Source organism: Echeneis naucrates, chromosome 12 (assembly GCF_900963305.1).
Source record: "Echeneis naucrates chromosome 12, fEcheNa1.1, whole genome shotgun sequence".
Lineage (NCBI taxonomy): Eukaryota > Metazoa > Chordata > Actinopteri > Carangiformes > Echeneidae > Echeneis > Echeneis naucrates.
In genome coordinates, this window is record NC_042522.1 from 15,517,880 (window position 1) to 15,806,237 (window position 288,358).

The 288,358-nt window shown below is 41.0% G+C and overlaps 14 protein-coding genes across 22 annotated transcripts in view; 10 read left to right on the forward strand and 4 right to left on the reverse strand.

Annotated features, from left to right (window-relative positions):
* Positions 1–2,506: 2,506 nt before the first annotated feature.
* Positions 2,507–11,335, forward strand: lman1 (lectin, mannose-binding, 1). Of its 2 annotated transcripts, none has more exons than XM_029515888.1 (13): positions 2,507–2,751; positions 3,871–4,025; positions 4,412–4,519; positions 4,860–4,921; positions 5,292–5,391; positions 5,771–5,894; positions 6,283–6,341; positions 6,487–6,619; positions 6,830–7,034; positions 7,333–7,395; positions 10,314–10,470; positions 10,566–10,690; positions 10,799–11,335. In XM_029515888.1, exons 1-13 carry the CDS (start codon positions 2,532–2,534, stop codon positions 10,833–10,835), a joined length of 1,548 nt encoding a protein of 515 aa, XP_029371748.1. In that variant the 5' UTR covers positions 2,507–2,531; the 3' UTR covers positions 10,836–11,335. The 2 variants fall into 2 exon arrangements, with proteins under 2 accessions (XP_029371748.1, XP_029371747.1); XM_029515887.1 differs by having other exon boundaries at positions 6,830–7,017; positions 7,319–7,395; positions 10,314–10,476.
* A 1,402-nt stretch (positions 11,336–12,737) lies between these two features.
* cplx4a (complexin 4a) lies at positions 12,738–17,671 on the forward strand. Its single transcript, XM_029516394.1, is given in 4 exon segments — positions 12,738–12,821; positions 12,823–13,073; positions 14,889–14,976; positions 17,444–17,671. Coding segments are annotated over 4 exon segments (651 nt in total).
* Positions 17,672–21,538: 3,867 nt separating this feature from the next.
* On the forward strand, positions 21,539–23,476 carry rx3 (retinal homeobox gene 3). The gene is made up of 3 exons (XM_029516193.1): positions 21,539–21,797; positions 22,065–22,300; positions 23,030–23,476. The coding sequence occupies exons 1-3, from the start codon at positions 21,539–21,541 to the stop codon at positions 23,474–23,476; spliced, it is 942 nt and encodes a 313-aa protein (XP_029372053.1).
* A 9,542-nt stretch (positions 23,477–33,018) lies between these two features.
* znf532 (zinc finger protein 532) lies at positions 33,019–42,571 on the forward strand. Its single transcript, XM_029516192.1, has 10 exons — positions 33,019–33,142; positions 35,719–37,827; positions 37,858–38,122; positions 38,840–39,021; positions 39,625–39,801; positions 40,436–40,598; positions 40,963–41,277; positions 41,478–41,590; positions 41,830–41,968; positions 42,068–42,571. Exons 2-10 carry the CDS (start codon positions 35,750–35,752, stop codon positions 42,569–42,571), a joined length of 3,936 nt encoding a protein of 1,311 aa, XP_029372052.1. The 5' UTR covers positions 33,019–33,142; positions 35,719–35,749.
* Positions 42,572–45,542: 2,971 nt separating this feature from the next.
* oacyl (O-acyltransferase like) lies at positions 45,543–49,325 on the forward strand. The gene is made up of 14 exons (XM_029516447.1): positions 45,543–45,699; positions 45,994–46,127; positions 46,224–46,302; positions 46,377–46,512; positions 46,608–46,801; positions 47,247–47,349; positions 47,441–47,542; positions 47,661–47,826; positions 47,917–47,996; positions 48,076–48,186; positions 48,331–48,451; positions 48,600–48,786; positions 48,966–49,108; positions 49,221–49,325. Exons 1-14 carry the CDS (start codon positions 45,543–45,545, stop codon positions 49,323–49,325), a joined length of 1,818 nt encoding a protein of 605 aa, XP_029372307.1.
* A 6,106-nt stretch (positions 49,326–55,431) lies between these two features.
* alpk2 (alpha-kinase 2) lies at positions 55,432–61,834 on the forward strand. Its single transcript, XM_029516448.1, has 10 exons — positions 55,432–56,211; positions 57,239–58,778; positions 58,877–59,024; positions 59,310–59,437; positions 59,519–59,563; positions 59,686–59,987; positions 60,551–60,639; positions 60,756–60,973; positions 61,068–61,116; positions 61,208–61,834. The coding sequence occupies exons 1-10, from the start codon at positions 55,432–55,434 to the stop codon at positions 61,407–61,409; spliced, it is 3,501 nt and encodes a 1,166-aa protein (XP_029372308.1). The 3' UTR covers positions 61,410–61,834.
* Positions 61,835–66,030: 4,196 nt separating this feature from the next.
* nedd4l (NEDD4 like E3 ubiquitin protein ligase) lies at positions 66,031–106,899 on the reverse strand. 4 transcript variants are annotated; one of them, XM_029515165.1, is made up of 32 exons: positions 106,563–106,899; positions 104,348–104,421; positions 99,224–99,305; positions 97,479–97,517; positions 97,015–97,068; positions 87,594–87,629; positions 86,810–86,860; positions 85,261–85,322; positions 84,772–84,874; positions 83,582–83,736; positions 83,227–83,362; positions 82,919–83,107; positions 82,686–82,763; positions 80,769–80,825; positions 79,849–79,986; positions 78,701–78,880; positions 76,029–76,226; positions 75,593–75,670; positions 73,743–73,797; positions 73,325–73,383; positions 72,911–72,976; positions 72,188–72,417; positions 71,257–71,378; positions 71,063–71,133; positions 70,766–70,861; positions 70,572–70,645; positions 70,329–70,389; positions 70,046–70,105; positions 69,720–69,827; positions 68,988–69,084; positions 68,218–68,290; positions 66,031–67,999 (listed from the first exon to the last, which is right to left on the reverse strand). In XM_029515165.1, exons 1-32 carry the CDS (start codon positions 106,605–106,607, stop codon positions 67,897–67,899), a joined length of 3,030 nt encoding a protein of 1,009 aa, XP_029371025.1. In that variant the 5' UTR covers positions 106,608–106,899; the 3' UTR covers positions 66,031–67,896. The 4 variants fall into 4 exon arrangements, with proteins under 4 accessions (XP_029371025.1, XP_029371024.1, XP_029371026.1 ...); XM_029515164.1 differs by having other exon boundaries at positions 80,769–80,828; XM_029515166.1 differs by lacking the exon at positions 87,594–87,629 and having other exon boundaries at positions 80,769–80,828.
* A 2,682-nt stretch (positions 106,900–109,581) lies between these two features.
* On the forward strand, positions 109,582–120,745 carry prlra (prolactin receptor a). Its single transcript, XM_029515421.1, has 9 exons — positions 109,582–109,738; positions 114,200–114,296; positions 114,458–114,590; positions 116,131–116,300; positions 117,198–117,364; positions 117,655–117,796; positions 118,138–118,234; positions 118,739–118,808; positions 118,941–120,745. Exons 2-9 carry the CDS (start codon positions 114,221–114,223, stop codon positions 120,039–120,041), a joined length of 1,956 nt encoding a protein of 651 aa, XP_029371281.1. The 5' UTR covers positions 109,582–109,738; positions 114,200–114,220; the 3' UTR covers positions 120,042–120,745.
* A 239-nt stretch (positions 120,746–120,984) lies between these two features.
* Positions 120,985–130,427, forward strand: LOC115052064 (alanine--glyoxylate aminotransferase 2, mitochondrial-like). The gene is made up of 14 exons (XM_029515959.1): positions 120,985–121,544; positions 122,422–122,510; positions 122,614–122,804; positions 122,892–123,015; positions 123,114–123,208; positions 123,473–123,566; positions 124,025–124,118; positions 124,882–124,982; positions 125,269–125,361; positions 125,988–126,120; positions 126,879–126,967; positions 127,121–127,270; positions 127,833–127,931; positions 129,671–130,427. Exons 1-14 carry the CDS (start codon positions 121,448–121,450, stop codon positions 129,770–129,772), a joined length of 1,551 nt encoding a protein of 516 aa, XP_029371819.1. The 5' UTR covers positions 120,985–121,447; the 3' UTR covers positions 129,773–130,427.
* A 1,271-nt stretch (positions 130,428–131,698) lies between these two features.
* dipk1b (divergent protein kinase domain 1B) lies at positions 131,699–136,612 on the forward strand. Its single transcript, XM_029516218.1, has 5 exons — positions 131,699–131,967; positions 132,376–132,510; positions 134,572–134,679; positions 134,801–134,977; positions 135,127–136,612. The coding sequence occupies exons 1-5, from the start codon at positions 131,899–131,901 to the stop codon at positions 135,937–135,939; spliced, it is 1,302 nt and encodes a 433-aa protein (XP_029372078.1). The 5' UTR covers positions 131,699–131,898; the 3' UTR covers positions 135,940–136,612.
* Positions 136,613–137,679: 1,067 nt separating this feature from the next.
* ttll11 (tubulin tyrosine ligase-like family, member 11) lies at positions 137,680–155,002 on the forward strand. Its single transcript, XM_029515905.1, has 10 exons — positions 137,680–138,844; positions 141,794–141,893; positions 142,257–142,390; positions 144,637–144,927; positions 145,046–145,330; positions 145,959–146,054; positions 146,140–146,252; positions 151,243–151,485; positions 151,747–151,853; positions 153,432–155,002. The coding sequence occupies exons 1-10, from the start codon at positions 138,299–138,301 to the stop codon at positions 153,743–153,745; spliced, it is 2,229 nt and encodes a 742-aa protein (XP_029371765.1). The 5' UTR covers positions 137,680–138,298; the 3' UTR covers positions 153,746–155,002.
* A 1,706-nt stretch (positions 155,003–156,708) lies between these two features.
* dab2ipb (DAB2 interacting protein b) lies at positions 156,709–236,065 on the reverse strand. 5 transcript variants are annotated; one of them, XM_029515020.1, is made up of 16 exons: positions 235,438–236,065; positions 224,312–224,424; positions 217,625–217,743; positions 188,567–188,720; positions 186,849–186,947; positions 183,867–184,421; positions 174,855–174,999; positions 173,403–173,547; positions 172,385–172,621; positions 172,079–172,280; positions 171,188–171,375; positions 168,400–169,297; positions 166,574–166,711; positions 162,326–162,522; positions 162,150–162,237; positions 156,709–160,875 (listed from the first exon to the last, which is right to left on the reverse strand). In XM_029515020.1, exons 1-16 carry the CDS (start codon positions 235,559–235,561, stop codon positions 160,708–160,710), a joined length of 3,570 nt encoding a protein of 1,189 aa, XP_029370880.1. In that variant the 5' UTR covers positions 235,562–236,065; the 3' UTR covers positions 156,709–160,707. The 5 variants fall into 5 exon arrangements, with proteins under 5 accessions (XP_029370880.1, XP_029370882.1, XP_029370881.1 ...); XM_029515019.1 differs by having other exon boundaries at positions 160,708–160,875; positions 162,326–162,528; XM_029515018.1 differs by having other exon boundaries at positions 160,708–160,875; positions 162,326–162,528; positions 224,303–224,424; positions 235,438–235,467.
* A 30,403-nt stretch (positions 236,066–266,468) lies between these two features.
* On the reverse strand, positions 266,469–272,666 carry LOC115052379 (ras/Rap GTPase-activating protein SynGAP). Its single transcript, XM_029516449.1, has 3 exons — positions 272,612–272,666; positions 270,527–270,648; positions 266,469–266,582 (listed from the first exon to the last, which is right to left on the reverse strand). The coding sequence occupies exons 1-3, from the start codon at positions 272,664–272,666 to the stop codon at positions 266,469–266,471; spliced, it is 291 nt and encodes a 96-aa protein (XP_029372309.1).
* A 13,985-nt stretch (positions 272,667–286,651) lies between these two features.
* The window catches only part of LOC115051581 (protein CutA homolog), a 4,145-nt gene continuing 2,438 nt past the window's right edge, over positions 286,652–288,358 (reverse strand). Inside the window, exons 4-6 of the mRNA XM_029515024.1 lie at positions 287,578–287,623; positions 287,426–287,475; positions 286,652–287,101 (exon numbers count right to left, since the gene is read on the reverse strand). Of these exons, the coding sequence (XP_029370884.1) occupies positions 286,999–287,101; positions 287,426–287,475; positions 287,578–287,623 (199 nt within the window). The 3' untranslated portion in view covers positions 286,652–286,998. The remainder of the gene's footprint in view (positions 287,102–287,425; positions 287,476–287,577; positions 287,624–288,358) is intronic.

The following is a 288,358-nucleotide window of genomic DNA, read 5'->3' on the forward strand; positions in this document are numbered from 1 at the left end:
GTGTCCCATCAGGAGGTGGCAGGCCACTCTCCCTTTCCCCCTCATCATGTGATGCAGGTAATACAAACATCTTTAAAAGCCACGATCTTCCAGAGACAAGCAGAACCCATGCACAGCAGAAATTTTATTTATTTATTTTTTTCTGAATAGGCCAAAATAAACTCTCTGGATATTCATGAATCCAAATGAGGTTTTAAAATTAAAAATATAAATAGATGGAGCAGGAGGAAATGTTAGGATTTTAACTTAAAAAAAACAAACAAACAAACAAAAGAAAAACAATCAGCAGTCACACTACACAGACACAGACTGTGTAGTGTGACTTACTAAGGGCAGACTGAATGCTCCCAAGCTGAAAGGTGTCGCTCATGTTGAACATCAACAGTGTGGACTACAGTAAATAGAGTACACCGCAAAACACACATCAACTCGCTGTCAAATCCAAGATACATTTCCTGCAGCATCGTGTAATTCACTGGCCAAATATTTGTGCTGACTCATGTGATAAGCTATTCACAGTCTCAGTGACCCATTAACATCCTACAGGTTCCTATTGTCCACCTCTAAATGGATCCATTAGCATTGCTATTGTTATTTAAATCCTATGTTTCCTGACAAAGAGTGTGGTTTAACTTTCTAATGAGGACTTCCTCAGACAAAGGACAGAGGCCTCTATTTTCTCTGCTCCCTAAATCCACTGGAAATCTGTCACAGTGCACGAGTTTCAAATGCTGCGCAGGAGTTAGCATCTTATTTAGAAGTTCATGTACTTCACTGAGAATTTCTGATGAATCTGATGTGCTGTTGGTGAAAGTTTTAGTGGTGTGTGTGTGTGTTTATTGCCCTTCATTAGCAATCATTTAATGTATAATTCCATTCAAAAACATTGCAAACACAGTATATTACCCTCAAGAGACTGAGCTATATCACAGTTTTCAGCTATAATGTCATTTGCACTGTTAATGCTGTATACAAAAATAACAGTCGAAACCACCTCTGCTGTCTAATTGTGACTGATTTGTGAGCAAAAGTGCAGAAATTAATTTAAAACAAATTCTCCAAGGAACCAACCGCCACACCCTGTTTGGATATTAAATATTAAATTACTTGTATATTTGCGAACACGTGAAAATAAAGGCAGCGAAGAACCTTTGTGTTGTAAACACTTATTTTCTGATCATTAGCCAGAATAGTCAGAATCCCCTGATTAGTGTCACCATAATAGGGTGTTTTGTTCTAGGACTCGTTCCTGGCCCAGTAATCAGGGCCCCCCGCTGAGTGGGACGCCTCACCTCTGCAAGCAATGGCAGGAAACTGATGAAAGCAGATAGAAAGCGAGTGGTACATCATTGTGTCATTTCCCATCACCCACTGAGGCTTTCAGATGACAATGACAGCTCCTGCTGCCAACCACAACTTTGTCACCTAACCTCTCACTGACCTTATGCAGACTGATGAGCCGGTCCAGAACAACACAGGTGAAACAGCAACTCAAAGGACTGAAGTCACCCTGTGGACTTTGCACACAGTATTTCTGAATAATCAAATCCTGCTCATTTATTGTTTCTTTGGAGAATGGAAGGTAAATAATATGAGTAGGGTTTATTTTTCTAATTATGTCATTAGTATGGGTATCACAGACAAGTGCCTTAAATCTCAATTTTAATGACCATCTAGGTGAAACTGAACTGATGAAAGTCTGGTTGTATCAAGTGGAAACTCACCGTGACGTCATTTTGAAGTCTTGACTTTGTAAACTGGCTGTTGCCTTTTTGTTTAAACTAAAAGAGAATGCATGTGTTTTATTGTCCTCTAAAAACGAGCATTGTGTTACAGAGTAGAGCAGGCCAGAACCACCCATCACTTAACTACTTCTTTTCCTCTAGATATAACATAATATTAAAAAATCTAAATAGCAACAGCCAAATTACAAACTTCACAGCTTTACATCGGCAGTTAAACAGTTTAGGCACATCAGATTCTCAAATACTCACCGAACAGTGGCGGCCATTTTGAAAAAACTGACAATTTGTAAAAACTAGGCTATTGTTGAATTTCCCCCAGAATAAATAAAATATCTATGTATTGAAGTGGTACAATGTGATTTTTGTAATGTGAGAAAATTGGCTATGAAGTGCGTGGGAATGTTTTGTTTTTGTTTTGTTTGTTTTGTTTTTGTTTTTTTGTTTTTTTTGTTGTTGTTTTTTTGTTTTTAGTTTTTGTTTGTTTTGTTTAGTTTTTTGTTTTGTTTTTTGTTTTTGTTTTGTGTTTTGTGTTTTGTGTCTTGTTTTTTGTTTTTTGTTTTGTTTTTTGTTTTTTGTTTTGTTTTTTGTTTTTTGTTTTTTGTTTTTGGTTTTTTGTTTCGTTTTGTGGCGGGGGGGCTAACACTTCGCCTTCTGCCCTCAGGTCTACGCCCCTGCAGGTCCAGGGTAACGCTCAGCTCGGCCGTCCAATCAGAAAGCGCCCTGTTGGCCCTTCGGGCTTCCGTCATGCTCGCGGACTCAGCGCTACGTCAGCAGTGATACGGAAACATGGCGGTGCCCGCTGCACGGCGCCCAGTGGCCGCGGCTGTTATGGTGGCCGTAACTTTTCTCGCCGCGGTGTTGTTTCGCCGGAGTGCGGCCGACGTGTCGGCGGACGGCTCGGCCTCACCGGAGGCTCCTCACCGCCGCTTCGAGTACAAGTACAGCTTCAAGGGACCGCACCTGGCGCAGCCCGACGGAAGTATCCCCTTCTGGATCCACACTGGAAGTAAGTCTGGGTCCAGCTGTCAGCATCCCCGGTCCGGTAAAGCCTCCATGACCCGGGGACAGCCGAGCCGGGCCGAGCCCAGCCGAGCCGAGCCGAGCCGGGTCATGTTATCGGGTTTCTGCCCCGCATCTAACCTGCACCCCGGTTTTTGCACCGCTCATTCAAAACTGCATTAAAAAAACCTATAGATTTTAGCAACCCTGTTTTTGCTTCATGCACATAATTTACTTTATTTATTTATTTATTGTTTAGAAAAATCAATAATTCAAAGGTCAGACACGTGCGGAGTGAAATGTTGAACTTTCCTCTGACAAAAAAAAAAAAAAAAAAAAAGGCCTTTGGATTCTTACATCACACAGTAAAGTTGTCCAGCTGCTGACATGAAGTGAAATTGCACAGCAGTTTCCTCTGAAACCTCATCTGCAGGAAGTAACGGGACACACGTCTATAAAGACAGGAAAACAAGATGGCCAGTAATGTACATGAAGAGTCAGAGCTGAACAGAAACCTGTGATTATCTACGTTAGTGGCTTAAAGTCACCGACAGACCAAAACATAAAGGCAAACAATTCAGGGCAAAGTTTTACTTCAAAACTCCAAATAATTTATTCCTAACTTAGAGATTCATCAACTTAACATTACACACACACACACATAGATATATATGTATATGCAAACTACAGTAAGAGAATGTCGAATGTGAGAGAATAATGAAAACTGCCTTTGGCATATTTACAGAGCAGAGTAACAATGACGCGAAAAGGACAAAATCATTAACAACGAATACATATTAGGAATTATTGATCGCAATTTTTTTCGTTCCGGCACATGTAAGTGAATCTCAAAGAAACTAAGTGAGCCCATAGTGTGAAAATAAATCATCAGGGAAATAATTTACTGAGATACTACAGAGATTGGTGAGTAAGCACACCCTGATAATACTGGCCTGTAATAACAGTACTGCACATTTGCTGGCATGGAAAATGGAGTCACTCAGTCTCTAGATAATTCTTTTCCACGAATGTTTTCTTATAAAACACATTTGCTGGCAAAGTTTGGAGACAAATTCATCACAGCATTGAATATAACACCAAATTCCTGCTGTCTCTTCCCTTCCAGATGCTATTCCAAGTGCAGACCAAGTGCGCATTACACCATCCCTCCGGAGTCAGAGGGGCTCTGTGTGGACAAAAAACAAAGTCAGCTTTGAGCATTGGGAGGCCGAGGTGACCTTCAGAGTATCTGGAAGAAGCAGAATGGGAGCAGATGGTTTGGTAAGGATCAGAGAGGGGACTGCGGAACATCTTGTGTTTTCTTTAGATTTAATAAATGTCTGTAGCATCCCAGAAACAGCACGTTTGCTGTGATACAAGGCAGAATAAATAATTGTAATAATAACTTAGTTTTTTTTTATAGCACCTCTTAAAAACATCTACCGTGATGTGTTGACAGAAAACCCCATGAACCATATTTCATTCATTTTAATATCTTTTTGCTGTCATTCGTACTTTCATAGTATTTCCAGCCCTGCCACAGCAGAATTCAAATAAATGTTGCTACCGCTTTGGGGTGTTTAAAAAAGGAGCAGGAATAACAGGTACTAACAAAACGAAATAATTTCAGAGTAAAATATTGATACCTCTTTGTCTGTGTGTGACAGGCTGTGTGGTTCACCTCTGCACAAGGCCTGGACGGTCCCGTGTACGGAGCCACCGATCTGTGGAATGGAGTGGGAATTTTCTTTGACTCTTTTGATAATGATGGAAAGGTTGGTGCCACTTTTGAATTTCCAAGATTTTTTCTTGGAAATAATTGAATGTGTGTTACTGAGCGATGGGAGCCCTGTTAACGGCATGTATTAACTGAGAGATGGTCATAGAGACTCACAGCTAAAGCCACCTTCAGTCATTTGTTTCTCACACGATTACAGCTTCTGTTTGGGAGTATGTCATCATTAAAAACAAGTCTTTCAGGTTAATTTACTGTAGCAGTTGAATTTTATTTGTCAGTCCTGAGGTGTGGGATTGATATTTTGCCTCAAGATTACCTAAAGTCAAAGCCACTTGATTAAAAAAAGGATTCATGCTTCCTCCTTTTCTTATTTCCAGAAAAATAACCCAGCTCTACTCGTTGTGGGAAACAATGGCAAACTTGTTTATGACCATCAAAAGTGAGTAAACATTATTTTTCTTTTTTTGCTCTGCTGTGACGTCATCACCAACTCAAATTTTAACAACTTAAAGAAGATTAGAAAATATGATTATATTTGCTTGGAAAGTAAATAATCCTTTATCTTTACTAATCTCCTAAGGGCCAGTGAAAGCTTTAAATCACTTTTTCAATGCCAGTCCAGTTTGTCTCAGAGTCCACACAGTTTTCCATATTACTACACAAGTGTTTACAAAAACATTCACAAACACTGATGTTTTTCACATGAGCATTAATGTTATCCACGGTGAATTTTACCCACTTGTGTTCACTGTCCCTGTGCTGTATATGAATGTAAGTTACACTTCTATTCCTCTTATATCTTTATCCAGTGACGGCACCACACAAGCACTTGGGACGTGTTTACGAGACTTCCGCAACAAACCGTATCCCGTCAGAGCCAAAATAACGTACTACAAGAAGACGCTGACGGTATGAAACATCACCAACACACATTCACGTGTTGACGATCACGTATAAATATACGTATATATATTCTTTATGGTTAATGAACCAACACTATTGTTACACATTCCTCTCCTACATCTGCTCCCTCTTCTTGGGCTATTTGACCAATTATGGAGTGTACGCTATCTATAGTTATCTCCTTAAGTGGATAAAAACTAGCCTCAGGGTTTCTGCTCCAGATTTGAGGTCACATCAAGCACAAAAACCTGTATTGATAAATCCTCCTATCTCTGCATCAGAAATCCTGGACTACAATGCTCTTTATTCACCCTAGATGATAAGAATTTTCCCAAACAAAAGCAACTGAGAAATGCTTTTTTATCTGCTGTTCTTTCCTCTTCAGGTGATGATCAATAATGGATTCACTCCAGACAAAGAAGACTATGAGTTCTGTACAAAGGTGGACAACATGGTTCTTCCCAGTGAGGGCTTCTTTGGCATTTCAGCTGCCACTGGTGGCTTAGCAGGTACTACTCTCTATTCTCTGTTTTAAAAAAACCTCAGTATTTAATTGTTTAAAAGGAAATGCACAACGCGTAGACCAAAGCAAACAGAGATGCAGTTTTCCGTTTTCATGTTTGCAGTGTAAATAACTGCTGACGAATAGTTTGACTTTTTTTGTTCCCTGACAACCTAATTGTTGTGAGATAAGTCTATTGTAACCCCGTTGTTTTCATTATTGATGTTTTTTGTTCTCATTGTTCTGACCTACTGATTGATATATTATTCATGAGATATTACCAGCTTCTTACTTAGTTATTACTCCATTATTACTTCGTCATTACTGTATTCAGTTAATACAAGCTTGAATATATTTTTGTTATTTTCTAATTCTGAATTTCTTCCTTACATCAGATGACCATGATGTGTTGTCCTTCTTGTTATTCAGACTCACAGAGCCAGGCCAGCAACCGGTAATTAAATTTTCTAATACTCACCCTGTGCTGTGTGTGCAATTTACTTTTCTGTAGTTGCGTGTGTCAGCGTGCACAATATAGCCCGAGCATGGCCTCTATTGAGTTCAGAGTGGAGTTTTTTATTTTGTCTTTCCCATTGAAGCCCCCACCTGAGTCTGAGATTCCTAAAGAAGAGAAGGACAAGTACCAGGAGGAATTTCAGAACTTCCAGCAAGAGCTCGACAAAAAAAAAGAGGAGTTTCAGAAAGAACACCCAGACGTCCAAGGAGAACCAAGTTAGTATTCAGAAACCAAATGGCTCCTGATTCATTATGTACAATAAATTAGAAAAAAGGAATCATAAAGAAGTTAAACTGTTTTCGTTCTATTTTATAACAGTCCTCAAAAATACTTTGTTATATATTTCAATACATGAGCATGTCAAGCATTTGTAGATTTTACTTTATCTGGTTTTAATCATGTTTGCTTTTTCTTTTCCTTTTCAGTTGAAGACTTGTATGAGAGTGTGAATGACAGAGAGATCCGTCAGATCTTTGAAGGCCAAAACCGAATCCATCTGGAAATCAAACAGCTCAACCGGCAGCTCGCTATGATCCTGGATGAGCAGCGCAGATATGTCTCTGTTATCACTGATGAGATCGCCAAGAAGGGGACGAACGCCGAGTCAGGACAGGTAGGCATGTTGTTCATGTCAGATTTATTTTTTAATGTATACTAGCTGCACACAATGACAATAGGAACGCTATTAGGAATCATTTCATAGCAACTAAATATAGATGAACTAAACTGAGATTCATTGTTCGTCAGTGGGCTCTGCTGGAAACCTCCCCACACAACATAAACTACTTTCTGTTCTCGCACTGAAGTCAACAGATTTTATGATAGATTAATCAAACATATTTACTTTTTTAATGACATCTTTATCTAATTTCAGAAGTGTTTAATCTTCAGATATTTGTGTGTTACTCTTAAAGGTGGATGCTGCCAGTCCACAGTTGAGCTCTGTCTTAGCCACCCAGCAGGACGTTCTCAGAAACCTGAATGAGCTGAGGTAAGTCACATTGGCATCATTTGTTGGTCACTCTTAAATAAAAACAATAACAACAACAACAAAAAAAAAAAACCCAGAGACCTGTGAGATTTCAGAAAAACAAAGGAAATCCTGCCAGTTAATTCCCTCAAATCATATTTAATCTCAGGATGCTGTGGCTGTAACATCACAGGTGATAATCCAGCCGCAGTCACAGCACTACGTAATGACTCCTCACCACCCTGTCCTGATCTTAGCTCTGAACTGTTGCAGTTAGGTTGCATAATCTGATGAGAGAAAAAAAAAAAAAAAGCACTGAAGTTTGATACCCTACATGTCAGCGGCCTAATCATTTTGGCCACGTGGGAAACCCAACAGGTAACTGAAGAAGTGTTGAGACGTGCAGCAGTTACAGTCTGATAGGTATAGTGGTGGACAGCTGTAATCTTCTTCTTTAGCTGTAAAGATGCTCTCCTTATCACTCTCAGATGACAACACGCACAGCTTTTTAATACAGATAATACAGCTTAAGGGATTTTATACGGTGTGTCTGCAACGGCAAAGTGTCAAATGACTGTATGATTTTGGTACTTAGAGTGAGTAAGCCTGATTAGGTGTACAGAATGTAATTTTTTTTTTAATGTTTAGAGCTATTTGTGCTTTTGTGCGGCCTTCCTAAGATCCTTGTGGGTTTAGTCATTGTGAGCACTCAAGTGATTTAAAGGGCAAAAAAAGCTGTTTTCAAAACCCTTGTTGTAGATTAGTGAGTGGATTTTAATCAGTCTTTTCCTCAGTTCCCTTAATAATATAGTTATAAAAGACCGTCTGCATAAACACAGCTAGTCAATTTTTGGCTCAGTTAGTAATTGTTAAGAAAATCACAGTATTCAGTTCTTTAATTTACTTCAGCACCTTTCAAAAATCCACCATATGAACAACAACAAAAACAATGCATTTATTTATTTATTCAATAATGGCGTATTTGTTCTTCAACTGCGGTTTGATTGTGTCTTAATTTCAACACACCATCTGCATAAAGAATTAATCAGAATCACAAGATATTAAAGATTTTATTTTATGTAACATTAATCTCTTGTCTCATGTATCATAAAAGAACCAAGCTGTTTATATGCCCTAAATCCAACAGAACATTCATCCTCAAATGATTGTGCATACATGATTTTCTTCATTGTACGCCTGACCCATAACTCACATGAACTCTTACTTGTCTATATTATTCATTCCATCCAAATGTCTCTATATGTAAATTAAATGGTATAGATGGCAGAGAAAGAGTTTACAGAGTGACTCGGTTTCTAAGAAAGCACATTATCGGAGTGGTAATTTGAAGATGAGGTGCACAGGAGTAAGCTGATTGACACGGTAAATAAATTTAGATCCTGGCAAAAGGCTGGAGCCGCTCCCTCTAATGTGCTAATGAGAGTGACTGAGCTGTATTACTTTTAGATTAATCACTCAGTTTATCCTGACCCATCTTTTAATACGCCAAGTTTTATGATAGGACTTCATCTCAAGGAGGGCTTTCTGCTCATAAATGGGTCACTTGTAGTAAATGAAGATTAGATGTAGGGTTTAATAAATGCTCACTTACTTTCTCAAGGGAGACCCCCTCCCCTCTCGTGAAACAAATTAGATTTTGTTTATATGTCATCCCTGGCCATCCTTTCAGACTGCGGCCATGTGGCCAAGCAAGAAAAGGCCACATCTTAGCGCCGTTTTGTCCTTATCAGATTAGAAGTCTTTAAATACATCTGTCATAGACAGGGAAAACATGGTTTCCCTCCAATTGATTTCTTGTCACAATCCTCCCTCAGGGCCTTCCTACTTATGCTGCTGGAATTCCTTTCATTTGTCAAGTCACTTTTTTCTTATTAATCGTCTTAGATGTGTTTAAGATGATAAGGGACACTTATTGCTTCCTCCCTGTAAGTAATCAACTTGAAGAAATGACATTTTGTTGAGAAATATGATCCGGGTTTAGACATCTTCATTCTCCTCTGTGAATGTTTTACACTGTATTTTAACCTCATTTTCTGATGAAATGGAAAGTGAAGATTTACATGTTTAGCTGGTAGCTGGTGGTTGCCATGACGAAGACAATCATGGACTGTGCAGTCTGCAGATTTCTATCAATAACATCAGTGCCTCAAAAAATCTGCAATGATATAAATGACAGATTTATTAACAAAAAAAAAAGATCTTACTGGATTTTTTTTAACTCCTAAGTTTGTTGTCGTAGTGTAGATCAAATAAACATTAGCAATGATGCATTCATGTGCATAAAATCTTCAGATTGCTATCTCAGTTGCACTTGTCCACAGCTGGATTTTGTGAGCTTTCCAAAAAAGTTATTTGTCTTGATATATAAGAACAAAGCCGCTGACAGTTTTCAAGCTTTAGTTGCTAACTAACCAAAATTGGTCAAATATTGAGAGCAGTTGTTTTTCCCACCTGAGTAGACCAGCTCTACTTTTTTTTTTCTTATTTATTAAATAAATGTTCTCATCTTATTTACTCCACCTGCTCAAAGTTGTAGTACTGTACATTTAGAGTGACCAAAGATACTTTTCAAATTATTATTTTTTTAATACTTTTTATCGCTATTTTTAGTGTTTATTTAGCATTAAACAAGAATCTGGGTTGTATATTTCAGATAATGTTCGTCTGTGGTTTGTATCTTAACCTAATGCTCTTGTAATCTATGGTAAGAACATGTTTTTATAAGGGATTAATTTAGCAATCATGACCTCTTTTATCAGATGGTAATTTTCTGTTTTTCAAACTTTTAGAATATGTATCCTCTTGTGAATAGGGATTAAAAGATTAATTTGGAATATTTGTATTGTGGTAAATAAAAGATAGCACGCTACATATTACTGTGAACTGTCACTCAGTGTTTTCCCTCTCTGTCTGTACAGAAACTCGTTTTTTGAGTCACTGAAACAGATCGGCTCAGCCCAACACCAGGGACAGGCCACTGGTATGGGAACATATGAGACCATCCAGCACTTCAATGACATCAAGGAACATCTGCACACAGTCAAACGGGACGTGGAGCACCTGGTGCAGCGTAACGTTCAGGTACGGCTCAGCGCAGTTTGTAGCATAGATCAGGATCCAGCTGCAGGCAGTTGAGCTCCACGTCTGATCCTCCCTGTTTTCACCTGCAGAATCCTGCTGAGAAAGTTGTCAAGTGCCCCGAAGTGCCACCGATGCCTTCCTGCTTATCCATCGTTCATTTTACAATCTTCATTGTGGTCCAGTCAGTGCTGTTCTTCTGCTACATCATGTACAAGTAAGGCGTCATTGTGTTGTGGTTTTTTTCCATTTAGCTTTGTGTATTTGTCCTTGTTGATCTGTATGATTCTTAATACTTTGTGTTTTTTCTACTTTTCTCTTGTAGAAGTCAACAAGAAGCCGCAGCAAAGAAGTTCTTTTGATAAAGTTTATTTCTGAGATGAAAATGTAAATGAGGGAATGTCCATTTTGGTAATTTCTTTTTTTTTTTTCCATCTGATTATTTTCACGTAAGTTATTGTACTTGGAAAAATTTGGTTTTGTTGAAGTTTGTTTTAATGAATTACAGATTTTTAATTTGAGAGGTAAATTGTTGTGTATGAATGACAGTGTTAGACCTCAAGGTTGTGGATCATGATCCAACATGATGTTATATGTTCCTTACAGTATTTTTGGTTGGTCAGATCCTTGGATTGTGGTATCCCAAACTTAAATCTGACAGTCCCCATTCCACAAAAATGAACTGACAAAGAAGAGAAACCTGTGTTTTGAAATGTGCAATTTTGTATGAAGAAATGCTGAACTCTTAATGGGGAAAACTCAGACAACAGAAGTCTGCTTCCGTTTATATGTTTCCACTAAGTCAAACATGTCAGAGTCTGACATATCCTCTACCTGAACAATTTACATAAACAGAACACACAAATTATTCTGTGGTGTTTGCTTATTGCCTCAAGTGAGACGCACACACTGAAACAGCATCTGCACTGAAGAACCTGTCTTCTCCTCTGTCCGTATGGCAGCTGTTTAAAAAAACCACAGCACAGTTTAGCTTTTTATTTCCGTTAGATGTAGCTGTACATCTTACTATTTGAGCACCACCAAAGAATGTTTACCCTGATTATCATTTTGCAAAAGTACATCTGAGACTGAGAGCATCATTGTTTATTAGTGAGCACCAGATGAGATAAAATTCGGACTCAGGAAATGATGATTTCTAAGGGACCCTGACAAAAACCTCCTTCAAATTAATTTTATGGGAAGTATCAATGCGCAAAAAATTTCATTGCATTTCAACAAATGTTTGTTGAGGTGTTTCAGTCTGCAGCAAAGTCACAGAGCTACTTGCGTTAGTTGACTTCTCAGTGGAAAATAACATAATTACTGACTTGAACTGGTACTGTTGTATCAACAATAATGGATTACATCTCAAACTGAAAGAAACCTGCTTATCAGGGATTATGTAGACACTGAGACTGTTTCATCCCTGTTTCCATGAGTAACACACAGCAAGAAATACAAATATATTCTATAACGAGCATAACACGTTCATTCATATGAACATGCAGATGTAGGTAAAGTCAGGAGAAGAAATAGGAACAGAGAACATGCTTTAAGGCTATTTATCGGAACAGCAGGTGGAATAGTGGCTTTTTATTTTAGTCATGCCACATCAATCACTGCTAAAGAAGCTGACAGGAGGTGAAACAAAGCTCTCCCTGCTCTTCGGTGTGTCGTGTTTTCCCCAAATTCAAAGTGCATTTGGCATAACTTGAAATATTACAAGTGAAATGTGATGGCAGACGAGCGTTTGATGGCTGAGAAATATTGAGGAACTCCAGAAGTCTTCCTCCAAGCTTGCAGTTCTGACGGAGTGATGTGATGTCACCTCCCCATCTATCAACCTCCCACAGAACAATAGCCCAGCGTGAAGGACGGCTCCAGTGGGGATAAACAAGACCGTAATCCCGCTCCTCTCTCTGCTCTGGTTGGTCTCAGCACTATAAGCTGCACACCGGCTGACCAGTACTCCACTAATATGATTAAGCAGTGGGTGGAAACGGGGATATGTGTATGTCCTTTATCTCCAGAAGTGTTTTGTTTTTTTTTTTTTTAAATGATGAATCCTGCAACAAGTTCTGCCAAAGTTACACCAAGAGTCGAAACGTGTAAAGATAAAAACATCCACAAAGGTCCGCATGATTTAAAAAAAAGGGAGAAAACAGGCCATCTGCCTCTTAGTATAGTGAAGCAGGGAGGATTAAATCCAGATTATGGACAAGGCAAAACGCTCTGTGTGTCTCTGTCTGAAAGTGTGTGTCTGTATGTGTGTGTTGCTTGTCATCAGTGTGTCCTTGGCTCCGTAGACAAGCAGCAGGTTAGCTAGAGAGCTACCGCTGGATTTGACAGCTATAGGAAGCCAAAGCGGAGGGCACCATAAAGGGAGCAGCATCATTTTTCATCTCTAAACACAAGTAAACAGCCACATAACTCAAGATGGCTTTCTTGATCAAGAGCATGATCGGGAACCCCCTGTCAGGAATGGGTCTTGGTGGTGGAGGTGACAAAGAAGAGGAGGCCACCCCCTCAGATCCAGCCAAAGCAGCAGGGATGACACGAGAGGAGTATGAAGAGTACCAAAAGCAGTTGGTGGAGGAGAAGTAAGTAGCAGCACAGTGCTCCGTTGTTCCTTCATGTCAGAGGTCTGTAGAAAACAGTATGGCTGCACTGAGTGTACAATCTGACCTTGACAAGCTGTGGTCGATTTCATCACTGTTAAATTTCCCCTGTTTTCTCAACACAGTTCATCATATTATTCACGTCTTCGCCTGACTAAATGCAAAAGCCAGTGAATTTACACTTTTCATGTGCGCGCAAAGAGTTTCTGAGAGATGCAGTCATTGCTGAAGGTCAAAGTATGGCGTCCCCATTGTGGAAATCCACTTCTTTCGTTTGTTTGTTTCTCTTTTCTGCAGAATTTTGTACATAATAATTCACTGAGGATAAAGGTTGGGTATGGATCTGGAGCAATAATCTCCTTTTGTTTTTGCATCAAAAACAGCCACAAGTAACATTTTGAGGGACTTGAAGTCAGTCTAACGTACAGCTCTGTTCTATCTTGAAAAAAATGTTATTCAGCGCTGTAAATTTTGCAGCATTTGGTCAAAGGAGGTCTAAAAGTGATATGAGTAGCAGGTAGCTTGGATTTATTCACCACCGTGTCGCCGCCGCTTTAGTTCTTTCCACTTTAAGGTTTCAGTAATAAGATGTGCAATGATCTGATTAATGCATCCTGATTTGCATTGGAAGAAATGTGGATCGCGTATATTTGACAGATCTTTGGCGAAACAGTAGATTTTGCAGCATCAGCTCCAGTCAGCCTTCATTACATAAGACTAATCCGGCCTCTAAACTCTCCAGTTTGGGGCATTCATCAACTGTTTCTGTTCAAAGTGACAACATTCTCCGACGATTTCACATAATGTGTTCAAAAACCACCTGACGGAGGCAAACCTTTGATGAAAAGAGCATTAAATCCTGCATGTACTGGATTTTTACATCTTGAAAATGTCTGTTGTGAAGCGTGTAGCTGGCTGTTTGAAGCCTCAGTCCACTGTGTTTACACTTCAGGTTGCAGATTCTTGGCTTGAGTTCAAATCTGCTTGACTCAGTCTGCTCTAATAATCCCCATCTTTAATTGGCTGAGGGAAAGTACCTGGATTTCCCTTTGAGAAGACAGAAATACGGAGTCTCAAAATGTTTTTACAATAGCTTTGATAAATCAGGTATAATTCTGTTATTTAGTAATGAAAGAATCATGTTCCTCGTGTCTTTATAATTGTAGATCCATTTGTTTTTGTTGTTATTTCTATTTCTATTTCTATTCGCTACAAGCTGCACGAGTGAAGAGAGCTTTATCTTTTGCAAAACTGTAAAGTAAGACTGCAAAGTAGCGGAGTAAAAAGAAAACGTGTCAATATTTCATAAAGTAATGATGAATATTTCACTGTAATAATATTCTATTGACTATTTGAATCCATTCATATAATAATCACTTCAGTCACAGGAGTTCTTGGATGTTGCTCATGTCATGAATCGACCCTGATCACTGGTCAAAATGTAAAAGTAATAAAACGTACCGGAGAACATTTGAACACAAATGAAGTAAGGAAGACTCACTTGAATCCAAAGTCGGGGGATATTGTGGAAAGCTCAGCCGCCACTCTGTTGTTTATGTGATCAGATTGATGTCTACTTAAATCGGGTTGGATGAAGCTGAAATAAAGGCAAAACAGAATGAAACAGTTAGAAAGCTTCCTGAGGCTGAAAATATAATTTTGCTGCTATTGAACCACATTGACACAAACAGAATTCATCCCTTCAGGTATTTTCATTCAGGCTGTGTTCTGGTGTCACTGTTGGGACCAATAAAAAAAAAAGCTGCTGTACTAATATTACTTTTATGTTTCTTTCAGGATGGAGAGAGATGCAGATTTCTTACACAAGAAGGCAGAAAGGGCGACACTCAGGGTCTGCCTCAGAGAAAAATACAGACTGCCGAAGGTAAACACCTGAGGGTTTATAATCCTGCAGCTGTGGAGTGACTCATATTTTATAATCTGATTTAAAACTATATATTATTACATTATCCTCGACAGCAACACACACACACACACACAAGTTAGTTTCTCCCAAAGTAAGGCATTATTTCAACCTCCTGCTGTATTTATCATTTATAGGCACGCTTTAAAAATGATATTCGAGCTTTATAGCACACTAATGTAAATGCAAAGACACATAAGCACGTTTTAGGTGCTTATGGATTTCTTTAAAACCGGTTTACACTAAAGAGTTCACTTTATCATCTGTAACTAGATGGTTGTAGACCAGCTTCCGCTCAGGTCAGATAATAATTTTCAATAAATATAATAATCAACACTGCTTACAGCTTCTTTTTACTGTGCTGTTAACGCTTTTGTGTACGGATAGTAAAAGCTAAATTGGGGGGCTAATGCAAAGCTTAACTCCGCACTCTTGATATGACATCAAATTCTTAGTCTGTTAATAAAGACTAGAAATAGCAAAGCTCTCATCGAATTGTTATATCCTCCAGCTGGCCGGTCCAAGTGTGAGCAGCAAATATCTGCTTCATGGTTAGTTGAAGGTACCTTTATCTAACAGCAACACTTGGCAGCTGCTGCCCGGATGGCAGGAGGAGGAGGCCAAGCCAGTGGATTAGTGACAAAGATGTTGGACCGATGTCCTGGAGACGTTAGCCTAAGAGTCCCATATTGCACCTTGAGTCTTACAAAGCCAAATGCTACTGAGCAGCTGTCCCAGGCTCATTAGAGAGCGACACACAGTGTGAACTGGCTTTAAGGAAGAACAACATCTACTCTTAGTGGATGTGAGCTCAGAGTAAAAGGACTCTTAAAGAAAGATACGCTGTAATGGAAGGCGCACAAAAGGTATGTTGTGATTTTTATTGAAAGACTTTTAAAGTAAGAAGTATGAAATAGTAAGCAGTCTTCCAATGCTAAAAATGGAAGTGACACCTTGTTGGTAACGAACTGTTGTTTTTGTGGGTAAAAAAAGCTAAATCTAATACAGGTTCTTTAATACCACTAATTTTGCAAATACACAGTTATTTTATGATTTTCATATGTCTGAATGCAGCAATGACCTTGGCTGCTGGAGGCAAGCCCAACTGTCTCCCACAACATTTATTGTACTGCTTCATTTTCAGTTTTAAACAATACATATATTTCTTTGCAATGTTCGTCCTTTAAACTGAAACCGCACACAGATGATAAAGACAATGGCAGCAGGCTACACTTATAAATGTAATTATTTACCTTTAATGATGTTGACATTGCATGTCAGTGTGACAAAGACAACATGACAAAAGCCAGAGTGTCTTCACTAGAGCTGAAATTGCATTTTAAATGGATTTTCATGACAACAATGAGACACCGAGACAACCTGTTGATCCCTTTAACACGTGGGGGTTGCGAACACGCATACATGCCATGTATGCTTGAATATATCTTTTTAATTAATGGAAAAATAGGAATAGGAAGTTGTTGCTGTTTGTCTAATGGAATTAGGGTCTCGTGCAACATTATGGTAGATATCTTTAGACTATCGTTGGGATTCAGACAGAAGAGGCTAAAGCAGGTTCGAGATAATCCCGCAGATTGAAGTTTAAAGTAGTCACAGCGCAGCAGGCATTGCATGACTATTCTAGATATTAAGTGATTAGATCTAGTTCGTCGGAAAGGATTTAAATTTTGCATTTCTGTGATTCAACCGCACATAAGAGCAGTGATAATAAAGTCAAAGGAGACTCAAGTCTGCTTCGCAAAAATGTATGAAACACAGACGGCAGAAAATCCTTGAGTGCAGTCACTTAAAGGTGGATTAAGACAGATCCTAGAGCTTTTGTTTTGTCCTTTTGTGCTCGCTGGTTTTTTAAATTTGAATCAGAACTTCCGATTCGAGGTTTTGATTGTAATTTTAAGGTATTAGAAATGATCGCAAATGTTCAACACAACTCGTCTTTTTGTTCTAGCTTCTTGTAGGGGTCGGCTTTGTGATGCGTCTGTGAATAAATGAAGGTTAAATACAGATGGAATTGAGGCAGCGGAACCAGAAATGTTTACGAAACAAGGAAGTCAGGCAGGCAGCTAATCCCGTAAAAAAGCCTTTAATACAGGCTGTAGAAGGTTGTTTACTTCTGAAAATAATAATTAAAAAAATTGAATTAGTATGTAGCCTTTGTTTTCATTGAGGAAAACAAAAACATTTTCCTCTATTGTGACTGGTCTCCTTCTAGAAAAACATCACACTGATCAAAAAAAAATAATAATAATAATTTATCATCATAAATCTTGTCATTTTATAGAGATGGCGTTGTTATAAACTGACTTATTTTTCAGTGTTTGGAGCAGTGAAGAACAGTTTGTGTCAATTCATACATGTAAACGCAGACACTTTCTGTCTCACCGCCTGGTTTCGTTGTCGTCTCCAGAGCGAGCAGGATGAGAACATGATCGAGATGGCCGGAGACGACGTGGACGTGCCCGAGGAGCTGCTCAAGATGGTGGACGAGGACGCCACGGAGGAGGAGGGCAAAGACTCCCTCATGGGCCAGATTCAAAACTTGCAGAACATGGACATGGACCAGCTGAAGGAGAAGGCCTCGGCCACCGTCACCGAGCTGAAGAGCAAAGCAGAGGAGAAGTGCTCCGTCATGTGAGGGAGGGATGTGATGCGGAGGAAGACGGGAAAAGAGAGGAATGAATTTCAACGTTTTCTGGGAATCTGCAGACCAAGCTGCGTTCACAAGTCTGGGATTCAGCCACACTGTCAAAGGCTTACAAAGCATTACGTTTATTTTTAACACTAAAAAGGCAACTCATCTTCCTGAAATGAATATAAAAAGCCCGAGCACACCAGCAGGTTAAGGTATGAATCAGTAATAAGGATGTAACCGATTCCCTGTGGGCTTCTTACTGAATTGGTAATAATACACTTCAAATCTTTTGACTAACAACAAATACCAAAGCTGGCCCATCTTCACCCCTTCACTGTTAAAGACACTGATTTTCCCCGAACATTCCCTAGAAAGTATTTCTTTTCACACGTCACAGGCCGCAATCCATTTTAAAATGATGATTATTTGTGACATTATGTTCTCAGACAGTTCAGTCTCTGAAATTGTGTTTTTCAGTCGACTAAATAAAATATACCAAGACCTTCTTATAAAATAAGAAACAAAAACCTTATTTAAGTTCAAATCCAATCCTGAGTATTTCAACGATCCCTTTGGTTTGTTCTTCTAGATTTTTTTTTGTATGTGGTGGTTGACTTAATTATGATATTTAGATTTTTTTTTCTTTCCGTGTTATTACAAGTCTTGACATGTTGATATTACTGTCACTTTGTCCACATACAGAAATAAGCAGTTCAATAAGCCTGAAACATTTGCAGATTTGCACAAATCAAAGTTTTAAAATACTGAACGAGTCATTCCAAGCAAATAAAACTGTACATAAGCACAGAAGAATTATATGGAGGTACTTCAAACTGAGAAAACAAATGTATTGTTGAAATAAAAATGTGTATTGAATACATGAAATATGGTCATTTGTGTTGTAAAGCTGGAGAGCCTCATTTATTAACGTGTCAGTCTGCGAGAAGTTAATATTAATATCCAGATTTTTTAAACTGGCGGACTGCGACGATGCTTCGTGGGGATTTTAAGTCTGGATTTCTAGATTTGAAATCCTAAATGGCTTCTAAAATGTAACGATCTGTTGAACCATTAGACATATAGATTGAAAGCAGCTACGATTAATCCCATCTACCTGAATCGGTGCTCATGCAGTGACAACAGAAAAAGGGGTCTTAATTTAATTGGGCATTATCTGAACACTTGTTAGGCACGATTAGGCAGAATGAAGCGATGGGGGTGAACCCTAAACATTTAGTTTCACATGAACCCAAGTTTAAACGGCTGTGGATTTGTCAAGTCTGGAGATTACCATCTAATAGGATCAGCACAGCCAAGGTTGTCGGCCTGTGCCCTCTCTCCCTCCCTCCCTCCTCAAGACAATATCAGACCACAGGCCAACATCTTGGAGCACAAAATATCTCGCTGCTCTTTTAACCGGAAAAGCAAGTTAACATACCGGGACCCGATGTCTTCAAGCAGAGGACCAACAGGTGCACACCGTCTCACCCACTCAGCAGAAGTTTCCCATCAAATCTGAAGTCATCTGCACAAAAACACATTCACTGAAGGGTCAAACCAGGGTCGCCTCAGAAATAAAGACGATTCAAATCATTTTTAATCAAACAGGTCGGAGAGAAGTTGAACAGCAATCAATTATCAATCAACCGCTTAATGCATTGATCATGTTGGAAATAGCGAAAGAAAAAGATGTGAAAATGAAACAGATGATATTAGATTTCCTCGTACAACAGACACTTTCATTCGAAGCAGACACCAGTAAAGCTTCAGTGTGGTCGGGTGCTTTGCTTTAAGTATCAAGTACATCTATTAAATAAGTGCAATAAATCATATAAGATAGAGGGGGTCGGCCCGGGTCTGATGGGATTTGGGGGGCTTCGTTCCACCATCTGGGGACCGCAGATGAGACCAGCCTGTCTTATTCTTGTGAATTCATAGTTAGCTGTGGATTCAGACAAAGGTAGTGCAGCATACTGTATGTTTCTTGAGCATAACTGACCTAATATTTATGATGTAAATACTCAAATAGAATACAAAGGCCTAAAAACAGTCAGGTTTATTTACCTCAGTATTTGGCTGAATGTACTCAGTCAACGCCAGCTCATGCTTCACCTTTCCTCAGGATCTAGGCCAGTTTCAGGGGCAGAGTCCTGAATTCAGCACGATGACAGTGAGGCCTTAAAGCGCCCCCCCCATACTGAAGGCTGCTGAGACGGTCAGTAATTACAGATGGTGGATGAATTCATGGTGGAACTTCGAAGTTACAGTGAGACGTTTTAAGATATATTTTATTTTCTTTGTTATCAATATTCTAACCTTTACTCAACAGCTCTGTTTTTATTCTGATTAGTATTTACTGGTTTTAAGACAGTTGTCAGCAGCTTTAAGACTCAAATGAGTCCAGCTGGGGGAAAAAGAAAAGCTTTCATCTAAACACTAAACTGCATTTGGAAAAGTTGAACTTCAATGAAACTTTAATTCAAATTAAGTTTGATGTGAATTATACCACCACTATTTTTCTCTCTTGACAATTTCTTCATTATTGGTACTTGAGACACTTGAGCTTTTATATAAAGATAGAGGCTTCATTCAGCCTCAGTGAACAAGGCTAAGTCGCAGCTAACAAGAAAGAAATTGAATTATCCGGGCAACTTTTTATCAAACTTGTCGAATCAAACTTCTCGAAATCTTTAACCTTTTATAATGTTATATGTGTCGGCTGTAAGAACGCACAAGAACATTAGACAATAGTTTTAAGTTTTGCACTAAAGAATAAAGTTTTACCTCACAACTTCATGTTGTTAATTAAAACAGTGGTCAGTTAGCATCTCTCTGTCTGCCCCCACCTCTCCTAGGCAAACAAAGGATAAAGTCACCTTCTGTGATTAGGAAAAGCTAAATAGTTTTAAGGGTTTTAACTCTTTTGAGTAAAATCATCTAATCCCTTAAAGGAGGATTACCACACTGCTGTCAATCTTTGTTTGCCGTTAAGTGGTTATAGTTATTGTTTGGGCTTTGTTACCCTGTTTGACTCGACACCTGTAAGAACGGGAGGAAGGAAGTCCTCAGAGTTTAAATTTAGTTCACAAACTGTTAAAGAAAGACTTTGAATGAATTTGATGGGCCTATTCACGTATTCAAGTTTCTTTTTTCCACATCTTTCCTCTCCTTTGGGTCAATAAAACAAATAATTCTTCACCTTCATGTTCATTCATTTTGGCAACAATATGTTGACGCTTTGATTAAATACTAAGCTCTCATCTTGCAGACCATGTCCTGACCAGAAATCTAGTAATTATGATTTTGTTGTACCTTAATCTGTTTGCCTAATCTTCCTCTTTTTTTTTTCCACAGACTGACATGAACATGACATCTGGAGGAGTGGAAAGATGGTTTTAAGATTTATGTAAGAAGGTTTAGAGGCAGCACTGACTGATGCACTTGAGATGGGGAGGAGTTACAGGGAGGGTGTGGAGGCTGCTGGATCCTCCCTGCCTGCCTCCCTGCCTCCCTGCCCGGCCGCCTGGGCGCACAGTCACCCCTAAATCCAGCAGGGCCAAATCCAACAGGACGTCCTCTCTCTGACGTGCATGGGGGTGCAACATGAGCAGGGGGGGGGTCGTGCAGCAGGGACTACTTTAAAAGCCCCCTCTGAAGATGCTCCCACACCACTGAGCCTTCCTGCTGATGTGTGGCCTCTCTGCTGCGCACGTTTTCCGCCAGCGTCCATCAACAGTTTGAAACTTTTCCAAAACGCAGGAGTCACCGTACATTTGGATAGATTGCATTTGGATCATCTTTTTCTTTTCTTTTTTTTTTTTTTTTTGGGAGAAGAAGAGAGGGAGTGGGGGGGGGGGACCTCACCGACCAATGTGGCTCCTTGGATCTCCCTCCCAGGTCATGATGATGGATGAGCGCCTGTCTCCGTCCGCACGCTCCGTCCAGAGCCCCGGGACCAACCCGGCCACCGTCCACAGCATCGAGGCGATCCTGGGCTTCAAGGAGGACTCCATCTTCCACAGGTCCTCCTACAACATGACGGAAAAAGCTCTGCTCAAAGATGCTGAACGCAGCGGGAATGTAATAGTGACCCCAATGAAGAAAAGTCATTACTCAGAAAGTTTTGACAGTAAGTTGATTCTTTTTTTTTTTTTTTTTTTTAATGTCAGCACGTTGTATTTATATAAGAAAAACCATTTTAAACACTTTTTTTAAACATAATACTTTCACCTGTTTGTCTAATGTGACGTGGCTGTAAAACCTTAGAATAAAGAAAGTTGAGGCAGTTTTTTCCTCAAACTTGCAGAAATGATTAAAGTCAGACAATCGTAATAAATGTAGAAAACGTGGCCATAAAAGAGAGCATTAGAGTATTTATCCTGACCCCCCCCCCCAGGTGTGTGCTGCTCCAGCGGGGCGGCTGAAGCTCCGGTCAGTCCGGACTCTCCGGACAGAGACGGAAAATTGTCCGACGACGAAAACCCCAAAAAGAAGCATCGCCGGAATCGAACCACGTTCACCACCTTCCAGCTCCACGAGCTGGAGAGAGCCTTCGAGAAGTCCCACTACCCGGACGTGTACAGCCGGGAGGAGCTGGCCCTGAAGGTCAACCTGCCGGAGGTCCGAGTCCAGGTGAGTCCCACAAACTGGAGCAGAACCGGAGCCTGTTCTGTCCCTGTTTCAGAGGCCTAACCCTCTGGGGTCTGAAACATAAAAAAAAAAAACATAGTACACAACAGAACATCACAATGACTCTTTTATATTTACAGTGGAAGATAGTTTCATTTTAATGTAGTTTCTCAAAACTTTGAGATCATAAATCTAATTTTCAATCCTGTTATTTAGCACAGTCACTGATTTTTACATCAGCAAAGCATCCTCTGCTGTTGAAGGACGAATTGGTGCAGTGGGGAAATTTATATTTATTTGAATCTTTTTTTAGTTTAGTAATATTTGGTTTTCTTTGGATATAAATAGGATGTTGCTTTTATTCCACATTAATCAATGATCAATCAAAGAAACTGGAAGATAAGAAATTCAGCCAGTTTAAAAAAATCTGACATTGTTAACGTGCGTAAATTCAGATTTAGGGGACAATGTAATGGAAAGTGTTTCATTTATTATTATTCACCTTTCATACGCTCACCACTGACTTAAATATTTAAATACTGTAGCACGATGCACACATTTCATTTTATACTTAATATATTTAAAAGTCTTACTGTATTTTACTTTAAAGGTGTTTTTCTGCTGTTTCTTTGTCTAAAGCAGACAACATGCGGTTGTCTTCTTAAATAACGTTGTGTTGAGTTGAAAAAAAAAAAAAAAGTTTAAAATAAAGACCCTCCTCTTTTTTTTCAGGTTTGGTTCCAAAACCGACGGGCCAAGTGGCGCCGGCAGGAGAAGCTGGAGGTGAGCTCCATCAAGCTCCAGGACACCTCCACCTCTCTGCTGGCCTTCGGCCGCTCTCCCAGCAGCTCCCTGGGGGCCGGTCTGCAGCTGGACCCCTGGCTGTCCAGCCCCATCACCACCTCCACCTCCCTGCAGTCCCTCCCAGGCTTCATCGGCGGCACGCAGGGCCTCCCGGCCACTTACACCCCTTCCCCCCCCCCTTCCATGCCCTCTTCCTTGCCGACGCCTTTCCTCAACTCCCCGGGCCTGGGACACAATCCTCACCTGCCCCACATCAGCTCCATGTGCCCCCCACCCCCGGCGTACCAGTGCTCTGCTGATCCCAGGAACTCCAGTATTGCCTCGCTGAGGATGAAGGCTAAGGAACACATTCAGTCAATTGGGAAGACGTGGTGATGCTGAGCAAAGGTCAAACACGGACACCGAGAATCAAAGTGTCTGTGAAAAACTGACTTCCTCCTGCTGTTTATTTTGGAAGTTTTAAAAAGGTGAGAGACGCAGAGACACCCTGTGACCGTATGAAAAGCTTGGACACCTGACTGTAAAATATGGAACTACTGATAAATCGTAGCGGTGTAGGTGTTTTTCTCCTCCTTTATCTTCTCTGAAAACTGTTTTTACTGTAAAGTCTTACAACCATTCAGACATGTCTCATTCTAATCAAATGTAACACTGCCGATATAAAAAAATCTGGATGTATTTATCACTTCTCATTTTAATTCATCCTCTGGTGCTGGTTTTTGGACCCAAGTTCTTGGTTTTCACCAGGAAATAACTATGAAATGTGAATATTTTCTCTACACAATAAACTTTATATGTAAAATCAACAAAGACAATAATGACTCATTAAGCTGTGAGAGAGACAGACAAACTGGACTGAAATGACTGAAAAATGCAAGAAAGAGTAGCTTAGGTGAGCTGGAGTTGATTTACCAATCATATTTATGTAGACGTATGTAAAACATAACGATCAGCCAGCAGGCGGTTGGTGCAGATGAAAACTGAGCGGACAAAAATCTCCAAAAATCTAAATATAGCTCCCCTTAGTGGTGGATGACTGTCAGAGTTGGGGGGGGGGGGCATTTATTAATAAAAGCAAAGAAACAATTATTGCTCTAAGTTTCCAGCTTGTATTTTTCAAAAGTAATTATGTTGTTTCGTACTGCCATGCTTTTCTGCACGTGTGTGATATTTTCATCACTGATTCCCAGAAGAGATCCCAAAAAGTCCCACCCAGCTTATAAAAGCAATTTGAACTCGAAAAAGATCATCTGAACCATTTTAATATAAAATGTGTTGTAGAGTAAGTGTCAGGTTGCGTTCTGTAAAACTTACTCTCTGTTTCAGAGAATGAGTTTGTCAGGCCACTTATTTCCTCCTCATTAACTCCTGTGTACTTTATCTCACTGGTTCCTGGGATTAGACTCATAATGATGGGGTGAAAGTGCCTTGTACCTCCATTGTTTGCCAATCATCCGTGATAAATCAGGGAGGAGAAGAGAAAAGAAAACTGCTCTCTGGCTTTAAGAGAAAGATGTATGTAACCAAATTGTTTCAATTAGCATTTCCTTTTGTCTCCGAGCCCTGGGGGCCAATGATAGCGCCCATCATCATCTGTCCTACTGTCCTGAATAGACACTGGGTTGTTTGTATTTCACTGTGACTATTTCAGCCTTCTGATGACAAAAAATCTGCATCAAAGCTAATTGAGTTGACCATAAACTTCTTTCAGCGGTCTGTAATTATGAGTGTATTAGCCCACCATGCAATGGAGGAGCCTCAAAATGTGACAAGAAAACAAGGAGCTCTTAAAATATGTATGTGTTGCGCCATCTGGTGGTGCAAACAGCAGAGTTACATCAACACTGACTGTCCAACGGGATAAATACAACAGACCTCTTCACAGAAAGGTGTGCAAAGCATGATTAGGCATCCACAATGCAGTTATCACAACCGTATATTTATTTAGGCTTTCAGCTTATGCGACATAAAGTTTTCAGGTCAGTCTGTGTTCAAACTGCAGCATGATGTACATCTTGGAAATTTGACATTACCATTAAAATAAACTTCTGTTGGGCTTCCAGCATTTGGCGTTCAGCGTTGTCATGTGGTGATTTGTCTTCAGGTTGGAGTCATTTCTTTTGCAGTTTCAAAGCCAGAAGAAGCAGGTCTGACATCTATAGCGCAGTGATGAGATGGAGAAATAGATGTAACCATAACATGTCATTTCCAAATCACTTAAAGGATCACTAACAGCTGCATAAATAAGGAGGTAACGTCCACAGCCTCACCTCTCTTGGATATTTGTCTCCGTCCTCTTCTCTCCAGCTGCTCCACAGTCTAAGTCCGTCTGCAGTTTGTGGCTTCATCTGTTTTAAGTTGTTTTGTTGTGCCAGAGTCGCCATCAAACGCACATCTTGGCCCAGCAATGTGACCTCAGCCGTTCCTGGAGATTGTAGGTGGTCACTGTCAGGGTCCGTTTTCAGCTCAGGCTGCACCTCAATACTCTTCTTTCCCATCAAATGACCTGAGAAGTTGGACAGAGATGCATGAAGACTGATCTTTTTGCTGTCAAGTTAGATAAACCAACATCGTGGCTGTCCTGTTCCTGTAATCCTTCTGTAGTTAAAGCTCATGTTTTCACGCAAATCAAGACTAGATCGTTTGAAAACTGCGATGCAATGTATTAAATATTTTCTCCTCCATTAATCAGCTTTCATGTCCATAAGAAGCTATACTGGCAAAATGTAATATCATTTAATTTACTGCAATTTAATGTAGTCTTTCATTGACAAGTTGGCATAAACTAAGGGGAAGAAACATCTCTACAATGTTCATGAAGGAATGAAGATCTATGCATTATTATTATTGTCATTCTTCTTCTTCTATATTAAATCAACCACTGCACAACTCTAATTATTAGAGAGCAAATATTTCCTCAAAAGAATAGCAGTCCTGTAACGCCTGCAGATTTCTGACTCTAAAACAGAAAACATTCTTAAGGTGAAATACTTCAGATCCACTTCTGATGCATGAGCTGGTCTAAATAATTCCATTTCAAATCAAACCAGTGAAACATAAATCCCATCTCGCTGTTTTGTGTGAAGCATTTGAAGTTTGTCTTACCTACTGCCCAGTGGTTTCTGCCGGGGTAGACTTTCCCAGCAGCTGCTGCCGGACTCTGTGAGCAGTCCATCAAACAGGGTAAAGTGACCAGCATAATGAAAACTGGCCACACTGATCTGCAAGTCCATGAATAGCACAAGCACACTCCACCCATCTTATCAGAGAAAATACCTGATCGAAGCAATAACAGACTAACAATCAGCTTCACCTAGCTTTAGAAAATCTGCACCATATTGTTGTTTTTTTTTTTATTATTATTAGTATTATTTGTTTAGAAAAAAATCTGTGTGCAGCTGCAGGTTTGTCGAAGTTTCTCTCCTGAAGAGGAAGTTGATAATGATGCTCCTGCAGATCCAGCTGTGTGTTGGGAGGTTTTTAAAAGTAGCTCGGTGCCGGTATCAGGATGAGAAAGTGATGATGACAAATCATCATTATTGCGCGCTGTTGTTTGTCCAGAGATTGCAGACTGACTGCAGCAGATGTCAACGTCATTCCGCCATGCTGGACTCGACTGGTGCGTAATTGATTCTGCCTCAACAAGCACGATGGGGAGAGCAGAAGTGTTCAGTTGATTTACATGTGAAAAAGTAGTCCCAGTTCAATGTAAGAATACACACAAAGAAAAACCCTCCATTATAAACGTATTTCCCACCAAATGAGACAAATTTGAAGGGTATTTATGTTAAATGGCCCCTTTTTACAGGGTCAAAGTCTACTATTATTCCTAATGCATTACCATTTCGGAGGCTGGTTGAAGTGGGAGTAGACATTTTATGAGTTGATGATAGCTAGCAGCTAAATAGAGGAGTAAAACGCACAATATTATATCAGGTAGGTGCATAAAATAGACCTAAAGAGTTCAGGCTGCTGAGACTGAAAACTGAGATGTTTTGTGGCACCAACAGTTCTGTCTTATCCACATGTCCAGCCTCAGCTCACTCTCTAAGCCTCGTAAATAAGTTTACTGTTTCCCAGTCCTGATTACTCCTACACTAAATATACAGTTTCTTCGGCTTGAGGTTGAGCTTTATAAACTAAAGGCCTCGTCTTTTTGGAAAGTTCCCCCTAGACACCAAATATACAAATTCTGCTCCGCTCTGTTTTCCTTTTATTTCAGTTTTTATGAACACTTTGGTAGGTTCTTCTAGCCTCTTTTGTCCATTTTAGTACAAAGTGCAACATTTATTCAATTGGCTCAAATCTTTCTTATAAAAAAAAAGTCCCAAGTCCTTTTAGTTTATTCAAAGTTGAAGTATATTCCTCCTAAATAAAGTACAAGAAGGGAAAGTTGCTGTACAAACTGTAGGACTGAACTAGCTTGTGCTGTGTGTGTTGCTTTTTATTTTACTGCTTTTGCTTTGTCTGCCCAAGCCCCTTGTAAAATTCATTTTTAAAAGCTGTTATTTAGGTAAAGTTATGATTATTGTAACTTCACACCATTGGTACTGCAGTGTGGAAATATACTGTTACATGTAAAAGTTATTCGTTTCAAAATGTGACATAACGGAAAGTGCAGACATTTAATCAAGAAATGGACTTTAAGCAGTAAATGGCCTCATGCATAATGCTCCCTTTCCTTAAATCTTAAAAAAACCTGCATCAGATTAATCACAATCTTTTGTTGTCTATTTCCACCTCTAGTTTTGAAATGAATTCAACCATTAAATGTTTGACTCATCTTGGGAGGAGAAACCAGCATTTAAGAAGTCCATAAACCAAAACCATTAAAGTGGCCATCCTAAATCAATAAAAATAAATAAAACAAAGTGAACTGTACATGAGAGTTGTCTCTTTTTTTTCACGGTTCAACATTTCTATGTTGTGTCTTTACTTCATGCGCGTTTGCTCCTATTTTTAAACAATTTGCTGCTCCAAATAAAATGTATTCACCTATTTAAACATCACCTTGTTTTCAGAGCAGAGGGAATTCAATGAGTCATGCTGCAGACAACAGCTGTCGTGTGCTCACTTACAATCATTTTTAAATGCTGCATCTGTCAACTTGTTGTGCCTGCTCTACATCATTCATTGGCCCATCTTATTAAAGTGTGTTGAACCCTTTGGAAAGGTCAACAGTGTGAACTGAACAGTCCTCGAACAAAGTGAGGCACCCACACGCCGTGCCTGTGTAAAATTCTCATACTTCACTGATCCCTTTCATGACAGTATTGACGTACAGATTGTTACAGGAAGCCAAAGGGTGAGGACAAATAGAGTCCATTAACTCATCTGTGTGCGTTTGCTTGGTGAGCAACATTTTGTGTTGAGAAGGTTGAAGGTTTCTTCGGGGTATTGTCCGATCGTAACACAAAACCCTGCAGGATATTCAGAAGTATCTCAGATCTCAGGCTGACCTTAACAACACAGAATGAGTCACACGTGGTCTCAGGTTGGACACACAGAGCAGCGCCATGTGAGATATTTGCTGGTCCTGTGCATTATCATGGACCTCACAAAAAACTAAAACTGCACGGTACAAAGAACGTGTGCATGTAATCACTGCAATACATCACAGATTGCAGATGAAAGACCTGCTTAGCAGGTTATCAAGCATATTATTGAAATGGATTATTCTTACAGCGTGACTTTAATGAGCAAGGCTTCAAAAGGTTTACCATACTACACAATAGTCACCACATACTGGGAGTCTGAGGAGGTCTTAGTCATTCGCTCACTCTAAAGAGCCACTTGTGACCGATTGCCTGATTTTCATCACCTGTTCTGTACACCAGGGCAATCACTTCAGGCCACACAATTGAAGCAAATCGAATTACTTTGAATGATTGAATAAGTGCGATCAGCAGCCTAATGCAGAATTTTGCATATAGAGGTTGGTAATTAGACCTTTTTGGTTGGATGACGTGAGCTGTGGGGGTTTTTATGACTTTAATCAGGGAGGAAAAATATGAGTGCAACTTCAAAGATCTATCAGAAGTCGCGGTGAATTGAATTAATGGGCAATACTTTGGTAGAAAAAGTGCCAACAGAAAAATTCTCCTTGAGCTTTGGACACTGGGTGGCACTGTGGGGTGGCACTCAGTGCTGTTTAGGTCAAGCTCCTGTGCTGTGATGAAAGCTGCATCAATAACCTTAAATAACATTTTCAAGAATTGTATCACATTTAAATCTATATAATGACAACACGTTAAATATACGACGCACAAACCTATCAATTCAGCTGATACTCAGAATGAATAAATATTATTTAACCGTGTCATTGTTATTTCTATGTGATCTACTACGACTGTGACGTCGTTACTAGTTTAATCATACAAATTTTACTTAATTGTACAACATAGTGAATAAGAAATGATGCCATGCCTGTCAATGTCTATTTTTGAGCTGTGAAAATTTCCCCTTCTAGTTTCTATTCATTCTTTTCAACTGTCACATGATACATTAAGTGCTCAGATTGTGGTGTCGTGATTATAATGAAAATGTCTGTATGAAAAGTTAAAATTTGCCATTTAAGGGAGTCCTTTCAGCCAAAAAGCGTCAATTAAACTGGACACTTTATGGCCTTTATGGAAGCTTTGCTTTTCGTCACAGTTTTAACCTTAATCTCCTGGCACTTGCTCGATCGTGGCTCTTGCAGGAGGTGCTGGGAACATTTTGTATCCTTTTAACATTGTTACGCCAAAGTGACAGTGAAGTGAATGTACGTTTTTATAATTATACCTCTTGTCACAAACAGGCGGACTCAGTCATCAAAAATCATCTTATTCACTCAACATGAAATACATTGAATGAAATTGAATGAAATATATTCAAATTTCATGTTAATTTGCTGTGAATATTTGTGTGTTGTGCGTGCGTTCGACATGCACGTGTATATGTGGATCTCTGTTACAACTTCAAATTAGATATAAACAATGTTTGGTTACTCCGTTTTATGCTCCACCGACTGAGCCACCACTAAAAGGATTAAATGAATAGCCCCCCCACCCCAGGTCTGAACCAGCTAATCAATTAAGTCTGGTTTCTGTTACACAGAATAAAACAGGGTTACATGACTTAGTGACGACAATATCAGGATTGATTAACAAACTACAAAATACTTAACATTCTTAACATGGACAAATAATACTAACACTACAAGCAAACCACCTTAGTCTGTCATGACCTGAAATAACTGATGGGGAAAACAACAACAGGACTATCTGCACCACATTTATCGTGCTTTGTTTTGAGCTCTCCAAGCCAAACATGACTATGTTATGCCGGGAGTTCTAGAAAAACAGGGAAATGAAATGGCAGGCTCACAGCAGCTCCCCTTTGCAGCTCATAGCCGACATGAGTGGAGGCAGGGTGACGTCATGTGACTGTGTGTCTGTGAGGGGTGGGGAGCACAGCAACCTCAGCCTCCTCTCTGAATCTGTCACACTGTAGAGAGGCAGGAGGCACCATAAGGGCCTGTAATGATATATATGAACGTCTCCTACTGCCTTGCAGTGTATAAAATGCATTTGTGTTGTCTGATGAATAAATCTGGCATGGCTCGTTACATAATGAAGGGAAATTAGTTTATGCTGCAGCATTCATGGCTGCCTTTGATAGGTCTGCCAGATGTATGAAGGACTGGTAGCAGGCCAAAGAGAGACAGCCTTATTCAGCTGAAAGCCTCTCTCTCTGCAGTCTCCCAGGTAGGTTATGAAATATTTGATCCGATCGTGTTTTGTTTGCCAAATTATCGAACAGTTGTGATTTTGAGTGACTGTTTTTGATGACATTGTTATTGATGTTTTTATGTGCTGCAGCATGTGAGCTAAACGAAGAATCAGGTCAGGGCCACTTAATTCACGTTTGCAAAAAAGGAAGCATATATTTGCTTTAAAACATTCTAAGGCAAGATAATTTGATGCCATTACAGCACGTGTTATGTCATACACGCTTGTGCATTGCTTCCCTGTACCATATATGCATGGGTGTTTACAACAGCGAGATAGCAGCCACAGCAGCGTAACCTTGGCATACGCAGCATGCAGATGGGCGGTCAGGCCTGAACGGAGGCCTCAGCTATTTATATATGGCGCTGTTAAAACGAAAGAAAAGGGTCTCTTAATGAAAAGGTGTGAGATCCAGACAAACATTTCCCACCTAATGATGCGGTTATATGAGCCCACAGGCTTGAGATGCGGGCATGGTGTACATGTTCAATCCTTCATGATATGCTTCTCCCACTCATTTCCTTTTCTTCCTCTCCATCTCCCCCACCTCCCTCTGCCTCCGTCTCCCTCTCTCTCTTCTTTCTCTGCACCAGCAGCTGCTGCTGCTCCGGAGCCAGAGTGGAGAGTCCCCTCACCCCCCTGCACAGACAGAGACAAAAGGCCTGATTCGCCTGCTGAACACTGCCCCCTTTCTCCAGCCGTCCCCTCATGCACGGCCATGGTGGTGGCAGGGGCTTCAGGAAAAAAAAAACCCGAGGCCTGGACTGGGACTAAAATCTAGGACTGGCCAAGTGAAGGAGAGAAGGAAGAGGGGGGAGGGGAGGAGGAGGAGGAGGAGGATGGGGGCAAGAATGGTTGGGGTTGAGTAAAGGCAGGTGCTGAGGCCTCTACAGGAAGATTTTTTTTTTCCTTGAATATCTCTGAGAGTGGGAAAAAAATCTGACAAGGGTATGCCACATTTACCTCTATATATGCATGAACGTGCATGTTTATGTGTGTCTGTGGTGCCATGTGCGGGGCAGGGGTGTCATGTGTGATGGGAGGTGCCTGAATGGCCTGTGTGTGTCCATGTCAGACTGTGTCTTTATGTCACATTATTGATCCCAGCGCCGCTCAGGGCTGCATGAAGGTTTTTAGGGGGATCTGGCTGAGAAACAGGCCAAGACACCGGATTGAGCTTCATCATGGTTACATAAACTGCATTCTTCTATTCAGTGTATGAAGTTACTGTTATCACTTGCACATTTAACCTTATCCCCCCCCCCAATCTTACGTTATGTAATATATTGTTTGGTGTACATGGTGTCATTTTTGTCGTTTCTTAACTGTCTCCCTGTTTTGTTTAGTTTTTTGTTGTTGTTGTTGGTGTTTTTTTTTAATCTATGTGAAGGTTACTGTGTTCATCCTAACATCATCTTCTTTTTTTTTTTTGCATACTTGTGTAATGTATTTTTGTGGAATTATTATCAGGCGGTGATCTCCAAACATCCAATTTCCATCTGTCTATAAAATATGTGTTTTTGTTTCACCAAATCTATAGCTTGGTGAAAAATGTCCCAGTGTTTCTCGGGAGGTGGGTACAGTTGGTCTCTGTCTGTGTGTTTTTGAGGCCGTACTGCAGCACAGGGCTTTATGTTGGGTGACCGGAACCAGCTGAAACCGGTTTGAGGCAGACGGAGGGCTGACGGGAACAATGCTGTCTCTATGCTCCACTGAGAGATAGCGATAGCCCAGGCTGCTCCATGGAAGCCCTTCCGAGCTCAGCCACTGGCTGCCATGGCACAGACGCTGCTGCTGTCGCTCGTTGCTGGCTGGATGTGTGCTTAGCAGCGGCTCCCTGTGCTCACGGCGAGGGGGAAGAGGGAGTTTTGGGAAAGGGACGAGGGCAGGGAGACGTGGCCGGCTGGGTGTCTGTGAATCTGCAGCCTAGAGCCTGCCTATCACGCACACACACATACACACACACACACACACACACGCAGGAGCATGATCTATCTGTCCGTTTGCATGTCTGTGTGCTGCTAGTAGTGCAGAGAATGACTAAGGGAGATCTTTAGCAGGACCACCACCACTCACCAGACCTATGGATGTAACCTGACCCTGAATTCTGGGCCTTTGCCTGGTTGGGAAGAAGCAGGACTTTTTTTTTCCAAGCAGGGTGGGGTGGATGGCTTTCTGTGGGTTAGTGGTGTTGTGACTATGTTGCAGGATGGAAGGAAGGAAGTAAAGAAGGCTTGGCTAGTGGCTGGAGAGGGACGGAGGACAGAGGGTGAGGAGTGGCTGATTCACTTGCATGTTTCCACAATTGTTCATTTCCATTCACTATACTGAGTTTGCAGCAGTCTTTTACTGAGTGTGGTGCTAACAATGCATGTGAATTAAACTGCTGTCGCTGAGAGGGAGCTCTGTGTTGTGTATAATTTCACACTTGTTTGTCTTTAACCTTCATGTAGTTCCTTCGTCAGGCTGCTCTAGCTGTCATGGCTGTGCGTAGCTCTTCTTTCCACCAGGCCTTTCTCTGTCTCTGCTGCAGCCTCACACAGCTCAGCAGCCATTTTTCCCCCCTCACTGCTCTTCTCGCCTGCCCTCTCTCTAATATTCCTCCCCTCTTTGTATCATGTTTTTGCGTTTAGCTCCTCTTTTTTTTTCACTCCATCATCTGGATTGAGAATGGATGTGTTCGGTTTGGGTTTTTTTTTTTTTTTAAACCGGGGTCGAGAGTGTCGGATTTGGTCCTGTGTGTGTGCAGATGTGGTTGCCATGCATTTGGATCAGAGAGCAGCAATGATCTCACTGCACAGCTCCATGGCTGCCTTTTGTCTCCAACACCATGAATACATGCAAAACATTTCAGTCCCATCATGTGATATTTTCTGTGCTCACTATTACAAAATAAGGACTAGTTTGATTGTGAAAAAGTACAACCCACGGAAACCAACTAAGACACTTTCCTCACAGCGATGACAAACCATTACATGTACTATGGACATTTTTTTCTGACAAATAAACATAAGCATGTGCTTGATATTCATCTCTATATCCTTTCTTCTGCCATCAAGTTCATATTTACACTTCGCATTGCCTTCAGATTAAACCTTGTTTACGTGCTATTCACCCCTTCCAGCAAACAAGAGCCGGTCCACTCAAAGGAAAATTACTCAAACTGCAACGCATTCATCTTCTTTATTGTATTGATCCCATTATACTCCCAGTTATGTATGAAAAAATATATTATTCAGGAGGAGAAACCCTTCTGTGCAAATGTATTTCATTAGTTCTACACATTAGTGCCTTTCTCCCCATTTCATTTGTTTGAATCATAGCAATGCTGGGTATGTAGTGACTGAGGAGGGAAAATGTTTTCCATATTGCCATATTTAATGTCACCAGAATGTCACATCTACCCCCGTACGACGACAGCCAGGAAAGTCACCTGATGTAATGTGGCAGAAATAATTCTAATTATATGTACCCACATAATGTGCGTCAGATTGACTCATTTATCAGGAGAGCTTTGCATTCGTGCGAGGCTCAGTTTGCTTTTAAAAGGGAGGAGGAACAAGCACTCAGCTCGGTCTGCTAATGAAACATGAAGCCCCAGAAAGCACTGATTACGTCATGGTAAATATGAAATTTCACAGGCTGCACCGTGGTGACTGAGGAAAATACAAAACAAAATGAACAATATATTAAACACAATGTGCAAATATCCTGTTGCTGCACCTTTAAATTATATTGCTTTATTATTGCGCTCCATTGTACTTGTCCTCTTAAGGAAACGATCAGACTGAAAATGAAGATGAGGATAAAAGTGTCCACCTCCACTTCTAAATATCTACCAAAGCTGGTATACGTAAACGTGTACAGCTAGACGTTTTTCCATTCATGACAAAACAGCAATGATTGATGTCACCTCTATTACAACATTTAAAAATGTAATCACTAAATCAGAGTAGACAAATAACATTTGTAGATTGTTTTATTCCTTTACTCACTGTCATTACTTACATTTCATTTTACTCCATGTTGCACTTCATTAACTGTCATTTGGATGTGGTCAAAGTTTTCGTTGGTCATTCCTGGCAAAAAGACAATGTGGTATTGTGACTATTATCGAGACAGTGTTGTCATTGACAGTATCAGTTTCAAGGACAACAGATTGCTCCGTGGCCAAATTTTGCATTGCATTACTGCTGTAATTACTCTGTTATGAAAAGCCTCATACAATCACAGCTTGAAGAAATTTGTTGAGCTGCTGTCTCAATTACACTCATTTTAGACTAGTAAAACTGAATGCTACTGTTTATTATTTAAACTGATCTGACTGAACCGTTCATCCATCTTTTACATCACAATCCCTCCGGGAATGAAAGGAAAGTGAGAGATCAGAAGAATTATTTCATCTTTGTTTTGTTTACCTTATAGGCTATGACAGTTTTATCCAAAAGGTGTTATTTTTCCAAATATCATGAATGCTGCTTTCATGCCGCTGTTTTTATTGTGACCCCGAGCAAAGTGCAATGATGTTCAGCAACAGATCACAAGTGACTAAGTGTATTAGTCCATTGTCTGTGACTTGTTTTATGTTATCCTATAAAACAGAACCAGTGATAAATTATATAATTACATTCAATTATGTTTTATTTTTGTACATATTAAAATATACTACAAATTACAACTATCGGATCAAAATGTAACTAATAGACGAAGAAAGTATGAAGGGCTTCATTTCCTCACCAGAGCTGATTTGAGAGCTTATGACAGAATATTATAAACTTAAAAATTTGCACAACTGCAGTAAATGTGTTGCTCACTGCTAATAATTTTTCACTCTGGGCTCACCAGGTGATCTCCACATCAGAAAAGAAGCAGGACCATGGGAGATATGAAGACGCCAGACTTTGATGATCTGCTGGCGGCCTTCGATATCCCCGACATGGTGGATCCTAAAGCTGCCATTGAATCTGGCCACCACGATGACCATGATGCACAGCTCAAGCATCCCAGCGATGGTGTGACGACCAATGAAGATGAGGCGCACAACCCCTCAACGGGACACGACGTTGGCGTGAGCGTGATCGTCAAGAACATTCGAAACACAGATGCTAATGACCACGGTGGAGCTATACCAGACAGGGACGGACATTTTCCCTCCCATCCTCAACCCCTTTCTGTTGGCAATTGCAACGGACTTCAAAATGGCTTCTTGCCAGGCATACCACCTGGTGCTTACACGAAGAATGGATGGAAAGGTCCCAGAGAGGAAGGACAGCCAGGGAACAACCAATCATCCACCTTCAACCAGTTCAGCCCCATCTCCAGTGCTGAAGAGTTTGATGATGATGATAAAATTGAGGTGGATGACCCGATGGACAAACAGGCTGGTCAGCTTTTCTATAGGACCACTAGTAAGAGAGAGGATCAGCATCCCAAATCTCCAGTATCAGTGGACAGTGTATCTAAACCCAGAGCAAACAGAGACCAAAAACATAATCAGAACAACAACAATAATAACGGCACAGCAGGGGGTGGAAAGTCTGACGATTCCCTTTATCCAAGGATACCTAAGGAGGAACCTGCTGTGAAGTCTCAAGGTCAAGAGTATAAGGACGAGCTTGTTAATGTGTCCAGCATTTCCCAGGTCAAAGCCAAGTCCTCCACAAAACTGTCTTCTTGTATCGCAGCCATAGCAGCCCTCAGTGCGAGAAAGGCCGGTGCTACGGACCCAAGTGTTGTGGATTCTCCAACACTGAAGGAATCCACCAAAGTTAATGAAACTACTGGAGCTCCAGAGAAGCCAGAGGAGCACGAGTCGGCCCTGGAGTTTGCAAAAAGGCTGTTGACAAGACCACAAGACAGCCCTTCTAGTGTCACAAGTGAGGGCAGTAACAAAGGTTCCCCTACCTCAAGCACAGACACCGCCCCGGTGATCCCAAAGGTCAGGATTAAAACCATCAAGACCTCATCTGGGCAGATCAAACGTACCGTCACCCGAGTTCTCCCAGAATTTGATTCAGAGGGTCTCAAAAAAGGAGAGACTACCCCGTCTGTCATGGCTACCACCAGTGCAATTTTGGCGTCTCCCACGAGGCCTTCTTTGCCGACTACAGTTGTCGCCACCACTGGAGGGCCTTCAATTGAAATAACCAAACAAATGACTATTAAACCTGTAGCGACAGCTTTCCTTCCAGTTTCTGCCGTCAAGACAGCCGGTTCTCAAGTCATCAACCTTAAGCTGGCTAACAACACCACAGTCAAGGCAACAGTCATCCCTGCTGCGTCCGTGCAAAGTGCCAGCAGTGCTATCCTGAAAGCTGCTAACGCCATCCAACAACAGACTGTCATGGTACCTGCCTCCAGTCTGGCCAACGCCAAACTTGTGCCAAAGACAGTCCATCTTAGTAACCTCAACCTTCTGCCTCACACTGTATCCTCTGCCTGTGAGCTCCAACAGGCCCTGTCGTCCTCCAAACAGAGCCAGCAACAATCACAAGTCAAACAGCAGACAATTCTGACCGGCCAGCCGTCAAAGAAAGTCTCTCGGGTTCAAGTGTTCACGAGCACTCAGAGCTCTGTAGTGGACGCCTTCAATAAAGTCCTCAGCAGCATAAATCCCGTTCCTGTGTACGTCCCAAACCTCTCTCCACCCACCTCGGCCTGTATCTCTCTGCCCTCACGTGGATACAAGTGCCTGGAGTGTGGAGATTCATTTGCTCTGGAGAAGAGCCTGACGCAGCACTACGAACGTCGCAGCGTGCGGATCGAGGTCACCTGCAACCACTGTGGCAAAAGTCTAGTGTTCTACAACAAATGCAGCCTTTTGTCTCACGCCAGGGGCCACAAGGACAAAGGAGTTGTCATGCAGTGCTCACATCTAATCCTAAAACCGATCCCCGCAGACCAGATGATAACCACGCCATCATCCTCAACATCATCCTCAACATCATCATCGTCGTCATCATCATCATCATCATCATCATCAAGCTCGCCACACATCACCAGTACGACCTCTATTTCTCAAGCTCAGGCACCCACAAGTCAAATTCCAGGGAAAGGTGGCGGCAGTGGGTCCCAAAATACAGTGATTTCAGCTCCCTGCAGCACTCCTCTTGTGGCAGCCATGCCCCTGGAGGATGACGCATCAAAGCTTTGCAGGCACAGCCTGAAGTGCCTGGAGTGTAACGAAGTGTTCCAGGACGACAGCTCCCTCGCCATGCACTATCAACAGGCACCGGAGTCCAGCGGTCAGGTGTGTGCATGTCTGAACGTTTGAGACTGCAGACTCGGAAAGACCTAATATGACTAATGCTACATATCTTCATTAATTAGTACAGTGAGATATGACGTGCACATGAGTTAAACGCTGATTTTGTTTTTGGCCACTTGGATGAAATGAAAACTAAACGTTATCTTATAGTGTGTTAAAATATCGAGCAGGTTTTGGCAGTTGTCCATTACAGCTGTTACATACGTTCATTTCAGCAGTTTTTAGCCTCACAAAGTCCTGAGTGACGCGTTGAGGTTTTTAGAAGCTAAATGCAACTAGTCCGATTGTCCCCAGGTGCTTTTTGGTGCCAAACAGGCAGCTTTTATTACTGAAACTGTGTGTCAGCTGCAGACGATTAGTCTCTGATGAGAGACTAAATCAAAACATTAAAAGACTAAACAATAAGCCGAAACCTGATGGAAAGCACTCTGCTATCAAAAAGAGATGCATTGTTATTATTAACACTGGCTATAACCAGTTACATGCTTTTGGAGCAGATCTACTGTAGTTTTTATTTGCATTGCTTCTTTGGCATCAGAAAACAGGTAAAAACTTTACATTTGAGTTTGTTACTTATATTTTACAAGTAAAATGTTTGTAAATTGTCTGAGCTGACACTTTGTTCTGTACTGCAGTCGTTTCGTTGTGGTGATGAAACACAGCTAAGAATTTATTATCTTCTCTTTCCTCTTCCTACAGAAAACATGCACGATTTGCCAAATGCTCCTTCCAAATCAGTGCAGTTTTCTGTCACATCAGCGGATCCACCAACACAAGTCTCCCTACATCTGCCCTGAGTGTGGTGCCAGCTGCCGATCTGTCCACTTTCAGTCACACGTGACCAAGAGCTGCCTTCATTACACGCGGAGAGTCGGCTACCGGTCAGTCTGCCTTCAAATAACGGCAGCATCAATGTGCCCTTTACCTTCCTCTTGTTCTAAAGGACATCCATTCAACCTTTATTTTCAAACTGTTTCTTCTTCTGAAACTTTGAGTGTTTTTCTTTCAGCCTTTCTTTGTAAATTCTCTGACTCAAATGGCTTTCTCTTGCTTTTTGCTAAAAGCGCCATTTACTGTCTCATTCGAAATTACACTTATTACTGCTTCATCTTTACCTCAGCTTCCATATCGTATCTTAAAGTGACGTTATTCACAATTAAACTTGGACACCATTGTTATGTTGTCAGTTAAGTTACAAGCCATTAAAAACCGAACACTCAATATCTGACCAGCTATGCTCCAATTACTGTGTGAGGTGTTGTCTGACAAAACTCTATGACATGGAGACATGGAGTCTGTATTTAATGACTCATAATGAATTCACAACTGTGACGTCACATGAACTCAAGCTATAGCCAGAAGGGAGTTATTTTAGCACTGCACAACATCGAGTCCGGTGTTTATAACATGTAACATTCATTTCATAAGTGGGATGCTTATAACGGCTTTGAAGTACAAATGTATGCTTTCCTTCTCTCCTTCAGCTGTATACACTGTAGTGTCATCTTCGCCGATGTCGCAACTCTAAAGTCCCACATCCAGAGCAGTCACTGCGAGATCTTCTACAAATGTCCTCTCTGCCCCATGGCCTTCAAGTCTGCTCCTGGAACCCACTCCCACGCATACACACAGCATCCAGGAGTGAAGGCAGGAGAGCCCAAGTAGGTCCTTACAATGTCGTTCTACACGAAATCTGTTCCTATTTTATTTGTCAGTAAAAACAGCAGTGAGCTGAGTGTCCCACAGAAGTCGAGGATCTCAAACCTGAATTTAATGCTGAAAATATTCAAATAATAAAATACGAACGTGATACGAAGACTCCTTACTCAAACACCTTTATACTTCCTTTCTCTTTCTCTCTCTCTCTCTCTCTCTCTCTCTCTCTCTCTCTCTCTCTCTCACACACACACACACCATTGTAATTTAATACCCATGTCCAATTCATTTTCCTAAGAGAGCTCATCCTCGTGTCTTCATCAGTAGCAGGATTTGAGGGTGTTAGACACGATGGCTTAACATGTGTTTGTATTTTTTTTCCACATGGCAACCTTTCATTGACTTGCGGTCTACCAGGAGCAGCACTGGCGGCTCAGGTGTTTATGAGCAGGAGGTGTTGCACCGCTGGGTTTGGGCCCAGTTGGGCCTCGAGCCTTAAGCTGAATTCATGTGATGTCAGCCTGAGCCAAAGCGTTTATTTCAACCTGTTTTCTTTATTCTTAAAACTAATCTAAAGGTTTGCATAGAGATCCAGACTCCCTCTCACATCTGATATCAACCTGTTCTTTTCTCTTTCAGGGTGATTTATAAATGCTCCATGTGCGACACCGTGTTCACTCTGCAGTCTCTGCTCTCAACACACTTCGACCAACACATTGTCAATCACAAAGTGTCAGTGTTCAAATGCCCCGACTGCTCCATGCACTACGCACAGAAACAGCTCATGTTGGACCATATCAAGGTACGTTTCTATGCCTGCTTTATTTTATCCCCTTAACGCAGACTCTTGGAAAATTTGCCACAAACCATTTCCATTATGGAAACAGCTATATTACAACTATAAACAGCTATAACAGCCATATTTGATACGTATTCAAATTTAAATATAAATATACAAGTATTTTTTTTATATACTTGTGTATAAATGTAGGCGGTAATGGAATAATCCACTTTTAATACATCCCACTTTAGTTCAATAATTGTCTTTTATTATCAGTAAGTCTGAAATAAAATCTCAGTTTTAATTTACCACCTGTGAGTTAAACAAATATGTTTCGCCAAGAAATTTCACATTACAAATTACTGAATGTGTGGATGCTTTCCAGGCCATCCATGGAACCCTGAAGACCATCGAAGGTCCACCAAACCTGGGCATCAATCTTCCTCTCAGCACAAAGCCCACTAATTCTAACACCAACAGCAATAACCCCAGTAATAATAACAACAAAGACGGCGGGAACGTCACCAGTCAGGACAAAGCAGAGAAGAAGCCTCCCCCCTCACCTCTGCAGAAAACCAACAGCAACTGCTCAGCTAAACTCAAAAGCCCGACCAGCGCAGGATATACATGCGGAGACTGCAACACCCTGTTCAGTTCCAGGGAGGTCTTCGTGGCTCATATGAGGCGTGAACATGGCAAGGTGAATATTTCAGTTCTCGTCTTGTCACTTTTGAGATCCAGATGTCGTAGAGTTGGTTTGAACAGACCACACAAGCAAAAGAAACATTCACATAAATGTTTTCGAGTCGCCCTCATGCCACTTCATCCATAATTCTGCCTTTGAAAACTGATGTCGAAGGCCTTCTTGTTATGTTGTGCATCCTCCCTCTCATGTTGCAGATCTTGAAGAAGCACCCATGTCGACAGTGTGAAAAGTCCTTCAGCTCCTCCCACAGTCTTTGCAGACACAACCGTCTGAAACACAAAGGGATGAAGAAGCTCTACACCTGCCCGTGAGTACGCCTGGTAATTGTGTAGCTTCTGGCATGGCCGCGTCACAAATACGCGCGCAGCGCACAAACACTGTGCACGTCAAACTGTTGTGGCTGTTCTGCAAGGTGAAGATGCAATGCGGACAAATCTACAGCAGCCACAATATAAATGCCCCCAGTTTAATCCGTGAAAGCAAGTTCTGCAAATACTAATGACCAAACCTGTATGTAAGCAGTACCAACGTCTTTAACTTTGACAGGCACTGTCCAGCTCTCAGTCAGCCATTCACCAAAAGAGTGCTGCTGGATCAGCACATTCAGCTGATGCATGGAGTCAAAGACCCAGAAGGGAAGACGGCCCACTCTGATTGCACCGACACTTTACCCGACAAGGAAATGGTACTTTTGCACACACTTATTGGAAGCAGCTGATCCCTTTTGAATAATAATACCAAAGAAGTATATTTCACTAATCGGCCCTCTCGATCCCCTCCACAGACAACCAGTCCCAAAAGGAAGCCAGAAGAGGACGAGGGGTCTCCAAGTTTGAACTCCAGGGGCTTGGGCACGCAGCCTTTGAAGAGGCTCAAGGTGAACATCCTCAAGGTTCACAAGTGTGCCGTCTGCGGTTTCACCACCGAGGACCTCAGCGCATTCCACAAACACATTCCCCAGCACAAGTCCGACGGTTCCTCCTACCAGTGTCAGGAGTGCGGCCTGTGCTACACCTCCCACCGCTCGCTGGCCCGACACCTCTTCATAGTCCACCGGCTAAAGGAGCCGCAGGGCCTTGGTCGGTACAACGGACGTGGCAAGGACGACGATGAGAGCCAAAGGGAGAACCAGATGGACCTTACAGACGAGAACAATGATGGAACTCCGAGCACCAAATGCAAAGTGTGTGGGAAGACGTTTGAAACGGAGGGAAACCTGAACACTCACATGAGGACACATGGGATGGCGTTCATAAAGTCAAAGAGGCTGAGTGCAGCTGAGAAGTGAGAGGAACTCGCTTTTTTTTTTTTTACCTTTCATCTAAGGCGACGTTGTTGCAGAAAAAGTACAATATCTCAGTTGGCCGTGGTTATGCTGTAATAAACATGATGTACATGTAGCGTACGACAACATACACACAAATATACACTTAAGAACATGTAATATATGTCAAGTTCACTGTCTTAAAGAAAATGAAACAAGATGCTTTTTGTATACGCATAGATGTTTCTATAGGCCTTTTTATAGAAGAGCTTTTTATTTTAAATTGTCTTCATTGTTGTCTTCTCACTAGGATTAGATGATGTATGACTATATTAGTGTAACGAGAATAACCCTCCAACAGTCAGCAGCGTTTGCTGCTAATGTCCAATGAATGTCTCATATAAAATCATGGAAAACTTTGGGAGACTTATATTTCCCACAAGTATATGTCCTTAAAAGCTGAATGGAAGTCGCATTTAACCTTCTTTATGTTCCACCTTTTGATTTAATGGAAAAGTAATATGTTTCTTTGAGCACTTCTTTGTTTCTATTACACTCCCAGAACAACTGACCCAAAAGCTGAATCTCTGCATTAACCTTGAAAAATTTAACGCGATATGAAAATATTTCAGGACAATCATTTATAGATAAAACCTAAAAACTTAAACTCCATTTCCATATTTGAAGGTGTCTTTTGCATATCAAATGGGCATACCATAAATATATGAAATTAGTTTAAAGTTGGGGATGAATATGTCTTTTTGGAGACAAACTTATGGGCCAAATTTGAATTTGCTTTTAAAAAAATGTATATTTTAAAAGGTTGTGAAGTTTTGTATGTTGATGTTTCATTCCTGTCTTAATATACATGGCAGCTCCTTTACCTAAATAATATAAGATACGAAGCACTTGTGTCTCTTTTAACTGCAATCTTTAGTATGATCATAAAAAACAAACTGTACGTCATAATGAACATCAGCGGCATCAGTTTGTGTTTCTTTAGAATGTGGTTCTTTGATTTGTTGTGAAATCATAACTAATGTTCAGTGACAGTATTACGCTGAAAAAAAAAAAAACATCTACGATGAAGAGAAACTTATTTGAATGTAAACTTGGCTGAGACGTTTTTTGTTGTTGTTGTTTTTTTGTTTTTTTTTACACAACACAATGCAGTTGAAGAGACGAGTTGTGAGAATACAGATTGTTTTCTTCGTTTTCTTTCTCTGTTCCAAATATTTCCACAAATCGTCATCATTCACTTTTGAACAGTAGTTTTTCTACTCGGACAATAAGACTAAATGTGTCGAGCTGTAAAACTGCGAATCTTTTGCTGATTAGAATGTGTCTTGCCGCCGCTGCTGCTGTTTTTAGACATTACCGATGCTCGTGTACAAAGCTGTGCTTCATGTCAATAAATAACGACACCTGCCAGGGACGAGACCTGATGTCAGCTGCACATAAGACATCAGCCCTTCTCTAATGGAAACATATCAGAAATCCTCTTGTGATTATTCACATCAATGGGTTATTGCTGTGAGGTCGAACTTGCCCAACTTTCACAGGCCCCTCTTATTTTGAGTCATCTTAGGAGTGAAAGTAAATGTAACCTCTAACCAAACTGCAAATTTCTATCAATAATTTGTTGGAGAAAATGCAATTTGAATGAAAAATGATTTTGAAATAAGTCAGTTATTCATGAATACACTTGGTGTATTCTCTCCTGGAAACTAAAGCATAATTGATGTGCTTCTGCTCTTCAAACTGAAAGCAGTTAGTCCTGCGGCTGATTACGTTTTGAAGTTGTGAATTTTTGAATTGAGACAATGTTTACTTTTTCATTGTTTGATCAAAACCTGTCTATCTTTCTAGTCTTAAAGTAAAACTATTACTATTCAATTAATGAAAGCAGAAGCGCAGAAAGTCACAGCGTTTTAATGACACGCCGCTCATTATTTTGGCGTTATTGGCCAAACATTTATTGTTTTGATTCATTCTCTATTGGCCCAACTCCAAACAACAGACAGATCTGAGCACACACACACGATCCACCTGAGATTATCTATATATTTCATTCAAGAACATAATTATGTTTGACAATATGAATAAATGTAAATTATAAATAAATTCAGATTACCTCGGACGGTTTCTTTCTACAAGTATTTAACACCCTCCAGCAAACAGGTGACTTGTTTGTCATTGTTTCAAATTTACTTCTTGCACTGGGAAAGGAAAATATAATTCAGGTAATATATTTCCTTGGCAGCATTTGTGGGAAAATCTTCTGCCAGTGGAATCTGTAGAGTCGTTATTTTGGCCAGCAAATGAACCTTTTTGTGCCTTTTTAAAAAAAAAAAAAAACAAGAAGATGATTGAATGTTTTTAACAGAGCAGCCTGGTAACATCAATCCGCTTTACATTCATTTTTCAGGACTAGCTCTCCACCTAGTGGCCAGAATGTGTTTATTTTAGTTATGGGACAGTTACTGGTCTTTAAAATTCATTCAGTACAGTCTTGTAATGGCTATAAATTCATGGTTGTGGTGTTTTTTAAAAGATGAAACTCATTTCGTCACCCCAGGTTGTTCTGACAAAACGAGGGTTGATCACGTTTTGTGTGTTTTTTTGTTTTTTGTTTTTAGGAGCTGCTCAATATACATTTTCATTTGCACATGAAGAAATCGCTGAAGGAAAATTAGGCTATGATAAAACATCCAAGGCCATAACAACAAATCCTCTTATTTTAAGTGTATTATCTGACTTACAATCTAACTGAATTGGTTTTTCATGGAAAGCCTGCAGGTTTTTCTTTGTGTCTTCATGTAACCAAATCCTTTCCACGCTTATTGTAGCCAGGCAGGTGAGGTGTGTGCACAGCTAAACCAGTTTTCAATTTTTCCAGTGGAAAGTGATTTCACGTCAGCTTATTAACGATGACTTGGCCCCACCTATGTTATTTAAACACTTGAAGGACTTGAAATATAAAGTCAGTCCTAAAATGGCCCTGGGTTGTGTGGTGTTCTGTCTGTTTGTAGGGTTTACATCAGCACTGGGGAAAACACTGGCATGGAACGTAACACAAAAATGTGAAGAAGATACCAAAACTTTCCTCAAGGAAATTACCCAAGAGACACCAGAGGAATATGCTGTTTTATGTGAGTGTTGCTGCTTTAAGATATTTTTTGCTATGGTGACTTGCGGTAAGTTTGGTGCAGTTTTGTGAAAAAAGATTAAATTACCTTAAGGTAAAAAATTTGTTTGGGATCGTCTGCATCACATTAAAAATAAATTTTATGCATCTAAATATATGTAATTTCTTTGCACAACAAAAATTACAAAAAAAAAAAAAACAAACTTTAAATGGGTTTCTCATTTAAAGATATTTTTATTCAAATACTGTTTTGCTTATTGCTCAAATTTTTTTGATGTGTGTACTCATATATTATCAGTCTATGATGCATTTGGCAAGATGGGCAGCGATGTTGAAGGAGGTAATGTCAACCAGGTTGGCTCGCAGCAGGAATGCGAATCTGCTCACGGCCCCACCTTCTCTGGACAGTACTGCCAGTTGTTCCTTCATCAGGTAACAGCAGAGCCCTTTAATTATACATGAAATAGCATCCTGACATCTGCAAACCAAGAAAATCTGATTCTGGTTGAAATGTTTAAACTATCACAGGGGACGCTCCGTTACTTTGTGGGTATTTGTGTCCCTGACTCCTGCAGTCAAGAGGATGTGGAGATGCTGGTGTTGCACGGTCAGTGATTGTAAAATCTCATACATATATATTTATACATTATTATAAACAGAATTATATCGAATCATTTACAGGGAGACTTCAGCTGGGTCAGACATCCCTCATTCCTCCTTTTCCTTCCATCCTGGTCAATGAATCCACTCAGCAGCTGTCCATGACCGTCTGTATGTCCGGCATCAATACCCCAGATGCCTCAGGCATCACCTGCCTGTCAGTTCCAGCTACAAATTCAACTACAAAATGAACTGGAAAAGTGTCTGTTTGCAGTCCCTCTTCCCCTGGTACTGATACTTTTTCTCCTGCAGGTTTATTTGTTGTGTTGTGGTAGCAATTCCCCTTGCAGCCACTTTGTTTACAGCCACTGTAAGATGGCAAAACAAAAGGAAGGTCAGTCCATCTGTAGAGTCTTCCACGTTAAAGAGTGACATCGACCTTTATGGGACCATGCCAGCCAATGAGCCCTCCGTCAGTGAAAATAGTAGCACCCCAGTGTTAAATGGTAAGTAGAATGTTTGGGTGACTTGTCCAAGATTGTTTGAAAAATTTCCAGATGATAAATTCCACCCTTTAAGCTGTTCTGTGACTGAATGATATGAACTTTTTAAAATATTGTTGCATTGCTTTCTCCAATACTGTCTTTGGTAGAAAGCCCCAGAAGCACACCACAGTGTTTTTCCCCAAACTGTGCAAGCCAGTGCCTGCAGGTATTTTCCCTACAGAATACCTGTCCAGGTGTCTTGACCACTCACCCAAAGGGAAGGTACCCCTGCATGAACGGGATCCGCTGTCTCAGCTTGTTATGGATCATTTCTGGCCACACTACGCAGATTCCTTTAATATTTATTGTCGGTATGATAAGCCTTTCTGACACTTTGTTTCTGAATCTGCAAGTCTCTGCAACTGCTCCTACACCTACACCTTACATCGCATTATCTGTGTTGTAGATAATGCCAAAAACTGGCTACGAAGAATGAAAGGAAACCCTTTTTATGTGCTTTCCAACAGCGGACCTGTTTGTCTGGCTGTGGACACCTTCTTACTGTTAGGGTGAGAACAAAACCAGATAAATGTTGTGATTGTATATTTTTCCAACCGAGGTTTTCTGTTGGTCGTTTTCATATCAGCTTCTGTGTTTCAGGGGTCTTCTAAGTGCCAGGACTTTGATGGGCTCCATTAGCAGGGCTGAGGACAAATTCAGCATCAAAGTGGTGGCCAAGTATTTGTTCAACAGGATTAAAAGGCACCGTACTATTTATTAAAGCAAAAGTTTAGAAGCCCTTCATTTTAAGTCCGGTCTCATAATTATGGTGAGAAATTAAATGTGAATTCTTTCTATTTTTCTCTGTCCCTGACATCAGGATTCAGCCCTTACATCTGTTCATTGTGACTCTATCCATCGTCCTTGGCTCTTTGGTCCAGTGGGGACCGTACCAGTCCCAAAATGTCACGAGTTTGATAGATTGTAAGAAGGGCTGGTGGGCTAATGTACTACTGATAAGCAATCTTGTCCCATTCATGGAGACAGTAAGTTGAATTAGCAGTAATAGCTTTGGCATTAATATGTATGTTAATCTGCCTGCCTTCATCACGTTTTATTTCCCCATCCCTCTCCAGTGTACTCCCTGGTCGTGGTACTTGTCTCTGGACTTCCAGTGTTATGCCACCACTCCTGTCTTGCTCTATCTTTACAGATTGTACGTCCAATTCTCAAACATTTCCAAACTATTGTGTTGTGTTGTGTCCATCTCATCTGTCCTGTCTTGTGTTTACCAGGAACAGAGGTGTGTTTGCAGCAGTGGCAGCAGGCTTACTGCTGATGACCGTTCTCATCGGTGCTGTTATAACTGCACTCATGAGGCTGCCAGTCGCTCATTCAATATTAGAGTAAGACTCAGTCATTGTGGTCCAGTGTTAATGTAGTAGAGTGATTTACACACCTAAATATATTCTACATTACATTCGTTTAAATTAAATGTTAAATAGGGTAAATAAATGGATACATCTTTAATATATAAATATATGTTACAGCTCACCTGAATATCTAATTGAGTACTATTCGAAGCCATACACCAGATATGGGCCCTTCCTGATCGGGATCTTGACTGGAATTTATTTGACAGCAAAGACAGATCAGCTCATAAAACAAAAGGTGAGAATACGTCTGGCTACATGAACGGGTATCTTATCAGATCATCACTACGTGCTTCCTGTTGTTTTCCTTCAACCCATCAACTCGCCTTTTGTGATATTAAGCCACATTTATGTGCTCATTGATGTTACTCTCACTGTCGCTCCAGTGGCAGGCGGCACTTGGTTGGTTCTGCTGTCTTTCGCTCATGGCTTTGGTGATTGGATTGGCCTTTCCTCTTCAAGACACTCCGTCCTATCCATCTGTGCCACATGCTCTCTATCAAGGACTGCACAGATCACTGTGGGCTTTGACTTTGACCTGGATCATACTCGCCTGTGAGGACGGCTATGGAGGTAAACACCAAACGGCATGATCAACTGTACTTGTTTGTGCGGTGTTATATTCATCTACTTTTGTGCTGTGTGCAGAAAGAAATTAGTTGCAAATGGGCGTAAATATCGTAGTGGTACATACATCAGAATAAAATTATATATGAAAAAAATAAATAAAAAATGTGTTCTTTTGTCTCCAGGTTTTATCAACCGTTTCTTGTCGTGGGATCTCTGGGTTCCACTTTCCAACATTAGTTTTGCCTGCTATATGATACATCCTATCTTCATCATCCTCTACATGGGGCTGCAAGAGACCCCAATGCACGACACGGACATGAACTTGGTAATTGCGGTTAACTTTTCACTCAGTTTTATCAGGCCTGCATTTCATGTTTTAGTGTGACTGGGCTGTGTCCTGCTTTAACTTGGTGCACTGTGTCTTTGCTCATCTTCAGATGTACCAGTACCTCGCCACCTGTGTTTTGTCAATGGGGACGAGCTACTTTTTGACCGTGCTGATTGAGAAGCCCTTTCGCCTTCTAAAATGTGGCTGTGCATAGATGCAAGTCAGAGCCCGGCAGAAGATATATTGTTGTCCCCTGAATACGTATAAGGCATCTTAATGTCTTTAGGTGAATTACTTCTGACGGACCGCGTCCCAAGAACTGCACACCACTAACCATATCAACAATATTTCAACAATAAATTTGACCTGCGGGATAAAAAGTCACCATATTGGCATCAGTTACTGTCTGTGTGTGCTATGATCTGATGACTAACTGTTCCTGAAGGGGGTCAGTCTGCGGATTCATCACGATCAACAAACCCTTTAATATATGTAGGCTAATGTGAATGTAAAAAGTTAGATTATCGCTGTTGTGAGGTAATTGGTCAAGTTTAATGTTGTACAGTTTGTATTTTTCATGTATTATTAGTCATATACCCGAATGAAGCGCAGAAAAACATCATCAAACTAACAAACTCAGCAAACTAGTTTCTGATTTCTAATCTATTTATTGTTTCTTTGCACTATTTAATTTTGAAGGGTACAGGATAAACATGGCTGATGCTTTCTTTGCCACAAAGATCACCTTATTCCTCTGCCAGTATCAAACTCCTTTTAACAGCTCTCGTACAAGACAACACTACGTTTTCAGTGCACTTTCCATGACAGTGAGTCAGAATTTACAAGCAGCACCGATTCAGCTTATGAGAGCATCACAATGGTTTTGAGTTTCTCCTGACGCAAAAAGCTGCCTGCTATGGCCTTCCTGCCTTAAGTGGATGTAAAAAAAAAAAGCATTCCTAAGATGATTCTCCCCAAACGCCCCCACAGACGACACGACACGCTGTGACGCACACTTCTCCACCTGGCTGTGGTGGGGTCGGAGGAAGGAGGCCGGCTGCCAGGCTGAGGCAGACTGTGCAACAACATGGTGTAAAAATATATCCCGCTTTGGTAAGATGATACTTCTCTCTCCATGACTCCGAGAGTCCGCGGAGGCCACATCTAATGCGATGCAACAACATGATCAAGACGGTGTAGCACGTGTGTGACTGTTCAAAGTTTAACCAGGAAAATGTGGTCTGGAAAAGTTGCACGCTAATAATCAAAGAAATACTGAGCTTGGTGAAGATACTTGTGCCGTTGTTAGTGCCATTTTTGTTTTAATGGCATGAATCTGTTGCTTGTTACCCAACACTACACCTTTAACAGCCCATCAGCTGTTCAATGCAGAGAACCAATGAAATGTGTTGTTTCTAAGAAGCCAGAGAAGTCCTCACACACACTCAAACACACAGACACACAAATCTTTGGACAGCTACATCACAACAAGTCCTGTCTTATGAGAGTCCGTCCAATTGCCATTAAATGAATCAGTTGACATGTGACGCATCAGTAGCAAAATAATATTAGAGTTACGTTACTCTTCTCCAGTTCTATTTTTAAAACTTACAAAGGAGTCTCAATGGAATAAAGCTGCCCTGACACATTTAGGAAATGGAAAACACACGTATGTGTGAGGCCATTAATATTCCCCCTGTTGCCTGGAAGACTTAGAAGTCACCTCAGAAACAGCTGTGTGGACACAAAAGTGTTACATAACGGCATCGAAGGGACAGAAAGGCACAACGTCATTTTGATTTTATTTAGATATTTATTATATCTATTTTTTTCTATTTTACTATATGACAATGAGAAATTAAACCTGTGATCCATTGGTGGGGGGGTTGTTTCATCCATTCATCTCTCTCTTACTCGCTCTTGCTCTCTCTCACACACACATGCACACAAAAACAATGACGACTTCACATGTTGTCTTGCCAAAGGGGTAGAAGTGTCTAAAAATAGCCACAAACATATTTTTAAACGGTCAGACTTGGGTCATTACTGTTTTATTGGAGTCTCTGTTGTTGTCTCTAAACCACCTTTTACAACGTGCTGGTTTTAAAGCTGTATTCCTCTCACCTGTCGCAGGAACAGTTATGTAACAGCCATAAATGACTTGGTCCTAAAACTGTCCCTCACAATCATTATGAAACAGCATTTGACAAAAAAGTATACAACTGCTATGAGAGGAGAGACTTTAACGGCCATGACGTTAGCGTAACAGTGATGCACAGCTGGCGCTGTTCGACTGGGAAAACTCCTTCAGTGAATTAAATTAACTGGTGAAGTTTAACCAATGAGAGAAACCGGAACGGAACGTCTCATGTAGAAGCCAAATATGAACACATATTATTTACTTATTCACTTCATTATCACACATGCAGCAACTGGTTAGACCAGCTGAGCATGAAAAACTGAAGCAACCCACTAATAATAATAATGAGGTAAGGATAAGAATCCTTATTGCCTGATTTTAAGTTAAGTGCCTCCTGTAGTTTTTGGCAGATGGGAAAATGGTGGCAATCCGTCTTTATTTACCATTCAGGAGGAAAATCACATAATTTCTTTAAATCCGATGTGTTGTATGTCCACATCTGTCAGATAAATAAAGTATCAATAGATTTGTGAAGCTTGGCACATAAAAGTATTATAGCTGCATGTCTTTAAACTGCAGAAATCCAAGCCATTGGGACTGCCATGATCTATCTATCTCTCTCCAACTAAATTAAAATCATCCGGCCGTTAGCATCAATGGTAAGTGGTCTGCCAACAGGGATTAGCTTGGGTTCACTACAGATTAGTCAACTAAACTGACGTGCAGGCTGAGATAACTGACTCCTAATAAAGTGTGGGAAAGGTCTGGCCTCGTTAGGCTGTTGTGGCCCCTGACGAACAGGACATGGCTGCTTTGGGTGCCGATGTTGTCGGTAAACATACTCAACAAGAGGATCCATCACATTCACATGTGGTATTAATTCAAAAGAATATTTAAAAAGCAGAAGTCCAGCTCCAATGTTTTTTTCTGCGTGTATTTGCACATGTACTGCACTTACTAAAAGTCAGTTCTGCTTGCCAAAAGTTTCAAACTTACGAGCACTGGATTATGTTATTCTCTTGGAAATAAAAGTCTGCCAACTGTAAATTGCTGTCCAAGCCTTTTTCTCCCATCTGTGACATTTGAATTAAACAACAAACGTGTTGGCCAATGCCACACTAAAAGAGTGATGGAAAAAAAAAAAAAAAGAAAGCATTTCACAAATATTTATTTTACATCCAAAATGTTCAGGGATGGTAAAAATTAATTATACTGTGCCGACCTTAACGATTATTCCAGCGTGTTTTTGGCTGAGATTTCTGTTCAGAGGAGAAAATATTGTTATTTCCACCTTAAAAATCAACCTCTGAAGTAGGCCATCACTGAAACAGCCTGTAAATATAGATATCGAGTGTTAAATGTTCCAGATGGGCACATGCCTGCAATATCAGGTAACTGACTTTGTACTTGTGGGGGACAGCAGTCAAAAATAGACTCACACCCCAAGACTGTCAGCTCTGCCTGAGCTCATACTGAAGTCCTACATCATCGGTCTATATCCTCAACGGCGCGGCTAAGAAAAGGGTACGTACTTGCATGGCTGGAAATCCCCCTTCACAGGATAGACAAGTGTTTTTAATGCCTCAATGATGATGATAAGACTTTTAGCGTGCACGATTCTCATGTGAGCGAACTTAATTTTGTGTGTGTGGCTTTCACTAAGATTGGTTTATGTTTCCAGTTACACCTCTGTGACAAACAAACACACACACACACACACACGCTGCTGTGCTGCACTGTTCACATCATACGCTTCGTCAAAATGAATTCCTTAGAGTTGTTTACAAACACAATGAATTTGGAGAACTTTGGTTTAGCCTTTACATTTCTGGTCCCTTTGGGATCAAGAGTCTTACATTTTGAGGTCGCTTTTGGTTCCACTTTCCAAAACAAATGTTCAGGTAGAAGGTCCTTTAAATCAGGTTCACATACAGAAGCTTTAAAGATGCATCAGACTATGAAGGGGGGGTTGTGTGACCAAGGAGGGATCTATTTTGGCACGGTCAAGATGAAATCGGATCACACTTTCTTGCTCTCAGTCACGCAAGTGCTGACAGCTTTATTCTTTCTTTAATGTCAGTACAGATCAATCTGTCCATCCAGAGTTTATCTGCTGATCAGCTTGTAGAAACAATATTCATTTCAATTCAACTTAAAACTTCTAAGCACCTGCAAAAGCTGCGACGCTGATAGAGACGACCTGCGTGCAATAATCCAATCTAATTATGGATTAAGTGTGAGTGACTAAGTGGTCAACTGCATGAAAATTCAGTGTTTTTGTCAACAGATTGAAGTTTGGATCCGTGCTCTGCGGTAAACATCAGCTAGTCCACAAAGGAGAGAGCAGGAATGCGACAAATGCAGGTCATGGGTGAAGAGGTACTGGTATTTTTCCAGTGACAGTGCCACCAGCGCCTCTCCTGCAATCTTGTATATCAGGGTGGATGTTTTGAAGCATCCCCCTTCAGCACCTCATATCTGCCAGGTTGCATGTAGTGGGAAACAAATATAGAGTATGCTTTCCAGATTCACCGAAGCCCCAAAATTATTGCAGGTGAAATATGAAATATAATAAAAATAAAATGTAGTGTCTGTATGTAATGATTGAAAATAAAAATTCATTTTCTTATCAGGGGCAGTAATGCACTGAAATCCCTTTGGGATTAATACTGTGTTTCTGATTCTGATTCTGAAATACCAGTTAAGAAACGGCGACAGAAACTGTTTCGGAGTTTAGTCACAACGCAGACACACAGCAGATGTTTTTTATCAACAGGAAGGCTTCCTGCTGATAAGGTATTTTAAGTGGCCTTTAAAAGCTTCTAAAATACACACAACATGCCGCTCAACAGGGCCATCCCCTGCCACCAAAATAACACAAAGTGACAGCTAGGGGCGGCTAGTGAGCTTCCATGGTAGAGGAAAATATAGAAATGATCCCGATATCAGATGTTTGAAATGTAATTGTGAAATATTTGTCCTCTGTTGATGTGACGCTTCACTTTGCAGGGACTGAGATTAAAAAAACGAGGATTCAGTCTCACCCGAGGGAGGAAATGACCCCAAAAAAAACCAGCCACAAACAATCTGTCACTGCTTCGTCCCAAAATTCAGCCAACGCAGAGCCTGAGACCTGCTGGAGAACTACAAACCCCTGAATGTGTCCCTCCTTTGCACGGATGACCAAACACTCTCAGTCGGTCACACGGGGGTTTTAGACTCTATCACTCTTCCACACAGTCCTGGAGAAAGCATGCTGTCTGCATACGAGACAGAAACAGAGACTGCAGTGGATCTCCCAGCCTCCGCGGACAAATCCGATGAGACTTCATCAAACATTTCCCAGTGCCTTCCTCTGGAGAAACACGCTGACTCAGACTGTCTAAAGCTTCCATCATCCAGCTTTAATCTGTCAGAGCGTTTGTCGCTTCGCTCAGAGTCTGTGACGAAGGAAAATAACATCAGGGTTCGTGCTTACTTTGGCTCAACTGAACCCACATTACGCCTTTTACCACAACTCCCTCATGAACTTATTCCACGCCCAGCAGCAACTTTCCCAGAGTTTTACATCAAGCAAGAACCATCACCCCCCTTTGCTTTTATTCAAGACAGCACAGCGTCTGAACCTTCTGTGGCTGCGTCATATGTTTCTGACGGCTCTGAGCAAAATCAGGCTTCCTGTCTGTTCAGGTCATTCTCACCTCTCTCAGAAAGCTCAGAGGGTGACGCAGCTAAAGCACCTGTGTCAGACCTTTATATCGTTGAGAGCGACACACAAGACTTCATCCTGAGCCAAAATGTACATGCTCGTGAGATTAAATGTGCCGAATGCCAGCCATTACCAGAGACAGAAGAAAAAAAGACACACAATGACCCCGAGACACACACTCTGATGTGTGATTCATCTGAAGCCGCAAAAAAATGTCATCACAGTTTATCTGAGGACCGAGTGACGGTGGCCTCTGAGTCAGATGCAGGTCATTGCACAGGGCTGAGACCACCTGCTGCGGATGCCTGTGAGGTGAGCTTGATGTCAGTAAATGATGAGGAGCTAGAGAAAGCAGAGGTCACCGGTTTGACACCCCAAGAGCGACGAAGCGACAGCCCGGCTGAGCTGTGGCTGGACGCGTACCAGTATCTAACAGGTGAGGATACGGAGGACAGGACAGGTCTTCCTGTAATGCAAGGAGCACTGTCAGAGACCAGCGGCTCATCACGAGTGTCAGGTTACAACAACCCAGAAGGTAGCACAGGGATTGGCTGGTGTGACGAGGACTCCGGCGGCTGGGGCCCACCGGTTGAAAGGTGGTCGTCGGTGGACAGCTGGGCGAGCGCACTCTCAGACTGGGCTGCGATCATCACTGCTCCACCAGAGGACCTAACAGCTGCCTTCACAGAGATCGGGGCTGAGATAGATGCTTTGACTCAGGCATTAGCAGAGGTACACGCCGACAAAGACACAGAGACATCTGAAGAAGCAGAGGGTCAACAGACATCGCTGCAGACGCGGCCGCAGCCACCCATGGGTGTCCAGGATCAGCCGCTCATGACACAGAACATCCCAGAGAGCTGCGTCCTCTCTGGGCAGAGCTGTGTCTCTTTGTGCCTGGAACCTGCGGGACCTGAGCTCCAGCGGCAGAGAGCTGAGCATCTGTGTGATTCAACAGCTTCCAAGGCAGAAGGAAGAGAGCCAGAGGAAATCCAGAGCAGCCCGGGTGAGTCGCCTCTGCGCCCCAGTCAGCGACACTCATCCACGGGCTTATCCAGTGCTCCAGTGGCCTCTCCTGGTGGATACAGTGTAGATGCGCCCCTGATCCCTGGAGCTACTCCCTCTGCTGATGTGACGCTCTCACAGTCGGGTGGATATGTTGAGTCCTTGGAGACGGACATCGTATTGAACATAATAGAGGACACAGATTTGGAGGGACAGAATCCACCTGCAGAGCTCATCATTGGGGAGGTAAGATGACTTGTTCTATAGAATTAGAATAATTATTGTGTCCTACATTGAGATATTTGTACCATTTGTTTTGGGTTGTTTTTGTTTTTTTTAGTGTGTTGATGTGTTTTTAGACTTGCAGATACACACACACTTTCACAATCATGTCACCTTCTCTGAAGTTTGCGGTTTTGAGAGAGCGCAGTGGAAAGATTCACCTTTCACAGGAGCGATCACCTTCACATCAGTCGTGCTCGGCCAATAAATAAATCTAGTCATGTGCTTTGGAAATGGTTCATGAGACATTCCCGCTCCTGCCCTTGTCAGTGGTGTCATACCTACTGTAATGACAGCCAGTCAGGAGGTACGTAGAGCCAGACACAAGGCTCATGAGCATTGTCACCTTGGTTTGGATCGGAGCCATTCGGTTTGCATCCAGGGACTTTGATCCAGCCTTGATTCTGCAGCAGCGGATTAGTGCTTTGGCTGCCATCAAACACCAGCAGCTGTGCGAGCTAAAGGAAAGAGTGCCTGAGTAGAAAACTTCAGATGGACAGAAATGGCATCTAATAATAGCTGAGGGTTCAGTGATAATAGCATGCATGGGTGGTGTGTCAGGGTGGAGGGGTGAGCGGAGAGCACAGCTGAGGAGTGAAACTCTATCTTTCTCTGCCTCTCTCTCCTCGTACACACCCTTCAGCACACCCATTCCCTAACTGCATCTCCTTTAAAAATGCAGGATCAGGGTTCAGACAGGTCCTCAGGCCTGGTAGATAACTTAGCAGCACAAGGCACAGCAGGAGGTCTGGTCCAGGAGAGTGGCAGCCTAGGGTTCATTTGCATGCAGGACATATGGACCGGGGGAGTGGACATAGAGACACGATTTTTCATACACGTCCTCTTTGTGGCTGTATACAAAGGTACGTGTTAAAGAGGAAATCACAGGGTAGTGTCACTTCAGGTCAAATTATTACTTTAGTGATATTTTTTAGTATTTATTTGCAATGAGATTGTTTTTTTTTTTTTTTTTGACTTTTTTCCTAATCAGCCCTCTGGAGCTGGACTGCGTGAAGTGACAGAGGAACACATCATCTCCCAGCCAGGCACGTTATCTGAGCAGGAATGGAGAAGGTGCAGTGAGCCAGCCAAGCTCGATGGTGAAGGAACCAACTCTTCAGCAGATCCCGATCGCCCCCCGACGCACACTCTCGAAAACCTACATGTGCCAGGTGTGAACGCACAACCTGTTTATGTTCACGCACAAGTGTTGCCTGACACTTTACTAGAACTTGATGGAGCACGTCAGCTGGAGCCACAGTTGGAGAGTCCTGAGTTTATTATGCCCTTAGCTCCTCTCCTCTGTCGGACAAGCAGCAGTTTGGAGGGAGATCAAATTTGTGCTAAAAGGTCTCCCACTGACAAGAGAGATCTATGCTGCGATCACGTACAACCCTGCATTCTCTGGCCAACCTTGGATGTGATTACTGACAAACCGCCAGTGAAATTCAATGAGGAGCTGATTCAGAAAGAAGAAAATACATTTGACTCTTCAACAGAGAAACAATTGGATTTGCAATCTAGGAAAACATCAGAGTGTCACTTCACAGATAGAAAAACGATAATCGAGGAGATTCATGAATTCAGCAGAGAGCTATCAAACTTGGCTGCTGTCCCCGCAGATCATTTTATCATCTCTGAGAAGGACCATGTCGCATTCATCACTCTTGACTTAAATGACCCATTTACACAATCTGTTGCCACAACTGTACCATCGGAGAAGGCCGAGCTGAGTCAGAAAACAGCTGAAACGATGCCTCACAAAACTGACAAGAACGCCTCAGAGGGCAAAACTCGCTCCAAAAAGGACAAATCAGCTGGTCATCATCATCATCATCATCACCATCATGGCACACAAGCTTCCAAGAAGCAGGAGAATCTTTCTCATCATGTTTCAGCCCAGCAGACCTGCAAACAGGTAGAGATCCATCCTCCAACTGGAGAAAATCACACCAGTGAGACCGCTTCAGCTGGGCTTGAAGACAATCAGGCTAAATCGGGAATTGAGACCTGTGTGCCATCTGAGAAGGCTCCAAACAAACCGCACGGTAAAAAGAAAAAGAAACACGGACAGAATGCAGCAGCACCAAAGAGCGTCATGGAGCCTCCAGCTGAAGTGGTGAATGGAGCGAAACCAAAAACTGCAAAAGGTAGGATTGATATGTTTGAAGCTAAGCTGGGTGCTAAAGCTGAGAAAGCTCAAAAGGAAAGTGGACAGAAAGATGCAGCTGAGAGAAAGTCCGAGCAGCCAGAAGCTAAAGTTTCTAAGAAAGAAGGACCTGCACATCAAACAGAACATAGAAAAGATCAGCAGCCAAAAAACTCAACCAGTCCCTTAAAAGACGACGCTATTAAAAGACGACGGCTGTCAGAGGATAAGTTTGGGAAAATTGTAAGCGCTTTGGAGTCGAAAGTGCCAAAAACCAACGTTTCTACCAAAGCAAAGGCAACAGACTCCAAGACCGAGGCTGGTGCAATTCATAAAAAGCCGTACAGCGAAGTGGTCAAACAGAAACTCCTACCTAAAGCAGGTAGGGGAACGCATTTATTGTACTACTCCAACATACCTCCTTCATCAGGGCATGTAGACTCACCTGCACTTCTTAACAAAAGATGATGATGTCTGTAGACCCCAAGGTGGTGCAGCCCATCCAGGCGGTGTCAGTGAGCGGGGACCCCCAGAGTCTGTGCCTGTGGTGTCAGTTTGCGGCCGTGCTCTCCGACTACGCTGTCATCTGGAGCAGGGACGCCACCGTCCTCACTGAGATCAAGAGAAGGTATTCAGTTTCGCTCTGTGATTTTAAAAATGTCATCTCACTAACACTATATTTATTGTCTCTCCATACTTTCAGTCACTCAGTTACAATTGACAAACTACATTTTTTTTTTTAAATTAAGTTGTAAATTTTATTTTCAAACAAATTGAGCCAACTTATTCCTGTATTGCATCCTGCATTGACATGATGCACATAATTAAAATATCACAGTTCACCAAAGCTTCAGAGCGTCGTCGTGTGTGGATTTGTGATGTGCATGTTGTGACGCTGTGGCTCTCTCTGAAGTGCAGGGGATGAAAGCAGAGTTTCACTCACCATCTCCAACGCTTCTCACAAAGACTTGGGCAAGTATCAGTGCCGGCTCAGCAGCTCGCACGGGTCGGTCAGCCTGGAGTACCTGCTAACATATGAAGGTAAAACATCGGCGTTGTTTAGATCATGTGCAACTTTCTTGAAAGGCAGTTTAACAAAACAAAACTTGTATATCCGCACAGTCCTCAGTGAGATTGTCATTCCCCCATCTCCAAAGACCATCCCATGTGAGTTTCAATCAGAAAAAGGCTTACTTTACACATTTGAGTTATATTCTTTCTTTCTTGTTTTAGGTTTTGACATATCACCTTTGTGTTTTGGTGTTTGTTTTCTTTTTTATTTTTCCCAGCTGCTCCTGAGGTCGAGGTTGGACGGGACGAGGAGGATGTCCACTGTTCCAAGCTGATGTTCAAGGAGGATTTCCTAGCTGACCAATATTTTGGAGAAAACCATCCAGTCAGCATCAGCACAGAAAAGATCCACTTCGGAGAGGGGATGCACCGGCGGGCTTTCCGGACGAAGCTGCAAGCGGGTCAGATGCATCTTTTGGTGCCGGGACACTCCTGTGTGCTCAAAGTTCACAACTCTATCAGCTACGGGACCAAAAACAACGAGGAGCTCATTCAAAAGAACTTTACCTTGGCTGTGGAGGTAAGGAGCTGCCACACGGTGGTGGAAAAGGACTGAAATCATTCCAATCAAACAAATCAATTAATAAATTAAAACAATATTACAATATAATTTCCACATTCGTTTGTAAAACTTAAAAAGACATTCTCTGGCAAATGTGGCCGAAAAGGACCAGTGAGTAGGCCCAAACGGCAGCTGGGATAAGCTCCAGCTGCCCCTGCAGTCCTGACCTCATAGTGAGATGAGATGTATACATTTATGTGGCTTTATTACATATTAACAAAAAAAAAAAAAAAACCCACTTATAATTCATAAAGTTTCACTTGTTAGGTAAAATTGCATTTTGTAAGAGAAAGTGAAATTAATGTGTCTTGAAAATATATTTTAGAAATTTCCATTGAAGCATTTTTATCCCAAAATATGCATTACACGCTAAATGTGGCAGTTGAGGTGCTCGATCCTTGGCTAAATAGACTTTTTATTTTTCTAAGAACACGGTGAACCTGCACTTTCATCACCATCACGTGTACACATAGAATAGATACATAGAATAAGTGGAATGTCATGTATTTGGTCCTCAACAGGAATGTCAGGTCCAGAATACAGCAAGACAGTACATCAAGGCGTACACTGCTGCTGCTCAGTCTGTCGAGGCCTTTGGAGACGTCCCGGAGTGAGTGGCACGCTTGATAAAGTGTTCAAATAACGCACAACTTATTGTTCCTACTCATGTCTGCAGCATATCTGTGCTTATTTAACTGACGCTGCCCTGTTCGGCGCTCCCACCAGGATCATTCCCATCTACCTGGTGCACCGTCCGTCCAATGACATCCCCTACGCCACACTGGAGGAGGAGCTGATCGGTGACTTTGTCAAGTATTCGGTCAAGGACGGCAAAGAGATCAACCTGCTGAGACGTGACTCTGAGGCGGGGCAGAAATGTTGTGCCTTCCAGCACTGGGTCTACCATAACACTGAGGGCAACCTGCTGGTTACGGACATGCAAGGTCGGGAAAACTGAAAAATGAAATGCATTAAAAGGGTTTTAAGTACTTTAATATAAGAATCCTTTGAAGATGAGTCATATTTTTGTGTTTCCAGGAGTGGGAATGAGGCTCACCGATGTGGGAATAGCCACCTGCAAGAAAGGGTGAGCATTTTTTTGTTCTTTTTTCAACAAGAGCCGTCATGTTTAGTGGAGACGTGCAAACTGATTGACTGATTCATGTATTTCTTTTCAGTTATAAGGGCTTTAAAGGAAACTGTGCCACCTCCTTCATAGACCAGTTCAAAGCCCTGCACCAGTGCAACACGTACTGTGAGATCCTGGGCCTCAAATCTCTGCAGCCCAAAGCCAAAAAGCCGGCTCCAAAACCCAAACCCCAACCTTCTGCTGCCCCCAAGAAGAAGATTTTTGGGCCAACAGTGAAGGGCAAGTCATAACTAAAAGGGAAATTCTTGGACTAAGTGTGTGATTATTAGTTTTCAGATTTAAATCGAAGCTGCTTTGGTTTGCTCCTCTTAGCTGGGCCTCGTCCTGCAGAGGCAAAAACACAAAGGAGGCCCGAGACAGATTTGATTGATTGTTTCATAAGAGAGCTTGCTTCATCTCATGTTGAACATTTGAGAGATATATTTTTATTTTGATTAAGATTTTGCCCGAGATTTGTGAGTTTGTGCACTGTTTTTATAATCTAGTAGAAGAAACCTCATTTCACAAGTTTTGAGAAAACTGTGACAAACTTAAGACTTGAAGACTTGGAAAAGATAATGGATGTAGTTTGTCTGCAGTGATGAACTTTAATGTCTTAGATTGCTTTATTGATGATGATCTGAGGACATTTCTGTGCAGACCATCGCCGGGTTTTCTTGGGTTTTTTTTTTTCTACTTCAGTGATGTTTTCAAGCAATTAGTTCATTAAATTAATGAACTTGTTTATTCATTTCTCAAAGGAAATGTCTTTGAAGTAGTTTGTGTAATAAAATACACAGTATAAGTAGAGATGTTATTTGGATGCTGAGTTAAACAGGGCGAGTGGGTAAATTTTGTGTGCTTGGTTTGTCAGGCAAAAATGGGTATTTGATGAACATGTATTCATTGATATTATATTTGTTAATACAATTTTGGATTTGTTATTTTATTATCTGAGGAAATTCTGTTTGTTAGACTGAGTTCAAATTTCTGGCATCATTTCAAGGATCTGCACAAATTATCCCAGACCACATTGTCCCGACAACCACGGCCAAATCTACTTTCATACAGAGCCAGCTTGAATGTCTCAGTGTCCGACTGCCACTGTTGCTTTTTTTTTTTTTTTTCAATCCCTGACTCAAATTGCTGATGTCGCTCTTGAATTGTGGATCTTTGTTATTAAAGAGATGTTGCTGGTGTCAGGTGTTTTCAGATTTCTTCATCATTTCATATTTCCTGTAATGGGATCTTTGATCCGCACTGGGAGCTTTGGGGGGGATGAGGACCAGGGGTTCAATTTATAAATGTGAATATCACTTTGATTTATGTGCAAAACTTCATAGAAAAATTGTATACATTTTTTTTTTATTCACACTATCTGCGCTGACAAATAATAAGCTCCACAACCATTTCATGCAGATTTGAACTGTAGACTTACAGCAGGGAACGTATAGAAGGAGCTGGAAAACAAATAAGGCGTCTATTCCTATTTGCACTTGATTCAGCAGCTAATTAGCACCTCAAAAGTTAAAGAAAGTAGGTCAGACTTGAGATCATGTACAGTGTGTTAGCACACTGTATCTATTTCTATCTGTGCACCTCCCGCCTGGTGCAGCGTGTTCCACACTATCACAGCTACTGACAGCGTGGACATATTTTAAGCCTTTGCATTAAATGTGCAGGGAAATAATCCTAAATCATGAATAAAGAAAACTTAAATAAAGATTTAGCGAAACAGGAAAGACAGGACATGGAGGAACATACTGAGGTCCTTTTCACACTGTAGCTATTTAGTGTGATAATGGCGTTTGACACACAGGACACAAACACCATTGTCACACTCCACAGCTCTGGAGGACAACGTTTGCAGCAGCTATGCGGACGGAGACGTTGGTAACAGAAACTGGTGCCCAGATGACCTGGTGGGAAAAGGAGGGGAAAGTGAAAAATAGAGACATACTAACGTAACTAACAAGGTCTCTGGTCAAAACAGGCAAACTATAGTTTAAGATTCACTATGCAGTTCCTTTCATTAATACCCACTGACAACACACCACCATATGGTTAAAACATAAAGCCGAGTTAATAGTCAAGGCTTATCCAAAGTGTCCAAAGTCCAGCTGGGACTTTTTCTGCTGATTGTGCAGATAACTGCAGCTGTGTGCATGTGTGAGAAAGCAACACAGAAAGAAAACACCCGTTTCCCCCCCCCCCCCCCCCCCCCCCCAATTTAACATCCACTACTCCAATATTTTTCTAAACATAAAGACAGGATGTCATACAATGTATGTCACACTAGATTCAACACCAGTTTACGTTTTTTACACAACATTTATGAGCTGGAAGAATTTTATGTTACTGTTACATTTATGAAAGCACATGAGTGGTGATACATTTAAATTAAAACAGTGTTGGATTGAGATCTGTTGCATGACAACAACTCACCTCAACTTCCCGGAGTGGATCCATGTTCATAGATTCATCCTCAGTCTCCAGCTCCTGGCTCTCCAACGTCTCCCTCAACATCTCTTCCTGCTCTAACATGTCATGCCTTTTGTCTCCTGGTCTTTTTGTGCCAAGCAGTTAAAAGTCCAGAAGTGCGTCCACAACTGCAGAATCACGAGATGATCGGTGGTGCATTTTGGTTTGGCGCTGTCTCATCCAAGTCTTTATGTAGACAGCAGAGTTTGGACAAACAGCCAGTTCCACATTAGTGATAAGCTACAGGGGAAGTATTGATCGACCCTGACCAGAGGTAGAGGGTGAGGGGTGGAGGAGGGGGAGACCAAAAAAGTAGTGAGGCAACAAGTGCCTTAATATCAAAGGTTTGCACTGAAACTCGGTGTGAGCTGAATTTGATGCAGGCTGACTCTGAAGAATGGAGAGATAAATGCAATGCCAGAAAAAAAAGAAGATGCAGATTATGAAGGAATTCAGAGGCAGAACAATCAAAAAGGCTGACACATCAAACATTCATGTCAGCAGATGAAGGGTTTATTCCACGTTCACTGTGTTTATCTGGCATCAAGCAGCAGTGGCAAAGAGTAAAACTGAAAAAAATCAAATCGCCACAGCCCGAGACTCACACAGCAAAGGCCCCAGCTCGCAGGACTTAATAATTAATGGGTAGAAATAGTTACCAGCGGCGATGCGCCACGTGCTAAAGGATCAGTTTCACAATCAAACCTGTCACCTACAGGGCAGTGTGAAACGCCTTTACAAACACTCTGGAAACACACAATATGGGAACATGATGAATTGTTCCCAAATCTGATCGAGATCATTGATGATAACAGGGCGGTGCATTGCACAAGTACAATTTCTGCACTTCTTTCCCCCCTTTGTTGTGGACGTTAAAATGTTTTTGAATCATCTAAAACAAGGAGAAAAAAAAAGTAATTTCTTTTCTTTCTTCCCTTGTTTATCACAGACATACATTTTCAAAGTGTTAAAAGAAGGCGGATTTCCCGCAAACAAGCTGCAAGAGCACTGACTCGGTGATCAGAACACTAAGGAGTGAGCTGTGAAATGTGTTCTGAGAAATACACCAAATCTATTTTTACACACCGTGGAAATTAGTTTATTATTTTTAAAATTCAGTGTGAATTTTACGGAAGCAAAAGTTTTCAAATCAAACATTATCAGCTCTTTACAGTCAAACCTATAGCTTAATCGCCCCTTTAGGTTTTCATTAAGGTCAGTGAAATGATGTAACATGAAGAAAGATGTGAGGCCTCTCCTTTACGAGAACCGTCTCGTCTTTTACAGGAAACGAAAAAGCTGCGTTTAATCAAATAACAGAATCATTCTCATTTGCACTTTGGGACTTTTTTTTTTGGGGGGGGGTTAGGGTTTACAGACGAGCTGGCTTTTGGTTTGTTTGTGACCAGATCGAGGGTAGGAGGTCTTGATAAAATGTCCCCGGACTGGCAGGGTGGCTTTTATTTGCATGTCCTTGGAGCTGATAACTCATAGATTGCCCGTGTGAATGAACTGAGGTCCCTTCACCACACCACGTGTGAATACACACAGACACAAAAGGGAGGGATAGAAATCTCATTACCTTCTCAAGACAGGTCAGTTTATTCTCTGAACAGTGCTTTTTTTTTTTTTCTACAGATGTTGGCGTGTTGGGAAACTGTGTGGTTGGCTGGGTTAAAAAAAAAAAAAAAATAAATAAATAAAAAATCCATAATGTGATTAAATGAAACCGACCTTCCTCAGCAGCAGCAGGTGGTCATTTGGGAGTTCAGCCTCTTTTCAAAAACGGTGTGACCTCCTGTGAAAGGAAAACTCTGGCACAGGTAAAAAAAAAAAGAAAAAGAAACTACTTACAAATACCCACCTGTACAACCGCTGCAGTTAAAGGAACTTTCTGGCGTTGCTGGAAATTTTAAGCCAGTGATTAAAGGCCAATTCAGATCAGCATCAATGATCTGGCAGTCATAGGTCACCTCAGGTGAACTTTCTGTGAATACAAATTAACAGCATGCAAAGACATTTAATAAAATCTAAATTCGTCATTAGCAGAACACTAAAGTATCAGCATCAGCAAAAGTGCATGTTACAATAGATTCATTTGACTAAACTTCAATTCAAAGCCAATCTTAAAAATCCCATTTTCATTAATTGAAACAATTCATTTCCCCCCAGTGGAAAAGACAAAGACAACTTCAGTGCAATTGCAGGATTTGGTATAATTTGTGCTTCGTGGCTAAAAAATATTTTGATGTTTTGTTTTAAAATGTTTTAAAAATGGTTTGGGGGATATAATAACTGCTTTTTAATCAACTTTCATCTATTGTTTGTATGTTTTTACTTCTAACAGAAGAATGCAAAAGTTCAGTCTCAATTAACTCAAAGAACACAGTCTGAGAAGTTTCATTTTTTTATTGGACTGAAGATAAATGAACCACAAAGAGTTGCAGAGTGTGATGGCATCTCTAACAAAAGTGATATTTCCCATCATTTAATAAAAAAAAGAAAACCCTTAAAAAAAAAACAAAACAACTGTAATCTTTATGGAGTCAGTTTGAATGATGGGCTTACAGGAGGAAGGAAAAGGTAAAGAAAGGGGACAAAGTCAAGGAGTCAGAGATAAAACAGAGAATACTAAAGGATGTGAAGTCTGTGCTTCACTTTCTGTCAACGTTTTCTACTTTAGCAGCAGCCCAGATTTACAGTCTATTTATATTGCACCAAGTGCTCTGAATGGAAGAGAATCACATTCAAGTTAATGGCAAGACATACAATAGGCGACATGACGTCAGTGATCTATAAAGTGCCCTTTAGGTTCAATGGTGTTAGAAAAAGGAGAGAAAAACAAAAACATAAAAAAGATCAGAAAAGAAAAAAAAAAAGAAGGAACATTTCTCCGTAAGAAACGTGCTGCTTTATATTCAGTGGTAATCACAGCTTTTCTCTCGAACGCACGCACGCACGCACGCACACACACACACACACACACAGCTTCATTTTAGTGTTGTTGATCAGTAATACTTCTGTTAAATGTAATACATACATATATTTATATATCATGAAAGAACTTAAAATGATTTTTTTTCCTCAACAATTTACAGCATTATAAACAGCAACAGGCATGAGAATATTCATATAATCATTAGGTCTTCGAGAAACTACACCAGTTTTAGTTTTCCTTTCCCGAACCTTGAGACTGATAACACATCCAAATTACTATGTAGTCAAAGCAAATACAAGATACAGTTTCATGCTGCTTTCATCGCACTACAATAAAAACCATTTTATTCAACACATTTGCTATAACCATAACAAATGATATGGATTAATCCTTTCCCAGACTAGCCAAATTTACACTTCACACACCATGTCATATATAATCGACAAAATAGTAAACAACATTGTTCATCAGTACAAATACGAGAGTATTCTTCTGCAAGAATTATACCAATGATTAAAAAAAACAAAAAAAAAACCCAACCTATTTTATCATGGCAAAAACTGTAAAAAAAAAAAAAAAATCATCTTTGAGGATGGTCTGTGATCCCCCTTTCTTCAGTCCTCACTTGTGGTTAAGAAAAAGAAAACAAAAGCATTATTCTACAAAAGGCTGCAGCACAACATAAACAAGGCTCTACGGAGGGGTGTGGCCGATTTCCTGAAATGTGATTGGCTAGCATTCCTAAGGTAATCTGGTGTTGATCTAAGGATTTGAGAGTTGTGATCATAGTGCCATTGCAGTTGTTTTTTTTTTTTTTTGTTTGTTTGTTTGTTTGTCTTTTTTGAGAAATAGTGCATGTTAGAGCCAGATTAAGGCCATGCCAAAGACCCTTCCACTGAAGGGCACTCAAATACTGTGCTATAGTTGATATTAAGGAGCTATTGAAATGCATTGGTGTTTTCCAGCACTGTAGATTTTCACAGGACAAGGGGGGGGGGAGACAGCAGACCATGGGCCAGGTCTTATCATTCAGCACTCATGCCTGTGGATAATAGATTTCAGCATTTGACAGCGTAACGCTCCCTCTCCTTGGGAGTGACCCACCCACACTGAAAATAGAGAAGGATGTAGGCATATTGGCTTGACAAGTTGCTGTACAGTCTCAAACCACTGTGCTGTGTTAGTAGCTCACAGTCAGGCATTACAGTACAACATGCTCCCACAAAACTGCTACAGCAGCTGGTTTGACATCCCTGTGGCTTTTTGTTTTGTTTTGTTTTATTTTATTCTAATTATTGGTTGATTTGGTGCAATCGGTTTTAGTCGACCCCCTCAAAGCCCTGAGCGTTCTCCACGGCCATGAGGAGTTTCTCTCTCAGGTCCTCAAATGATTCGTAGGTTGGCAGATCCAAGCGGTTGAAACTGAGAGGGAAAACAGTTAATCAGCAAATTTAGAAACGGTATTCCCCGCGTTGCAAAAATCGAAAGTCATGAGTACATTTAGCCGTGGTAGCGTTGCGGTTCTATCAAGTCGCAGCAGCGACTCACTCTAATGACAGGCGCATGTTAGCATTTACCTCAAGGCATTGAAATTTGCTTTACAAAGTTTTATTTTGTGTGTATGTTTAGCAAGGACATACCATGTGTGAGCTCTTGGCAACTTATCTGGTGTCCCCCACTGCTCAATTGTGAACAACTGAGGACCATTAGAACCTGACACAAAGAGAAAAATGATGCTTATGATGGTAACATTGAGAGTCAGCACAGCTAATTAAAGTATGAAAACAGAAAGAAGAGGAAGTATTTCAATAGCTGCTGCCTTTTTTTTATTATTATTATTTTCAGTCATTTATGTACTTCAGATGTTTCTTATCCATCAAACAACACAATCAGGGGTGGTGTGATCTTCATGCAACAGTCTTGAGGTACATGGTCTGGTTCTGTGTTTATTTTAGGGGAATGGAAGTCACCAAATACTGAGTGAATTTAAGCCTTCCCTGTTTAACGCTTCTGAAATTAAACTTAATTTATAAAAACAACAAAACATATCATTTTTGAAGTATATATCAGTGTAAACTAACGCTTTGCAGAAATAAAGCGTCACCTGAATTTTGATTATATACTTATATACTACTATATAATTATATACTGAATATCTTGTATATACATTTCTTTTATATAGATTTTAACAGTGGCATATTTTTTTGTTTTTTTCTCTGACATATTTATCAATCTATGTTTAAAATGATTTTCAGTTCAGTTGCAACAAATTTATTCATCTCTTCTGGAAACCTTTATTTTCTTTGTGTTACTGCTACATAAAATTCAGACCAAGCAACTACAATTAATAATTATAATTATAGAGTGATTATTGGAAATAAAGACAAACTTAGCTGGCGAGATCACGTACCATAAAGCTCAGCAAAGCCATTCATCGGCACTCGTGACGTTCCAGTAACAAACTGGAGGAGGCGGATTCTCTTTTCAGCATCCATCAGAAGGACGACCTGATGATGAAAGAGGAAAGAAAGAAAGAAGAAAGAAAGAAAATATCCTCCTTAATATTTATTAATCAAATGAAAAAAGTCTCCTTAATGTATACTTTACAATAACAATGACATCATCCATAACTGCATTATTCTAAGATAGAGCTTTTTGCACTGTGTGTGTGTGTGTGTGTGTTGCCTAAACGGTTTCTCTCAATCAAATGCTGCATCTCTCTCATCGCTCTTTCTGTTAAATGTATATGTATAGACAAATTATGGCCTAGGGTGTCTTTGCCATTTTGGCTTGGTGGGTGTATGTGTGTGTGCACGTGTGTTTGTCTGTGTTAAAATTTAAGTCAAGACAGATGATAACCAGGGCAGGTAAAACTACTTTAGCCTCTATCATTCTATCATCAGAGCAAACAACACTGTTTTATCCAAATAGACTTTGATCTTCAAAAGCGAGGCCATCAAATCTGCTGCCGGCTGGCTGGAGTGAAATAGACTGAAACCAACTTTTATGAGAGAAGCAGCTTCCATGACTGACATGTATCAAGATGTAGCTGACGGTCTGAGAGTCTGCTGTGTTTGAGAGCTTTTTTTTTTTTAATCTTGTGTAAATCACGAGCATGTGTACTTGTATCCCACAGACAAACCTTCCAGAACCACTGTATGACAGGATGGTTGGGACAGTAGCCATTCTTGTAAACAGTGTGTTGTCTCCAGTCGTTAACGTCGACATCACCCAGACCACACATGAGCAACTGCACCGACACAGAGGAGGAGGAAGAAAACGAAGAAAGGATTGAAAGCCGCGCTCCTTTCCATAAGAGACTGCACCTCACAGAGTAAGCGCTCCAGGAAAATGCTCATTATTGAGTAGGATTATTTAAATTCAGAATCCACAAATTATTTAATTAATTAAGAGATTGGTGTGTAAATGTCAGATGCCACATCCTGCCCAATGTGAGGGTATCCATACCTCCAGTTCATTTTCATCAAAGATCTTGATGAGATCGATGAGAATGAGCTCAGTGAATCCCTGGAAATTAAAAAGAAAATAAATTGTGCCAACATTATTCTCGTTAAAGTACAATTCAAGCAACACAAATATAAAACAATTAATTGAAGATTCAAGATATCTTTAACCATGTTCATAAAAGGCAGTTTAGGTTTGTAAATAATGGGGCCTCAGCAAGCCAAGTGCCGACAAGTCTGCAATTGCACTGCCCCCACATGGTGGTAATATTATTACTCATAAATACCTCCAAGAAGGCATTCATCTGCTTCTGGACCCGATTGACAAACCTCCACTGGATGACGAGGCTGTTGACAGAGGATTATTGAAATGTTAATACGTTGTAGATTTCTCTACTTTCAACTTAATGTTCGAAGATGTTGTTTTATGATAATCACTATTAATGTTTTGTATCCATTCCTAAAATGCACGTTAGGGTTAAAGGGAAGATAACATGGGAGGAAATGCATTTCCAATTTATATTTCTTACTCTATGTATTCCTTTTTGTTTTCATTGGTGACAACCATGTCAGAGCCACTTGGCTTCAGGTCCACCTGGTATGTCTAAGAAAGAAAAAGGCAGCAGGAAAATAAAAGCCATGAAACTCCTGATATCAACTATCTTAGCAAAATAAATATTGTGACTTTAATGAATACAAGGGGAATGATTTTAGGCTTATGAACCTGTCCAAAGTTGTCCTCATCAATACAAAACCTCAGGTCCAGCTCAGTGGGATCATTCTCCAGGATCCACTTAAGAGAGTTGTAATATTCACTGTCCTGAAGAGGAGATCAAATTTAATAAAGAATTAATAAATAAGAAATAAAGAAAAGGTAATTCATTGAATCAAATAAATGCCAACCACAGGGTTGATTGTTTGATTTAAATTCTTCTTCATGCACGTTTGTTTAACAATCAGCAAATTAAAGCCAAGTGTTAGTGACAATGAATCAGTCAATCTAGTAGCAGTGACATCTTACCACAGACTCCATGTCGTTGAGAGAGATCTGTTTTCCCAGCATCATCTTATAGAAAGGGCGGATGAAAAAACCTGAGAGAGCAGAAGACAAATCAGAGCTTTAATAACTTGCGTGGGAAAAAAAGTGTCTGGAAAAACTTCAACATCCACAAAATTAAAAAATAAAAAAAAAGGCTATGACTTAAAGCAGCTAACCATCTAGTAGTTTTCCATGGAACACAGCCATTCCTGCCACACGCCCAATGAACTTGAAATAGGAGAGGTGATCCTCATTGCACAAGCCAGAGTTGGGATTGATTTGGAGAGTGTAGTTGTCCCTGGACAGAGAGAGAAAGAAAGAAACATGCAGGTTCAATTGGATGGTTATTCAGTAAAGATCAGAACAGACGGGAGAATTTATATTTTTCTTTATCCCTTTTCTGTATAAATATTAATTTCAAAACCAAACGTGTTGAATGAACGTGCAGGAGAGTTTATAAAAGAACAAATTTTGCTCTATAAAAAAAACAACAACAAAAAAAAAAAGTTACTCTAAAAGCAATATAAAACATCTGTGTTTTTATGCACACGAGAGAAGACAAAAAAACTTTAAGGTGGCCTTTAATTTAACTGCAGCCCCATTACAATGTTAAAACCTAATAATAAAAGGTGCCATGATGATTAATAACAACGTGGTTTAATATTAGAAGTTTTGACTATTAATCATTGTCTTATATTTTCATTAAATTAAGCAAACTTTAATTTAAAAAGAGCTCTTTTGTTATATTGCATTATTAATTCTTGGCTACCTTTGCCTTGCATAGCATGCATGAAATTGAGAGTGTTATTGTCCACAAAAGGAACAGAACATACAACATTTTCTTGATGTGTAATGCATGTGGGAAAAACTTGTTCCAGGATGAGTTTTTGAATGAGAGGAAAAGCTAATCAAAGTGAAAGGAAACTTTAAGTCTCAAAGGTACGCTATACGACACTCTTAACCCTGTAATCCACCTTTGTGCATGACTACAAACATATAACATAGTTCATTTATAACCTCTGCTTCGTGAGACAATGTGTCCTGTGTTACATCCTGTTGAATACCTCAAGGGTTTCTTCAAGCACACACAACCAACCAGAGACTTACGTGGCTGAATATTCGAACAGCCCGTAGTAAGGATTGAACATCTCCTTAGATAAGAGGAAGAACCATTCTCTGGCCACACCACCATAGTCCAATCCTTTCTCTGACTCAAACTCAATCCACAGCCGTGCCTTCAGAACATCAGGCCTCTTCAGGGACATGATCCGACGGTACGACTCTTCAAAGATGTTGTTCCTGTGCAGCTTCATCTCAAATCGGTTGGGGATGTCAGCCTGGAACAATATATAAATAATGCACATTAATAAAAAAAAAACACACAAAAAAAAACAAACAAACAAACAAACAAACAAAAAAAAAAATAAACAAATATGAAATTTAATTCAAAGAAATGTTACCCCCACTAAACATATACATTTCCAAACCTTAAGCATGTTATGGAACAATACAGGTTATTATAAATATTCATACATTGTTAAATTCAAGCATTGGAAAAAATGTTTAAACATTTCTCACTCTTGCACCTACTAAGTGTTAATTGAAAAGAATGAGTTGTGCTTCAAGCAAATACTTAATATGCAAGAATCCTATTAGATTTAGTCATGCAGTGTCAAGACAGTGCGAAGAAAGGTGAGGATGTGTAATTAAAATAGAACCATATAAGATCATCCATCTGTGCTTAGATTTGCCCTGGCTTTGTCGTGCAAAAGATCCCCAGGAAGAACCATAAGCACAACACAAATGTATATATTTAAAATCAGTTCCTACAGGCTTCTTTAATTTCTTCCTGAAGTAGTCATATTTCTGCTTGAACTCTCTGGAGTACGGAACAGCCTGCACAAAGAACAAAAAACACACACGAGTCAACAAATGATCAATCCCCTTAATAAAGATCAGTGGGTTAAGTAAATGAAATAAAAAGAATACTGAATGACAGAGTGTAACTTGAGGAGGGGACCTGGCAATGAGGGATAATATCTGTAGTTGGCCACAGAGTTACGAGAAGGTGCTGGCTGGCATGTTAAGTGACAACCACAGTGACAAAGTGATTTATCTCGGTTGTCTAAATACACACTATGTGCGATAAATAGAACTACAGTGTTAAAAGAAGAAGCCGTTGTTTCCGTGTAGGGATCCTGCTGCAGCAGAGACGCTCTCAACAAGTACAGGGAAACTACTCACAGGTCCTGTGATGGCTGGGCTCTGCAAACGAGGATCCTCCCACTGCGTGTTCTTTGTATCTGCATGGACCGAACACAAATAACTTTAATGCCCGAATATTCTCCACTGAGACTGAAGTGATGTTTACTCCAGAAATTAGTAATTTTGACTGATGATTTGAATGAAAAGTCACCCACAAATATCAGAAAACTTTTTCTCATTTGTGAAGATTTGCTGATTTTTCTCTATTTTAAACAATTGTTGACTCAAGAACTTGGGTTCATTTTAATGGAGTACACAATAGGTCAAGATAAATTAGTTAGTTGTATACATGTAGAAATACCTTCATTCAGTTGTACAGAAAGATGGAAAGCCAGCTTATATTCATTTAATTGAAAGGTAGTTATGGGCTATACACAAGAGATACACATCATCTTACTGTGGTCAATGTAGAAGGTGCGTCCGTCTGTGTGAACCCTCTCTTCCCATCCAGGCTGTAAAAAGAGAGCATGACAGAAGACGAGTGAGGGAAATGCACAGAGTCATCATGACATAGCTCTATTTAACAGGCCGTGCTCAAATAGTAATTTAAATCCACCCACTTTTTTCCTTTTTTGTTTTGTTTTGGGGGTTTTTTTTGTTTTGTTTTGTTTGATTGAACCTGACTGACCATGAAATGGTCCAAACACTGACAGGCCAGTGCTGCAGGCAAGGCAAGTTCAATCAATCACCTCAAAGGGACTACAAGGATTTTCTCTTCTATTTGAGTCAGGTCTGAGATAGCAGCAAGGCAGGGATACAACCACAACATAAAGTTTGATCATCACTACTAATTCATACCAGCACGCCACACTAACACAGTGACCTCTCAGTACAGCGTCACAGGCCAAACACACAATCATACAGCACCAGCAATCAGGAAATAAAAAGAATTACAGTAGATTGAGAGCCAGGGTGTGGGGAGAAGGGCTGAATCTGACAATCTGTCAAACGGGGTATACCTAGAGTATGTTGGTTTCTAAATGAGCTGCAACTACATGAGTGGAAACCAGATCAAGTAGATGGTAACACATGCAGCATACAGCAAGAATCTTCATCTTTTCTTAATCTACTTTAATTTCTCTTGGAATTTCCAACCATCCTTTCGCTACTTATTCTGCTATTTTTTCATCCACTCCTTCCTTTCTCTTTCCTGTTCTCACTTGAATGCCCATGCATTTTAGTTTCCCAAGTCATCTGTCTTTTCTCTGAAACACTGATATAAGTACACAAACATGGAGCAGTCTGTGCGATTGCTGAAGAATGATGGAGAACTCCAAATGTTAATGATTATGCATAAGAGGGATGGTGGTGGTGTAGGAAGGGAGCACATAGAGATGAAGTGGGGTAATGCATTGATGAAAAGGGAGGGAGAGGTACAGTCCATCCATGCCGGTCATGAGAGAGACAGAGGAGAGAGAGAGACAGAGAGAGGAAAAAAAATAAATAAAATAGTGCAAGGCTGTCTGCAGGCATTTGACCACACCGGACCAGACCAGACGCGTAAGTAAAGCAGGCAGAGGGAGGGAGGCACCAACCAACCTCCTCTGGTAGGTTCTGCCAAACAGACATGGCCGGGTGTAGAAGTAGCATACATTAGATCCACCAGAACGGAGTGAAAAAAGAGGAAGAGAGAGGGAGAAAGAGAATACACACACATGCTCACACCACACAAGCCTGTGAGATGTACAAACCCATGAAGCCTTCATTATTCAACATCTAGCTATGGTAACTTTGCCCACGAGTTGGGAGTTTGTCTTTGTCACATAAATAACAGTGCAGGTGACAGATGGTCTTCACCACCTAATTAAGGCTCATCACAGCCCCCAGACTCGGCTTTCTCATCCTGGCCAGTTACATTCTTCCCTTCCCCCATCTTTTCTGACAGAACTAAAAAGCAATTGTATAATGGACTCTGATCGCATGATCCTGGCTTGCCTTTTACTGCAAAAGCCACATTCACAGACTTTATATCAAACATACACTTGCAATTGAATAAAAAAAAAATCTGACCTGTAGACAAAATCCCTAGTGTGTAACATAAAAACTCACTTACTGTGCATTAAGCAAAATTTGTTTATTTTTCACATTCAAAATTAAAACTGGTTGATTTGTTGAGCATATGACAAAGGACACACCAGTGATTGCATAGAAAAGCTAGGTAACTGTTGGGCTCTATGAGCCAGTTATTACAAGGCTTTGTGGACCAAAAGTTAATTATGTAGCTGGTCTTATTGTGTCTGTACTTACAGGAAGAGGGCCAAGATCACCAGGCTCCATGGAGTTCTTATTTCTCATATGGACTGGATACTTCAACCTGGGATCCTCCTGGTTGTCAAAAGTGGAGTGGGATGGAGGGAAGCAATGTGGGGAAAGGAGTTTTATTGAACACCACTAAATATTCACACAGCTTAATAAAATTTTCCATTGTTTAAAGAACAAGGTGTAAACATGAAGTAGACTTCCACACCACCAGATGTCACTATTAGATGCTGTGAAACAAATGCCAACTGCTGCCCTAGATTTTAGTCCATTTTGTTAACTCAAACTGCTAAATAATACACAAAATCTAAGCGATTTCACAACTTTGAGGCTTTCCTCCGATAATCTAAACAGTGTTGATTTCCAGGGGAAAGTACATAAAATCGACATTCTTCAGTGTTTGTTAGACAGCATGGTAGCTCACCCAGGTGGTTGTTCTACTGTTGTGGTCGATGAAGAAAGGCCGTCCATTGGGAGCTATCCTCATCTCCCAGCCTGGAGGAAGGAAGCTCTGCTGTGTCTTGTGCTGCGATTTAGGGGAACTGTAGGGGGACGGCTGGGGAGACTGGGGGTTGGAGAACGTGTCCTTCACAGCCCTCCGTACCTGGATATTATTAGCTCCCTAGGAACAAAATAGCAAAACAAGGAGAATTCAACATTATATTATCAGTCCCACTGGACAATAAAGAAAGAACTTTAGCTGAACTTGAATGAGTGATAGTCTGAAAAAAAGAAAAAAATCATCATGGCAGGAGATAACAAGCAGGAAAATTAGTCTTCCAAATCTTTCTTCAGCATTCTGTTTGAAAAGTGAATAGAATTAGAAAAGATCTAAGAAAAATCACCACCATCACCACAACGTGAAATACAAATTCTGTGGTAATTTCTTTTGACTTCCATGTAAATCAGGACGGAGTTAATCAACACTCAAGCTGCGTACTCCACCAGCCTGTCAGTCGAAGTGTCAACAGAAAATGCATCAATACTTGAATAGTTCTACAGATTTGAGTTTTTGCCAACTCGCTGGATTAATGACACAATATCTGCTCTTTTTGTAGATCTTCACTCCACCATGGTTCCCTGAAAGTTTTCAATGTCCAAGAAAATGTGAAGCCCATTCACTGGAACACTACTTTCTTTATCAATTCTTGGTAAACAAGTCCTTGGCCAAGGGTAAAAGAAAAATGTGTTGCATCATTGTACCACTAGTTCAGAAACTTTGCATATTGTGAAAACCTTTCTGGCATCTTAAAAACTTCAAAAGCAGCCCTAGACAGGTGAAAGTTGCCCAGTATAATCAGTGTTCCAAGATCATTTTGTTCTTTTAGCAGTAATTATCACAAACTGATCAGACTTTCAGCGAGAAAAAAAAAAAAAAAAAAAAAACAGCATTAATTAATCAGCAGAGCTTCCACTTCCTTTGGATGTTGTAATTACAACATCCTGATATGAGGAGTTTTACTTCCTTTTACTTCCACAATGGCTTGTGAAAACACACACACACACACACGCACCTTAATTAAACTTCCTTAAAGTCTCTTCCCTTGGTAGAAGCAAAGGATTTTTACGAGTAAGTGGAGTCATTGTTAGGTTAGAAAGATATCTTCCTTTTTTAGATATGTTTTGATCCCAATTAGCCAAGTTTGGTGTGGTGTATTTATAGCTCTGTAATATGTTGTAAAGTTTGACATAACTGTTACTGTGAGGAAAGAGGAATGCAACTGTGCAAAGATGCACAGAAGTTATCTGCATCACAGTTTTCAAACGCTTGCTTGCTCAAGTCAAAAGAAAAAAAAAGTGCAAATTTGAAAACACTACCTGCAGTTTCATCTAGTTATTAGTTAACAGATATCAACTCTCCTGTTTGATTATTAAACCTCCTTACCAATGATTAAGAATTCATAGTGAATTTGTAGAAAAGACGTGAAAAATGCAGACATACTGCTCAGATACTGGGAATGACTATGTGCCATTATTGATCCCTGACAATCACATTTAGGATTAATGGTCAAAATATCCTACAGTAATTTAACAATGGCCCACCCTTTTTCAAACAATGCAATATCTAAATTTGTCTGCTACTTGGGCTCAGCCCAGCATTTCATGCGGCTCCTGCTGCCTAAAAGCACTCCACTGATGTTTTCTTGCTTCAAGGCCAAAGATAATTGGTGACTGGAAGCTTTTCAGTGCATCAGACCTGCAGGCACAGGACTTAGAGTACACAAGGTGTTTGAGTGAACCTTGATTGGTCACTTACTCCTCCATTTAAAAAAAAAAAAAAAAAAAAAAAGGGAAGAAGAGTGTGAAGAAGTACAACTGTGAGAAAAAGGAAAAGGAGATGCCCTGAGACTGTCTACTGTCTAATATAAGAGTCTTTGCAAGTGGTTACTATAGAAAAAAATTAAATGTACTAAATTACTGAGCATTACTGAGGAATCAGGATTAAAAAATTCTTAATTGTTCCTTTGAGAATGCTATGTTACTCAAATTAATCTTAAAATAATAACAGTAACATCTAATTACAGGTTTCATTTGGGTTTGTGGCTGCCCTTATGTTGTGAAAATGGCTCCTGGAATCCAGGTTTGCTTTAGCAATCTATAAAAACCATTTGGGACCTGTGATCAATTTAAATAAATAATTAGCATTTCAGCAGCAACTGGATGAATGTGCCAACTTGGATTTAACACTCAGCTTCATCCAGTGACCATGACTGCCTCAAAACCCCCTGCACTACAAAACGAAATCCTAACTGTGCCTCCTCCTGTGCTCAGACCATTTTGTGTGATGAGGGACAGCTTAAAAAAAAACAAAGAGGGAAATGAAGAAGGAAAACTGCATCAAAGGGAGACATGAAAATAAGAGATGAGGAGAAAAAAAAACACTTGTTCAAAGTGCAGTCAAGGATGGGAAGAGAAAAGAGCAGCATCAAGACAGACTTATCCTGAAAAAGACAAAGGCTGAAAAGTGTAATATTTCAAAAGGAAAATGAGGAAGGATGAAGGATGGAAAAAAGGAGGTTGAAATAAGAATCATCAGGAAAAGAGGACAAGGATGTGGGTAAAGCGGAGGGGGTGGGGCAGGTGGCTAATTCTCACCTCCAGGGGGGTGGAAAGGGTGACAGTAGGGGAACTGAGGCTACGAGGTCGTCGAACTTGGGGCTCATGGAGGTGGTTGTTCGAGGCAGTGGAAGAGGAGGAGGGGGTAGGTGCAGGTACCAGGACCGAGGCTCCTCCTGATGTTGCTGCTGCTGAGGTGCTGGCTCCATCTTCAGTCAGCTGTCAGTGAGAATAGCACTTTTGAGGTTAAAGGGGGGTTCAGAATAAGGCAACCAAAGCTGTTTTGTGTGGACTTTTCCCCATCATACTGTAAGCCATGCTGGCCTGCGCCACAAAGATCTGGATACAAGCTTTTCTCTCAGGAAAAGGAACTCCTAAAATATCAAAAACATGGGTCACTTAGGCCCAAGACAACAACTTGAGATGCAATTATTAACAGGGGTTGGGAGAAGTTTGATATTAAAGCTAGCATAACTTTTGACTCTACGACTAGTCGTTGACACTAAGGGCTAACTACAGACCAGAGACAAAGCAATGTTATGACATTATTTCAATCATTTGGCAGCTCCCTGTCCTACTGAGTAATAAAAAAAGCTGATGAAGGTAATGTGATGACAGACTGATGAATGACCATAATATAACACAGTGCTCCCCTAAAAACAGAAATGAAAGAATGGATTTCAAAGAGGAGAGACAGGAGCATCAACCATAGCACCCAGCCCCATGTACAGGTGTCTTACCCAGTTCAGGCTATGCGGAGCTGTCTCATTTACAGACAGAAAGACAGGGGAAGACAAGTGGAAAAACTGGGTAGAAATGGGAAAAGGTAAGGAAAAAGATGGTGGTTGCGGTTCTATGCCGGAGTTTAGAAAGACATGACCAACGCAGAGTTGCACTTCATCCAGAGTATCAAACAAAACACTAGACAAGAGAAGGAAGATGGATAATAAAGTTGGATAGAATAGGGCAGTGAACAGAGAGAAAGACAGATTAAGAGACTGTGAGGTTGAAAGGCTGTGTCTCTTTCCATCATTCTTTATTGCTACACAAAGGAGGAACAGGAGGGCTAGAGGAGGAAGAGGTCCAGCACACAGGCTGAGATCAGGACAGGAGCCAACGTATGGTCCAGTCCCATGCATATAGAGTCTCCGGGCAGCCCCGACAGCCAGCCTTCAGACCTGCTGTACCTGCACAATTGGCCTAGTCCAGGTTGTGGTGCGGTTGTTATGGTTGACGTAATAAGTTCGTCCCTTGGTGTCCTTCCTCTCCTCCCATCCAGGGGGCAGGCCAGGTGTGGTCAAGGTGTAAGCAGTCGCAGAGGGAGACTGGCCAAGTGTGGAGAGAGAGCAAAGCAAAGACAACTAATCAATACAGGCTAAGGCTTGAGGACAGGTGGAGGGAATCTTACTGATATTTCCAAATGATTTGAGCCCACTTCAGGAGTTTTTCAAGTTATTCAAATATACGACAGTATGTGAAGATGTTTTCCGCTTATAAGACACAAGACACTGGCTTTAAAATATTCTCGCATTTCAGCTACTCAATGATAACATGGTGAAGGACAGGATGTGAGAAAACAAGCTTTAAACTCAAATGGGAAAACCTTTGAATCTTCACACACAAAACAAAATGAAACACTAACATAATGGTACTGAAATATGCATCACCGTCGACACAGTAGTAGAACATTCATACTCTAAGTGATTTATTAACCGTTTATAGCATAAAGATTACTCAAAGTTGACTACAACATAAACTGATGATATTTAAAAAGCAACTGTGCATGGCCATAGAACATTTGACAAATGTTATATTGTTTGATGATGTACATTTTTACGAGTATTAACACCAACATGCCCCTCTATTTATGCTTGCATCCAGAATATGTGTCCTCTAACATGTAAGCGCTTTCTTCAATAGGGATCTTTTTAAACTAAGCTAAACTAATAACACACAGGAGTCTGTCTACCATACTGTAGTGATTCATTAAAGAAATTCTGTGATAAAACCAGTCAGGGGAAAGATACAGCCCGTCATACATGGGGTCTGGGGACTATGAGGTGCATGACTGCCAGGGGTTTAGACTTTGTATAAACTGAGATATTACCATAGGTTCCTCACCACCTGAGACTGTTTGAGCTCTCGTTCGTCTGGTCTGGGAACTCTGCTGGTGGTAGACAACAGGGGAAGACCATCTTTAGTTCACAGTATGTTACCGTTTCATTGCCAGGGTGGATGTTTAGGGGCAAGAAAGAGTGTCTGGGTAGCTTCAATAGAGAGGGCAAAGTGAGAAAAAGCTGATTGGACAAAGGGGAGAATTTATTCTCAAAGGAGGTGAGGACTGACAAAAAAGGGAGGATTCCAGTGATTATGGACCCTGATGGGAAAGTGCTGTGGCTGAGTGTAGAAAAATAGAAAACAAGAGGACACCCACTGAAGCATACGTGCTGTGAGGTTGACAGGCAGCAACAAGGAGCACAATAAATTTGGCAAGAATCTGCTGTTCTGATTGGCTGATTCAATAGCACAAAGGGTAGGTTAACAAAAGTTTCAGCACTGTGCTGCCAGTAGCTTTTGGATAGTGAAGTGGAAAATGAATAAACTTTGATATTCATACAGAGAAAACAAAAGAAAATGAAGGTCGTCTGAGCTGCAGAAGTTCTCAGGCGTGCATTTCTCTGTTGGAGGCAGAAAACAAACTTTTCCCCAAACTGTAGATTTAATCACCAATAACAAAGCTTCTTTATTCTCAACCCGGGAGGAAAATCTACAGTAACAACCAGAGAAAACAGCTCTGTATTCTTAACGTGTTCGAGCAGCGCTGAAGCACGCAGAAAGTTCGCAAAGAGGAATCTGAATTTCAGATATGAACTCACTGTAAGAAAAGCAAAGCAAAAGCAGAAAAACTTCAATTTCCTCCAAGAGAGCCAAAGCACATTACACTTTGTCTGTGTAGTTCAGTCAAAACCATGCATAGTTATTTCAACTTGACAAAAACTGAAGTGTCAAGTTCTCAAGTAGCAGCTAGTTTGTTTGTTTGATTTGATTTTTTTTTTTTTTTTGGGGGGGGGGGGTTCTCTCTGGTCTTTGTTCTTAAACAGCCGGTCTCAAGCAAAGGCCCACAGATATCTAAGATCCAATCACATGTGTAAAGATCCAACTACACACACATCAAATATTCTGAAGGGTCTGTTATACTCACTGCTTCCAATTTCCAACATAAACCATACTACCTTAAATGCTCACTCACTCAGAGGAAAATATCAAGCCCAAGAGACGAAAGAAAACAAATGCAGTTTATATTTTCCCCTCTAATGTTTTCTTTATACACCTACTGTCCATTGCTCAGAGAAAGGCTGAAATTGGCACCTGTACTTTTCATTGGCTTAATGAAGTCAAGCTCAGTGCTGTGACTCAGCTGTGTGACAAACGACTGATTCAGATCTTGTGACAAAGTGCACTGAGCTGAATCTGCACAGATGCTATGACTCAGGACTCTATGGGGAATATTTAAATTGATGTGATTCTGTTCCTAATATCACCCCCCCACCACCACGGGGTGCCTACTGGAATAGTCAGGCTGTTGGCACATAGCTTTTGGGCCACCGCATCAAAGACAGAGGCAAGTGACTCACAAAAGAGTACTACGTTGCAGTGGAAGATGGGGGGAAGAAAAGGTGTGGAGTTTCTACAGAGGAAAGAAGACAAAGATGAACGATGAAAATTGAACAAACATAGAAAGCAGGACATGAATGTGAACATGGAAGAAACGTCTGCGTAGTATGGACAAGTACTTTAAATTTGATGTGGATCAAAGACAGCGATTTAATATGTGGCACACCGCAGCAGTGAGACATGCCAGCAGAGCTCAGGTAAATGAGACAGCAGTAGAAACTGCTAAGGCAATCAGAGAACAAAGAAAAGGAGATTCGCTACAGCAACATTGAGATAACAAGGAAAGGAATGAAGCCAAAAGAGAACGTAAGCAGGATAGATGGATATATGTTGGTTCTGACATATGTACCGTAAGAGGGGGTGCCTGGGCCTGATCACTGACGCCATCAGTCATACTGGAAGAACGAAGTCTGTTTGACAACTGGCTCTGTAAAAAGAAATGTAAAAAAATGCAAATAGTTAAAAAAAATATCTATATATTGACCATCTGCCACGCCTTCCAGACGTTTATTTAATTATGTTAAAAATGCCTGCAAGTGGTTTAGGTTTTGACTACAAAGAAAAAATGCGGCCAAGTCTCACCAGCGCAGAACTAGGCCCTGGCACTTCACCGTTGGTATCAGGAGTGAGCGACAGCCTCAAATTTAAATCTTCAGAAAAGTCCTGGGTGACAGGTGTCGGTGGGTGGTGTGGAGTCAAGATGGAAGAAGGGCCGGGCAGAGACTGGGACAAGCTGTCGTTCTGATCCTCTTCTGTGATGAGCTCCCAGGACTGCAGGGGGAGAATAAAGAACCAACAGCATTTTAGTGACCTCGTTGGTCGAAGAAACTGTGCCTCAGTGTGTATACTCCATAAATATAGACATGTTTATGTATATTTGACTCACTCACATTGTCTATGTCCCTTGGCTCGAGGTGCTCATTCTCTAGGTCTTCACTAATATGGCGTCTTGAGCGGAACACACGGTGAGCTTCCTGGTGGATCTGCCGCTGTTGATTGTCACTTTCAGTCTCTGAAATCACATCCCTGAGAGGGAAAAAGTAATTTCATACAAAAACTCAAGTTATCAAATCATAAAATTATTGCTTGGAAATATGACTATGCCAAAAGACAGTGGATCAAGCCAGTATTACCAATAAAACTGGTGGAAACTTTTAGCTGCTGTTTTGTGATTATCATCAATAACTGAAAGCAAAAAAAACACATCTTAAAAATGAAAAACATAAGAAGGAAGATCAAATATACATGTTTGAAGGCCGTTTCCACTGTGTAGTGCGGTTGTTGTGGTTGACATAATAGGTGCGTCCCAGATTGTCCACCTTCTCTTCCCACCCTGGGGGCAACGGAGGCAGCAGTTGCTGTGGTCGCTGGGAGCCTGAGTCTGCAGACTCATCCCATCCCTGAAAGAGAAAGTTCGCACATTTTACATGAGGTGGTATGAGTAACTCAGTGTTGGCTTGGGACATAGACCTTGCTCACAGATAGTCTAGTCTGTTGGTCTCACAAACAAGAATCAGCAAATGCTTCAAAGGGGGAATTCAAACATGGACATACATTAAAGGAGACTGGATTCATTTCCTGAATGCTGTGTTGTGGTTTGAAATGTTTTTATTAACATTAACAAGTGTTTATTTTTGCGTGTTAAGCTGTTGGCTGGCTGGAGTTTCTCTCCAACCACAGGATTTGAGACAGAGCTAATGTTAGTGCATCAGTGTTACCACAGAGTTAGACAAATTTTAACTCTCTTTTAGGCTAGAAAAAGAGAGAAGCTATACATGAAAACATCGTACTTGTAAAACTGCTGTAATATACATGTCAAAAGATACAAGTAAATAAAAACTCAAGATAATTCTTCACGGTGAAAACATGAAGCGAGGGGACTTTTGCAGAGTGACATTTAAGTTTTCATATCTGTTAAATGTCAGCTTATCTCGAACGTCTTTCACAAAATTCATAATACCTTTTGTGCTCTCTAGTTTCCTCCCACCATATGAAATAAACCCTTGAACAGACACAAACACACACGAGAAGTCACAAAGTAAAATAAGAGAAGGTCCTATTTCTCTAAATAACAGGCCATATAGTAAATGGTTTTTCCAGACCCTGACCTGGAAAAGACTTTCACCAGACTCTGGCAGCAACATGCTGCCTGAATTCTTAGAGGAAAGAATACAAAGAACCACTGTCCTTTCTCTTCTCACTTATAATTTGAAAAAATAAAACAAAACAAAACAACAAGTACATAACTCTAAGTCCAAGGTGGGACATTTATTTTAATCTTTTAGTTGATACAAAGAGTGTTTTCTTTGTGTGGGAGGAAATTATAATACTAGAATCTGGTTTAGTTTCAGGTTGTTTATAACAAGACGGTACTCTAAGTAATGCAAAGTCAGCAATCCAAACCAACTCACTGACAACAGTGGCCAATGTCTTACCTCAGCCTCCTCTCTCATCTCTCCAGCCTCCTCCTCATGTCCTCCTTGTTTGGGCAGATAGGCCATCTTCAGCCGTAGGTAGCCCTTCACCCTGGATTTGTGACTGGAGGAAAAACATTAGCACATTCACATCCATGTGATCTGTATCTTCAGATTCCTTGGAGGGGTAATGCTTTTAAATATAGGGGAGTTTCCTTCGACTAGACTGATTCTTACAAATATAGGGGAGTTTCCAAGCTGCTGACTACCAGCAGATGGTCTTTCAGCTGTATTTTTTAACCTCCACATAAATTTACTGCTTCTCTGAGACACAACACCGAAATGCATAGTGTTGCAAACCATCGCCTGAAGTCACTGTGAAATGAATAATTTGGCACTGTCTACAGTACTTGCCAATGGCGGGTGAAGCAGAATGAGAAGTTATATTACTGCATCTACTTTCAGTGATTACTTGTCACATTCTGATTGTTACATCCAGTAAAAACTGACCTTCTGGGCCGCAACAGGAAGTCTTTAAACGTGTAAGGACGCTCCATTGCAGGATCCTCGGTCTGCAAATTAAATGGATGTATTTATGGGGAACAATCAAATACTGCCCTACATGTGCGAATACACATATTGGGCAGTATCAAAATAAGAGAGTCATGAGTTTACAGCATGGCTCCAGCCCTCTGCACAGCCATCACACGGTCATTACACAACATCAAGCTTCTCCAATTACAAAGTGAACAGCAGAAAAGTATTTTGCAATTCACAATAATCTCCTACTGTTGGTGGACTGTGCCAAATCAGTCCACACTGTGTACTGGTTTATAACTGATGCCAAATCAAAATGTAAGCCTAGATATCACTCTTCAATGTGAATTTTGCAACAAAGAAATGAGAGTAAATAAATATCTAATCTCTGGTTGAGCCTATATGTTTCACATTTTAGCAACTGATATTAAGTTTTCCTACACAATGCATCTAAATAACAGTTGGAAAACACTGCTCTTTAAATCCTGAAGCAACATGTACTTTAACTTATGTGTGGCTAATGCAAACCAGGACTTAAGTGAGGACATGACTTGGCACAAGATTTAATGCTGTATGGTGCATGAAACTGTCTGGAAACAGCTGAAGTAGCACAAGCTTCCACAAGGAGAATGCAGCTACCAGATTGTTTCTGATGAGTCAGCACGGCAGATCTGATTCATGAAAAGTAAAATGATGTCCACTAACTATGAATAAGACTGATTTCTATAAACGTAGTCATAGACGAGTTGAATCAAGACACACAGAAAATATAAATCACAGCTACACAGGCATAAAAGTAACTTACTCATGCTCAGTCAATTTTTTTAATGGCTTAAGTAAATTTTCAGCAATGTGCAGGATTTGCTGCATCGTGACTAAATATTCTCGATCCTGTCCAATTACTTCCCCTCTCAACATGATTCAGCTGTTGTTCTTATCTACAACCAATTCCCTGGCCTTGTGGGAGCCAAACAGGACATTAATAATTAACCTCAACACCTTTTACTGATGTGCTTTTAAGGTTGAAATCATAGACAAAACTTCAGAGAGCCACAATCAGTCTGACAGCACAGTTCGGTTCCTAACTGAGCAGAAGATGTGCTGCATCAGAATGAGCTTCAGGACTGTTTGTTTTACTTTCAGGCTCTGTTCACTCACATCTAATGTAAACTGTAAAAACTATCACTAGACACCGTGGTTCTGTATGTGTTTCAAAATCTGTTGTCTCAATAGTCCAGTGTGAGTGGGTAAATTTGACAGGTGTAGTTTTTCCATTGGCTCTGAGGGTTACTCGCCCTCAGGACAGTCACTTCTGTTTATATTTTATACAGTCTACTTTCTATTTCTGTGTGATGTTTGACCACAACGCAATGCTGTTGGTGTGGTTCACACTTCTTCACACAAACTTTGAGTGACCTTCAGAGGTTAAACAGGGAGTGCAAAATTCAAGATAAGAAACAGCTGAATACTCAAAATGGTCAGTCTGGCCTCATACGCACACATACAGATACAAATAACTCACCGGCAAATGACTGAGAGGAACATCGACCTGCCCCAGGAAATCATCTCTGGTCTAGGAAAGAAAACAAAAAGGTCACCTTCAGCAACTTCATTCCTCAACTGACCACATATTGAGTCGGTTTGGAAAATACCAAAATTACCAGCAGGAAAAGAGAGGGGAAAAACACAATGTTGAGGTCAATTAACTATCACAGCAGAAGCTCCAGCAATATTTTGTGTTTATTGGTCAGACTGAAAAAAAAACCCCAAAGATTTTCACATCATGGAGAGCCCCATCCAGGAATAACTTCTGGCTTTGTAATGAACACTTGTGGATCTCAAATGGTTGCAAAACATCAAAATGCAATTGTGTTGTAGCAATTTTGAGCAATTAACACTTCATTACTACTGAGAATATCAAATATTCTTTTTTCTCATTTGTTTTGTTTTTTTAAGATGAAAAGGATTTTATGTTCTCTAACAATAAGCACAGCTTTCCACAAATGCTCAGGCACAAGGCTCCGTCTAGGTTTTTTTCTATGGAGAGGCTTTTGATATTACTTCATAGGAGAAGAACCCTTGAACCCAGCAAGGAAAAAATAACATCCATTGCCACCAGAAAGAAGCCAACTCAGCCAGACAGAGGGAGAGAAGGATGATTGTGACCACAGGGAAGAATTAGGGAAGTGTCAATTTTAGAGACCCACATATCTGTCCATCCTTTTACCATAAGTAATACAGACTGAGAGGAAAAGGGGGAAATTGATGGATGCACTGTAGCAGCCCCCAGGGGGAGAAATGATTACCTGTCCGAGATGGAAAAGCCCATTCTTGGAAGTAGCCTGTGTGTGGGACACAACTTATTTAGACAACAGGAATTAACTAACAATAATGGCCTTTTGGTGGACACCTTTGACAAGAAAGGCTGTCTGGAATAATGAATGATGTTTCTAAGCATCCCAGGTTTGTCATTTTGATCTGTGATTCATCTGCAGGTTGTGGGTGATTTAATGGGTTGCCAAAAGTTCAAAAAAACAAAACAAAACAAAAAGAGAGAGAAAAAAAAAAACCCCCCAACTAAGTCACGTCCCAGTTTTATTTTGTGGAAACATTGTAGAACAACAATAATTAAATGAAAAGTTGCTCTAAATGACAGTTTCCACCCTTTATCTCATTGCTTCTCTCCTTCTCATCTGTGCTCACATGTAAACTATTTCAATGCAGCCGAGTTCAACTTTTTTCAACTGAAATGAAGGGCATTTTTAATAATGTGGGCTCTGTAAGAGGTTTCTGCTTCACCAAAATCCTACAGCCATAACATTTATGCATAAAGTTATTAATAAGTTATAAAGTTAAATCTAATCATATTTGGTTTTTAAAGCCACAAATTAAACTGTTTTATAGCTAAGAAAGACTTGTGTCTTTAAAGACCATAGGCCTGTTTAGCTGGCATTTTCTCATAACTACATTAGTCAGTGACTCACACTGATCCGGAGTTACAGTATAGAGCAGTCTCACTAGATTAGTCTGATTTGTCATGAGGAAAAAAATAAACAAGTGTTCGGGTGCAAGTGCACTGAGTTCCCAACACAGTTGACAGACCTGGAAAGCAACATTAAAAGGTTACAAATGAGTCACACAAACAGTTATTAATGCAAGTACGTAAACAGATATAATGAATGCATCTGAATGCATATTCAACCACCTACACCCACACACAGTTTGAAGTATTCCTTCTTGGAAAAGCCAGGGCCACTGCTTTGTAAGTCACAGCAGTATCTGCTTTCATTTCCCAGATCAACAATCAGACTGTTCATTTACTGCTTACATAACTTCAATTCAAAACAGTGAGGCATAACTATCTGAATAAGGAGAGAGCTACAAAGGCAACCTGTACTTCAGCTTTCATAATGGTATCACGTTTCACTCATTCACAGGCGTTGATCTGTAACCTACAGCAGGAATTTGTCAAGTACTTTGTCACTTTGCTTCAAAAGTTTAAGTTTCTAATTACATTTGATGTTGCAAATAGTCAGCTAACTAGTCTTTCAGCACAGATGAGATACCATGAGCATTTAATCCCAACACTGAAATACAATTGAACAACAAAGAAGTACCCCGTAGCTCCCAAAATATGACATAGGCGGTAGCATAGGCAGGTTCCTGTGAGACACATGTAATCCTAGGGCACAAGGCTGTTTACTCTCCTCAACCATAACAAGCATTTTAAGCTGTGGGTGCATGCATGCAGAAGGGATATAATTGCAGAGTCATCAGAGGGTCACAGTTGAGCCTGCAGCTGCCTCTCCCAGGGCCAGGTTACACTCCAAAAGGGAGGGATCCACTAATGACTAAGATGAGGGGGGGGGGGGGGGGCAAAGAGTCACACAGTCTGAAAGATGAAGGACGGTAATAGGGATGGGCATTTAAAGAAATTTATTTGCGCAATCAATAGGGAGCAATTATTGATAACTTATTTTATATTACAAATGCAATGTAAATCTTTATCCCAAGAGGAACAGTCCAACTCTTGGGACAACAAATTAACTTAACAAGATATGCAAGCAGCCTGCAGCTCTAAGCCAACTCTCTTAAACACAATTGAACTTATTGTTCTGAAATAAAAATTCCAAAAGACAATGATACTTAATAATAACTTAATGAAAAACATAATACTTAGGTCAGACAGTTATTGGCAAAATGCATCATAAAACCACTCTAAAAAGTGCCAAGCTGAGAGAGAGAGTGGGTGAGTGATAGAGACATTATGTAACAATTAATTACTTTAGAAAGCCTTAAAAGAAAAAACTAATCTAAAGGCTATGGTGGTGATGACTGTCCACATCTAAAAGTAATTAAAGTAACTACAGCACCAAGCTCAGGGGTCAGACGCGACTGTATAGTGTTTAGATATCTAGCTAATGTGTAGAAATGTATCAATCAAAATGACAAAAAGGTACTTTTACTTCTCTCATACCTCTAGGTGCGTGTTCGGAGTTTTGGTTCTATGCGATTGAATTTCACTGATCTTGAAAGGGATGTGAACTGATGACAAAAGTGTATAATGTGATAAGAACTAACTGCGTTGAAGACTTGCAATATGACGACAGTCACAGTCCGAGAGTTTATGATATAGAGGAACCTGGAAGAAGTCCAGGCTGACAATGAGGTGTGAAGAGGTTGTCTCACCTACTCAACAGTCTCCCTGCTGACACGACTGAATTATAATGCCATGCAACACTGACAGATCAGAGCTGAGAGAGGAAAAACCCTTCACAACAATGGCAACTTAAATCCCTCTCACATGCTGCTGGACAAAAATAAAGAGAGAACCCCCATCCTCAATCCCTGAGACAGGATTGTGGATGGCCCAGTGGCCTGCAAGAGCTTTCAGCATGGCAACTGTGGCTGGGTTGGGGCAGGGTTGTCACAAGGGCAGGGCGCAATGGCATATCTGTCTGCAGCGAGCTGTGCTGGGGCACGCGCACATAGACGTAGTATCCCACGCAAAGCTTTAAAAAGGGGCAATCCAACTCCAGGCCACCAGTTGGGGAAGACCTGTCATTATGGTCTAAATGAGGGTTTCCTTGTTGCATGAGAAATGGGATGCTCTGGGGTAACACAACACCACGTGTTTTAAAATAAGGCAAAGGAGTTGTGTATAACACATTCATATTGCCTAAAGTATTTTCAATATGACTAAAATATTTCAAGACTGTGGATGTATTAGTGGAGAAAAGCCAATATTAGCAAGTCAGTTACATCATAGACCTAACCCACACTTTAGGTTTCCAACCCTGACCTAAAGACAAATAATATTTTTACCAGTTCTTACATTTAAAACTTTTGGTTTTTACCTGAACGGTCAGAAAGGCAAATGTGAATTGTTTTATCTGGAATGTTAAACAAAAGATAAGAAACTGGCAAGTTGCCATCCTCAGGTCACAGAAATTACAGAGTAAGAGATCAATCCTTGGACACTGGGACGTGCTGCAACATAATCTCATTTTGGTGGCAAATAACTAAGTCACTATGGTACACAATGGTTTTCAGCAACCAGTGGAACCAGAAAGTTGTTTACCATCAGGATTTCTCAGAAAAATGGATTGTGTGAATTAATCAATTTCCAAAGCCAACCTTTTGAATATTTTAATATTCTACACTGTTGGCATCTGTGTTAACGTTCAATCAGTCTTCCTCTGTATTTTCTTTGGTGCATTGACGCATATCACAGTGGATTACCATAAACTGTTGATTACAGGCATAAGGTAAAACTACTGGCAAGAGTGTGTCTCGTATCATCTGTGTGCAAGCTAGAGGTGAAATACGAGATGAGGTAACTTCAAATTTGATTATTATATTTTGTAAGTTTAGGACAGCAATTCCAAGCCCACCCAGTGATTACCAAAAAAAAAAAAAATCTTAGGGTTGTGAAGTGATACAGAGTACAAGAAAGCAGGAAAAAATATACTTTGTTCAAATTTTCCATGAGAGACTATTGAGAATAATCATAACACAAACATTATTGTTATTTACAGCTAGAGTTTGGGATTTCAGTTTTGCATCCAAGTTCTAAATAGAGAAAAAAGAAACTCTCTACTGCTTAAAAGGCCAACATACAAATTGATCTAAAAAGCAGCTTGTGAATAGTGAATTGGATAACAACACAATGATTATAAAAGTAACATTTAGATCAGTTTTGCCTCCAAAGGTTGAGCAAAGATGAGTTGCATTAGAAGACTTTAGGCTTTCAGGAAAGACTGCTGCAGTTTGTAACTTCTTGATCACTGTTTGGGCTGTAATGACATCTTAGTTCTTAATCACTCACAGAGCAGCTGCGAGGATATGGATCCATACCAGTCTAGAGCCAAAGACGACATGCCGCCTGCCCACTCTCAAAATCAACAACCACACTTTAAACAGACTAAAGATAGAAACAGCAAACTCTCAAAGAGGACTGGCTGTAGTTAATGGTATTACCAAACTTATGTGTCACATTTCTGTGGAACAGAAGGCAACAAGTGCACTGAGGGAAATAATCCATTCATCCGTAAGCCCTTCACTGTTATCCTTTCATGATTGAATTGGCCGATGTGTGTAAAATTTCAAATGCCTGTGGTTGTGCAGTGAAAGAAAGCCAGTGTGCGTGCTTTAGCTCAGAAACCATGTCTTTTCACTTCCCAGAATGTCACCACCCTCTTCCTGCGCCACAAGGATCTCTCTTCATCTGAGCTGGATTCAGTGAGTGAAATAAGGGAAATACCAGAAACTCCACAGATTAGATGTGCAAACTACATAAATAATTTAAGTATGTTACACAGCATACGTTTCACTTCTCATACACATTACCCTGATGTGTCCTGTTGCTTTGGCCACAGCACACATTCAGCTAAATGTCATGAGTGAGATGACCCCCCCTCCCACCCATTTCTTGTATTTATTTACTGTTTATTCAAATGGATTGGATGAAACTGTAAATCTTGTGTGGTATTGTTATAATTCTAATACCCACTGTGAAGCGACACAGCGGAAACTTTTTCCCCCCAATTTACAAACTTGTTTACTCAACATTTTCCGATATTGTTTACCTTGGGACCATTCCTCGTTGAATCATTGCCAAGGCTTATATCCTGATCTCCAGCTCCACCTGGGGTAAAATATATCTTGAAATGAGGCTGCCTTCTGGGTGTATCCCCACTGATTTTGAAAGTACAACCATTGGTTCTGCTTCTTGCTTCCATTCTCTGTGTCTCTGTGTCTGCTTGGGTCTCCTCTATAGCTTGGCTGTCTGTGCCTGTTTTCTGATGGGGATTCTCTAGCAACAGCCTCTGATGAGATGAGCTTCTCTCCAAGCGAATTCTGGGGTAGCGGACGACATGGCTACCTCTTGAAGTGGCAAAGCCAACATCTGCACATTCTTCCTGCGGTGCAGCAGTCTGCTGCCTGCCCTGGCTCTGATCCTGGTTCTGGTTTTGCTGGAGCTGAAACACTAGTCGCTGTGTTCCACCATTAACACCTGAGCAAGGCTCCAAGCCCTGCTGCTGCACAGACCATCCTGTGCCACCGTAAGGAAGGATTCTGAAATGCTGAACGTCAGAACCATCAGGAGAATTCCTCTGGATGCAAATTCCACCAACGCTGAAACCAGACTGTCCTCTGCTGTACACAGTATGACCATTTGAACCAATACTAAAAACCCTTCGTTTGGGCAAGTTTGGCTCTGTCAGAAAAGCTTGTGAGTTTAAAGTTTCTGGGCTGTAGTATGGAGGAGGCGGTTGTTGTGGAATATCTGCTTGGACCTCTGGTTCCGGATAGGCAGGCGCAGGTCCCGGGGGAGTATAGCAAGGTGGTGGGACATCATCAGCATGACCACTGGAGTCTCCATTACTTGATCCATTGGAACGCTGGAGAGAGATGCGCATAGAGGAGCTCTTAGTGGGCCGTGGGTCAGTGTAGGCGCCAAGCTGAGGTATGAACATGGAGGAGCTGCGTTTAAGTGAAGGCTCCGAGCGGAAACCAAGAGTTCCTGGTGGGACATGCTGCGCAGCTTGCTCCTGAAAAGGTCTTGATACTGGGGATGGCTGCATGCGCAGTATCGTGACCCCGTCATTGTCTCCTTGCTGTTCCTCAGAGTCTCCTTCCAGTATTTCCGGGGCTGTGTTACTGCGGCCTGAGCCAAAGTACAAACGCAGACGTTGTGCCATTTTCACCTCACGTCCCACAGGTCCCGTTCCCTCACACACTCTCTCTCTGACTGGCTCTTTGGTTCTCTCCTCTGCCTTCTGTCTCTGTCTCTTAGTGTCGCCCACTTCTCTCCTTTGGCCAGCTAGATGACTGATCCCCTTTTTTCTTCCACTCTTTAGCCCCCCCCCCACCCCCTCCCACTCTGTTCAAGCCTCTTCCACAACTTTCCTTCCCACAGTAAACTGTAAGGAGAAAAGAAGTCACACAAGAAAAACTCCACAGCCACAGCAAAAGAGCTGACAGCTTTACGCACTGAGAGGAGTGGCAGAGCAAAGACTAACGAGTGTAAGGGTAAGGGGGGAAAAAACACAAATAAAGAAGAAGGATCCCTGTGTGTCAGACTCTCAGCACTACCAAGCACTAGCGACAGACAGCAGAAATAGCCTGAGCCGAGTGACGGCCAGCATTCCTGACATGATTGGATAAGAGAGGACGGCGCTCCTGGTTTCCGAGGTGACAGTGGGTTGCCTGTCAGTCACGTGACTACAAATGGCCCCACTGCCTCCTGTTACATACTACCTCATGTTGCCATCAAGTGCCAACTGGCCCCCCAGCCCCAAACACACCCTACTTATCCTTGCGCATCCATCCCCCCACTGACATACAAACCTCTTCTCACTTATCCACCTCCACACCTCACTCACAATGTCCTCACTCCTCAGCTGCACACTGTCTGGTCATTTAAAACTTAAATAACTTATTCACGTTGTTCTACATTTTACCTTCCAACCCTGATACTGTACTATCTCATCATTAATTTAATATGAGACCACGACATCACATCATATTTTACTGATCTGCTTCAAAATCCCACAGTGGTCAACAAGAGAGGGAATATATATAGAAAAAAAAAGGGTTGGAGAGTAAAACATATCCACAAATCAGTTGTACACAAATATGATACACCCTCAACCTCTTTCAACAGGCTCATAGGTGAAAACCTGTTTGAGAAATTTTCTCTCTAAATACACCAAGTAATCGCCACTTGAGCCAACTGTCCCTCAAAAAGAAAATGGAACAAAAATTCTGGATAAATTGAGCCCTGTTACATCTCACAGCTTAAAAAATATAAAAGGAAGTTGTTGGTAAAAAAAAAAAAAAAAAAACAGCAACAATAGAGTGGGGCTTAGAATATCTGACAGATGGCAGAGTTGATAAGGCAAACAGCACGTCCCTCCTTGGGAAAAGATATCCAAGTGTACTTCAAACACAAAAGACATACGCTGTCTCCTATTCGCAGCCAAACACTTAACTGCCACTCAGTTTGCATCCAAACAGCCAAAGATACAACTCAGCTCTGAGGCTTAATCACTTGTAGCATGTCGTTTGGCAAGAGTACGAGATGTTTCAACTGAAAACTGCACATTTATGAGAGAATGTTTTGAGCTATCAGATACCAAAGTGATTCATTAGTGAGACGGTCCACTTCAATGCGCGATTCCAGTGACAATCTAGCAATTCATAAAATTGTCATCAAAAATGGCTGCCTTGTTCCAACTTCTATGACTAATTTGACTTTTGGTTTACTCCCAATGTCATCTGCAACAATAAGGGCACAGTAACAAGCTGATAGTTAAGCCACTGCTGGTGTACCAGAATGGGGGGAAAAAAAGAAGAGGACATGAACCAAAAAATGTATATATCAGAGCACTGCATGTGGACCAGAGGGAATCAAGAAGGGAAGCAATATCGATTAGAGACAGAGAAACATTCAAAAAAGAAAGGACTGTAGTGCAGGAGAAATCATGGCTTGGCAACCAGTCACACTGCCTACAGTGGTAGGCACAATCAATAAATCTGTGTGTGAAACGTTATTGAGAATATTCTCTATAAAAAAAAACAAAACAAAATGCCAATGTGTGGTCTAATGGCAGCAAGCCCAGCTTGCTGGATGACATAACATCCCTGCTTCAAACAAAGTACTATACTGGTCCTATTCAGCCTCCTCTTCACATTGTATATTGATTTTTAGTATCAAAGTTAGCTCTCCTTTATCTTGAGCTTTACATTAGATTAAATTCATATTAAGTATCTAAAACATCAGTATCCAAGTTCAAATACTTACAGGCATACAGGCAATAGTTTAGTCTATCTTTCATCTCATCTGACAAATAAACCATAAATTTATGCAGCAAGTAAGCCTCTTCAAAGAAATACTGGCCAGTTGTGGAGGAGCTGCTTTGGCATGCACTTAGAGATAGCCAGAAAACCACCTCCTCAGACATATAAGGAGAAGACAAGGCTTGAGGCTCCCTGTGCCGTGCTTTCCGGTGTCATCTTTTCCTGTACTGTAACAGAGAGTCTCGACTGTCCTGACGGAAAAATTAGAGTTGCCCCTTTCATAACAGGCTTCGAACTAGCAGCTTCCATCTGTATGGGTTTGTGGAACATGCACACACAATACACAGCAAGCTGCTGCACTGATTTTACCAGTGCATGAAACACAAAAGTGACTGAATGAGATTCACTCATAAAACCTACCCATTTTGCACCCGAGTATATTATCAGAAAGTCTCACATGCTCCCACATGCACAAAAACAGTAACTTTAAAACTTTGTGCCATTTTACGTTGGGCCACATCCGCCATTTGTTTTTCTAATGAACACCAAACCAGACCCCCAGAGTTACCATAGTGAAGCCGTAAAAAAACAAACATCATCGCAGCCCTGAATCCCTTTCAGGGAAGCCTTTTGCCGCTTCCCCAGAACAATGTCTTCATTATGTCAATAGCCACTTCACACAGCTCTGTCAGCTCTGTGAATGGTTCCCTGAGGTGAAAGTTATACATGAGCACAAATTAGTGAATCGATAGTCACAACCTACTTGTGTTCTTTTAAATTGCTGCAGCACTTTCCAATTGGGCGACATTTAACTGGGTTGTCATGGCAACAGAGGGGCCGAAAAACAGGCTTAATTTTAAGTCAAGGAAATCTGTGTGAGTGAAACATGAGAAATCTGACACGAGAGGACTGTACAAGTCGTTAGTGGACAATGAAACCAGCAGACAGACAAGTCATACTCTGCCCACTTTTCCTTCATGTTTACAAAAATCTTTTTTCTCCCCCTTGTGCTTTTGCCCGAGCCCACAGCTGAAATCCTGTGCTATCAATTCTGGCACTGTGTCAGGGAGTTCACAAAAAGAAAATTTGAAGACACAGAGGCACAGATAAAGTCAACAAAATTCATTCACATTCGTGATGATGCCTATGGGGATCATAAATTTAAAAAACTTTTTGGGGATGCATTATCTTTTATTGCCACAGATTAGCTAATCCAACCAGGCCTATTATCACAAAAAAGAAAGGAATTAGATGATATCGAGACAGGAACAAATTGCACATAGTAAATTAAAGGAGGCATGTGGATTGCAGTGGGTGTAACTCAAATCAACTTCTGGCGAGAGCTGTCAAAACACAACAGACTGAAATAAAAAAATACTGTCTGATATATAAGCAACAGAGGAGATGAAGTGTGAGTCTTACCAATCTGTTCTCATCAAACACCTCAAAGAGCAGCCTGTGATTCTGGGGACACACCTATGTTGGCAACCAAATAACAAGGGAATAGTTATAACAGTCATATATTGATTAGGTGGCATACAAAATCAATGCAGATGTGCAGCCATGAAAACATCTAGATAGGTAACTGCCTGTTCACAATTTACGTCACAATAATTTACAACTACTGAGGCTAGCAGGTGAGCACCTTGTGCTTTACAGGAGGAATAAACTGCTACATTAGTAACTATGAGTAACTTGTCAGGAAAAATGATGCACATGTGGCTCAGCTTCTAAAGTCTAATATGGTGTGGCTGATTACAGTGGTGGAGGATGGGAGACTCAGCCCTTGGTTAAACTACAACCAATGATTAACTGCACAAACACCATCACTCTAAAGTAAACAAATGCACCAACAAATCGTCATAGTAGTAAGAATCTGAACTCACTCTGAAGTAGAATTCTTCGTTCCATTTGGGATTAAGAGTCTAAAACACACAGTGCAAACATGGTTAGAACATGCATTAATACATTATTTATTAAAGCACAGTGAACATGGTCACAAAAGAAATAACATAGCAGATGTATGAAACCTATCCAACTCAGGGTGAGAGAAGAAAGCCCAAGTGAGAAATTAACCCCGATCTTGTGCGTCAATGATCCTCTTACAATGTTAGAGGAAGTTTGCAACTAACAACATGTCCCAGTGATTGGCATTAGGCCCTAGATTAACAGCCATGAGGATTTTCACCAACTTTCTGGATGGATCAGCTGCACAGACTCTCATTCTGCCTCACACATTTGATATTTTACTGGACTGTGAGTTATGTGACACTTCTCATTAAAATTCCTTCTGGGATTGAAATGACATAAACACTACAATGTCAACGAGGTCCTAATTTCACAGGCCACTCTGATTAATAAACCATTTATTACATTTTATGAACTAACATCTCTGTTAAAAAAAAACTGCTGAACCCAGTGCCCTTTGACAATGAGCCAATTTAACACTTCAATCTGCCAAAATCTCCTTTATATTGTTTTCTTATGCTTATTATTTTTACTTCAGTTTCTAAACTTCTATTATTTCTGTCCAACAGATTAACTAACCTTTGTGTATGACCAACATTCAATACAGATAATTTTGCCTTCTCTTGACCAGTCCTTGACTATATCCTGAAAAGTATGCCACATGTCAGCATCTGTCATCCCATCACTGGTGCTTGCCCCAGGCTGGGCTCTTCTCTTTGTCATATTTGTCATCATTTTTTATCATATTTTGCTACAAGGCAAACACTTGGCTTCTACAACAAAGACACCATCAAAAGTGTCCCACTTAAAGACAAATAGAGCTCACAGAAGGAGCGAGCAGTGATGCTTCTTTTTCTGCTCCACATAGCAGTGCATTGTCAGCTATTTATATCCTATAAGGCAAGCATGGCCACTGGCAGCATATGGCTGCCTGCATGGAGGCCTGCTCTGCCTGACTCCAGCAGAGGGTTGTTTGCCAGCTACATGTAGTTGACAGCGACTACCAGAAAGGAGAAAAAACACTACCAGAGAAATAGGAAGCTGCTTGCTGAGTCAGGCTGCATAATCATGTCAAGCTAAAACAGCATGGTGGAAGTTTCTGTTTTGCAAAATGTATGTATATGTACCCCCGTGAATCCATATACAGGGAACAACATGCATTGCAGGACTTGATTTCTACCACATATCACCTTGTAATCCACGTCTGTGATGAACATGGACATTTTGCTTATCATCACATACAGTTCACTCTAAGAGCATGTAATAGCTCCCCCTGCTGTGAACATTTTTCCCCCCTAAAATCCATGAAAAAAGGCCAATGGGGGAAAATAACTCGTCCAATTTCTTCGAGACTCTCCTGAAAAGGCAAAAGAACTGCTGCCTTCTGGTGCCTACTTATGGTTTTTCTCTGTCCAAATAATATGATTGCCTTGCTTTGGAGGAGGTGATGAGGGTGGGATTGAAAGGATCTGCTGATCTCAAAACAGTGAGTGAACATAAGTGGCTGGAAGGTGGTGCAGGTGTGGGAGGAGGGCCCTGTCCGATACGATGCAAACTCAGAGTTCATAACATTGGAAATGACGAGTCAAAGGTCTGTGCAGATCACAGAAGGAAGCGGAAATAAGCAGCTCAGACCAAAGCATCTGTTTACCATTGGACTTACCTTTTTAATTGTTTTCGTTTGGACTAAGGCAAGCTCTCTGTTTTCATCCGCAACATAGAGGGAAAGTTTGACATATGGATCACTGTGGAAACAAAACAGAGGCATAAAAAAAAGTCAATGGCAAATACAAAAACATACAAGTATATATCTACTCCTCGAGCTGGCCATCAGGTAATCTTCAAAACACTTTATATTAGTTTTATGTGTTTTAAGGAAAAAGGAATACATTTTTTTTTTTTTTTTACTAGCTTAGTCATTAACCACCATCATTAATTACAGCCGCAGGTTTCTAGAACACATATTGTGAGACTACACTCCACACAAACCTGAGTCTGACGAACAGACCAGCACATAAAAACAGCTCACCTCTAGGTATTGTGAGATGGGGCTGTAATGTTGTAGAAGAGTGCTAAAATTAGACACTGAAAAACATTTTGAGGTTGAACAGCAAACAGTAAGCAGAGTGATTGTGACTGTGCTATTTTAAAGTGGCCAATTGGTTTATTTGAAGGCGCTGACAAAGTAGAAATCTCCAGCAAGTTCTAGATAAAGGGGCAAAGGTGCACAATTCACCAGACGGCACAATTACCATGCTGATCTCAGTCCCAACAGCCCATATGAGGTATCATGTCAGGTTATTGCCTTTCCTAAATCAGCTGTAGTGCAAGAGTAATCTTTTAATCAGTAACTTCATACATTCTCACATAAAACCCTTCACAATTATACCTATATAACATCACACATCATGTACACAAACATTCATCCTTTTTTTGCCCTTTAATTCTGAGATGTTCTTGTACTTAAAGGATAAAGATGGTGGTATGTGTAGAGACAGCAGACTTATTCCTACCTGAAGTCAAATTTTAGCACATTACAAAGTCAAGTCTATTTATTATGGTCATTTTAGATAATTTTACTTATTTATGCTGTGCATTTATTGGATGGTTTTAATGGATGGATTTTATTGTCACTGTCATTTGCACTCCATGGACTTAATCATTGTACTTCAGGACTTTTAATGAATGCGTGTGTGGTTTCTGTATTTGTGCATGTTTTGTTTGGTTTTGTTTTTATTATGTACTTGTCACTCCCTTTTGCCAGTGCCAAAGGAAATTTCCATTTTACGAAAATTTAATGGACAATAAAGTAGTCTGACTCTGAGTAAAGAACAAAAACCTGGGCATTGAATTGAAAAAGTCTCTTCTTTTTTGGCCCAGGAGGATTTCTTATTGGCTGAAATGACCTGGAAGTTGTCTCAGTGGCAGCCATGATTTGAGCCGGTCAAATTGTCTATATGTTTCCTTGCTTATCTTATCTTTACAAAAGGGAAGGGCACAACACTGTCGCATAATTTCTTGCAACCGTAACATTTAAAGCAATGCACAATTCCTCATCAATTACATGCAAGCATTATTATGTAGCCAAGTGCAGTGTGGTTGTCCTTTACTGAGCCTGTATGAATTCTCCTTCACATTTTATCCTGACCTCATGATGGTTTCCATTAAGGTCAAGGAGAAGTTGTTAGGAAGAGAGATTCTTTTTAGACCTCTCCCAAAAGGTAACTGATCAGCTTAAGGTATTAATTTGCAATTATACTGGTTCATGTGAGATAAATTTAATCACAGGGCATATGGTTGCTATGTGCGGATGTCTGGCACACTGATCCACAAGGCCACTGCAGAAAAAGGCCAAACAGCACAAAGAATCCTTCAGGAAGACCAGAAAGAAGTCAACTACAACCACACGTCTACGGTTACGGTCCACAGGGGAATCAATCTGAGGCCTAAGTGGATATAAAATTCATGGTTTTTAATCCCCCTGATTCCTGATTTTAGAGATGAGGTCCAAGCTCAAGGTGACAGGTCTGATCTGACCAAAATTTATCACAGTACATGTTGTGTACTGTTTTCACAACAAAATAAAAGCATTTTTTTATCTAAAAGGTTATCATTCATTTAGTCTAGGAAACATCAGAAAACTGTCCAATAACCACAATTATCATCAATTGTTCAGTATTTTTGACTTAAACAATTTTTTGATTGACCCATCAACTGTCTCTAATTCCCCATAAAACTTCAGCTGCATGTCAGTTTCTGCACATCCGTGCTAAAATAACTTCAACTGTGTACTTTATACGCACATAATGAAACAGATGGTGTGTTGCTCCATTGAGAATGCAAAACAGCGAGCTACACAATAAATGACAAAGAGGCCAATTGCGAATTCTTGACACCAATATATCCTGCAATCTTTCCAGTTGACACCAAGGAAGTTAACATGTATTTTTCCCCACTGTGCCCTTAATGAGACTCCAGTGTGTTTCATAAAAGACATTTTGATTGCTGTGGCTAGACTGAACACATAAGGTAGAAAATTCAATTTGAATCACATTTCCACCTAAAAACTATAAATGTGTTTTAAATCTGATTTATCATAACCAATTTTCCGTGGGATTTTTTGGGCCATCCAGGCTTGATATAAGCAGTAATCTAATTCCAGTACGGATATAGCAAAAATTAGATTTGGCCTGTCAGCTGGAGCACAGCCTACATTCATTTGAAGGAGACAACTAAGGGGGCATAGGAAAAGGCCAGACATTTTTTATTTTTTATTTTTTTTTTAATGAGCTGCAAATACACCCAAAGCAAAACTGCTGCTGCTTGATTGCTAATTAACATCTGCAGGAACCCCACAGTCTCTTAATTGTGTGTTTGTATGGTTCTGTGATGTGCTGTGACTAAAGATAAACAATGGGCCTTCTGTTTCTCAGCCACAGTGAGACTTCGTCTTGTCTCTTTCCCTCTATCAACAAAAAAATCTACTCAGCGAGGCCAACAGGCTACTTCAGGTCAACACTTGGAAATGAAAGCTTGCATGAGACATTGGATTTGAACGGTGGCTCGATCCACTTGTTGTTCATGAGAGTTCCTCGGCTTTCGATCAATACCTCCAAAGAACAAAATCTCAGGGTGTTTCAATTAGTCCAAAATAACAAGAGCAGAACACAATAGAACAAAGCAGTTGCATTATGGAATACAGCGGCAACAGGAAAAGCTTTGGAGAAAAAAGAGGAAAAGAACAAGCCAGCACTGTTTGAGCATCTTATGAGGGGACAGACTGCCAAGTCAGCACTGTCTCCTGTAGCCACACATCGAGACCTCATTCAGTGATTCTACATTACAGTTCAGTTTTTGCCTGAGCCAGGCAGAGCTGTCCTGCCAGCAGGGTATCAAAACGCTAACACATGCACTCTGGCATGTGAGAAGCTCTCACACAGTACTAACATGCCAGACCTTTTCTTCGGCATTGTCTTCTTTGTCATAGCTCATATACAATGCATTGCAACACACAACAGTGGGAACACTGTTCAAATTTAGATGAGGTTTAAACTATTAGATACATTTCAAGCAGATAACACATGCACTGGGATAAAAATCATTAAATGTCAATATGAGTAAAGGGTTGCCTCAAACAGCCAGTGTTACATTTGAACTGTCCTTAAAAATGCTCCTGCTTGTTGTTTATCCAGCAAAAAGTTACTGAAGGGGATACAGTTCAAGAAAAATAACGGTGCTGAGCTTGTGCTTGAACTTCCCCATCTGCCACTTCAACCTTCTCTTACAGCCCCACCTCCCTCTTCTCATTGCGTCTGCTTAACCTGTTGTCACTTCCCTAGTCTCCCGCTCTGTGTTTGAGTGGAAACAGGTGTGTGGGAGTCAAAGCAGAGCTGCACCAGCTGTACCTCATCACCATTATTAAGCCCTTCACAAGTACACAGCTCTGTCAGTACTGCCACCCTGCCAGGCTATGCTTTATGAGTACCTTTGTTCCTTTTTAAGTTGCTGTTCTTCTACAGCCCATTACCTGTTGCCTGTATCCTGACCCTTGTCTACTCTCCTCAGGTTTCCACCTCTGGTTCCTCATTTTTCATCTCCAATTTTCCCTGTTGTGCCTCTGCTGGTCTCCACTCTCATCTACAAACACTGTCATCTTCCTCCATCGTGCCAACAGTTTGCCAGCCAGGGAGGCAGCCTATTATGAGTATTTCCTGGGAGGCTAGAACTGCCTCATTTGTTTGATCTACATTGTCATTTAAAGAACTAATCAGGCATTTCACTCAATTGAACCTTTATTGAGCAGGAAACTGTATATACTACTGCATGTAAGCAATTTAGATTGCCATGTATAATTTTAAAGCTACCTTAAGATCTTACAATCACTGCAAGTAATAGCTTTGAAAACAACAGTAACCTGTGACTTTTTTGGAACTGCAGAATAAACTAATTGAGGTTCTGACAGTGCCGGGAATATGAGCGGAATCAGTATTCAAAGAGAATCCACTTAACAAATTAATAAAATTATATCTGAAACAGCAGAAGCTCCTGAGACCAGTGGGCCTGCTGGGACCAGTGGTCAGTGGGGCAAGTAATCTGTAATTAGGAGGACATGAGTTAAAAAAATAAATAAATAAATAAAAGCAGACTTCACAGAGGGCTATTATGCAAATTCCCATTAGGTGTAATAAAAATGAACGAGTAAATCACACAAAAAGGAAGGGTAAATTAGTGTGAGACAAAGAAACCCTTGATCTTTGCCATGTTTCAAAGAACCCAAAAAGTTAAACATTTGTCTTTTCCCACGCTAGAAAGTTTGTGGTATGTATAATGGTTAGTCAAACACTCCTTGGAAAAACTGTAATAGAAATGGGTTATGAGCACAACAGAGGTGGATAGACAATCATTGATTTACATTAACACTTGGGAGTTCAAGGTCTTTCAAAGATGTAATGTGATGAAACTGCTGGCTTCGAGGTTGAGAGGAGAGCTTATAGAAGACCCTCTAAATCATAAAGGTGTAAATATATAAATATCCTTTCCAAAGTAATTACTGTTGACTGACTTGTTTGTTGTTAATATCTTTGTTAGTGTTCCAAAAATGACCAAGAATGTGAACGAAGTTTGGCAAAAAGGCATGAAATAACGGGAGGCAGGAGCAGAGCATGTGAACTGAAATAATCAGTGTCAACAGCAGATATGCTTACTCAACTACTCAACACATTTTCCACAGCAGGGACATAAAAAGTTTTACAACCTAGAAATCTCTGGTGTGTTGCGTGAAACTCACCTGGCTCCAATAATGTCTTTCTTTGCCAGATCGATTCCTGCAATGACCTTAACCCGCAGCACTCTTGTTTCATGCTGCAAAAAAAGGAGATGTTAGATCAAAACATTTGATAATACTCATGAGAAAAGCCCTCATAATCTAACAGTGAAGCTCCTTTAAACATTTCAACATGCTGGCTCCTCTAGCCTGACTTTTGAGCAAATAATCCTGAGTCAGAAATTAAATTAGTTTGTTGCAGAAACAATTTCTCAGTCCTGAGTAGACCCATCACAATTATTACATAATCGTCTGATCCCATTAATTTCGACTGAACAAAGTAATTTTGCATAATCTTTAATAACCCTTCTCCATTAATCTGAAAAAACAGGTGAATTAAGATATATATTTATTTCCATGGAAATATATTTCCATGTTGTTTTTTTTTTTTTACTGTTTGAGGTTAGACTGGTATTCTTCTAATGACATCTTCTCAATCTGCCCCTTCCTTCTGCTTCATCTTAGGGCAGAGATGAAGCAGAACGTGTGTGCGTGTGTCTACATGAATGAATCTTTGCGCAACAGCACATCCTGTAGCAAAAAGATTCACTTAGATGATTAAATCACATAAAACTATGTTAGTTTACAGCAATTTTATGAGCACTCACTTCTGTACTTTGCCACTAAACAAAATGTGGTCTAATGGAAAATCCCCAACAGTGTCTTGGTGGTTCAACCCCTTACAAGCACAACAAGTGTGGCAACAAATTCTGTCACAATTTTAGTTACAAGTGCTAAGGAATGGAGCCAAACGAGGACTAGAGGTCAGAGGCCAGGACAACCCAGCTGTTACCTTAGCATGGCCTGGTTGAGAGGGTGTAGTGTTACTATTTCCCTCAGAGTCACAGGAAATGCATTGTCTTATGGAAGTTAGACCCACAATTGACTTAAAATCTTTACTTGTGAAGATTACATGATCAGATTTCATATCTGTTATATAGTAAATGCCAATCGAACAAGGTTACAACCATTTTTAAAGGCACATATATCATTGACTGTAATGTTATTAACACCCCCCCCCCACCTCCATTTACATGCATATTGACAGACAAGATGACAGAAAATTGCAAACACTTGCTCAGTTAGATTTGGGGCTACCAACACTATAGAATACTTGATTGTTGTTTTTTTTTTTTTTTTTAGGTCATCTTAAAATAGACGCAAATTCATTTTGGTGACCATCTTTTCATTTACTAATTCTTACACTTTGTTCATTAGAATTTATTATTACTTATTCTGATCTTAGTAATCAAATGTGTTCAATTATAGGCATATACAAGTAAAGCATTTAGCAATACTTATGCTGATATTGGCCAGATCCATGTATCTGCCAAGACTATGAAAAACATGTCCACTAAATTAGTATAAAACGGCCACATATCTAGTCTCTCCAACATCCTGGTGAAATATGAAGGAGCAATTTCAGCCTCCTGGTGTGAGCTGAGACACACAGTGGAAACGCCCATGTTTACCTCCTTCAATGAGCACATGAAAAATTATTTTCAAACATCAACCCGGATCGTCCTGAAAATCTGCACAGACTTACTATTTCTGCCTGCTTTAGGTAGGCGGCTGGTGTGACGGCTACAAATAAATCTGTTTAATCACACAGACCCGTTCGATTCGTGACTGCCGTGGAAATCCACATTTCCATTGTAGGCGGCTCTTCACCCCGACAGCACCGAGGCGAGGTTGGATGTCAAAAGGCGACACGGAGTTCACCGAGACGGGCAAATATCGACCCTCTGGGGCGAGATGCTTCAGTTTTCTAAACTTAATTTAGCAGGCAGTTTACAGTCCAACACTGACCACAGGCGGTGTTTTGAGTTTGGCGGAGTGGTAAATATCAACCAGAGAGAAATTAACCAATATCTCAGCGACGACTTCATAATAGCACCCGAGGTGTGCCAGACGACTCAAACATAAAGATGTACAGCTTGTTGTCAAGCTTGTTTGACAACAACAACAAAAAAAGAGAGGGGATGCAGTCAGTTCTGGCTGGGAGATAAGTAAAGTGCTGGACCCGGGTCCAAGCAGCTGTTTGTCCGATACTATGGAATGTAACAGTGGGTGAGGGCTCATTAGCATCGGCTAAGGTTGGCGCTAGCTGTCTCCGGCTATAGACACCTATTCGTTGCTGTGCACTGTATGCCAAAGCACTGCTGGTTTCAAAGCTTACCTCATCTTCGGAAAGTCCATAAATTGGCTCGAAATTCGTAGCCATATAGCCTGCGGTCCAAGCTGTGCACACAAAAACCAGCCTCTGGGCAAAGCTAGCTAGCTAGCCTTGAACAATAAAGTCCCACTTTTCTATCTCTGCCGTGCGGTGGGGGCCAAGTCCTCGGTGAGACCAAGTCCTCCAAAGGCGGCTTCTCAACCGGGACGACCGTGAAACCTCGCCAGCGTGGGCCGTCCGGGACCCGACTGGGAGAAAATTCAACACAAAACAAAAACTGTATCCCAAATATTTCGACTGAGACAGGTCGCTTTTGTCAACTCCAAGCTTATCCCCCCAAAATCGGTGTGAGATTTGACTTCCTCCTGACAGCGCGGCCAATGGCGTGCCGAGTTGACGTGATTGACGTTAACGCCGACCAATCAGATGCGTCTATATTTTCCCCAAAGCTTCACAAGGGGCCAATGAAATATGCAGAGGGCGTGGGCCTGAGATGTGTGTGTGTGTGTGTGTGTGTGTGTCTGTGTGTGTTTTATTTTTCACAGTGTGTGAAGCTGGACTCAGTGTGATACTGTCAGGAGTCTGCACATCTCTGTTTAGTGTATAACATCATCATCATCATCATCATTTCCGGCTCACCTCTGCCATGGAGGCGGACTCACGCGCTCATTATCATTATTCATCCAGCTCGTGCCAAGGGGCGTGGCTGCTGACAGACAGCCAATCGGGAGCCACGCAAGACCGACCTGATAAATTAAACTACTGATCCGCTTCACGAATTTAGGTCGATTAGTCGGCACCAGTTGAAAGATTGTGATGCAGTGATGCAATATATTGATTTATTGTAACGACAGTAATAATAATGTAAAGTTAAGTAATTGATGAGAAAAACTTTAAGGATGCCAGTACCTTGCATGTCTTTTAAGTTATCTCTTTTAATTTATGTCCATAAGGAATTTTACCATTCGTTAAAAAAAAGGCTTGCAGGGCAGCCATCATCTTTTTATTTACGTCTTATTAGCATTTACAATTTTAGATGTATTATGAGTGAAAAGAAATATCATTTTCTTTCATAGTTTTGTTTCTTTTAAATAAAACTCTCATGATGCAATAAGCAATGAGGAAATCATATGGCATGACTCATGAATGATGCCTATTAGAAGCTTTTCTTTTTCTTTCTGTCAAAGTTCCCCAAAGCGCCGCTAGATGTCGCAGCCTCCTCAGACATGATAAACCCATCGTTTGTCTCTGCACATCTGGATCCACATGTTCAGGGATTATTGAGAGAGAGAGAGACATAATAATGGATACCTCACAAAATCAATAATGCACAGTCTAAAGTGTTTTGAGGTGGACATCAGTCATTCAGGTTGAGCCTCGCTCACTTCGAGCAGGCACAACGAGCAGGCACAGACATTCATGCTGTAGACACACCGAAAGCCTCAAACCAGCGCTGTTGCTGTGAGTAATATATATCTATATGGCAATATATCTTTTGAGCAGAATTGCTGAGTAACCCCCATCTAGCATGACCTTGCTTAAAAGTCAAATCACATTCATCATGGGCATGTCGCATAATGGGACTTTTAAATCAATGTGAGGAGCAGATGGCCAAATTATATAACATTATTGCTTCTAAGTAGAGCTGAAAAGGGGAGGGTCTGTGATTTCCCAAGCCATCCTTGATGCAAGGCCATCACTCTCTCCGCTCTAAAGCTTGTTTTAATTTGTCTGTGCTTACCGACAAGCAGCTACATTATAGCAGACATTAAAGACAACAACCAGCTACAAAAATTAAGATAAAGATACCATGCCAGAACTCAAATTATAGCCTGAATGCTAAACTTGGCTCTAATCTAAGGCAAATGAACAACAAGACACCGTAATGCTGTAATCATGTTATAGCCGAATATCTGAAGAAATTTTATTTTTTTGTTTTTCAAAATGTCCTCATAACTGTCCACATAATTACATCTAGAGATATTTAGGGTGTGTGTCTTATTTATTTCCTTTCATGCCAAACAAGTGGTGTTTTCTACATCATTTCCTCTTTCTGGACATTTTTATTCTCTCAGGCCTCATCATTGAGCTGATTTATATGTGTATTTTTATGTCAGTCTCTTTTTGAAGTGTGACTTCACAGAAACTGAACACAAAGAGCGAAACGGAAGTTGGATTTAAGAAACAATGATCGGATACAGAGACAGATTCATAAAGATTCCTTAAGGAGTCTGTCTCTGCGTGTGTAACAGCTAATCTCTTGTTTTAATTCAGCTATCCACATACAGGCAGATCCTTTGGCTCTGTTGGTTCAGTTTCATAGTGTGATATACAGAGAAACATACAACCTATTGGCAGTGGGAACATTATGTTCAGGGTTACCTCTTTTTGCTGAAGATGATGATTGTCTCCGAGGTTTCGTCTTCGACAGAATTTAATCATCGGTACAAATAGAGAGCATATTAACCATTTGCACATTCAACTCAAAAATCTTATGAGATAAAGAGATAAAGTCATATTCATACACCTGAGTGGTAGAAGAGCAGTGGGCAGGGGAGGGAGGGAGAGGGGGTGTCAGATACTGGGAGACTTCAGTATGCTTACAGCTCCTAACAAGAGGACCCAGTGTCAGGACAAGTAGTTTTCAAAGGTCACTGTGTTCTGGTTATCACTGTGTGCTTCACATTATTTGTTCATAGGTGGAGAGAGGAGAAGTCACTTAGCAGCCAGTGAGCACATGTGTGAGTTGACACTGACAGGCACAATGCAGAAAACAAACATCGGATTTAATGATATGACACAAAAACAGATTTAGGAGACACAAACCAACCACTAAGCAACTTTTAGACGCCCAACCTGTTTACAATTGTTATGCTTTTGAGGAATTTCAATGTTCAACTTCCTCCTGCATCTGTCCCTGCAGGCAACCCTGCCCCGGGTGGGCGGGGCTTTGGTCGGAGGCCCCGCCCACCTCGGCTTTATAAACGCCCGGTTCTCTGGATGTTCCTTCGCAGACGGGACGGCTTAGCGGAGCTGCCCGGTTCTTCGGTAATGCTTGTACCCTCTGCTGTCATCATCCCGGTGAAGCAGTTACACCAGGCGGTAAGTCCGCTCTCCTGGGAGCCGGCGTCCGACTCACCTTGGCCGGGACAGGGGGGGGGAGCTCCCGTCAGCTGCTGGTAAGTCACAGAGCTGGAGTCAGGAGGAGAGACTGAAAAAGCACTTTTAAAGTACACTATTGACTTCACATTGACAATAAAATCTATTTTAAAATGACATCAAACAAGCTGAAACGACACAAAATGAGCGCAGATGGAAATGTCAGCTGTGATGAAGGGTCACAGTATAACAGCACAGACTTCTTTACACATGGTGCATTTGTAATGACTTCTATTCTGCCTTCTTCTTCTATTCTGTTTTGACATCAACAAGTTTTGAGGCCATTTTTTTGATAATTTCTTATCTTTCATGGGACGAAGACATAACCTCTTCCCTTATTCACCACTCACTGAGTGGCAGGTTATTTACTTCAGCCTCTGAGGATGATGATGCTGAAGTGTGAACAATTGGATTTCCATGGCTCACCTCTTCCTGCTTATTGGCTTTGAGTCTGGCTTGGAAGAAGTGAAAGGGGCAACTGACCATTATAGCACCAAGCTGATCATCTCATGCTGGATTAATTTGTAAGGTGCTGGCAGTGTACTGGCTCTTTCCACTGTTGGTCCTGCACCAGGACTGGGCACTGCATGCGACTTACAGCTGTGAATATTATGTCAAACAGTCTGATCGGAGTTGAAATAAATGCATCATTATTTATTTTGATGGACATTTTAAAGCAATACTTAACTTGTCCTAATATTCAGAAATGTTTTTGTTCTTAAGTTATAAAGTTTATTCACATTTAAAGGTGCCCATTCTGAAAAGTGTCCCTCAGTGTGGCCAGGCAGCATTGGTGTTGGCCTTTTGCGAACGTGCACTGAAATATGAGTATTCTCTGTCGAGATTTACATCTAAAACTCAGTCCATATCAGATAACAGATATCTCGCATCTATGTTGGCGTTGGCTGGAAATGAACGTGCATGCAAACGCATACACTCAACAAGAGATGCAGCTTACAGAGTACATGCAGATATCAACAACTTAACCCAACATTTTAATACGATGAGCAAAAAGCAGAAGGGGGAGAATTAGATGTTCAATAATAACATCTGTAAAAATGTTCTGCTTTCGTGTCATCAGTCTTTAGTGTCACTTTAACTATTGGAGGCCTCTCTGAAAACCATATCTGTCTACTAAGCGTATTTCTTGACTTTAATATGGCCCAAGAGCAACAGGCTCTCTGTTGCAGCAGGTAGTGAAGGGTGTGTTGTCACCTTTCCTTGATACCCTTTTTTCTCATCATGCAAGTGTTTCAAAACTCAAAAAAAAAGAAAGGAGGATGCAGGATATTGGTTGGCCAAGAGTATAGAGGAAGTCCAGTTTCATGGGCATCTAGTGTAAGTAGAACAATACTAAAAGAGGAGGTAGAATAATAGAGCAGGCATAGTTTGTGGTTCAAACAGAGTGATGATATTGTGACTTCTTGTGATTTTCTTGATGTGACTAAGAGTAGGAGGAATTTATAGTTTCACACTGTCATGGGTAGGAAATCAGAAATGTATCGTTTTACACTGTTTGTGTAAATGGAAAGATGTGCCACCATATTTGCATATTTGTTTTACAGGATTAGTGTCATGTAACTGTTTATTTAGCCTTGCCAAAGGAAAATATTAAAGATATTAATTTTATTGGTTCTTTATGGAGGTTGTGATGATAAAGTGAAGCAAAGTTAAATCCAAACTACACACCGCTGGAATCTGGACTGTTCATTACACCTCCATAAAGGAAAACAGCCTGAAGTGCAACAGGTACAGACTTAAAAAAATGTAATCATTAACTTCAGGTTCTGGGTATTGTTTCCTGTTCCATACTAACCTTCCTTACCCTTTCAAGAAAAAAATCAAACGTTCCTAGAAGGGCATAGGTGAACAAGCCGGTTTTTTCAATCATCTAGAGTTGTTTTGTCTGTTCTAGCCTGAGTGGCTGCACAGATCATCTAGATATTCTTCATCAAAAGTGTACAAAAGCTCATGGTCAAATTTACAGAGTTTAATTTTTAGAATCTTTATTTTTCCTGTTTTTTTTTTTTTAGAGTACAGATTAGTAAGCATCACTTCAAGGACTGTTGGAGCAGTGGATCATGTTTCTGTCATGTTATGACAACCTCCAACTCTGCTTGTTTGCTTTGAAATATGATAGAGGCCACATCAGCGGGGTTGTAATAGTCTCTCCTTTAAATAATGCAATCAAATCAACACCAATAAATAATTACTTGCGTTTTTTTTTATGTATATTCATTTTCACTGACCTTCTAATGACCAGAGCAACTCAATTTTTTCACGCATACCACTCTGTTCACTTCAGTTAAAAATAATGGCTGAACAAATATGTTCTTTTAATCTCATCAGCTTTCAAAGCCGAAGAGCCTTTATATTTTTCCGAGTCTGACATTTGCATATTGCTCATAAAAGCAGGCAGGGAAAGCAAGCAATTGCCTTTATTTTATATAATTTGTAGGTATTATTCTAAAAGATATATGTGTGTGTTTTTACATATGCACACCCGGAAGCAGTTCTCCTGCTGCTAATCCACAGACCATAGTTTAAATTTAACATTCAGATGACTATTATCTTTGAGGGAATAGCTTTGCACTATTGGCCAGCACTTTCTCAGCGTAGCAGCTTATTCCATTTGAGCTACTGGTTATGTAAGAAGGCTATATGCAGCAGGAGGCTAATCCAGTGCCTTGACCTTAATGCCAATTATCAGATCATGGTGACGCTATTGAAATTAAGGCACCATAAAGAAGTTAGTAATAGTGACTAGCCCAAAATCTTTATTGCATTGTATTTAGAAAGTGTATCATTCTGAAAATGAGCTGCCTTCAAAGGTCGTTCATCGAGTAACACAGCATGACTATGATGTGGATTCAGTTCAGGTTAGCTCAGTATTAGATTTGTTAACACTGGCAGCCACACCCATGAACAGCCTTCCAGTATTTGATTTTATTATTTCAGGATTCATTTCATTTTCTCATAAGTCAAAGTGAACAAAGGCTACAGGAAGTCAGTAGTCCCAATATGTTGGAACTTTAATGACAAGGTGCTTTCTATGGATATTCTTTGGAAATTCCCCTTATGGCCCTCGGTATTGCTGTTGTGTTTCCAGAAATTTATTAACCAAAGTGTGCGTAAAAAGAAAAGCATACACAGAAAAAAACAAAACAAAATTTGTTGCTCTACTCTGCATTTGAAAATAGCAACGCGTTACAGACAAATCTAAGAGCTAAAAGATTCATTTGTTTTTATTCTAGCAGAAATAAAATAAATTTTTAGACCTAAGGTATCGGGAAGTTTCCCTTTATTATTAGCAGATCAATGCAAGCGGAAGGTTGCTTAAAGTTTTCACTGATGCAACATCAGTTGTCCCTTTTTATTTCACCTCCTCTGTATCACTTCCTGGCTGTTCTATATTCCACATCACAGCATGTCATCTCCAGGGGTTTAGAGATAAAGGATTGTGCCAGATACTAACTCAAACATCTGCACAAGGTTCGGGAAAAGCAGATTCCAAGTCATGTGAAGGGGAGTGTGGCTGGCCGACAGTAAAGCAGCTTCCTACTGTGTGTGTGTTTCTGTTGTTGAGGGAAAAGCCCTAACTCAGGTTATGCAATGAGTTATGCTGCCTGGCCAGCTGGTTGAGGTAGTGAGGAATGGAGCGGATGTGTTTAATCCTTTAAACAGCATTTATTCTCTGTGGAAGATTGTTTTCCTTTCAGCTCATCACTTAGCGCTCTGTATTAAATCTCTGAGTCATTTAAATATTTTTCATGTCCTGGTGTTGATGATCTAAGACAGTTTTGTCCACAGACTGATTCTGTATTTCAGTAACACCCTGCAGAAATTTTTCCCAAATTTCCAAAATCACTTGCACCTTTAATTGATTTAGACCTCTTAAATGTAGTGGACAAGTTTAAAGGCAGGGCACACTTTCCCATTCAAATGGGAACTGGGACACTTATGTGTCCAAACCTTTGACTGTTACAGTATGCCAAGATAACTTCGAGGGAGGTTTTTCAGGTTTTGCAAAGCCATTGCCCTAGAGTCAAAGATAAACTGATGGGATTTTTGGGGTCAAAGGTCATATTGACTTCACAAACCAACTCACAAATCACTTTGTGTTAAATATTTTAAAAACAAATGTCATGAAGTGATAGCATTTTATCGGTCACTTTGATTTGATACAAAACTAGATTTCTGGTAATTCAGTATTTCTCATCAGAAACAAAGGTTTCCAGTTTCCCACAATTTGTTATCCTGTGACAACCTTTTGTGTTGTTTCCTCTTCAACATATCTTTGACTTCAATGTCAAAGAGGGAGTGTGAAGGTGGCCAAAAGTCTCAAATGCAGCAGGCAAGCGTGTTGTCTGTATCGCTGCTGTTGTTGTGCACGGCATCAAACACTGCGGGCCGCGTGTGATGGCAAGAGCACAAATCTGGCAGTTCCTCACCTCTATTTGTTTTTGTCTTCCGTCTAACAGCCAAGGATTTGTGGTGCTGTGATGAAGGAAGTCATGGAGGAAGCTGTCCTGCTGTTTTTGCTGCTGGTCATCTACACACCAGATGCACAGGGAACACGTAAGTGGGTCAACGTAGATAGTTCAAAACAGAAGCGTGAGCTCAGTGTTCACATCACAGTTCACATCAGATGCACGATACAACACAACACGCCCCTTCTTAGTGCGCATTCTAGTGTTTCATTCCATTTGATCTTTTTTAACAATCCTGTCTGTCTATAGGATACAGCCCGCCAGGAAAGCCGGAGCTCACCAGATGCCGTTCTCCTGAAAAAGAGACCTTCACCTGCTGGTGGAAGCCAGGCTCAGATGGGGGACTGCCCACCACCCACGCCCTGTACTATCGCAAAGAAAAGTGAGTGGCTCACTGTTTCATGTACTTCATTAAGTCTGGATTTTGCTTCACCTAAAAGAGGGGTGAGAAAGGGAGAGCGGTGTAGATTATTCATTCATACAATACGACACAGCACGCATGTCAAAATTCACGTCAGGAGAAGAAGAGAATCTGATGATGTCACGGCATTTCCATTGTCATGACTTTTGTTAATTAGTGGCCTACTTCACGACGTGTGAAGAGTTGTTGTTGCCAAGTGTCAACTGGCTGCGGTCATGAGAGCGCTTAGTATTTAATCAAATAGACACCTCTCAGTGCGGTGTACTGTTTCAGAAAGCGGAAAATTTGAAGCTAGAAAACTTGGATTTCTTCGTGTGATGACAATTCCAACACATTTCTGTTTGATACTGCTATCAGAACATATCTTTATAAATCCTTGACATGAAAACATAAAATGTTTAGTGCACACCATTATCATACATGATGTTATCATGTGCACAGCATCCTATTTTGTGTATAATGCCAGTGCCTTTCTTTTAATGTCCGGCAGCATGGGTGGTAAAGTGGTTAGTGTGCATGCCACAGTTATCCTGCGTCCTTGGTTTGACTCCTGCGGGTCTCTCTGCCGCTCACTCCCAGCAGCATGAAAGCCCAAAGGAAACCCATGAAAAGCACACAGGCAGACAGTCCACTGTCAGTGCAGCAGCCGGTGTGTCTTACATCCCGGTTGTGAAATAATCGTATCGTTCTCCAAAGAGCTCCAACAGACACGCTGCTGCTTTAGCCAACACCATCCATTATTTAGATAGCACATGCTTTTTCCTGGTATTCCTCTATCATGCTACATACGTACATTATGTTCTAGTTTTACGTTTCTTCACTCGCTCATCTATCCTTTAACACATTCAGTGCTGTTGTTTGTCTTTTGTTTGTATATATGTTCAAATTCTAATGTGAATTCAGAGCCTGACACTTCCACCTGCATCCTTTCCCTCCACTAGAAACAGTTCACTGCGCTCTTGTTCCCCATCCCTTTACCAGCTATATTTATATATACATTTCTATGTCTGCCTAATTGTTCTTGTACATATGCCATTCTGCATCGCTCTCCAGTTTCCTACTGCTTTTAGATTCCCATCAGAATAATGTACCATGTGCAGCTATAAAAAAATATATAATAAATTCACTGTGCACGAGTAGAGAGTTCACCATTACATGAGTCAAACCAACATTATGTTGGGGAACTGTTGTTTTTCTCTAGCAATGTCTGAAATTGTGATTTCCTACACTCAACCTTGAGAGTTTCATACTGCTGCTATCTATTTTTAAACACTTCCAGGTGTGCTCATGTATTTGACATTTGAAGAAAGTAAGACAAAATTCCAGTTATGAACTGTTAAGCATAACAATTATCCACTCAAATCTTGTATTGTAGACAATGATTCAGACACACACACACACACACACAGTTTTAGTATACACACAATCCTTTGCAAATGCAACACTGCAGTACAAACATGAACACATGCAGTTACATGATGTTCCCTTGCTTTCCTTGCAGCTCTGACACCATATACGAGTGTTCTGACTACCACACAGCTGGGGAGAACTCCTGCTTCTTTAACAAGAATGATACGTCCATCTGGGTCAACTACAACATCACTGTGGTGGCCTCCAACGCACTAGGCAGCACCTTCTCTGACCCTGTGGATATAGATGTTGTCTACATTGGTGAGGGAATGTCTCCTACTATTTGTTTTTTTCTTTTTTTTTGGTCATGATTTTACTATGATGCTCAAGACAGTTTTCCCAATGAGGTTTAAAGAAAGGGCATGCTAATACTCAATCATGAAGCTGCTCAGTGATAACTAACTAACTAACTAATAGGCCCAAACAACTGCACTATTTTCTCCTCTTCTGCAATTTTCACTGTCATGCCAAAAATCTGTAGCGCCCAGCGTCTGTCTTTTTTAATTTTTTATTCTTTAATGGGTACGGGGAGGACTGGGAGAAGAAAGCTGCAGACGTAATGTCTCGAGAGACTGACTAACATCATGCTGGATGATTCCATAGTTTTCCTTTGTATAATTAAATAAAGACATCAGGTTTAATATAAATAATGGGAATATCTGCTTCATATTGGTTCATGAAATATCCAAAATAGAATGTAATAATAAAGTCATGGTACTGAAAGACTTCAATTTTCCATTTTGCCCTTGAAGCTGCTTATCTAAAAGTGCCTGTCTCCTTTTTGTCTCACAGTTGCACTGACCTGATTTGTTTATCAATCCAAGGCATTATCCGTGCCTCACATGGCCTCACATATTGTCTGAACCTTTGTATCTGCAAGAAGATAAGTTGAAGCCCAAACGGTAGCATTTATCTCAACTATGTCATAGAGTTCATCAACAAATATTACTAAACCTGCTCTGGCAATGACTGCGTTCAGTCGCTGAAGGGGTGCATTGGTTTGCTATCACAGAGGACGAGAAATGGGGAACCAGTTGTTTCTCATTGACTCACAGTTGCCTTCTATTGTGTTTCTGTGTTACACATTGCTGCCCACTTAACGTTTTTTTTTCCTTCATGCTGTCTCATTTATATTCTCTTTCTCTCTTTTCTCTCCAGTCAAGCCTAATCCCCCAGAGAAGGTGACGGTGACTGTAATGGAGCTCAAGGAGTGGCCATTCCTCCGGGTGTCATGGGAACCACCGCATAAGGCTGACACCCGCTCTGGTTGGATTACTCTCATCTACGAGCTTCGTGTCAAGTTGGAGGGAGATGATGAGTGGGAGGTATGCAGCTCCTGCTCTGATGCTTAAAATGTTGTCTTTCAAATGTGAAGCTTGTGTTAAAAGCACACATGACTGAAGTGTGCTGGGCATTGATTAGGCCCAGGGCTGCTGTCCTCAGTATGTACAGACATATTATATGGTTTGCCCAGGGGACAATTCATTTTTATTGGTAATTCAATTTTGGAAACCACCTTATGCAGCATTTATACACAGCATATTTTATGTATGACAGCTTTAAGGGACTTACTGGACCGTGCCAGATGAACGTTTTGAATGTGTTGTTTTTCTAGATGCATCTTGCAGGCCAACAAAAACTGTTCAACATTTTCAGTCTGCGGTCAGGTGGCACGTACCATGTCCAGGTGCGCTGTAAGCCTGATCACGGCTTTTGGAGTGAATGGAGTTCCACATCCCACATTGAAATTCCTGACTGTAAGACGTCAACCGACAATTATCAACAACGCACTACACTATAGCAGGCAGCTGATTAAAAGTATAATTGATCTATTGAAAAAGTAGTTTTTAATACACAAAGAATAACACAAAATGTAAAATTAGCAGACATTAGTTTTACACTGTGTGTTCATATGTGTCAGCCTGTGGTTGCAGTGCTGCTTCCTTGCTGATGTCACAGGCATCCACATGTTAATAAGTAACCTACAATTATGTGTGTACAAGTATGCATTAACCTTCTAGAATAAAAGCAATCCCAATCATCATGTAGAAGGTGGCCTGCTGTGTTGTAATTATTATGTTGTTGTGTTTCCTCACAGATTTACATCGAGAGAAGTCAATGTGGATCCTCATCGCAGTGTTTTCTGCTTTCATCTTCCTTATCCTCACATGGTCGTTACACATGAGCAGCCACAGGTAAAAGAAGAGTCATGAGTTAACTGTGCAGTTTGTGTAGTCAAGTGTACTTTACCTTAGTGTTAAAGTGTCATACCATTTACCTTGTTGAGATCAACAATCTTATTATGAGTTTATTATGAGCGATTTATGTTTTGCATTTGTTTATAAGAAAAACTGTCATTATACAACTTTGGTTTGAAGGAAACGTTATGAATTTACTTTTAGTATATACTGAGATATTAAAGTATTTAATTAAGAGAAAGTCTTTGATTTCAAGATTTTACTGGGCTCACTTTTTTTATTTCTCATTATTACCATAAATTCCTATTTTTGTCACTGTAGGATGAAGAAAAAAACTATTATATAACATCTTCAGATAATCTGATATGGAATTTATCAGCATAAAATAAAAGAACTCATTTCACTAGTTTCACTACAGGTTTTCATGGTATACAAATATGATTTAAATTCTTCTTTCATATTTATTGATATATAAACTCTTTTTTCTTTTCATGTGAGAAGTCTGAAGCATTGTATTCTGCCACCGGTCCCTGGTCCTAAAATCAAAGGATTTGATAAGCAGCTTCTCAAGGTAAAGCAGTCACATTCTGAATAAAGTGAATAATGTTATTATGTATACAATATCTGTGAAATATTGCTTCCAACTGATCAAATTTTGCATCACTACTTTGTGTAACGGAGCTATTTTCCTCCTTGTTTGCAGAATGGCAAGTCTGAGGATCTGCTCAGGGTGCTGGTGGTATCTGATTTCCCCCCGACTACGCCATCAAACTATGAGGATATGCTAGTGGAGTACTTAGAGGTTTATGTCCCTCAAGAACAGGAGGTACTGCTGGAGGAAAGCAAGGACCTACATGATAGCTGTCTCAAATTTGAGGGCTCTACGTCTGACAATGATTCTGGCCGGGTCAGCTGCGATAGCCACACTCTACTGATGGATAAATGTGGAGAGGCAAAAGAAGAAGGGAGGCAAACAGATCAGGAAGACAGCACTACAGAAGCAGAGGCACAAGGTCAGCAGAAAGACTGGGACCAGGACACACTGATGTATGCTAATGGAGACATTTTGAGCCCTGAAAAGTCCAGTGGAAGGGTGAAGACATGGCCCTCTGTGTTTTCTCCTCTACCTCAGTACACCTTAAGCCTTCCGGACCAAACAAGCTCACTTGAGATGGCCAAACAGCACTGTTACTCTGACAGCCTATTTTGCCCAGGCTCCACTTCCTCCTACCTCACACACCTTGGCAACAACGACAATGAGACTCTTGGACCAGGCTCCTGGGAAATTTGTTTGAGCAACAGGCAACCTTATTCACACATTCCCCAGATGCAAACCTGCCAGCAAGTCCGCTCTCACAGCGATGTCAACATATCCACCATTGCCCGCAAACAAGAACCCGCCGGGCTGCCGTTGCCTTTTTTCCGGCCCACTGCCTACGTAGAAGTCCAGAGGTTCGATGAGGAGGACATGGTGGTTCTCCAGTCCATCGTTTCAGACCATGGCTTCCATGAGGGCTTTCCCCAGATGCTTCAGCAAGAGGACTACAGCAAGGTCAAGGGGGTAGACAGTAACAACATGCTGCTGCTCCAGACAGAGGCAATGAAAGAGGATGGGGATGGGTGCCGTTGTCAGGATCAGGTCACCAACGGAGTGACAGAGAGCTCCTGCACATTGTCTATCAGTACCACTCCCCATAAGCCTACAGCCCACATTCATACTGTTGTATCAACCCAGGATGAAATGGCCCAGCCAGCAAGTGGTTATGTTGACACTGCCACCATCTTCACACTGCCCACTTATTAGTTGTGCCAAAAGCACAACTACCAGGTCTGGGACTCTGCAAGACCTGGTTAAGCTAGACTGAGACAAAAAACATTGGATCATCACTACAAAAATGGATACCAAGACAATGTGTTGCAGAACTACACTGAATTATTTTTCATTTCTTTTAAGAGAAGACTTTTTTCTGAAGCGCTCTAATTTTGCAGAATTCTTCATTCAACCATGTAAATAATATGATTGATTGTCTAAGTTGTGATAATACATTCTGAGAAATAATATGTCTGTCTCTTTAGTGGAATGGATCTTTGTCACAGGCACATTTTGATTCTATGCACTTTTTAATATATTTCATGAGATTCATCGATGCATATTGTGAAATAAAGTATCTGACATGTTTTTTCAGCTTTTGTGTCAAGAAGAAAAACCCTAAAAGTGAGATTTCATTACTCCACTTCATTCAGAGCCTATTTTATGTATATACATTGAAGCTATAAAAAATAGTGGTATAAAACTTGATTCCCCTTTTTTAATGCTAACCTTAAGTGAATCAATCTCTGTTGTTTAACAGTAGTAAATTGCAGTGTGTGTCAATGCATATATTCTTTAAAAATGTCAACCCTGCCATGCACAAAATCCAGTTTGAGACAACACTAATTTTTTTTTCTTTTTTTTTGAACAAATTGCTGTTCAAATCATGCTTGTAATAAATTTACAGGATACAGAAATGATTTGTTGTGTCTTTTGAGAAGGCTCCCATTCATTTGCCATTGCATGGTTTTAAATTAACTTTGCTTTGTTTGTTTTAATCCATGGACTATTTATCTTTTTTCCCTTCTTTCTTGCTCTCTTTGTTGTTTTTTTTAATGCCATATTATGGCTGACAGTTACCAAGTTAACATTGCCTTTGTTAGTAAACTAGTGACATCAAGGATGCTGGAGTAGAAGACAAACAAATATTATTATTATTAATTTCGTTTTGCTTTATCACGCTCCAATAGCTGTTAGTTAGTTTTCTGTTGGCAGAGAAATCACTAAACTATTTCAGATTTAGAGCACAGTGTCTGGGAGACTAAAGAAATGTAGGATCTTTCCCAGAGCCCGGCTTCCCTCCAAAGAAGTTCATTCAGCTTTACAAAAATCTGCAGAGGGGACAACACCAAAATGCAAATGCAGGACTATCTCTGGTTCAGCCAGAAAAAAATGGACCCAGTCCATTTCATAGACTTGTGGGATTTGTTTACGTATGCGTGCGCAGCCATCTAGTGACGTCACCAGAGTGTAGTTGTTTCCCCCCTCCTCCTCCTCTCGAAGTTCCGCCTTGATTTTCTGTCCGCCGACGTTTGACAGCGAAACAAAAAAAAAAGAAAAAGTGAGAAGTAAGTGAGCTGCCCGGAGTTCAGGCCGCGTGCTCCCTGTTCCTGCACAACATGTACAAAGTTTGGTCCCGTCTAAGCGGCCGTGGTCCGGTTTTAACGGGACGGTCCAGCTGTCCGTCCGGGTCGGCCGAGCTGCACCGGGGTGCCGGTGAGTTGCCATGGAAACGGAGCGTTGACCAAAACTAGCTTGATTTTTGTTCGGCGTGTCGAAGCTGTCTAACGTGGTTTGAAACAAAATCTGTCACGTCCATGTGTGTGTGTGTGTGGGGGGACAGATAAAGTTGTGTGTTTAAGCTTTGGTTTTTTTAAACATTGGCCCAACAACCAGCTGTGTGTAATCCAAATAAATCTAACGTCACATTGCACATTGCTCACAGAATCAGCTGTTTTCATTGTTTTGTGCATTGCTTGAAGTTTTTTTTCTTTTTGTTAATGGAAAACGATCAACCCTCCAAGTGACCACACACCACAGTTCAATCAACACTATTAAACCAGTTTAGTGAAAAACTGATTACTATTCATGAAGACAGGATTTATTCCCAGTGTTGCTGCATTAAACTGGATTATTTTTTAGTCAACTGAATCTGTTACTTAACATACATAGCAAAAGGTGATTATTAAGGATATAGTTGTTATCGAGACCAGAGTCCCCTCTACTTTACATTTTACAACAGTCATCTTATCCTGTGTTGCACAATGTGAGGTCAAAGGAGAGCGTAATGGGGTTATTGTGAGTCAGCTTTAAGTACAATTACTTGCTCGCAATAATTCTGAATGGAATTAAAACAACACCGAAATAGATTAAAATGGATAATTCTGAGGTCTGTTTTAAGATAATAATGATGCGGAAAGAAAGGTCAAGCTTGTGCAAACTGTTACTTACTGGTTATCTCACTAATCAATTCCTCTTGCTACAGAAATTTTATAGTGAAAGCTTTGATTAGCCTGAGACAAGTAAAGTCAAATCCATTCTTTAAGAATCTTTTACTGTGCTTTCTATATCACTGCAACTGCAATCATTTCAGGTGCATTATGTCAGAAATCAGCTGTAAGACACCCTCCCTCAGACGTCCCAGAAATGCCCCAATGCAATTTCAAAGCAGAGGAATATCAGGTAAAAACTGCATTCTTCAGGCATACATTGCAAGCTAAGTCTAAAGGAAAACAAAATAATGCACAATGTGTTACGGTAGCTGTTATTCTTTGTTGCTTTCTAGGGCATGTCCAAAGAGCGGATGATGGAGATTCGCAAAAAACATTGTAACCCAATGACCATGAAAGTTACCTACTATAAGAAACCAGTGTTCATCCACCAGGGATACATGCAATGGCTATGGGATGTAGATGGAAAGCGATATCTGGATCTGTTTGCTGGTGTAGCGACTGTTAGTGTGGGCCACTGCCACCCGTAAGGTCTTTTTCTTTTCTGCGCCACCCAGTGACAATATGACTGAGAATAATTAACTTATCTCATTTCTCATTTATGTGTGAACAGGAAAGTAACAGCAGCTGCAGTACAGCAGTTGAAGAGACTTTGGCATACTACTAACATCTATGTCTATCCTCCTCTCCATGAGTATTGTGAAAAACTAGCTTCCTACTTCCCAGATCCTCTGAAGGTATTGTGGTGGATATTTAAGTTGATTTTCAGGGGCTAGAGCCTGAATAAACATGCAGGCCAAAATTAAAATGTCTGAGGCTCTGTTTTCTTCTCTAGGTGATATATCTGACCAACAGTGGCTCAGAGGCCAATGACCTGGCTATGCTGATGGCCCGACTCCATACAGGAAACTTTGACATCATTACTTTCAGGTACTGTCAGTGGGAAAGCACATCCTTGTGTCCATTATATGCTGGAAAGCCATTGATATGTAAAAATTGTTCGTGGCATTACATCAGGCAGCAGTTTGTCCTCCCACATTTTCTAAAGGACAATAAAAAGCCGTATTTAATGCGGCATTGGTGAGAGTACACCATTTGATTAAACAACATGGTTCAAGGTTGATGATTCCAGACTGAAAAAAAATGAATTAATTTATATCTTTGAAAGATTATTTATTCATTTTTGTCTTTCAGAGGATCCTACCATGGCGGCAGTCCACAGACCATGGGTCTTACTTCCAATGCAGCATATAAATACCCCATCGCGAATGGTTTAGGCTGCACAAATGTAGGCATACATACATTTCATAACAATATAAAAGGAAAGCATACAACTGACAATGTACAGAATCTCAGTTTTAATGAAAGTGTATATATATTTTGGTCCTATAAACTTGACAGATGTACATTTGATAATTAAACATCCCACTGAGCACTGAGAGTGAAGACTGTGTTGTGTTAAAAAATTTTGAATCTTATTTTCAATGAATTCATCTTTGTGCTTTGAGAAAGAATAAACAACCACACATACACAGATGGTCAGGCATCGTCTGTCTGAAATATTAGCTGCCATGCTGAGCAGATATTCCGAGGTATTTATTTCAGAGCTTGAAATTATGAAGTAAATGAGCTGTTATACATTTGCAGGTGTATAATTGGCATGATTATTTTTTTGTACTCTGTTAATGATGAGGAACTGTTGTTGTTAGGTTGACCTGGCTGATTATGTCTCTGTTCAATAAACAGACCATGTGTCCTGATGTATTCAGAGGTCCGTGGGGAGGAAGCCACTGCAGGGACTCTCCTGTTCAGACCATTAGAGAGTGTAGCTGTGCCCAAGGTACATAAACACATGTGCACATGTCTCAACATGCTCTAATGTGATTAGGTGCAAGTTTTTGACCAGTTATGTATTTTGGACCTCCAAAACTGCTTTAGGATAAATTATTTTCAGTTCTTACTGCTGTATGTACTGCCAACTATAAAATATACCCAGACAGGTCAGTGTTCAACATCTTCAACCATTGATCATTTACCATTCTTTACCTTTGACCTTTCACAGTTTTCAGGACTTTTAGCTGTATAGTTTGCCCATCAGCTATGGACTTAACCTGGAAATAATCAGGATGTTACCATATCTAAATTAATTGTTAAGGCTGCTATACTACAGTATATCACAAGATAAATCAAATTCATATTCATACATATACATATGAAATATCCATATTCATATGAAAAAGAATGACTCCAAAGCTATGGAACTTGTGAATTTACTGGGCTGCTTGAAACAGACTTAATCTTTTTAAGTACTAAATGGGAATTATTAATTCAACCATGATTTCTCAGTGGCAAAGATGAGGTAAACCCTTCTACTATTATGCTAACATTTGCACCATACAGTCAGTTATAGGCAATATATGCTTTTCAATATTTGCAAAGAAGCCATAATAACCAATAACAAAGCAGTGCATCTTGAAGCTGGCAAGAAATGTGATTTGATTATATGAGAATGTAAATTTTCCACTATTGTCCAAAAAAACTGCAACAACATTGTTTTCACATGAATATGTCTGTTCAATATAAAGGACTTGTTTATCCCACAGGTCATTGTATGGCAAACGAGCAATACATTGGACAGCTGAAAGAGACATTTGCTACCAGTGTCCCAAGTCGAATTGCTGCTTTCTTTGGGGAGCCCATTCAGGTACCATACTCTGTTATGGAATGCTGCAATCATTGTATTCTTAGAATTAATAATACTATCATAGCCATGTTTGTTTTTGAGGTGTTGACATACTGAATGTTAGCAAGTTTTACTGTATCCGTGTATGTTGTAGATAAAAATGTATATAAAACCACTCTAACCCTAATGAACTCGCTCATGCCTGTTTGGAATCCTGTATTCGTGCCATCCATGTTTATTTGGTTGTGTAAGTGCTTGTGTTAATTGATATGGAACTGTGGATTGTGACTATGTTTGCTGTAAACAGGGGGTTGGAGGAGCTGTGCAGTATCCAAAGAACTACCTCAAGGAAGCTTATAAACTTGTGAGAGAGAAAGGAGGTGTTTGCATTGCCGATGAGGTAGGTTACATATAACATACATATACATTTTACTAATATTTCAGATGGACTTTGCATCTACTATTTAAACAAAAAATGTATTCTGTGTTTATATGAACATTATGAAATTTTCACAATTGCTTTAATGAATGTGAATATATTGCATCAGGTCTGAGATAATGCAAGGTGGTCATTAGAGGTCTTTCAGGCTGTCTGACAGGGCCCCTTTTATCCTCACATTATTGTTCCTTGCTGTGGTTGCTATGTTGGAGCTGAGCTTTTGTGTTGATCACCCTAATAACCGGGTAAATTTAAGCCCAGCGTAGTAGCTACAGCTGCGTCTTGGTCTCATCAACTCTGAGGGAAATATTTGGCTTTCAGCTGATTAATACTGTAGGGAGACCAGGTGTGAGTCATTTGAATTGTTCATATAAAATTATTGGCCACTACAGCCTTATGAAAAGAAAAACACCTACTACTAATGGGACAGCTGAGTTGGATTTTTACTTAACAGGATTATTTTTGCTTTTTCTACATATGCGATCTTTAAAGGGAAGACTATATTAAATTATATCTCTTATTATGTTTCCATCTCTTCAGAACGTCTGTACAAACATGTGAATAGCAATCTGTTTTGCTTTTGGCAGGTGCAGACTGGCTTTGGGCGAACAGGAAGCCACTTTTGGGGTTTTCAAGGGCATGACGTGATTCCTGACATGGTTACAATGGCAAAAGGCATTGGTAATGGATTCCCAATGGGAGCTGTTGTGACAACACCAGGTGAGACAATACTGTGAAGCTTGTCTGTTCTTTGTATGTTCATAATATATTGAATGCAGGTAGGAGTCCACACATTTTAATGTGTCTAAACTGGCAGGAATGCGTGGGAAGACATTAAATGAGACAGCCTCTGTTTGGGTTCCCATGGGGTCATAAATCATACAGCTTTTAGTTTGTGAGTTGAGAGGTGGGGACCACATGAGTAAACAAGCTCAAAGCAATGACTAGTACACTTGGCCAGATTTATGGATATTGGAAGAAGTGTTATACATAGCTGTTTATATATATAAACCATTTATATATATTCTGATATATGTTATATTTGGACCAGTTATTTGTGATGTTAAACAGAAAGAAAATCATGCTACATTTTAAAACTATAAAACGTAATACTCACAAATTCGTCAGCGTCTAAGCTGCATTTTAAATGGCCTCATTACATGACTATGATGGCAGGTTGTCGATGTTCATTCAGTGATGTAGCTAGTTACCATAAGTGTCTCTTAGTAACCACCATTAGATGCCCAATTACTTTAAATAAATGTAAATACCCTCTACATCCCCCTCTCTCAAATGTTCAATTGTTAGGATTCTTTTTGTCATTTAGAAATTCCTGTGTGACATTTCTGCTAAAGAAAATCAAACCCTGTTCACCAATCATTACTAATACATGTAGTCTGCAGAAATCTATTTTTATGGATGTTGAAATCGGAAGCAGCAGTAGGTGGAGATGAGACCTCTTTATTTGTTATTTCCAGAAATTGCTGCCTCTTTTGCCAAGGGGGTTCACTTCAACACCTTTGGTGGAAATCCTGTGGCTTGTGCTGTTGCTTCATCAGTGCTTGATGTAAGACTTCATCTTCTTATCCTACAGCATTGCTATTCATTAGCAGAGGATCAAACATATTTCTACTTATTATGAAACCAACTAAAGTGAAAACCCTAAACTCCATTGTTTCTGAATTATAGCTTAAACATGGCAAACTCTTTTACTCGACAGACTATTACAGAAGACAACACGCAGCAGATCAGTCTTGATGTGGGCACCTATCTGATGACAGAGCTGGCGAAACTCAGAGAAAAGTATGAGATAATTGGTGATGTCCGTGGAAAAGGCCTGCAGATTGGGGTGGAGATGGTCAAAGACAAGGTACTGAGTGAATAACTGCAGTGACACTCAGCTTTCCTCACATGTTTAAGCAACGTGTGTGAGCGCCATGTCTCCCATGGGGGCATGGTTCAGCAGCGCCCCAGTTAACCATTAGCTAGAGAAGCAGTGACCGTCTCTAATTGTGCACAGAACAAACTAAATTCTCAACTCTTCCATGCCGTTAATTATGCTTCTTTTAGTTTCTGTTAATACTAGCAGAAAGTAATGAAGAGCAGTACAGGAGCTTCTGATCCCAATGCACACTTAGCCAAACAGCAGGTGTCACCATTGGTTTTCCAGTTAAACATACCATCACATTTGTTTCATTTTCAAATGTGACACTGACTCTGTTGACTATGAGAGCCACGTTTTCCTGTTCACATTAATACAATCCAGATCATGATATATATGCTGTTGTTGTGAGATAATCAACCTGATTTGTGCCATCTGTGAGTGGTCATAATGTTCAGGCTCCTTGGTGTGACTCCTATTTTCAGTTTCTATGGGGACTGTAAGACATCCTGCCACAATCATCATCTCGCCTTTTCTCTGTCATCCCCAGGCCAGCAGAGAGCCTCTGTCTCCTGAGGCAATGAATGAGATTTTTGAGGACATCAAGGACATGGGAGTCCTCATAGGGAAGGGGGGAATATATGGACAGGTAACAGTGCTCACCTTCTCTCCTCTCTTTCTGTTGATTTTTGGTGAGCGTGTGGTAAAATAGACCTACATCAGAAAACCGTTTTGCTGACTCACATCACTTCTTGGAGTAGCTTTGCAATCAGGTGTGATTCAATAGAATTTTCTGGAACAATTTTGTCGCTGTTTTGTGTATCTTTGCTTCAGAAGTACAATTTAGGTGTGGTTTGTATTTGTGGCTTTAGGGAGAAAATGATAAAGGCACATATTTGAACTGCAGGGTGATTAGAATCTCTAGGAGAAAAACACATTAAATTCAAACTTAATCGATAAAGTGTATTTCATGCACAAGGCAGACTCAATGCGCTTTACAGCATACAACAAACAATACAAAGCACGGAGTAAACAAGCACACACACACTCAATCAAACGCTGTTGAGAAAAGAAAAGTTTTCAAAGTCTTTACTGTCTCAGGCAAGCTGTTCCACCTGCGTGGGGCATAAACAGAAAATGCAGCCTCCCCTTCCTGAGTTTTTGTGCGGGGAATGACTTGTGTACTCGTGTTTGTCGACCTGAGGGTTCTTGCTGGTGTGTAAGTAATTAGCATGTCTGTTAGGTACTGAGGTGCAAGATCATTTAGTGCTTTGTAAACTAACAGGAGGACCTTAAAATATATTCTTTTTTTTGATGGGTAACCAACGCAGGGTTTTAAGAACGGGTGTGATGTGGTGATATTTTTTTGTACCAGTGAGAATACGTGCTGCTGCATTTTGAATTAAGTAATCGTCGAATGCTGGTGTTAGTGAGGCCAGTGAATAGGCCATTACAGTAATCTAATCTGCTGGTTATGAATGCATGAATTAATTTTTCAGAATCAGGTTTTGATAACTGAAAACTTCTTAATTTGGATATATTTTTTAGATGGTAGAAAGATGATTTTGTGATGTGGTTGATATGACTCCTGAAGTTTAAATTATGCCAAGATTTCTTGTAACAGTTTTGCTCTCCAGAGAGAGGGACTTTAGGTTTTCTGCCAATCTCAGTCTTTGATTTTGTGCACCAAAGATTAGTATTTCTGTTTTGTCTTTATTTAACTGCAGAAAGTTTTCTGTCATCTATTTGTTAATGTCACTGATGCATTGGATGAGGGACTGTATGGGAGATAAATCATCGGGGTATAGAGAAATGTAAAGTTGCGAATCGTCTGCATAATTGTGGTAATTGACATTATGGTTATTGATGACATGTGAAAGTGGAAGCATCTAGAGGTTGAACAGTAGTGGTCCAAGAACTGACCCCTGGGGGACCCCACATGTAACATTAACCATTACAGAACAGAACCATTAAAAACAAATAAGTACACACAGAACTGTTTGTGTGAAATACAGGTGTCTCAGATCTTGTCATGCTTATCTGTAATTACATCTGCAATTACACTAAGTTTGAATGTTATTTGTGTTTATATTAATTATAGAGCTGAAATGAGCCCTGGCTGTCACACCAAAGCCTGCAGTGATCAAGTCATGACAATTAATCCAAAAGACACTCTTTTCACCTGAATTTTTTTTCCGATTACTCCCTTTAATCTACAATTATTCTGTGTGCTTTATGTTCCACACTGCGCTCTGTTGCACTTGTGCTCAAGCACTCTTACTCCAGGAGGTGACAGAAAAGGCATTCAACCTAGTTACATGTCTTTCATGTAATGACTATCTCAGGTACGCCATAATCTTCCCTCTTGTTTTTTTCTCACCATTTCAGACCTTCAGAATCAAACCACCAATGTGCATCTCAATGGAAGATGCAGATTTCTTCATGGCAGTTTTTAACAAGTCCATCCATAACTACATGGAAAGAAGATGAAAGTCATTTTGACTTTTTGAGGAAGAGAACCTCTGTTATTCCCTGGATAGCCATTTTAAAAGAGATTTTTTTCTTAATTATGTTTAGTAATCTTGTAATTTTAATGACTTGATACATACCTCATCATTATAAGAAAAATACTGTACAGTGTTTTTGTAACAACAATTTGAATTTCATGGTTTCCAATTTGGATCTACTAAAAAATTCTTGGATATCACATGATATTATAAATCACAAACATGTTCTTAGTCTATGAATGTGATAATAATGAATCTGTGATAATAATTTTTCTGTAGTTATAACATTTTGTGGTATGGAGCTACATAATGTAAAGTAGAGATCAGCCTTTTTTAAATCTCTGCATTTCCTCCATCTCAGTTTATGGTGGATGTTTCAGGCTTTTCATAAAACAGTGCATCATAAGTGCTTTGTAATTTGTTTTGTGGGCAGCTACAAAACAAAATACAAATTGTTTATACCTTGGAGCTGTAAGAAATAACACAACAATGCAATTCCCTCCTGTGCAATGATGGGAATAATTCAGGTCATCTTATCTTCTCTATCTTCTCTCTTGATATGGAGCAGAAAATGATCAGATCAACATTTGTACTTATTTTGTTGTCTTTGTGTAACTTCATCACACGACATGTGGCAATGTGCTGGGCAAAGCAATATTTTTTTGTTTATTTTTTTTTTTTATTATTATTATTTTGCCTATCCAGCTGACGGATAGACATGTGAGCTCCATCTGGTGGACAAATCATGTAGTTGTGACAAAGTGAATAAAGAAGTATCACAGATTCCTACAGAGATTTGTAAAATGCTCCTCCTAACTTAGTGTAATATACACTTAATGCAATTAGACTGAAAGCTCTGCAGGTACGATGTGAAGAAAAGTGTGTGTGTGTGTGTGTGTGTGTGTGTGTCTGTGTGTGTGTCTGTGTGTGTGTGAATTGGTACATTACTGCCACCAAGTGGAGTGGATTGTGGATCACAGTGTCTAATAACTTGCTGAGCAATGCGAAGCTTTATGTCCTCTTTTGAGCCATCTTTTATATCAGAGTGTATTTTCATGGATGTGGGATCACTGAACTGCGGTAATAAAATTAAAAAAGAGTAAAATATGTTTTATATAATATCACTATGTAAGTAACTAAAAAACAACTTCACCCTGAAACACAAGGCAACATGTTACTGCAATCATAAATACTTTATATGATAAAATAATATAAATATTTCATAAAACTACCAACAGCTCTGTTAATCCCATCTTGTGTTTGTTTCCTTTTGAATCACATTTTATTTTATTGTTACTCTCATCTGACGATGGATTGCCTGAAGTTATTAATGTGGCACTCCATAATGACTCCATAATAAACCAACGATACAAGATAAGCACATCTTTGCAGGAAATGTTAGGTGAGCCGGTTGCAGTAAAAAGAGGACACTTGGGTGTATGAGCTGGAGGCTGTGGACAGAAAATGACATTATCGATGTGTGAGCTGTTCATTCTTGCAGCTTTGGCTCACATTGTCTCCGGAGGGTGAAGGGGGCTCGGGGATAATAGCCAGCTTTGATGGGCAGGAAATGCCATTCGCATGTTTTCTCCTCTCGGGGACGCAGACAGGAAACGCACATGAGATTTGTGTCGGCGGTGTGAAAACGGTCCTCCTTCCCTTTAACGGGTCGCCGGGAAGCGGAGGTGGTGCGCTCCTCGGCTTTGGAGAAGTGTTGGGGGGGGGGGGTACTGCTGGTGTCAGTGTCACATCCAGGTCCAGTTCGGTCTGACGGGGCCATGAGGACTCTGCCTGCAGGTGGATGCGGTCTTTATTCCGTGCTGCACATTTCTGAATTCTGCTCAATTTTCAAGGGCGCAAATCAAATCTGTTTTTTTTTTTTTTTTTAACCCCTCCGACGAATGGTTCATTTTTTAAAAATACATATTCATAAACACATTTACCGTAGAGATTCCGTGTCGGTGCAGTCAAAAGACAAGCTGAAGGAAACATGACGGACGCTGCGCCTCAGAATAAGAAGCAGCCTTTTGTTATTGGGGACGCTCGGCCGGCGGTGACGATGTGATCGAACTGCTTTCTCGCCCCGCTGCCACCCAACAGAGCCGCTTCATGATGCCCAGGGCTCTGCGGAGGCTGATCCATTTGGCGCTGTTCTGCCCTCTGTCTAAAGGCCTGCAGGTATGCATGGACAGCATGTTGTCAGTCTGCTGTGTGTGTCTCGCTGTTGCATGCACATGTCAAAAGCACCAGGACAATATCTGCCTCGATGGCCTCGCTGAGCGAGTCTCTGACGAATGAAGGAATTGAAGTGTGCTGTTGGTGTTATCGTAAGGTCAAGCCATCAGCTGGTCATTTCATTTTTCTGGAGGCCTCAGGTGGGAAACAGAATCATCGCTTTTTCTTGGCCTACTGCACATTACAGGGACAAATATTTCCATTTTTTTCACTTGGTGCTATCTTTGATCGTTTTTTTTAGCTCACTGAGTCATTTCGCCTGTCAGGGTCCTAAAAGTGTAATGTTTTTTAATGAGCTGTCATGTCCTCTCTTTGTACTATGGTTTCATTTTGTCCCCCCACCTCCCAAAGAGTCGTCTCCCTGCCATCAAAGTGAAGTACCTTCTCCTGGCATGGCTGGGCATCCTCATCGCCAGCTGGGTCCTCTACATGCAGTATGCCTCTTACGCTGAACTCTGCCGTGGGCATGTCTGCCATATGGTCATTGTAAGTACAGTTTCTTAAACACGCTGCCACTCATAATTTCCTCTGCACAGTGCTGACAAGACAGGAACTGTGTCAGGATGCTACAGGAAGGCCAGCGGGCTGGAAATGTTAGATTACGTATGTTTGTTTGAGTGTGCATCAGCCCCCAGTGGTGCTCACTTGGGTTCACTGAGTTGAATGGCTCATTAGTGGCAGTTTAATTCACAATAGGATCCGGTTTCAGTCTCGTATCATTTCAGACATGCTTCACGTAGCCCAGTTACGTGAGGGGTCTGCTTGTGTTGGCCTCGCCCACTGCACGGCCTCATCTGCTGGGTAAAAATACAGCCCGTAGCCTAACGACTTTCCTGCTGTGCCCAGCTGTTTTTAGCATTTTCCAGCTGCACCAAACAGGCTCCGGCGTGCAACGAGACACTGACGGACTTGTTGGCAATTAGCAGGATCAAACTAATCAGACACTAATTGATGCACAGTGGAAGATCAATGATGTGACCTCATGAGGACACACACACAAATCAGCATGACAGTTCACGTTCCTATGTGCATGGAGGCAAATTAGAACATTTGCGTGCACCTCAATTCAAGACAGTGTCGAATAGTGTGAGCAACTGTAAACGCAGGCCAATAAAATACAGCTTACATTCATCTGTGTGCTAATGAGGCGGGACTTTTGTTGCATGCACAGGCGAGATTGATTAGCCTCTTGCTGCTTTGTAATTTCGTGACGTGTCAATACGCAAGTTCTGAGTTTTGGGGGAGGAGCATTGTGGGGGTATGTCGCTGCACCGCTACTTTAGTGTGAAGGGCATGTTTTTTTGTGCCAGCCTGCAGTGCATTTTGTTGGACAGAGCGATGGTGTCCATATGCTATTCCATACTGCACTGAGGTGCATTGACCACACCGAGCGACCTGCGTGAGTCAGAACAATGCTGTCATGTGAATCCATCGGTGGAAGTTGATCACACATCCATGAACCATCTGAAAGGATCCACTGCAGGTTTTTCAAAATGCTTCTCCTTGGCATCAGTCAGTTGAGGACACTGATATCAGAGCTCCTAGATAATGTGTTAAACTGTGAGCTATGCAGGTGCTGCTGGCCGGGTGGTACTTCTGGATTGAGCCAGATTAGTTGGTTTCACGGATTTCAAGTATGTGCTAAAATAACCATTAGATAACACACTAACACGCTTTACTGTGACGACAATCGAGTGATACCAAACTTTCTGCAACAAGGAATTCAGCTGTATTTCCACAGTAACCACAATAAAGCTTTAGAGTCACGGCTGAAGATGACGTATGGACTAGGGTTTGCTGGTTTTCACGCTCTCCTCTCAGTAAACCTTACTTCCTCTCTCTCCGCCTTCCTTCCAGTCTGTTATTGTGACCTCCTGACATTGACTTGCTCACTCAATCACTGATATTCTAATTAAAAGGATTTCTACAAAAGCAAAAGTGCTCAAAAACAGCATAAATCCATTTCAAAGGATTAGTGGACTTGACTGCTGCTCATATATTATTAAAGCTGACGGCAAATTAATTGTTATTACTATCCTTGTCTTTTCTCCTGAGTGCATCAATGTATGCCAAATATATGTTTTAAACACTTTACAATCAATAATTGTAAAGTCACATTGTATTAAAATCAGATTGAAGCCTGTTCAAATATGCTGACACAAGCTGGATGTGATTGTTTTTCATGCTAAATCTAGGTTGATTGTACCAATAATACACTAGATCGTTTGTACTGAACAGTGAGATGCTGTGTCAAAGAAGAGAAACAAAATCTTTTATTTGATTTGTCCCTATTTTTTGAGCCTGCAGAATGGAAACGGTAGAAAACTCTTACTCACCCTGGGGGACATACATTTAAGCAAACTTTAATTTTACCGTCCTTACATTAGCATCAGTAATCTTTAATACTTCCCCAACCGTTCCCCAATTCTCTACAAGGGAAAAAGTGGACATGTTTGCAGAGTTAGTTTCAGATTTGTGTAGCTGCTCCAAGAGCCTGGAACACTGTTCTCCCTGTATAATTTAGTTTGTTTCCTGTTTCTTTTGCAGTGCGATCACTACAGAAGGGGCATAATATCCGGCTCATCCTGCAAGGCATTGTGTGATCAGAGAACTCTTAACCTGCAGCGCTGCATGTCCACTTCCTCTACACATCAGGTGAAAACTGGACGCATGCACATACAGATGCACCTGCATAAAAGCATTTTAAAATGTGCTCTGAACAGTAAAAAGGGGTTAGACATTTTCTCATACAATTATCACCTTTTCATATTTGCAGGTGTACAGTGGACTGTGGAAGGAGAGACCCGTTGTGATCAAGTGCGGTATTGAGGATCCGGTGAAGACTGACGGGGCTCCAGACTCTGTTCTGCGACAGGAAATGACCTTATTTGATAAACCCACCCGTGGAACTTCTATGGATGAATTTAAAGAGATGCTGCATGGCTTCCTGAAGGTAGTTTTTTTTTTTTTTTAACCTCAGCTATTTCAATCATGTACCACACAAGGACAAGCACCATACAAAGCAGAACCCACAAATGAATGCATTTTTTTACCATATTTTTAAACATATTTAACCAACCAATGTGAACTTCCAACTTGCAGGCTAACCTCGGTGAGCAGCCATCTCTGAACACCTTGGTGGACAGGGTCATTGCTCTGGCTGATGTCAACCAGGATGGGAAAGTGTCTCTAGCGGAGGCCAAGTCAATCTGGGCTCTTCTCCAGATCAATGAGTTCCTCCTGATGGTGGCGCTGCAGGAGAAGGAGCACACTCCCAAGCTGCTGGGCTTTTGTGGAGATTTGTATGTGACAGAGCGTGTGGGCCACAGCTCCCTCTACAGATTAGAGGTGCCTCATTACCTGCAGGCTCTTGTCCCAGAGACCCTGAGCGCCAGTCTGAACCACTGGCTTGCACCAGCTTGGCCCCGCAGAGCTCGCATCACCATCGGCCTGCTGGAATTTGTGGAGGAGGTCTTCCATGGGTCGTATGGGAGTTTCTTAATATGCGATGCCAGTCCTCACCATGTGGGCTACAATTCAAAATATGACTGTAAGATGGCCAACCTGCGCAGTGTAGCATCTGAGGCAGTTGTCCGGGGGTTTTTGAGGGGGCGGCGATGTGAGACCAATGCAGACTGTACTTACGGCCGGGACTGCACGGCCACCTGTGATCGGCTGGTGAAGCAGTGTAATACTGAGGTTGTACAGCCCAATCTAGCCAAAGTGTGTGTACTGTTGCAGGATTTTTTGCTTTTTGGAGCACCTTCAGACTTACGGGGAGATCTAGAAAAGCAACTACGCACCTGTGTGACACTCAGTGGTCTGGCAAGCCAGATGGAGGTGCATCACTCACTAGTACTTAACAACCTAAAGACATTGTTGTGGAAGAAAATTTCCAACACTCAGTACTCTTGAAAGCAGGTTCCGATTGTCAAACCTGCAATTCTAAATAATGAGTGACTTGTAATATGAACATCAGTAGTTTTTCCAGATGAAACTTTGCCAAATGGTTTACAGAGTGGTGGTGATTAATATATTTTCACTCTGCGTTGACTGTGAACAACAGGAAGCTGTGAATTAATGAACATATGACATGAAACAGCGCATTCAGCTGGCTTATTCTCTTAAAATTCATACAAGTCCTGTTATGCTTTTCTTTTCCAGTGCATTTTGAGAAGCACAGTCATCTGTTTAGACATCTCAGGGCACGGCTTCATTTTATTTTTGAAAATTCTGTATATTAATAATTCATTTTCAAAATAAAGCAACATACATCCTGGATACTGTGAGGTTCCAAAAAATAGTCTTTTATCTGTCCTGATTATGTCAAACAGTGACAGGGTGTCTTTGTACAACTGTAAATATTAGTGGGATGTTGCTGTTTCTTCTTGTATAAATGAAGATGATCTGATATCAGTGATGCATTCAAACTGAACTGAGCAGCTGAAAATGTAAACGTCAGTCAGTTGTGATTGAACTTGATTGAATTTCTCATAAATGAATAAAGTTAAACTGGTTAAATTGATTTTCAGCACACTTTCAGAACCAGAAATATTAGAGGATGTCACAATGGAGGGCAGCACTGTGAATGAAGGCAGAAGTAATTAGAAAAGAGCGTGTCACTGATTCTCTTTTGGTTAAAGTGTCAGACTCTGGGCATGAGCTGCTGCAGTCAGACTCTTCTCCAGTGATATGGAGTTTTTGCAGATGACATTTTTTTGTCATTGAGTACTGAACAGACTGAGAGTTTTGACAAAATGATCAGGTCCAAGCCCCAAATCACACCAGGGCTGAAAAATATCTGTGAAAGGATTTGGGAGGAAGATGTTTTTTTTCTTGCAAAAAGAGGTTCATCAGCACATTCAGATAGTGTCCCAGCTAAAGATTAAATGCCATGAGGCCTCCAAAGCTGAAAACAGAGAGTTAGCCCGGTCACTTATGGCTAGTGGTGATTCGTGATGGGAATCAGTGTTTTTACTGACTCAGGTCTTCTTTATCTCGTTCAGTAAAATGAACAAATCTTTTTTCAAGTCATTTGTTCATTTCATTCATTGGAAGCAGTGTGAGCTGTAGGTGTCATCTGAGTAATCTAAACCATGATTAATTGGTGATTTAGGATATGATATGGATTATCCGATACATGCCGAATGTCTTGTAGGCTACGCCAGAACATATGTATATATATGTATATATATATATATATATATATATATTATTTAAGGATCAATTGCTTTTCTTTTCTCTCTTCTGTAAATAACATTATTTGGAACATTTCTTCAACATTCAAATAAAGTTTATCTACTAACTTACACCCAGTTAAAGTCAAGTTTCTGGCAATTTAATAAAAAAAAAAGTTTTTAAGCGACATAATAAAAACAAAAGAGTTTGAAACAAGGCATACCCGTATCCCCTTCAGGTGCTGCTCGGAATAAGTAAGACTCCTGAGCAGTTGCCGCTAGAAAAAATGAACAGCGAGGGGGTTAGGATTCCCGTGTTATAACATCACCTATAAAATGGTGAACATATACGATATATATATATATTTTAAACAAAAATGCCGAAAAATGTAAATACATTAACATTAAATAATCCCCCACCGGAGCTTTGGTCGATAAGTCATGAAGCTGATTGCGGGAAGTACGAGGAGCAGAAAAGGCAGCAGCTGGTTGATGGGCTGCCCGACGGACGGACACACACAAACACACACAAACACACACAGACACACACACACACACACGGGGACAGTCCGCATCTCCGCCGCCCTGCTACAAACGGACCTGTCGGTACCTGGGAGGTAAAGTCTGCCATGGGTTTAAGGGAAGTATGCCGGCGGCCCGCAGCTTCATGTCTGACATGCTAACGTCAGATTTAGCTCGTTTCCAGCAGCTAGCTGTTAGCTTCCAGTGCTGCCTGCCGTTAGCAGCCTGGTGAGCCAAGGCTAGCTTGACAGAGCTGCTAGCTTTGTGAAGTAGCTCATCATCATCATCATTATTATTATTATTATTATTACTATTATTACTACCCCACCTGGCTGACTGTGTTAGCTTGTGCTACTTCTTTAGCCTGTGTGGTAGCTGGGTACGGCTGCAGACTGAGCGAAGATCACCTGCTGCTGTTGGATGAATGGAGCTGAGTTAAATGGCTTTGACTCTTAAAATGAGCCATTTAACATAGCCATGTTTCAAACATCCGTCAGCCCCCCCGGCCTCAGATTATTGTGCTCTGTGGTGCAACTGTGCCCTGCCCAGCAGTGTCACTCTTAGCATTTCGCATAATGAGTGATCATTATGTTAAAGTCAAGGTTCAACTCGAGCAAATGAAATCACGCTGCGAGGATGCGGATAAAGAGGGTGAGGATGCTGATGAGCATCTTCCAGTGTCTTCTCCCCCATCTTCTGTCTCACCGCACCCTTCCAGCATCACCGTAGCTGGGGAGGATGCATGCAACACCTCCATCACTTCTAAACACAGAGGTAGAGGTCACACTAAGCAGGGGAGAGATGACAGGATCCCTTGTGGCAAACACATCTCAGATGTGTCATTGCATGGGACTGTTTCTGCTCATGCAGGGAAAAACTTGAATGGACTTGTGCATGAGAGGGCACTTCACGTCAGAGCGACTGGAAAGATACTGCAGGGCAAGTCTGAGACGAATGGGAACTATGTGACCATCCATGCGTCCAAAAACATTCAAGATGCACGCCAGGAAGATGGATTCAAACTTGCGAGAAAGAGGAGGCCGGTGACAGTGGATATCTCAAAAGCCAAGACCTCACTGGAGGCGCTGAAGTTAAGCATCAAGCAACTGAAGTGGAAAGAGGTGTGCTACATGACTGTTTTGTTTTTTTATTTTTATTTTTATTTTTTTCAATTTTCTTTTGCTCTTTTGCAGCTGTTTCTGTGCATGTTTTGTTCTAATGTAACACTAAGGTCCTGGTGTAGCTGAGTGGATCCCTGACACCAGTTGCTTGGGGCATCAGTGTTGTATTGGGATGACAATCAGGTGTATGGGTTTCACTATTCTCCAGCTATACCCTGTGAAAGGCCATATGTTTACAGTTTATTTTATATCCAGGCATAAGCAGCTACCTCCAGTAATGTTGTTGATCCAGGATGTAAATGGTGACTAAAGCCATTGTGTGGCAACAATATGTCAAATGTTATGACTATAAGTGTCAAGCAAGCAGGCTGCATGACACTTAATGCAGAAAGCTAAAAGTCATGACATTTATTGCCCTTCAGATCATTCCTTTCTGTATAAAGTGAATTCCCTTCTTTCACTTTAACTGCTATCACTTGACATGAATGTAATTGGGATTTATCAAGCAGCAAAAGACACAAGAATCTTATTTAAGCATATTTGCTGAATGGCCATCGTCTCTTTGAAAGATCTACTCTGTCAGAATAGGTCATGAAATTACTGCAAAATCAGGTATAGGCATGATTTGTGACTAAAATGTGACTCACAAAGTTTGTTCAGAGGTTGGAACTTAAGAGTGTCTTTGTGTAGGAGTGTTTGAAAAAGCAAATTTCATAAAATGAAACAAAGTCTGTTTATCTTCTGTGACAGTTGCACTTGTGAAGACAAGGTGTTCAGATGAATTTTTTTGTTAATCTTATCTGTGGAAACCACTATGCAACACAATACACAAAGTCTAGATGACAAGATGACATTTAACCCAGCTGCAAGGGTTGTTGTTGATGAATATTAGCCTAGATGAAAATATGTGACTTTTAAAGATTTATGAGAAGGCTAATTACTCCAGTTCTTATGTCCTTTGTGCCGCAAATGCCATCTGTTCAGTTTGAATGTGATGCAATTTATACCTTCTATCACCCGTCATTACCTCTCTATTATGCATGAGAAGTAAATACGTGCAGTGCAATGAGACAGGTGAGGCAAAGACTCTACTTGTCAGCGTTGACCATGCAGTGACACTTAAACCCTTTCAGGTCTCGTGTTAGAAACATTTGACAAAAGACCTATACATTACTCTGTCCACATGAACCCCCCCCCCCCCTCCTAGTGTCTTTGTGAAAGTACCTGTCAACATCATTGAAGGGTTGACGCTCCAGTAGCTTTAGTCTCATTTATTTTATCAGTTATGAAATAACCTTGACTGGTGAAAATGCCTATTAAAGAGTGTGGTGCTAGAGTTTATGGGCATATTTGAGTGACTGACTTATGCATTTTACTTTAAGGCCAGTTGACATGCTAATGACTATGTTTGTATGTGTGCAGTTTTCTCAGGCCTCAGAGACAGCTGTCAGCTGACTTTCAGCATATGGCATTCTCTTAAACAGTGGGAAATGATTAGCCTTAAGCTCTCCTAATCCAATAGACTTCTAGTCCTCTTTGAGGCACAGAGAGAATGGCAAGCCCAAAGGGCCTGAGTGACAACGTCAGAAAGTGAGAATAATAATTGTGCGTGTAATCACAGGCTTAGTATTTTGATTAAACTAAGCTGACATATTGAATAAAAGAATTTTCATTTTAAAAGGCATATTACTTATATTCCAGAGGCTTCCCTGGAACATATTTGGACAATAGTACTCTGAATAACAAATGATAATTTCTGTTAGCTATAGTTCTGATAATTGAAGATAGCATATCCTTCCCATGGCTGTCTTTTGCTAGCATACAATTACTTCAGTCGGTTGGTTGGTGAGTCAGAAAATAAATTAAATGTGACGAGGTCAAACAATCGCCTGAATGCAGATCTATTTTTCCATACACATGCAAGATGGCTATTTTTTAACATAATTCCTTAAAAACTACTAAAATTAATTTGACCTCTTTCCCTGATGAGATTAAACAGTTGTACTCTGGCATTTCCGTGGCTGTAATTATAGCAGGTCTTGGCTGTTGAGCAGGATTTCCCTCTTTTCACACAGTCTCATGCTAACTCATTAATGAGATGTATTCCTGTCAGGACGATATTGTAGCTGGATGTTTGTGTGGGACAGCTTAGCTTAGGTTAGCGGCCATACGCTGCTGACCTTCTAGTATTACTTCATATTGAGTTACAGTATTTTAAAGTTAAAGAGACTGAGGCTTAGTTCTTTCAGCTCAGTTTAGCTCTTTTGAAACTCTAACACGAGCTATGTCTGATATATGAACTGAGACCTAGATGGAAATTGGGATGTGGCTCTTTAATATAAATGCCATTCAGCATTCAACCCTCCCGCCCCAACAAAATGGGCGTCAACATTCCCCAGTAAAAGGCGCTATATCACGATCATTAAAGATAAACGAACTGAAGATATGGAAAAATGTCACAGAGGAAGCTGTCTGAATGTCTGACATGACACACTCATGTCTGTCGGATCTCTGGGCTGAATGTCCAAATGTAAAAAAAAAAAAAGGAAAATCAAAAGTTGCTTTCATATTAACTTCATTATAAGAGCTCTGTGGCTAACATATGGCTTGAAGTGTGTGTGTGTAGGAGCAGCACTGTATTGGACAAAAGCTAGGGTAGGGTTTCCTAACTCTAAATCCTTTTTTAGTATCCCTTCCTCTCCTCATTCTCAGCTCATCACAACAGAACACGCACTACCTACCATGTTTAGGCAAGATTATCCTCCTACTCTGGGATCACAAGGACAAGCATCTTACCAAAGTCCTGAGTCACACTAACAGATTAAATGTCTTTGTCATTCGCAGATACAAAACCAGCATGACTTTCCAAATTCATTTTTCTCCTCATCTTGTTGTGTTGTCACAGAACATCTTTTCTTCTTTTCACTTTTCTCTTTTCTCTATCCTCAGTTTCCACTGGGAAGACGAGCAGCCTGTGACATCTATTGGCATGGCGTCTCCTTCCATGATAATGAGAATATTGTCTCAGGCCAGGTGAACAAGTTCCCAGGTGCGTTTGCATGAAGCAGCTTACACTAATACTGTACTTCTTCAACTATGACCACAGGTTATCATATTCTGTAATCACAACAGGAGGGGTTTAGTTAAAGCCCTACTGATCCTCATTGCTCCAGTGCTAACCTTTTCGAGGCATTGCAATAATCATTCAGAGATTATCATATTAATAACAAATGTGCTTTCAAATACAGACAACTTCCAGCCTTCCACCATGTCATCCTTGCATCAATTTGAGTTATATATATATTTTTACAAGATTATGGCTGCATTTTCAACATTGAAAGTCTTTAACAGTTCACTTGTTTACAGTAAAGCTAGCTGTAGTAGTTTCAGTGGAAATGTTTGTGCATTGCAGGAATGATTGAAATGTTGAGGAAGATCAACCTGAGTCGCGCTGTGCGGACAATGCAGGAGCTGTTCCCAGAAGAGTACAACTTCTATCCTCGCTCTTGGATCCTGCCTGAGGAGTACCAGCAGTTTTCCACACAGGTATAGTTGCAACCTGAAATACTTGAATGAGCACAGCCATCATCAATTTCAAATGTACTATTCCTGCTATCACAAGTCTAAATATCTGTAGGGAAAATATCTGCTCCTTTTGTAGATTATACTCATTGGCTACAGTTGAAAACACAACTGTCACAAAGTGATAGCAATTCCTCTTTGACGTGGCGTACACAGTGGCACATCAAACAACAGCATAGATGTAGTCATGGGATTAAAAGAAAAATATATCAATGTGTATTCAGACTTAGAGTTAAAAACATCCGTGAAGTGTAAATATGTGCAAGTGTTCGGGGATTGCCTCCTTTGAACCATGTTATCATGTTAATGGAAGTTGCTGTGAACTTGGCAGTTGCAGTGATGAGCATTGCTCTGTGTCTAACTGTGTGGGTGCACAGATCTGATGGAGAAGACTCAGTGATTTTCTTTATGTTGTATTCATGGTCGATGAAGAGAGAAAGTACTGATTAGTTTTTCTGTCCATACATAGGTGACAGGCAGCAATGAAATCTCTTGTGAACTGAGATAAAGGTTGTAAGACTCAGAATGACTATAAATAAAAATATCCCAGTGACTCAGACTCAGTCTGTGGCAGAGAGGCAGAGCAGCAGTTTGTTGCACAGATGGAGGCTGTGTGTGGTGTGAGAAACAAAATGAGAAAGATATTCTCTTGCCTCTCTCTGAGTTTATCGTTTTACAAATTAAAATAGTTGACTGTACATCACAATCATCATCCTTATCTTCTGTGAGATTTTGACAGAAATGGTTTTAAAATGACTGCTGGTCAACAGAAAATCTTAATAATGTAGTCAGTGTATTACATCACCCAGCATCATTTCCAGCAGGTTTCAGTTAATTTACATTGAAAAGTAGTTGTTTACAACATTTCCAACAGTTTTACTGCCATACACATGCTAATGATATACCAGGTGCTGACACAGTCTTGCTGCCATCTTGTTCCCCTCAAATTCTAAAATTAGTCTTAATTTAACTATATCCAGACAGATGGTGGAGTTGTGGCCTTTTCAGTTCCCTTGCTGAGGATGCTCTCCATGCTACTTAGCATCAGAAGTCTTCTAAATAGAGAACTTTTTTTTTTTTTCCCCGGTCACGTGTTCACTTCATAGGTCACTTTCCTTGAGGCAGAAAGACATACTGTAATGCATTTATGGACATAGCCCTTATAGTAATCTGGCACTTCTTGATGCATGATTGAATCTGGCAGAATTCTTCTGAGAAGGACTTTCATGCTAATTCCATGGTTGACTGCAGTGAAAAAGGATATTTGGTGTTTGGCAATTGCTGTTCAGCACAAATTAGCTCACAATAAAAGCATTTATTCAGATTATTCAGTGTTGATCTCCAGTTCATTTTGGCAGATAGAAGATTTTAGATTTTTTTGTCCAATGACAGAAACTTTGTGTTGTTTTTTTATTATTATTATTATTATTATTTATAAAAACACCACAGTGTTTGTGTCCCCACAATCAGCGATTTGCAATTATAATGGAAGGGAATGATTTTAAGTTTGGACTGAATGATCTGCATTGGTAATGAAGTTGGCAAATGCTGAATCTCAATGATTCTGGTTCCAGATGATTTTATATTGCAGCCATATATAATGTCCAGCAGACGGCACCAGAACATAACAGATTGAATTCCAGTTTCATTTTCAGCAGACAATATAACATCATGTCAGCAATCAGTCATTAAAATCACAGTTGCTCTAAAATGAAATATTTGACTCGCACTGAAATATCAGGTTTACTTTGACTGATGCTTTGTCAATTTGGGAACACACAATAGTAAAAATTAAAATATGAATGATTTTAGATTGTAAGAAAAATTAGTAGAGACGATCTAATAGAAGCGGTGAATTAAGAAACAAGTTAAAAATATTTAAAGGAGCTTTATAGTTGATCATTTATTTATTTATTTATTGCTTTTTTTTTTTTTTTTTGCTTCAACAGGAATTCAGTTTATCTTGCTTCACCAACCCATAATTTCCAAGTTCAGGGGTTGAATCGTCAGCCCAATTTAGACATCTGTTTTTCAAACACTTGTTACATATTTAAATTTGAAGAGAGAAATTTATGTCATTCTTAACACCATTACAAATGTTGCATCAAGAACCCATAGTTTAAACTCCGTAGCATTCGTTAACCATCCTCATGCTATTGTCACATAAGGACTTCTTCAATGAGGATCTTATCATTTTCTCTCTCTTCTAGATTCGAATGGTGAGGGAGAACGATGCCACGGTGAATCCTACCTTCATTGTCAAGCCTGATGGGGGCTCTCAGGGGGATGGCATCTACCTCATCCGTGACCCCAGTGACCTAAAGCTCATGACGGGTTCACAGGCCAAACAGGCCGTAGTGCAGGAGTACATCCAGAAGCCGTTACTTATTGACAAGCTTAAGTTTGATATCCGTCTCTATGTACTGATAAAGTCTCTGGAGCCATTAGAAATTTATATTGCCAAGGAAGGCCTGACACGTTTTTGCACCGAGCCCTACCAGGTATCCACGACAGGGCTATCACTGAAGCTCTTAATGTGGCTTTATTCCATAAAACATGTACTCATCATTTTCTAGCATACAAAGAATGTCTGCCTCTTATCTTATTCTGATTGTTTAGGAGCCAAGCCAGAAGAATCTGAGCCATGTCTTCATGCACCTGACAAACTACTCCCTCAACGTCCACAGTGGCAACTTTGTCCACTCAGACAGCCAGAGCACAGGCAGCAAACGCACTCTCTCCAGCGTCCTCTACAGGCTGGCAGCTAAAGGTGTAGACATCAAAAAGGTCTGGTCGGACATCATTGCCCTTGTCATCAAGACAGTGATTGCTGTGGTGCCCGAACTTAAAGTATATTATCAGGCTGACATACCACCAGGCAAACCAGGACCTACGTGCTTTCAGGTGGGTAATCACTAACACTGTGTCTGGAGTAAAATATATACAGCAGGGGTGTAATAGGGTACAAATGCATTATGCATGTCATATGAACATGGATTTTTGCTCTATTATTTTTTTCTTTCTGTACAGTGCTTCTTCTCTTCAATTTCATCAGGGAAAACAAGTTGAATTTTCTACTGACTTTACATTCTATTATATTTAACTAATCCCACAAGATTATTCCAGCATATTTTAGCAGATTGTATTTGGATTCAGGCTCATTTCAATGCGTGGAATCAGATTTCTGGCTCTTAATGTGATAGAGACAGAGAAATCGTGAGAGGCAGATTAGGATGGAGAGAGAGGATGATAAACAGTGAAGGGCCTGGACTAAATTTGAACCTCGGCAACTGCAGTAAGGGCCGATCTTTGTGGGCAGTTCCAGGTGAATCACTGAGGTGCCCCTTAATTCAGTTTAAACCGTATAGTTTGATTGTTGTAAGTAAATGGTATATGTGTTCTTTGGTGAAAGTTACATTTATTATAATTAAATTACATATGTACATACCACATAATTGAACAATTCCCAAGTTAAGTTTAATTTGTTTTATTATAGACAAAGTATGTAATTAAGGATACGCTTGCATCTCAGATATTGGGCTTTGACATCCTGCTGATGAAGAACCTAAAGCCAGTTTTACTGGAGGTCAACTCCAACCCCAGCATGAGGATAGAACATGAAAAGGAGGTGAAGTGAATATCAACGCATCTGTTACCAGAGTACTGTTGTTGATGTTTTCGTAACAGCGCTGTCATGAATGTTTGTATCGTAGGTAGCACCAGGAGTTTTTGAATACGTTCCAAGTCCTGTGGATGAAGAGGTCAAAGTGGGTGTTATTAGGGACACTCTGCGCCTAATGGACCCAGGCCACAAGAAACCTTCAATGTAAATACACTCACTTGCACAAATGTTACACATTACACACTAAACACACATCTTGAGTTCTTCTATCCTCCACTCTTTGTCTGCTGGCCTTAAAAGTCTGTTTTTAAGGACATGATACTTTACCACTTACCCTCTGCCCATCCCTTCTCCGAGCCTAGCTCAGCACTACTCAGCTGCTCTCCATAAGCCTGTTAAATGGAAAAATGAAATTCAGCTGAGCTGTGGTGGAAATTCACACATTGCTGTACAAGTCAGGTGGCTCAGTCTCTCTGGCTGGCTGGCCCTTTGTGGTGCCTGGCAATAATTCTCCTCTGTCATTAGGGTTTGTGCTTTTTTCCCCTCCCAATCTGTTTTTCGTCCATGACAAGAGAATTTACTGTTTCTGTTCTGTCTCAATTTCTTGCCTATTTCTTTTTATCTTCTCTCACTTCTTTCTTGCCTCCTCCTCAGATTAACTTCTAAATCAGATATTTGATCTGCTCTGTTCTGCAAGCGAGAGGGATATTTCCTTGAGGATAATACCCACTTAAACATTATATTCATGACCAGTAACGTATTGTTATAATCCGCCTGTAATATGTTTAATCCGTGTTCATCCTGCATTGCTGCATTTTCATCTATCTTGAATCAGCAGACCGGTGTGTCTCAAATTCCTCTACAGTGTAGTACATTACTTTCAATGAATTCATACATATGTAAATACATTGAATCTTTGAATTCAATATCCTTCATGTTCAGGGTTGCTCAAAATCATTAGATATGTGTCTCAATAACATACAGTTTTATAGTAAGATATGAAGTCATGGGTTGCTCCGCAAGTAAATAAGACTGTATAAGCTTAAAATACATTCATTATTGATTAGTGATGAAAAAATATATATACACTGTTATACTTGTCTTATGTGACAGTAATTCTATTGCCTTTGGCTTTTATACTGTATTTGACAATGTTTAGTTAAGTGTTAAGAAATTCAGGGTTGGCATTTTTTTGGCGTTTTGCATAGACCCAACAACTAGTTATTTAAGAAAATAAATGGCAGCTAAATGTAGAGTGCAACTAACTATGTTGCACCCATATATTGTGAACAATACTTTTTAAGTAACAGTTGTTGGATTCGATTGTCAGTCTATATATTTTAGTTAGCCGGACATTAGTTGTTATATTGCACATAAAATATTTCCCTGGTACTGTGAATAATAAGGCTCATCTCATTGTGTGCAGTACTCTGTAAGTTTTACTGCTCTACTGAAGATGCCCACTGACACACTACCTGCTGATTTGAAGCCTCCTCAAGCCAATTAAATAGTGGAAGAATATCTTCATAAAATATCACAGCGTGAGAGGCTTTCATTCTGGAGCCATGTGGCACGGAGAGGTTTAAGAACAGACTATGGCAAGGTGCATTACAGAAGAAACACTTTCATTAATCTTTAATATTATAGATTTCAGTGCCTTACTTAAAGGGACTTGGACAAGGACAGGCTTTAAGATGTGTAGGATGTTATAGAGCTAGAAAGCAATCTTTTCGGTTCTGATGTCTCTATTGTGTGTGGAAAAAGAGGGCCCATCACTGACGGTGTTGGAAGAGCTTGGAAAAGTCATAAATTGCTTGGAGAGGGGAACTATCCTGAGCAAAGAATGGAAAAACATGTAAAAGAATAGTGAGTGTGGTTAGAGATCTGAGAAAAGCTCATCATTAGACAGTCAGTACTTGGCTATCAGTCTCTGTTGTTGGGTCTCATTACTTTCAGTATTCATGTCAGGTTGGGATTGCAGGGAAGTGTGTTGTCAGCTCTGCAGATAGTGACTGAGTTTTATTGTTGAAGAGGTTGCGGGGGGTATATACGCTAATTATATTCCAACTAGCTTGGGCTAATGTTTATTAAATTAGCCATAAGATTGGCTATGCTTCAAAAAATGTGATCATTGCCGCAGCCATTGACCCGGACACTAAATAGATGCTCGTTAATCATTCGCTTCCACAGTTTGTTCTTTGTGTGTTTACATGGACATAGAGACACCTACGACGTCTGATGGGAAAAGAATCACATTCACCACACTGCATGCTACATTGAATTGGATCCATTTTTAAAGCTAATTGTGTGGACAGATATGGCATTAAAATCTAAAAGTCTCCAGTATCCAATATCCACAGTTGATGCAAGTGTGTCCGAACGCTGGATAGCCGATCACAAGGAGAGAAACCGAGCTGATTAAGGCTGGATAAGCCAAGGAGATGAGAATTTTTGAATTTGATTTGTGATGTCTCACTGTCAAGATGAAAATCTCAGGGATTATATCTTTTAATAAAATAAGATTTAAGATGCCCTTCCAATAGATTTATAGATAGTTATAGATTTTTTTAAATGAAGAAAAAAAGGAATAAGTATTTCAAAAATCGTGACGCAAGTTTTGTGAATCTGTATAAATGGTTTGCTTGTAAGTAAACCTACCGGTGTCCCTGATAGCTGTTGGGCAGTGAAACAGATGAGATTTAGTCATTCAGAACGCAGAGTTCAGACCTAATTCAGTCCTTTATGAATTCCATTTGACAAAATGAAGTGAGACAGAAATGAAATCTGACCACTGTACAGAGTGTACAGTGTGTGCGTGTTTCATTGAAGAAGATGGAGTAAGCTCATATAAGAAAGATAAGTCAATATAAAATAGTAGAACAAAGGGGTAAGAAGTGGCATCTTTGGAGAAAAAGAAGACAAGGGAAGAGATAAATGAAGACTTATTAGAAGGAGGATGTGATGTGATCAGTGACTCTTAGACATGTGCTTCACGCACCCAGCTCATTAAACCTGTATACCAATTCTCTGAGGGTGATTTATGAGCCATTATGAGAGTTGTGTGTGTGTATGTGGGTGAAAAGAAAAGAGGTGATATTCAAAGACATGCATACCTGTTTTTAAAGTCAGCTGCAAACACATAATCTGCATAAACAGATATCAGGCGGCTCGAGTGTCTCTGTGTTCTAAAGAGAGCAGCTTTGAATAAAACACTCATAAAAGTCTTCTGATTCTTGCAAGGGTGTCATCGCAAACAAGTGAGAAAGGGCTGTTTTTTACATTTTTAATACATGTAAGAAGCTTGTCAGCTGGGGCAGGTAATTTGCTACAACCCCGAAAAGTTTAGTTCTGAAAGCGTGAATGAAAGATACTTTTTGTTGAACCCTTTTGAGATGTCTGCTCAGTAACTTTGGACGTTTACTCAGAAAAGGGATTTTTGCAGGTTAATGACAACTGAATTAGGGCATTGTCCTCTTCACCTATACCCAACTAACATTTGACACCCCAGCCTTTGAATGTTCTTTTTAATAACTTGCCATTCTTCACTTTTACCCTCTTGCTTTGCTTCCATCATTTTCCTATCTCCGTCTCCTGGGAATGTTTGTCTACTTTCCCTTCACTGCCTGTCTTGGCTGTCAGCTTCAGTTCAGAATGTGTCCGTTTTTAGCTGAGCCTGTCCTGTCTAAATAGACGTGGGTGGTGTCCTCCTTGCTGCTGAGGGATGATTGATTCTATTAAACATTCAACAGTGCTCTCTCAGTGCCATTCACACTGCTTACTAATTCATAGAAAAGAAATGGCCTCCTAAGACTTGGCAGTTCCGCATTTTTTTCGGCAGGAAAGCACTTTTTGTTTATCGCTCCTGCACACATGCGTCAGCCATAGGAGTTATCCTTGAAGGACCTGTACACCCACACAGGTGCTTTTCCTTTTATTCTGGTTGATGAAAGCCTCTGCTCAGGTTTCTATGACGGGAGTTCCTGGACTTTGTAGACTATACACACCACACATCTTACAATGACCCAGGGCTGCAACTAATGACTACTTTTATTGTCAATCAAAGGTTACAGCCTCATATAGTCACTGAAAATAAATGTAATCTTGGAGTTTCTGGCTGAAAGAAGACTCTAATCACTCCTATGCTGTGGAGAGATGTCATGATGTGATGCCCCATCGCTGCCAGTGTTGCCTCCATTGACAGGTGGCAGTAACAAGAAACCAAGGGTAATTTCAGTGAAGTATGGGAAGACGAAGATGTGCATGTTAGCAGACATTGCATTTTAACAATACAAGTTATTCTATATGATCAAAGGCCCACAGATTCATCATTTGGGGAGGGGGGGTCCCATGTATTTGAGCCTCTTTGAGACACAGGAGACTGATTCACTCCGTGGTTGATGGGTTTCTTTAGGGCAAGTTAAGAAGCTTAACACAATTGCTTTTATAAGTTTTTCTGCCTCATTGAGACATCAATGTGATGTCTTTAAAAGCGCCATTTATAGAACATCAGTCATTGCCATGGAATTGGTAATGTGGGTCTTAATGCAAGTAGAGGCTTTCATTGATTAATGCTCTACACAGACTAAAACAACTGCAGAGAGCCACTGTGGCTTTTCAAGAGGCATCACGGGGGTATGCTACACTTAATGAGTCACAAAGCTGCTTCCAGCAAAAATGACTTCCCAACTTGGGCTTTCTTTTGCTTAATTAATCCAAACCTGGAAAAAAAGTAGCAACTGTCTCTTCTTAAGAAAAAAAAAAAAAAACAACTGAATTTAAATGCCAAGCTTCTATCATGTAGAAGTGATGGAACTGATGCAGGTAAATGCAGCGGATATAAGGACTGAGTGAAAAAGCTGTGGGAAGAGAGCTATTCCTCCATCATACCATATTATTCTTCCCTTTACTCCTGCCAAGCCGGGCTATAAGTGACCCAAGGGAAAAAGTTGGTGCATTTATCTACCTCAGGTGCCTTGCAATCTGGAACTTACTGGACAAAAGCTCTCTGGGTTGGCCTTATGTTCTTGTACTTCACTCCTGCCCAGCGCAGTACAGGCAGCAGTACATGTTGTGACTTATTAGTGGTTTCCTAAGCTACTTGTTAAATATTTCTGAGCCCTTTACATAAAAAGAAGTCTCCCAATAAAGTCTAATAACAATGTGTTCTTCCCTCTCTGTTATTCTGCCACAAAAGATCCCAACCGAGAGCTGGTGGCTCTGAACACAGGGATGAGATTCCCATGGAAGCGGGGACGCGGGAGAGGAGCCCGGATGAAGGAGGTCTGCCCTCGCTGTGTCTGAAGCAGGTCTACCCCAAGTACACCAAACAGTTCAACTTCCTGCGGCTGGTGGAGCGGATCGCTGCCCTGTTCATACGCTTCCTCGGGGTCAAGGGCAACATGCGTCTGGGCCCAACTGCCTTCCGAACTTTTATCAGGTACCTTTTTTCCCCTCATACAGTTTAATGTACAGTTTTTGTTGCTCTTGCTAAACATTTGCAAACATGTACAACACCACTGCCATTTTGACCTTTATCAGTGCATTAATTTGACTGAATACCGCGGTTCGTCTGCGTACGCAAAGAGCTTGTCCCCACACAGCCAATCAAATTGTGGCAGTATAAACATTCGATTACAGGCAGCAGCTACACTTCAGTCTCCACAGAGAAAAGTGCTCATACTTTTCTGATTGTTTTAAGGACCTGTAAACTGAGCAACAGTAACTTCACCATGGCTTCTGTGGACATCCTGTATATCGACATCACACGCCGGTGGTTAGGAACTGTGCCTGATTCTAGAGAAGCAGGTAACACTCACACGCACTCACACAAAATCACACACACAAAAATGCTACATTGAAAATACATGTAGAGGACAGAGAACCTAGTACCCATGAGACCTGGAACAAATCATGTGCTTGGAGATAATTTCTTGTCATTCTTTGTCAGTTTCCGTTCTGACATTGTGCTGCCATAATTGAAATGAGCCGAGATCACAATGTGACAGCAAAGAGACGATCAGACATGAATTATTCAGACATTGCACCTTGCAAGGAATGTTTGTGAGGCGGAGCGGATGGATGGAGATCACATGGACAGGATTGAGGGCCCTGTACAGGCAGGGCTGTGGGCTGAATTTAGAATGAGCTCATATGTATTCAGGGAGATGGAAGGCACACTCTGTTATTCCTGCGGATGATCTTTGGAGGATTTGGTGTGAATTAGGCAAACGTATGACAGCGTATTTACGAATTATTACACGTTTTGCTTAGGATGTGTCATTTTTCTTTAACATTTCTTATTCTATTATTATTATTTTTAAGGAGGACTTAATGAATTTAGGTAACTGTCCTTGCAATTCCACAAACAAACTTTTCACATGTTGGCCCATGTAAATTGACTCCTCGCTAATTTCTTTCTTCTTTTTTTTTTTTTTCACTCAATGATTTCCTCGGGTTTTCATTCACATTCACTTTCTTGTCTAGGTTGAGAATAAATGAGTCCACTGCAGAAAATAGAATGCTCAACTATTGCTGTGGTTTGTTCACAACTTGGTGCTTTCTAATTGTTTGTTTGACCTTAAGTCACTCTGACCTGGGCCTCCAATGAAAGGTCTGACCACAAGGCAACTGAAATTATAAAATTAATCTGATTGGCATCTTTAACCCTTTAACCCAGCAAGAGTTCTCTTCTTCTCTCTTGGGACACAGTTCATATTTATTATTAATATCCAATTTAATAAACAGCCTCTCAAATGTGTTTTTAATGGAAGATGATTACATGTTATTTTCAGGAGAGAGCGAAAGTAAACTTGGAAGGGCTGGTCTGTATCCTGCTGACTGACAGGTTAGATCAACATCTAACTCATCCAAAAGAAACGTCGCATATCTGTCTTGTTAGCTTTTCCCAATCACTAGAAACAGGGAAACAGCTGGTCCGGGTCTCCAAGGCGAAAAAATCTAGCAGCTCCCAGTCTGAATGTTTAATTAACTGGTTGGGCACAGTAACTTCCAGGAGCTTTTATTCCTACTAGGTTCCTTTTTCAACAGCCCACAAGCAGGAAAATAGTCCATTTTAATGAGAGTGAATTTTACACTTTAATGCAGGTTAAATATTAACATGTTGATTGTTGATTTTTTTTTTTTTTCTTCAAGGTGCTGGTAGGAAGATTTTGCAATTGTTGATGTTTTCCATCCTTGGCACTGAGCTAATCCAATGATTAGCTAATATTTACATTTGTAAAGTGGGATGATACAATGAGCTGAATGAGTTTTGTCTAACCTGTTAGTTATTTTTTTATGGAATTTTAGTTTTTCTGAAGCAAATCTCAGTTTCTGCCTTTTTTTTCCTTCTTGTTCTCACTTTAACTGCTCTTTGTTTTTCAGGGATGGGACTACAAGCATTTGTGGAGGCCTTTTTCTTCCTGGCAGGCCGCAGGTTCAAATCCCTGGTGCTAAGGGAGCAGGTAGTGTCGCTGCTGGAGCTCTGCGAGGCTCAGCTCGAGTCCCAATCGGGTGGGGAAGACAGGCGCTCTGTGAGCTGCAGCAGGGCGCTCCCACGTGCCGTCAATTCTCAGACACTGGGCCTCGCCAACCCACAGCTTGGCTCCCCGGCTCCGCTGCGAAGGGCTGCCAGTCAGGACTACCGGATGCATCAAAAACTCAAGCCTCGTACACTCAGGGCCAACTTGGAGAACTGATGAGACAGATCGTCAACTAGTCATCCAACTCTCAAACACTGCCTTTACCTTCTCTGCAGGAGCAGGGAAATTAGGGTATCCCCCTCCACCTGGTTGTTCCCACAAGGGTGAGATGACGGGAGCCGGGAGAACGACTAGCTTGACCCCTGCTGGCTGACTTGCAGGAGGACTGTTCTCAGACTGATTGCTTTCCCTGTGGAGGAGGAAGCAGTCTACAGGGGTTTTACTTTGGAAATGGAACGAAAGCTATGAGGAGGTTTGTGCATTTCTTTCTCCCCTCCTGATGTGATCGTATATGAACGGTATGGTCCAGCCAGGCGTAGGATATGGCTGCTTCTTATATTTTTACTGATTCTACAGGGCAGCTATTTGCTTCCCTTCACCTTTGTCCAGCAACACATCCACTGAAGAGAACAGGGACGACATTAGATGCTCCACTTCAAGACATTTACACACATCACACATACATAAGTAGGTGTGAGGGAGTATGTGTGCTATATTCTTGAATTTGCACAAAAAATCTTTGAACTATTTGCACAGAAATGGATGTGAGGGTGAATGAGCTTTTGTGCGTGCACAATCGGTATGGTTAAGTGAGTCTGTATGAACTCCACCATAGATATTTGTGTTTAGTTCAATGGTGGAAGTCTATTTACAGCCAGTGGCTCAGCTGTGCGTCCATTAGTGATGAGTTAGTGAATAAGTACTCAAAGGGAAAAGGCCCCGTCACCACTTCTCTTTCATTTCTGCAGCTATACCAGTCAGGTGGCCTCAGACCGTCACACGTTCTTAGCATGATTTCTTCGTCGTCATGTAACTGCCACAGGGTCTTAATTGTTACTTAACAGCAAAGCACAAAATGTCACAATTCAGAGAGATGCTATCTGAATCATTAAATAAACAAAGTGGTGGGATGCAGCTGTCAGTTACACGCAGCCACTGGTGGATGCCAACCAGACGTCGTCTGTTCAGATGATTCAGACATTCACCACCGTCACCGCTGAACATTAGTGTTTGAATTGTTGGTGCTGCTGTTCCAGTTTGTTCTTGATATTACTAAATGAAATGTAATCTGTTACAAAGAAGAACACTGAATCTCATCACTGACACGAGTGCAGTGTGGGCAGCTGTTTAACTCGCACAGTGAACTAAACATGCTATAAAAAATATTTACTGCAGTATGAAGTAGATTTTTAAAATTATTAACATTTATCAATAATACAAATTAAATGTATTGAATGCAAAAAATAAATTAAATTTTCCTCTCTAAACTGAAGATGCTTAAGATGTCTGTGTTACTGAAAATATACCGAGCACACCACTGCTGTCCTACCTCTGAGTCATTTCCCCTATGTGCTCATTTAAGGGCACCATTTGTCGCATCATTAGGGGATGATATGTAATGTGATGGCAGCACTGTTGGCAGTTAGTGCTAGTTTTAGTCATTTCAACAAGGCTGATGGATGAGTGTGAAATAGTAAATTTTTTATATGTTTTAAGACCTTAGATATGTTTCACAGCACAACCATCTGTCAGTGTTTGCTCGTCCTTCTGTCAGAGGGCCTGCCGGTGCCGGTTAATGCCGCGGATTCAGTGTCTTATGTCATCAGAGATTTTTTTTTTGCTTTCTTTTTTTTTGGTCATCCAGGTATCAGGCATCTGTCTTCAGCAAAAAAATATACGCAGTACTTTTCAGAGTGCATTAAACTTCAGTGCAAGTGCTTGTTTCATACTATCAGGGAATATGAAAACACAAGATTCTTTCAACAAGTAAACTTAGTACGACTACAAAAAGAAAGAAAAAGAAAAATCACAACATTAACAAAATCTTATGTGCCTTCATTAGTATATAAACCTTATTATAACTCCTCCTTCTTATAGCTCCTAAAATGTTTAGTTTGGCCAAAAAATAATTCTCCTTTTGTGTGCACATCTGTCTCAACGCTGAAATTGAAGTGTGTGCTTTTTGGCTTTCACGCTGCACGTGACAGGAATTCATCTCACTAACAACACTTTTCTCAATATGTGGCTATGTTTTCTTGCCTTTGACACTTTTAAGCCATGGGTGGGGATATTGGAGGATCAGACTAGTAGCTTGGTTTCTTAGCCTTATGTCCTATTTTTGTGCCGTTGCTGCAGGTAGCTTGTTCTACTTAGTCGAGGAAATACGGGGCCTCACAGGGAGCAATTAGCAGCACAGAAGGTTTCCTTTTTAAAACATACATGTTAATGGGACCTGCTGAGGTCCACCCTGCTCATTCGATCACATTCTTGAATATTGTATTCAAATTGTAAATAGACAGCGCTTCTCTTGCTCTTTGCTAATATTATCGCCTTTTGGCACTTTTACAATGGAAGCTACATTCAGCGGCACTTTGTACTTTTACAAATGTAGCCACGCTCAAATGCTGATGGAAGATTTATCAGAGGCAATATGGGCTTCAGTATCTTTCCCAAGGACACTTGGACATGCAGACTGGTGGAGCTGGGGATCCAAGCATCGGCCTCCGGATTAGCAGACGACCTGCTCTTCATCCTGAGCCACCGTCACCGTGTGTGAGGTGTATGAGCGTCGTTTCAATTTACTACAGGTATTTGAACGATTTTTCACTATAACCCTCTTCCCTCTATTTTTATTGTTAAGGCCATTTTAGGCTTTCTCTACCCACTGTGAGGAATAACAATCAGGCTGTATGTAGGTCAGGCTTGCTGAGAATTCACACTGCCCAAACCAATCTTTCACAATCCTTCATCATACCCTCCACTCTGTCTGCGGACCCCAACTCTGAGCATATGTTCTCTCTAGCTGCTTGACATCTATCTAGGCCTGTCTGAGTATTAATGAACATTTGATTTAATACCACATGCACTCACATAAAGATTCATTTACATTTCATAATGGCAAAAAAAACAGAGAACAACGTGAGCAAAGCTATCAGAGACAGAACCAGGCAACATTTTAAAATAGCTAAATAAAACTTTAATAGGTCTAGTTGCGAATGTACATAAATTGCACAGCCACATTTTGTCAACACAAATTCCTCTGTACATTATTGTTTTGTCACTGTTGTCAAAGGAAGCAGAATCCAGCAAATACTTTATACTTTCAACATACTTACAAAAGTATTTTCTACAAGATAATAGAAAACATACAACATCTTTTTACTTTATTTATAGCTTTATATTGTGATTGATCTTTTTGTCAGACTGGCTGAACGGAGTGAAGTGTGAGCTCACGGTCCTCTGACTCATACAACATAACTGAGGTGTAAGGTTAATGGGATCATTTATATAACAGCTGAGAAGTCACCATCAGAAACTGAACAGAAAAATACGCAATTTACTTTGTGCAGATGTACTGATGTGGCATTCAACACATGATTCCTTACTGTACAATGCAATTTAAAGCAAGTCTATAACTTTCTGAACCACCACTGTGCCATTCCGACCCATGCTGCTGGTAGTAGCCTAGCATTTAGGTATAATAGCAACCTAGTGTTGAAGTAATTTTCTCAAAAAGATCATTAAAAAAACAAAACAAAACATTTTGTCACAAACCTCGGAGCTGTTTGGTTAAGAAAATGCAAAATAATAGCTTAGCATTTATGCTAACTAAACAGCTGGAACTTATAGCCTTACTACCTGATATAGTAATGGTAAATTATAAATGATAGCTTAGCATTTAGCTTCATGGCAGTTTGGTAATATAGCCACAATGCTAAGCTACTGTGACAGAGGCAAAAGTGGACAGTCAACAGACTAGCAACGTGCCACTTTTATTTATAAATCTACCAACATTAGACAACAAAAGCTACTTTTCATGACAACGTCAAGCAGTTCCATTGGCACCTGATGGTTTATCTTTGATCTAAACAGTAAGTCAGCGTTTGGCTAAGCCACTGTTTGTGTAGCGCAGGTAGAAACGGGTCGTAACTGACTCAGTAATGTTCCTTACACAGCTGAGATTTATTGGTTCGAGCTAACTTTAGCCAGTTAATTTACTTAGAAGGGACCAAGTACAATTTTTAATGTTGGCATGAAAATTCCCAACTGTTAAACTGATGTAAATCTGTGAAGCCATCAGCATAAAAGATGAGTGCTAAAATTCACTGAACTGAATCAAAGTGTCAAAAAACAACGCAGGCACCAAATGATTTTGGTCAAATAAGGGCGGGAATAGCAGTTAGCCTAAAAGCTAAATGGTTGTAGCAGCACATGTGAACAAGTCAAGAAGTTAGTGGAAGGAAAAGCAACTGCTAGAAACAGACTGAAAAGTTTAAGGCCGACTTATTGAACTGAACAATTATGAATGAGTTTTGGTTTTGTTTGTTTGTTAGTTTTTTGTTTTTCAGTCAGAAGAAAAATACTCTAATTCCTGCAGTGTTACGTATGATCTCAGGACTGGATGTCCCATGTGATGATTTTATATATATATGTTTTGTTTCTTGCTACCAGAGGATTGTGTAGTCTGAGGCTATTTACCTCTAATCAAACGGGAAAAAAGTGTAAATATTTATCAGATATAACAATTTCTGTTTGAGCTTTACCAAGAAGAACAAAAAAATCCCTTTCTTCAGTTTTGTATTTTGCCACATTTTTAACCCCCCCCCCCCAAAAAAAAAAAAGAGAGAGAAAAGAAAGTAAAGTATTAACACCAACCACTGAACGTAAAAGTGCATAGAACTAGACTGATGAGAATTACAGGATTGTGCTTGTGAATCTCATCGAGACTGGACTCAGCTTGGCCTGAAACCAACTAGGCATCCTCCATGACTTTCCAAGAGTTGAACTCCTACTCAATCAGTTTTTTGGCTAGCGATATTACACTCTAAATACAAAAACAATAGCTTCAACAGGGAGAACACTGAAAGGTTAATTTAATTGTATAGTTCTACCTGATGAGGACAGATGACCGACTAAGCTAATTTGTATTTACAATATCCATAATGATACAGCAGAGTTTGAGCACAAGATACATTTACAAAAAGCTCTGTTAACAATAGGTAAAAATAATGTAAGCATTTTATTTACACTTTCCCAGGCTGTCCAGCCTCTTCACTCACTCAGTATCATATGTTCACTATATATATCTGCAGCAACCCAATCATCATCATCATTACCACTTTCCAACTGTCAACTAAAGAAAACAAATGATACCGACGCTACTATTGGCTCTAGAGCAAAGATGAAGCATGCAGAGCCTCACAGTTGATGTATATATTTCTGTTACAGGTAAGAGAAATCAATACAAAAATACACAGCATACAGACGATGCGATGGGATGGCGCAATGACGAGAGAGATTAGGACTAAACCCCGTGTTAAGACCAACTGTGACCGACAGCATCTTCACATTCAGAAGAAATGGGGGGATGAAGTAGGCTGAAGGTGAGAAAGGAAAAGAGAAGAAAAGAGAAAAGCGATGATGCCACGAGCATTAACAGAGTCACAGTTTGGATGCAGCATACTTCATTACCACAGACAAACAAAGCAGTGAAGAGAGAAAATGTTGTAACTAAGGAGGCCATTATAACAATGGCTCTCCAGTCCAGTGTATAGTATGAGTGACTGAATTTTAAACAGGTCGCTCAATAGCTCTTGTGCTACCAGAGAAAGAAGACCACAACTCCAAAATTAAAGTCCGGGTTTGACTGATCTGTGTCTTTCAGAGCGGTGATGAGCACCATTCGAAGAACTGATCACATGACTGTGCAAGCTACGCCAAAGCTGCTAGAAACTACTGTACAGACATTCCTCATATTCCAGCTGTAGTGCATAATGTATGTAAAGGGTTAAGCATCATGGACGTGTGAAGGGATGACTGAGGTGACGGTGCTGATCACTGCTCCGTGTGGTCTCCTCCTCCAGGGCTCTAAAGCAAGCTACACACTACAGTCTTTCTTCATCGGCGAAGAAAAATAAAACTAGATCTCACTCCTAAATAAAGGGCTGCTTTTATATTTGAGATTATCAAATATAGGTTTATGTGTGTATACTCTATAGAAGAGGAAATGCATACATCTATATTAAATTTCATTAATATAGTATCACATATAATTCATTTACTTTAGTATTCATAATACATTTAAGTGTGTACTATTTATTTTTCTATCCTTTACAAACCACAGTATAAGTTGTGCCTTTTTTTTCCCCCCCAGAAATGGGACCTGCGGGATAAAGTGGAGGTGTGTTCCTTTCTTAAGGCGTTTCATGTACCAATAGCTTTTCACAAAGTGCACTACGACGGGATGGTGGGGGTGGGGGTCACCGGGACGCTCAGGAACACACCCGAGGAGTGAGGAGGGAAATGGAGAAGATTGTTTTTCCACTAAAAATACCTATTTTTAGCTCCTATTTGGTTCTTTAAAAAGAGTGACTTTAAAATAAAGCACTAGAAAGTAATCTGCTCAAGATAAAATGAAGTGATAATCCTCAATGAGAGTTATTGTTTTTAAGTGCGTCCACCTGGTGACTGAGAGGGAGCGGATTGAAGAGAGAAGAGGAGGAGAAGAGGGTTGCTAGGGTGACCGAGTCTTGCGGTCGTCATTGTGTATGGTTACATAGTGGTTTGTCCCAGGCGTAGGCAGGCTTTCAATTGTCCCAGCGACTGCACACATCCACTGGCAAAGTTTGACTGATGGACATCTTTGAGTCTCATATATACAAGCTCCGCTCCGCCTCCTTTGGCCGCCACCCTGATAATGAAGGCCGTCTGGTGATCTTGTTGTCTTGGTGATCCGTCCATCACGCTGCAGTTCCACCTCCTTTGGCTGACCTTTCCTTCTACGCTGTGTCCAAAAAGTGGGGATGTCCTCTAAAAGTACTGTCTGCTTTTAAAAACACACGCACACTCTCGTAGTCTTTCAAACAGGCATGCATCCATGCATGCGCGGAGACGTCCTCGCATCGAATAACTGTACACTTGCAGGCACCGACACTCACTCGGGGCAGATACAAGACTCTCTAGCAGTTACTACTGTTCCTGAACTCCCCGTTCTCAGTAATCTGCAGTTTGGTGGGGTTGGTCGGGGAGATGCCATTTCGGGTTTGCATGCTGTAGCGCTCCTTCAGCTGGGTCAGGGCGCTCATCAGGCGGGCGTTGGCTGCATCCAGCGATGCTATGCGCTTCTCCTAAACACACACACAAATACAGTTAGAGAAACACCGTGTTGAATCAAAAGAAAATCTGCATCTACATTGAAAATCAGCACACAAAAAAATTTAACAATGTCGGTTGTGACACTAAAAAAAAGACACGAATGGCTCTGCCAGCGATGTGCCCTCAGAATGATGCGGCACTGTGACAGAATTAAAGGGATTCAACAGTCATGCAGGTCATAGATCAGACTGTAGGCTTCTGCTTGGCTGGATGCCGTGGAGGATGTTGCCCTTGACAACGAGCCTATATAAATAAGAAAAAGCATATATTTTCATGTTGTTGAGGAGTATTATTTGTGTTATGTCTTACTTCTGTTATGGTCTTTTAATTTTGTTGATTTCAGTAACATTTCCATTTCATTCGGATAAAGGATTTATACTTCTTAAATTAATATGTCAGGGCCATATGTAAAATTAGTTAAAGAAAATTGAAAGAAAGAAAAAAAAATGGATAAACATGATAAACTAAACGCCACTTATAAAATCTGTTTGTAGGAGTAGTCGCATTTGATCTTCTGAGTTAACTGCATGATGGAGGACGGGCTGAAACAAAGACGCAAGCTTCCCTCCCCGTCTTCATAATGAGCTTTTTATTTTCATTCTCTCTGCCTGTTTACTCAGGGCGACAACAGCCACTGTGTCGTATTTGTTTTCAGAAGCAAAGTCTCATTACTCCAGCGTGAAAGAAAATAATCATCTACGTATATTTGTGCCTGGGTTTTTGTGAATGTCGGGCTGCAGCACAGTTGTATTTTTGTTCCACTTCTATCGTAAAACTTTATGCTCCGTCATGTGTGTGCATGTGTGTTTGCATACATGTAATGAACGCTTCATCCAGAGACAAATGTCACAGTGTTTACATTTTCATTTCCACACACTCGCGCCGCTTAATTCAGAATTTTATTTGCAACTGTCAACATTTAAATTGTGCTTTAAATAAACATGTTTTTCATCTGTTTTAAAAACAGTTTTCTATCAGTGGATTACAGAACAGCTCCATGTTGACAGAAAACTAGTAAAGAAATGTATAAATGAATGGTTTATAAGAGATAGTGGGAGGGAGCTTAGAAATGCTGCTCAGCCGTTCAGGCTTGACACTGCCAGAGCTGAGACAGCTATGAATTAAACATCTCTTTGTATTTCAGTGACCCTTTGTTTCCTCAAGCAGAAGACACAAGTGACAGATACAAATTTTAAACACAAAGACACACCAAACGCAGGAGGTGATAGAACTGTCTAAAACTGACCTGCGCATCAATGATCTTCTGTTTAGAGTCCACAACCGCCTGCATGTCTGAATGATCCTTCTTCAGCTCCTCCTCCACTGACATTAACCTGGAAATGGGATTGAGCAGAGTCCGTGATACAATTGAAGGACAATTGAAAACAGCGTCTTACAGACAGAAGGGCTCCTCTCTCCTACCTGCTGATGATGCCCTTCATCTGCAGGTCCTTGTCGTCCTGCTGTCTGCGCAGGCGCTCCTCCGACTCCTCCAGCCTGGCCTGGTACTCCATCAACACCTTCTGTGCTTGTTCGTCCTGACCCTTCAGACGGGCCTCGTACTCTTCCAGCTTCTGCACAGACGCTCGCAGCTTCTCCTGCAGCAACGCAATCTCCTGCTGGTACTGAATAAAGAGGCAGCGAGACAGGAAGAACATTATCATCACGATAATGATCAGCATCGTCGTCGTCTTCAGCCTGATCAGCAGGTGCCCTTTCTTCATTACCATAGCTGACAAGAACAAAAAAGCAATCTCTCACTCAGGTTTGAAATTGTGTCCTCTTGTTCCCGATAAGTTCTGTCTCGAGCAGGCACTGCCTTTCTCAGGGGAACCACTTGGTTCATTTGCAAGCAGTTCTCATAACAGCCCTTCAATAGTCAACCGGTGTAGCTGCACTACAAACCTTCGCAAATCTGTTATGTCTCTTTAATCAGATGAACCTTTTTCTTTTGAATCAACAAAGCTTTCAAAACTGTGTGTCACCTTCAGCTGTTCACCTCGTCAGACCTCTGCCTTGGCTCAGAAAACAATGACCTGCTGGGATGTTAAACGGGCACAAAACAGAAAAATAAAGGCGAAGGAGCGTCGAATGATTAAAGACATGAAGGAGGTGAGGAGAGAAGGATGAGCCAGAGAAACTGGAGTCAGGTTTATGAGAAAAATCTAAAAAATCTCTCCCTGACCTAACTAGATCACAAAGAGTCTTCTTCAAGAGATAAAAAATACATTTTTTTGAGAACTTAAGGACAACATAAGATTAAATATGTAATGTTCACAGTTGGAGTTAACATACATCTGCTTATTAGCACTCAATACAGAGTCTGATGGAGTGTTTTTAATTTTTAGTTTTACATGCACTCAAAACTGTTAATATCAAACAGATGAAGGGATCACCAAGGTCATGAAGCTTCATCCTCTGGGGAAAATGAATATCTGTGCCACATTTCATGGCAATCCAACAAAAGCTGACTGATATTTTGGGAGAAAAGTGCTGGATTCCTACTCGCCAAGCTGCTGCAATCCAAGAAATTCATTATACTTTGATATAGCTCCTCTTGGCTAGAACTTTTCCTATCATCATCATCAATGTTGCAATCATTTTTAATATATTAACACATGTTTCGCCTTAGCAGCCTAAACTAAGACTAAACAGAATCCAAATGACCAATTTATATTTCCATCATATCATATCTGAGCAGGCTCCAGCTCATCAATCAGCAATAAGTGTTGGCAAACATTGTGAAAGACGGACTATCAGAGCGCCCTGATCAGATTCAATTACAGTGAAGGATGCTGCTGGGATCATTTATCTTTCCTTGTCACCTTCGACTAGTTTTCTCACGTCACTCTGCAGCTAACCACTGGGACATTTTACCCATAACCCCCCACTTCCCAGGAGGAATAGTGACCCCTGATAGATTTATCTTATCGTCTGCTTTACACTTTTTCTTCTCATCTCTCCCTGTCCAATATCCCACAGCTCTTGTCCTTAGATCGCCCGAGAATGAATGACATCTACTGTATCTGTAGCAGCCTTTGTCTTTCCCCCTCAGTCCCCGCAATGGTCTCCCTCAAATACACAATGCAGCCAGCTCTGCACAGCACTGATGACTTTCCACGTGTCCTCTTCTCTTACCTGGACTACAGGAGGCCAAAGAAACTCACCCACAGTTTGAAAACTACAGTAAATAAATTCTATATATTCGTCAGAGCTGAATTCATACTCCTGCACTGGCATAAGACAGTTTTGCTGAAATATAACCCAGCGTCTTTGCACTGCTGACCTTTTCTAAATATGTATAAATGACTCATCACGTATGGCTTTAATATTGACTGGGACATTTATCCTGACAACAGGACAAAAGCAAATAGGTTTGAGCAAATATCTCTCTGCACCTGCTGTTCTGGTTTTCCAGGATATGTCTCCAGCAATAAGAATATATTCTTTGTATTTCAAAGTTTCTGTTTCTGTTAAAACAGAAGTGAAAGTAAGATTGGCCCTCGAAGAGAAGCTTTAGGGAAATGCATGAAATTCATAAAAACAAAAGTCTCCAAATACTGGAGGGAGTTTTCATGAGAATTGCATAAAAGATTATTTTTCACCTAAAGAATAAGAACCTATTTCCTGCCATACAAGAAAAAAAGAAATATTTGTATCTGTACTATACATATGTAGTAGAAATATTTCAAATTAAAAGAAACAGACGAATGTAAATTTGAACTAAAATATAAACCAAACAGATTCCCCAGTATGAGCTAACATAGTAAATGATTTGATTATTAGGCCAAAAATAAAATGAGGCAGCATGTGTGACATGTGTGGGACATAACAGGATGATTTCATGGATGGTCAGTGAAAGCAGCATATGAATCAATCCATTAATTGTATTAACTGTAACATAGCTGAGACATATTAAGTCATAATTCCATACCAAATTAAAAAAAAAAAAAAAAAAACACGCCCCATTTTAAATGCGTTATGTTTCTCTTTTTCTGTCTGTTAAAACAAATACGCTTTGTATGATTCCAAATAATATGGAATAAGTTTGGCAGGAAGTTTTGTGTTATCTTTCTGGATAAGTATTACTGGAAATGTTCATTTCCAGCACAGTGTTAGCAAAGCGAAGCAGAAAATGCTGACATGGTCTGATTAAAGTATTTATTTAAATCAGATTTATTGAAATTCCTGAAAACAAAAGCATTCCTTAATTCCTCAATTAAGATGACTGAATATGTACAGTATGTACAAATCAACGTGACTCCCGAATGTTGGGCCGGCATTGTTCAAACTGTATGGATCATCAGCGGCAGCTTGTGTGTCAGCTGCTGAGGAAGATGCTGTTTTACAATTCTTCCCTTGTTGCCGCTCTGCTATTTTAAGGTGGCTGTGGCTTCTTTGTTAAGACTAAAGTCTTTGCCTTCTTTGGTTGCTCTCTCTGCCTGGGCTGCTGGCTTTCATAAAGTATGAGCTATGTCAGGATGACTGGTTTGTATTCATTATGGATGGAGAGAAAGTGAAGGGGCCATGTGGCAGCCAATCAAAGCACGGCAGCGAAGCGGAGGGTGAGTATTTGTAAAGGTTGCTGCGGAGGGAAGCAGGCGACGTCGGCAGATGAAGCAGCAAAACGTCACTTTCTGTCTCAATTTCTCACAGCAGATGCAAGTGCACATAAGCTCAAACGTCTGTGTGGCTGTACTGCATGCACGTGCACACACACACACACACACGCACGCACGCACGCCTGCTTTAGGCTATTAATTTCATTCCAAAGACGGCAAGAAAGAAGGAAGGTAGTTGTGAAGGTGTGGAGATTTTATTTGGGTTAAGAAAATATTTTTAATGAAGTAAGAAGGTTAAAGCTGAACACTCCAACACTGAAACAGTGCATGACTGCAAATTTTACTTCTGTAGGTTTTTTTTTTAGCTGTGTTCACAAAAGAAAGTCCTCAAAATGCAACAAGTGACTGTTTAATATAACAACAACAATTGTAATTTATTTGGCTCAGAAAAAACTCCAAATATACCATCTTGAATACAGTTATTTTCCACGCCATATATCACATACCTGTACCTCAATAACCTGAATATATTTTGGATTTTGGACTGCTGGATGCATAAAATAATTAGACTTTTTAAAGCTCCTAGAAGTTTTCTGAAATTACAGACTGATTAATCAAGAAAAGAATCAGCAGATTAATCAATATTCTTCAGTCATAATTTTGATATTCCACCTTGCCTGCAATATTTGGCTGCACAAATTTGCTGCCTGTCATAATTTCGCTCTTCCATTGTTACTTTTTCGCCAGTTTGCTGCTGGATGTGAAAATAGCAGGACAATGTCGTAAATAACATCACTGTGAATAATTTCCTCTAAAATGAGAGCTTAAAGTATCATGGGGTCATATGAAGAGCACTACATTTCCTATTTACCAGCACTATTTGTATTACAAATGCGCATATAACAGATTAGATTAGAAAGGCAAGGGCAATGTGAGAATAGATACAGCTGATAAGTGAGTGTGCTTTCAGGGAGGAAGAATATGAGGGAACTAATGAGAGGTAAAGAAAGGAGGGAAAGTACAGCTGAAGTATCGGGACTGAAGGCTGAGGTGGTTTGTGGAAGGAGGGATTGGTAAAAGTCAAAAGTGGGATGAGGAGGCTGGTTACCTTCTCCACCTGAGTCAGATCCCCTCTGTTTCTCAGTGACTCGGGCTCCATCCCCTCATGGTCTAAATACTGCACATTCATATTCAATAGCCAGGCTGCTGTGCGGTCCAGCGCACTGGGGTTCACTGGGGAGGGGGCCTAGTGAAACCAACAAAACACACACATACACACGCGCGCACACAGACACACACACACATATGCACACACATGAGCTGAGTGCAAGTGACCGGGAGGGCAAAGGGCAGGGGGAGGGAGAGGGGAGGGAGGGGGGAGGGTTGCAACAATAGCACAAAAACAACAGAAATAAGCTTGAAATCTGGATTGGAAGCAGCAGGTGGAATGGACTCACACTCCTGTCCTCAAGCTCACACACACCCTGCAGCACACACACTGAAGCATGACTTACACACGTGTGTGTGTACACCTACAGTAGTATGGCAGGTAAGGCCTGAAATCAACCTGAAGATACGACCATCTGAAGTGCGTGTCTTTCTATTTGCCACATCTCTGATGAGGACAGAGCGAGGCTATTAGGGCGCACGAGTGGAAACGCTGGAAGGCTTTTGAACAGGCAGGAAATAAAATGAGCAAAATATTAGTAACCAAAAAAAATGGACAAATCCGAATAAAAGAGAAAATGAAATGAAACTTTGCATCAGCCTGGACATAAAATATTAATTAAACTTTCAAGTTATTGGCTCCAGTGCTGTCGCTGGTTTCTAATGTCAACGGACAACCTCTTTGGAAAAAGGTCATTTAAATCCAGACAGTTTAAACTGAGATATGAATCTACAGTCATCTATAATCGATGTTCAGCTTCTTTTTTTAAAAAGAAAACAAATGATCTTTTGTCTGGGATCAGACTGTGACGGAGAGCAACTGACTGAAATCAACAGACAGGCTGCACCAACTTTCTCATTTTTCCACCAACAGGGCTAAGAGTTGACACGCATGCTATTGTGGTCATAAACCAAGAACCATGTATTGAACAAATTACAATTTTGATGATGTGCTACATCACCAAAGTTATTACAGTTCATCCTGAGGGGAAAATAAATGTCTGTTTATAATGTTACGGCAATTGATCAAACAGTCCATCTACCGCTTCGCTCCAAATTACAAAATCACATGACAGAATATGCTAATCTTCCTTTGGGCACTCCGGATGGATGTCTGGGAATCCATTCAGTAAATGTTAAGACTATTTCAGTTACCGACTGACCGCAGCCATGCAGCCAGAGGGCCTGAAATAATTATTTAAAAGATGTTTTATCAGAAAGACCGCCAGAAAATGTTACTTTATCTGCCAATAATGAATATAGACTTTCCAGCAGTGACACTGAAGGGAGAGCCAGTTTAAAAATGAAGGCTTCCCACCATGACCACAAACAAACTGCAAAAATACACTGGCCCAATAATATTCTTGAGGTCTGTTTGCTCTCGCCTGGAGTCCATGTAAGCACATATATTGCTTGTTAATAAGATGCTAATTGTGCATCAACCACCCCCATTCTCAGCCCATTAAACTTGACCAGTAAAACAGTGGTGAAGTGATGAGCTGGTTTATGCAAATTACTGTCATTACACGCGCAACGACCATAGTTGATTAGGGCACAAAGTGCAGAGCATCTGTGCCGAGTCCACCCACGCAGCCTTCCTCAACATGCTGTGAGACAAACGGGGGGGTTTTCGTCATAGCAACTTTTTTTGCCACTTATTTCAGGTGATTGCCAAAAGATGAGATTTCTGAGTGTGGCTGTCTTGAATTCACCTAAATGAATACATGTGTACGCTGCCCAGGACTGATTCCCAGCTGATTCCCGTACCTGTTTGTGCTGCGCCCTCTGCTTGGTCTCAGGACTGTCACCTTTGGAGGAAGAGGACTGCTGTCGTAACCGAGCCCCGCTGCCCGGCCAGTCGGGGGATGATGTCATCATGCTGCCGGAGGAGGGCCTGGGGTAGGGTCCGCTGTTGAGCAGGTTTGGAGGTGTGCGGCCCCGAGTGATGCTCTGAGGCGGAGGTTGGTCTATCCTCCGCTGGGGGCCGGCACTGTTCTGTCTGGGGACGGTAGGCTGGTGAGGTGTGTCTGTGAGGGACAGCTGTCTGCGGTTGAACTCTCCAGAACGCCTGGTGTACTCATCCCCGCTGCTGCCCCCTCCACCGCCTCCTCCTCCAACTCCTCCACCACTGTGGTTCAAGAAGGTGTGTTTCCCTCCTGCTGGTCCATCCTCGTTGTTGCTATGGGAACTGACCGAGCTGTGGCACTCTGAGCCCGAGTCGGTCATTCCCCGAGGGGAGACCGGCAGGCAGGCTGCCATCTGGTAAACTGGATTCTGAAAGGAGAGGGGGGCGAGCAGCTGGGCAGGTCGACCCGGGGTGCTTTCTGTACCAGGGGTGGTGGGGGTTTGGCCTGGCCTCCTCAGAGTGGGCCCTCCTAGGATGTGACCCTGTGGGACTCTGGCTGCCCAGCCCGCACCAGAGGCCGGACCTTCACCCAAGGCGTCTGACGTACTGGGACCTGGGCCGCCTTCCAGACTGCGCGGGTCCTGCAGGTCAACCATGGACAGACTCTTGCTGCCGTTGGGCATCCCCAGGTCTGGCTCATTGGTCTCTGAGTAGCTTGAACTCCGTGCTGGGGAGGCCTGGATCCCTGAGCTGCGTGTCACAAAGAATAGGTCCTTGTTTTCTGGGGTGGGCGACGGTAACCTGGTGAAGTCAACCAATCTGAAAAAGTCAAACAATAGAATAAAATGAATTAAATAAATCTCTAGGGAAATACGTTCAGATGAAAACACGAACCTGAATGTGAAATTAATTCACATTAATATTCGAATTTTAGACGTGGAAAAAAATTTGAGTAACATGAAAATGAAATAATCCAAAACCATTTCCAGTCTTACACACTCATAACGTAGTAACCTTTGGACATACTGAAATGGAAATTCAAACTATTTTCATACTCGTACCCGGCTGTAAAGGTTACATTCATTATTAAAATCAAAATGCAATTTTTAAACTACTTGAAGCTTTTGACATTTCATTTTGAAGTAGCAATATTCCACCGCAATTAGTGAAACAGAACATTCAGTCTGTTTAATGTACATAACACCATAATCTTCTGGTGTCAAAATAAAAACAAAAATTTAGTTAGTGAGGAAATCAATCTCTGTTGGCAGGACTTCATGCCCTGGAACCTGAACATGTCTTGTCGTGGTGGACTCCAAACGTGATGCTGAAGTTCGGAGCGCTGCTCCTCCGGGAGGCTGCAAATTTAGTGTCGCCAGTTTGTTTGTATTTCCTGATTAGCATGGAAGACTGCCAATCTCCCAATAATAATGATTTATCTTCCATTGATCTTTGTCATTCGCATCACGTGCACATCCTCCGTCTTTCCGTGTCCTACTCCCTCCGTTTCATCGCCCTTTCCTCCTTTAACTTATTTCTCCTTTTCATTCTGCTCAATTTCTTTCCCCTTTGCAATCTCAGCACCGTCTCCTCTTTTTCTTTCTCCAGCTTTTCGTGTCACTGGTTAGTAGATGAGAAGCAATTAGGTGAAAATGGTGCACTCATTTGAATGCTGCTTCAATCTAATGGCTTGCTGATGAGAATATACCACCTGCACACAGACACACATTGGCAAGGGCCGATATGTGAGCAGTTATTGTGATAAAATGAAGAGTCTCTGACATCAGGTCATATAGCAACATCACCTAATTAGGTTTATTGAACCTCTGATGAGGATAATGATGCCAGCTGTCTGACTGTCTTCCTGTTTTTCCTGTTGTCTCATCTTCCAGCTATAAGCAATACATTCTCATGTACCTGCCCGCACACTGGAGGTGCCTTGTTTGCCAGCCGTGCTTTCACTGACGATTATTCATACCCTTCTGCCCCTTTTTGTCACTGTGCTTCCATGTTAATCTTTCAGAGTTTCACCTCGCTGCTGTTGTTGTTGTTGTTCTGCCAGGGAGTAAGAGGACAGAAGATACAAGAGATAACGCCTTGTCTGAGTGTGCATTCACCTACAGGAGAACACCTGAGCCTTCATCTGGCTGATCTAAACAAGCAGGGGTGGCACTCTGACTGTGTCTTAGTCCCCCGGCCCAGACAAATTTTAGCATTTTGCAGAACTGGTGGTGTTAAAAAAAACAAAAACACCCTATATGACTTTGAAGGCCAATGGGTGTGCTGCATCTGTAATGACAATACAGTTGGGCCCAACTGTAACCCTAACCCCCTAACCCGAACCCAAACCCTAACCCATGCAATATTTTTGAGTTAATACTTGAATTAATACTAATCCCAAACCAATCTGTTCTGTAATAAGCTCGAAATCACTTTCAAACCCGACCGCTCGCTGATGAAGTACACAGAGTGTTGGCCACCGGCATAATCAATAAAGACAAGAGCTGTTCAAAGTTCAAAGGCATGGCGTGGTAACACAATAAGTGAAAAGCTCAACACAGCTATGTGTGCACATTGATGCTAATAAGTGGATCTTTCCACTTGTGTATTTATGATCAGAAAACATGCAACAAACATACGAAACTGTTTGGTGTACATAGATCAATAAAGTTTGTTTGTACTCGCTGAGATCAAAAAAACATTTCCTACCCTGAAAGGTCATTGTCTATGACCATCTTCTGCAGACCAGTGGAGATGCTGCAGCCTGCCTCGGCGGGAGGTGAGCCCATCTGCTCCGAGGACTGTCCTGATGTCATCTGGACACTTGATGGGTTAGACAGAGCGGTGTTCACCTCCCGCAGGATCCTGGGCAGAGGACCCAGCTTGGAGGCAGCACTCTGTGGAGACAGCCACACAATTAAGGCCGAGCCTAATTTAATATTACTCTGGGCCACTTCAGTTGGAACGTTAATTGGAGTTTTATTTGATTGAATTTGATATTTGTATATTTTTCAGACCTTGTTATGTTCATAGTCTGATGGACTAGCCAGACTTGCTGCAATTGTTGAGAAATAATGGTTTAGGGAACTAGATGCTCTACCAAAAGAAAGAAACAAAAACAAACAAAACAAAAAAAAAAAACAACTAACCTTTAGTTAACTATTACTAGCTTCTCATCTGCTACCAAAGCTAATGCAAACGTCATTGTAAATCCATTAATATGGCTCATCAAGCCTCCGAGGCTTCATAGTGCTCTCTTGTGCAGCATTTATGTAACACAATAATAAATGATTGATTTTATGCACAGTAAACATCCTTAAGGAGTATAAGCATAATTCAAGTTCTGTTCATGCCGTTCAACCTGATTATGCACTGGAGATCTTTGTACAAGGTCGCTCCTTTCCTTTTTGAAAGCTACAGGATATTTCTGAATCTACGGCGTATTGGTATGAATGCCTATTGTTAATAGAAATGGTGTTCAGTTTTTAATGCAGTTATATACTGCATGGACAATGTCAGTATCTTTATCAAACGCTGTGTGGGTAAAAGGTATTTTTAGAAGAAAAGATCTGGATCATTTTGGATCATATTTTACAGTACCTGGTCCATCTGAGACACCACCTCAGAGAGGAGGGAGTGCAGTGTGGAGAGTTCCCTGCCGAGGTCAATATACCCCTCGAAGCCAGCCGTGTTGGAGATTGTCTCTGGATTGGAGATCTCAAGCAAAAAGCGCTGCATATTGGTCCACTCATGCTCCAGGAACTGGTTCATGAAGGACATGTACTCTTCCTTGTTACCAAATCTGCAGCAAAGGAAAGGCACCAAAATAATTGTACAAATTTGATTTCAGCTATTTCCACAATTTTTGGTAAAAGGATTGGTATAGTGCCAAAAACACAAACTCACTTGGTGAAGTTAGCCAGGTTTTGGGTGACCTTTGCGATGAGGGTGAGTGTTCGTGCCGTGCGGTCGTCAGGATACTCCTGCATCAAATTGAAGAGCGAGGGGGACATGATAGCTGGACAGAGAAAGCGCAGGAACAAAGACGCGCTGATCAAACGCTCACTGATGTCAGGTCGGCCCCGGTTGCTGCATTCCTGCCGCCATGATGCAAAGACCTCCTTCAGTTCTCGTGGAAAGACACTGTGAAGAATAGGGGACAAGCCAGAAGCTCATTGTTGAGCAAAAACCAACAATTATCTTTGATATTGTGTAGTGGAGACAAATGACACAAACAAGACTGATTCACTTCAGCCACATCTCACCAAGTTAAATTTAAGACTTTTAATAAAGGTTCAAGTACAGTTGATTAACTGTTTGAGGGTCATATTGCCCAAAGCAGGAGGGCTGACAAGGTCTTGAAATATTTTTAGGAGCAGTGTATACAAAATGTTCCCAGTAAAGGCATGAAACCCAAGCTGGACCGGGTGAAGTTGCAGGAAATGGATGGTTAGATTAAGTGAAGGTCCACATGTGAAGTCCATATGAATCAATGCACGTTACTGCTGATGACAATGATACAAAATGGGTCAGTTAGTTTGTCTGAGTTTGGTATTTTCCATATTTTCTCAGGACAGACTGACATGTTAGTGACCCTGACAGTTTATCGCATGACACACTTGGGTAATAAAATGCGATTTATGTGTTTTATTTATGATTAAGATCCTCTGGAATAAAATTTTTCATCCAAGGGAAAATACAGGAAATAGGATGTTGACGCTATATATCTCTTTTTGTGTTGTATCACATTAAATACAGCAGGACACACAAGATTTATGGTCAAGTCTGGATACTGTTATGAGTTACATGTCATTAAAGTCTCCTTGGCTCAAAGAATGACTGTTCATTTTTTGAGACGTACTATTGCATGCAGTGTTACACAGAAAGAGAAAAAAAAAAAAGAAAGTTGAATTCCAGTATTCACCAGTATGAGTTGATGATTTTGCAGAAAGCCAACTCGCAGCACATCTTCAGGTTGCTCTGGTGCTCTGGCAGGTCACCGGACGAACACTTGGACGGATCCACCTCACAGTTCTCGTCTGACTCGTACAGAGCCTTGATGAACTCACCTGAGAGAAAAAAAAAACAGTTTTTTTTTGTTTGTATTTGAGATTTGAAGTGGTTGTAAAGAAAAGTGTGATGCCAAAACCAGAGGGAAAAGTTTTATATTGTCATCGAGACAGAAGTTAAGACTAATTATGGAGTAAAACAAAGGAAGACAGATGCCTTTCTAGTTTGACCTCTGATGGAAAACACAAACACTTAAATATACAGAGGAGTCTTTTAAATTTACCAAAGTAACAAACGAACAAACAAACAAAAAACTGCGTTAGATAATCATGTTCTCTTTGTTGCCTCCATGTCCATAAAACACATGAAGGCGGGTCATCTTTATTTTGGCAGTGGTCTGAGATTGTGATTCTACTTTAATTAATATAATTGAGATGGGGAACAGGAGTGACTTTTGTCCCGTGCAGACTGCGGAGGAACTTGGCTGTCCTTGTGTTGCCCAAGGCGCAAAAACAGCAATGCATAATTGTCTCGCCCTCAACATTTCCCTGAATCAACCCTGAGAAGGACCTGGGAGGCAAAGACAGCTACAGCTCCAAAGACAGACACGCAAACGCACGGAAAGTTATAAACACATGCAGAGCATTAATATTCGCAGCATACAAGGTGAATGCCAAAAAGGATGTGTGTTATTTGGAGATTAAACTACAGCTGTGAGAAACAGCATACAGTACGAAGAGCACTTATTATCAGGACTGAAGTCAGACAAACAAACTTTCTGTCTGTCACAGCTTGTTAAAACCTTTCGCCTTTTTAGGTTATGTCTCTTTAATTGTATACCTCCTGAACATTATTTATATGCAACCCAACTTTAACTACTCGATCTTAACCTTCTTCTAATTAGCAATAAAGTTCAGTTGCAGGTGGAGCAAGTTGATCAGAGTAAAAATTGAGATAACAGGAATTGCTGCGCTTGTTTCTCGAGTAGAGCAATTCTTCTAAAGAGTGGTCAACTGAGCACAACATTTCATTAACAGATGTCAGAGGTAACTAAACAATTTCCAGCGTAAGGGAATGACTAAGCCCAGAGGTGTGTGCAAAGATATGTGAGAGCAAAATATATAGTGGGAACAAAAGTGAACTTTTTTTTTTTAACCTGATGGAACAAACATAACAATGTTCTAGTTGTTTTCCTGCCCTGCAGCCTGCAGAACACACACACACACACACACACACACAATGCCGTAGCAACTAGAAATATGAATGGGCAAACTAGACACTGACAAACACAAAATAACTAAAATTTGTGACAAGGGTGACTGAGAGTTTGTACATAAAACAGACTTGGCTCAGATGGACGACTCACCGAGAGCATCCTGCAGGTACTTCTGCCCCACCAGTTTGAGGTATTCCTCGATGGCCTTTGTAGCTAACGTGTTCTCTCTGAAGATGAGGTGCTCGTTCTCCCCGCAGCGGTCAACCTCCGACATCATCAAGTCAGTGAGGAAGTCCTATAAAGAGACGAGACAAACATGGAGTAACCGGCAAGTCCTGATAAATCTCACGTGACCGCCACAGCAGACGTAAAACATGTTTATGAATCAACAGACACAAATTTGCTAGAGGACTCACATCTTTAATAAAAATGTTCTTCACTTTCATTCAATTGTTCAAAAGCTGTGGATGAGTGAAAAACGGGAAATTGCTGTCACTGTCGCGCCCGCATATGAAGGATGAACAGGCAATGATCAAAACGAGAGACAAAATGTGGACATACAAAACATCCTATGTTGTTTTATGTGTTATTTGTTTGTACTGGAGAAATATTAAAAGGTTTTTAAAAAGTGAGGGCTATGAGAGCTATGTCCGATTAATCAGGCGAAGAAAAAGAACCAGTGGCAATAAAGCATCCAAAACTTTAAGTTTGATGGAGAAGAAGCCATCTGGGCATGAATCATCCCTCATTTATATCCCTTCAACAAATTTGTAGGAGTGTGAGTCTCCTGGCGGCTTGTTAAATCAGGGGAGTCGGTGCAGCGGCGAGGGAGAAGAGAGGCAAGTGACAGATGTATGCAGAGGAACAGACAAGGAAGATCGGAGGTTTTCAAAGAACAGAGGTGGAGACGAGAAGTGAACAGAGCATCTCAGGTGGTTCTGCGCCTAATTAAAGGTCTACCACAGAGAGCCAATCCACCACTGATGCCCTTTTGGTTATATTAGACATCGAGTGGGGTCCAAAAATCTGAGATCCCAGATTTTCCCCATCAGGAAAGCAGTCCCAGACTTCTGGATATAAAAACATCATCCTGCACCGGCTCTGATGGAGTCACAACAGGAGACAGTCTGTGCATACAGCAGCAGACAGCTGTTTGGCCATAAGTAGAAACTCAGATAGCATCACGGCTGCACTGTGCAGGAAGCCAGGTAGGATTTTGTAAAGTCAGCTGGAGAAATGTAGTGCGGTCTGATGAGACCAAGTCTGACCTGAGCTCTTCTGGCCATGAGCCTGAACACAACCGCGTTGTACAGCACATTAACATAAACATACATTCCCCAGTGTGATGCACGGTGGTGGCACGTTATGCTTCACTGTATCTGACCCGAGAGGACGTCTGGGAGGATGGAGGGTAAAATAATATACAGAGAAATCCCAAAGGAGAAACCTGCCCAAGCATAAAGCCAAACCTACACAACAATATTAATGTTGTGGAGCGCTGCACTCGGAGTCCAGAGGGGGTGACAGTAAATCTTTACTCCGGACTCCAGAGGTATCACTCATGGCAGCAGCATTATCCTTTAGATTATTGTTTTGTTTGTTTGATATAAAGCTGTTAGCACGTTGGTAAAGAAAGCTTCTTAACAATGCATTTGTAATCCTTTTTAATTTTAAGATCTCATTGGAGAGGGAGGAATATAAAGTTAGTGAAACGGGATCCAGCGGGCAGGAGCACCTAAAACACACAGACGGCTGAAGAAACCCGACCTTTTGTGGCAAATGGACGCACATCCCATCATTAAACCAGGGGTCTTATGTGTGCCGGTGTTTGTGTGCGTCTGCATGTGCATTTTTTTTTTTTTTTTTTGGAAGGGGGGGTAAAATGTCATTCCAATTATGATCTTTCCTCTAACCTCTACCCCTCTGTGCCTCATCCCCTCCCTCCTCTCTGCTCTCTCCTTACACGGCCACTGAGGCGAAGCAAACCCAGACCTGATTACAGACGACAGGCCGATGAAATGGAGGAGGAAAGACACAGAGTGGGAGAAGGAAAACTGAGAGAGAGACATCAAGAGAGAGACAGAAGAATAACTGAATTTTAACCGGTGGTGGTCCCGAGAAAAATGATCCAACCACTTTAAGCTACAATGTCTCACGGCGAAAGGCTGCAAAGTCGACAGGCTGAACTGTATTTTTCCAACAAAACTTATTGACTTATTAATTTACTTCCAACATACAGCTATAAGACTATTTAATATACTGTAATGGACGCTGAAAAAACACAAATGTACCATACATTTGTCTTTTGTCATGTATCTTCTGCATAAATTATCATGACAATTTTTCAGCACACACCATATGCTCTTGACGATTTAATTCTTCGACAACAGGCTCGCTGTTATCACGACAATATGCTTTCAATTTGTTCCTACAGCAAGTTAATTTGGTCGTAAGTGGGGCTGTTGGGAAAATTCTTGGCTTCAGAGGCAACATATCAGTTTTGCTTTGTGGTTACAAATACAAACAAGGAAAATATGAATTTGTTTCTTTTGTCAGAGAGACTAAGTGCTGCCACCTGTGAGGCTTTACATGGGCACAGCGGTGCTCCGAGTTAAATGCTAATTTGAACGCACTCACAATTTATTGTCCCTTTCTATCTCTGGGGACAACGGTAGGAAATAAATCCATGACTTGATTGTTTTATCTCTGACAAATTCCCATTACTGATTCAATAAACCAAATGAAACAGACTACACCAAACCAACTATAACGGCACAAACACAAGGAGCAGCTGGGGTTGACTGGAGTGTCAATAGTCGATATTTGGCTATAACACAAAGTTTTGGACAAACTGAAATGACTAAATATTGATACCAGACAACCAAAAACATGTTTGCTGGCTTATCCGTATGCCACAACTCATAACTAAAACCAAAATTTTGTTTCCAGAAGAAACACACTGAAATAACTTCAAATAGACCCGTTCAAGTGGTATTTATTTCACACTGACATATGTCAAAACCAGACGCTGCCTGAAAGCCTGAAAGCTGGGAAACTGATGCAAAGAAGCATACTGGACTGGATACTGGACAGAGCATTACTCACGAACGACCACCAGGAACATAAAAGCCTCAGAGATCGTGCCCTAAAAAGAGACTGGAGCTCCTGTCATCCATCAGCCTTTTGTCCGACTCCCTCTCTCTCTGCTACAGTGCTAATAAGGAGAAGTAGAACACTCTCTGTATCTCTGCCACATCTCATCAGCCAAACCATGCCTCAAAAAAAAAAGAAAAAAAAAATCCAACACCCCATCACAATGCAGAGAAAGGAGAGTAATATGGGGAGAGAGCGGTTGATGAAGCACGGCTGATCAGATCTAATAAATAGTACATAGTCCTGTTGAAAATGATGAAGTTTCCTGTAGATTGCATTACTCGCTAATAAATTCCATAAACTCCTGTCCATAGCAGTGCTGGACACAAAACTATCCAATCTACACCAGGCCCAGCTCCGTGTGTGTGTGTGTGTGTGTGTGTGTGTGTTCAGTGCTCACAGCTCTGCTTGGCATTATTCCACTTCATAGTGTTTTCAGCGTTTAGCAGTTTATTAGCTGACACGGATGAACACAGGGCGCATATCGAATTCGAAGAAACAAACTAATCTGCAAGATTATTATTCTCTCGCTGCAAGTGTCAAATTCTGTCAAACACGAACAGCCAGCCAAGAAGAAAAGGGGGGGAAATAGTGGGCATATTCATGCTTAGTGCTCACACAGATGTGTTTTGTGTTTCTATGGAAATTTAAAGAAGACAAACATGAGAGTGAGAGCACATAAATGCCTTAAAAGGATAATACTGCAGCAAGACAGAGCCAAAAAGTCTTTTCTTCTAAACTGAGCCTCTTGATAACAGGCTGTGCCTGAGAGTATGCAGCCGTATCAAACAAATTCAAATACCAAATGAGATCCATTCAACTCGGCCTATTTGTTATGTAATGTATAATGTATATGGAAATAAAAGTATACACCAAATGGGAGAAAATATACATTTTTGGATCATTTAAAATGCCAAAGTCGAGGCCCCGTAATTGGAGAACTGTCACAGATAGGCAAGACCCATTCAACATTTACAATTCAACTGATTGATGAGCTTAGTTTTTCAGCCGGGGACAAAGGCTGAAGAACAATTCAGGAGGAGAAAACAGGAACCACTCTAGCCACTCCATTTTTCACTCTCCTCGTCTTTCCATCCCTCTCTCTGCCTCAGCTGGACGCCTCCCTTTGAGACTCATGGCTAGTATTACAGCGTTATAGCCTGCAGCTCTTTCTGTGAGGGTCACATTGGGTTGATAAAGGACTGGCGGCCAAATGGAAACGGGAACGTTACCTCCCATAGGCACACGAGCTTGTCATTCAAAGGAAAGGCTGCTGTTGTTCTTGCGTGGGCTTCTGCCGGCTACTCCGATTTCCTCCTACTGTCCAAAGACATCATGTTTGGGTTAACTGGTGGCTCTAAGTTTGTAGGTCTGAGTGTGAGTGTGAGTGGTTGTTGGTCTCTGTCTGTCTCTGTGTGTGTTGGCCCTGTGATGGACTGGCTGACCCCGCCCCTCACCCAGTGTGAGCTGGGATTGGCTCCAGCACCTCCCACGATGTCTGTCTAGTACTTAAGTGTTCATGTCATCAGTCTTGAGTCCCTCTAATCTATATTTGATGATTAAATCCCTCCTTCCCTCTTTAACATCACATTAAATCAAAAAAGTCTTAAAATGTCATTCTTCCAGCTGGTGAACACTTTTTTTGGGGTCTCCCAGCCAGTTGCACAATTGACATTATCTCACCTAGATTGCTTATTTTGCCTCTAAGGCATGCTTAAATTTGCTGTCACACTGCAGGCCATGTGAAGCTGTACTTAAGCACCACTGTTCTTTAGCTAACCGCTAACACCAGGTGGCTAATACTCAAACACAGTGCCTTGTACAGTGAAACAACCTTTTTAATTCAACATGCAAACATTTGCACAGTAGCAAATTATGTGTCCCATTAGTTTTGCTGCTATTTGGTCATAAACTGAACAACGTATCATTTGAACCTAATCGACTCGTGACGTAAAAATAAATAAATAAATCAATGTTTTGGTTTTTTTTTCCCCAAATGACTGAAAATCTTTTAAACACTCTGTCCTACAATTGGGGGAAAATATTGTGCTGACTCCTCCATTTGCTATGTACATATATACAAGAAATAGATGAGTTAATGAATATAAATGAAAACCAGTTGATCGCAGGCAGACAAAGAAGAGACATGAAGAGTCTCAGTGCCAAAAGAGACATGAAGAGGTTTCTGGATTGATGTATTGTGCATCACTGAGGAGTTGAACGTTTCCCTCTGCAGCCTTCTGCTGTTCGGCTCTACATCCAGACAATGTGATGCTGCAAGGTGAAAATACTTTTTTCTAAGTGCTTTCTACCTCTTATTCATCTCTGGCTGCTCTCACCTCTCCCCCGTCACTCCAGCTCTACCCACGGCTGCTTACGAGAAATCCTGCTAGTATGCGTCTAAGGGTGTGATGGACTGCCTTTGTAATGTAAATTGTAAAAGGGGACTGCGAGGACGGCAAGTGAACTGATGTGCTTTACTTTCATTTCCTGTTTGATATATGGTAGATCTATAGCCAAGCTGATATCTACTGTACTCTATGTGCCCTCCTTCTTCCCCTCAAACAAACTTTATAAACTATCCTTCTCCTCCAACATCCACCATGAATTCATTAAAAGAGGTTTCACCCCTTATGTCAATAAAGATTACAGTTATTGAAGAGCCTGGTGACTCAGACATGGTAATGCAACGGACGGAGGAGCCACGACAGAGAACACTTCAAGCTTATTGTCAAAATTAAATTCAATTCTACGGCATGTCATGAACACTGATTCTCAGGGGACAACTGATTTATTCAAAGACGAGCTTAAAAAAGAAAAAGAAAAAGAAATCCGAGAGGCACTCAACTACCAGAGCCTCTCGTGCTAGTAAATCATCTGTCACACCGTGTTATGTACGAACGATAAACTGTGTCTGTGCGCAACAGCTGTGTTGATGAGCATCACTGCTCAGTGAAAACAGTACTGCGTGCATTAATAAGATGCTCCGTGTGCTTAACAAAACCGGAGGCCTGCTGTGGACTGACAACAACTTAACATGGAGAAAGCAAAGAGGATGGAGTCGCATATTTCGAGTCTCTCTTACACTCAACTGTTCGTTTACCTTGAGGAGCAGTATCATAAAAATCCAATGGCATAATAACCAGATCACCACCCTCTTCTGGCCAGTTTTCATGAGGATAAATCCTCCGTATCTTCACTTCCAGCAGTCAGTGTGGCAAAATTAGAACATAATCTTCCCAAGGGTCGAAGTGTCAAGAAGACTTGATCAATAATGCCGAGGATTTGTGCCAAGAGTGGATATTTTCAAAAGAAAGACAAAGTGAACTTCTCCAGGCATTTCCAACACAGCAGAGTGTTTAATTTTGCTACCGTGGTGCTTTCTAATTGTTCTGTTTGTGTTTACAGAACACAAAAGCTAGTCCCCACGGGGGAGGAGGTGGTCTGGCGTGGTGACCTTAGAGCACAGGCAACCAACAGGAATCTCACTAGATTATTCAGTGGGATTTTGTCCGTTTTCGTTGTGTCAAAATCAGATAAAATTTCCTGACAAAGAAAGCAGACATTTACCAGACTTTTGTCTTCAGCCCACAGCCAGAGTCTGAACCTCTGACCTAGTTCTGCACTCTTCAGGGCAACACATATCTTAACACAAGATATGCATGACCACTTGTCCATGCGTACAGTTGAATAAATAGCCTGCAACCATGTTGTGTGATTATTCGTAGGTGTGCGTGTTTAAAGTTAGCATCTGTGCAGTGATGCAGCGCGCGCCCGTCGATGCTGTGTCATGTTCGCCAATGCATCCGGACATCAATACAGCATCAGCAATGACATCTCTCCAGAGAGCTTTGGCCTCAAGATCCAACGAAGCATGAAAGAGAGATGAAGGGAGACAAAGACGGAAAGTGGGAAGAGAACAAGAGAGGAGTGGGTGTGCAACGGAGCGGAATATTTGGGGTGTAATTATTTGGTGATGTGCGGTAAAATGACAGGGGAAGAAACAGTCTCCAAGTGCCGCATACTAATGGCCATTACACCCCACAAATCTGCATCTCTTAACAACTGCCACCTAAATTCAAAAGCTGTTTCCCACCTGTGCACAGCTGATTAAGTACAATGCACATGATGCAGCTACGATGAGTTACTGCTGCATCGTCACTTCACCTCCCGTTCGCCCTCGCTGCGCGTGAAAGAGGCTTTTGTGACTATCTAAAGTAACTGTAATTCCTAGTCTGTCTTTCCGTGTGAAATGCAGAAGTAAACTGTGGTGCTGACAGATGTAGACAGTGACTCACTGATTGGATAGTTGGAAGACTACACAACAACACAAAGGAGGAGGGTAAATAACCAAAGGCTGTGTTAAACATTTGCAGGGAAACAATAAAATCAGGCTTATGGATTTTTCTGAGTTGGTTTTTGCACAAGTAACTCGCTTGAATTCTAAATACGGCTCCCCGATGTTCAGAAAAAGCGCACCCATGCTGCCAACAAATGAAAAAGGGACAATCATTGGATCAGAAACGAACAAACAATCCAAAATTGGCCAAGACGCGTGTATTTAAAAAATCTAACAGAGAAGGCTATACTAATTAGGCCTCCGGAAGATTTTAGGATGAGCGGTTTGTTGGTGGGGCTGCGTGCTGTTCTTGGCATGACGTGACTGCTTTATCCATCGAGGCTCAAGGAAAAACATGTACTCAAGTGTGCGTGCGCTGCCTAAATATGTCAAACCACTTCACAGTGCTTTGAATGATGAAAGTCTTTTCAGAGAATGAATCTGCAGCCACTAAAAGCACGACCCTTAACATTTCGACAGCTGCTTTCATGAATTCTTCCTGTTTACGTCAGTCCAAAAGTTGCTGCTTGCCTATTCCTCTGCAGCCAACTGCAGCTTCACAAAAAAATTGCCTTTTCCCGTTGAATTTCCTTCTTGAACGTGGCTGTAGCGGGGACATGATTTGGAGGTCTCATGATCAGCAGTCTTCGACAATTTTGCTGGAGCCAGTAATGTTCCAACACTCGCATATCCCCAGGTGGCAGAAATCCTACTGGGAAAGAAAACCGGGAGGTGAGGAAGAAGTTAAAGTTTTAGTGCTTTGCTCAGAGGGTGGGGATTAATTAAAAGTAATTAAGGATGTGACTGTCTGTTCAAGGACCAGTGGGGCTGCTCTTCCCCCATCAATCAGCAGCTATCAGCGTTTCGCCTAAACCGGCAGACTTGCGGTACAGTGTGGCTAGACCTCACATTTTAAGCACTAATCATTCATCATTTCCTCAAATCTGTGATGAAGTCAAAGAAAGTTTCAAAGTCGCGCACACGAGATTCTGTCAAGGAAATGAAACTGAGTCACGACATGTCGCCGGCAACTGACGAGGCAGAGAAGACCAAAGAAGTCGGCGCTGCGGTGATGGCAACAATATTCCACTGAATTAACTATTAAGGATGAGATCATAACGCATACATTCATTTTTCATCTGCGTCCAAAAAAGGAAACTTCCCCTCCCGTATCTCATTCACTGAAGAGACAAACACTGTGTTATCCCGGTAAAGTAAAACGCAGCTATTTTGGATGGATGGAAGATTACTTGAATCCGAGCAGCCTGCTGTCATGGGAGACTTAACTCCTGCCGTGGTAGACTAATCTGCCTGTGCTTGCAGTCCTACAGACAGCGGTGGATATATTGTGCTTCTGTCCTGAATCAGTATGCTGTGAAGCGCTGCGGGGGATACATGTAAAGGATTAGCTTGAGTTAAAAATGTAATACAGGCGGGTGCAGCAGGAGGAAATCACCTCTGTCTGGTTTTTGTCTGCTCTGTATTAGAGTTGTGGAGGTCAAGAGTTCACCGGATGAGCAGGAGGCAGAGGAATAGTTAACCTCTGCTTCTGTAATGTTTTGTCAGTACCTTGTGGAAAGATACTGGTCAGATTTCCTGGTTTTGCTACACGCTACTTTTCCATCAAGCGCGTAAATGGGAGGAAATTTTAAACGCTTCATTTCACTAACCTTTGCCTTGCCGGTGCTCTGTAGAATGTGGACCAGTGCACAAGCCATTTCCTCCTTGTTCTTCACGCTAATCCCGGGCTCAAGCACCGAGCACAGCAGCATGTAGTTATTGGTGGTGTACTCTGCAAACTCCTTGTACATCTCCATGGGAAGGATGTTCATACTCTGGTAGCGTGCCTTGATCCTGATCATGGGCCCGGATGTCTTGCCCTTCGGGGGGTTGGGTGTGCTGATTGGATACCACTTCTCTACAAACTGACGTCCGGTGACAGCTGCGACGGGGATGCTGACGAGTCCGATGAAATTATTTTTATCTTTCTTTTTCTTCTTGTCTGTGTCTTTGTAGAGGTGCGCCGTGATGCTCTTGATAGCAGGTAGGTTATTGAACTCAAAGTTCTCTCCCCAAAAGACATTATCAGTCTTAAGTTTGCAAGTGGTGCGAGCGTAGAGTGAGTCATCCAGACAGAGCTCACAGAAGTATTTCTTTTTGGCTGGAAGGTCCTTGGCCTCAATGATCCACAGCCTCAGCATGTTCTCCACCCGCCGACTGTTGTCCTGGAGACAGAAGAGATGACATGAGGCGTTTCATTGAAGTCTTTAAAAAAGATTTTTCTAACAACGCCACTGAAACAAAAAAAGAAAAACAAAACAAAACAAAACAAAGAAACAGAAGTAGAATGACAGATTTGTTCAAAGCGTATCCTGGAAGAGAGTATTCAACCTACGACAAACCTAATAAACCAATAAAAGCAATAAATCAGACAAATGACTGCACTTTTCAAGCCTTTATGTCTTTTGAGTATTTAAGCAGCTAACAAACTGTGCTACGTTGTTTCACAAAGAGCTACTGTAACCCTTTCTTTCTGATGTCATCAATTCATTTTACCAAGTGTGGGCCCATTATTGAGAGTGCCTTGCAAACTACCACCAAAAATGAAAAGGAGAGAAGTTAATAAAACCATTTATTAGTCATAAAAAACACAGCCTCTCACAGTCTCACAGGAAGCTTTTGAACATTGCGAAAAGAAAGCTTACAACAGTATCCAAATGATTTTCATAGTTTAGACAAAAACATTTTTCTTCGCAAAAGACATTAATGTATCCACTGTGCTTCTGTATCAGTTGACCTTATATTCACTTTAATATCTATTATTTGTAAACTCAGATTTTATCTTAGAATGGCTGATGTGGCTCATTGACGGTGTGTGAGCGTTAAGCGGAAACTAATACTTTAGGTATTAAAAGGTAGACAATAGAATCTGTCAAATCTGGGTCAAGAGGATTGTGCCTCACAATCACCTTCGACTTCTCACAAAAAGCAGCGAGATCTAGTTCAAACCTCTAGAAAATGCCAGGTTTACCTCACTGAGCCCGCAGAGAAAACACAGCGACAATTTTCAGCCCTTAAAACAACAGGTCAGGGCCCCGGGGCCCCAGGGCATCTGTCACTAGAATAAAAACAGATTTCCCCTCCGCTGCCCTCCAAAAATCATCAAACCCTGAGAGAGGATACATCGTTTGACTATATGTCAGTTTACTCAAGCTGTGCCAGGTCCAACCTCCGCACATCCAGAGAAACTCCTCCTGCAATCTCTGACAGCGATAACCTGACTTGTAGTATTCATAGATTGACGATAGGAAATGAAAAATTGTTTTCACTGTCCTCACATTCCCTCTGACGTGGCAGGATTTAACTCACCTTGATGGAGTTCAGTGTTAGGGGCTCCGGCGTTGAGTAACACCTTGTTGGTATAATCAATTCTCCAATTTTCCCAACACCTTCTCCCTCCGGATCACGAAGGTTCGCCATACTATCCATTGGAAATTAAACTTTGCTGTTTGGTTCTTAATTCACGTGGAATTGCACAAGATGACATCTAAACTGCCTATTATCATAGTACGCCATAATTATCCTCTTATACAAGAGCTGAATTACAGGCTCAGCATTTAGACCACTGTGTTTCATTTGCAGTGTTGTATATAAAATACAATATATAGTGTTTTATTAAAGTACATAACGGAAAACACTATTTTAGATATATTTAGGAGATAAGTTTTTTTCTCTGGTGCTTTTTATTTTTACTGTTTTATCTCCTTCCTTACAACTAACATCAGTAACACACAGACTCTGGGCGAGGCCATCCACACACATACAGCCAAAAAAACCGCCCACAAAGTCCAACAGGTTGAATCTTGCTTCCTCCCTAATGCCCTGCCATTCTCATTCTGTCTGTGTTGTTCCGTATCCCGTCTCAACCACATTTCATTACCAAGTTAGATTAAATTCTTTGGAGAAACAGTGAAGGAAATAAAGGACTCGTGTTTTACCTTCATCTTGGGTGTAGCCTTTGAGTAGTAGCATTAGCAGTGCTGGTAAAAGTTGTGGTAGTAAAATAACAGTGAATCTATTTAATACAACCTTTTTACCTATTCACAAAGAATCCAAATATATTTTTCAAGTTTCTACATTTTTAATATTTAGATAGACCGTAATAAAGCACTCTCACCAAGTAAGTTGAGGCGAAAGACTCTGTTGCCAGGAATCTTCCCCGCCCCCAAAAAGATCTAATGAGTGCGTAATTTGCTAAATAATGACAGATTGAATGAGAAAACACGTTGTAAGATTAGTGCTGGTCTTTTTTTGGCTTGAAATGTTCGCCAGTGTCCCTTCGCCACAGCTGTGTTTGTCAAGATTACAGATGGCGTCGTTTCAAAGAGGAGGAAAACACTAAGAGAGGCTCAGTGTTTCTCCGTCCCACCTCTGCATCCTCTGCTCCTGAGGTGCAGGAGGAGCACAGCTGGATGTAAACACACCACATTGCGTTGCCGTAGGAGTTACGACACAATGTCAACACTGTCTTGGTGTCTTCGTCTGTGTTGCAAGTCATGGATTGAAATTGTGACACTTATGTATTGTTGAGCTGATTAATGCTGATTACTGCAGCCTGTCTCGTGCCTCCTCCTGTGCATTCCCATGTTTACCTTGTTGGGTTGCACTGCTCTCCTCAGATTCTCCATCCATTTGTCTCTCTCTGCGGATGAACGGCAAGAAAAACATTTGCTTCCTGTGGAGGTGGTGACCTATCGCCGGGACACGGAGAGAGAAAGAAAATGAATGCTTCAATGTATAAAAATAAGAGAAGAGGAGTGTAACAAAATGTAAAAAAAAAACAAAAAACAAAAACAAAACAGCACTTCTTTGACTGCAAAAACAGCTTATTAAAACACACACAGACGAGGGTGGATATGAGGAGACTGACGATGGCTTGGCAGTGCTGAGGAACGACTGTATGGTGTGAACGGACCGAGAAGAGAGATGGCTGGCTGGTATTCTGGGTGGTGACAGTGATTAAGAAAAAGAGAGTGACAGCAGAAAACTACAGAAAAAAATGAGCAGATCATAAAAATGAGTGGACCTTTACGGTCTCTGCAGCGAAGAATATGAAAGTAATTCCTCCCAAAAGATCCCCACCTGAGCTTCCTACACACTTGTGCACACATGTCACACACATGTGACTTGTTAATTCTTAAACCGCCGAAGTTCATGTGGATCCATCAAAGTCAGGGAACACAACAAATAACTTGCTGTACTTCCATATTTTTTTCTACCGCTGGACGGCTGTCAGATCGCGCTAACTGCTGTCACTCAGAAACATGAGGAGTTTAAAATTAAATGAAATTAACTAAAAAATTTGTTTATTGTAGCAATTCATTCAATTAAATCATTTCAATTCATTTTATGTATGCAAAATCGTATTGTTTTTAAATACAGAGAATTTTCTTAAAGTGAAAAGAGACTGGATTGGTAGACTTGTGGACATTTTCTTGCTATTTTTTGATAAATTAATACAACAATTAAATGTAGTCCTAGCTTTTATGGATTGAAAAAATACAATCAAATCAGAGTTGAAATAAACTCAAAATAAATTATTGCTGCATTTGTGAACCAAACCCAGCATCCAAACCTCTGATGAGCCAGATTGCCTTTAGTAAACACCAGATATGGAGCAACATTAGCCTTTTTTTTTTTTTTTTTTTTTTTCCAGTGTGTCTGGCTGATTAATGTCCATCCAACATTCACTCTGATTTGATCTCTGGGTTTCTAATGTGGCTCATTAAATACACCACTTTGTTCACAAGCTATTCCTGAGATCTGTCTTTACGCCACGTAATACAGGGCAGTCTTTCCCACAACAAGTTTTTAAAGCTTGTCCACTGAAGACACCATCAGCTGTGACTGGGAACAAAGATGATGAGTAGTTAATAGTCAGCTAAAAGAAAAAAGCTTTGGGCGGTAAAACAAAAGCAGAAAAAAAAAAAAAGACGCTAACAGAGACAAAAACATTTTCTATGCCTGCTCTAATTGACCTCTTTTATATTTCCTAATCACTGGAGCCAAAAAATGTGATTATTGCATCTCTAAGACTGAATGAATCTTATTAAAATGCACGTTACAGCTTGAACTTTGAATATCACTGATAATCAGCTAATGCAGTTACTGTTACTATTCGACACAGTGAGCTCCACTTCAATGCTACAAATAAAACCTAAATTTTACTCATAAAACGAGCGGTTCAGGGAGCAACATCACAATGTGATAGTGAATTATACATGGACATTTTTATATAGGCGGGCCGGTATTGGGAATGTTGTGTAGGATTGTGGAGGATGTGCGTGCATGTGTGTGTGCTCCTCCTCACCTCAAAGCAGTAGTCCTGCCCGAGGATGCTGCTATGAACAGGCTTGATAATAACCTCTTCCTCCATACTTAGGTCCAGGGCTTCCACAGCACTACTGGGGCTGAGCAATGACTCATGGGAGCGAGACTCTTTCAGCCTTGGCATCAGATGAGATCTAAGAGTGGAGAAAGGAGCAAGAGAACTGAGTCACCCTGCAGAGTCTGCGTATAGGCGGTGGGAGAGCGGGAGCATATGCACAACATTATTGTATTAGCGAACATACAAACTGAGTGTGAAGGGAGAGAGAATGAGCATGACGAGGAGCGGATTGCTCCGCTTGTCTCAAAGTCGGTGCGTTTTCAAATGGAAGAGCTTACCCACCATTGCACACCATCATGTGCCGTCCTCTAAGCTCACTTGCAAATGGATACACCGTGAGCTCTCATCTACAACTTGAAACATCAATGAGTGGATGAAAAAGCATGAAAGATTGAGTCGGGCTGTGCTGCAAGCTGGTGCAGTGGAACCAGTATAAACAGGAAGCAATTTGTGCCATTGATTATCATTGACTGTCAGACTAAGACAGTTTCCATGAAGAGATGATGCTTCATGGAGACAAACCTCTCACTATCTGTTTTTGGAGCTTCGCTTATCAAACACACATCACACAAACGGCAATTGGAAAGGAGCGGACGGCTATGACAAGAGCTCAGAGTGCACTTTAGAAAGCATTCACTTCTTTCACAAAGACAGCCCCTGAAGGCTTGTTCTTGGCCTTTCATTAGCCAGAGAATATAAGGAGCTGGTAAAGCGCTTTCTACTGTTTGTCCAGTTTGTTGAGTTTGATGTTATCCCAGTTTCTGTGTTTTTGGAAGAGGTACAGAGAGTCATTAGGAGAGAGCGCATGTTTCCATCTATCTATAAATATTCAGCACATATATACATATTGATATATACAGAGATGCATGGATCAAACAAATCACGCGGGGAGTGGACCACAGGTCCCTAACTCCTGCGTCAAACAGCGGCCCACCATCAGCCTCTCTCGTGTTCCTGTTAGCTTCACATTGATAAGAGGATGAAAAGATAAATAAATACGCTGTTGGGGGATGTAAACAGCCGCATAAACATTGGCCCCTGACACTCAGACACTGGCAGGATGCAGCAGAAAGAGGGTCAATTGCTAGTGTAATGAGAGACAGCATTCTTTCAATGGTGCCCTCCGTGGACGGCTTACACACTAATCTCATGCGTGTGCCTCTGTGCATGTGCATGTGTATGTGTGTGTGTACTGTACATCTCCTCTGTGGACTAAGAGAAGAGCATTCCAGGAAAAATGCAGCAGCCGTAATGACAGATTAGAAGCCACATGAATCGCTTTCGAATGTGAAGTGGATAATAATCTTGGTTTTTCACGCACACACAAACACACAACGAAGGATATTTCTGCCCCTGACATAAAAGATGCATAAAAACATCTGCAAACATCTCAAGGATAGCTGTGAACATGAAATGCCAGTTTTAGGAGCTCCTAGCCCTCTCCACAGCTGCAGAGGAAGTGTGCATGCACCTCTCTCTGCTTTGTGATTGGCTGACTGGGTACCGGGCAGAACACAGAGCGAGTAAAATGAGGAGAGAGGAGGGGAAACGGGGCTTTTCAACTTGAACGTGTTGTTAGGGACAGGAAGCGATGGGAACTTTACATCCACAGTCTCAAAACCAGCGTGATGAGGTCTCTATATCTGACTGAAGGGGAACAAATTGTACAAGTACCATCAAATATATTTCTAATATTTATCCAGCTGATGGGAAGCGTGGAAGCATTTTTCCTGTGAAGCTAAAGCCACTCTAGCCGGCCAAATTCGAGAACCTCTGGTGCAATATTCTGCATGCTGTGAGGAAAAAACTGCCACAGAGAGGGGAATTCAACTTCAAAAAGGAATATACTTGTTCTATTATTATTTTCCCTCTTTCCTGTGTATCATCTTATAAGAACATTAGTGTCAGTGAAAATGGTGGGAGGCTGTGACAGTAATGAATTGATGAATAATAATGCTGGCTGTCATCTGCATGGCGCTGTATTAAATTGCACTGTAAAGTGTAATTTACAGCCGATTGTCTCCCGCTTTGTAATGATGACAGTGAAAGACTGTCACATCTTGTGAAATCTGCTCATAACTTCTGTATCACCCAGTTTGACACATTGTTTGTGTCAGCCTCTGCAAATAACCAGCATCACAATCAGGACCTGCTGTCCTCGTCTTCTCGTCTTTCTACTCTTTGGTTCCCTTCCCCCAGCATCATCTGTGCTCAGCAAATGTCCTTTTTTTGTCCTTGACAGTCCTCCAATACTCTGCTTCCATTCCTCTTTTTCTTCTTCAGTGTTTACCTGAGGTGTGTGTGTGTGTGTGTGTGTGTGTGCGTGTGCGTGTTGGGCAGGTAGTTTATGTTAGGTGGAATCTATGGTTTTGCCATTCTGCTCCCTCATACTTCACTGCTCTGTTCATTGGTATAGCTGCGCTCACCTCCCCTGTCGCTGCTTGGCTGCAAATCAGTCTGCCTCTCTTCGGCTTCACAATTTCATTCGAGCAACTTAAACATTTCACCCCCTATGCAGAAAGCCCACAGAGCTCTGACCGCTGAAAACCTTCAGTAGCTCCAACACATGGAACAGATCACATAAAGGACTTTCGTGAAATGCTGAACTGAAAAGGTCAGTCTATGAAGAGTAGCCTTGTTGTTTCCATTTCCATGAAAACGTTTCACATGCTTTTGTGAATTTCTGAAATGGGGGGTGGGGGGGGGGTGATACATGCTGCCATCAGGTGTATTTATGCAAATACCGTCAGGAGGATTTGACTGGATTACATAATTATTCAGCCACCGTTAACTCTGATTTATTATGGCATTAATTTGTGATTTTATTGTGTGCATTAGTCTCTACTAATCCATGTTAACCCTCAGGCGTTATGGTCGAGTTTTAGAGGAGGAGCCAACATGAACAAGACAAGTAGCCGCCCCACCTCATCTCATTACTAACCCCTCTTTTCTTCAGTCTTTCTGCTGGAGGGCTGCGTGTATACTACCTAATAATATCATTACAACATCGAGATGGATTCAGAAAATCTGTTTCTGGCTGTGTTTTAATGATTTCATTAATGATATTTCTTGAAATAAAAAATAGGAAACAATCATTTTGGACCAAGAAAGAAACACCAACAAATGACTTAATGGACTCTCCTTTTTTTCCCCCCTGAGGATTAAATTTGCCAAGAATGCGGCAGAATAACTTCTGAAAATGTCCTCTGATTGGTGAATTGTGTTTGCAGCAACACAGTCCATATTGTATTACACTCCATTAGTTTTACTAAGTTACCTCTGACATTTTAGATTTTCATCATTTGAACACCTAGCTTACTGGTGATGTGGATGCACATTCACTATTCAGGAATTTATGCCACAGTATGAGGCCATGTTGGAAAAGTAGATTCACGGTACCCTGCTAATGTTCAATAGAAACTCAGTTAGGGGTAAGAACTGGAGAGCACAGAGCAGAGTAATGGATTCTGAATGCGTCTCGGCTGCATCCAGCACGCTTTGTCTCTGCATCCTGTAAGAGGAGTTCATCTGATAGCCTGTCTGGGATGTGATATAGTCTGAAACCTCAGGCCCATACAGGCGTCGGAGCACTTAGACTTCTAACTCACTGACTTGTTGGCTGGCTGGCAGCTCCGCAAGGGAATACATTTGTTCAAGATAGCTTGGATTAGTGTAGTGCAACTCCAAATAATGGTGCTTTGAAAGTCTACAGCCTCCTGAGTTGCTTAAGAAGCATGCATTATTTCACTATAATCATAATGTGCAACAACAACAACAACAACAGCAGCACATTATAGTGAATGTGAAGTGGTGTTAGCCATCACATAGTACACAATACCCTCTTTGTGTTATGCTTCCACCCATGTTGGTGCATAATACCAATCAACATGAAGAATTACCCTAATGACCAAAGTTAAGCTTGTGACATAACCTAAAAAAAAACAAACCCAAATACCCTCAAGAGAGGCCCCTCGTTAATACTGGAGTTAAGCGGGCTGATGTCCCCCTACAACAGCACTTACTGTGGAGACATCATTTTGCTTTACTGTTAGAAGAACCTTTACAACAATCAATACGCTTCCCACATGCAGACTGGCACGGCAATCACTTGTTAATAATGCTCTCGACCAAACAAACACATGGGGCCTCTGTGCCAGTAGGCATGCATACCAACAAGCAGAGCCAGGCAAAGAGATACAGGATGACAAGTGGGGCCACTTTAAAGTTTGGACAACGTCTTTTGCCCTTACATGATCAAGTTGTTTTAGTCATAGCTGTCAGCTGCAGATGCTTCCCTAAAGGGTATGCGTACCTGCTGAATGATCTGAGAGGGGAATTAATGTAAATCATCAGCCTAAGTTTCCAGCTATACATTAATCCATTAGCTATTGTGCTTTGAGGGCTGGGGGTGGCTGAAGTCGCACTTTTATAGTAATAGTTCAGGCATTGCCAGTGTTGTACGTTGTACGACATTTTGTAAGTCACGTTAAATATATAGTGAAAAGTAAGCTCTGCGACAATCAGCAAACAATATAGACCATCACGCAGTGCGTTTGTGCTGAAAGACAGACAGAAGTTTTCAACTAATGTCACCGATCCTGTGCTGCTGTGGACGGGGCCATCAGCAAAAATGTGTGTACATCATTTTAGTCACAAATGCCGAATAGAAAAAAGAAGAAGAAGAAGAAAGAAGCTAATAACAGTTGAGGTATTCAGTTCAGCTGCCAAACAGCTCTAGATTTTTTTCCCTTTACTATGAATTACTGTGCAGATGAGCAGCCTGAGTCCAACAGAGCTAAGCGTAGGTGTGCTATTGCATAGGAATAGTTCAATGGGTTGAAAAAGAAATGTAGCTCCAAAAGAAAGGGGAGTTTGATTGCCAGATAAAGTGGAGAATTCTGCTTCTGTGACAGCACATTTCTCTAAGTGACAACCCGCTGAACTGAATCTACCGCAGGTAATGCATTGACTCTAGATAAGTACCTCACACAAGCCTGTGTGAAATAACCTTGATCCATCACATTAATTTGTGCTTTGCACAAAAAGTAACCAAATTTTATTCAAACAAAAATGCTCCTTTCGATTGGATTGAAGTCAGATTCAAGTTAGACATGATTCAGAGGAGGCTACAAATAGTTGTTTTTTTTTTTTTTTTGGGTTTTGTTTTGTTTTGTTTTATCATGCAGCCATCACCATAGTTTTAGAGTCTTTGGAGATTCTCATTATCCCTGGCATGTGTTGTTAAAGGCCCTCTAGGTATTTCAAACATTGGCCAGGTATTCAGGATTTGGATAGCAGCTCTGTGGTGGCCCAAAAACCCGCTGAAACATTTTATGTTGGCCAGACGTCTCTGTATCACAGCGTCTAATGTCTTATTTACTACACAAGAGACAAACTCAGCCTCAGTTCTGATAAAGAACATTGAAAAATGCTGCCTGTGATTGTTTTGTAAGAGCTGTAACACAGCAGTTAGACAGGTACATTGTAATAGTGTGCTCAAGGTGAGGCCTGATAGCCGGCTTGCCACGTGACACGGGTGCTCGAATGAAAACGCTCCAGTCATCCAGCAACGGCGAGCGTTCTGCGAACACCTGGAGCCCCGACACAAACATCAAAGCAGAAAACATCACAGTTAACCGAGAAACACATACTGCACACACAATCACACAGTAATTGTTCAAGGTTGATTATAAAACACATTTACTACAGCAACAGGAAACCGGACAAATAAGCCATTATTCATGCATCAAGCCTCGCACAATAAAGTGTCCATTATTCCTGCTGCTTTGGTGCTGACTCAGTGGAAAGGACTGCAGGCAGTGATGAAACTGCTAAGTGTCTGTCACACTGCAGAGTGCCCTGTCACGGACTGATTAGTAATTTGATCCAAGCAGATGCGGATAGTCCTTCTTATTACTCAGCGTTAATAATGAGCTACTAAAAACTCAAAGAAGAAGTTAAAATCTTGTTGTAAAAAGTGTCAACATTTTTTTACATATTTATGCCGTTGTTTTGTGGGTTACTCAGCAATGAAATGAACCAATGCAAGGTATGTTTTTGTTGCTGTCAGCTGTCAATAGTCATATGCACTGGAGTGAACTGCTGTTTGATGGGTAGCAGGAGAACATAGACAACAAAACAAATGTGTGGCCCAAGGCAAAAAGACTGAAGGAGGAGAGGAAAAGAAGCAGGGAGGCTTCTGTCAGATGTTGCTGGTGCATAACGGTGGATATGTGAGCTGAACTGCTGACATGTGGCTATACTGTAGGCCTTTGGAGCCCAAACTCCAATCAGGGCGGCGAGAAGTCAGAGGGAGCCGCATTCATTGTTTAAGTTGGGCACACTGCAGAGGAAGAGTGATCTCTGGAGGCACGAGTTTCAGGATGAAGTGAGCTGCAGGTGCTGCAGCTAATGTGACAGCAGGAGTACCATTCCTTTTACCAATAACCCTCGGAGTAAAATTTCCCCTCATTACATCCAGACTGACACTTAATGAAAAGCTCCTCTTCTGCTAATCCAACCATAACCCCAGCGAGTCCTGACTGGCTGTGCCATATGTGCATGAGAGCAATAATAATGACAGTGAAAAGGAAAAAAAAGGGCCAAAATGTACACTGTCAAGTTGTTGTCGGTCTGAGTGCATTAGTACTTTGCTGCACCTGCAGTGGTTGGTGGTGTGGTGCTCTTTAGGCTCTCACACTGCCGGCAGTCTAATGCACACAAGACAAAAAAGAGATTACAGCACCCCAGGCACCGCTGCACCACATAAGAGGGAGTAAAAAACCAAAGCTATGGTGTGGCCACTTCTGAGCGATAGATTGAAACACACATTATCTCAGAGTATAGAAGGAGTAGCTCCACACAAAGATGGCCTTTCACTTACAGAGAGGAAGAAAGCTTTTAAAGACAAGAAACACAAGCAAGCAAACGCACGCACACCCCTTTCCGTAAAGACACGCAGGAAAGGAGGGGGTTAGCTTTGGCATTTAAGCTTATCTAAAATGATCAAGCTGCCATCGCGCCAGGCTGTCTGATAACACACATGCATGTGCGCATACACAGCTTGATTACAGCGAGAGTGCAGCGTCCCTGCTAGGCTGGCAGGTAATTCAGTGTAACACCTGTGAGGACGCTCACTGCCGGGGACCAACACAGAGCAATGAAAAGCTGCTCCGGAGGGAGACGGCTGGAGATTTGGCTCTGAGGTCATCTGCTGACTGACACAAAAGGAACAGCTGGCTGCAAACCGCTGGACACAGACGATCACACCAACAGCTGCAAAAAACAGCATGCAGATTACCTGCAATGATCTATGAGGACTGTTCAGCTTTATAACATCTGCGGTGATTTCACAAGAGAATAATTTTTTTTGTCGAGGTCAGGATGTGACACACACTGTGCGTCTTTCTTACTCATCTCAGTTTACTTATTGGGAGAGTTTTAAGAGCCTGTGGTCAAGGGTCATCGAAGCAAATAATGGATTGTGTGTGTGCACACTTGTGCCCACAGCTTTATTCACAGTAATTACATTGGGAGTGAAGCATTACACATAGGAGAACCAGCACGTTGCAATGGTAGAGAAATTACACTGAGGTCAAAGGTCGCTTTAATAAGTGCCTCTTTAAATAGTAGCTGAGGTCAGAGGACAAAAGCCAAATGTCAGGATGTAATACTGACTAATGGCCTTTTTGAAAACCCACCAATACCATGTCAATGGCATATTGATTCAAGCAATGCACTTTATGTGAACATTAGAAAAACCCATCATGATCGAATGTGGCCTCTAACATGTACACCGTCTATTGTTATCATACAGCCTGGTGAAATACCAGCTCATAACTTCACAACCCAAAGCAGGAAAGAGCGATAAAAAAAAAAAAAAAAAAAACTGTGAATATGACTGTTTAAACACCGAATCGATGTCTTCTTTGAAAGGCACAACGATGTATATCTTCTACTTAGAGATTAATAATTTATTACAGATATTAGAGACAGAAAGTATTTCCTGAGCATACTGTACAAGTAGAAAAGGTGCTGCTTCATTGCAAATGGTTTATAGGACACAGAACTTTACTCCACAAGTCTCTCTGGTCCATTTTGTTTCCTTTTTTTTAACCAATTGACAAGACGACAGAAATGACAAGAGCTCAGTTCTTCCTCTTTCTAACTTTCCCACAGAGTTGGACCAGTAGGTTACTGTACATGTTCACCGTAGATGACAACTATAAAGGTGATGCTTAACTCATACCTTTTGATAGTTGAGTATGGGGAATGAAGAGTCGACAGGTCAACAGGCAAAATGAGATGACCTAAAATCAAGATAATGTACTCCACTTTTGCTGTTGTGATTGGTAATTATGACTGTATATATATTTTTTTTTTTTATTTACGATACAAAATGCATTTAAAAACAACAACGAATGGTTTGAAAATATGAATGATGGAGGACGTATACCTCCACATTACTACTAACCACGATGAGTATAACAAGCGCTGTATATTTCTGTTGGCATCCAAGCCGGGAAGATCTGATTTTTGCATTTCGCTTTCGAAAACCAGCCAACTCAGTCCGACAAATAACCTTGACAGGTCAGGAAGGATTCAGTATTTTAAAGTGAACAAAAAACACACAAACAAAAAACAAAACAAACATCCTTCTACTTTTCACTTTTAAGTTCAGAATACCTGCGACCACTACACTAATTAATTCGACACCAGAATACCAGAGTAGAACGGGGACGGAGACGGAGGAAACAATAATATAGTTATCACTGAAGTAAGACTGGGGATAGTGAAACAATGGTCTAATTGGACCAGTGTCTGCCCAATTAACGGACTTATCGTCTGGCTTCAGGCCATCCAGCAATCCCTGCTGTTAGAGTCTGTAAGGTGCCTTACCTTTACTAACGTTTCCAGAGAAGAGCTGGAGGAAATGTCACACTTCAAAATGCTGTTTGTGTTTTCACTGTGGTAATTATCACACAATTCAGTCACGAATATAGTTTTCATTTGAAAATAGCATTAAAATGATTTCTTAATAGCTATTATTCGATTGTCATCCAATCAGCAGTCGCTTTAACCAGAATGTCCACAGCAACAGTGGACTATTAAAGGCAGGACAGTCACTTCAGTGGGTACAACTCAGTGGTGACCGTGAGGCTGAGAATACTTACAGCACACCAAGGTCATGGAAATGGTGTGTGCATCTGTGATAACGTGCCTACATTCCTCTGTGTGTGAACTTTAATGACACTGCTGAATTTATGTATGTTTTCAAGGCAAAGGCAGACATAACTGGTATGCCTTGTTTTTTTTAGGCAAAAAGTGAAGAATATATAAATTAATTACAAGGAAAAGAGCTTTTTCTCTTGCATAACTATGAAGTGCTTCGGGAGTTGATAAGAACATGTGCAAAAGGAGTAGAGGAGATGAGGAAGTGTGTTTTTTACTTCTTGACCTGAATATTCAAACACCCCTGTGGCATTGGACAAAGAAACAGGCAAACACTCAAGTTCACAAGTAGAAAAGCAGGACAGAGGCTTTCCTACCACGCAAACATGGCAAAAACAATCAAGCCTATGATTCTGTAACTTGGTTCCGCCTGAGATTTTATAGCAAATAATTGGCTTTAAACTGTAAAACATGCTGTCAACGTTGAGATCTTTTTTTCTTACGCTCCAAAGCCAAGACTTGCCTCTGGCAGTGAATAGTTTTCATGTTCAAGTCTGAACGTATCCTAGTTTTTCAGCTTCCTCCCCAATTCTTTGGTTGTGCTGCACTTTCCCTCTTTCTTAATTAACCATCCAGACCTTTCCGTTACATTCGTGTGCCCTACAGAGGGCATTTCATGGCATTTATGTCACAAAAAATAGTCAGGTAAAAGCACACTGTACAGCCCTGAGTGAACTGTGGGTGGATGCTGAGAAAAAGGTTTCAATAAACCGCAGCGTGGAGCTTTCCCACAACCATCCGAGCGTATCCATGAATAAAGTATTAAGACAAAATGACACCTACGATCGACTGAATATCTGAAACATGGTCCAGCAGAATCTGTCCGAGCTGGCTCGTCAGTACACAGCTCCGCTTTGAGTTGCATTCCTTGCTAGTGGCGGGTCTCTGTGTTTTTCCGACTATTTTTGAGTCTCTGGGAACTTGGCTGGAGCCTCTGCCCTCAGAGTTACACCACACCACTCCCAAAGGATGTCTGTTGCTACTAACACACCCCTCTCCACATCCCATTTAAAAAGACAGTGCTGCTATTTAAGTCAACCATCCCCGTCCTCTGGTGTAACATTATAATATGATGAAGTAATGCATCAACCATATCATGGCATCGAGCTATAACGGTGAGATTTTGAGACATCCATATAGCTCAACTGGATACAAGCTTGATGAGAGCATTTTTAAAGAATAAAATAAATCCTCACGTTGCATCTTGCACCATCTCTTCATTTAATAGAGGAGCAGCAGCAAATAAAACAAATAAAACAAACAAACAAACAAAAGGGACAGGCAGACTTTTGTGGAGTTTAGTGGACTACTCATTGAAACATAAAGAAAAAACTATAATTTTTATCTGAACTCAGTTCTGAGGATACACAGTTGTTCTGTCATCAATAAATCTGTGGTAGGCAGAAAGTCAGCCTGCCTCCTCCTCCTCTCACCCAGTTTCCCCATAGCAGGAAACAATTGCCCAGCCTTCAACACCGTGCTCTGTGGGAAAATCCCGGGTCCTTGGCTGGAGTGAGGGAATCCAGGAAAAAGGAAAGCGTCGAAAAAAGTAAGAGGGAGTGAGAAAGAGGAGGAGAAAATGAGGCCAGCCAGTTTTTAGGGAGTAGACGCACTGCCAGATGTATCGTATAGTTGTTTTCACATAACTGGCGACCCGTTGAGGGAAGACTGATGTCACAGCCGAGACATGCTGTCAAGAGACACTTGATGTTCAAGCTCGAAAAAATTGTCAAAGCCCCAGAAATGCCAGTCATCTCTCGAGAAACACTTGTACAGAGACAAGTCCAGTTCGGCGTGGACCAGTTTCAGCATTTCTTATTAAAAGGCTTCTCGAACAGCAGGAGAATATTTCAGCTCAATCCTTCAACAGTTTGCAAAAATGGCACTGATGCAATTACGTAAAAAGGCTTAAGTGGAACTTGACGGGAGCTGGCGGTAACCATCTATTTCAACAATGGGAGTCACTGTTAACTGTACAGTGGAAAGGTCTTTGTGCCCCATTATAGGTGGACCAGTTCTCCAGCTCCAACACTATTTAAGTATCATTTGGGAGGTGAAACTGGAGGAGTTTTAATGTACTTGTTCCCCTGATGCAAAGGATTACAGTTGCTGGCTCTTATCACAAGTAAACAGAACTGCATGCCTTGCTGTTTTGGAGAATGACTGGGTAAAGGTTAACTACAAAGCCAAGGCAAAGCCTGGAGACTAAACACTCAAGGGGATTTCCTCATTCCTCTGGTCTGGGTCATGATAATATCATACCCCATTCGGTTGTTTGGAGTGTGTCTGATTTCGATTATAAAGTGGTACAGGGAAAGGCTAGTCTATCTCTGGGAGCTTGTTTGTAATCACAGAAACGGAAAGGGAATGCAGAGAGCTATGTTGAATAATACAAAAATGCATTATTCAGAGGAAAGCACATTTTGAACAATGGCTCTTCTGCATCGAGAGTCATGCAGCTCTTCTAACTCCATGTGTCTATTTGCAGGAGTGTGTACAGAAAAGGAACACGCACAACGTGTTTGTGGTTCATTTGACTTTCGCGAGAGAGATCCACGTCAAACTGTGCCGAGGAGTGTGTGGGTGTGCTTGGGGTGATGAGAAAGACTGGGAGAGAGACGGGACTCTCTCTGTTAACCGTCCACATGCTGTCTCTGAGAGGCCATACTTCTGAGAAGTTATGCCCTGGCTATCAAACAACCTGCTTAGAAGAGCACCACCTTCTTGCACGGAAGTAAAGAAAAGAAAAAGGAAAGGAGGAAAATAATCAATGGATACAGTCCAGGCAAGCTTTCACAAGTCTAATTCAGAGTTGTGGGTGGCGGGTGGAGAGACGGTGGGACACATTGGATAAGTATTGGTGACAGAGGGCAGGCAAGAGGAGGGCAGAAGGAGGGGAGACTGACAAGACGGAAAGGAGAGGAAATTGAATTCACTTCTGGGACTCGTGTACCGAAAGAATGTGAATATTGCCACACCAAACAGAATAATTTTGAAAATTGCTGCAACGAAACTGGGTCGCAATCCTGTTTCATTACACATTTAAGCTGTTGATTGTCATTTCTTTCATGTCCAGGCAACATGGTGATCTGCTGTGTACTGCAAGAGGCTGGAAATGTGTCAGCCATAAGAGGTTTGCTGTAACACTTGTAGCATGGTTAAGTTATTGTTGAAAAATCAAAGACCATTTGTTGATTGTCTCCGTCACTCTAGCCCTGAGCCCAAATAATTCCTACTCAAGACAAAAAAACAGGTCAATAAAATATAGATTCATGGTCAAAAAGGTTCAGACATTCCAGATGACTGTATTTGACAATTTTATCCATATCCGTATGTTAGATATTTTCCCCAAGTCAACTACAGTTTGTACGCACTATTGTTTAACTAGCTGTGTCTCCCCCTACTTCCAACGGCCTCTGAAAATCACTGAGGAGTGCAATGTCAGTATCCAGACCTGGCAAGGAAAGCACCCAATCAATGTGGCTTTGTGTTCCTGCAGTTAGTCAATAGCTTCTTCCGTGCTAAGTTAAAATATCGTCCGACTCAAAAATCTCTGGGAGGAGAAGAGAGAGGAAACACTGATAAGATAATGATAATAGAGGCATTCTCCCTCCCACTCCATCGTTTCACTCACCCCTCCATAGCCCCCATTTTATTTTATAAAGCACAGATGAAGAGATGGGGTAGTGAAATCGGCTCTCCGATGAGTTTGTTAGTGGAAAAGAAACATGTCGAGATAAAGAGCTTGAAGAAGGACAGAGAGAGATCTGCTTCAGAGCACTGCACTCTTGATGTTCCTATTGACTCTGCACTACGGCCTTCAGGGCACGAGAAAGCAAAAGAGTGATTTAATTATTGACAACGCACAACTCTGAGCATATGCTCCTCTTTCATCCTCTCCCAGGCCCGGTTGAGGAAATGCAGAATAATGTTGCTGAGTGTTTTGGCATGGCAATAGCTTTTTAAGTATTAAACTAACTGACTGCAAGCCTATAAAAATTAGATGTTCTTCAGTTTGCTCCATCATTTCTTTTCTGCTTTTCTATTCATATTTAAGCTCCTTTGGAATCCTTTTCAGATTAATCATTTTGATTAAAACAAGGATCCACAATCTTTTTGAATAGTGCATATTTGAATGTGATGTATGAACTTGACGGGGGCTTTAACCTTTTGTGATGATCTTGTGTGTAGAGTAATCACTGTTCATTATGTGATATTCCTCCTCCCCTTTTCTAAACCGCTGGTGGCTAAGACCTTTTGACCCCCCCCCCCCCCCCCCCCATTCGAGTAGCCCCTGGGCGTGGCACTGCATGGTCAGCTCGTCCATCCCTCTACATGTGTCTGATCAAATGCTCTGCTCCACTTCATCAGCTCCCAGCAAATCAATGGACGCCACAGAGATGATCTTTGACGGAGTTATTGCATAAATACACAGCAGTCAGAATGGTGCGAAGGGAGGGGAACGAGTGGCGGAAAGACACTGTACCAAGCTCAGCCCTGCCTTTATTCTTGTCCGTCCATGTCACACATATCTAATCACTATGATGATTTTGATGATTATGATGATATTATGATTTCATAAACCAGATTTCATCAAGTCACAAGCTCGGTCCAAGAGCTGGAATTCAGAGCAACAGCCTGGACGGTGAATTGTGCGCATGGTGTGTATGATTTAGTCACCAAGAATAGAGTCATACACTCAATACTGTGGCAAAAAAAAAAAAAAAAAACACAACAGCCACCTCTCTCCTTCTTTGTCAGTTCAGTCATCTTATTTGTTTCGAATTTCTCACACAGCTTGTCTTATCTCAATCCCACATTCGCTGTAAACGTGTCTCCCGCTTGCATGAATTGCATGTGTGAGACTGAGAATGGCTAACAGCTCTATTTCTCACACCCTGCCGTCCCTCGTCTGGGTTTCTTGTTAGCGAGCTTTACCCTAACATGGGATTGTCGGAACGTATTAAAACACACATTCTGAAAACATACACACAGTATGTGTACATATATTAACGTGCCATTTGCTCATGCATGCAAGCAGTTACAGTCCCCCAGGCTGGCAATGACAAGGAATCCCACTGTTGCTACATACAAACACAGGCTGACACAAATGTTTATAGCGTAATATGTATCAGCCAAATGTGGTTTTTCCTCTGGAAGGCTCAACTGCAGGCTACAATCAAGAGGACCACCAGCTGAGCTCTCACACCAAAACATGTCTGTATACTGCATGATGCCGAAAGACAAGACCATCAAACTATCATTTATGTATTTACCAAACCAAAGATGGCTTTCTCCAGTGAAGCCACATCTGAGCAGAGCAAATGTTTGGTTAAAAGCTGTTCTCCAGTGAAAACTGTTTAACTAAACTTCCCCTGTGATGAGGCAGGGAGGAGTGACTGACGAATTAAAACTGAATAACTCAACTAGCTGGAACAAACCAATTAAAGCTAATGTGGAGCTGCTGACCAATTTTAATGCACATAAGTAGCATTTTCACACACATGATTTGTGTAGCAACTGTCAAACTGAGTGCGATGCATTAACGGAATAGTGAATGTTTGTGGAAAAATCTGATTATCATCGCTAAATAAAATCTAATAGCTGTGTTCATTTGCATTAACTGATTTAAAACCCCTCTTTTAATATTATTTAAAATATGTGTAAGAGATTACAAATAATCTGGCTGTTACATTGGCTGATGTATTCTTTCTTCTCCTCTCATATGGATGTTAAAATGTATCATTGATTTAATGATCTTTTGCTATCGAAGAAAACAAAAGTCTCTTAGAGCTGACAATTTTCCTCCGACATATGACTTGGGCTGAGTATGCCAGCCAAATTTGGCGGCTGACCTCACAGCATGGCCCAGTCATCTGATTTGTGTTAGCTGGCTGCCCTCTGCCACACAGGCCAGCTTTGTGTGATGTTGCCACATTTAGGATCTGGCCAACGCTGGCAACCAAAACCCTTCCTCTGTTTTGTCATCTCCAGTGTTTTCTCACATATAATGAAATGCACCACTCTGAATGGAAAACCTTTGGGAGTTAAAAGCAATTATGGCAAAATGACTGAGTATCCTGAATGTACGCAGGAAGGAGTAATGGGTGCGTGTGTGTGTGTGTGTGTGCGTGTGTGTGCTCAGCAGAGCAGCCTCCTTTGCATTGTCACTGGTAGAGAGAAGCAAAGAAACAAGAGCACAGCACAGCTGGAGTACAAACGGCACACAAGCAGAGGAGCATAAACAGTCTCAATGAAGCATCTTCTCCACGCAGAGTCCACATTCCTCTTCTTGGCTGCACATTCACATAAAAAAAAAAATGATCCTACACTGCACGAACCAAAGCAAACCAACACACAAAGGACGGTGAGTGACACGTGAAAAGCAGGATAACACTCACCAGGCATTGTCAGAATTCCACAGAACAATCAAAGGCAGGCGGCGAGAGAAAGCCGAGGCTGACCCAGAACAAGAGGGGAGGGAGGAGGAAAAAAAGAAAAAGAAGCAGCAGGGATGGGTGAAGGCAGAGGCGATTTCAAAGCTCCATTTTCCCCCCCTGCCACCGATGCAGACTGCTGCTCGCCTATTCTACGCTTTACTTGTGGTTGTCTTCCTCCTTTCCTCCCTGACTCCTTCTCCCTTTCCTCCTGCTGCTGCTTTAAGGCAAGGGGTGGAGAATGAGCGCTACACTGCTCTCTCTCTCTATTGCTGCTCCCTCTCTTCCTTTCGTTCTCCCACCCCTCTCTTGCTCACTCTGTACAGAGCGTGCCCTACTTCCTGTGTTGCCTCTGACACGGGACACACTCCCTTCAGTCCTCACTTTGCTCTCTTTCACTGCACGTGATCAAATCTGAGGGTACCCTAAAATCTGACTTTGTTTTTTGGTGGGTGAAGATTTAACCCCTTTTCTCTCCTGCTGTCTTCCCCCCTCCCGTCCCCTTTCTTACTAACTACGCCTAAACCCTCTTTCTTTCACTGTCCCTGATTGACTGCACCTCCCATCTCTGTTTCCTTGCACAGGGAGGAGCCTGCATATGGTGTGCAGGGGATCACATGTATGTGTGCGTGTGTGGTGCAGCCTGACTTAGCCCCCCCCCGTGTGGCCGAGGTGGGAGTGTGTGCTCTTTGTCCTGTCAGTTCTGGTGTGAGGTGTGCTGCTTTCCCTGTCAGCCAGTATTGCTGCCTCTGTTGCCACTGTTGCCATTGGGGCTGGGGGAGGGGGTGGGGTGGGGTGTGGTGTGGTGTGGTGTGGTGGGGGCTTAGGAGTGGGGGTGGGGGTTTGCGTGTGTCGCCAACCGGCCCACAGTGTGGACTCAATTCAGCAGGGAGAGTAGGACTCATGCTGGGGCTCAGACAGAAAAAACACTGACCATATGAGTCTGGAGCTCAGCTTTAGCGAAGTGTGTTGGCCAGCGAGGCCAGCCAAAAGGTTGACAGTAGTAAGACTGGAATGTGAGTGAGAGAGAGTTTTGCCACGGTCAATTTGAGCCAGGACTGGTAGACTGGCAGAGGAAATAGGGGTGAGTTTGAGGTTATTTCTAGATCTGACACACTGGCAGAGCTGGCACGGGGGGGCATAAAGGGCTGGACGGGACAAACCGATAAGGCAGGGCAGCTGTGGAGAGCTGGTGGAGAGGAGCCACAGTCTGTAATCTGCACTCCCAGCACGTCTGCGATGATGTCATCAAACATGACATCACTCTTACCCCCTCATTCTCCGAGAAACACACACAGGTTACAGTCACTGGCACATTGTTAGGTCTAAAATGACCAAATCATAGGAAGGAAAAATATCTCGTGTTGCCGGCCACCTGTTTCCTCCTGTAACTGACAAACAAAGCAGTTTTACCTGAAATCACTCACGTCACTTCATTATAGTCAAGAAGTTTACTTTGCCGCTGTGGTATTCTTAAGCATATTAGTATATACAGGAAGTATCTGAATACCACTGTACAGTATATAGCACATAATTATGGCAGGATAATTAATACCAGTCTCCACAGACTGCACAGAAACAAATTGACTTAATTGTTACAGCATTTGTACTGACCTTAAAAGCTGCAGACTAGTTTCATATTATCTCAGTTTGTCGTAGGCTATTAATTATTGATCATTAGTGAGTGTGATATCAGGTGCAATCCAGCCCTACTGCTTTGCAATCAAAGAGTGGGGAAATTACCATCCACACTAAAAATTTGAGAGCTGCTTGTGGTGTTTTTGTACTGCAAAGGTCTTCTTTGAATAGTTTCCTCCAGAGCAAGGACGCATTCGAAGCGAACTGTGAGCCATTGGGAATTTATGGATGTGATAAAATGTGAATCCATTAATTTATCAGTATTTGCAACACACATTTGTGCTAGCTCAGACCTGCTGTGGTTAATACACTCACTAACAAGATAAAGCTGTATCTGTATAGAGTCCAGCACAAGAGTAATTTCATATTTGCAGTGCATCCGCTTGTTGCCTCTTTGCAGAGCGCAAGAACTAAAAATAAGACCTTGACAGAACTATGTGCTCATGATTGGCAGGCAGTATGTTGTAAAAAAGCAAAACACAAACATTCCTTTCAGCAGAATTCAACTGTACAAAAAAAAAAAAAAAATGTCATGCCACATTGAAAGAACCACAGTTCTTGCTCGTTCTTCTCACTATAGGAATAGCAGGCTATGTGTGGCTGGTTTTGAAGATCAACCATTTTTCTTTCTTAATTGACCTTCATTAAGGCTTTATCAGGAAACCTCCTCCATTCATGCCCTCTGGCTCTCATCCATTCATATATCTTACAATTTCCCCTCTACCATCCTATCAGTTTAAAATCTAAAAAGCAACTCCTTTCTGGTTCACTTAATCCAATTAAATAAGCCTAAAGCCACCGCTCTTCTCACTTCCCACACACGAACCAATAACTTATCACAAGTTCTTTTATGAGTCCAATTAGCTGCACCTGCAACACGCTGCCCTGGGCTGCTGCAGCGGAAGCCACCAAACTCCATCTAAAATCAATCTGGTGATGCTCTGGTGGAATTATGTTGCCTATAATCAAAACTATATGGCAAAACAGATATGGCTGCTCTCTGAAAACAGTTAAGACGTTTGTGTTGGGGCCGTTTCCGTCCGTTAACCTTCTTGTGTTGCCTGTTCTACCCTTCCTCTCGTGTGTTTGTCTCCCCCTGTCTGTTTCTTGCATTTGTTTGTCAGTCTGGAGCTCGGGCGGGGTCGGGGAACTTCCTGTTACAGCTGTGTCACCTGCATCTGATCGAGCCATCAAGTCATCCTCCTTCCCTGCTCTTTAGAAACTCATCGCCAGATTGTCTGCTTGCCACTCGAGGTATTCAGCTTGGCCTGAGTATATTACTCCTGTTTGAATGCTGTTGCACCAGACTCACCTGCTTCACCTGCCTAGCCCGACTCAGCTCCACCTTCCTTCAGATTGTGCCCACTGCTCCTCTGCTGTCTCAGTAAAATACCTTTGTGTTTTGCCCAAACTCCAGCCTGTTCCTCGTGTCTGCAGTTGGGGTCTACTCTCTCACTGATTACAGCAATTTGTAATTTAAGTCATCACTGTGCAGTGTTGTAGATCCAAGATACTTCCCTCACCCAAATAAAAAAAAAAACAAAACAAAAAAGAAAGAAATCTGCAGTTCAGTCTTTAAAACCTGTATCAGAAACTTTCATAAAGAGACACCTATTTCATACACATGACATGCTGAGAAAAGTCTTTCAGTGTATCACTTGGAATAGATGGTGTGAGAAAAAGAAGAGTACAGTCTGATTGCAAAGAGCTCTTTCAGAGGGTTTGTTAAAGCACAATGAAAAGCTGAATGTCTCCTGAACTCAGACATAATCCACCTCACAATGACAGCACTTTCAGAAAATTGGCTTCTCTTTTTTTAAAGGAAGACTGAGATCTATCTGGTGCCATCACATCCCTCCTTCAGTTCATTGTTTGTGCCTTCATTTACAATTCTCCATGCAATGAGCAAGCAGTACAGTGAAATGACAGCTATCAAAAAGGATGCAGCAGTCGGCATCGCACTGTAGGAATTTGTCTAATAGATCGTGATTCTGATTCTATTCAATGACAAAAAAACGGAACCAAAAAAAAAAAAACCTGCTGCTTTATGGCTCTGCAAATGTAAATGAAAGTGACTGCAGGGTATGTTGTGAACTGAAATGTACTTTTGACTTTAGTGGCAACCCATCTTTGGTCACAAATGAAGAGAGAGGTAAACAGACAGCTTGACACCTTGGTACTAAATGTTTGTTTCTAACTAGGTCAGGCTGCACCAGCAGATATGTGGCTGCTGTTACGCTACATATGCCAGTCTACTTTCTCTCCAATTCAGTTTGAGCCATAGAAGATAAATAATACAGCAATAGTATTTTATTAACAGAACATAAAAAGGGGTATTTATCAAAAGGAATGAAAAATAACAGTTCCATGTCATTAAATACTAGCTGAATGTGAGTGGATCAACTGCAGGCAGAAGATGTTTGCCTGTGCTGCCGTTCTGTGAAGGTATTGACTTGATACCGGCTTCAGTGGCACAGCTGCACACTATGACAGTCTGACCTTGATGAGCTAGCGTCTGGAGGAGGCAGAGTAAGTGGTGGATAATGAAGTGCACCAGGAACCCTTCAGGCCTCATCACTGCCGAGTCCAAATCCGAGGAGTTCTGTCACACCAAAGTTTCTGAATACACTTGATAAAATACAACGCTGATTGAGTGCAAAATCTGAATTAAAAGTAACAGCGGCGATAATGTTAATGTCAATGTGCAGAAAATTGTGTTCAAAGCAAACAGGCAGGTCATCATGCAGTGGAGCAGCTTGAATTTCAGGGTTTCCAGTGATGCACCAACACTAAGACGCTCAGAAGACCATCTCTCTCTATCTTTACGAGTGAGTTTGCACACACATTTGACAACAGTGTACAGTCAGAGCATTCATAAATGAAAGCATGTCTGTGGTAAGCGTATACGATAAATACGATACGATAGCATCACGCTGAGGGAAATGACTGGAGATACAAGTCAGATGTCGAGACAGGTGGCTGAAGACCAAGCTTGTCTGTGATGTTCAAAGCGATTTAAGTCACCGCAGGCGTATATCCTCAGGAACAGAAGTGAAGATGAGGCTGATCAAGCTGTTGGAATTTGAGATGCTTGCTTTTTATCAATTCTCTTAACATACTGGATTGGCAGATGGTAACGGGCAATGTAAAAACCCTCCCTCCACTCGGGGCTGGGAACTGAGTCAGTTAAATAGAGTTGGTCATACTCACAGTCATATAGTTCACATTGGCTGCAGATTCAGTTTTGCTCCATGAATATTATCACCATCTGATCGTAGTGATGACGGTGAAACTGAAGACGATAAAGCTCTCTTACTGTGTGTAAGTCAGTTTGATGCAGCGCAGTGAAATGCATGCTACACTTTGTCAGATCCACGCTATTCCTGAGTGACTTTTGCAATATAGGGACTTTTATTAGTCCATGGCAGAGTAAAAAACCCTGGCTGACTCCTGTCACAAAGATTTCACACCACACGCGCAGACACACACACACACCCACACATAGAAAACAACAAACAAATCAGAGAGTGCAGTAAAGTGGCAGAGAGGTCTGTTAGTGAAGTGAAATGGGTGAAAAAAGCATCTAGAGTCTAAACCATGGTAATTCACTGGGTCTATAAGAGGCATTGAGAACCATCTGGACCATCATTGTTGCTGAACTCTTATGTGTGTTGTAAATCAGTTCATATTGTGAGTAGTTGCAGAGGAGAAATGATTTAGATATCAAAAATTTAGATTTTATTTAATATTTGTATTTTTAAAATCCCACCAGTTTATGGCCCCTCTAGGGATAAATCCACAAAAAAATGAATCACGACCTGTTGAATTCACTGTTTCATTTAACTCCATCCATATGGTTTTCATAAAATCTTTCCTTTAAATGAGCCATCAGCACTGATTCTTCAAGAAAACCTCACAATTTCTAATATTCATAACATTTGCTTAGTAAAGTGAAAAGCCTGTGACCGCTGTAGATTAAAGAGAGGAATTAATGAGTAAATGAGTGTTTGCATGAGTACTGAGCGGTTCTTTAAAAGGGATGTGCAGAGTGCTCTTTGATGGCGCTCTCGGTATTCCTGTCACACCCAAGGCCCTATCCGTTACAGCTCATTACCCGGGGAAAGAATGAAAGCGAAGAGACCCTTGGCCACACTCGCCCTGGCTCACAGAAGGCCCAGCAGGGTTAAACATCAACCCAGCCACTAAACCCCACCAGCTGGGCAGGTGTCAACTATACTTGGACCGCTCCAGAGATGATTCTGCCACAAATTATACAGAAAGTAAAGTGATCAGAGGAGCAACTACACCGAAACCGCCGAGCACTAGTCCGGCATGGTACGGCGCGCACCTTCTGTCCCGTTTGCTCTGAGGAGGAATGATGCAAAGAACTGAATAACAAGCTTAAAGTTTTTTTTTTTCTATCACTGCTGAGCAGATAGGAGGAACTCAGGCCGTATGAAATCTGAACGCACATTAGCATACCGTAATAGAACCTGCAGCTGCAAAACTCTCTTTGATTTGTTTGACTGTTTCCTGAATCTTGAAAAATCACTTTTTTTTCTTTTTTTTTTTTTTTTTTTGGAGGGCGAATTTTATGCATTTCAAAATGCAAAAGGTTATTATGGAATATAATTACCTTAAGGAGTAGCAGGTAACTCACTAGGCTCTCAGCTGTGGGGTCTGGTTTTACATCAATCAATATTGTTCAGGTAAAAATAGTATTTCAATTCATGTAAATTAGTTGACAGGAAGTACTTTTTCAGGGGCAGCAGTACTGTGAGGACAACTTGCGTATAAATTATGATTTATTCTTATTTATGACAGCCGAATCAGATAACAACAGGATTCTATGGTGTTTGACCACAAGCATGCCTTCAACAGTACTAATAACAATCATTCCATCCAGAGAGAGTCAGGAGTACACACCTGTTTAAATACGTCCAATACACAAGTTCAGGTATCAGAATTTAGGAATGAATACATTAAAATGTAATATTTCTAACATTTTAATTAGAAAATGTTTAATAGCAGCCCACTTCTTTATCCTGTTTTGACCCTCATATTTTCCCAAGTGCTTAAGGGTATCGTTTACACAACAATTTGTAATGCTGTTGTGTGCGTCTGTCAGAGTGTCTAAAGAACCATCACAGCAGTGAAATGAGTCCTGTTCAGAAGCCTTTTGTGTATCTAAACTAAAATGCTACTTCAGGGAGTCCTATTTTCCCATGGGGGTCTAACCTTGTATATCAATTTACAAAATTGACTTGACTGTGGCAAAACACTGAAACAGAAAGAATAAAAAAAATGCACCTGAGAGCTAGAACATCAAAAGTGTATAACCTTCTACGTCCTTGAGGCAAATGAAGAGCGCTGTGTTTATGAAAGCAGGATAAGTCGGCCCTTTCAAAAGACCCCTCGCCACTTAAAAATCAAAACAACATGGTATTAATCTTAAATTAATGAAGTCCTCATTATGATGTTGAATTGAAAGAGACACTATTGAAATTACAACCAAATGAGACACATTACGTTTTTGATGTGTTATTAATGGGTTGACTGAATCCATCCTGGTCTGCGCGGGATAATGCACAGTGGTTAGTGGAACATGTAATAATGTTGCATTATTACCCTGAGAGCTCTGTTTCATCTACACCAAATCATGCCGCTACATTGCAAATGAGATGGCGAGAGAGGAAGGATGCCAAAGAGGAAGGCAGAGAGCTGCACTCTTTCTCTGCTTAATTGTGCTGCTGTAATGAGCATAATGAAAGCACTGCTGTTGTTTTTCTTCAGATTGGCAAGAAAGCTGAACCCATGCATTTGATTGTTTGTCAGTACTAAGTGTATTGCTTCTCTGGACAGCCTCCACACCCGTATAGGATGTTTGTGTGTTTGCACTGGGCTACCAATTATCACCAATAAACACAGAATCAACATTTGAGAAGCTTGTGCAGCCAAATATCAGTATATGAGCGAGAGGATGAATGATGGAGATGAAGCCAAAATGAACCGTTGATACAACGATCACCTCTCTCGCTGAAATGTGAAGGAAAATGAGTTTGTATCTGTATTTGGCTGTATCAAGCATTGTAAGCTTGTGAGGAGAGGGATTGATGGTAAGACAGGAAGTCAGTCAGGAGTAAACAAATGATGACAAAGATTGGAGGCAGGGGAGGCGAACGTTTGTGCAATTGCATGAAATAAAGTAGAAAGGGCACGGAGAGGAGAGAGGAGGATTCAGGGCAAGTATCCTGACTGAGTTTAATGTAGCAGAAAAATCTACCGGCGGACCGCAGCTCCAAACATAACTGAGCTGAGGCAGATAACAGAGGACCACAGTGACAAATGATAGCAAAGCAGAAATACACCGGAGAGACAGATTAAAAAAAATAAACACAAGGGAGAGAAGAGAGGAGTTAAAGCAAGGACAAATATTAAGGGTTAATACACTGTGGGATGCTGGGAAAACACAAAAACCGCCAGTGTGTAAGTCTGTAGGTAAGTGAGCGAGATGTAGAGGGAGATAGGAGGCAGAAGGGGGGGGGGGGGGCAATAGAAAAGGTTAGATATTACAGTCAGACCACCTGGGGAATGTTTACAGAATTTAATAACTCTAAATGTCATCACTTTATTGGATTTATGGATGGATGGATGTCTCTCTCTCTCTCTCTCTCTCTCTCTCTCTCTCTCTCTCTCTCTCTCTCTCTCTCTCTCTCTCTCTCTCTCTCTCTCTCTCTCTCTCTCTCTCTCTCTCTCTCTCTCTCTCTCTCTCTCTCTCTCTCTCTCTCTCTAACACACACACGCCAACACCCTTACCGACGACAATTACCACAGCATCCATTGCTGCAACTTCCTGGAAAGATGACAGGAGGTTTGTATCGGGGGCTCAGTACTGCTGCTTTTCAACCTTTTCTGGTTATAACTGTTTAACATTATATCGCTCAGTCCCAGAGAGGACCAAAAGAAGAGCAGATATTTGAGACCCCAATTAATGCAAATACCGATGCATTCCCCTGAGTATTTAGAATCAGGAACATTATACTGCACTCCAACACAGTATCAAGAAAAGGCTCCTGCCATCGAAATATAAACGGCATAAAGAATGTGTGTCCAGGTTTCGCGTCTGCTGAAGTACTTCTGCACGATTTTACTGCGATTTTCTGAAATGAAAAGATAATTGCTCCAGGGCCACTGTACCATTAAAAGTTAAGCGTTTCTGTCCTCAGCGTTGTTCTTCGAATTGTATGTAGGTGTTTTAATGACCTGAGGAGGAGTTTGTAATTAAATACAAATTACACATCACGATTCTATTTTTAAATGTGATTAATTTTCATTAAAAAAAAAAAAAAAAAGACGTCTGATTTTTTAGCATTTTAAAATCCTGGACATATTTTCATTATGGTAATATTTCTACATTATTAAGCTCTAATAAGTCAAAGCTGATGTTAATTCACTTTTGCTGTGCTTTAGGTTGTGTTAGTCTCCCTTTGTTTTGCCTGTTTCCATCCATTGTACATATCCACTTATATCCCAGCATGCATCTATAAGATCTCTGTGTACACTATTGTGTCCCCCGCAATACAAATATAATTAAAGGATATGCTGAACAGATTGTGTGAGGCATGAGGGACAGAGGAGAGAAACAGGAAGAGAAATACGGATGTAATACATCTGTTCAGCCACTTTAGCCATCTGCTAATATTCAGAGCTGAACTCTTTGAGTGACGGCAGAAAAACTTTGCTGCAGTGTTACTGAAGCAGTCGCTCCATCAAAATGCATGACTCATTGGTGCCCACAGTGCTGAGATCTGCTTACAAGTATACTTAACACAATGTCACACACACACACACCTCTTCTTTGTGCTAGTCACACACAGATAACCCTGGACGACAATGGACAGCAACATCTGGCATGACGCAAAGGGAAGGAAAGTAGCAGGGAGGAGAGAGTGGAGATGAACGACCAAACAATTACATTATTTCTCAATGCGCAAAACATGCTTTAGTATTTCTAGACAAAATACACTGTAGGTGTCTTTATGGTGCAGTTGATATGTTCAGTGCATTTCCTTTTTCACAGATCATTTGCCATGTGAACCATTCTGTTTACTTCTTTCTGTTTTTTATTGTTTATTGCAATATATGTTGGTAGGTGACCATCACCACTTGGTTTTCATTCCCCAGTCTCCTTGATGATGTGAGGGAAATGCAGACCTGTAGCCTTGCTCACAGTTTTTATATACATACTCGGCCTGGAAATGACACTGCATCTAGATTGCGAGTATAGAAAGGCAAAGGGAAAAGTTACAGTTAATGAAATATCTGATAATTAATCACAGTAAAAATAATATCCACAAGCGAAGGGCTTGTGGTAAAAATATTAGAACAATGATAATAATAACATAAAGTATAATAATAAATTTGTATATAGCACGATGTTGCACACAAACGCAGCTGCTATCACAAAGCCGTGCTGCAACCATTGGAAGGATATTCATCGATGTGTCCAGCCAAGGTCAGTGTAGATCATCAGATGAGAAATCAGAAGCTACTAAATGCCAGATCATCTCTGAGACAAGTAAGCCCTGCAGATCAGATCAGCGCAACAGAGACAAATACACGAAACAGAACGACGCCATTCCATGGAAATGCAATTAAACACATTTGTCCAGTAAACTGAGTGATGTGAAATCTATAAATCGTAACATGCCATTGATCATCTGGCATAAACAAGTGGTACAAACTTCGTGATGAGCGATCTTTAGCTATTGATAAGCAGCGATCTCAAGCTGAAGTCGATCAGGGCAACATCAACATGCAGCAATCACTCCGGCAAGTGCAGAAGTTGTTCTTTAACCATCTACAGCTGGAACACGGGATTATAAACTATTTCCCATGTTGATACAGGGTAAATAGCAACATATTTTTCTGTTAGAAAAACACACAGATCAAGTGGTGTCGCATTGTTTTTGTGCCCTACATATTTGAGTAGCGTCCTTATTTCAGAAACTTTCATATTTTGAGCACAATTATCCAGCTCATTGTAAGTTGCACTGCAGACAGTGCTTCCCTTTCTGGTGTCCTCATAATTACATGACCTCTGTAAAAGCTGGTGTGTTATCTGTGCCACGTTGTGTCCACGTCATGCCCAGGAAAATACAAGTGATTATCATTTATCCTAAACAGAAATAACCTGGCATATATACCAACATTTATTATGTCGTAGACGGTGTTGTGTATGGTGTTGCACATTGTGCCCGTATGTTGCTGTGTTTCTTCCCTGATAAAGATAAGCAGCGAGTGTCCAGGCTCTGATTAACACAGATGGATATTTCATTTTCGACATCCAGCTGCTCCTCATCTGTAGGTCTCTCCCCTGAGACCCCCTGAGGCTACAGGGTCGAACGATGTCATCACAACTAACACACACACACACACACACACACACACACACACACACACACTACACGTCTGTGTCCGCATGATGGAGGATATCTGCTCTCCCTCCTAATGCTTGTTATAAAAATACAAATAGCAGTTGAATTAATAAGAATCTGATCCTCTATTAAATTCACACAAGGAAATAAATCTTATATATGTCACAGACACATTAATAATTTTCTTGACATATCATGCACAATGAGAAATATAATGGTGGCTGGTGTTTGATATGTGCAGCAAATACTAGATGTTCTCTGCATGCATTGCGTCTCTCGCATTCCAGGCTGCTGATCTGCACGCTGGGGAGTTTTCAGGGTATATAGTTCTCATCGTCTCTACTTTGTCTCGTCATTTCTCTTTGCTCTTCTTCCAGTTCCCAAGCCTGTCTTCTTCTGCAGTGTTTTTCTGCCCCGTGTGGAAGCTGCTCCTTGACTGACAGGGAGCGTCACTGACTTCCCCTCGCAGCACACAACTTCCTTGTTCTGTATCTTTTTCAGGCTTTCTCCTTTCTTTTATGCACACACAGCTATTATATTGATCTCTTCCCCATTTAGCATCCTAGGGCCCGGAAAATACTGGTATTTCTGTCTTCCTTTACTGTATGAGGATATGTGTACGGATTCCTATTGTTATATAGAGTCAGTGTGTGCATTTGCAAATGAGTTGTGTGTGAAGGTGTTAAATCTGGTGAGATAAGATGAGCCCTGGACGCTTCAATTTCCCCTCTGATATACGCTCTCTTCCTCGAGTGTTTTATAACAGAGAAACACATAAATGCTGAGGGGTTAGGAAATCTAACACCTGTTTGAAAAACTGAGCAATGGAGTGAAATTTGAAAGTGATGAGTTTGAAATTGATAGAATGTAATTTGTATAGAAAGTTGGAAGGTAAAAAAAAAAAAAAAAAAAAAAAAAAAAATTAGGAAAGAGAGAAGACGAGGTATGAGCTCATTTTGTCTGACGGCACCGGAGGAACAGTTCAGAATGTTCCACACTGAACAATTGGTAATGTTCCCGTGTAATAATTTGACAGTGATGTTAATGCCTCATTAAAAGTACAAAGCGAATCGGTCATTCAGCTCCCAAGTTTTGAAACCGAAAGCCGTAAAATACAACTTCATACACAGCGCCTCCATTAATTAAAACTAACAGATGTACACTTTGGCTTTTTTCCAGACAAAGCAAAGATAAACGTTACTTGTGCATGAACGGAGAGATCATCCAAAATCCAGAATGAGCGGGTACCACAATTACAGGTCAACTTCGCCCAGTCTGAAATTGTAAGTGACAGTTCAGGCGAGGGCAAATGCTTGCCAAGTGGCTGAGTTTCTGAGGAAATTAGACGTTTTCAGGAACAGGAGAACATTGGACACTCTGTGGCAAAGTTTGATAGAAATAGAGTTTTGTAAAAGTAACTTTTTCATTCATATTCAAATATATTTCACCCCAAAAAATTATTAATCAATTACACATTATCTAAAAGATTATTTCGTTTGAAATGTGACAGTGTGAAATTTCCACTCACACATCAGCATGTGCTTTGTATTAATAGCCCCAAAGTAGCAACATCTTCGTACCCGTTTTTCCCAAAATAACACTCAATGTTTCTCCTGTAATGGCCGTTTCTGTGCCAGTGCAAAAAAAACAAAAAAACAAAAAACAAACAAACTTCTCCCAAGTGAGTGCACACTAGTTTACACAACCAAAACAACAGTGTGTGGTGTGTTTAGTTAACACATCCAAGCCAGCTGAGGCTATTTTAGGAAGTGGGTGGTTTGTCGCTGATGTGATTAGCTAGCTCTACATTGTTAATCAACTTGCCCACACTATATTGAAAGTTTCCTATTTCTAAGTGAGCCAGTGTTTGTTTTATTTCCAGGGTCAACAATCATCATAATTAAGTAAAACGTGTTGTAGAGACATGAGTTGATTTTCACATCTGTCACACGGACCAAACATGCTGTGTCACAGCAGAATGGAGGAGAGGAGATCCATCATGCATTACAGAGAAAGATAGAAAGATAGAAAGAGCAAGATAGATTGGAAGTGACAGATTGGAGAGTCAGGATTCGCTGGTTTTCACAATATACTGACAACACAACGCAAAAATGTCAGCAGTGACCCGAATACTCAGTCATCAGACATCGAGCGGCAACAGAGTAGAAACGACACATGGACAAATCCAGCATAGAAGAACCCACGTCGGCTTCACACCGAGCGAAATAAGCACCTACCTGTCATTGTCAACGCTCCTGAAGCCGGGAAGGATGTGTCTGAAACTGGAGTTGCGGTCAAGTTTGGGTTGACTCTTGGTGCGTTTTATGGAGCCCTTCAGCCGTCGACTCAGAAAGCCCTGATGGAGAGAGACAAGAGGAAGTCAATAAGACAGTGTCACTCCTCGCAAGTTTGTGAGGGAAGTCTCCAAGATGTCAGTCACTGAGCTCAACTTGGCAGCGCGACAGAACACATCAATACCGACATTTACACCCTGCATCGTAAATTTAGTGTGGCCTAATGTCATGAGTAGTTACGGGGTAAACAAATGAGTATAGATCTTCATATCAAACTGAATGTCAGAGCAAGGTCGCAGACAAAATGTTTCCTGAATACAAAGCAACACACAACCAGAAGCAACAACTAGCACGTTTTACAGGCAGACCTCCACAAAAGAGAAGAGCACCAACATAACAAGCTGGAACATAAAATTATAGGCTGTTTCCTTTTCGCACAAATTATGTGTGAGTGTTTGTGGCAAATTTTGCGACACACAAACACTGTGTTTTAGCAGTCATTTTCATACGCTCATTCACTGGGTGCAGCCCTTTATTAGTTTGCTCATTCTTGTCTTTGTCTCAGTGTGTGTGTGTGTTTACTTCTTCTAACATCTGCAATCACACTCCCCCAAGCACCTCGCCATCTCCATGGCAACTGTTGGCTGGCATTAAGAGCGAGAGAACAGGATAAGATGAGAAATGAGATGTGCTGCTGAAATCGCAGGGTATCGGAAGTTTTTTAGACCCAAAAATCTGATCTTCTTTTTCAGCATTTATTATTATTGTTGTTGTTGTTATTATTATTAGTTTTTTTTCATCATTATTATTATTATATATGAGTACAAGGTTTGAGATCAGGAAGGTGGAGAATAATCAAAAGAGGATGGAAAGGAAAGAGTGTGAACATAGATGGTGTAAATGAAATGACAGAGCAACTTAGAAGGGCAGCACTGAGAGGAGAGGAGAGAGAAGAGCTAGAACGGTTAGTGTTTGGTCTCAGCTGTAGCTCATATTACAATCAATCAGTTGGCTTACTCATAGACTGAGCCCCTTTCAGGATAAACTCAAATAACCTCAGACACACGCCCGCACTACTTCAAACTTAGGTCGCACTAATACACGCACATGACAGGCGCGACAAGCAAAGAAGCCTACCTGTGTTCCACTCAGGACGTTGTCACGCCTGTGTAATTACCACCTACAGTGTGACTAGGTCACCCTGGGGCAACAGTGGGATGGGGTTAATTTGAGAGCGAATTGAGACAGCCTGCCAGCTGATCACAGAGGAGCCAAAGCATCCTGATGAACAGCACCTGTCATCAGGAAGCACTCTGGGCTGGGAACAAAGGCTTGTTAATGCCAGTTTATTAAAGCTCCCTCCAATCACGGGACTGTCATTGTAAAATTCGCGTACGTGTTAGTGACTACAAATTAATCGCAGCCGCCCTCCCTGCCGAAAGTCTTGTCACAAAATATGGAAAAATATAGAAAAACATAAAAATAAACAAAAAATAAAAGAAGCTTGAATAATGGCCCACAAGGCCACGCTCAAAGGAAATATAGAGTCGCTCAGCCTGTTACATAATTTCACCTCAGCCTCTGAAAGGAACCTCCTTAAGGCCGAGGGAACTACTCAGTTTGGGGCTGGAGGCAGCATATGATGATTTAATTTCACGACGGAGGCTGTGTTTTCTACCTATTGTGGTTCTGTGGCAATTAGCGCAAACTCTTATCGCTGCCACTGCAGACTTTTTAAGCTTGTATGAGGCTCATCTGCATTTTAACTAAGTTTTTCACTTCTTCAAACATGACTAAACAAATTAGCTGCTCATCATTTACCCTGAGCCACAGCGACTGTCTGCATACTTAATGATCTGATTTTTGTACTCGTGTCAGTCACCGACATCATGACATGGTATACGTCAGCCTGCAGGCAAGAGGGCAGGCCATATTTTACAAGTGCTACCGACCACCGGTGACTTGTGCTCAGGGGCCATTAGCTAAATGAACAGGGCTGAGTCACCGCTGTTACGGAGTGAGACATCCGAGCTTCTCGCTTTCTGAATCAAACTCTCTCTGCCTCAGAAGTATATGCAATACAAAGAAATCCTTCTCTCTCTCTCTCTCTCTCTCTTAGTTAGTTAGTTTAGAATAGGTGCCATTCTGAACAATGTTGTATTGTTCCTTGGACTATATGTAGCATGACCCGCTTATTATGTCCTTTAACGGCAGGACTCGTCTGTAATGGCAAAAATCGCTCTCACCCACACTTATGCGCAGGACTGACACACACCTCTTCCAATTTCCGCATATCATCCTTCACAATCGCCTAAAAATTCATAGTAATTCCATGGCTCTTCTCCGCAGCCCCCAGAGAGTGTGTGAGCAGGCTGCTGTTGGCATATTCACAGCTAACAAATTAAAATGCTTCTCTTTTTTCCCATCCACAGAAACCTGTCCCTGTAGGCGGAGTGGATTGATTAGTGGCTGCTGGGTTTTTTTTTTTTTTTTTTTTACTTCTCTCCTTCCTCTGATGGATGGACTCTGGAGAGTAGTGGGGCGGAGGAGCCCAAAAGTAACATGGACCTTTGATTTCTCTGATTATTTTCTATTGCTTCTTCAATTTTTCACCCCCTTTTTTTTTTTTTTTTAAGTGCACGCAGAGAGTGGCGTGGCGTTAAAAATAACTAATCCTGCCTGTCAGAGATTTTGCAGAGCTGTCGGACAGGATGAAGGTCAGAAGATATGAACAGCCCTTTTCTCCTACTTAAGAATCAGGCAGTAAAGATGACTGATGCCTATATTAACACCAGATTAAACCCCAAAGGAGGCACTGAATACTGGGAAGACTGCAAAATTTTTGGCATTTCAATTGCCTTTAGCACTTAATCATACAGGATGACAGAGAGAGCAAAAAGGGAAAAAAAAAAAAAAAAAACTATACGTGGAGACAGATGAAGAGAAAAAGAGAGTGACAGTGAAAAACAGAGGACTGAAATAGAGGTGAGACCACTCAACAAAAAGAAGGAGAGAAAATCATAATCAGTTCCTGCCAGGAAGGGATGTAATAAAGCAGCAGGATAAAAGGGAAGGATGGTGGACGGAGAAAGCAAACAATGAGACTAAATGAGAAGGAAAGTGGAGAGAGAGGGGCCGCAAATGAGTGACGAGGTTGCTGGAGGATCAGGGCTAAGCAGAGAACACGAGAGGCTGCAGAAGGAATCGAACTTCAGCTGAAAGAAGGGATTGTCTGGCAGGGTTGAAATCCCCACCCGCGCTTTACCGTCTGATCAGCAATTGTCTTAGCAATGGCATCAGATGAAGACTGACCTCCATTACGACTTGTGTGATCAGCACTTAAAAACAACTTGGCCAGTGGCCCCGACATACACAATGAAAACTGACACAGTACGTTGTCGTCCTGTTGTTGGGTAAAGAACTCAGTTGACTCGTGGGAATTTCCAACTGAAGCGCGACTGAATTATTCCCATAAACATGAAAGCATTAAGGAAAAAAGAAAAAGGGATTTTAATAATGCAGTGGTCCCTCTAGCAACTAGTTTCTGACAATTCTGTGTTTGGTCTTTAATAAACTAGTTTTGCTGTAATGTCTGACCCTTTCTGTTTCATTTGGAAAACACTTCTTCGACACAGAAACATGATAAGGCTGTTATAGCGCAACCTGAGAGGGGCCACGGCAGTGTCACATTAGTGAGAATTTCAATAAGCTCTTTAATTATCCCGCATTTTAATTGTTGACAGCCAATTAGGAAATGGAGGGGAAGGATTAATCTGATTCAGCGTGCATCTTCGAAGGGAGGAAAGCCGGGTTTTCTCTCACCACCCGGCCGCGGTGGATTGTACTCACTCTGATGGGAATTTCATGGCTGCGGAAAGAATGTGTCTGTCCATATTTATTATGTAGCTTATTTACAGTGCAGATGTGCCACTTCTCTTCTGCGCATGCCCCTGTGGGTGTGTGTGTGTGTGTGTGTAACAGCGTAAAGCTTGCATACTTGATTGCTATCTTAGCCTGTCCAAGCCCATTAAATCAGCAATAACAGGACAGCTTAGTTTTTTATCGCAACGCTTTTTGTTTGATTGTTTGTGTGTTGTGCTTTCTTTCCTTTTTTTCAGGAAATTAAAGCAAATGTTTGTAACAAGTTAATTCTATTCCCTTGGCTTTTGCAATTCCAGGCTTCTTTAATGGGGGCTGATAGAATCAGTGCCCGGACAATCAGCAGGGTGTTCCCTGCCTCCATAGCAACCTCTCTATTCCTTCTCTGGAACAACCTGATGAAAACAAGAGACATACCTGTCCAATTAGACCCCCTGCTATTATCTGAGAGGAGAAAGTAGGCAGGCAGAGATTGGATAAGGAGCTAAGCCCCAATTGAGAATCAATCCAACGCGCCAGAGCAGTCAGCAGGACTTGGACGTGACAGACTTAGATAAGGTTTGTTTGTCAGCCCTTTAAACAAGCAGCGAACAAAAGAAACTACTGACTTCTAGGTTTTATATGTAATGTGTGCAATCTTCTGCCATTTTCTGAATTGGTTTGTGGAGGATTAAGTTTGAGAGATTTTAGTTTTGGCGATGCCCGCCTGTGTGAAACCGCCTGAGCAACATGTTTGTATGTGTGTGTGTGTGTGCGTGTGTGTGCGCACAGGCAAGTGGAATCTGTTTTGTGTGTGAAGACAACAAATTCAGTCTGCAAAGAGATGAGAAATGAGAGAAAAACATTTTGACAGTTTTAGCTCAAGGCCTAGGTGGGGTACTTTAGATGCCATCACAACGCTTTTCACTGGAGGGAGAAAAGTAAGGGTTGCTTTGTCATCGCTCAAAGTAGGAAATGCAGAAAAGAAGGACAAGAATATGACTGCCAGCCGATTTGTTTTCCTGTTTTCTGTCCAAAATTTGTGTTTCATCACACCTTCTTCCTAGTCCTCTGTCTTCTCATCCTCTTACTGAGTTGTGCTTTTCTATCCTGTCCATGTTCCTACTTGTGTCCTTACACATTTATTAGTTACCGAGCGTAAAAATAAACATATGTAAGGAGACAATACAAATTTTACAGATCTTATTTGCGTATTCCGGCAGATGTTGATGAAGAAGTTGGTGAAGGGAACTTAGTTTGACTTAGTTTGCTGTGCTACCATGACTAGCCAGAAGGGGACAGTGGGGGCAAAGCGCAGGAGAGGTTCGAACTCTGGGAAAGCTTTCTTTGTGCAAAACGGCGCTGCTGCTTAGCAATAAGCCCGGAGAAGTAAGTTAAGTGGTCATGTGATTGAGACAGGATGACTTTGCTGCAGTGCTCCGCTTCTCTCTCCTCCCTGGAGAATACAAGGAGCTGCTTAAGACACTTAATCAATATTTAGCCCTTCCCTTTGACCCTTCCCGTCTCCTACAAGCTCTCAGTCCTACTTTATAATTATTAATTTATTATTATTATTATTGTTATTATTTTTACAGCCCTCTCTCTCTCTATAGCTCCTCATTCACTCCCGGCCATGTTAGAAACTATTAAGTGACAAAATTTACAGTATTTCTATAGATGAAAAATTGTTTCATATTGGAAAAATCAGAAAAAACACAGCTGCTTTTTTGTACAGATGAAATTCAGCAATCTCTTGCTCCTCAAGCTCTGGTATTTTTAGACGTGAAACACCACAAATAAAGCTGAAACTGATGCGTTTCCTGGTACGGAAAGCTTTATTCTCACTCTGCTGGTGGTCCAACAAAAGTGAGTCTATCCAGCTTGTGCTTTTATTTTATTGATGTGGCCTTTTAATTGGCCTTAGAGACATCACAGTTTCATTGATGTACAGATGTGCAATGTAAAAATACACATCATTTTCTTTTTAAGAAAGAATTGAATGCCTTCACTCGCACCATTACTGTCTGTCCTGAACCATCACAAAGGCTGAAAGTTTACACGGAGCTGGAGGATTGTTTATGAGAGACTGAACACTGAGTGCTCCTGGCCTTGCTTGCTTAACATCTACTGTTTACAGTTCACCTCTGGGTCGCCATCTCCCCCCTCATTATTTATTAATGGAAATATGCACTGCTAATTGCTAATTATCTTTAAATTGATGACTCTGGGTATAATTTTTTGCTTCATTAACTGGCTGTTTATCTATTGAATTACACATGGCTGAAAGCATACTAGATCTGAATTAGAGTAAGATGACAAAGAGCGCTGCTCTGCGTGTGCTTTTTGAATGAAAGGAAGAAACTGCATTGATGGGAGATTGAATGACAGTGTTGAGTATGCACAGGTGAGGAGGTGTGCATTTGTTCACTAACTCGTGGCGTATAAATAAAATTCAGCGTGAAACGCCTTGAAAAAATAAAATATAAAATCACACAGGATGTGATAGAAGTCAGTGTGGTGCAGTGTGTTGAATGATGTTTAAATGGATGGCGTGCTGACATCAAACATCAAAGGTCCAACTCCAATATTTGAAGTTAATGACTTTCAGATTGGCACGGGTCCATTTGGACACCAGACCGGGCTTCTGTGTGCACTGATCTATAACTCAGAGCCTCTTGAGGCAATCAAAGGTGGAGACAGAGAGCAAGCAAGAGCTTAAAAACAAACAAAGAGGACTGAGATGGTACATAAAAACACACTCACAGTACTCACGGTGACTCTGAAAGGCGTAGCAGCAGTCGACGCGGCCTCCATGGTGGGTGTAGGCTTGTCTGAGGAGCTGCCTGGCATGCTGCGTCGGCGTCCCGTCCTCTCCGGAGGCGACTCTGTAGGCAGAAAAATCTTTACATTGTTGTCGAGAAAAATATAAAAATTAATTAGTAAATATATATTTTGCTTGGTATATGAAGGAAGACATGACACTAAATGAAGCTAACTATTCGGCATACAACCATGAGAGTGATAGCAGCAATGAAGCAAAACAATTAGGTGCACTTCCCAAAATCTTCTATCCACTTTTGCTGATATAATAATTGCACATTATTCCAGAGTAGCACACATCCAGTGCAAATATCTAACAAGGTGTGATCCCTGAAAACATTTCCAATTCACCTGAGCCACTACGTAGGGTGAGGAAACTCACACAAACACAAAGGAGACGAGAAACAAACTGGACAGACCTTCCAACCTAAAAAGCTACACTGAACCAAAGGTTGAGCTTTTGGCACCGACAATGTGCAGGTAATAAGGGAGTGGAGTTTGTGGCGTGAAACAGGCCTAGATTCAGACTAGCGTGAAATGGGTCCAATTCCAGACTTTTTTGCTGCCAGTGACAGTTTGGATATGGGAGATTTATTTAATTTTTTTTTTCTTCACTTAAACACAATAAACTCAAACTTTAGCCAAAGATGTTTGAAGCTTTCCAAACCTGTTTACACAGATCAGAGCTAAAGGTTTATAAGAATGAAAAAAAAAGGTGTTTGTTGATCAGCCCTTTAATTCATTTCTGATATAAAACGATGAAATTATTCTCTTTATTTGATTTGACTAAACATATTGACACAGCATTGCATCCAAAACTTATTTGTATTCAAGTATCCATTAGCCCGTTCAGGTTTTTACTCAAATTTTTTTGTTTGTAGTTATCTGTAATCCTTTCAGTCTCTCGTGTGCAACTGTTTCTCTGAATTTGGGAGACGGTGCACACCAGTGTCAGAGCGGTGAGAGAGATGTGAAAGAGTGCTCACATCTGTCGAAGCAGCAAATCTGGACATGTCCGGGAGGAATGTGAGTGTTGTTGAGCGTGCAAGTCCCCGCAGATTTTAGATAGCCATCACGGCCGACTGCTAGCTCATAGGTACCGAGCAAAATACCAGTATGAACCGACATAACCCCACATGATTAACGTAACATTGTTTAGACTTCTTCAATCGGTACATAACATGTACATTAAGTCGTTAAAGACATCATTTCATAATTTAGCAGCAGTTTACGGCCCACAATGAAAGTCCCAGTTCAGCTAATAGAATTTTTATTTGTATTTTTATATTTACACACGGAACATGAAGAAAATCTAGCCAAAAAAGGAAAATATGTCTCATTGGGCCAAATATGCTGCTAATCGTGGCACCACCTTTGGGAAATTCATTATGTCATCCCATCACTGCAGCCCTGTTAGATCACTTAGATGAGCTCTCCAACTGTCTGTAATATTGGAAACTAATGGAATCAGCATTAACTGTGTGGCCGTGAGACTCTAATTGGAATGAAACAGCATTATAAAACAATTATTGACCTCACAGTCACACACATACACAAAACACCCATTACAGTGTTGTATATATTGTATTAGGAGTTATTTTATTTTAATGGAAACCTCTTATCCTGTACATCCAACGTCTCTGGTTGTTATTCATGAAATGCAACGACAGCACCAGCGCCTAGAAATACAAGACTGTAGTTTGTCTGGATTTGGCAATGCTAAGAGTGTCTGACCCTTCATCTGTGCTGACAGTTTTCAGCAGGACATAACACTGTTCACAAAACCCGTTGCCTTCCACTTCTCCATTGTAACACACAAATAAAGTGCTATTGAACTATCTGCTGCCTTGACAACAAATGCATGTAATCCTTTCAAATCCAAAAACCGTGTATGTGGAAATAGCGGTGATGGGAATCAAGTGAGCCGTCTTAATTTCTGTTTCTCTGACAAATTATTTCTGCGCTCATCATTTGCTTAACCCCTCTAGTCTGCTTAATTTCATAACGGGAATCATCCTGTCTGCACACAGCTGGCTCCAACAAGCGCTCACAGCAGAGCTCACACAAACGCACATCGTTCAGTTGCGAACTAATTGCTATGTAAAACTGCACTGCGTGCTTCCACATGTTTTCACCATATGTGCGTAAATGTTTCCCTACAACTACACGGAAAAGGTCCCCGTCTGAGTCTGGCCCCATAACCGGCAGCGCTCAATAAAACTTAGATTACAACACAAAACCAACCTGATTCCTGAAGTCGCTCATCAAAGAAGTGTTTTGTAGTACAAGTGCTGGCTGGTCTGAGATGGTTAGCACTCGCTGTTTAACGCAGTCTGTTTAACAGCTGTTGACTACGCTTATTTTGGTATCTGAAGGTGTATAAGCGTGCATGTGGAACCATCGAGCATGCAAACCTCTACTTGTAAGGTCAGTCGCAGGGTCAGAGGGTTCACAGCTGTTATGACACCGGGTATTAACTTTAACATCATTTTCAGTCTGATTCCCGTTCATTCATCCGTTCCCCACTCGCTCTTCCTCTTATCCTTCTTCTTCCTCGCTTTTCTTCCCTCTACACGCTCTCATAATGTGGACGTTGTGTCTGTTGAATGCGACAGGACTGGTCGCGTGTCTGGCCAACAGAAGCAGTGCAGCTTGGGAGTGATTACGTGACTTGAACGCTGAACAAGACGACAGAATCCCAAAGGAATAGTTCAACCTTTTGTGAAAATAATATCCTGCCGAGTGTTACACGAGTAGGTGGAAACCGCTCAACTTTGTTTACTGGTATTAAGCTACAAATAACAGCAATGGGTGATTAGCGGAGCTTGGCATTAAGAACCAAGGTTATACTGTAATACACCTTCCTGCCACCACATTAAAGTCTAATTAACACGTTGCATCTTGTTAGTTTAATAAAAAAAAAAAAAAAAGTTCTAACTGTTGAAGTCACACGTAGTTTAACGGCATCTGTTATCATTGTGATGTTGCAAGACAGAATAGGGAAGACATATTCAAATCTCATAATTTGTTTCAGAACCACAAATGTGTCAGTCTGTCTGTCAATACATTCATCTCCGTTCCATTTTCCATTACCATTAACATTCATCAATACAGGTCAGACTGCATATTTCCTCAGCGTTTCCCCACCAGGCGTACTCCTCGCAGCGGCCAGTGCCAGCTAACCTTTCCTTCCTCTCAGACCTCGCCAGCACAGGATATTTAAAAAAAAAAAAAAAAGTAAATAAATAAATAAAGAAATCCAGCTGTCAATGAGTGTGGCAGAAGAAAGGTTCAAAGCTCCTCCCGCTTTTGAAAACTGCGTCGTCCAGTATTCTCAAGAATTTTGCCAGTTGCTGTTCAGGCCAGACAAACAGGACAAAAATAGTATTACTGATTCATGCAGGAGGTGAGCAGAGAAACAGCACGCCAGACAAGCAGGTAGTAACGTCTCACAAATACTGATGGAGGACAGACAAGGAAAACAAGAGTGTAACATCTTATTTCTACTATGACTGTCAAATTGCTGATATAAATCATGAAAATAACATTAATAATAGTAATGGTTAGCCCCCTAAACTCAAATTGTTCTTCTGTCAGCCGCGGTGGCTGCTCCAATCTATCACTGGTTGAGGAGCTGGCTTTGCGAAACAACTCTGTGACACCAGAGATAATTCAGAAAGGTTGTTAAAGGAGAGTTGTATTTATTGCGCCTACAGGTGTTAGCGGCTCGAAGTATCTACACTCCGTTATGTCGTGTGATCATTTCCCTGACTGCTTGATGGCTGATTTTGTCCACTTTATGAATTCAATGTAGATTTGTTTTTACAGGAAAACCAGTTTTTCACTGCAGCACGTCGTGCTCACTATAAACATGAATGCATTTGTTGCGCGGCTGAACTTACGCCGCTGACTTTTATCTCTGCACACGCATACATAATCGCGTAAATATGTCAGTGTGGGCTAGCATGAAACTGTTTTTGGTCCTCTTGCAGGCCGTCGTAACATCACAACTGCCTTTTAGCTTGAAAGGACAGACAGGAAAGTTTGTTATTTACACATTCAGCATCAAGCAGTAGTTTCAGGTCTTTGATCTATTTCTGACTGTCCGGAGAAAGTACCTCCAACTCTCACCCCTTTTAGCTCCTCCTTTTTTGATATTGACTGAGTTTTTTCAATAGCTTTATTTGCTTCAAAGAGCTTTGCGTCGTGGACAAAAAGGGCACTATGAGAGACGATGGTGAACCCAAATGGCAACGCAATGAGCTGGAAAACCAAGCCTTGAGCCAGAAACATATAAGACACCAATTAAAGTTGCCTTATCGTGTGCATTTGAAGAAGATATAAAAATAATCCAACCTGAGTGAAAGAATAGAGACTGTTATAAAGGATCCTGTTATCGAGAGCAGCATGTGTTGGCATTTCAATAACTCTATGCTTTCAGGGCTGAAAAATAGCATCCACAGAGAACGCAGATTTCTTGTGTTTTGACAGAAGATAAAAGCAGAGGGAAGTTCAAACACAAATATACTCTCTGCTGGCTGATGAATTGCACAAAAAAAAAAAAAAAAAAATCAAAAAACACAGGCTGTCAAGCTGTGTTTACTGTGTTCTTTCTACCTGGAGGAATATCTTCTCCTCGTCCATCACGCCTCTGGTCCTCCTTCCTTCAAAAATACATCACTTTTCTTTTTTCTCCTCAAGTACGAGGCAACTCGAACTTGTTCTGACTCACTGATAGAGCTGCAATACAGGCCCATCTGAGTTTCCAATATCAAATGTGTGTTAATGTCAATCAAAGAGCAACCTGCCAGACAGAGTTTTTTTTTTTGTGTGTGTCAGAGGACACAGTCTCATTAGTCACAGTCTTTCAGACCCCCAGCTGGACATTTATCCATCTAAAGGAGGTTACCATGGAGGCCCACCCAGACGCATCATTGCACTGTAAGCAATTGTCGCGCTTTAGTGTGACACTTGGTGTTGTGTTGTGTTGTGTGTGTGTGTGTGTGTGTGTGTGTGAGACAGAGATGGAGAGAGCGTTTCCTTGTATGTGTACACAGAGACTGTAATGTGTTAACGCTGAACTGTGAGGAAAGCACTGGACTTTTGACCCCAGAGAGCTGGTATTTACTCAGTGGAGAGATGATGGGGTGATAAAGAGGTGCTTCTCCGTCTCCTTGGATCAACTTGGCAGGCGCGATGTAGTAAAGGAGAATCATTTCATCCGACGACAATCGCTGGTACGGACACGGTCAACAGTTACTTAACTTCTGGCAAACATTAGTTGATTCAGGGATAATAGAATAGAATTTATGAATTCTAATTTATGCTAAAATGATCTAGAATCCCTTAAACCTGTAAAAGTTGCGTGATAAACCGTGCCAAAGTACAAATATAGGAAACGCCAAGCAGCAGTGCTTCCCAGGTTGAGTTTAGCCGGATTTTTGTCCACCAATACAAGTATATTCAAGTTTGATCTAGAGAGAAGGACTCTGCTTTCATGACATAGTTTGGCACATGAATGCCTTTGTCTGCAGTGTGTTTTGGGAAGTCAGAGGAGAGGGGCAGAGGAGGAGGGGTGGAGGGGTGCTGAAGGAGGAAGTATGTGTTTGTGCAGAGGGCGACATGACAGCAGCATTCCTGCGATGCTGCCTGTTAACTTGAATAATATCCACTTGCAGACACGCAGATATGAGGAAAACACAACTTGCGGACCTGGTGCCAGTTTTTAACATTTGAAAATGACACGCGACAGGCTGGAAGCTCCTGTTGATGCATTTTCTTGGGATGTACGCAAGTCTGAATATACTTCTGATTTCAAAAAATTTCATAGAGCTCAGAAAATAGTGCCTTTTTGGCCGAGGTAAGGATAACAATTACTAAACAAACCGAATGAATGTCATATAATGACATCATGGCATTATTGGCTTTCCAAACTTGTCTGTGTTGCATCTATAAGTGCATGTTTGAAAACAACAAAGCTTACATGCACATCCTCCCCACTTTGCATCGACCAGCTGTATTCAGGGTGAACTATGGAAATGATCTCCAATAGTTCTAAAGCAATTTCTCCAAAATTGGTCCCTGACTCTGTTGTGTAATCTGACTGGATATCTCCGGATTAAGGGGTATTAGGCTGCACCTGTCCCTCTGTTATTGGACTCCTTTTGCTACTCGGAAGCACTGCGTCATCTGGCCCATCTCTGTGATTCACCAGGCTGAAGGGGAAGAAGGGTAGACAAGGATACAGGCTCCAGAAATGTGACAAAGATCAGAAGGTAATCCCGGGTTAAACATTGAGATGACATGGATAGTTGTGGCGGTTTCACTTGACTGCTCGATTGCTACATTAACTGTCTCTGCCCTCCGTCTCATGTCTCTTCTTCCCATTATATGATCTCAGAGGCAAAATGATTACAATTTTCACTTCTCATCCTGAGGATCTAATTATAATATCTTTTTTATTTTTATTTTCTTATCTCATGTCGTCGCCCGCCCACTGTTCTGATTGTATATGCTGAAAATTAAATGAAAATGTTCAAAGAATGAGTTGTCTATGTTGATTGGTGAGGTGTTTGTTTCACTAAAACACAACCTTAATCACAAAGAGGATGCTCTGGCACAAACTGTAAAAACAGATCAAAGAGCTAATCTGCTTGAGGGAAAACAGGAAAAGTGATTTCTCTGACAATGAAGTTACGGTCTGAACTTGATCTCTCCATCCTATTAATATTTTAACTACATCATCACTGTGATTCTTGATTAATCCAGACTCCTTTCCAGCCTTCCTGTATTCCCAAGTGTCGGTAAACTGAGTCATTATGTTTGTCCATGTTCTTCTGTATACGTTTCCCCATCTATCCGTCTGAATTCTGCCCTCACTTCCCATCAGCCATGACGACACACACACACACACACACACACACACACACACACACACACACACACACACACACACACACACACACACAGAGCGAGACTAAAATCTGGCTACATCATAAACAACCAGACGAAAAAATAAGCATGTGCCGTCGCTGAGATGAAAAGCGTTTGTTGCTAATGACCCGTTGAGAATGTTACATCACATTACATGCAGTACCTGTCAGTGGAAATGCATTATTAAGTTGTTATTGAATAGTTCAAACACCTTCTTACAAGCTGAGAGCAAGAGATCCTGTTTTTTTTTTTTTTTTTTTCATGTTTACTTCACTTACAGAGCAGTCAATTTAAAGGTTAAAGAGTGTAAAAAAGCTTATTTTGGTGCATTTACTTTCCTTAGATTAATCCTATAGAGATTTTCATGGTCTACCTAAATTACAATTAATATAATCTTTGATAATAATAATAATATAATCTTAATATAATCATTGACTCTGTTTCTATTATTAGCGCAGTTTAACTTCCCCTGTTAAAGATTCTTCCAGTTTTACCATCCTTTTCCTGTAATTTTGGCCGTTTTGGTTTTTTGTAGATGTTTAAAAATAACCATTCTAGATGTGGACCCGTAAAGCTTTTTAAGAGATCATATGTGATAAGGATGAAAACAAAGACTTAGCAAAACCAGTTGAGTCTGCTAAAGTCTGAGTGTTTTACTCATCGAAGTATAAGAATTTGGAATATTCACGCTCTTCTCAGGTACAAGATGAGATGAGTATTATCACTCATTTCCATTAGTTCAATATGAATTTAAAACCAGATGGCTAACTTAGCTTAGCATACAGACCGGAGGCAAAGAGAAACATCTAACCTGACTGTCAACGAATGGCCCAACATAACCCCTTTAAAGACTATCACAAAATTAACCATTGGGGTTAATTTACTAGAATAAAACTTTTCATAATTTCATACTTTATAAGAGGAAAGTTAGAAATGTGTTTGATCTTTGAGGAAAGCAATTAATGTGATCTAGAAGGACAATGCGATAAGCGTGTGTGTTTTCACCTTCGTAACACTCTTGTCAGTTAGTGTTTGGGAAGACTACAGGTCAGAAGATATAAACTAAAAACAATTGGAAAAGAAAAGCTGCAAATTGCTTCTGCCAAGTAATGACCAGCGATTTAGGTTGTGTTTCTAGGAGGGGAGAAAAGCACAAACTTTACATAAATGGTGCTCAGTGCAGTCGATCCAATGACAACTGCGATGCCAGGCAAACTGAGGCAAGATATATAAGGCAGCAATTTTTTCACAGATCTAACTTTTCCAATAAATGTCTCCCTCCAAGGAATAAGAAAACTTTGCAACTGCAGAGCAAAGGCAACTTTTCCATGGAGGCCTCTTCACAATTGTGAGCTATTATACAAAGGCTATGGCGGTGTAGACAGAAAAAGACAGATGATTGTATCCTGAATTTCAAAACACGTCAGCAAAACAAGTCACATCAGACATTACAGCTCTCGCCAATTCTGCTTGTCTCTCTCTGAGATAAGCACTCGTTCTTTATGTAAATGTCACTAACCCCAGTGAAAGACGGGGAAATGGAATCGGCGGCAGTGCGGGGGTGAAATGAACTGATAGAAGTTTTTCCATGACCTGATAACGACGCACAGACACGCACCGCTGACACGCTGAGAAAACAATAACACATGAACTCACACAACTGCTACCCGATCTGTCCCAGTGGCAGTGTGTACTGAAGAGGGGCCGCAGTGACTTCCTCCAGATAAACTCACATCTGTACCCTTTTCGTACAGTTCGCCTCAGCCTCTTGAGGGAGATGCACTTCCACAGAATCACATCTCCTACTGTGGCTGCAGGCACATGGACATGTTTTCTTGAGATGTTTATTTTATCTCCTGACAAACCTCATTTCAAACATATGCAGACTATGACTGTTTTGTCTGCGCCATTCCACTACATTACTGACATATCCGAATAGTTTGTGTTGTTGCAAAACGCTGTAAAGATTTATATAAAAATATTCATTTACACAACATTCATTGTGTTTCAGACCACTGAAAATGGGCTATTGTGCGCGTTCCCTAATGATTTGGCTTCTCCAGTGTCATGTTGACAGGAAGCCTGAGTTTGAGGCGGATTAGTCTTATTTTCCTTTGGTAAAAACTGTTTTTGTTTTTTTTTTTTCCCTGACCATGCTTACATGTAACTGTAACGCTCATTGACATTTTCTAGTTTTAGCCACTTAGCAGCTTCACAAAGTTGTGAGATCAACAGGTTTATCTTTACTCCTCCCGATGATCCAGAGGAAATGTAGCTTTCATTCTGGAGTTCAGTTTCTGGTAACCAATGAAAGTCACAAGTTTTCAGCCCTGGTCAGGTTTCCATAAACTGCTACAAGAAAAAACCCAATTTAACTGCACTTTACACTTGCAAGTCCCTCATTTTTTCTGTGTGAGTTTTAGAATTTGAATGTGTAATCAGGTTTTTATTTTTTATTTATTTTGGCAGCAACCAGGTTTCCTCCTTAGAAATAATCACACTCATTTTTCTTTGTAGCAGGTGCTACATTTCTAATGGCTAACAAATTTATCTGGATTACCAACAGTTCAAGCTACCTTAGAACATCTGTCACTTGTTGAATATTGTTTCTGGATAGAAAACAAAAGTAGCACAACAATAGCACTGGCAATGGTGTAAATCCAAACATAGCAACAGGCTTTATAACAACATTGTATGCAGTTTAAATAATTGCTTGCTGTCTAATGATTCAATTATTAATAATAATAATGAATAATTCTTCTAGACATGCGTTTCTGCCAATTCATGCACATAATGATCTTTTAAATACACTAGTCTTGAAATTGTCTTTTTAAAGTACAGTAAAGTGAGCTGTAATACTTCAAAAATCAGCATGATGCTATTAACAGGTGCTAAAGGTCGTCTTCTTCATGTAGGAGTGATCTGTCCGTTCCTCTGTTAATGTGTAGTGTGCAAAGGTTTTTGTGAAGGCGCTCAGCCACAAAGATCAAGGCTGAGTGTGTTTGTGTGTTGTTGTATATACGCTGTAATGCATGTGTGTGTGGTCTTTTGAGAACTGAATGATGGGGTGGGGGGGGCAGACTTCAAAGCACCTCTTTCATCAGCTAGAGAAGCAAAGTAAAGCCAGACCAACCGGGCAACTTCACTAAGTCAAGCACTTCCGGTTTTGTTTGTCTCTTGCAATACGAGACACCATTTAATCACATCACTTGTTTCTTATTAATATAATAATAATAATAATAATAATAATGAGAAAAATATAACACAGGCAGTTTCAGCTTCAGATAAAACAAGATTGATGTTTTCCTGTGTAAACTGTTTGTCCTTTTTGCATCATATCCACAGCGAGAACGCAACGGAAATGCAATCTACTTAATGTCTTGCTTGGCAAGTTTCAACAGTTCACTTGGAATGAAATCAATTTGCCTAAGATTTCATAGCTACTTCTTTTTCCTCCCGATGCAAGCAACTTTGAGATAAACCCTGAGGGCAGACTTATCGCTATAACCTTGCAGCTAAACCGCTGCCTTCAGTGAAAGTACGACTGTACTGAGAGGCAGAAAAACAGCAAAATGAAGAACAAAGTGATGGAGAAGATGGAGTGACAAAAAAAAACAAGTCTTTTTGCAGTGTAGGCGATGAACAAACTGAATTTCTTGGTTGCTAAGAACCAAAATATTCACAAGCAAAGCAGCTGATCTGGGTGGAGCTGTGAGCAGTCAAGTGTTGGTAGTGTGAATTGAGAGCAGCATCACCTTGCGAATAGTGACGCCAAACTGTCATCGCACTCTGTCTCCCATGAACATACACCGCAGCAGAAACAAATCAACAACAGTGGAGTGTTGCCCTGGGTTATAAAGATAATGTAACCACAGAAATACTTCCCCTACAGCAAATGGACAGTTTTTTTTAAAGAGGAAGTGCCCCCTCTCATTAAGACCACACCATGAACACAAATATGAGCCTGCTAATCAAAATAAGAAAAACTTTCACTAAAAGTGTTGGCCACATTGCTTGTCGCCTTCACTAGCTGAAGCTGCAGCACAGTCCAGGAACACCATCGCTGCAGTATCCTGGACATGTAACTTGGGTACATACTAATGCTCCTGAAGGGTGAACTTTTTTAGCAGTATAGTATTTATTACCCCTGCTGGCAGACGGTCTGGTGCGGCTGCGGGACCGGCTTCGCTGACGCTGCAGTCGGGACTTGCCCAGGAATCTGTAGTAGTAAGAGGGTCTCCCAGATCCCTTCCTAATGACTCCAGCCATAGTCTTAGCTCCCACTCCGCAGACAAAATATCACTGTGGCACTGAAAACAAGTCCTCTTGAATCTGCAGATAAACTCCCAGCAAAAGTTCTGTGTATCACCAACTTCACTTAGGAGTCCTCCAGCAGACTCTCACATCTACTTATGTTTTTAATCCACATGGATTGTGTCAGGCTCAAATCCACTCCATTATGAAACAACTTCCCACTGGAGAGCAACAAAACATCCACTTCTGTTCAATGCTTGTGTCCTGTCCTACAAGCTCAGACGTCTGCTCCACCTTTGAACACTCCCCCCTCAAAGTTTCCCACAGCAAGATCCCAAAGGCATGATGTCCGGAATACTGTGAGTGTGTATCCTGAATGACAGGAAAGCTGTTCTTGTTCCCAGTGCAGCAGTGCACTGAAGGAATTTTAGACAGAGAGACTCCCTTTGTTTCATACAGAAAGTGAATCTCTTGTAACACAGGTATGCACACGCAGGACCACTATGCTTAAACCGGGTGACTCCGTGTGAGAGTGTGTAACAGAGAAACAGAGAGTGCACTATGTATTTGAGAACAACGGGAGAAAAAGTTTGGGCAAAACTGAAAACATGCACAGACGAGCTTGTCGGCGGAACGGACTCAAAAAGACTCACGCTATCAGAAAACAGGACGTCTTTCTTCCCTCCATCAAAGCTATTCTATTTCAGACTCACAGATAAGATGGCATCGGATTCTGTAAACAAGTCTGAGTTTTTGGAAAATAAATTAATAAACAAATCTCCCTACCGCCGCCTCCTTCCCACTGAATCCTGGTCCAGTCTCAGGCTCCATCACAATCCAGGTTTTACAACTTAACCACTTTAATTTGCCTCCCTAGCAGGGAAGGCATGGTAGGGACAGACAGCCTATCAAAAACAGATGTAAATGGCTGTTAAGAGTGACAACGAGCCAATCAGAATGTGCTCTGAAGGAGGGGGGTCAGGCAGATGGACCATAGTCCACAACTCCACACAATGAAGCGCATGTGTTACCACAGTGGGGGTAAGCATTGTCATGCTTTTCACACAATGATCCTGACCTAACAAAAAAAAAAAAAAAGAAAAATAAAGTGATCTGTGAACATCTGTCCAACAGTGGGATGATATAAAAAGTGATCTGATTAAATCCACACATTATAGTGCGCCGTGGTTTTCTCAAAAGATGAAACATCATCGCGCCAAATATGAAAACAAAATGCTGGTGAAGATGAAGTCACCTACTGGTGGTGTGATTTCTTTACAACTTGACATTAGATGGTGTTACACAAAACTTGGAAGTATCACAAAGCTTTGTTTGTAGCAGATCTTCATTTCTGCAGTCATCAAAAGGCAATCTAAATATCTCATTGTCTTTTTGTTGGGGAAACCAGTGTGAAATAAAGTAATCCAAGTTGGCAACATTATTATTCCAGTCAACAAACACTGATGAAGGCCATGACGGTGAGTGGAATGTTTGTTTTTGGTGAAAATAAAAATTACGTTGGCGGTAACAAAATTGTATTTGGAAAATGTAGACGTAAAAAAAAAAAAAGATGATTAAATATCCTTGTGAAATCAGTTTTCCTCTCCATTTCGTTCATACTCTCCTTCACTGTACGGCTGCTCAGTTGTTCACTGCGATACTGCCTGTTGCTAGTGAGAGCAGTGGGGGCCATAATGCTACATGCTGTTTAGTCATTATCTCAGCCCATAAACTCCCGGTGAAAGAATTCAGCACTGTCTGTACATGTCTCTAACATGGGCTTGAATATTCCCCTCGTCCCGTAGGGAGCATTTAGTGGGATCATTTGTAGGTGCACATGACTCCTGAGCAAATCAGAGCCTCGTGCCAGGCAGCAGAGGGAATCTAAAGGAATCCAGGCATCATGCTGCTGCAGCTGAGTTCATGAAACACCCTGAAAACACTGTTAACGTGTCTTTACTGGGGGAGAATCTAGTGATTTACACGCAGTGGTTCTGGATTTAAAGACCTTGACTGCAATGTTACATGAACGCGCACAAATTAAAGTTACAACTGAGCTCGTGTGCTATTTGCACACAAAAGGGACACTCATGTGAAGCCACACAACCTTCGTAATTACCTAGCAGGCTGATTTGTCTTGTCTGGTTGATAGCCACGGTGGGAATAACAACCTATAATAAGTTCTTCTTTGACAGTTTAGGAGTCGGACCGAAGAATCGGGGTCATGCAGAGTTCGACTCTGTCTGCTTGCCTCCCATTGCTTCACGACAAAAACACCAGTGAGCAGTGAAAGGGCCAAAAAAAGGTCAGGGGTGGGGGGGGGGGAGGTAAAGTAAACTGCAGGCTTTTGTTTCAACGTGAATGCCAGTGGCTGTGTCAAAGGGGAAAGGTGCGCCCATCATCGGTGATGCCCGGCACCGCGAATGTTGTACTGTCAGATGAAAAATAATGTTGGTATATACTAAACAGACCACAATGAAATCAAAGATCCGGATAGCAATCAAGTAAATATTGTATTCCTTCACTGGGAAGGACCAAAGTTCGAATGCTAAAGCTGCTTTTGGCTTTTAGATCCAACAACACAAACTGTAGCGACTCACAGCGCTGCGCCAGGTAACACTGTCTGACAGAGGCAGTTTATTTCTATTGGCCCCATAAACACTGTCAAGCTGCCATAAGTGCTCACTTGGGCAGAAATGTAGATTAAACTGCAAATGAAAATAGTTCCCAACAAGGCCTTTTGCCTTTTAGCCCTTTTTAAAATTACATTTATCTGCCTGCAAACCATTTTAAAGGGAGAGACTTGCACATTGTTGATTTTGCCCTTTTTGCTTAACAAATGTTGAATATTGCCTAAATACTGAGTCGATATTTCAAGAGAGCTGAGTGGAAAAAGTTAAGAAACAATAAAGCCTCACAGGCCGATGCAAAAACGGCACATCAAGATTCAAATTGTAAGTGAAAACAAAATCGTCTTACCTGTTGAAGAGGACAACGGAGTGGAGGGCCAGGTACACATGGCAGCAAAAGAGAAAGAGAATGAGAAAAAAAGTTAAGCCCGTTAGAAAACATTTCACTACTTTGTATGATGCTTGAAAGAGTTAATTGTGTAGCGCTTTAAAAAGATCAGATACAAGGTTATTTTGCAACACAATGCATGATCAACTGTATACTTTAACACAGTGTTGCCCTAGTTTCACTATCCAACACACACTCAGCAGATTTATTGCTGGAAATGAAAAGGTCCCAAAAATCTGTAAAGCTCTAAGAGATTTCTTAGAAAGGCTGGTGAGGTATCCAGCTGAGGGGAAAATGGAACTAATTCCATTTTAAGAGCAAAGAAAAAGACAAAGAGAGATGTATTGATTCTTAGCACAGCTCAGTCCATAGTGTGTGTGCGTGGATGGTGGCTCTCACACAAAATGAAGCAGACGCTGGCTGTTATACCTGATATATAGCCTGCCATTAGAGCAAAACACCTTGGAGGGAGTCTTTGGGATTAGACGGCTCTAAAATAACAGAGAAGACCAGCATGTGATAAGAGACAATAAAGATTCAAGGATTGAGGGTTTGGGAAAACCTTGTTGCCTGGAACCGAGAAAACTTATTAGTATGGATCACCAAAGCTACTGCTCCTTGAACCTCCTTGGGCAGACAGTAGTTTACCCTCTAAAAGACAACTTGACTTTAATAAACATAATAAAGTAAATTCACTGCTGCAGAAAGAAACTCTTAAAGATGTCAGGCAGAGAAGTGAGAGTGGAGGGAGTTCACCTCCCTCGCTCTTCTCCTGATAAAAGCGAACGATAAGCTACGTGGGAATCCAGACAGATCTGTAACTAACAATTATTTTCAAGATTAACTCATCTATGTATTATTTTCAATGAACACGCCTTTCAGAATACTTTTCAAAATAGCCATTTTAAAAACAGTCCAAATCAATTTAATATAATATTTTATTTTGCCTGACATCAGCCTAAAAAAAAAAAAAAAAAAAAAAATCACACAATGTTCAATTTATTATTGATATGAAGGCGAGCAGGATTGCTATAAAAATGGAAAGCAGGAACTGATTTACTTTTAATAACTGTAGATTATGTTGTTCAAATAACTGATCACTTTCAACTTTAGGTTTAGTTTCAGGGAGAGAACCTGAGTCATTTGATCGATAGTCATTAGAAACACAGGTTTAAGAGCAACATAGCCTTTGGAGTGAGACCGAGGCAAATAGAAGACTAAAGCTTTACCAATACTGACCCCTTCTGGAAAGAACAATCACATACATGTGATGTAAACGGCAATCAGTCGAGTTATGTGAAACAGTGGGGGAGCTTTAACAAACAGACCCATAAATCTCAGTGTGGGAAAGTGGATCAGCGACATGGCAGAATCTGTAATTACTGAATCGGGTCACACTGAAATGTAAGACAAGCACAAAATCCAGATAATGTGAATAAAATTTCTGTGCAATACTTAATCAGGGACAGCATTGTTGTTGGTTATGAAGCGATACATTAAGAAATAAACAGCAGGAGAAAAAAAAAAAAAGTGGTGCTCCACTCTGGCTAAATGCCCACTCCATCAAAATGTGTTAGCAACGTCCAATCACTTCGTAATCTGATCTAATCCACCAAAAGGAGAAACGGCAATGAGACAGACGCAGAAATCGATGACCCCTCTCTAACACCGGATAAACGAGGGGTATATCTGCTCTCAGGCAAACATTTTCATCTCAAGGAAAGTGGTGCATTTGACTGGATTAAAGAGATACCAATATGAGAATCAAAGCCAGTTGAAGGTAACAAAGTGATATTCATGAACACCGAGTAAAAAAAAAAAAAAGTTGTTCATTTGAATTTGCATTCAATAATAGAAAATGTTGCATGAAACTGGCGACATTTTGGTCAATCATATGCAGTTAATAGCAGTCACCATAATTTAATTGGTTTGTGGTGAAGGTCAATAGTGTGAAACTGTACAAATTAAACATATAAAAATGAAACTTTAACATTAGCCTTAATTTACCTACTAAACTAATGCAAAAGCATAGTTAGTTTGATCCAAATCCAAAAAGAAAGAAACATTTCATGCAAAGTCTTATAAGAGGATTTAAGTGAAGCTGAATGGAAACAGCAAACACACTCAGAGAAAAGTGTATTGCCTAAATAAAACATAGATAAACAGTCATTCTTTCATTGTTTTCAAAACCTTCCTCTATCCCACTTCTCTGTGCCTCCATTTGTTCCTGTTTCTGTCTCTTACAGTAACTACTCCGCATTTTTGAATCATACTTTAAAGTTACGGTGTAATTGCTCGTTACTTGCAAATAAAAATGATTCGTAATAAAAGGAGAAGCAGAAGACTTGCCTGTCAGCAAAAGGATGCTCATTAAAGAAATTAACCACAGTGTCTACTGCAATTTCAAACGCTTCTCAAAAGCAAGAGCTATGTTTCGACATCAAACATTTTACAAGCACTTTTGAGTCCACTGGAGTGATGGATTAACAGAGTAGTGATATTTTTGATTTATCATATGTACATATAGAATGTATAGTCAGATAGATGAAATGCACTATGAGCTTTCCAGAGAGCTCCCACATCTCGAGAGAGCCATTAAAAGTTCACAGGCACAAAACAAATATCTGTCTAAATATGAAGTTTGACCGTACTTGAGTACTCCTGCTACTATAGTGACAGACTGGTGCCATCTATCCATGCTGTCTTTTCTTCGCCCTCTTATTCATGCTTCTCACTCCCTCTTGGCCTCCGACTAAAGGCCAAATTGCAGAATGCCTAGTCCCAAGCAGAACTCATTATAAAGGACTACAGACAGAGGAGAACAGAGGAGTCTGTGTGACACTGTTGGCCAGAGACAAACAGATATGCAAGATAGAGGAGGAGGCGGGTGGGGGGGGGGGATATTTTTTCACAATGATTAAAGGAATAAAGTGCGCAAATAAGGAGTGAGGCAGGGAGGCAGGTCTCGTTAATGAAGTGACCACTTGAGCACAGAAAGACCCCGGGCAATGATGTTTTCAAAGGTTATACGGCACAAAGGCATCGGCAGACATTTGCATTCATGTGCTGCCATGCCATGACTGTATTATATATACATGCATAAACACATTTACAGTCACATGTCAGCTACTTGTAACCAGCAAAGTACAAAGAAAAAAGCATATAAACCGCTCAAGATCAGCAAATTTTCAGCATGAATCGGTCATAAAGGGTGATGTGATCATCTAAGTCACAAGTAAAAGTCAAAAAGGATCCGCTTCCACTAACAACACATACATTTATGGTCTTCTGCTTCTCTTTTAACACATCTACATCAGCAATAACCCCAAACAAGCACTTTCAAGAGGTTTAGCAGGCTTTCTTAGTTTTAAGCCATTTTGTAGTAGATTCACTTCAAGACAGCCACTCTGACATTATTTTGTCAGATACTTTATTTTACTCTTCATGATGTTGAGCTGTTTATTCCCAGAGGCAGCAAAACGGCCTGAAATCACAATTCTTCATCCTATGCTCTTCACTGCTGGGATGAAGAATGCTGCGTAAGGTAAGTGCAGGAGCTGCTGGAGAAGAACAATGTCAAAACAGAATAGCGCTTCACCTCCATTTGTGAGAAAACTTCTGCCGCAATACCTCCAAGTATCGTTGGCTTGCTCAAATGGCGTTGGGTTATTTCAAATCTTGCTCATTGGCAGGCTGCCTGTGCGGATTTAGTTTTAGCCATTGGTATCTCCCGTGGTTATGTACCTAGTTTCTTATCTTCCTCCACCACTGGTGGTCTTCAGATTTTACAGGCCCCAACAGAGCCACAAAACAGAATAATGCAGCTAACACCAGAGAGAGAGAATCCTGTGAGCTCTCGTTCTGCCAACAGCACCTCTGTTTACCTCACCAAGCACAGAACCGCCTCTTGATATAAAACGCTAGACAATACCAACAACGTCTAACCTGAAATTGCTGATGAATGTTTGCATTTAAAGCATGTGCATGGGGGCGGGAAAAATATCTTTTTATTTAAGATACTGAAAGTTTCTTATTCAATGATTATTATTGTAAGCTTATTAATGTTCCTTCCCAACATTACTTCAACTAGCATAGCAGCAGACTTTCCCACACTGACACACACCGGGTGGCAGAGTAAACACACAATGAGGCCATGTGCTATGCTCATCAAAGAGACAATATCGGGATTATAGTGTGAATGGCTCACATTCTGTTGTGGACGTTTAAGTGAATGCTTACAAAGGGGAATCTGCTCTAATCAATCCCGTGAAGATCAAACAAACGAGCGCTTGCTTTGCAAATATACTGTGAACAGAAAAACACCGACTACCAGGAAGAAAAAAAAAATAAAAAAACAAAATACACACACACACACACAAAAAAAAAAAAACAGACTGGACAAATTCAAGCTGCATACAAACTCACATCTGTGCGCTCATCCCTGCACAAAACACACAGACAGAGAATTCATTGATCCCTCAGGGGAGGGCCCACACATATTCATGCACAATCACACATAATGCTGTGTAAGATCACAGCAGGTTTGTGTTGTTCATCTCCGTTTGGTAATCCTGTTTTTACTTAATTTAAATGGAAACTCCCCTTCAAATCCCCAGTCAAACTGCATGCTATGGAAGAGTGATGGAAGAATAAAAGCTGAACTGAGTGTTGAACTGTTTCAGGAGACCTTTCTAATATTTCAAATCACTTCAACAGCCTGATGTTACAAGAGCGATGGCAGTGCTGGACTACAAAGCTGAAACAAAACAAAGCACACATCTGCTGTCTTGAACAGCAATTTAATCTGTTTCCCATGATGAATTGAAACCAAGGGCCAGTGTGAGCTCTAGATTTTTTTTTCTTAGATCGTACTAGTTCCTTTAATATTGATTTTAGAATGTTACTGACGGCCTAATCCTGCTTAATTTATAATTGATTATAGCTAAAGATGGCTTAAACAAGCTGCTAAAATATTGTGCAGATAATACGTTGAGGCTCTTTTCAGTCTCTGCACTGACAGGACTGTAAAGAAGCAGGAAAAAAAAAATTAGAGGACAGAGAGAGCCAGGAATCCAGTTTTATAGGTAACGAAACATGCCATTACCAAAGTGGAGCTGTGGTGCTTCAATTATCCTCCTCTTAGTTCATTCCTCCGTTTTTATTGCCACCCTTTACAGCTACCCCCCCTCTTTGTAACTTTAAGAAAGAATCACCATGTCTCATTCTTTAGTTTAATTGCTCACTTTCTTTTCTTTGCTCACTCAAGTTCCCATTGCAACTGCGCAAGACTGCACAGCAGCAAAGCAGACGTGCAACCAAAACGACCTACATCTACGTTGGTAGACATAACATGAAATTAATGGTGTGATGATTTGTAGCTCATTTACATAAAGATAATACCTGATCTTGTTTCCCATTTATTTTACTTCATTTTATGTTCCTTTGTTGGAATTTATGGAATGTAGTCAGCCCACATAAGGGTCACTACTTCCCTTTCAGCCGCAGAGACTCCATTGTCATATGAACAATTGGCATAATTTGTTAAATGGCCATGTGAAATTTAAGTGGCCCACAGAGTGAGACTAAAGAAGCATGGCTGGGGATTTGGCAGTGATACAGGCAATAGTGAAGCCGGCTATTAATCATGCTGTAAAACCCGTCTATCCATCAACCGCTGACCTTTGATGAGTGCAAATGTGCTGACCATTAATTGCGCTCTCACCTGCATGCACAGTCTGGCATACAAGCACTCATGTCCATCTCGGTAATTGAAGCAGCTACAGTAAATCAATGTACCGCAAGTATTACCATGCATGAATACACAAATGAGCACAGACAGAGAGCCCAGGGTCTGGATCTTATAGAAGCACTCTTCTCAAAACACCATACAGTGACAATTACCATTCATGTGCACTATACACCATAATAAGTGCTCAAGCAGTTTTCTTAAAAATAGCTTTACTTCAAATTTTCTCCACTGAAATCCAACATAATACTTTGACTTGGAAAGAACCACATAACGAGCATGTCAGAGTAAATACAAAAGAAAGAAAATCGCACTTCAAAATATATTTACTATTGTCACTCCTTTAACGGAGAACAGGCCAGGGCAAAGAGAAAATTGTACCCCCGAGTCATACAATAATTTATTCTCTTGACCTGTGTTCAATTCCCTGCAGGGAAATTTCGAGGCTGACCTGTAGGGTCTATGAAGAACTGACTGTGTCAGAAAGATGATAAAAAACAAAATGCACTTAAAACTGTCATGCCTGATTTTTAGTTATGTTGTGATCCTTGCAGAATACTAGCGTTCTTGACGTCTACATTTTTGGCCCCAATTTTCTATTGTTTCTTTTTTCATCCATGATAATGACATGGGCTGGCAATGTTGGTCTGTTGGTCAGTCCACCACTTTGATCCAAGCTGAAATACCTCAGCAACTACCCAGGGGACAGCAATGAAATTGTGCACAGACATTTGTGGCGAGGTAGAAACGCCAGTTAAGTTCTTTGTCTATAAAATCGTTCTCTATACTTCAGCTGTTGCTGGAGCCTCCACACATTTGGATTTTCTTCCCTTCTTGCAGATATTAGAAGTCTTGAGTTGTGTTACTTTGCTTCTACAGAAGTTCTTCCTCCTCAGAGGATGAAACCTACTGACTTTGGTGATCCCCTGACTTTTCCATCAGCGCCTCCATGAAGTTGGCATTTGTGAGTTTGAGTGAGAACTCTAAAATTATTTGATAGTTTCCCATGACATTTGGCTCATGCATTATTTCAACCCTCAAGATTACCGACTTCATCATCATCTCGTGATCATTTCTTTTTTTTTTTTTACATTGGCTCCAAGCACTGCCATGATCGGAGCCAAATGTAAGAAACCCCCAAAAAAAAAACAAAAAAAAACACGAGCATGGCTTTAGACTCTGACTATTTAAAGAGATGGTAAACTTCCTCCAACTTACCATACCAATGTAAGTTCCTTCCTTCGATTGTTACACTTGCTTTGAATACATCGCAACAGATGTTACTTCACAATACAAGCCTTCCAAGAACGTTCACGAATTTGTTTTTTCAATCATTGGTCCAATCTGAGTTAGTGTATAGAGAAAATGTAATCAATAGCATGCAATAGATTCATTCACCAATAAATGCTTTTGAAAAGAGAATATACTCCCTGATCTTCAGGAGGGAGTGTTAACTTGTTCATCACTCGTTGCTAACAAAACTTAATTAACTCTTTATGCCATAAAAGTGGATTTCATTCTATTTTTAGGTTTCACATTGCTGGGAAAGACCAGTTAAGAAGGCAACATGGCTCCTCTATGTCAGTCAACTGAATAGGAAATGTTCTGAGAGGAGTGAGTGAACTGCAAAGGTAACCTGCTGCTTGTTTCATTTAGTTAAACCCTCACAGCCTAAGCAGCTGATTGAGGTGAGCTGCACTATTTCAGTTCCTTGTTGGTGTGGAAATGGAGTTGGCATAAAGCCCTTTCAGCAGAGCACGCTGAGGATAACTCATCTGATTGGAATCTGCTCACATGTCTGCGTAAACAGACACACACAAAACACAGCTGTACCCATGAGACAACGTGAAACAAAGAAACATCAAAATAGGCAGGCAGAGTGGATTGTATTTGCCACTGAATGCAACCTGAAAGTTTAGTCATCCCTCTGACTGGTAACACGTAATCTGGTGTGGGAATCCACATCCGAGCTATAAACAGCAATCTCAGTGTGTCTCTCCCCAGCACACAAGCACAGACACAAGGTGGGTGTGTTTTTGTGCACGCCTGTGTCCTTCTGCAGAATTGGTAACTATCAGGAAGGCCAAATGGAGGAAATGGGCAGATTTGGACTTCTTTAACAGCTTCATTTTCTTCTCTTGCTGGCTGTGCTTCTTTGTGAAATTGGTGCAGGGCCAATGACAAAAGGTACACCTCCTGCTTCTGAATGTTTGTGTGTTTGCGTGGCTATTCAGAGAGATTGGGGGCAGGACACAGGAGGAGCACAACTATCTGGGACAGTGCAGTTTTCACCAGTTGGTTGTACCCAAAAAAAAAAAAAAAAAAAAACTGAGAATCAACTCAGCAGAACCTCAATGTTGTGATTTAAGATTAGGTATCAACCTCGACTTGTCTGATTTGAACCATTTTACCATAACAATCTTAAACAACCGTTTTTGTGATTGACAATCGGCCATCAAAAGAGTCTTACTGAAATGTGTGAATGTGCGTTTGTTGTGTGTGTCGGGGTCTAAGTGGGGAAGTCGGGCATTATATGAGAGGAAGTGATGTAAGGTGGAGGGAAAGGAGAACTTTTGGAGTTTATTTCCCCTGCTTTCCCGTTTATTGTTTGGTCCAAGCCTGTTAGGCCACCTTCTTGTATCACAACATTCTCATGCACCCACAGTGCACGTGTGTATGTACGTGATAAACTGAGCAGGGGGACTGATAAACAGAGAAAACCTAAATATTCTCCCATTGTGAGTGCAGTAATCCACCGTGAAAGGTGTGTTCAACAAGAGTCATGAATTAATCTTGTACAATAACATCACAATCAGAGACCATCTCTCGGTGTGCAGTTATGGAGCCTATTAAATAAAATAATGAACCTCCAGGAAATAACTGTGTGTGTTAATTCTCTTTAGCAGCAGAATTTGTTTTGTTTTGTTTTTTTTTTTCTTTTTTTGCTAATTATAATAATGGCACTATAGAAAATCTGCACGTTCCGTTACTGGTTACCATAGAAACAAAGAAAGACTCGTGATAAGTCACAAGTGAGGAAAAAAAAATGTAGATTAGACATAGTTATGGAGCAAGATGCTCTTATAACAGTGACATTTGCAAGGTGACTCTGTATGCAGACAATGAGTGCACTTTAATTTTGTCTTCACAGCTTCAGGCCCGGTTCATTGATAGTCTTCTTTCTCCACTGACTTCATTCGTTCAACTCTGGGCTGTGATGAAAGTTCATCTGTCATACATTGATGTTAAGGCAGATTTGAAAAGAAGTTCGATGCCAGAAAAGAAAAGAAAAAAAAAAAAAAAAAACAACAACAACAAGTTTCCTCATTAGCATCTCTATGTGACAGTTTCTTTTGATATTGCAAGTTTTCCATTAAAGAGTAACTGAACTATGTCAGAGGCTGCATCTAATGTTCACTAATTTGGCCATGTTTGTTTTCATGGTTTTTTTTTTGTAATGATAAGTAAAAAAGAGGCAAATAAAGTAAGAGACAGCTGACTTATTAGTTACTGTCTTTCTTGCTGTGCTATGCAGTTTTGCTGTATTATCAGATCTTCAGTGATAGTGATGGCAAGGACTAAAATATCTACTGGAACAAATCAGAGTTATGTTTGCAGAAACTTTAAAAGCACTGGTTTGTCTTTTGCATGTCTAGATGTCAACAGTGCAGTTTTCTTCTGCACCATGCTGTGAGTGGCCACGTTCACTCACAGGGCACACAAACGTAACCACTTGCTGCCCATTTGTCTTCAATGACCTGTTCATAGCTCTGTGAAGGAAAAAAAAAACAAAAAAAAAAAAAACAAGAAAATGTGCTAAAGCAAACGCAATAGCACTGTAATAAAACGAAACACAATCCTTTAACTTTAAAATCGAGAAAAGTAGTATAATCAGCGTGAGTCTCGTACAGCAAGCCCTGAATAGTGTGTAACATGTTTATATAAGTGGATATTTAGACACATCAAATCTGAAAACTACTGAATGCAATCTCAGAACATCAACTCAGACAACTTCAGACATCTTAGCCCCAGAATTGCTTTCACAAAAACGCTGCCATGGCAACAGGTAATGCCTCCGTCTGACTGTAAAGGCCACTTAATGTGAAAGTGGATATGACTCATTGCCTCTGCAATTCCTTGAATGATCAATTCATTTGACTTTCACCACATTGCGATACCATCATTAGTTTGGTGACAATTCTTGCTGAAGCCAGTGAGTGTGTCAAATCAGCATTTCTAATTTCTTTCCAACAAACCTGGTGACTGAACCGCCACCGAAACAGAATGCAAATCATTTCTGCAGGTTTCAACTGTGAAATTAAACAAGACTCTGTCTAAGCTAACAAGCAGGAAAAGAGACATTAGTGATGGTTTCATCCAGTGTCAGAGGCAGACTTTCTAGATAGACAATAAGTGATGGAGTCACTCCCGGGACATTAATGATGGCTGCCATGGTAATTGTGCTGGGATTTGACAGCATTTTCCGATTCACTGCTTGAAGTGCTACAAGAAATTGAAAGTGTCAAACAAAGATTATCGAATGTGCAACTGTTAAAGGTCACCAGCAAACTCCAAACAGCCTCAGTTGTCACAGTTGCAGACAAATATTAGACAGGCTTCTCTTTTTACACGTTTCACTGACTTCATTATCACTGTAAAGTGTTGAGAATGTATCAGGGCCCGCTGTTACTCTACACTTGCATGCAGCACGGTGGCACACAGGATACGTGCTGACACGACAGTGCACCCTGTCAAACGCTGAGCCTATGTGAATACAACCAGACACACAGTGATCCCATATATCCGTTTAACTGGCAGCTTCAGTGGCAGGCACCACTGACAAAGAGCAGAGTCAGGGTTACATCAACAGGTCGGCTGAGAGCGCTCGCAGAATTCAGTTATCAACAACTACACGGGGACGCGTGTTGGGAGGAATAACTGAGGTCAAAATATTAACATATTCATGATGAAAAGTGCGCAGCAGCATAATCCTTGAAGCCCTTTTTTGTCCACCCATATGCACACCTACATGCAAGCACAGACTCACACACACACAACATCAAACAGCTTCTTGAATTTTAAACAGTTCATAGCGATACACCAAACATGAGAGACACTTAAGATGAAAATGACTCCAAAATAAAAAGGTTTCTTCAAGTGCATGTGAAATAATGAAGTTTCTATATGTGAGCATGTGTTATCTCAGCAGTGAGTAGCAGGAGTCATTTTTTCTTCACTGCAATGACAAGGACACAATTAAAAATATAAAAAGAGTTTCCTGCAGTCATTACTAATGGTCTATGAGAGTGAAACGTCTGATTCATTTTGATCCTAACAAGCAGTGAGAGCCAGGGCAGACACAAAGACACTCTAGCTGCACCCACATGCCCATACATGCAATGTGAAAGAAATTTAGCAACAAACTAACCCGATCATTTATCTCGCACATCATGTAGATCACATGTCATGGGATGCACAGAACACAGGTTTTTATGGTAAATATACGGCATGCAACCGCCCTCTATCCTGTCCCTCTCATCCAAACACACAGTGCGACGCCCCCATATAGTGATGTCAAACATATGTCAAAATCCCCTCTTATGACGCACACTAATTACAACATAGCTGTTCCTTAGAGTGCGAGGGTGGGAGGAGTGAAAGAAAGCTGACAGGGTGGGGGGCCGGCCGCAGTAAAGTGAAAAGAGAGACAGCACAGTGTGCGACATAAAGATTTCAGTATAAAATCTGGAAAATCTGTATACATTGTGAGATCAAGTCCCGTATTAGTGAAACAGCAAATTAGCCTTAGTTAGAATGAAAAGTCAAATCAAAAGTCTCTGACATGACTTCCCCCAGACCAAATGCAGCTGGAGTGTGATTTTCGATTTCACAATCATCAACAAGTATGATCAAGACGACAGACTCTCATCCTCTCATATTTTCCCCATCGCGCTGTTCCAGCTTTTGCTTTTTTTTTTTTTATTAAACAATTTCCCAATTTGTTGATGATGTTTTTCTGCAAACAAAACAAAACAAAACCAAACACAAAACTTAAATCAGCAGCACAGCCATGCTGGCAAAAAGATGCTAAGAGGTTTGTTGTATCAAAGCCCATGTTGCCATATTTATCTGATGCCATTAATCAATCGTTTTCTACTGGAATACAGAGAAGAGATTTACTGGAGTGGTGTGGAAAGCGATATGAGAGTAAATCTGTGATGCTATTATCTCTTTAGCCAGAGTGGCAGCAGTTTATCATCTCAGTCAATCACCAAGTAATCACTATCGGTGAGAAACTCCTTCCACTCTCACTACCTCAGAGCACTTAGTCAGCTTCCACTGGCTGGGCTGCCCAGATAAAGATGTTACAAAGAGAGGGTCATCGCACTCAGTGACAGATTATTCTATTGTTGGATTTTATTTAGCACCTTTTTTTCAAGCGAAAACGGCTGTCCTGAACATTGGTGCATCGCCTCAGGGAAAATTTGGGGATCTACAAAATGATGTCTATTTCAACAGCTGCTGTTTGCATTGCAAGGCAATTTGGTAGTTGATAAATTACCAAATCAGACATTTTCCTGCCAGATAAGATACACTTTTACTGGTTTTGGCTTCTAAAATGTTTTGATTTTATTTGATTTTATTTTTTTTTCTGTTTTATGCCATCGAAAACTGAAAATACTTAAATTTTTGTTATTGCAGACTTAAGATTCATCAAAAACAGTCACGTTAATTTGATGAAAAGCAAACTACTTGAAGCCCTGAGCAAATCCAGGTCAATCAATCAGCAACCAACTAATCCAGCAGCAGAGCATCTGTAATCTGTAGTTACAGCAGAGTGTCAATCCAGATCACCGTCTGCTCTTTGACCATCTTTTACTTCTATGATCCACACTGATCCTTGACTGGAGCTCTGGCTCGCTCGGGTCTTCCCCTCCACTGACTCGGCCACCTTAGGAATGCCATTCTAGCAGTCAGTCCATAATTCCCGCTCAGCGTTCCCAGTAATCCCTCTTCTCCGGCTGTTCTGAGCCTACTTCCTTCCCCACAGCTGCTGGCTGGCCGGCTTGCTCTAATAATAGGACAACAATGCCCGCCCCACGCCTGATACACGGCACAGCACTGCTTTATGACTGCAAAAAAACTTTTACAACTTTAAATCTAAAATCATTTCACAGAGAATATTTCTATTTCTTAAAATTTCCTCATCTTGACACAGACTGTATACAAAACACACATTTTTGAAGGAGCTGAAATATTTACAATCACCAAAATTACCAACGTCTGATTCTAAAACAGCAACTTTCTTCAACTGTTGACTTTCATTACTTGTGTGTGGCAAGGGAGTGCAGCATGTAAACACATGTTGGTGGAGGAATGATGGTGAGCCTGCACAGTCAAGTGAGCTACCCTCTGTGGTAGAAGAGGCACAGAAGACACTGTAATCAAGTAGGAGCTGATAAATGAAGACTACATGCTGCTGAAGTACTTAAACACCACCTTGTGCCTTCACCACTGTGTGCTGGAGGGGAGATTACTTCTCCAGCAGACACACATCCCGGACAGTTTATGAATAAACGCCACATTTATGTTGCATGCTTTTGTCAGCAAAGCAGCCCCAAGCTGCACAGACGAGCACCAAGGAAAGGGAGGCATTCATCAGATAAGAGTCTGGAGACTTTTCCTCTCATCTCTCATGTTCTACTGCCCCACTTGTAGAAGCAGAGCTCCAAATCACATGTTTGAGCTCTTGTTGTCTTTGAGCCTGACAATTATGCAACAACCTGTTTTCTCCTCATTTGTTTCGTCCATATAAAGAAAGCCTGCGTCTTTCAACGTCTACTTTGTTCCTGTCCCTGACAGATCAGTCAGATACTGTTGCTCCTGTGGCACATAAAAAGCTTTCCTCCACACCTTCTCTCCTTCAACGCCCCCACCCCCCGCCCCGCCACCAAGAGAGCAATCACAGTGAAAAGTCACTCAATTTGTAACTCAGATTTCCATTTGCTATCACAGAATTACAGGTTAGTGGAAGGAAGGAAAGAAAAGAAAGGAACACGAGCACTCACCTCAGACAAAGTCCCACTGCCGCAGTGAAACCAAAAGGAATATCATCCTCAGTCCGCTGAGAAAACCAAGAGCAACAAGTAGTAACTCCAGTGATCTTTCCTTGCTTCTCTTGTGCTCCTGCTTCCTTGCTCTGTTTCTCCCTCTGCTTTGCACTCATTCAGACTGCCGGGGACTGAGCAAGTATGCCTGTGGTGTGTGGTGTGTGTAAGGGTGTGAGTGTGTGTGTTTGGTCCTGTGGACTCCTGCAGGGGCACTTAGCAGGGTTCAGGTCCTCCCCCTTCTCAGGCTCACACGCAGAGAGAGAGAGAGAGAGAGAGAAAGCTCACCCACACACACACAGACACACAAGCAGAGGGCAGGAGAGTATTCTCTTTGTCTTTTGTCGCTTTTTCTCACTTCCTTGCTCTGTGTTTTTAAATGTCTGTAACTCCCTGTTCTTCAGCGTCTTGCATTTGACACTGTGTGTGTGTGTGTGTGTGTGTGTGCGCGCGTCTATGCTGAAGCACAGGGAATGCCGTCGTGCTTCAGTGCCCGGGGCTTAGAAGAGGAGGAGGAGAAGGAGGAGGGGATGAAGGAGGTGGAGTTTAGCCCTAAGAGAACTGAATTCCTACCTCACATCCAACCAATCATGGTTCTTGTTGCGGTTGACCAAAAACCGCGGGGCCAGGCCGGACTGGGCCTCGCTACCAAACTCCATCTTTAAAGCATTAGCTGAACTTTGCTGTGCACTAAGGCTATATCCTACAGCGGTTCTATGGATGGAGTGTTTTTAATCTTACACAACTGTCTTTGTTTACAATGGCATTTTGCTGCTCTTACATAGTTTTTCAATCTTAAGCATTCAATAAAAATTATTTTACTTATTCTGCATTTATTGCAATTGCAAACCGAGCAGACATAATCAATATTGTATGTTTAAGAAACTAAGATAGTTCAAGTGTTAAAAAAACATTTCAAAATCCAATTTATTTTTAGACTTCAAATAACAGAAGGAAAGTGTTGCCCGTCTCATGGTGGTTCCTTTCTCTAAAAGATAAACCGAGGAATAAAATGCTAATGTCTAAATTTAATCCTAGCTATCTTTCAAATTATTATTAAGCAAATTATTAAAGTCCCCACTCAAAACTGTGCCACAGCACAGGTAATTGGTGTTTTACTAAAAGACATGGTCTTGCTGAGATGCTTCCCAGGTCCCTCCCTGTTTCCTGCCAAAGAACAGTACTCTCATGTTTCTTCTGCTGTCCTTGGCCAGACATTTGTCAAGGAAGACATTTGTCCACAGTGGTGACATCAGATCCCCCCCCCCCTCCTGCTATTCACACCACCTCACTGCTACTTCAATGTCTTCCTTCTCTCCACATCTCGTCACACTAAAGCCTTCGGGCCGTATAACAAGAAGAATATCATATGATGATCTCTCCTTGTTGTTAGACTGTTTGCTTTTACTCAAATACAATCTGCTGAAATGTCATGCATCTGGAAACATACATTCCTATATTTAGAATATTAAGAATTAAGTACATTAAGAACAGCCCACGGTCACGCTAGCTGCTCTGTCACGACCACTTTCCAACAAAATTAGTAGATCTTCTTAAGTTTTTCAGTGTGTTGACTCCACGCTGATTACAAATATTGTGGCAGGATGTTAAAAAGACAACACGATAAGAATAAACTGGTGACGGGGCTCCCTGTTTCCTCCACTCCACATTTACAGTCCTGGCTTCCAAAACCAAGAAGGAAACAGCCCAGTTCCCACACATAACTAACAAATGTGAAATGATACAAATTGCTCTGTTGCAGAGGCAGTGTGTGACATCAGTGAGGATAAATGTGTTGAACATTACTTTCATCTGTTTCTTGCTTTTCAGGGATTCAGCACCACTACAAGATTTTAGGGGTGGACAGTAACGAAGTAAATTTACTTGAGTACTGTACTTACTTACAGTTTTTGAATATGTGTACTTTACTTGAGTATTATTTTTGGGGGGCACTTTTACTTCAATATATTTGATGGACCAACGAGCCAAGCTAAGGTGAGATTGGACTTAGCTGTGTAGCTGGAGACCAGACCAGAGGTCTCCAAATCCAGTCCTGGATGTTTCCTGATTCAAATGAGTGACTCCTGATCAGACTTCAGCAGAGCTTGATGACGAGCTGATCATTTGAATCGGGTGTGTTGGAGCAGGAAACATCTAAAACATGCAGGACAGTGGACCTCCAAGACCGAGTAGTGAAGTTGTGTACTCTGTCCACCTCTGCAAGATTTTCAAGTTGTTCTTTCAAGGGTTGGTATGACAATTTGTTGTGTAATAAAGCTTGATGACATATTTCATACACTTGAATCCGTTATTTAAAGACAAGTATGATCACTTCTTTTCACTTCCACTTTCACGAAATAACGATAACCCCAGCTTGCATAACACACTTCATTTCCATTTTCATTTAATTATCTGTCAGGAAAAATGTCAAGTTGAAATGAGACTACACCAACAATAAAAAATCTGGTACTACATAGTGTTTGTTCAGATTATTTAGATTATTTAAAAATGAAACTACAAATGGCAAAGGTCTGCAAGTGTTTTCGTGTTTGAAGTCCTTTGAGGAAGACTATGATGGTTGTTAAGACTAAAGTTGACCTAAGTCCACGATCCCTTGTCAATAAACAATTACCAGGAAAAACGCTGGGAAAGACAGAGTGAGAGTAAAATGGGAAAAACAAACTCCAAAGCCTGAAGTGGCATTGTGAGTGAGTACTTTGGTATGTGGGCTATAGAGTTACACTGGGACAAAAAGTGAAGCAGTCTACTCCTATGGACAACCCCGACACACCTCTTCTTTTATCTTCCTCTCTGTTTGTCTCCCACTCTCTCTTCGTAATATCTCACCCCCTGTCACTCTGTTTATTTTACTGAGTTAATTTGTGCACGATTACGTCCAAGGAACGTGTGAAAAGTTAGGAACATGCACAATGACAACCGCGTTTAAGCTTGTGTTTGGGTATACGTAGATTTGTTGTGCGTGAATATGCTGAAGTCGAGCTCTCTGGAGTAAAAGCAACAACAAAGCTTCAGATTTTCCAAAAGGCTCATCCTCCAGAAACAGCAGGTGTGCTACTACTGAACCTGAACCAGGAGAAAGACAGTGACAATGGAGAGGAAGCCGGGGGTGGGGCCGTTGGGGGGGGAGATGAAGAAAACAGACAGCGGGATACCAACAGCAAGCAGAAAGTTAAGTACAGAAAGTGTGACAAAGGAGCCGAACAATCAATAATGAACGGGAAACAAATTGTCTGCAGAATGTCTACAGCATAATAAGGATGTGCCTTTTCATGCTCGGTTGCTAAAAAAATGATCACATAAAACCAATTCACATCACAGTGTCTGGCTTTGGATTCATCTCATCCCGTTAGTACAGTGAAGAAAAAAGGAACGGTTCTTCTGCTTCTGTAGGAAGAACATGGGACAGTCAGGAATGCCAACATCTGCCATTTTAGAGACAAAGGCACTTGTGTGCGGCACGTGGGGTCAGGCCGCTACCATGCCTACCATGCCAGCAAGTGCTTTTTGTGGAGGGATTCCAAAGGGAATTCAGCTTATAAAGAGCAAGAACAGCTAGTCTGAGGCCCATCGGTGTAAAGTGGATACCTTATATCTGCCAAGGTCCAGCTTTCATTAGGACATTTATCACATACCGCTTGCACCTCTCCTTTTCCGTATGTTAGCTGTCACTCCCTGCAGTCAACTCAAAACCCTCTAAAATAACACAGAGATGTGCTTTGTGACAATCGTGCCCCTGAAATAACTGCTTCCACCCTCGACCACCACATTTTCATCATATGACCCATGTTGACTTTCCTAAGATCTGATTGTGTATAATCGTTAATGCCGGCAGGATTAGCTCTTCCAGATGATTTCCTTGACGGTGCTTTGAATTCTCTGAGTAATCCTTCATCCAAATCAAGTGTTTTACCACAAGCTATATGTAGAAACGTGTGATGCTCCAGTAACTGTCTTTAGAGCACTGCTCTAATGTCAAAATGTCCCAACATGGAGTGGCATTAATTGGTTAGTGTCTCACAGACAGTGTCACGGTTATTATAGAGCTCATCTGTTCTTAAACAATCTGGTCTAGAAAGGAAATTTCTTTCACGTCTCTAAATGTTCACTTATGGAGAGAGCACCCTGCATGAAGTCAAAACAGACAGACATAAGATTTCACCACATGATCAGGGGGTTACTTGTAATTTGGTTGTGATGGTGGAAACAAAGCAGATAGAATATTCTAGGATTTTTAAATAAACCATCGAAGGTGTTGCTGATTTTCCAAAGCCATAATTTCAGGCTCAAATCGCCACATTTTCCCAGCAGCATTGGTTCTGCAGTAAACACCCTGCTGGATCATCACAGATCTGTAGCTGAGTAGACCACACAAACAATGGCGAAGGGTGAACAAAACAGTGATTAAGACCACCTTATCATAGAATTTAAGAATCCTGCTTTCATTAGAGTCTCCCAGGATTAGACTTAAGTCTGATAGTATTCATGCTCTTTCTGACTTTCCCAGTTTCCTTTCACTCAGCCAATATTTTCCCTCACCACTGTCAACATCTTTGGCTCTCCGCTCAGTGTGGGACCGGCACATTTACATAAGACTTACGGGGACGTGAAAGGCACATTCCCAACATAAATTTGTTGTGAGCGTGTAACAAGCTCATGGCTGCGTTTGGCTCAGTGTCTGCCCCTTGCAGTCACTTCAATTTAGACACAGATCATACACTTCAGCAGCAAAACATATCGTTAACCCACAATGACACACGAATGCACGCACACTAACATGCTTAACAACTACATGACGTGCAGCGAGGGCATGTTTTACATTTGTGCACCGATTTCAGTTTTCCTTAAACACTCCATTGTCTCATTTGCTCTGCACTACTTTGCTCTGGTACTATACCCCTTAGCACCCCCCCCCCCCCCCCCCCCCATCCAACACCTCTCCTTACCCCCCTTTCCGCCTCGGCAGTGCTCTGCTGTATGACAGCCTATCATCAGGGTGGCTTTCTGACAAACAGGGCCAAATGGAGTCCTGCCACTGTTGCTGCTGGCCACAAGTCAGCTCTCTGAGGTTGTTGCTTCGCTCTGATCCTACAGTGTTATTTATATCCACCATCAGCAGAGTAGTTGGTTTGATGAACTTTTCATCTGTTATCCCCTTTGTGGACCTCACATCTGTGGAACTTTTGGTTGCTAACATGCACTGTAACTCACAGGTGTGCGAAAATGCAGTAAAAGTTCAGTTACAACTTAAAAGTGCAGGATTTATAGCATTTCTGAGTTCCATTTGATTGTGGATCACATTGAGAAGAAAAACATGCTCCCTCACTTTTATGACTGCTCTTGTTATTTTGCTTTTGTTATTTATGCCTCTTTCAGAAGAATGAGTTAGTTCAGAGCCACGGCCTTTTTCGATTTCAGGCAGCTTTTATGATCTATTTCACCTTCTCTTTGGTGTGAGCAAGAATCTGCTAGTGTCTGTTGGCAGTATCAGCATAGAGACTGCTGTGTTGGCTGGGCCATAATGGTGAGGTCGCTGCTTTTAATGTCTGCCACTGAGTGACTGATGAAGTTGCACCATTTTAATCAGCCTGAGAAACAAGGTTACAGAGCTGATCCGACCAACCAAGTATTGGGTTTTTGAAATGAATGGGCATGAACAAGCTGTGTTACAAATTTGTTGCTAGATTACCTAGCAGGGTGACCCTTTTAGTCACCTTTTTATTTAAACTTTTTATTCAAAAAATAAGTGACAACTCACTCAATGGTATGTGAACTGTCGTTTTGAAACCTTGAGTTTGATTGCCTTTGCCAACTTGTTTTTGGTTTTTTTTTTTTGTAGTTGCTGTTTTGTTTTTTTTTATCCAGAAGAAAACATATTAACATATTGGGGCGAATCTGACCAAACTGATCTCCGTCCTGACTGACAGGTAGGTTGCTATGTGCGGAAAACTCTCGTCAATCCCACGGTTGCTATGTCTAATATGCAAGCTGCTTCATTATTAAATGAAGATAATGTTGTATTGACGAAGGCTTGAAACTAAAGTGACTTCACTTTAGTAAATGTATTGACTTTTTGGATAAATCTTTGGTACTTCCTGTAGAAAAGAGGTGTCTGTATTGTTCTGCTAATGCAAGGTCTGGCCTTCCATTTGCAACAACATGGGCACCGGATGGGATAATGGTCCTTCGGACTGAAATTAGCAAAGACATTTGCACTGCGCTTTGCCCTGGTTGTAAGATAGGGCCCAAAGGGCTGAAACCAAATGGCACCATGCACAATGCAAAATAGGATGTTGCTCCGACATATGTTAGGTTTTGACCTTGTCTTGTTGAGACTTTCACTGACTAGCTAAACACAAACTCACCCGAATTTACAGGATCTTGTGCTGCTTTTAGCACTGAGGATGCCATTTGTAATTCAAGGTTGGTTTGATTTACTTTGCCTGGGGAAGTCCTTTAGACTTCCTGGTTCAGCGTCAAATTACATCAAAATGGGAAACTGTATAAGTGACTCAAATGCATTCGGACTATTTTCATTTTGTAATTTCATCACTCTAAAACAATCACTGGAAGTAGCCTCCCAGAATCCAAAGAGGACACACCAGAACCAGGTCGCTCAGGCCACATTTGGGCTTGGTCAGGAATACATCCATACAAATATGCAGCGTCAAACAAATGTGTCCCTGACCTCCACAAAGGACCATCTAGTTTGTAGTAAATATATATATTTAGCTTTACAAAGCTTCCAAACATAGACCACTGCAGTGACTCCTGTCTCTCTGTGTCCTTCTGTGCTTTTATTTCTCTTTTCTTCAGCATTTACCTTCTCATTTTGTCTTTAGCGTGCACCGCAATTCCTTATGCAAATAGCCATAGCATAGCATTCCTCTTGGCTGCAAATATGTGCGATGTGCATTTTTCCTCTCTTGTGTTTAGAAATATTCACAGTTTTCCTTCCCCGTCACAAGCAGCCACTGCGGACGCATTTGAGAAGAATTTGAAAGCCAAGTGTGAAACGTAGTCAGTCTCAATTTAAGACGAAATGAAAAATGAAATGAAAAATAATGCGGCTCATGGGGAAACCAGTATATTCAAGTAAAAGATGTGGATGTAAAGTTAATGTTTGGTTTTCATTTCAAAATAACATCTAACCCACAAATAAGAGGTCATCAGAGTTAGCTTTGCTTAGAAAAGCCTGTACCACAACATCCAGCCTGTTATTTAAAACTACCCCTGACTTTCTCTTCCTCCTCTTGCCTTGACCTCTGAAGACGTACAACAATTTTTATTTTATCTTGCTAATATTTGCTTACATGATTCTGATAGTGTTAAAGCAGCTGGGCTAGAGGTAAAAAAAGAAGAAAGTGGCGATGTGGAACATTTCTCCTCTGAATTTGCTCTCCACAGTCTCGCTGGCCCAAATAAGAGCATAAAGTAGAGGACCTGAATTCTGGAGGCCTCAGTATCTGTAGACCAGAAAATGCTGCGAATTAAATTATTACACAGCTGATCCACAGTCTGGACTATGTGATTTTTATTTATTTATTTCTATTATTATTATACATGTTTCTGAGTTGGGACAACAATTATCTTATGTAAACTCTCCTGTCTGTAACAGTTATTCCTGCATTGCAGCTCATCATCATCTTCAGCAAAGAATTTCTTGTCAGCTGTAAACGGAAAGACTTTCAAGAAGTTTGTGAAGCATCTGTCACGTTCAACCCAGACCGATAGTTTAGGGCCAGTTTTTCTTCTTACCAAGGGAAGCTGAAATAAACCTTCAAAAGCCCGAACGACCCCACTTAAAAATTGGATTTCGACTCAAGGTTTGAAATTTAGATTTGCTTTCCAAATGAGGCAAATGCAGAGACGTGCCTTTAAACACATACACACAGCCTAACACACACAAAGATGTTTATAGCTGGAAGCAGGACAGACTAAACATCATGTTTCTATCTGTCTCTAAACATTCAAGGCTACAAACCCATAGAGTGAAGAAAGACTGCACAGGAAAAAAAATGACTTGGCCATGAGGCCTGGCTAAAACAGTGCCCTCCCTCTAATAACAAGATTAAAATTTCTAATCTGACAACCCAGTTCCTAAATTTACACACCATGTAACACCCAGCTCCAAAGTCTGGCTAGATTCTAGCACATGACAACACAAGCAAGAATAAATCTTTTATTAAAAGCTGAGCATTCTTCAACAGACAAAGCCCTCCAGCGCTCTCACCCAAAAGACCACAGTTTCATCTGGATAAAATTGGGAGAATTTTAAAAGCGCGGTCAGAAACCCTAATTCTCTTCAAAATGGAGAATGAGTGTTTTTCACAATAATGCTTTAGAGCAGAGGAAAAGAAAATCTCGGCCACTTTAATCCCTGTCTAATCAAAGTTCTGTCTCTCTCTCTCTCTCACACACACACACACACACACTTACCCTGAAAAAAAAAAAAAAAGTGTGTCCCTGTGTTTTCCCCTCCAGTACATGAGCAAGCACTCAACCTTTCTCAACTAGGACAAAAACATACAGACCTATTTACATGTCAATGAAGGCCATGGATAAGGCGTTTTTCTGCCTCTCCCTCTACATTCCTCTCATACGTGCCGCTATAAGATAGTGGTTATTTTCATCTGAAGGCCCCAATGAGAAACAGTTATCAGTTTTCTCCTTTCAAACCTCCTGGGTGCACACGTGTGCCAAAGTCATTCAAGTGACCGCTTTTATTTTAGCTTGTCCAGCATGAATGCCTACAATACAGTACAATGCAGCGGCAGAGGATGTCCAGCATTAGCAGTCATCTGCTTTCTGTATATACAAGTATGTAGATGCAGCTACTGCAGAGCATTTACTTTATATGCAAAATGCACAGATCAATGTACAATGTTCCGGAAAACATGGATGAAGAAAAGGTCTACGGTCCTGATACCTGTGCACATGCATGTGCTTGTGTGCGTCTGAGAAAGTACGAAGTCTGAAGTGAGAATGAAATTAGATGATATCAGATTATTGCCCTCCCTAGTGTCACTTTTCTATTTATATTAGACCTTTAGAGGAGATCTCCTCAAACTGCATGCGACTGCTGAATGGCTGAGAGAAGAAAGTTAATATTACTGCATGAGGTTGGTGTTTCAGTTTGGGAAACCTTCCTGTGGAGGTGAGAAAAAGCTGAATGTTCTCCCTCCTTTGGGTGGCTTATGAAGAGAAGTCTCATTTCTCAAGAGATGGATAAAAGTTTCATCTTTAGCTGTTCTCTTTCCCCTTTCTTTGTCTCTACTCCGCTGACATGGCAGTGAGCCCGGTGCATACAGCAATGTGGCTTCGACGCTGGAGAAGAGAAACTATGGTCTCCTGGAAATATGTTCTCTGTTGACTCATTCTGTTAGCCACATTCTTCATCAGCAGCACGGCAGAGTCCTTCCCGTCGGCCATGAAGACAAAGCATTGCCTTTTCTGGCCCACTTAATAATACACCTTTTTTTTTTTATGCCTTTTAACTATCTAGTTTAGCCTCTAACGTTTGGAGGAGTGTAGAAGGAAGAGAAAAAAAAAAGAGGCAGCGGAAAATGAGGGGGAAGAGAAAGAGTGAACACTCTCGCTGGCCTACAGTGCAGTCTAGATCCCCCTGGATTTATTTGTGTACACAACTCTGTCTCTCCTGTTCTCTTTCCCTCTGTCTCCCACTTTCATTCTTTCATATTACCCTGGGTCTCTAACACAAACACCCACATACTGCAACCACTACACAGCACAGAAATACACTGATTCGCATAACCATCAAATTATCTTGCTGCTTTTGAAGAGAAATGGTACACCCACGGCCCTCACAGTTGATTATTCCATTCAAAGCGCAAGAGAAGAGCTTCTGCTCCATGAAGCCTGCACCACAGCAGCAAGAAAAACTCAAGGAGTCTCTCAGGAAGGAAAATCCCTGAGAGAATTCATTCAGAACACTGACAATGACGTGAAGACAAAATGTCTTTAGCAGGCAGTTGATTTCATCACACCCCTCATCCCGTCACCCCCTAGCAAACAGAACTGATTGAAGTCCTATTCATTTGATCACAGAGGCCCAGCCAACAGCTTCAGAGCCAAATGGAGAGTCTAGTCATAATAACAAGCTACAGAGAAATCATGTGACCTCACTCACTGACACGCTCATGCAACTTTTTCAACAGTATCTCTCGCTTTCTTGGCTTTTCCATGGTTTCAGCTCTGACTCACCATGCTGTGGCTCTGGATGGGTGCTGGTGTCAGGGTCCATGATAAATTCACAGGGTGATGAGCGCCCAGATCAACAGACCCATATCTTGAGGCAAAGTCAGCTCGCCAACTGAATTTGCAACTACCGAAACTGCTGCTGTGCTATCTTCTCTCAGCTGACGCTGCTGCCGTGTCCTCCTCACTGCTCTCTCCAGTCAGAGCTGCTGGCTCTGCTCTGGCCCTTGCAGCCTGCCAGCTCAGCTCAGGCTTCTACTGTTGTGTTACATCTGTCTGACTGAACTCCTCTCTGGAGAGTCGGGAGAGAGAGAGGGAGAGAGTGAGTGAGAGAGTATAATGGAGCACAGAATGGGAGGGAGGAGAGAGAGAGAGAGAGAGAGGGGAGCAGTTTCCACGTTGTGGTGTTTGTGGAGAGAAAGGGAGAGAGATGGGTGGAGAGAGTTGTGGCAGCGCAGAATGTTTCCACTTTGATCAGTTTCACTCAGCATATTTTTTTCTCATCATAATGAGGACTTAGTAACATCAATTTGGAAAACATTAACTTGCCAAAGGAATTCAGGAACTTCCATAGTCCAGCAATCTGAATGTTAACAATGGGAGGACTGAAAAACCAGACCAGACCAGACCGGGCTGGGCTGAGCATGATTTCTACTCATTTCAATCTGACACACAAAACAGCATATCTGATCACAGAGTTCAGAGCTCCAAGTGCTTGTTTTTTGCAGCTGATGCTGAAACCAAAGGATAGTCAGTCTTTAACGATATAAAAGAGAGAAACACTTTTGAAAAAGCTTGAATGAAAAATGAAAACATGACTGAAAGGATTCATTGAATATCAAATTTGTTTACATTTCCCGCTGATTAAGCATTTGATTAAACAAAAAAAGATTCAGTTCTTTTTAGCATGCAGTTGTATACTGTAAGTTAATGCATGTTAATACGTTATCATTCGCTCCTCAAAGCTAATATTGATTCTGCATATAATCTGCCACGTAAACACCATTAAAGAAGCTGCCCATTCAGCTTCACGCTGCAACAAAGTGCAGCTCAACTAACCTTTACCTTGAAAATACCTCACATTCTCTCTGACCTACAGCTCCACATATTTTTATTAAAACTGAAAGCCAAAGACATTGACGATCTATTATTTAGTGATGTCTTGCCAAGATACATTACAGTGATTGGCACAACAAATAAAATTTTGGCCAATGTTAACCTATTGTAATTAAAAACTCTGAGAAGAATGGTAAGGAGGCCTTTGTTAAATTAAACATCAGAGGGAATATTAAGATACTTAAAATACATGTGAGGCTGAATTTGGGCTCCAAGGTATGTAAAAATCATTCAGCATCCTTTGGTCAGTTATCCAGTTCAATTTAATCCCGTATGAAATGTTACAGCTTGTGATGATATTTCCAAAAGAAGTAAAAAAAAAAAAATGAGAAAATAGAGCAGAATATTCCCCCAACATCTTGAAACAAGCAAGAGTTGAGAACTTTTCCAGATCTGTATACAGAAAAACAACAACAACAACAACTTTCACCCCTCTAAAATTAAGCTTAGTTGTCCTGGTGGGAACGTAACGGCGCTCTCTGACTCTGGCATGTTTGTGCCAAAACGTCAAAGAAGTTCAAAAGAATAGAACAGGCAGTCACTCGCTTTTCTGTCGGAGAACGAGACGAGATGAGAGTGCATTCTGATTCACAATGGATTCCTGTTCGTCTCAGTGTAGTTTTTATTCATCATGCTGGTTATTTAGAGCCTCTGTGTCCCACAAGGACAAGAGCAGGTGGGGCACACTCTAATGAATAATTTAGTAAAACACAGACCTTGTGAGTGTTTCTAGTGTTGTGATGAGTAACATGATATGAAAACTATAAAAGTGTGCACACGCACACACAGACACACACACACGCACGCAACTTTAAAGGTTAGCCGCTGAAGAGGACACAGTTTTCAGGCATAAAATTAACAACAACACTTGTCAGTATTGTATTTAAAGTGGTACTTGGTGTTATTCATGTGAAAATGACTTTTCCAATGAACAGTGTGTTTTAATAAAGTCTAGCATTATCTCACCCGTGTACTAATGCATGCAAATGGCGTTTCATATTGCTGATACCTTACAGGTTGCATTAGTAGTACCACTATATATCTGCGGCTACCCTTAAAACAAAACTAGAGGTTTTACGTTTAAATCTTCAACGGTGAATCACGAATATAAAACATAAAAAATGCACACACATCATTTTCACATATCAGAAATGACCTTTTATAATAATAATGGAAAAGATTCAGGGTGTCATTTGGATCAGTCAACAGAAGTTCTCTGTAATTAGTGAACTAGTTGGCAGACTGTGTTTACTCTTTTAACCTCTGTCTCTCTGAAGATAAACAAAACCAACCTATAACCGTACAAATCCCGATAATGATGTATCCTACACTGCATCCTCATCGCCACATCATCACTGAATACAGACTACAACAGGGGATGTGCACATTTATCTGTTCTTGTGTGTATATTAGTGAGTGATTTTGCTCTGAGCTGCAGCAAAAGAAAAGACAAAAGATGCATTTAAAACATTTGGCTCGAGCTTACGAACTAAAGTAGGAATGATTTAATTTGAATAATATATTTCTGAGAGTGAATTATATCATATGTAGCTCGAAAAAGAGCATATGCTTGGGAATTGCATGCATTTGTCCAATGGTCAAAGGCTGATAGTAGAGTGTCTGCAGAAAGGCAAGTCACAAAGGATCACAATAAACACTGCAGTAAGAAAGAAATATACAGTCATCTTGATTTAAAGTGACTACACAACTCTGACAAGCTACAAATGACACAACATTTCTGCTGTCCTGATGCACTGAATCAAGGCAAAAACGCTTTAGGATTTTTTTTTTTTTTTAACTTCATAAACTTCACAAAAACCTAACATCATGTACGAGACAAATTATTGCCTTGACGTCATGAAAAAAAAAAAAAAAAAAAAACCTCTTCAACTGAATAACCACTGCACACACTGATTTAAGGTTGGGCCGTATTATGCTGCATGCCAGCTGACAGCCCAGCAACAGTAACTGTGGGATACAAATGCTTGAATGTCAACCCTCAGTGCCATCTAGTGTCTCAGTGTGACAGATTCTGTGCTTTCTCCTTCTCAGACGCATCAGCAGGCTCAAACTGCTTCTTCCCAAGTGCATCTTGTCCATAGTCGTGATTGTATAATCCTACTCTATGCTTAAAATACGACAAGCATTGCATTGCCATAAAAGCATTGGGGAAGGAGGTGAGGGGGGGGGTGCAATATGACACCCGCAGTTGGAAAAACCTTTATTGGTAGCTGTCTTAGCGGTTAGGATGACACATCATAAGTGCACCGTGCTGCTATGAAGCAGCAAGCTCTCCATCTAGTGGATACAAAGTAGAAGAAACAAGTATCACCCATTTTAAGAGCCCTACATCTAAGGCCCACTTGCGTGCGGAAATCTGAGATGGGCTATGTCACCCAGAAGCAGGAGGAAGTGCTTTCCTTGAGCTCCGATGCTCATTTGACCAAGAAGAATCTGCAGGTGACTGCAGAAACGAAACACATATAATATAAACAATGTAGAAAAATGCCAAAACCTCCTTGGTCACCACAGTCTTCCTGATATTTTATCTTTACATAACCATATTGAAAGAGGTTTAAACATTTGATTTCAGAGTTATCAATCATTCAGTTTCATGAATTAAATTGTGTCTGGCGTTTTCCAACGTAGGCATGGAAATACTGACGCATCCTGATCACTGCAGAGGCATGTCCTCAGGCTACTCACCGCTTTCAGTGGACAGCTGGCTGTGGAATTCTGGGAACTGTGTTTCCACTGGAACGCTGATGGTGCGTCGCAGAAGATGCACCTTGCATGATGCAGCGCGCCTCTCCTGCAAAAAAAAAAAAAAAAAAAAAAAAACAAGGAACAGAATTAGGGAGAAAGAGTGAAGGAGGAAAAAAGGAGGACACAGAGATGCAAGACGGATAAAAGACTGAATACATTGAACAAAAGGAACAGAGACAAAGTAGGTGCACAGAAACAGAATGAACGCAGGCATCAAGAAAAATGGTGGCTGTGGGAAATGTGAAAGATGCACATGTTGTAGTCAAAGAGGTTCCTTATCTATTTTGTTGTGGTTAGTCTGGTCACCATGTTCAATGCTGTGTTGGGCAAATAGCACACAATAGACCGAGTGGAGCTGATAAATGAGGAGTCATCGGATAAAACAGAACAGCATTAGCAGCACATCAATCTGTGTCAGCCCATATCTTCCGATAACTTGCATAACCAATGTTTGTATGCAGAAGATTAAACAGACAAAGGAAGCAGGGTGGCTGTGGGGGTGAGTCAAAGAAAACGGGAGAGGGCCTGATGTCCTCCAAGCAGAGTGATAATGGCTTATCGAACCTCCTCACACTTCTCCACTCGGTGCAGCACCCCGTCTGTCTCATTTTCTCTCTCTCTCTAGTTCCACGTTGGCCGATTTATCTCTGCCTCTCGCTGATCCTCTCTGCGAGTCACCTCTTTACTTGCCTCATGGGACTCAGTTTTAAGGACAACTCTCACTCACACTTTCTCTGACGTAACGCCAGTGTGTGGTGAACTGAGCCATAATGACTAAGCAAGAGCTGTAACTTGAGCCTCACTGCGACAATTTCTAATTCCAAGCATACATACAGTCCCGTACTGTCAGGGCCCAACAACAGCTTTGAGCAGTACAATCCATTATAATAATTATTCATTTAATAAAAGACACATTCACCCACTCAACCATTCTAAAATTTCACTACTCAGTGACTATGTGATCATTCATTTGAAAGGGAAGTTTGGCCTATATCGTAACATCTAAAATACACACATATAAAATGTCCAGCTAAAGTAAAGTGCCTACAATTTCAGGGTGGGGCAGGTATCATTTTCCCGACATACACGTCTACAGGAAATTAAGTCACCATTCAACCACAATGTGGAGGCCCGACTACCTGGAGGGATCCCGAGCAGGAACAATGAGCACGATAACTCCACATAAAGAAAGGTAATCCCGGGTCGAGCCTAGAGAGCTAGGTAAATTAGATGAAGTCATAATTTCATTTAATGGATGAGTCTCTGAGCTGGGTATAAAAAGCCTCCGACAAACAAACCTCCGGCCGGTGAAAGTTTCATTCAGTTAACTGGTTTGGGCAGAATCACAAAAAAATAAAATAAATAAATAAAAACTATATTATACTAACCCTAACCCTTACCTCCGGAAGGACGTTTTCTTGCGATATTATGAGTTTATCCTCATAATATTCTGACTTCATTTGAGCTGATTTATGACTTCACTATCGAAATCTCAAATTTTTTTTCTCTTCTGTGTTTTTCCGTAAAACTCTGCTGCTCTCTACTTTGGCATCGTCCTTCGTTTGCTTTTAGGTTTAAAAAAAAAATGGATAAAGTTTTAATTTTACTCAACATGAACGCTGGAGAATATTTAAATTGCTGTTGTATATGGCTGCAGTTTTCTTTTTTACCGCCACCTGGCGGTCTCGGAGGTTGATTGCAGCTACGTTGTTTGCTGACGTCATTGCTTCATTAGCATACAATGAGCCACAGGAACCTTGTAGTTCCTCTTTGTAGTTTCTTTTTTGGGACTGAAGTACCAAAAATATCAGGTAATAAATAAAAAAATAATCCTGTACTATTTCCTATAGAAATAAACTCAGAAATAGAGTGAAATACAGCAGGTTTACTCTGAGAAAATCATAAATGGATATAATCTGAGTTTAGAAACTCATCTAATTTTCTGTGAGGCCGTTAATAACTAAAGAAAAATATAACAGCAATGAATCTCACTCACTGCTTTCAGTCACCAGACAATTCCTTCTAGAAATTTGATTTATTCGCTGATTTGATGCCATCAGTTGAGCGAATGACAAAACCTGGTTCAAGCCTTTGTGGCAAAATTTTAAGAGCGGTCCATCTCTTTCAAATGCTCTGAATTCATCAGAAATGTCGGACTCTTTGCATAACGGTGGAAAAAAGCTGGACGGTAGAAATCAGGTGGACACACAATGAGCTTCATATTCCCGAGGAACAACAATTGGCAACACAATAAACTGAAGGTGTAAATGAGAAATGTCAAATCTCTAGAAAGCCCGTCGGAATCACACCTTTCCTTCACATCTATTACCTTCATATCGCTACCCTCAAGACATGTGACACATTTGCAAAATGTTGAGATTGTCGTTCCCTCTGCCTTTTTTTTTTTTTTTTTTTGTCTGAATTCTTCCTTTTTTGGGTTTATAACTTGTCATTTGTCTCACAGTTTTGGAAGCACCAATTGTGTAATCTAACGGATAAAGATTTAATTGTCTTTGTCCTATAAGGTTTTGTTAATTTATGAAAAAAACATCCCATTGCTAATGGTAGTGTAGTAGTTCCTATTTCCATAAAGAGAACAAGGGAACCATGAACGCTCATGGACGAGAAGCTGAGACTCAAGAAAGGAGAGGAAAATGAGAGACAAAAAAACTCAGAGAAATAAAGGAAAGTCAGTGTTTACTAAAACCCCTTCAGCAAAAACTTTCACAGCTACCACTAAATAAAAACTTCTGTATGTGGACTCTTAAAGTCTTGCTGCATGCATTGATTTTTCTTTCCTCTTTATTTCTGAACCTTGCGTTTTTGTTCACTGCACTGTTTTCACACAGTCGTGCATAAAACTCAATTATTTAAAACCTATTTTCTTGGTCATGCTGGATTATATATTGTTTTCTTGAAGAAACATTGCATCACAGGGAAAACAAGAACACATTGGTATTCTGCAGGAAAATAAAGGCTCTCAGTTATTTCCTACCACTTCAGGTTGTTGTGACATGGAGAAATAGTGTGTGGTGATTTCTAAGGACTTAAAGTCAGCTATATTTCTGCCGTCGAATCTGAATTAAATCGTTAACTTTGTGTTTGCACACATGGCCTGCTTACTGAAATAAGACCTAATGCTGCAGTGGCATTCTGCATAGATCCTTCAGAGGTGGATGCAAATGTTTGACCTCAACAGTGTGATTGCTCCGATCTGTTCAACTGAGCTTGTTCTGCTGTCATCCCGCCTTCATCTGGAGCGAGCCATTATGAGACCAAATGGCTGTTTTGACCTACTGTTCGCTGACATTACAGAAATCCAGCAGTGTTACTCGTGACCTTTTGGACTCTGGGTCTCAAGATGGATGCATTTAAAAGCTGTTGTTCTTGGTCGCTGTGAAACAAAAAGCTCTGTTGTGGAAAGGCAGCCAATCGGTCGACTGAAATAATTCCACCGTGCAATTATTTCTTTTCTTTTCTTTTTTTCTTTTTTCTCGATACGGCATACCTCAGTAGCTGTTCACACAGGAAAACTAAAGCCAGACTTTTCTCTTCCGTTTCTGCTTCCACGCTGGGATGAAAAACTTTGCATTTTTATTTATTTGTTTATTTATTTACTTGCATGTCATTATACTCTGTTCAGTCCTGTAAGTCATGTTAGACTCTTTTGGTTTGGGTTGAGGTTTAGTCAGAAGAGAACCTGCATAACGTGGAATCACACATGAAAAGGAAAAAGACTGGTGATGATGGTTCTGAGTTGCATCTGCATGTCACATGACGTTCTTGCAGAAAACGTACCAAATTTATAAAAAAATAAATAAAAACTAAAATCACTGTTTCAACCGTCATAATTTTACCAGTTAGTTTCAGCATACTGTGTGTTACATGCTAGTCATCCTACCACAAGGTGACATGCACAGGCAGATAAGAGGACAAAGGAGGCGAAGGGGGACATGGCAGACAAGAGATTGTATTGTTGTCTTTCGCCACCTCATCCTCATTCAGGAGCAGCATCTGACAGTCAGCGACCGCACAGTACTTTGGGTTCCACGCAGTCCGCTCTTCATACGAGTGTCCACGCGACATCCAGTGTCTCGACGAGCACTGCACATCTAGAGAGGAGGAGAAGAAACGCAAAAGAATGATAGAATTTAGGAAACCAGGAAGTTAAATAAAAATAAAAATAAAAAAACAGCAGCTGTAGGAATATAATGGAGACTAATCGCTTTAATTGTGTTATTCTAGAAAGCACCCAAAAGGAGAAATTAAGAAGACAAAAAAAAAAAGAAGCGCTCAATTAAGGTTTCAGTTTAATGAATTCTACATTTATAAGTTAAAGAGATTATTTCTAATTTGTTCAAATTCCAATTTTGCTCAGAGAGTGCGAAAATCCTTTTGTTAATTAGAAATGCTGTCGGAGGGTGATGAATACCACGGGCTCTTTTTTTCCCCCCATTTAAAGTGATTCCTTGGATGTCAGGTGAAGAAAGGATAAATATAAAAGAAGTGATTGGAGTGTATTGGATTCGCCTGCATCTCCAGTCATGGGGTGACATAAATCTCAGGAAAAAAAAGGCAAGATACATGCTTTTTCACGCAGGAAATCCAGTCCATCAATTCCCCCACATCTGTTACCATTAAAGAGAGTCTACACGGAGCGCGATTTCATTGCAGTTTCATTTTCTGAAACAAAACCTTCATTAGTGTCTCAGATATTCTCTCCTCACTCTGCTTACGATAAGAAAATACATCTTTGGTAGATAAACTCAAGCATTTTATCCCACACAACATAATTTCTGTGAAGTTCTAGGTTTTCTCTTGGTCCATTTTTTTGTGTGTGTGTTTAATTTCTGATTCAGCTAATGAGTGGGGTTCATGATGAAATAGAGCCCTGCTCCTGCTAAGAGTTAGCCCAAACGGAGAAGCACCAATACAAAGAGTTGCAATGCGTTTCATCATTAGCTACAAAATACGTGAATATCCATACTTGAAGCTGGAGGTGTTGAGTCTCTGTTCTTGGAAATGTAAACAAAATATCAAACTGTCGGTGTACTTTCAGAATCTATTCAGTGATGCATATTCAGCACTCTGAGATGTATATTATTCATACAATGCACTGACAGTTTTTTGTCGTGTATTTTATTTTTAATTATGTCATTTTCAATCTTGCAGACTTAGAGCCCCAGTAGGCCGGACATGAGTTTGCAAAATGCTGACAACACAAGAGCTTCAGGCTGTCACCACCCTGTCAGCGGAGAGTCTTTGATCACCGGCTCTCACCGGCTGCTGCACATCCCAGGTAATTTCAACACCGTGCCATTAGAAACCGAGTCACAGTACACAGTCACATTAATGCGCAAATACACACACATTCAGATACTGCTAATGCGTTTGGCACCTGAGTGATCAGCTTACAGTCACGTTGTGGACAGAGGCGGGTCGAAAGCAGTTTTCCAATTTAGCAGTGCTTATTTAGAGACAGGTTTTTAATCCTGGTGTTGATGAAATTACGCGATTCAGAATCCATAAGCTTCATGAAGCTGAGATAAACAATAAGAAACGTAAATCAAAGCGAGACTGAAATTAAAAATGAGTGTGGTCTGATGATGTTTTGCTTGCTAAGTCTAGTTTCATTTCCTTCAACAGAGCAACAACAGTCCGTCTGTGAAGCAAATGAGCACTGAGCTGTCTAAATCTCTAATGAAGATGTACAGCATCTACTGAAATAAAGGGAATATTTAACCATGCACCACATTTGCCTTCCCTTAACAGGGTTTTACCGATTCTGGTTGACAGACCAGTCTTGTCGATTTATTGATCTCCTGACAGGCACAGATTCTGTTGCCAGTTGTTATCCAAGTAACGGATATAACTAATATAAATAACAAGGCAGTGAAAGAAAAAAATTTTCATAAATGCACCGATTAAACATTTTAGTTTGCATGAGTAAAAACAAAGTTACAGCAGAAATCTATCTAGTTTAGCAAGTGAGCTCAACTGAGCTACCATGTTAATAAGGGACAGTACACAAATATAAAATGAACACGTATTTGGAGAGTGTGTAGACTTTGTCACCAGCAAACAGAGCCACACTGTGGAGGAATGCCACGTTGAACACTGACTCACGCATCTATGTTGTGTTCAGAGAATCAGTCACATACTCAGGAGCAGCTTCAGCTGTATTGTGCGAATAATTCTAAATGAAAGAGATTCTGTCTTATGATGTCCTTGTTAAAGGACGCCGTGAAAATTAAATGGTTCTCTCACACAGTCTTTGGACTTGCGCTCAACTGAAACTCTTCTAGAGACTGCGTAGGTGTGAGCAGTGTGTGACTGACATTTCATTCACTCTAGCTTTGTTAAAATTCACCTCATAAAACTTTTTGTTTCTCTCACAGCGCTGTGAATTTGTCACTTTGTGTAAATCATCTCTCCTGTAGTAGACAGTGAAGAGCAGGAAAAGCTCTGGCATAAGCTGTCAACATGGTCTCTATTTCCTCTCTAAGCATCCCTGTCAAAGCCCTGTTCAATCCACAACACAAAGAGACCAACAACTGGAACATCAAGACTGAGCGGAAATTAAGCACAAATTTGCTTCTTATTAAAATTTAGGCTATAATTACATATGTTTTGTTCTTTTTCATATGAGCTTTGATGCCGAACAGGTCCTCCAACTGCAGAGAACATCTGTATCTAATTAAGTGATTGGTTTTGCTCATAAATGCTTACGTTAGACCCAAATAGGCAGAGTCATCCTTTTCCTTCCCCGAACTGAAGCGTCACAAGTAGTAAATGCAAAATAGAAAACGCAATTTTGCAATGTTAGAAAGAATTTTTAATTGGTGTGGAGTTATAAGAGCAAAAATGTTGACATTTGTGGGTTCAGGCTGGCAAAGCCAGAGCTCCTCCTGTTACTGTTGCTTTTGTTTTGGCACACTCCAGTATTTCCTAAAATGAAATCCCGTTGCCACCAATATAAGGAGGGAAAAGGCAAATTCATGCAGGATGAGCATACTGCATCTCATATTGAGGCTGTGGGTGTTTGGCTTGGTATGAGCGTCTAAAGCAACAAAATCCTTTCCTAAATAAGGGGGTGTGATGAGTACACAGATTGCTGTCTTTGTTTTGTGATATGTTCGATTGTATAGGACAGTTATGCAATCTTTACCAGCGCTCAAACCAAGAGCAGGACTACGGGACAATAGGTTGTGTATTCATTGGGTCAGTGTATGCATGCACAGATTTGCACCTTTGTGTCCATAGAGGCATGATGTCATGGATCAGCGGGCTTTACTCTGTATGTAAAAGATAACGAGCGTTCCAATCAGATTGCAGCTCGATTCTCTAATCTAAATTAGATGACAAGCCTGGTCACTTTGTGTTTGCATAGGCTGTGCAGCTCCCTCGCCTGTTTTAAACATTAGTGACTGCCTGAGATCAATAACTGCACTGTATTAGCACCCCCCCCCCCAACATCAATAGCTGTGGTTTGACTATAAACCTCACCTTTCACCGGCTGCCACAGAGTCTTTCCGCCAGGTATTGATAGAATGAATATAAAAAGGCTTCCAGTAACAATGCAGTGATGGCAGAGGAAAAGGGATTGTGTAGGCCGCCTTTCTGATTTACCAAGATGACCGTACTGTAGTTGGAGCGTAATCAAAAGCAAGTCAATGTTGGTGAGGTTTTAAATTTTGCTACTTTTTTTTCTTGATGCTTTAGGTTGGATATCACAGAAGCTCTATGACAAAAGTGGAGGTTAATATTGACTTGCCGCCGCATCACAGTTTCTGCACCTACAACTCCCACATAATATAGATTCCTGCCTCCCAGCCTACCCAGAGTGAAATTTTCAGGAGTCTGATTTAGAGGTTTGCAGCAGCCAAAACTCTAAAATCAATAAGATTCAATAGCATTCTTTTATCCCCAAAACATTAATGTAACCAGATTTACATATATTCTAATCACTTCTAAGACATATTGCGCATTCAATTATGTTTTGAAAACTTTCAAATTGCTGAAGACAAGAGCAGCTGCTGTCATGTTGGATGATTTTGTCTCCTCTGTTGATAATCTGGCTGCAGCATCTACTTCGACCTTGCAAAAGTAAAGATGTTGAAAAGACTCACGGAGGACTTGCCAAAACACAGATGTACCTAAATCACGTAATGTTTGGCCGCATTACAGGTAGCTGTCTCACTTCCAATTTCCAGTTTTTCCACATGCTGACTAACTGGAACTACTTCTGATACCAAAAGTGGAGAGCAGCCGTATATTAATATTTTTAGTTCCTTCTGTGTTTTTCATAGTTCACACAAAATATCTATTTCTGTAGCTTGGATGGACCGTGCAGACTAACTTGAGGCCAAACTCATAATAAAAAGGTGTTCAAGTGCAAAACCAGGATGTAAAACTAGGATCCTCTAAATAATTCCCGCTGCCGTGTTTACATGACTCCTCTGAAAGCTATGCCCTGAAGCCTCACTCTTACTTGCTTTGCTTTTGAATTCAGAGTACAACCGCTGATTATTTGGTACAATTCAATGACTATCATGTAAGAGACGGCTAGATGAACTGGAAATACGGACAGAACAAAAGCTGGTACAGGAAGCGAAGCATTCATTTACAGCGTAAGCTATAAATCCTGCCTGTCCATACGCTGCTTGCTACACCAGCATCCTCTAATGCAAGCTTTAAAAGATTGAGAGGCCCTGCATGGATTTGTTGTGCTGCTGATGAGAAGCTTCATCTTGTTTTCTGGTCATGCAAAGCAACACTGCAAAGGCCACAAGGTAAGCCCACATGCAGAGACGTTGATTGAACTTCCTCTCGGCACTTTCTGGAAATGCCATTCACAAGCAGATAAATGCCACCAATCACAGCGCGGCAGCTGAAACAGGTAAAACAGGAACAGAGAGGGCGCAAATGCAAAAATAAGATTTTAGCAATCCACCAGCATTTATAGTTCCAGAGGATGTTGAACTGCTGCTGACAGGCACTCATTTCCACTTGTGTGGACTGAAGGGTCTCACTGAACACAGGCTCAAAGTGATGGCAACCTTAAATGTGTTCTGAGAGCAGGAACACACTACTGACGAGAGGCCGAAAGGCTCTTTTCAAGCAGTCATCGGCACAATGGAGCAAAATGGATGGAAAAAAGTCTGTAGTTGCTGCTGCATTTGACACCCACCCTTTAATGTGAAGCTGTTTGGTAGCTCCTGGTCATCAATTAAAATTTAATCTACCGTTGCAACACTCAGTTAAGTGAGGAAATGCTCAAAGATCGGCGTTCTCAGAATGGATGTATGTGTTCAAGCTCTCACTGTGACTACAGAGCGCACAAGTTATTCTTAAAGACATCGGTCCTGATACAATGTAAAGGATTTGCATGTAAACATGGTACAGTGACGCAAGCAGAACTGCTGCCTGAACTTTCAATTTATTTGATCTTGAACTGTTGTATTAGATAAGTGAAGAGGCTCTCCAGAATCAATATGAGGTGTATTAGAGAGATAACACCGCTTTGGCCATAATGGATTTAGAAAGGCACTGATCTGGCAGTGTACAGAAGAATCTTTATTTCAGAGCAGGATGGCCAGATATATCGTGTGAGAGGAATATGTAATAAAGATTCATTTGTGCTAAAAGTGGCAGTAGAATAAATCAGGTTGTACAATATAGAAGATGGAATAAAGTCAGTCTTTCACCGGGAGACAAATCTGTGGAAGTAATAATAATAATAATGTAGCCTTTTTATTTCCTTACAACCTGTGATGAGTTGTTCTACTAAATCGAAACGAATGGTGGGAAAAGGGTTCGAACCTGCCACCAAATTTCACTGTGATTTGGCCTGAAAGATGTCAGCTGCTTCACCTGTTTTAAGTCAGCCTGGCAGGCTCATTAGCTGATCGGCTAATTGTCACATGTGGACTGGAACAACTGGAGCATACTGATCAGCAGTTAGTTGGAGCAGCTGGTGCGTGAAAACTAAATGTGAAAAAAGGAATTTGTGTCCCGCAGTTTGCTTCTGTGATGGCAACATCTGTCAAAATGCACTTAACGAAAAGAATCCCTCAACAATGAGAGTGGGGAAGCTAATGCTAATGAAGCTATGAATTCAAGCGAGTTAGTGATGTAAAACTTTAATTTCCCTTCTGTTGCCTTTATTTAGATCACCTGCAGTTTTAAGCATTGGCCTCGAAATTTTTTGAGTCTGAAGTTTTCTCTCCGTAGGCGAGTGGGAGTTGTGTAGGCTGCAGTGCATTTGACCGTAATAGAGGATGTTTCTGCTCCACACAAATTCACCCAGACGTTGAACTTTCTCCGCAGCTGCGAGTCAGACACCCTCCGTGTGGTCTGCTGTCAGGGAGGAGATGTTCTCCATCTGGATCGCAGGACACTGAGGTTAAGCTCTCACTGCTATTCTTTCATTTCCACGGGATAAATGAACAGGAAGCTTGTGTTGAAAGTCAGTCTTGGTCTTAGCAGCTTGTAGTTAGCTGAGGAATGATGTTCATGCTGCCGTTGTGTTAGTTAGAACAATACAGACAACAACAAAGTATTTAGTCAAGACTTTCCTCCTGATTCCTTTAATGACCGAAAAATACAAATAAGCGCAAAACAGTTCTTGATTAACTTGATGCAAAAATTTAATGATTTGATCATGGTGTATCCTGCTTTATAAAAAGGGAGTTTAAATAAATAGAAAATTGATGTAGCCATTAGAAGACAGCCCTACATAATAATAAGGAGAAGAGGAAGAGTGAGAGTGGCGTCCATCGGGGTTGAACGTATTTAATGGCGTGGCGCATTAGATGGTTCTCTTGACCATCATGTTCTAAAAATGACTGCGCACAAAAAAAGACTACTGTAATAAAGCGGTAGATATCACGGTAAAAATAAAAAATAGATATGCATTTTATAATTATATTTAAGAAGCTATTTGTAGGGGAGAGTCTGCTCATGCTATGAAGCCAACGTTAGCATTGCCAGCCGGTGATATATTTCCGAAGAGCTTTAGCTGTTTCAGACCAGACGTTAAATTACTCCCCCTGCAATTACAAAAATCTGTGAACCATTTTCTTGTCACTTGTTGAATATTATAACATTCCAACATCAACAAAAGTTGAGTTCTGTTGCAAAACTGACAACATTAAATTACAATGAGTTGTTTTATGACTAAGTTCGTAAACAGCATAACTCAGTGTGGTTGGCAAAAGTGGGTGAACTGCAGAGACGTATTTTTCATCTCAAATTTTTTAAAATTTCGGGGCTGTGCAGTGATATAAAAATAAATAAAACACGAATAATTCATCATCTTTGGTTCCTTTACTCTTCTGCAGTGTATAACAATAATCCATCCCTCCCTTGTTGAAATTGAGGCTCAGGTGTCATGTGGACTTTCTTTCTGCAGGCAGTCAGACTCAATCACCGGCACCTCTGTGGCTCCTGTATAAGCTCAGTTCGGTGCGCAGTGCACTTTGGGTCCCGGTGCAACCTGACTGATATGTGTTGTGTACAGTATTATTTTTCCTGCGCCCTTTTTTATTTTTAATAGTGTGCGATCTCTGGGAGGCTGAAATCATTTCAAGAATACAGTCGGCAGGTTTCGGTGAGAAGAAACAGAAGTTGTGTTCAAGACTTCTGTGGTTTGTTGAGGATATATTTGTGCCCTGTAGTTTCAGTAGAGCTGCAGCTTTACTGCCCTCTTTATTTTAGCACATTGTGTTTTACTTTCGCCCTTCACTCCTCCTTTCTGCCTTTTTGTTATTTTAAAAGGCCATTGTTTCCCTCTTAGAACCAAATGAGACTTTCAACTTTTGCTTTTTGTTGTTGGCTTTTTTCATGTGTAATTATGAGCCAATTCAAAGGCCCAGACACATTGTTTGATTGCTCACTCTGTTATCACACTTGCTGTTTAAGCGGAGTGTTGGACGCCTACTGCAAAGTGTGCATGTGTTTTTCTATTATCATGAAAACAAAACGTTAGTTGCAGGATGCTTTTGTGAATGGTATTAATGACTTCTTTCTTGCACAAGGTGGTGAAATCTAAAAACGAGGACTGTGCAGCTTAATATTCAACCTCGCATAATTAGTTGAATTTTTGCTGACGCACAGTTATTGATGATGGAAGGAAAAGCTGAGCAGAAGTTGTAGCTGCCCCCCGAGCTGTTTTCACTCTTTAAAAGTTTCAGATGATTTTCCTTAAATGCAACGTGACCCATTATTCATACGACACCCCCGTAACTCATTCATATTAATTGTTTTCATCATGGGAAAACAAATTGTGTGAGCATATAAAGATTTGCAAACACAAATTGAGCTCTACACCCATTTAATCCATGATTTGTTTTGTGTGTGTGCATGGTGTCATTCGGTCATACGATGTTTGTGGTTGTCTTGTTTGCTACTTTGCACATTTCATTTTACCCGTTTAACAGTTTTCCACATTAAACTCTCATACAAACTATTCAAAGGCACGGAGAAAATGATGAAGTGAACAGAAGTAGAATGAGACTCAGAGGCTGAATGAGGCACCCGGTTCAACTGCGTTGAAGAAGCTGGTTTAATTGCTGGTTTACACTTTTCTAGCTGTGAGCTGTCACTCTCTTATTCAAACACCTTATGTAATCCCTCTCGCCAGCTGCTACGTCTCTGTTGTGGGCCAATACAATACACTTGCAGGTAACTTATGCCCTCTTTTTCTTGTTCATGCTGAGCCAGCAGTACTTATAACAACCATCTGTCTCTGAAGTTCATAAAGCCAACGGAGCATCTGTACCACAGTCTCCTTCAGTGTGACGCTGGGCTGGTCTGCTGTTGGTTTGTCTGGCAGATTTACGTGCAGCAGAGGTGACATGAATCAACCTGAAATGAAGCACGTTCCAGTAATTTCACCTGGGGGGGCGGGGGGGGTGACAGGTCAGATGTCAGAGTAGGCGTTATGTTTGGAGTGCCGAAGAATCGTGATCTGCTGTACAATTTGGAAATTGTGGTGCACAGGCGCTCTGTTTTTAGAACACGCTGCTTTCACTCACTATTTCAGTCTGAGTTACATGTTACATGTTACCTGAGGCGAACATGATCTGGTGTCTGGTTTTTATTTTTTTTTCCGTCATTCGTTTGGACGAATCAAACTATAAAACAGGAACTCTACAGCTTGCATCCTAAGTCTCAGTCCTCATTAGCTGGTGTTGGTGACCTGTCGCTATGAAAATGCATGTCTTCATTTGGCAAAAATAAGGGCCAGCACAGCGCGCTCACAAAAATCAATACGTGCATGAGCTGTGGTCGTCTTGGAGAACAGGGAAACTCTGCCCAAACCGGCAAATTCTGTAATGTGATGATTCGAGTTAAATTAACCGAGTGTAAAGGCAAATAAAACTTTAGAGGGAATAAAAGTTAATGATCTCAAGTTGGTCTGGCTGAGAAAATGGCACAAAAATAAACCTTTTTGCATCAGAACACTTCCCCCGCCCCATAAGCCAAAGCCATGCAAAAATAATTATTTTCACTGTGAAATACTGCCAATACATACAGGTTATTTCCTCTACCTTTTTTTTTTAATTCTGATTTATTTTTTATGTATCTTCACTTCAGCGTCAAATTAGGTAGCTGTTTTGTTGTTTTTCAGATATAGAGCAGAAAAAGGAAGGTGTCTTTGAATGGGAAGCTGAAAATTCAAGTTTTCTTGTTGTTGTTTTTTTTTCAGCTGTTAATTATCAGAGTTGAAATGATGTCAAGTACATTTTTGGATCCATCATACAAATTGTCTCATTATTTGCTGCTCTTCAGTTTTTGTGCCTTACAGAGAGGCTCATAGTGAGTGGTCTTAATAAGTCTGTTGTTGTGTGCTCACACCACTTTAGTATAGCCCGGCATTCAATCATTGTCATCAAGCGACATTGAAAGCAACCGTTTTCTTCAAATTTAACAACATTTTACTGGCACCACTCAAATGAATTGTAACTAATGAATACAAATGTGCTCCGTCTAGCCCTCAACTCAATACCCAGCAGGACTGTCCTCCATCACCAAGGACGACCACAACCTCCACAGGCACAGCACAGCAAATGCAACCGAGCTCTCCTTCTGTTAAACAAACCAAGCCGCTCACTTTGGTATCTCACTTTTTACATTTTATCCCAGCTAAATTTTCACCGCCTTTCAAATCCAGCAGTCTCTACAGGGCAGCGCTCTCCACCACACTTTCAGGAATGTTTCCCAGTAAAAACAATAAATAAACAATGTACACAGCGCATGTTGAATCGAAAACAAGAAGATCCCAGCTGAAGTAGCACAAGCGTTGTCACTGTATGTAGGTCAGAAAGAGAGCCACATTCTCCAGCCTGTATGTACTTTCACAGCTGTGCTTTTGGATGTGAAGCGGTAATAGTAGCTGAAGCCACTCCACCTTTTAATGCGCTCGCTCCCCGCTCCTCCATATGGGGAGGAAAAGAAGTACACCTGTTTTTCTATCATAACAACCATCATGCTCATCACCTCTTATAGCACAACACATGTACTCATGGATATGCATTAGAGGAAAAGTGCACAAACAGGAAAATAGGCAGATGGGGAGGAGAGGGAGTGGAAAAAGAAGGAGAGAGAGAGAGAGAGAGGCCAGAGAAACAACAGAAAATAAGAGTGGCATTTAAGGGTGACGGAGAGAAACATGGATAATGATGCAGGAAAACAGAGGGATGATGGAAATTACATCTGGATTTGTATTTACCTGAATGGGAATCAGAAGTCATGCTTTCTTGCTGCATCTTGAATGGTGGCTCCAGTGTGAGACTCTGTGAGGTGAGTGTGTGTGTGTGTGTGTGTGTGTGTGTGTGTGTGTGTGTGTGTGTGTGTGTCCGCGGGCTACAGCGAGTGAGCGAGCCAGCATGCCTCACTGTGTATTGGGGAGGGAATGAGCAACAGAGCCAGAAGGAAGATGCGGGAGAAGAAATGAGCTCCTTTATTACCTAACCAAGTCTCTCCAGTCTCTCTCTCAATTTATCTCACTTTTTATTTTTATTTTTGTTTTTCATCAGTGCAAATGCTGGAGTCGGACAACACATGTGCTGCAGATGAGGATTTATGAGGTACATGGAGGCAGGCAGATGGGAGGAGCATGAGAGAGGGTAGGTTTCATAGCGGCTGAAGCAGAGGGAGGAGGGAAAAGGAGGTGCTGAAGAGAGAAAGAAAGCAATTGCGTTTAGTGTGGGCTTACTCACCTCGGCACTCAGCCATTACTCTTCAGTCCCCTCCATGAAACCTTCCAATGCAGAGCGCTGAACCCATTCAGAGCCTGCACGCTCCACAACATCTGCTTGGCTGTGAATTCACAGCCTAAATGGCAAGATGCCGCCATGTAAGAGTTTAAGAAAGCCACACGCTGAACATTATTGCATAGTTCACTAGTCTTTAAAAAGTGAAGGGCCTTTTTTTTTTTTTTTGTACGCAGACAGTCCTCTCCAAAACAAAGCTAACACCACAACCACTGAGCAGACTAAAACATTATCATGATCGCTGTAGTGGCAATTCTCTAGTTTTACATTTTTTTGGCAACTCTCTCCTGATCTGAACTTGGAACCACCCCCCTCCTCTCTGCACTCCTCCCTGCCTCAATATGCTGCCTGAGATTTTGCAAACTTACTGCAGCTCTTGCGCGGAGATTTGGGTTCGCTGTAAAGGAACAATTTGCGTTATTTGCTGCTCCTCTTGATGCTTAGGAAGACATTGAGGTAATCAAGTACAGTTCTGTTATCCAGTCCAGGCCTTTTCTCTATGGGGACACGCCCATGAAATAACATTCACAACAGCTTCTAGTCAGGTAGCAGCCCATCGCGTCATCACCCATTGTGTTTGTGAAATGCTATTTTTAAGCCTCCAGCTTTTATGTTGACCATCAGCTGAAGAACCCACGTTTAGAGGAGGTGGAGTTGAGAGTGACGGGATCTCACCTGCTCTGTATTCTTCTCTGAATTGCTTTATATGATGGAGCACTTACAGCTCGTAGTTGAAACTCATTTGGAAAACATAGACTGAGCTTAAAAAAAAAAACAAAAAAAAAAACAATGGAGAATTGAATCTCTTCACGTGGACTTCTATATAAACTGAGTTGTGTTTTTTGTTGTTTTACAAATACGCTCTTAGTCATTCGACACTTCAGTATTGGTTTTATTTTGCAGTGCTGAGTTCTGCATCCATTTTTGTATAGGATCTATGCTTCTAGCCAAGCTGAGAAACTACTGCCCTGTGTGGCCACTAGAGGGCGGCTGCTGTCACATCCTTTATAGCACCAAATGCTGTCCTGAGATATTTCCCATCAGTATCATCCTAATTGCCTTTTTTTTTCTGGCTGAGTGTTGTTTGCCTGTTGTTTGTTTCTGCTGATGGCATACTGCTGGGTCTTTCATGTGGCTTTTAAAAGCACACCAACCCTCTAGAGGGTAGGCGAGTCGCATTCTTAATGTTGGCCGTGATTTGCTGATGGATAGATGAGAGTCCATGAGTTGATTAAAGCCCCTTTCGACGACAACACGTCTGGTATGCGCAGTCCCTTTTTTCAAAGTTGTCTGTCACTTCACATTATTATGCATGCCTTTTTTTTTTATTTGTTTATTTATTTAGGAGCTATTTTCTCATGACCACAAAAGATTTCTAATCATATTCATAAAGATAATTAAAAAAAAAAATCTTGTATATTTGTGTTCTCTTTTTGCTCAGTCAGACTTGACCTTTTTCCCTCGGAGGCATTTTGAACAGATTGTGAAACCTGATGTATCTATATGAACAGAGACCACCCAGGTTAATCACACCACCTTTAGAAGGGTTAGGGCACTATGTGCTATGCTGTGTCAAATATCAAGGTTCTTTAAATTCCTGTGCTCCATCTTGGTCTGTTGTGAGGACATGACCTTTGTTTTTATTTAAACAAACCTTCACGAAAACCAAGAAGTTATTCTAAAATATGCATTCCAATAAAAAAAGCTTCTCTGCCATTGGAAGCAGGTCTGAGGTGTTGTATAATCATGTTGCATCTCCCCAGAGAAGAGCAGGTTCCTGGTGTACTGGTCTAGACTCTTCTTCCAGCTCATTAGGAAACTGTAATGTATTCCTCCTACTTGCAATGAATTCATCCAGCTGAAAATTCCCTTTCTCAAATTGTGTGAGCCAGGCTTGGACTTTTAGTCGTGGTTACCAAAACTGCAAAAGTGAGTCATCCTGTGTGTTTGTGTTTATAACCGTTGATAGCAATAGCAGAGCTAAAAACGGGAATTTAACTTTGCCAGTGTTTTGGGTAAATCAGCTTTATAGCAAACATTCAGTGAGACACGAAATTGCTTATCTGCCACACAAGATGGACATCACAGCTTCTGTGACTGTGGCACCACCAGTGAAATGTTTACAGTTAAAAAAAGAAACCAGATGAGTGAAATATCTGATTGATCATAATAGAACTACTAATTAGACTGTTAAACAAGAGGAAACTCTAAAAACAATAGTGTGTAGGCATCTTTTGACGAGTTCATTTTATTGACAAGACCATCTTCAATAGCCATTTGAATTGCTTTGGCTACTTGCAGCTCCTTAACTAAAACCTGGCCTGGGGGGGGGCGGTATACTGGGGACATGAAGTAGAAATAGGTTGGGTTGGTGAGCAGATGTCACTAAGTCAATTAATGCTGTGGGCCTCTGACTTTTCAGTCAGCATAACTTTCAGTTATGAATTTATATAGGGTCCTTGTTGTAATCCATCAGGTCTGTAGTTTTAAATGTTAATAAGTTGTTAAATACATGGACTTTGGTCCCGGGGCCCTGCAGCCCTTTTGGTTAGTGGTTAAAACGTCCTAATGCATTAAAGAGCTAAAAGGAAAAAGCAAGCTTGACACTGCAGGAGGTTTTCTCTCAATCTGGTGACAAAGATTTCTAATTGAGGTCGAAAAAAAGGCCTATAGCAAGAGCACGTGATTTATCAGCATTAAAGTTATTAATTACAGATAAAATGCGACTCTAAACCGGAACTTGAATACCTTGTAGTGGGATTGCATGAAACTACCTTGGAGTATTTATATATTCAGCATGAACATATGTAAAACGATGTAATTGAAAATGCACAATTGTTTTCTACAAACAAAGTCCAATCAAACAAGTGAGTGGGGGCCTCCCTGTTTCTTGCAGTAATTCTTAATTATCCTGTTCCTACCTCTGCAATCCATCAGGGATCTTAAAAACACAAGGAGGAAGAGCCTGCCATATGTATTTCTACATAACTTGGAATGTGTTCATATGGTTATGCATAACCTGACATTTCTTTAGTTAGCACAACCAATTAGGCTTTGTCTGAATATACCGTATAGAAGGTCTCCACAGAGTTTCCCTCCGCTGGATTCTATAAAGCAACGAAAACTAATTATGTATCAGATGTAGATTAATAAGGTCTCAGTGAGGTTGGTAGTATTTTACAACAATATACGAAAGAAAAAACATACACTTTTAACTTCATGTCAATGCATTGATTGCATTTGAAATTGATTTTTGTGTGAACATTACTGAGAGATTTCATTAACCTAAGAGATATTATATTTTTTGTTCCTTTTCCGGGGTGTCAGGGCAAAAGATCGACGGTCCCCATGTGAAAGCCCCACGTGTCTATGATCCGAACGTCGGCCTCTTATTGTTTCAGAAGTAGCAGAGAAAAAAAATGGCTCCTTGTTTAAAGGAGAAGGAGCTCTTAAAAAGAAAACAGCAAACAGTTTTCAGCAGAGAACTGAAAAAACAGACTTTTTTGCTTTTAGTTTTGAAATGGAAAACATCACAATAAAGTCAATGATTGACATGATTTGCTTTTTTTTTTTTTTTTTTTTTAAATGTGCATCGAAACACCACCATCTAGTGAACGTGGCATCAAATTGCAGGATACATATTCAGTTTATATCCTGCAATTTGTATTTACAATTTAAAGTGTAGTTTTCTGCGTGTATGCACATGCAAATACATCAGTTTGAGCTGGTATTGGTATTGAGGTGTATGACTTGATTCACGTGTGGTGAAATGACATCTTACCACACAAAACCACAGTCATCACATGGCCTGATTTGTGGACTTGACGGGGAGGATTACTTTGGCTCCACGGACACAACACCCAACTAAACCATGTCTGCAGTTTCTTTGTTGGGGCCTCACACCGGAAACCCTCTTCCTGCAGGCTGAGGCTTAGAGTTTTCTGTTAAAATGAGGTCCGCATGCATGACTGAAAAGGTCTCTGTTGCCACCAACATGACATCATATGACATTTGTTGTCTTTAACAATATTGTTTCTTTTTTTTTTTTTTTTTTTTGGCGTGGGTGCTTCTGAGGAGATCAACAATTTAGCGCTCTGATCAGCAGCAGTTCTTTCATATACAAACCCAACAATTTAAAACACTTTCTAATTACACATGAGAACGCATGAGACGTAGGAGGTGAGGAGGAAGGGAGATTTTAAAACACCAAATACTGTTATGTTTGTAGAATTTATCCTCCATGTGGCTTCAATTGTTTATACATGATGCCAGTAAATCTGCTGTAAGTAAAAAAATTAGCCAAGCTGGAAAAGAGCGAGACAGAAATATTTGCACAAGCAGTTCAGTCACCAGCTGCTTCTCTCACACTAATAAAAGGCATGCAAACCCATCATGTGCATCAAGTGTTTGTCTCCTTCATCCACAGCCAGAAAAATCAATCAGGTATTGAGTGGTAGGTGCGTGTAGATTGCTGTGACATCCTGTTCCCCTGAGAGTCACTGACCAGGTGTCTCTTGGAAAGCATGCAATTTGGTTGAGTAGCACACAATGAATTCAGTTCTTATAAGTGCAAGGTAATAATGAAGAAGCAACATTGTGGTCAGTAACAAGGAATACACAATTGTAATTCCTCCAGTTTCCTTGCAGGGATCTTTCTGATTTTAATAAATTGGTTCAACTAACTAGTCCATCAAAGCCCCAACAATGAATTTTACAGGAAAGTCTTTTTTTATAAAGACGACACTGTTATCCGTAGAGGAAGTGCAACATTATGAGCATTGTGTAATGTGGAAGGAGAGAGTACATGACACAACTTGACAACCACTTAGTAGTTTGATCAGTTTAATCCTTGTGTCAGTTTTAGCAGTGATGAGGAACTGATGGTGTAATAGTACCACGGTACAGTTCACTACAACTTCACTCGTCCCATTGTACAATTCGAGCCAATCAGAAATGAGTATTTTCTGTGGCTGTCTAAAACTCTGTAAAAGACTGAAGTCAAATCTCCAGTTTTCGGTGAAAAAGGTCAGAGCAGAGTAATGTAACTGTCTTGTGTTGAACATCAAGAGAGCGTTTGTATTCTGCAAGTGGAAGTGCACATGGCCCAGTTCCCTTAATGGGCAGCAGTCAATGTCGGGGCTCGCTTTGATTTTTTTATTTTTTATTTTTTATTTTGGTGATGAATCAGTCATCTGGAATTGCTTCATCCATCCACTTCATGTAAGCCAAACTGCCGTCTTCTGCCGGGAAGCTAAGGACTTCTGGGTTTGCATAGGGATGGATAGACCTTGAAGGGACCCACGTAAACAACACAAGCAAACATGTTACTCTATATAAACAAGCTGCTTTTGTGTAACCCTTTAGCTAACCTGCGTTTATTCTAGTCCTAATCACTATTGGCAAACTGGCAGGCCTCTTTGTTAAGTCCCTGATGTGAAGTAATGAAATTTCAAGCACACAATAATCCCCAAATTGAAAATTACCCTCACTAACTACGAACTGATTGTTATTGTGCGCCTAGAGGAGCACACAAAGCGTGAGCGCTAAAAAAGGTTTTGAGGTTTGATTTACATTTTGCAAAACAATCACATCACATAAGGCGAAGCCTCACCTCACATAATCTATGATTTGGTGGATCCTGGAGGTCTTTGTTTTCACCAGCTGCAACAACAGCAACGACATGTCATCTCACGGTTTTGCTTTATTTCAACGTTCCTGTTCAGTACATCTTGATCACAAAGGGACTTTTGTCAGAAAACTCACCATGAGAATTTCGCTGGCATCCTGGATTTCTCCCTTCCAATAGTACCTACAGAACCACACAAAATAACACACAACAAATTTGTTGCTGAGGCCAAAAGAATTGCAGTGTATCTACAGCCTGCAGAACCTTTAAATTCAGGTTGGCTTTTTATGGTGCCACAGTGACATCACTGAAGAGTTCCTGCCCGGCTTTTATGCACAAATGCACAACAGCCTTTTTCTCTTGAAACATGTTGTTCTCTTTGGATTGTGGAAAATGATTCCACACAAAACAAGAGCCGACGCTTAAGCATGTTGAATGGCTAAATGTCGAAATTAATAAATAACTGAAACTGCCTTTGTCCCCATGGTGACCATGATGGTGACCCTGAAATTGATCAGCACCCTCTATTTTTAGGCTTTAATATTTCCTCCTCTGTTCACTTACTTCCTCATGTCCTTTTATAGCCTGGGTTCTCACTTCCTTGTATCACCGTGGTTATGCATTAACAGGAAAGTTAAGCCATCCATATAAACACATGACTGCTTTGAAGGCCAACCGTCCTTCAGTTTCTAATGATGCAAAAAATAATAAAAGCGTTCAAATGTGTCCCCGTTCAACTCGGTCCTTTCCTCAGTAGCCACAAGTGCAGCTGAGGACAAACAGGAGATGCAGCACGTTCAGAAAGTATCCAGATCCCTACACCTTCTGCCACATTTTGTTTTCCTTCATTATCGACATTCTGACTCAAACTGACAAAGCAAAGACAGAGCTTTAGACATTTTATAAAAAAGCAAAAAC

Coding starts and splice junctions, on each gene's coding strand:
- lman1 (XM_029515887.1), top strand. CDS start 2,532: ATGGCGGTGCCCGCTGCACGGCGCCCAGTGGCCGCGGCTGTTATGGTG. Junction 6,342..6,486: donor CAGAGCCAGGCCAGCAACCG/GTAATTAAATTT, acceptor TTCCCATTGAAG/CCCCCACCTGAGTCTGAGAT. Junction 6,620..6,829: donor AGACGTCCAAGGAGAACCAA/GTTAGTATTCAG, acceptor TTTCCTTTTCAG/TTGAAGACTTGTATGAGAGT.
- rx3 (XM_029516193.1), top strand. CDS start 21,539: ATGTGGCTCCTTGGATCTCCCTCCCAGGTCATGATGATGGATGAGCGC. Junction 21,798..22,064: donor TTACTCAGAAAGTTTTGACA/GTAAGTTGATTC, acceptor CCCCCCCCCCAG/GTGTGTGCTGCTCCAGCGGG. Junction 22,301..23,029: donor TGCCGGAGGTCCGAGTCCAG/GTGAGTCCCACA, acceptor CTTTTTTTTCAG/GTTTGGTTCCAAAACCGACG.
- znf532 (XM_029516192.1), top strand. CDS start 35,750: ATGGGAGATATGAAGACGCCAGACTTTGATGATCTGCTGGCGGCCTTC. Junction 39,802..40,435: donor GTGAAGGCAGGAGAGCCCAA/GTAGGTCCTTAC, acceptor TTTCTCTTTCAG/GGTGATTTATAAATGCTCCA. Junction 41,591..41,829: donor AAGAAGCTCTACACCTGCCC/GTGAGTACGCCT, acceptor TAACTTTGACAG/GCACTGTCCAGCTCTCAGTC.
- oacyl (XM_029516447.1), top strand. CDS start 45,543: ATGGCCCTGGGTTGTGTGGTGTTCTGTCTGTTTGTAGGGTTTACATCA. Junction 46,513..46,607: donor GCCTCAGGCATCACCTGCCT/GTCAGTTCCAGC, acceptor TTTCTCCTGCAG/GTTTATTTGTTGTGTTGTGG. Junction 49,109..49,220: donor ACGACACGGACATGAACTTG/GTAATTGCGGTT, acceptor GCTCATCTTCAG/ATGTACCAGTACCTCGCCAC.
- alpk2 (XM_029516448.1), top strand. CDS start 55,432: ATGCAAGGAGCACTGTCAGAGACCAGCGGCTCATCACGAGTGTCAGGT. Junction 59,025..59,309: donor CTCACTGAGATCAAGAGAAG/GTATTCAGTTTC, acceptor CTCTCTCTGAAG/TGCAGGGGATGAAAGCAGAG. Junction 60,974..61,067: donor GCTGGTTACGGACATGCAAG/GTCGGGAAAACT, acceptor TTGTGTTTCCAG/GAGTGGGAATGAGGCTCACC.
- nedd4l (XM_029515164.1), bottom strand. CDS start 106,607: ATGGCTACGAATTTCGAGCCAATTTATGGACTTTCCGAAGATGAG. Junction 84,875..85,260: donor TTCCTGTTGCGGCCCAGAAG/GTCAGTTTTTAC, acceptor TTTTTCCTCCAG/TCACAAATCCAGGGTGAAGG. Junction 76,227..78,700: donor CCCTTTCCACCCCCCTGGAG/GTGAGAATTAGC, acceptor TTTTGTTCCTAG/GGAGCTAATAATATCCAGGT.
- prlra (XM_029515421.1), top strand. CDS start 114,221: ATGAAGGAAGTCATGGAGGAAGCTGTCCTGCTGTTTTTGCTGCTGGTC. Junction 117,797..118,137: donor CCACATTGAAATTCCTGACT/GTAAGACGTCAA, acceptor GTTTCCTCACAG/ATTTACATCGAGAGAAGTCA. Junction 118,235..118,738: donor TTACACATGAGCAGCCACAG/GTAAAAGAAGAG, acceptor TCATGTGAGAAG/TCTGAAGCATTGTATTCTGC.
- LOC115052064 (XM_029515959.1), top strand. CDS start 121,448: ATGTACAAAGTTTGGTCCCGTCTAAGCGGCCGTGGTCCGGTTTTAACG. Junction 123,016..123,113: donor ACTTCCCAGATCCTCTGAAG/GTATTGTGGTGG, acceptor TTTCTTCTCTAG/GTGATATATCTGACCAACAG. Junction 126,121..126,878: donor AGCTGTTGTGACAACACCAG/GTGAGACAATAC, acceptor TGTTATTTCCAG/AAATTGCTGCCTCTTTTGCC.
- dipk1b (XM_029516218.1), top strand. CDS start 131,899: ATGATGCCCAGGGCTCTGCGGAGGCTGATCCATTTGGCGCTGTTCTGC. Junction 131,968..132,375: donor CTCTGTCTAAAGGCCTGCAG/GTATGCATGGAC, acceptor CACCTCCCAAAG/AGTCGTCTCCCTGCCATCAA. Junction 134,978..135,126: donor TGCTGCATGGCTTCCTGAAG/GTAGTTTTTTTT, acceptor TCCAACTTGCAG/GCTAACCTCGGTGAGCAGCC.
- ttll11 (XM_029515905.1), top strand. CDS start 138,299: ATGAGTGATCATTATGTTAAAGTCAAGGTTCAACTCGAGCAAATGAAA. Junction 142,391..144,636: donor ACCAGCAGTTTTCCACACAG/GTATAGTTGCAA, acceptor TCTCTCTTCTAG/ATTCGAATGGTGAGGGAGAA. Junction 151,486..151,746: donor GCCTTCCGAACTTTTATCAG/GTACCTTTTTTC, acceptor GATTGTTTTAAG/GACCTGTAAACTGAGCAACA.
- dab2ipb (XM_029515019.1), bottom strand. CDS start 235,561: ATGGCTGGAGTCATTAGGAAGGGATCTGGGAGACCCTCTTACTACTAC. Junction 172,622..173,402: donor AAAATCATCAACTCATACTG/GTGAATACTGGA, acceptor TATTCTTCACAG/TGTCTTTCCACGAGAACTGA. Junction 160,876..162,149: donor AGAAGATCATTGATGCGCAG/GTCAGTTTTAGA, acceptor GTGTGTGTTTAG/GAGAAGCGCATAGCATCGCT.
- LOC115052379 (XM_029516449.1), bottom strand. CDS start 272,666: ATGCGTGAGTCAGTGTTCAACGTGGCATTCCTCCACAGTGTGGCTCTG. Junction 270,649..272,611: donor CAGTGTGGCTCTGTTTGCTG/GTGACAAAGTCT, acceptor CCTCCTCTCTAG/ATGTGCAGTGCTCGTCGAGA. Junction 266,583..270,526: donor TGCTCCTGAATGAGGATGAG/GTGGCGAAAGAC, acceptor TTTTTTTTGCAG/GAGAGGCGCGCTGCATCATG.